Raw genomic sequence first — 286,164 nt, 5'->3', positions numbered from 1 at the left:
GATGAATCCGTGAAACATTTCATAACATGGAGGAATCTGGAAGGCATTGTGCTGAGTGAAATTAGTCAGTTGCAAAAGGACAAATATTGTAAGAGACCCCAATTATAAGAACTTGAGAAATAGTCTAAACAGAGAAGAAAATATTCTTTGATGGTTATGAGAGGGGGAAGGGAGGATGGGAGAGGGGTTTTTACTAACTAGATAGTAGATAAGAACTATTTTAGGTGAAGGAAAAGACAACACACAATACAAGAGAGGTCAGCGCAACTGGACTAAACTAAAGCAAAGAAGTTTCCTGAATAAACTGAATGCTTCCAAGGCCAGTGTAGCAGGGGCAGGGGTTTGGAGACCATGGTTTCAGGGGACATCTAAGTCAATTGGCATAATAATATCTATTTAGAAAACATTCTGCATCCCACTTTGGAGAGAGGTGTCTAGGGTCTTAAACGCTAGGAAGCAGCCATCTACGATGCATCAACAGGTCTCAAACCACCCGGAGAAAAGGAGAGTGAAGAACACCAAAGACACAAGGTAATTATGAGCCCAAGAGACAGAAAGGGCCACATAAACCAGAGACTACATCAGCCTGAGACCAGAAGAACTAGATGGTGCCCAGCTATAACTGATGACTACCCTGACAGGTAATACAACAGAGAACCCCTGAAGAAGCAGGAGAGCAGTGGGATGCAGACCTCAAATTCTCAGAAAAACCAGACTTAATGGTCTGACTAAGACTAGAAGGACCCCGGAGGTCATGGTCTCCAAACCTTCTGTTAGCCCCAGAGAGGAACCATACCCAAAGCCAACTCTTCAGACAGGGATTGGACTGCCCTGAGGGATAGAAAAGGATACTGGTGAAGATTGAGCTTCTTGGGTCCAGTAGACACATGAGACTATGTGGGCAGCTCCTGTCTGGAGGGGAGATGAGAGGGCAGAGGAGGTCAGATACTGGCTGAATGGACACAAATATAGTGAGTGGAGGGAAGGAGTGTGCTGTCTCATTAGGGGGAGAGCAAATAGGAGTATATAGCAAGGTGTATATAAATTTTTGTATGAGAGACTGACTTAATTTGTAAGGTTTCACTTCAAGCAAAATAAAAATTTTTTTTTAAATCAAAACACACATGCAAAAAAAATATTTACAGCCTTGGAAATTCTATGGAGGCAGTTCTATCCTGTCGTATAGGATCACTGAGTTGAATTGGCTCGACAGCAACAGGTAAGTTAAGGTAAGCAAACTATGGCCCATATAACTGTGAATAAGAAACCTTTTACAAAGTAGCCAGAGCATTTTTATCCTGACAAGAACCAGAATTTTCTGCATATTCATCCCCTATGCCCAAGAGGTGATGACCATCTGATATTGAGTTAAACATTCCCTTGTTTTTCTTTATAGTTCTACCTATGTATCTATCCCTAAACAACATAGTGCCTGGGTTTGAAAGCAGAGGGCAAGCACATGCCAACTGCGTAAAGGAGAGCAGCCCAATGCTGAGTGTAAGTGGCGAGAGTAGAAATCCTTGTCTTGTTCTTGATCTTAGGGGGGAAGCATCTATCTTTCACTCTCAATGTCATTTTACTCTCGGTAAGAATGCCCAATTTTTTATTCAGTTCACTCTTAGACTGTAGATGACTGAGGTCAATCCCAGCTCCCAGCTCCAGGACAGACAAGTGGCCTCAGTATGGCCAATAAGAGCAATTTGTTTCGGCACAGGTAGGGGTAGAATGTAGACCTGGATCTCTACACCTGCCAAAAGATGATGCCAGCACCAAAGAAAGCAACGTCAGGAGATGGACAGACTTTTATCTGAGCCCCTAGATCCATCCGTAAGTGAAGTCCAATGCAATCTGAACTTTCAGTTCATGAGCCAATAAATTTCTTTTGGAGAAAATTATGTTGAGTTGGATTTCTGAACCTTGCAACAGAAAGTGTACTGACTAACCAGAAAACGGAAGCTGGAGAGAGGATATTGCAAGCAACAGATCCCAAGCTGTGAAGCTGGCTGAGTCAGGATAGTGGGATACAGGAGAAGTCCCTGCCCCACTGGGCAGCTGATACTTCCTATAGGAAAGCATCTACCTGAGGTTTCTCAGACCCAGGTCACCTATCTGCCCAGGTCAAAGTTTGTAGTAACTCAACCAAAAACTGTCTGGTCTACGGTATGAGCTGGCTTCTTTTCTCTGTGTCTGGTAAAGTACTACAAGCAGAGTAGGTTTCTGCCAGCTGAAACGCAAGTCTGAAAGCCAAGAGGAGAGAGGTTCTTTCTTCCACCCAACAATTCAAGGCAGCTAAGAACAAGAAATCAAAAGACGCATTGCATTGGGTAAATCTGCTGCAAAGGACCTCTTTAAAGTGTTGAAGAGCAAAGACGTCACCATGAAGACTAAGGTGCGCCTGACCCAAGCCATGGTGTTTTCAATCGCATCATACGCATATGAAAGCTGGACAATGAAGAAGGAAGACCGAAGAACTGACGCTTTTGAATTGCGGTGTTGGCAAAGAATATTGAATATACCATGGACTGCCGAAAGAACAAACAAATTTGTCTTGAAAGAAGTAAAACCAGAAGGCTCATTAGAAACAAGGATGGCAAGGCTGCATCTTATATACTTTGGACATGTTGTCAGGAGGGATCAGTCCATGGAGAAGGACATCATGCTTGGCAGAGTACAGGGTCAGCGGAAAAAAGGAAGACCCTCAACAAGGTGAATTGACACAATGGCTGCAACAATGAGCTCAAGCACAACAATTTTAAGGATGGCTCAGGACCAGGCAGTGTTTCGTTCTGTTGTGCATAGGGTCGCTATAAGTCGGAACCAACTCGATGGCACCTAACAACAACAACAACAACAAGAGCAAGTTCATTTGAAACCCCAAAGGTTTAGAAAAAACGTTTTTTCTGCCTCAAGCTGAAATTGGTGCAAGTAAAAACTAACCAACCAACCAACCAGACGCCACTAAGTTGATTCTAACTCATGGCAACTCTGTGTGTGTCAGAGTAGAACTGTGCTCCATACAGTCATCAATGGCTGGTTTTTCAGAGGTAGACCTCCCAGCCCTTCTTCCAAGGCAGTTATGAGTGGACTTAAACATCCAACCTCTTGGTTAGCAATCCAGTGCATTAACCATTTGCACTATCAGGTACTCGAAGTAAAAGACAGGAAGCTGGATATAAAAGGAACTATAAGGGCCAAAATCAAAGAATTATGCCTACAACTTGAACAAATAGAAAGAGAGCAACAAAAGAAACCTCAGTCACCAGAAGAAAGCAAATAATAAAAATTAGAGCAGAATTAAATGAAATAGAAAACAGAAAAACAATTGAAAGAATTAACAAGACCAAAAGCTGGTTCTTTGAAAAAATTAACCAAGTTGATAAACCATTGGCCAAATTGACAAAAGAAAAACAGGAGAGGAAGCAAATAACCCAAATAAGAAATGAGATCGGCGATATTACAACAGACCCAACAGAAATTAAAAGAATCAGATTACTATAAAAAATTGTACTCTAACAAATTTGGAAACCTAGAAGAAATGGAGGAATTCCTAGAAACACACTACCTACCTAAACTAACACAGAGGTAGAACAAGTAAACAGACCCATAACAAAAGAAGAGATTGAAAAGGTAATCAAAAAACTCCCAACAAAAAAAAAGCCCTCGCCCGGAAGGCTTCACTGCAGAGCTCTACCAAACTTTGAGAGAAGAGCGAACATCACTACTACTAAAAGTATTTCAGAGCATAGAAAAGGACGGAATACTCCCAAACTCATCCTATGAAGCCAGCATATCTCCAATACCAAAACCAGATAAAGGCATCACAAAAAAGAAAATTACAGACCTATATCCCTCATGAGCTTAGATGCAAACATCATCAACAAAATTCTAGCCAATAGAATTCAACAACATATCAAAAAAATAATTCATCATGACCAAGTGAGATTTACATCAGGTAGGCAGGGATGATTCAACGTTAGAAAAACAATTAATGTAATCCATCATATAAATAAAACAAAAGAATCACATGATTTTATCAACTGATGCAGAAAAGGCATTTGACAAAGTTCAACACCCATTCATGATAAAAACTCAACAAAATAGAAGGAAAAGTCCTCAGTCAGCATAATAAAGGGCATTTACACAAAGCCAATAGCCAACATCATCCTAAATTGAGAGAGTCTGAAAGCATTCCCCTTGAGATCCGGAACCAGACAAGGATGCCCTATACCACCACTCTTATTCAACACTGTGCTGGAGGTCCTAGCCAGAGCAATTAGGCGAGATAAAGAAATAAAGGGCATCCGGATTGGCAAGGAAGAAGTCAAAGTATCTCTATTTGCAGATGACATGATCTTATACACAGAAAACCCTAAGGAATCCTCAAGAAAACTACTGAAACTAATAGAAGAGTTCAGCAGACTATCAGGATACAAGATAAACATACAAAAATCAGTTGGATTCCTCTATACCAACAAAAAGAACATCGAAGAGGAAATCACCAAATCAGTACCATTTACAGTAGTCCCCAAGAAGATAAAATACTTATGAATAAATCTTACCAGAGATGTAAAAGCCTTATACAAAGAAAACTGCAAAACACTTCTGCAAGAAACCAAAAGATACCTACATAAGTGGAATAACATACGTTGCTCATGGATAGGAAGTCTTAACATTGTAAAAATGCCTGTTCTACCAAACGCGATCCATACATTTAATGCAATTCCAATCCAAATTCCAATGGCATTCTTTAATGAGATGGAGAAACAAATTGCCAACTTCATATGGAAGGGAAAGGGGCCCCGGGATAATTAAAGCATTACTGAAAAAGAAGAACAAAGTGGGAGGCCTCACTCTACCTGATTTTAGAACCTATTATACCGCCACAGTAGTCAAAACAGCCTGGTACTGGTACAAAAGAAACAAAGACCAATGGAACAGAATTGAGAATCCAGACATCAATCCATCCACATATGAGCAGCTGATATTTGACAAAGGTGGTTACATGGGGAAAGGACAGTCTTTTTAACAAATTGTGCTGGCATAACTGGATACCTATCTGCAAAAAATGAACTAAGATCCATACCTCACACCATGCACAAAAACTAACTCAAAATGGATCAAAGACCTAAATATAAAGTCTAAAACGATAAAGATCATGGAAGAAAAACTAGGGACAATGCTAGGACCCCTAATACATGGCATAAACAGTATACAAAACATTACTAACAATGCAGAAGAGAAACTAGATAACTGGGAGCTCCTAAAAATCAAACACCTATGCTCATCCAAAGGCTTCACCAAAAGAGTAAAAAGATTACGTATAGACTGGGAAAAAGTTTTTAGCTATGACATTTCTGATCAGCGCCTGATCTCTAAAATCTACATGATACTGCAAAAACTCAACTACAAAAAGACAACCCAATTAAAAAATAGGCAAAACACATTAGAGAAATACAAATTAAAACTACAATGAGATTCCATCTCACTCCAACAAGGCTGGCATTAACCCAAAAACACAAAATAATAAATGTTGTAGAGGCTGCAGAGAGATTGGAACTCTTATACACTGCTGGTGGGAATGTAAAATGGTACAACCACTTTGGAAATCTATCTGGCGTTTTCTTAAAAAGTTAGAACTACCATACAACCCAGAAATCCCACTCCTCGGAATATACCCTAGAGAAACAAGAGCCTTCACACAAACAGATATATGCACACCCATGTTTATTGCAGCTCTGTTTACAATAGCAAAAAGCTGGAAGCAACCAAGGTGTCCATCAACAGATGAATGGTTAAATAAATTGTGGTATATTCACACAACGGAATACTACGCATCAATAAAGAACAGTGACGAATCTGTGAAACATTTCATAACATGGAGGAACCTGGAAGGCATTATGCTGAGTGAAATTGTTCAGAGGCAAAAGGACAAATATGGTATAAGACCACTATTATAAGATCTTGAGAAATAGTGTAAACTGAGAAGAACACATACTTTTGTGGTTACGAGGTGGGGAGTGAGGGAGGGTGGGAGAGGGTTATTTACTGATTAGTTAGTAGATAAGAACTACTTTAGGTGAAGGGAAGGACAATACTCAACACACAGAAGGTCAGCTCAACTGGACTGGACCAAAAGCAAAGAAGTTTTCAGGATAAACTGAATGCTTCAAAGGTCAGAGGAGCATGGGCAGGGATTTGGGGACTATGGCTTAAGGGGACTTCTAAGTCAACTGGCAAAATAATTGTATTATGAAAACATTCTGCATCCCACTTTGAAATGTGGCATCTGGGGTCTTAAATGTTAACAAGCGGCCATCTAAGATGCATCAATTGGTCTCAACCCACCTGGATCAAAGGAGAATGAAGAACACCAAGGTCACACGATAACTATGAGCCCAAGAGACAGAAAGGGCCACATGAACCAGAGACTTACATCATCCTGAGACCAGAAGAACTAGATGGTGCCCGGCCAAAACCGATGACTGCCCTGACAGGGAGCACAACAGAGAACCCCTGAGGGAGCAGGAGATCAGACCCCAAATTCTCATAAAAAGACCAGACTCAATGGTCTGACTGAGACTAGAGGAATCCCAGTGGTCATGGTCCCCAAACCTTCTGTTGGCCCAGGACAGGAACCATTCCCGAAGACAACTCATCAGACATGGAAGGGACTGGACAATGGGTTGGAGAGAGATGCTGACAAAGAGTGAGCTACTTGCATCAGGTGGACACTTGAGACTGTGTTGACATCTCCTGTCTGGAGGGGAGATAGGAGGGTAGAGAGGGTTAGAAACTGGCAAAATTGTCACAAAAGGAGAGACTGGAAGGAGGGAGTGGGCTGACTCATTAGTGGGTGAGTAAGTGAGTATGGAGTAAGGTGTATATAAGCTTATATGTGACAGACTGACTTGATTTGTAAACGTTCACTTAAAGCTCAATAAAAATTATTTTAAAAAACGGGCAAAAGATATGAACAGACCACTAAAGAAGACATTCAGGTAGCTAACAGATATGTGAGGAAATGCCATTAGCCATTAGAGAAATGCAAATGAAAACTACAATGAGATTCCATCTCACTCCAACAAGGCTGGCATTAATCCAAAAAACACAAAATAAGAAATGTTGGAGAGGTTGTGGAGAGACTGGAACACTTATACACTGCTAGTGGGCATGTAAAATGGCACAACCACTTTGGTAATCGATTTGGTGCTTCCTTAAAAAGCTAGAAATAGAACTACCATATGATCCAGCAATCCCACTCCTTGGAATATATCGTAGAGAAATAAGAGCTTTTACACCAACAGATATATGCACACCCATGTTCACTGCAGCACTGTTTACAATAGCAAAAAGATGGAAGCAACCAAGGTGCCCAGCAAGAGACGGATAAATTATGGTATATTTACAGAATGCAATACTACACATCGATAAAGAAGTGATGAATCTGTGAAATATTTCATAACATGGAGGAATGTGGAAGGCATTATGCTGATTGAAATTAGTCAGTTGCAAAAGGGCAAATATTGTATAAGACCACTACTATAAGAACGCGAGAAACAGTTTAAAAAGAGAAGAAAATATTGTTTGATGGTTATGAAAGGGGAGAGGCAGGGAGAGAAAGAGAGGGGTATTCACTAATTAGGCAGTAGATAAGAACTACTTTAAGTGAAGAGAAAGACAACACACAATATAGAAGTCAGCACAAGCAGACTGAACCAAAAGCGAAGGTTCCTGAATAAACTGAATGCTTCAAAGGCCAGTGTAGCAGGGGCAGGGGTTTGGGGACCATGGTTTTAGGGGACATCTAGGTCAATTGGCATAATAAAATCTATTAAGAAAACATGCTGCATCCCACTTTGGAGAGTGGCGTCTGGGGTCTTAAACACTAGCAAGCAGCCATCTAAGATGCATCAATTGGTCTCAACCCACCCGGAGCAAAGAAGAATGAAGAGCACCAAGGACACAAGGTAATTATGAGCCCAAGAGACAGAAAGGGCCATGTAAATCAGAGACTACATCAACCTGAGACAAGAACTAGATAGTGTCTGGCTACAACCGATGACTGACCTGACAGGTAAGACAAGAGAGAACTCCTGAGGGAGCAGGAGAGCAGTGGGATGCAGACCCCAAATTCTCCTAAAAAGACCAGGCTTAATGGTCTGGCTGAGACTAGGAGTCCAGTAGTCATGGCCCCTAGTCCTTCTGTTAGCCCAAGACAAGAACCATTTCCAAAGCCAGCTCTTCAGACAGGGATTCGACTGGACAATGGGATAGAAAAAGATGCTGGTGAAGAATGAGCTCCTTGGATCAAGTAGACACTTGAGACTATGTTGGCATCTCCTATCTGGAAGGGAGATGAGAGGACAGAGGGGTCAGAAGCTGGCAGAATAGATACGAAAAGAGGGAATGGAGGGAAGGAGCGGGCTGTCTTATCAGGGGGATAGCAATTAGGAGTATACAGCAAGGGTTATAAATTTACGTATAAGAGACTGACTTGATTTGTAAACTTTCACTTAAAGCACAATAAAAATTAAAAAAAAAAAACTCAGAGGAAAAATAAATAAATAAATAAAAGGAACTGTAAGGATTAGGGAGAAGCTGACACTTCTCCCCATCCCTAGCACCTGCTACAGAGTCCCAGTGTAAAGAACCATCCCCACCCCCACCCTCCACCAAGAAATCACCCAGGAGCAAGAAACAGATTGGCTAGGCATTGGCTGGGTTTATGGCCTGGCATTTCCCAAGGCAGAGGCCAAGATAGAGCAATTAAGCTCGGGGCTGGGGGATAACGCAGACTCCGCCCTGTTGCTAAAAGAGAGTCTCCCTTCCCACTCCTAGACACGCATACACACACTCGGGCACACACACACGCTGAGGACCAGGACTCAGTGAGATTTTTCTCTCCGGACTCCAGGCCGTACGGATGAGCAAATAAAATCATCCAAAAGTCTTTGCAAGCAAAGGCTCAAGATTCCCTAACCCTAAATAATTTCCTATGCCCAGAACCCTCACCAATAGGAAAAGCCCCCACGCCCCTGACAGATAGGCTCTGGGGAATGGTGGCCTGGAGCTCTCCCTGATGGCAGAATCAGAGCTGGTCAGGCGCTCCCTCTGGTGCAGAATGTGGTCTATGCCTAGACTGTGGCCACACGGGGCTGGTGCTTCCCCTTGTGTCTTTTCTTAGAGAGGAGTTATTTTATGGTCTTTTTTTTTGTATCCAGGATGCCCTGGGAGTGGTTACATTGACAGGTGGACTTCCCTGGAACAATGCCCACCTCCCAGAGAAGATTCCAGGGTCTGCAGGCAATGATGCCTGGACAAGGTGCTTCTTGATGGGAGGAGGTGACTGGGCTGTGGTCATATTACAAGAAAGCCATGCATGCACGCTCTTAGCTGAGCAGTGCCATGGGGTGAACATGTAGTTTTGCCTGCCCGTCCCACATCCTTCCCACTTCTTGGGCTGGAGAACAATGATGATGCCACACTCAGCCATGTGGTTGGTGAGGCTAACCCTAGCCCTTGCTCTAGGAGTAGGTCATGACCTGGGTATCACCCTAAGCACAGAGCCCACCCAAAACAGGCTTCACAGGATATTTGCTGGGCTGCTGAGCGCAAGTCTCAGCTGGTCTAACAGCTGCAAGACAGCTTACAAATCCAGGTATTGGAGGAATGGCCATTTAGAGGTCTGAATGCCACTTGCCAAGAGCTTCCCATCTCATTTTACAAGCTGGCACTAGAAGGGAGAGAGATGCTTTTCAGTGGCTCACTGCACCCATCAGGCAGGGCATTTTCAGATACAAGTGACAGAAATCCAATTCAAACGGGCTGAAACAAGAAGTCCAGCAGTAGTTTTTGTAAGTGCCATTGAGCCGGCTCCAACTCACAGCAATCTTATGTATAACAAAACAAAATTTGGCCCAGTCCTGGGCCATCTTCATGATTGTCGGTATGTCTGAGCCCACTGCTGTGGCTATTGCGTCAGTCCATCTCATTGGAGATCTCCCTTATTTTCTTTGACCCTCAACTTCACCAAACATGATGCCCTTTTCTTGTGATTGGTCTTTCCTGATGACATGTCCAAAGTAAGTGAGCTGAAGTCTCACCATCTTTGCTTCTAAGGAGGATTCTGGTTATATTTCTGCTAAGACTGATTTGTTCATTCTCCTGGAAGTCCATGTTATATTCAATACTCCTCCCCAACACCACAATTGTAAAGCGTCAGAACAGCTGGATCCAGGCTCACATGAGATCAGTACCTGATTCCTTTCCCTCTCTGGGTTTTACCCACCTCTATGTTGATTTCAGGCAGGTTTGTTCCACATGGGTCTATTGGCAGCTCCAGGCTGAGTCCAACAGGACAAGAGAAACTGGCCCTACCACAAGGCACTGAGCTGGTCACATGCCCATTCCTGAACTATCATTGAGGCTAAGGGGATAGACTACACTGATTGTCTTAGGACTGGGCCAGAACCATCCCTGGGCTGGAATGAGGGTCAAGGAGGTGGCCAGCCTCGCAATAACCACAAAGACTGAGAGTTGGGGGGATTCCCCAGAGACTCCTCAGAGTGTTTCTAGCGAAAGAAGAAGGAATGATGCTGGTCTGGTAAACAGCCATGCCCACTGAAGCACTGACCAGTGAGGGGGCAAGGGGTGCTCAAGGGAGCTCGAAGCCAGAGGTAATCAGGACCCATCTGCGTCTGACCTGGGAATTGGCCACCCACAATTCATCCAACATCCCTGCCTTCCCCAACTGCTTCTGCCCTTTCTCCTGCCCGCCCAGCTGAATGGTGTAAGGTGGAAGCCCTGCCCAGTAGGGCCATCAGAGTCCTCCTGGGGGGGATGCAAACTGGATTTGGGAAGGAGGGTCAGTCCCCCTTGGGTGGTGGTAGTACAGAAGATGACACCAGGAAGAAGATGACCCACAGTGAGAGAGCAGGATGATGAAAGTACAAAGAAAGGGACAGTCCCAGGCCCCAGGGTAGCTCAGGATCCTGGTAGTCCTGAGGCCAGCTCCACCCCTACTTTCTCCCAGGGGTGCCATTATCTCAGGAACATCCCAATAAATCTCCCCATTGGCCTAAGTGCAGGTTGGCTTTCTCCAATACACAGCTGAGGCAGTCCGGACTTACATCCCTTGAGGCCGCTCTGGTCCTGGTCAGGGTTGGGAGAAGGGAAGGAGAGGGGTTGTGGGATGGGGAGAGAGCAGGCAATGTTCAAGGGTGAGGGACAGAAGAGGCTTCATGATGCAACTCACCATCCTGGTCTGTGCCCAGCACCTCAACCCTTCTCTTGGGTCCTCGAAGTGCCCCCACCAGCATGGGATCATCACCCATACCCACTTCCCACAGAACCGAGGCTCAGAGAAGTGACTCCCTTGCCCTGAGTAGCACAACGGATAAGCAGAGAACCAAGCTGGAACCCAGGCCAGTCAAGGTGAATGATGTCGGGGCCACAGAAATTTGTCCGGCTGTGGCTTACACATAGCTGGCTGCTAGACAAGCCCACTGGCTCCTCCTCCCATGCTTGTTCCTCTCTGGGTGTAGAGGCCAGTGTGAGGCAGAGAGGTGGGCAGGATCTCTGTCAGCTGTGGTATCTGGAGTAGCCAGAGCTGAGAGCCTTGATTCTCAAGGACAGGGAACGGAAAGGCAGTGAGGTGGCCAGAGAAGGGGAGCTGAGGGTCTCAGAGGAGGTAAAGGCCCATGGCTTTCATCACAGAGTACACAGCCAGGGGCTGCAGAGCTGAAAGGGGTCAGGTGGCAGCCTGGAGACAGGCCAGAAAGGACTCTCCTTTGTGCTCCTGGTGGGATGAGCCATGGGTGGGTGAGCAGGCCAAGAATTGAGGTCCCCACCTGGAAAATTGAGTCAGGAGCCACGGCACCCTCCCTGACTCCCCCTTCTCCCCTACCCCTACCTCTCACAAAGACCCACTGATTTTGCCTCCTAAACCTGGTCTTTACATTAAGTTTACTTAAGCATCGTTTACATACATTAGAAGTTTCCCTTTTAAGTGCACTGTTCTATGATATTTGACAAATATAGAATCACATAACCACCATCATAATCAAAATATGAAATATACCTATCATCCTAAAAAATTCTCTACTGCTCTTTTGTAGTCAACCCCCCTTCACTGCCCCACCCACAAACACACTTCTTGTCTGGCAACTGCTGATCTGATTTTGCTTTTTCCAGAATGTCATTGTTATGGATTGAACTGTGTCCCCCAAAAACATATATCAACTTGGCTAGGCCAGGATTCCCAGTATTGTGTGGTTGTCCTCCATTTGTCATCTGACATGACTTTCCTACATGTTATAAATCCTAACCTCTACGATGTTAATGAGGCAGAATCAGACAGTTATGTTAACGAGGCAGGACTCAATCTACAGGATTAGGTTGTATTCTGAGTCAATCTCTTTTGAGATGTAAAAGAGAGAAGGAAGCAGAGAGGAGTGGGACCTCATATCACCAAGAAAGAAGCACTGGTGACAAAGCGCATCCTTTGGACCCAGGGTCCCTGTGCTGAGAAGCTCCTAGACTAGGAAAAGATTGATGATAAGGACCTTTCCCCAGAACTGACAGAGAAAGCCTTCCCCTAGAGCTGGTACCCTGAATTCAGATTTCTAGCCTTCTAAACTATGACAGAATAAATTTCTCTTTGTTAAAACCACCTGCTTGTGGTATTTCTGTTACAATAGCACTAGATAACTAAGTCATATAAGTGGAATCATAGAGAATATAGTCTTTTGTATCTGGCTTTTCCCTTAGACGTGATGCTTTTTATATCTATCCAGGATGTGCACTCATCAGTAAGTTGTTCTGTTTTATTGCCAGGTAATACTCCATTGCATAGATGTGGCTTTTGTTTATCCATTAGCTGGATGATAGACATACAAGTTGTTTCCAGTGTTTGACTGTTATGAACAAAGCTGCTATAAACATTGGGTTCAGTGGTAAAATTCTCATTCATGAGGAAGACCTGAGTTCGATTCCCAGCCAATGTACCTCATGTGCAGCCACCACCTGTTAGTCAGCAGAGGCTTGAGTGTTGCTATGATACAGAAGAGGTTTCAGTGGAACTTCCAGACTAAGATGGACCAGGAAGAAAGGCCTGATCATCTACTTCCAAGAAATTAGCCAATGTAAACCCTATGGATCACAGCTGTCCAATCCTGTTGTAGATAGGGCCCTTGCACATGGGGTCACCATGAGTTGGGGACTGACTCAAAGGTAGCTAACAACAACAAACATTGGTATACAGCTCTTTGTGCAGACATGCCTCTCCCCCCGCCCTTGGATAAATACCTAGGAAGGGAATTGCTAAATCATGTTCTACTTTCGAAGAAACTGCCAAACTGCACTAGCAATGTTTTAGAGTTCCAATTGCTCTACACCCATAATCCCAGTACTTCGTACTGTCAGATATTTTTCATTTTATGTTAGCCATGCTAAAAGATGTATAGTGGCATCTAATTGTGGTTTTAACTTGCATTTCCCTAAAGACTTGAAACATTAAAAATCAATTCCTTCCTCTTGACAACTGCTGCCATGGCCCTGGGCCAGGCCTCATCTTCTCTCCCAACTGCCTTTGACTAGCTCCCTAACTGGTTTCGTGGCTATAAGTCCCTCATTCCCAAAAGTTCATATATCCCAGTGATCTTTCCAAAACAAACATCCAGCCATATCACTCACTTCCTTGCTTAACACCTCTCAACAGCAGCCCTTTGCCTCCACAGCCAACTCCCACTTTGTGATGTTACAAGGGCCAGCAGGTACTGCGGGGAAACCACAGCCAGGTGTGGGGGTTAGGGAGTGGTGGGCACTGTGGTGAACTGGGGACTTGCCTAAAGGGGTAGCTGCCACTTGATTCTAGTAGACCGGCCTGTGGGAATGCAGGACTTGTTGCCAGATTCTCTCTATGCAAGTGAAGCCAACAATTGAGATTTTTCAAGCTAAATTTCCCCATTTTAAAAGGTTAGCAATTAATTAAAAAAACTCTCTGGGCCAAACAAGGTATATCAGTGAGTTGAAGCAAGCCCACATGCCACCTGTCAGCAGTGCCAGTCTGCCTCAAAGCCCCTCCTGACTCTTCTAGTGTTCCCATTCCCATTCTCCATCTCCGACAAGTCGAGATGACTGTGGTTCCGTGAACAAAGCACACAGGCCTCACTTCTGAACTTCTGGACCACAGTGCTCTTGCCTTCTGACCACCAACCCAGCATACTTTTATCACTTTCCAGCCTCAACTGGGCTTCCTGCTTGACCAGGCCTTTTCCGACTGCTTCCTTCCACTGGGCAGGCTAAACCAGGTGTCCCTCCTTCATGCTCCTGTGGGCCTGTTCTCATCACAGTTGGGGCAGGATCTTTTCACATGTGTGCCTCTGCCAGGATTGTGTCATTCTCCAAGGCATGGACCTGTCCCTCTCCACCTGTCACTTCAGCTCTATGTCCAAAAATGTTCACCGTCTTTCACAAACCAAAAAAAAAAAAACAGTGTTTCTGGGATAAATAGGAGGCTTAGAGAAAACTCAGTGTGACTATGTGTGCAGTGATTTTTTAGTTTCTTTGTTTTTTAATTTTATTGTGCTTTAGGTGAAAGTTTACAGCTCAATTGTTTCCCAATCAAAAACTTATACACATATTGTTGTGACATCAGTTGCAATCCCAGCAATGTGACAGCACTCTCCCTCTTTCCACCCTGGGTTCCCCATGTCCATTAGTCCAGTTTTCCTGCTCCTTCCTACCTTCTCGTCTTGCTTTTGGGGAGGAGTTGCCCATTTGGTCTCTATTATGGATTAAATTGTGTCCCCCCAAAATTTGTGTCAACTTGGCTAGGCCATGATTCCCAGTATTGTGTGCTTGTTCACCATTTTGTCATCTGATGTGATTTTCCTTTGTGTTGTAAATCCTACCTCCATGATGTTAATAAGGCAGGATTAGAGGCAGTCATGTTAATAAGGCAGAACTCAATCTACAAGATTAGGTTGTATCTTGAGTCAATCTTTTTTGGGGTCTAAAAGAGAGAATCAGATCGGGAGGGGGGCCCTCATACCACCAAGAAAGCAGCACCTGGAGTGGAGCACATCCTTTGGACCCAGGGTTCCTGCCTGGAGAAGCTCCTGGACCAAGGGAAGATTGATGACAAGGGCGTCCCTCCAGCCCTGAGGAAGACTAAAAGCCTTCCCCTGGAGCTGGCACTCTGAATTAAGGCTTCAAGCCTACTAGACTGTAAGAGAATAAACTTGTTTGCTAAAGCCATCCACTTGAGGTATTTCTACTATAGCAGCACTACATAACTAAGTCTCATATATTTAATTGAACTAAGAAACACGTTCCTCACGTGTGTTGTTTTATAGACCTGTCTAATGGCTGAAAAGCGGGCTTTGGGAGTGCCTTCAGTTCTGAGTTAGCAGGGTGTCCAGGACCATAGTCTCAGCGGTTCCTCCAGTCTCTGTCAAGCCAGTAAATCTGGTTTTTTTTTGTGAATTTGAACTCTGTTCTACATTTTTCTCCCCCTCTGTCTGGGGCTCTCTATCGTGATACCTGTCAGAATTGGTCTGTGGTGGTAGCAGGACACCATCTAGGTCTTCTGGGCTCAGGCTAGTGATGGCTGTGGTTCATGTGGTCCTTTAGTCCTTTGGGCAAATTATTTTCCTTGTGTCTTTGGTTTTCTTCATTCTCCTTTGCTACGGACAGGATGAGACCAATAGATGTATCATAGATACATCTACTTGCAAGCTTTTAAGACCCCAGATGCTATACACGAAAGTAGGATGTAGAACATTTTCTTTACGAACTGTATTATGCCAACTGACCCAGGTGTCCCCCAAGACTCTGGTCCCCAGCCCTCAGCCCCAGCAACTCAGTCCTCAAGGTGTTTGGATGTATCTAGGAAACTTCTACGACTTTGCCTTGGTCAAGTTGTGCTGACTTCCCCTATATTGTGTGTTGTCTTTCCCTTCACCAGAGCTGACACTTTTCTACTATATAGTGATTTGTCCTCCTCATCCCTCCCCTCCCTCGTAACCATCAAAGAATGTTTTTTTCTGTGTGTAAACCTTTTCTTGAGTTTTTATAACAGTGATCGTGTACAGTATTTTGTCTTTGTGTTTGACTTATTTCACTCAGCATACCCTCCAGATTCATCCACGTCATGAGATGTTTCACAGATTCATCATTGTTCTTTATCATTGCGTAGTATTCCATTGTGTGTATGTACCATAATTTGTGTATCCATTCATCTACTGATGGGCACTTAAGCTGTTTCCATCCTTTTGCCATTGTGAATAGTGTTGTGATGAACATGGGTGTGCATACGTCTACTCATGTGACAGCTCTTATTTCTTTTTTTTTTTTTTTAATACTCCTAGGAATGGAATTGCTGAATTGTATGGTATTTCTAGCTTTTTAAGAAGGCACTACATCGTTTTCCATAGTAGTTGTGCCACTTTACATTCCCACCCACAGTGCGTAAGAGTTCTAATCTCCTCGAAAGGTCTCCAACATTTATTTATTTTAACAATGAGATGGTATCTCATTGTAGTTTTGCTATGCTGGTTACTCACTTTGCATAGGGTAAAGGGTGCATTTTAAAGGTGGATGTTGTAAAATCGGGCACAGTATGTGTCTGGGAATTGGTGCTCCCTTCCTAATCTGACCAGAAGGTTCCACAAATGCTCCTTGGTAGAATTACAACTGACAGCCAGGCTTTTACTAGTTTCCCCAAATCCCTGATGGTGGCATTTTTCATTCTCTGTTTTCTGGAGTGCAAATGAAGTCAGGGTGCCCGAAGCAGGTGGTAGGCGTCAATGAAGTATCAGCAGGAACCCATTAGGTGGGCCCTCCATTGAAGGCCACACTCAAGAGCTATAGTTAGTTTTAGAAACCTCCCTTTGGTGGCCATAGTGGGGGGGGAGGGTGGCCTAATGGGGACACCATGACTCGATCCCTTCCTCTACCCCACCCCTCCTCTGAGACCCTAGTGGTGCCACCAGCCTTGCTCGGCACTCGGGTCCCCTTGATACCTAGTCAGTCTTGCTGCCTTCCCCAAGTTCTGCCACCCATGCCTCTCAGTCCCTTGACCACCCATCTACGGGGTCCTGCTTCTTCTTCCTACCTTATCCCTTACCCCTAGTCACTCCATGGACCCTGGCATCCTAGGACTGTTGCTCCTTCTCCAAGGTCACCATTTGCCAAGCACCATCTCCTACTCTTCCCATCCCCAAAGTCTAACTCCCCCCACTCACACCCCATCCATTGGCCTCAAGCTTTCTCTAAACGCATTCAGCGTCCTTGCTTCACTTCCGTCTTTACTTAGCCACAGCACCAGATAAACTCTCATCTTCTAAGACACTAAGCCGGCAGTTACCTGACCCGAGGGCCTTGAGGGCTGCAGGAGAAGCCCCAAAAGCTCAGTGTCAACAGACCCCAGTCACTAGCGGGCCCTCAGCACTCTCGTTGTGTACCCTCCAGCCAATTCCGACTCATAGCGACCCCCTAGGACAGAACCCCATAAGGCTTTCTAGGCTGTATCTTTACATGAACAGATATTCAGGTCTTTTCTCCCGCGGAGCAGCTGGTGGGTTGGAACCGTCTACCTTTTGGTTAGCAGCCAAGCGCTTTGACCATTGCGCCACCAGCACTAACACCCTCCATTTACGGTTTTGCCCTTCTCCTCTAAGACCGAGGGATTGGACCCCGTTCGTTTCAGCCCTGCCACCAGACGCACCAGTCCATCCTCTCCTTCCCTCAGTCGCTGATCAACTGGGAGAGATTGTCTACACAGAAGCTCTCCATCTCCTCGGGCCTCCCCTGCAACAACTGGATTCTGACCGCATCCCCGAAAAGCCCCTTCACTGAGGCGCGCAGCTCCCCCAGCTGCAGTGAGCAGCGTAGTCGAAAGGCCCTGCGCCTCTCCTCCCACTTCCCCCAGGGCCGTTTCACGCCGATTCCCGGGCGACCCGGCCCCAGCCTCCCCTCGCCTTCGCCCGGGTTCTCCCCGAAACGGGCCGGCTCTCAGTCCACCTCCGGGACGCCTGGTCCCTGCGAGCCTGAACCCGCAGCCCCGAGGCTGGCTCCTGCTCGGCCCCACTGCGGTGAGGCGCCCCAGCCAGGTCCGCCTCCGGCCCGGATCTCGGTTTTGTCTACCCTCTCCGCCGCCTCCCGGGTCCGCGTCCGGTCGTCGTGCCGAGCCCTTCTTGCCGGGCTTGGGGGGCGGGCCGAGTCATGCTTGCGCCTCCAGCCCATGGTACGCACTAGGCAGGTCTGTATGCGGCGGCTGCGTGGCCCGAGCAAGCGCACGGTCTCAGAGACGCTGAGCCCCGCCATACCCCAACCGAGACCTCAGGCAACCGACCCGGCCGCAGGCTCCGCCTGCCGCCCCACCTGCCGCCTCGCCAGCACCGCCCAGCAGCGGGTGGGCCTCCTGGCGCAATTGGCCGCGTCGGCCCGGCTTTCCGCGAGCTGATTGGTTGGCCCTCCGGTCAGTCAGGAAAGGCGCCGCGGCGGCGGCGGCTGCGGAGGGAACCCGACCGGAAGGGTCGAAGCGCCCCGGAGCCCCTCACACCCACTGCGGCGGCTGGGCGTAGCGGGGCGGGGCGGCCGGCCGAGCCCGGGGGCAGCGGATCCGGGAACTGCCAGCGCGCAGCGCTGCCAGTCTGCCCGCCCGCCCTCTCCCCTTGGCGCGGCGGCGGGGAGGCGAGGTGAGCGCGGCGGGTGGCGAGAAGGCTAGGCCCGGCGGGGGCTGCTTGGTCCGGACCCCTCCGGCAAGGGGCGGCGGGAGGGCTAGCGGCCGGGCTTTGCGGAGTGGGCGCAGGGCTGCCGGATGCAGGCCGCGGGGTGGGCCAGGGCCTGCGGGGAGCTGGCGGTCCGGGCCGCCGCCCCTGCCCTAGAGGCTGCCGCAATCGCCCCCTTCCTCCCAGCTGTTAGCAGTCCCGGGTGTTGGCAGGCTTCCGGGCCTGGCCCCGACAGACCTGCCCGGGGGTGAGGAGTTGTGGGGGGTGGGGGCGCAGGAAGGGGTCTGCGGGTGCCACCCCTCCTGACTCCGGGGCGCGCAGCTGCACACACACCGGTGCTGCGATGCTCAGGAGCTCCGGGTCTGGTCCCTGCGACCTTGGCCAAGGCACTGACCCTCACCATGCCTCAGTTTACCCATCGGGAAAAGGACGAATTGTCAACACTTTTGTACAGAGTGGTTGTCAGGTTTGTGGCGGTGTGTGAAAGTGCGTGAGCCTTGTACACATTTGTGGGAAATCGGGCAGGATGGTGCCCCTTGCAGGTGTGAGTGGCAGGACAATCCCATCCCTCCCAGCCTCCAGCCCTTGCACTCTTCCAGTGCCTTGTTATTGCACACTCAATGCCCCTGGCAGCGCCTGAGCGGCCCTGCCCACCTCCTCTCCCGTCCCTTCCATCCATAGCAGTGTGCTCCTATCCCACTCACCTCACCTGCCTTGAAAATTCCAAGCCTCATACACCTCAAGACCTTTGCAATTGCTGTTTCTTGTGTTTGGAGTTGTCTTCTGGATCTTTACACAGCTGACTCCTTGGTGTTCGTTTCTCTGGACATCTCTGGTCGTATGTTTTCTGTGAGGCCTTCCTTGACCACCCTCTTTCTTTCTTTAGTCATTCTGTCTCCTTTGTTTAATTTTATTCCCAGTGGTATATTCTGGCTTGAAACTGTTCTGTTTGTCTGCCTGTTTATTTTCTGTTTCTCCTGCTAGGATGTAAGCACTAGGAAAACAGGTAGTTGTCTGATTTGCTCACTGCTTTATCCCAACTGCTTAGAAAGCACACAGTAAGTACTTAGTAATATCAGTTGAATGAATGAATGGATGCTTTAAGGAATGACCCTGCCTCCCTATTGCCTCTGGTTTATCTTTTAATTTAGTGACTTCTGATTAACTTGTGAGACCTATAAGCAGATGGAAGCTTGTTCTCATTTTGTGAAACGTTTTAATGTTCTTGACCTCTTTATTTGGTAACTGTCGGAACAAGCTGTCGATATGAAAGCATGTGATATTTTAGCTCCATCTTCCTTCCATTCAGTAGACATTTATGGAGTTCTAGATTATCTAGGTCAGGTTTTGTGCTAGGCCTTGGGGACACAAATGAGATGGCGACAGGGTCCCTTCCCCCAGAGAGCCCAGCAGGGAAAGCAGACATGCAGACAGTTTGTCCCAGGACAGCATGATGACTGCTATAGTGGAGGAGGCAACAGGTGGTGTTGGGGTTGGGCCTTGAAGGATGCTGAGAAGTTTGCCAGGCAAGGAGAGGCACGGAAGTATGACGAGGTTGGGGGTCAGGCTTTAGCCCAGTATGGAGCTGGAAGTCCGCCACAAGGCCAGGTGTAAGAGAGCACGGAGTGGTGGGGGCCCTGGACTACCAGAACCCCACCCAGCAATTTTTTAAAAGAAGCTAGAATTCCAGATTTTTGTGTTTACTCTCCTGGTTTTGTAAATATCTCCCAAACTTAAACCTACTGCCATCGAGTTGATTCCGACTCAGTGATTCCATAGGGTTTCCAAGGCTGTAAATCCCTATGGAAGCAGACTGCTACATCTTTTCTCTCATAGAGCCACTGGTGGTTTTGAACAGCTGAACTTTTTGGTTAGCAGTCAATTGCTTTAACCACTGCGCCACCAGGGCTCTTTTGTGTAAATGCTGACAGTAGTTAATTAATTACACACACTAAAAACAAGCAAGCAAACCAAAAACTGCTATGAGCCAAGCAAAATATAATAAGCCTCATTCAGCTTGGCTATAGGATTGTCATGCTCCAGGACAGGCTGTGTAGGAGGAAGTTGCTGTGATTCACTGGAAAGGTAGCCTAAGGCCAGGTACCAGCCCAGGTACTCCCACTTAATTGTTAGGAGCCCTTGAGTAACAGCTATGAAACCCATTTTTACAGACGAGGAAACTGAGGCTTATAGAGTTTGAGCAGTCTGCTTCAGATGAGCAGCTGGTAAGTGAAATTTGAACCCAGGTCTCCCCCAGATCCAGTGTTCTTTCCTGGGTCCTTCAGCTCTGAGCACACTCTTTTGGCCTTTGTTATTCTGTAAGAACAAAATCCAATCTAGATGATGTTTTCCTCTATCCATTTTGTTTGTTTCCTTCAAAAGGATCTCGAGGGGTTAAAAATAATTGTATTTTGGCAGTCTTCTCTGGAGAGCTTTGATATGCCTGAGAATTTTATTTTTAAGGTGCCATGACTTTAAATAATTTGTTGACAGATTAAAAGGTGTTTGTTTGGTTCCCTAAATAAATGTTAGAGGGTACACTTAAATTTCATATTTTTCTCTTTAAAATAAAGTCATCTTAATTATCTGGTTAAAGAAAAGTTTTGATGCAGCAAATACTGTGAGTAAGTACATTCTCAAACCAACTGTTTTCGTGATGAATATGGTAAAACAGAAAGCACTTTTTTTTCTTTTAACTCTATTGATTTGGTGGTAAAACCCAAAAAACCAAACCCATTGCCATCGAGTCGATTCTGACCCATAGCAGCCATATAGTACAGAGTAGAACTGCTCCATAGAGTTTCCAAGGAGTGCCTGGTGGATTCCAACTGCTGATCTTTTGGTTAGCAGCTGTAGCACTTAACCATTATACCACCAGGGTTCCCAATTTGGTGGTAGGACAGCTGTTTTGACCTAAATATGTAGTTATACCTCTACATGGTTAAGAAGGCGCCATTTTTTACATGATTTTCCTTAAGAATTACCAAATTGGTACTTGTCATTTTGTGATTATGTAAACTTGTTTCAGTAGCAGGGTCTTTTATTTTGATTGTTTATCATGGCGACTTTCAAGCGTACACAAAAATAAACAGAATAGTATCCGGCTTCAACAGTTAATAACTCCTGGCCAATCTTGTTTCATTTCAAACCTTATTCACTTCACACCCTCCCTTTCACCAATATTGTCTTCAAGCAGATCCTAAATACCATGAGATTTCATTTGTGACTTTTTAAGTATGTCTTTAAAAGATAAGGACTCTTTTTAACTTGAAAAAGCAAGAATTCCTTAAAACATCATCAAATAAACAGTCTATTCAAATTTCCAATTGCCCCATGAATTTTATACTTTTTTTTTTAACAGTTTACTTGAATTAGGCTCCAGCTAAGCCATTTTTTTTTTAAGCCATATATTGTGAATGGTTGATTTGTCTTTTAAGTTTCCTCTTATCTGTGGATTCCCTCTCCATTTCTTTTTTGTTTCACTTGTTTAATTTTTATTGTGGTGAAATACATATAACAAAACATTTGCCATTTCAACAATTTTCCATGTGCAACTTAGTGACATTAATTACATTCACCATCTTGTGCAGCCGTCTCTACTATTTCCAATTTTTTTTCATCACCTGTAACAGAAACTCAGTACCCCTTAAGCAATAACTCCCCATTTTCCTTACCCACCTGCCCCTGGTAAACACTAATAAACTTTGGTCTCTATACCTATTCTAGATATTTCACATAAGTAGGATCGTGTTATATTTGGCCTTTTGTCATCTGACTTATTTCATTCAGAATAGTGTTTTCAAAGTTTATCCTTATTGTAGCACATATCAGAAGTTCATTTCTCTTTATGACTGAATATGAATATCCATTCTTCTGTTGATGGACAGTTGAGTTGTTTCCACCTTTTGGCTATTGTGAAGAATGCCGTAATGAACATGAGTGTACAAGTATCTAAGTCCCTGCTTTCATATCTGTTGGGTATATACCTAGGAGTGGAATTGCTGAGTGACATGACAATTTTATGCCTTGTAGCTTATTTGTTGAAGAAATTGGGTTATCTGTCTTATAGCATTATCATAGTTGGGATTTTACTGATGGCATCTCTGCAGTGTAATTTAACGTGTTTCTCTGTATTTCCTGAAAGTGGGTAGTTGAACCTAGACGAAGCTCGGTCAGATTCAGGGTACAGACTTTTGGCAAGACCCCTTCATCGGTGATAGTATGCTCTTGCCTCTAGAGGCACATAAGTCTGGTTGTCTCACACTGTGATAGTAGCAGCTGTTGATTCTCAATGTTTAGATCCATTGATTCTTTAAAAAAGAATTTAAATTGATACCTCAAATCTTATCTGGGTATAAATTAATAGATGTAAAAAGAATGAACAAGAGTAGCCACCATTTTAACATTGGAATTCGTTATAGCTAAGGAAGTTTACTAAACATCTGAAGGTGAAATTTAACAATTTGGTTTTATTTAATTAGTATTTTTATACTCTATTCTTTCCCTCCCTTTTTTTGTCAGCTAATTTTGCTTTAATATCTTTCTTAAGCAAAGACTACCTAATCTAAGACATTTTAGGAATTGTAAAAATAGGTTCTAAGGATGTATGGATTACAAATGAGGTAGTTTCCCCCCATTAAAAATGAGTCATTTATACCAAACTCCTTAAGTTAAAGAGGTTCTTGTCTGTTATGAAGTTGAAGCTATAAGTTGAAGTACTTCTTTAACTGAATTATTTAGCTATTAGGGGCATGAACAGTATAAAACCCATCTTTTAGTGGTGTGCCAAAAGTTTGTTTTTCCATAGGTCAGGGTTGAGAAAACTTGGGGATTTGCTTAAAAGCATTTTTTAAAAAATGTTTACAACTACTGGTTTTATTGAAGTAAAATGATAAAACTCAGGGTCATCATAAGGAAGAGACACATGGGTGAGGAATATTCTGAATGCAAAGCTGCCGTACCTCAGAGAGGGCACCTCACTCTCCCTTTGTGGACCAGGAAGCTCTCTGAGCCTTAGAGTTTCAAGCATTTATTGACCAGTTCTGCATAATAGGCCAAATCATGCCTCCTGAGGCTAGCTGGTATCAGCCTCCCAGGTAAGTCTTTCCTGGCCTGGCCAGCCCCTTCTTGCCAGCACAGATCTTCAGGTATGGCCTGGAAGTCCCAGACCAAGGCACTCCAGTTACTTCAAAGGTGATTTCACATAAGCCAAAGACAAAGGCCACCTGACTTTGGGTAAAGCTATGTCCTTTACTCTGTACTAGAAATGTCCTGAAAAATTGGGAAAAATATGGAATAATCTGACTTTTTGGGGGGAGGAGGTGAAAATTATGCATCAAAACATGATCCCATTAAATAATTTCTATATGTTATTGTTCAGTGACATTGGTTGCATTTTTCACATTGTGTCAACATTCTCCTTTTTTCTCCTCTAATTGTTTCATTCTCATTAATTTAGACTGCCCCTTAAACTTCTCATCTGTGCTTTAGAGTTACCGTTGTCTCTTTGATCTCATATAGATAATTTTTTTATTTTTAAAGCGCAATACTTAAGGATGACATTCTTTACTTTTTGAGCTAAACCTTTTGTTTGTTTAAAGATGACTTCAGGGGATAGTTTTGTTTCAAGGTTTGAGAGTATCCCAGGACAATAGTCTCAGGGGTTTCTTCAGCCTCATTGGGTCCAGTAAGGCTGGGTTCTTTGGGAATTTGAGGCTCTCATCCACATTTTTTCCCTTCCTATCAGGATCCATCTATTGTGTCCCTGATTGAAGCATTTGGTGATGGTAGCTGGGCACCATCCAGTTCTTCTGATCTCATGTTAGAGGAAGTAGTGGTTCAGGGAGGCTGTTAGTCCTGCAGTTTAGTTACTTCTCTGATTCTGGACTTTCCTTCTTCCTCTGTTGCTCCAGGTGAACAAAAACCAATTATTGTATCTTGGATGGCCGCTAACAAGCTTTAAAAACATGCATGTTTTTAATCCCTCCTCTACCATGATGTGAATTTTGAGAAGGAATAATTGCCTTTAAAATAACTTCTAAGAAAAGCATATATTTCTACATAACCGTAAATGATTTAATTTAATTTGTCATATGGTTTAAATATTGTTTATCTAAAGGGACGCTGTTCCTAGTTTGTTTTTTGCATATCTAGTTGTGGCGGTGCAGCCCAGGTTACAGATGGACCCAGCTCAAGCAGCTGAGTACTGGCCAGTGACTGTGATCAAAATTGGCTTAACCAGCTCTTGCCTGTACTCAGAAATGTATTAACTGTAATATGTTATGAAGCAGATGTCTTCAAAAATGCCTTAAAATTTACTTCAGGCTTCCCGAAATACCATCTGCCTGTGTCCTAGAATGAAAAGTAAATTCTGTGAAGAATCCCCTGTCTATTGTGTCTTTCACTGAGGTGCTCACACAACATTAGTCATGTTATCAGCTTTTGCACTTGCTAGATTTTAGTTCAGATCTTCAGAATACACATAGCTGTTTGGGGAACAGTTTAAGTAAAATGGGTGTGATAATATCTGTCCTCATGTCAGCCACCATTATGCATGTACCCTGTGCTGGGCACGTACTAACCGTCCAGAGGTTGAGTATGTGCTCATCCTCATTTTACAGATGAGTGCAAGTTGCTTATCCAGTTTCACCCAGCCAAGTGATAGACCTACTGCAAGTCTGACTCTGGAGTCCTGGCCCTAACAATGGTACCACACTGCCTTTCCACATTTATTCTCTCTCTCAGTATTTCTTTTAACAAGCATTCACTAGATACCCACTGTGTAATTACTAGGGAATTGAGAAAGGAATCAGGCACATTTTCTGCCCATAAGGAGTTCACAGAGTGCAAGTGGAAATAGACTTGGAATGCAGTATAAAATGGAAGTAGTTCCTGGTAGCAAAGAAAGGGGCATGTCCAACACAGGTTGAAGGGAAAGGGTGTAGTAGAGGAAAACTTCCCAGAGGAGCAGGTGCTTGTATGCGATTTGAAGGAGGATGAAGGTTGGCCCGGAGAACAAAAGGAGAAGGAAGTCAGGTCAGGCAGATGGAACCACTTGATACTGGGAGTGGCAAGGGTGCCCAGGGTCTCTGATGCAATGTAAAGGATCTGAATTTTATTCTCAAGGCAGTTGGTCACTACTGAAGGAATTTAAACTGGAAAGTGGTATGATTGCTGCATATTTCCAACAGACCTCTTTTTCTTTTTAACTTTTTAATTTGAAATAATTATGGATTCATAAGAAGTTGCAAAAATAGTACAGAGAGGTCTTGTGCATCCTTTACGCAGTCTCTCCCTCCCCACTAAACCAAACCCACTGCCGTCGAGTTGATTCTGACTCATAGTGACCCCACAGGGTTTCCAAGGCTATAGTCTCTATGGAAGTAGACTGCCACATCTTTCTCCTGCAGTTGATGGCTTTAACCACTGTAGTACCAGGGCTCCTTCCAGTTTCCACCAGTGATTATATTTTTACATAACTGTAGTACAGTATCAAAACCAGGAAATTGGCTTTGGTACAATGAGTATATAGTTCTATGCCATTTTATTAAATGTGGAAATTCATTTAACTACAATCAAGGTACAGAACTATTCCATCATCCCAAAGATCTCCCTCATGCTACCCCTTTATATTCATACAGTCATCCATCCCATTGTCTGCCTATCCCCTGTCTCTAGCTCCTGGCAGTCACTAATTTGTTGTTCATCTCCATAATTTTGTCATTTCAGGAATGTTTCATAGGTGGTAGTGTGACTTTTGGGATTGGCTTTTTTCACTCAGCTTAATACCCTTGAGGTCCATCCAAGTTTTATGTATCAGTAGGTCATTCCTTTTTATTGCTGAGTAGTAGTCCACAGTCTGGATGCACCACAGTTCGCTTAACCATTTACCTGTTGGAGGACATTTGGGTTATTTACAGTTTTGGGCTATTACAAATAATTATGCTGTGAACATTCATGTGTATATTTTTATGTGGACAGATTTATCTTTTTTTAAATAATTTCTGTTTCTTGTTGTTGTTGAAAATATACACCGCAAAACATACACCAATCCAACAATTTCTACATGTACAATTCAGTGACATCGATTATATTCAGGTTGTGCAACCATTCTCACTCTCTTTTTCCAAATTATTCCTTTATGGTTGACTCACTGCTCCCTAAACTTCCTAACTTTCGAATTGCATTGTCAGTTTAATCCCGTATAGGTAGCTCTTTAAAAGAGTACAGTGCTCATGGCAGACATTATTTACTAATTAAGCTAAACTATTGTTTGGTTTTAAGAAGACTTCAGGGATATTTTTGATTTAAGGTTTAAAGATTAATTCAGGGCAGTAGTTTTAGGGGTTCATCCAGGCTCACTGGCTCCAGAAACTCTGGATTCCATGAGAATTTAAAATTCTGTGCTGCATTTCCACCCTTTCGATCAGGTTTCTTCTACAGCATCTTTGATCAAAATGTTCAACAGATCTCTCTTTTTAAAATATGTGCGTGGTGATTTGGAGGTAGACAGAAAAGAGGCTGGGGGAGCATTTAAGCTGTTGCTGGGTCCAGGAGGCATTGAGAAGGCCTTACCCAAAGCACTGGGATTGGGACGTAGAGAGAAAGCACAAGTGAAAGAAGGGGGGTCCAGTGGGGACAAATCCTCACGGGGCCCTAATGATCCAACAGTGGGTAACATGATAGCCCAATACCAGTTGTTATTCTGTATCCATAATATGTACTGTAGCTTCAGAACTGACACTCAGAAGCATGACCCTGAGATGCCATAAGGTTTTTGATTATCAAAGAAAGATTTAGTTGTTGTGCTCTGCTCTTTTTGTAAGAATTAAAGTAAGAAATGAGAACAGTTTGATAAATTTCAGCAGCAGATACTGAAGCACAGAGAGTTATTGTGAGGATCTACTTTTGCTCACAACTGTGAGTTAATTGAAATATCACATGTCCTGGGTATTCTGAAGCATTCGTATGATAAAAGGTTTAATTGAGTCTTTAAATAAATGAATCACCATCATCAGAAGGAAAATGTATCCTTGCTGGGTGAAACCAACAAGAAGAAAAGTAAAGGCCTGTGTGTTTCTAGCCTGGTCCTGACCAGCTCATGGACCCATCATTTTACCTTCTAAGTAAAATTCGAAATTTTGGAGTGGTGTATTTGGAAGAACATGAATGTTATAGTCAGACACCTGCATTCTAATCTGGGCCTTGCCACTTCCTAGCTGAAAAATTCGGCATCTTCCTACTGTCTCCAAGCCTCAGTTTTCTCGTTTGCAGAGTGGGGATAGTAGTACTCACCTCACGAGTTGTCAAAGGATTCCTTATGAATGTGCACCCCAGAGCCTGGCCCAATCTTTTGTCTCCAGTCTTGTCCGCCTCAAACCTATCCTCCATACAGGTCTCAGAATGACCATTCTACAGTTTTTCCCTTAAAATTTTTTGATTGACTTTTTTTTTTTATGTGAAATATGTACGTGGTTAAAAAAAAAAAAACAGCAGAACAAAGTTATAATGGAAAAAGGCTAAGTCTTTTTTATTTCCCACTGATTCTCTGTACTTACTAGCGTAGTGTGGCGGGGGGAGGGTGTGTATTTTTACATAGAGTGGAATTTACTGTCTGTACTCTTCTTTAGCTTGCTTTATTTCCTTTTACATATTTGGATATCCTTCCATATCACCATACATAGTTCCTGCATTCTTTTTAATAGTTATATTGTCATTTTTATACCATAATTTATTCAGTCAATCCACAGTGTACATTCTAGGTTATTTCTGGTTTTTTGCCTATTAGAAGAAATGTTACAAACATCCTTGCACAAGCATCTTTGAATACGTGTACTCATATATTTGTCAGATATATTTCTAGATTTGTAGTTGTCATGTTAGGATTCATGTGCATTTAAAACTTTGATTAGATATTGTTTTCCTTTCAAAAATACGTTTTACCAATTTACAGTTCTCACCAACAAGTATAAAAGTATCTCCTCACATCTTGGCCAGTACTATGAATAGACTTGAGCTCAGGTCTTGCCTCCTCCAGGAAGCCTTCCTTTGTATCCCTCTCTCCACACTTGCACCTACACCACTTATTCACTCAACCTTTTCCACTCAGGATTAAGGTCTCTTTTGTACTCCTGTCAAACATGTATACCCTGAGGGGACTTCCCATGTAGCATGGTAATGGTTTTATTTTGCTCCCTGTTGGCTGGCATTTTGAGGAAAGGAACTCTCTGGGTTGGTCTGCAGCTAAAGCCCCTAGCCTAGAGCTTGGCTCACAGTAGGCCCTCAAGAAATGCTTTTTGGAAGAACTCAGTAAATGGTAACTGATATTCCCACAAGAATTCGTCTATATGCTCTCCATTCTTTCTTCCCACTGTAAAATTTTATAATTGTGGTTTGAGTTGTTTTTTTATTTGGAAAAATAAATCAGCAAATTTAATATGACATAGTACTTGAATTGCTGATATTTAGAAGAATACTAAAAACCAAACCCATTGCCACCCAGTGGATTCCAACTTGTAACAACCCTATAGGACAAATTAGAACTGCCCCATAGGGTTTCCAAGGAGCAGCTGGTAGGTTCGAACTGCCAACCTTTTGGTTAGCAGCTGAGCTCTCCTGCCCAATATTTACATATAGAGTGGGTAGATTTTATGCCGCTACCCTGTAGGTGATTGTACAGGACTCTCTAGTCTTTAAAGAAATGCAGATTTTAGACTAAAGCATTTAACTTGACAAGCATTCACAGAAGCAGTGTGGTAAAACTGGAAAGGCAGGGATGAGGAGCTAGCTGCTTTTAGCAAAGGCCATGCCAATGCCTGCCCTGAGGCATCCCTTCCCCGGCTCAAGGCCAGAAGAGCCCAAGGAACAGACTGTGTCCCCTGTCAGCTTTTTTACATGGATCACTTGGTGAGCACTGGAAATCCCCTTATATTTGTTGAACTGTGCTGTGTGAGAGTGCGATGCAGGGCACTGGAGAGACAAAGGTGAGTAGGACAAGCCCTTCCTGCTTCTGAGGAGCTCACAGTCTGGGGGAGGGAGGCCAGCCTGTGGTAAGATAAATAATAGTGCAAGCCTGAGGGTGCTGCAGCAGTGCACAAGCAGTAGAGAGCCAAGTCCTGTGTTGAACTGCTGTTGAGCACAATAGCAGCACTTTGCAGGAGCCAGTGGTGAGGAACCAGTACCCACTGGTGGGGGAAGTGGAATAGAGACGAATCTGTTGGAAATCTGGTTACATGAAGAGTTCTTGTACTTCGTATTTGTGAAACCGTTTTCCGAGCCCATGCTGATACTCTTTTGTTGAAATATAATCTCAAAAGAGTTGACTCACTAATAGCTTAATTAGATTCATTCTCAGGTTGCCTTGAGGATCTTTGTCTTGCTCTCATAAAGCCCAGGCTTGACAAAGGAGGGGACTTTAACAGGTTCTCTCTTTTGTGAATAAGTTTCCTCATGGATTTCAGTTTTTATCACATACTTGGAACATCACAGGTGAATTTTTACTACCTAATAAAGGCAACATATTTTAATTTTAAAATCAATTTAAATCTTGAGATGAAATTATATTAACAGTTCCAGAACCTAATATAATTTAATGTACTCTCAAAATTCAAAGAAGCTAATGTGGTATTATCGTACTAGTCAGGATATTAGTTATAAGAAGCTGTACAGAAAGTAGAACTGGGGGTTGGGTCTGGGTAACAGAAAGAGTTACAGAGCTGCTCAGCAAGGTTGAGATTCATTTGTGTCAGTCCCATTGTCGGGAGGTGATGTCGGGGGTGGGGGCTTCTGTGCCACCAGATCATTCAGGAATTCGGTCAGTGTGGCTTCCATCTCTGGGTCTCGGATAGCTGATTCCCCCAGCCAGCAGCAAGAGAGAAAGATCAGAGGGCAAGCAGCTTTCTGTTAACAAGTGATTTAGAAGTAGCATACCTCACTTCTCACATCTCAATGCCCACACCTGGCTGCCAAGTGTAGTCTCTAGCTGGGCAGCCATTTGTCCAGCCAAAGTGGGGAGGCGTCTGTCATAGATTGAATTGTGTCCTCCCAAAATGTGTGTCAACTTAGCTGGGCCATGATTTCCAGTATTGTGTCCATCATTTTGTCATGTGATTTTCTTGTGTGTTGTAAATCCTACCTCTATGATGTTAGTGAGGCAGAATTAGAGGCAGTTATGTTAATGAGGCATTCCAGACTCAATCTACAAGATAAAGTTGTGTCTTAAGTCAGTCTCTTTTGAGATATAAAAGAAGCGAGCAGAGAGACATGGGGAAAATAGTGCCAGAGGACCATGTCCTTTGGACCCAGGGTCCCTGCGCTGAGAAGCAACTAGTCCAAGGGAAGATTGATAACAAGGACCCTTCTCCAGAGCCAACAGAGAGAGAGAAAGCCTTGCCCTCGAGCTGATGCCCTGAATTCAGACTTTTAGCCTCCTACACTGTAAGAGAATAAATTTCTCTTTGTTAAAGCCATCCACCTATGGTATTTCTGTTATAGCAGCACTAGATAACTAAGGCAGCGTCTATTACTAAAAGCAAGAAGGGGTAATGGATCCTGGAGTCTGTTAGCAGTCTGTGCCACAGTCATAATGCTTGTCCCTTAGGCACTTCAACCTTCACTCTCCAAAGTTGAACTCACGAGCTCTGTGTGGGTATTTCCTGCTTGCCTCCATGTACTTTGCCCTCATTCGTCCCTGCCTCCTCCAGGTCAGCAAGTTTCATATGTTCTTCATCCAAAGCTTGCTTTTCCTTTTCCTCACGAAATGCCATTACCTCTGTGCAGACCCTGTCATTTTTGCCTGATCTCACTTTCTTCCTTTTTTGGCTTCCTGAATAACCTCTCTGAACAGCAAGTCTGGTCATGTACCTCTCTTGTTCTGGTGGCTCCACAGCCCTCAGGACCAAGTCCAGATGCCTCTGAGTGACTTCTAGCATCCGTTCTGGCCTCATTTTCTGTCTAGCTTCATTCCCGTACTAGAACCCTAAATGGTATTCTCTTCATTCAACCCTCTGGATTCCCCTCCTGACGAGACAGTCCTTTAGAGTGTAAGCTTCCTGAGGCAGAAATACTGGCTTTGTCCTGGCACAGAACAGGTCATCAGAGGGTGCTCGGTACATGATGTATGAGTGGCCGATGTTGCGGTGTATTATAATATGGTAAAGCAACTGCTGTTCCTGATACAGCAAGCCACAGTGGTTACCTGCCTGCCTTTAACTGAGTCTGTCTTTAATCCTTAGCGCTTGCACCTTACTGGCCATACTCAGCGGTCCTTTGTGTCTGAACTCTGTGTCCCTACTGTGTGATCCACTATGTCTGAACATAATCAGACAGAGCTCCGTGCCCTACTGAGCAATCCCCCATGTCTCCACACAGTCAGTTTGAGTTCTGTACCCCTATTGTGCAATTCCTCGTATCTACAGAGTCGTTTGGAGCTCTGCAACCCTACTGAGCAGTCTTCCGTGTCTGCACAGTCAGTCTGAGCTCTGTGCTCTTACTGTGGTGTTCCCCATGTCTACACATGGTCAGTCAGAACTCTGTGCCCTTACTGTGCCATTCCCTGTGTCTCCACACGGTCACAGTCAGAGCTCTGTGCCCTTACGGTGCCGTTTCCTGTGTCTCCACACGGTCACAGTCAGAGCTCTGTGCCCTTACGGTGCCGTTTCCTGTGTCTCCACACGGTCACAGTCAGAACTCTGTGCCCTTACTGTGCCATTCCCTGTGTCTCCACACGGTCACAGTCAGAGCTCTGTGCCCTTACGGTGCCGTTTCCTGTGTCTGCACATGGTCAGTCAGAGCTCTGTGCCCTTACTCCCTTACTGCGCTGTTCCCCGTGTCTGCACACGGTCAGTCAGAGCTCTGTGCCCTTACTGTGCCATTCCCAGTGTGTGCACACAGTCAGAGCTCTGTGCCCTTACTGTTCCGTTTCCAGTGTCTGCACACGGTCAGTCAGAGCTCTGTGCCCTTACTGTGCCATTCCCGGTGTCTGCACACGGTCAGTCAGAGCTCTGTGCCCTTACTGTGCTGTTCCCTGTGTCTGCACATGGTCAGAGCTCTGTGCCCCTACTGTGCTGTTTCCCATGTCTGCACATGGTCAGTCAGAGCTCTGTGCCCTTACTGTGCCGTTCCCCGTGTCTGCACACGATCAGAGCCCTGTGCCCCTGCTGTGTGTCTCTGGCAAAGTAATTGGAGGCAGATGCCACCACCTGCTCTGTGAAGCTTATCTAGTCTTTGGCGACAGGCTCTATTTGGCCTTTTTCTTTCAAGTATTGTATTTACATTTTTCGTATCGCCCTTAAACCTTATTGTAACTTATAATCTAGGTAGTGGACTTGTTCCTCACACTTCTCTCCCAAACAGTGAATTACATGCCACTTCAAACTCAGTTCCTAGCTGATCTTGCTATATCTGTTACAGTAGTTAGCACTTTCTTGTACAAAAGCACTCCATAAATGTTAAGGTGAATTGTCTCAGCCTCTTAAAAACTGTGAATAAATATACAGTTCAAAAAAAACAACCCACTGCCATCAAGTCAATTCTGACTCATAGCAACCCCAAAGGACAGAGTAGAACTGCCCCACAGGCTTTCTGAGGAGTGGCTGGTGAATTCAAACTGCCAGCCTTTTGGTCAGCACACAAGCTCTTAACCACTGAAAGCGATACTCCTTCAGATTTCAGAAAAATGGAGCAGCATGGTGAGGGAATCATTAAATATTGTATTGTGGGTTGGACCAACAAAGGTTCACTGAGTGCTTCTCCTGTTGCAGGCGCCATGCCTTCCCTGGCCTAGGAGTGTGGGATGCTTCTGTGAGCAAGACGGGCCTGACCTCGCCCCCTGGAGCTTATAAGACAGACCTAACAGCCTGGGCAAGACCCTGATTCTCCTTCATAGAAGCAGTGTGGCGTGAGCAGGCTGTTTAACCTTGTTCAGCCTGTGCTACTCAAGTATAAAATGGGACTGATCATCCATCCTATGCAGGGTCATTTATTAGAACATTCAGTGCTTTGCTGGTATCCTCAGAGGCACTCCAAAGGGCAGGGGCCAACAGTGCTCAGTAGGGGTGGCTGGTAATATAGCTCTCCCTGAAGATAGTTAGAAAAAGGTGAAGCAACACTCGGTTGGAGAAACAATTTATTGGACTTAAGTTCGTTGTTTGGGTTTGCTATTAATTGATGTATTCCCTTGTTTAATGGAAATCCTAGACATCATTGTGTTGATACATAAATCACTACAAAGAACTCCACGGTAGACATTAAGTATTAGATGGTAGAACAAAAAACGGCAGGAGTTTGGTTAAACTGTAGAATAAAGTTTAAACTCTGTGTTTTTAAATAGTATAGAATATGTACCTATGTGGATTTATTCTTGGCTTACTAATTGTTAAAAATGCCAAAATAAATAGCTTTTTATTTACCAGAATAAATAAGCCTGGGAACCAAGTGAATGTTAGCCGTCTGCTGGTATCTGTTTATTTTCTGTATAAAGTCAGTCAAGTTCCTGCAAAGCAAGAATCTGCAACCTACTGCTAAAATTATGGAAACGCTGCTTTCCAGTGCTGCCAATTTATACCCGCTTGTAGGTTAATGTACTTTGTAATGTCGGCGTTATTGGATATTGACGATAGGTTACAACAGAGCTTTCTGGATACGGAGGTCTCAATAGATACAGATTCAGAGAGTGCAGGCCCAGCTCCTCAACCCTTGGCGTGCTCAGGATACATGGTGTCACCACAGCCCTTTACCAGGCTGTTTTTCTCTCTAACAACTTTATTGAGCTATAACTCGCGTACCATACACCTCACCATTTAAAGTGTACGATTCAGTAGTTTTAGTACATGTGCAGATGAGTGCAACCATCACCACAGTCAATGCTAGAACATTTTCATCACCTCAAAAAGGAACCCTTTACCCTTTATCTGTCACCCTTCACCTTCTTAACCTCCCTCCCTCCCCACACAAGCCTTAAGCAACCGCTATCCTTTCTGTCTGTAGATTTCCCTATTGTGGACTTTAGTATGAATGGAATCATGTAAAATGTGGTCTTTGGTGACTAGCTTTTCTTACTTAGCATACTCTTCAAGGTTCATCCATATTGTAGCAGGTATTAGAACTTTATTGCTTTTTATGGTGGAATAATACATATTCCACTTGATGTGTATACCATATTTTGTTTATCCGTTCATCTCTTAATGGACACTTCCGTTGTTTCTACCTTTTGTCTATTGTGAATAATGCTGCAGTAAACATTGGTGTACAGGTGTCAGTTTGAGTTCTTGCTTTCAAGCCTTTTGGGTATATACCTAGGAGTGGAATTGCTGGGTCATACGGTAGTTTTATGTTTAACTTTTTGAAGATCTGCCAAACTGTTTTCCACACCATTTTACATTCCTACCAGCAATGGACAAAGCTTCCAGTTTCTCCACATCCTCACCAATACTTGTTACTTTCTGTTTATTTATTTATTTATAATAATAGCCATCCTAGTGGGCATGAAGTGGTGGTATCTCATTGTGGTTTTGACTTACATCTCTCTAATGCTTAATGAAGCCATATGGGGCAGTTCTACTCTGTCCCATAGGGTCGCTATGAGTTGGAATCTACTGGACAACAATGGGTTTGGTTTTGGTAACGTCTAATGAAAAGGAACCCCGGCGGCACAGTGGTTAAAGCACCGGGCTGCTAACCAAAAGGTCACCTGTTCGAACCCACCAGTTGCGCCATGGAAGGAAGATGTGGCAGTCTTCCATAAAGATTTACGGCCTTAGAAACCCTATGGGGCAGGTCTGCTCTGTCCTGTAGGGTCACTACGAGTCGGAATCAATTAGATGGCAGTGGATTTGGTTTGATTTGAATGTCTAATGAAGGAGCCCTGGTGGCGCAGTGGTTGAGTGTTTGGCTGCTAACCAAAAGGTCAGCAGTTCAAACCCATCAGCTACTCTGCGGGACAAAGATGTGGCAGTCTGCTTCTGTAAAGATTGTTGTCGTTGTTAGGTGCTGTCAAGTTGTTTCTGACTCAGAGCGACCCTGTGTACTACAGAACGAAACGCTGCCTAATCCTGCACTATCCTCACAATTTTTGCTAACGTTTGAGCCTATTTTGTAGCCACTGTGTCCATCCATCTCATTGAGGGTCTTCCTTTTTTTCACTGACCCTCTACTTTACCAAGCATGATGTCCTTCTTCAGGAACTGGTCCTCCCTGATAATGTGACCAAAGTATGTGAAATGAAGTCTCGCCATCCTCGCTTCTAAGGAGCATTCTGGTTGTACTTCCTCCAAGATGGCCTTGGAAACCCTATGGGGCAGTTCTACTCTGCCCTTTAAGGTCGCTATGAGTTGGAATAAACTCTACAACAGTGGGTTTTTTTTTTTTTTTTTTGATTGAATGTCTAATGATTTTGAGCATCTCTTCATGTGCTTATTGGCCATTTGTATATCTTCTTTGGAGAAATGTCTATTCAAGTCCTTAGCCCATTTTTTAATTGGATGGTTTGTTTTTTGTCATTAATAGCTGGAAGAGTTCTTTGTATATTCTAGATATTAAACTCTTAGCAGATTTATGATTTCCAAATATTGTCTCCCATTCTGTAGGTTGCCTTTTTACTTCTTAATAATGTCCTTTGGTATACAGAAGTTTTTTACTTTGATGAACTCCAAATTATCTGTTTTGTCTTTTGTTGCTCTTGCTTTTCGTGTTTTATCTAAGAACCCATTGCCAAATGCAAGGTCCTGAAAATTTATCATGTTTTCTTTTAAGAGTTTTGTACACTTATATGTACGTTCTTGGTCCATTTTGAGTTAATTTTCATGTATAGTGTAAGCTAGAGGCCCTACTTTATTCTTTTGCATGTGGAAATCCAGTTGTTCCAACATGTGGTCTTTTTATTATTGAGTTGTAAGAGTTTTTTATATTCTAAATACAAGTCTGTTTTTACAGTCACTTTGACATATGAATCCTGGTCTCTGGTTCTCCAGTTTAACCTGAATTTTTGGACTTAGCAGAAAGCTTAGGAGAAGACTGGTCTATTTGTTTTTCTGCAGCAGTTCTAGAAGTGATAATGTTGAAACAATGCTTCCACCTCCAGTTGAGACAACTAAGCGTAAACTGTTTCCACAAGGAAACAAGCTAATGAGAGGCATATAGTGACATAGTCCTGTGATGGCTGGTGATAATATGTAAATTCTTTTCTCCAAAGGTTGTGATTTACTAATCTAGTCCCTTAAAATGTGGTCATGCAGGGCCTTAAAATTCCTTGCTTTCATAAAGGTCTTGTACTACCGAGATGTCTTCACATTTTTTTGTACGTTCCCTAAGCTCAGAATTTGGTCAAACTGAGTTTATCACTCGCAGCCATATTGTCTTATATACCAATAAATTTGAAACAGTTTTAGGTGAGCTATATATACAATTTCAGTAAGAGTTTATGTTCATTCTTTTTTTCTTTTAAGGAATCTAACAACTATCCCAGCTCTTTGGAACACTGCATGACACTACATCATGAGTGACGGTAAATGTGATAGTCAGTTTTACAGTGTGCAAGTGGCAGACTCAACATTCACTGTCCTAAAACGCTACCAGCAGTTAAAACCAATTGGCTCTGGAGCTCAAGGAATTGTTTGGTAAGTATAGTCTGTTTTAATAGTGTGGATTGAGTTTTTGCTGCAGTAAAAAGTAAAACCAAGCCATCAGAATTTAAAAACACTGTTGATAAAAGTACTCTTTTTTTTTTTTGCTGTAGGTTTATGAGCTAAATTGAATCAACTTCTTTCTCTAGTTATGTGTAGTCAGATTTTAGGCTACAAACTCAAATTTTTAGAATGCTGCAAAAACTTAAATAGGTAGCTATATTTCTTTCTTTGTTTCTATTTTTGTTTGTTTTTTTTTCATTCCCTTTGTCATTATGATATCAGAATATTAGGAATGACAGTGAGTTGTAACAGAAGTTTGGAGTTTTATTCATTTCTTCATCATGGCCACCTTTTCCCCCCTCCCCCTTTTATTCCCAATCACTCCTATTCATTTCCAGGCACCATCCTTGCAGTTCCTTGCCATTCATTGGCAGGATGAGGCCAGTCAGTCTCATTCTCACCCCATGGATTAACCAGGAAGGGATGCTGTGTGAGGGGTTGGGCTGGCCGTCTCTTCCTTGGTGTCTCACTTCAACTATGTGTCCAGCCCAGGACGTCAGAATCATTAGTCTGACCCTGAACTTAGTCTCTTGCATGGTAAGACAGTCAGCTGCTGCAACATCACTGGCCAGCTAAAGGTAAAGTTTTTCACATGTTTTTTAGACTACAGTTATCAGCACTCCCAAACTTTTTATCCCTTATTTTTCTGAGCAAATCTTTTTTGGGGGAGGGTGGGGAGGTCAATAAAACCAAGATTGTCCTTGCATCTGGAAGAAACTGTGATGAAGCACCTACTCCATGTAATGTTTACAGGTAGCAGGCAAAGGGGATTCAAGAAAAAAGGGAATTCTTTTGGATGTTCTGGTAGGGTAGTTTATGTTTTCCTCTAGAGATGTTGAGCTTTTGAGAACTGTTTTTGAAAAACAGTGGTTTATGAGTGACCCTCCATTGTGGATAAATGTGCTCAGGAAAACCAGTTGTTTTCTTTTGGGCTAGGTGGTCTGCAGCCCTGGTAGCTAAGAGAAGATTGCGGTCCAGAGCTTCTCAGAATGTTTTGAGAGAAAAGCAGTTTTTGGAAAGGGACAGCCTTCCCAGCTGTGTCTAAAATAGTAGTGAGCTTAACTTCCAAACAATAATGTATTATATCAGCACTTAAATCCAACGTGCCAAGAGAAGTTTTAAACTCAGTAAGTGGTTCAAAATTGGAAATTTTGGTGTAAATAAAAGATTCTAGAAAACAAAACATTCTTTTGAGTTATAGCCCATCTTTTATTTGAAACTAGATGGTAATCTGACACAGATAATCTGGCAAGGCTGATGTCAAGGGCATTTAATGTAATAACCACATGAAGAAGCTGACTGTCCAAGCCAGTTGCCATCTAGTTGACGCTGACCCATAGTGACCCTATAGGACAGAGTAGAATCACCCCATAGAGTTTTCAAGGAGCAGCTAGTAGATTCGAACTGCTGACTTTTTGAATACCAGCCATAGCACCTAACCACTGTACCACCAGAACACCAAGAGGCTGACTAAGAAGCTAGTAATTGTAAAATAGAAAGCTATGTAGAGTGACTTCATTACAGCATAGTAAATAATAATAAAATTACATGCTACTTTATTTGATTACAAGCTTGTCTATGTTACTTTTCACCTTTATTTTTAAAGAGAAATGTTTAATAATGAAATAATTCATTATGGATGTGTATTTTTCCTTTGAAAATTCTAGTTTTGAAATAAAAGATTTTAATATGCCATTGCACACCAAACCTCTAGTAATGGTAAAAGTTATAGAATAAAAAGTTATGAATTAAAAAAAAAAATTTTTTTTTAAAAGAAGATACCTTAAACTATGAATATTTGTTATTTTTTATGGCTATGTGATTCCTGATACTAAAGTCTTATGTTTAATGATACTCCCATATTGTTTTACATGTAATATATGTTGTGATATTCTTGTAGTAGCTTAAGTTACACTTGACAGAGTCTTAACAGTAATTTTACTAAACTCGTAACATTTTCATTATTTAATTGTCATAAATTTTTTTTTTTTTAATAAATTTATGACAATTTTAAAAAATATTTTTAGGAGCAGCTTTCATTTCATGTATAGTAAGGTAGAAAGAAAGAAGTATGTTGAGGCTAAAATTTTAACAATACCCTATATTTTTCTCCTGCAAATCCTCATTTTTATAGCTTGATTTTTTATTCTAAGGAAAGATACAAAAACTGGGTTTTGGTGTTTTCTGCTCAAGAAAGAAGTTGCTACTTTGGACCAATAAAGGAATTAAGTATTGGAGAGGGAGATCTCTCAATGAGCCCACTGGCAGCTAACAGTTTATTTTTTATCTTTGAAGTCATTATTCATCCGTTTTTGTAACCCAAGCAAATAAAAACTGTTTGTTGGGTTAACTTTACTGGATGGGTAAAAGGGGTTAACTAACTGGATTCATATTACTGGTATTTCTTTTTAAAAATGTTTGTATAATTATGAAAATTATTCTTAGACTTCTGGGTGTTTTATCTTTTTGGCCTTTAGGCAACATGTTATCATAGGATCTGGGCCTAGGTGGTTGGGAAACCTGGGTCTTCATTATTAGTTTATTACTGCTTTCTCACATAGCCTTGTGCCAGTTTCCTTTCAGCCAGTGAGGAGGGAATGACTATTCCTTGCCTTCTGTAACAGCTGCAGCAAGTTATCACAAACTTGGTGGCTTAAAAAAACAAATTTATTCTCTCACAGTTCTGGAGTCTCGAAGTCCAAAATCAAGGTGTGAACAGGGTCGTGCTGTCTCTGAAGGCTCTGGTGAAGGATCTGTTCCATGCCTCTCTCCTGGCTTTTGGTGGTTGCTAGCATTCCTTGACTTGTAGCTGCATCACTTCAGTCTCTGCATCCATCACCACATGGGCTTCTTTTCTGTGTGTTTTCTGTCTCTGTCTCTGTCTCCTCCCCTTTTCTTATAAGGATATCAGTCATACTGAATTTAGGACCTACCCTAATCTAGTATGACCTCTTCTTAACTGGTATTATAACTACTATTTCCAAATAAGGTCACATCCTGAGGTTCCAAGTGGACAGGAACTTGGAGGGACACTATTCAACACAGTACACCTTTCTTTGGTGCATGAGGCTTCATAGGCCCATTGAGCTGGAGGAGTGGTCAGGTGCAGCAGTGGTCAACTGGGAGTAGCAGCCCCCAGACTGACAGACGGGAAATTTTTCCCACGACATTTCCCCACATCTCTTCTAGGGATTTTTCCTGCCTCTGTTTTGCACAGCACCCTCGATATTGGCATTATGCTTAAAATCCCTCAAAAGAAAAGTATTGGATACCTGGTGCGGGGAGAGGGTCTTTTCATTTGTCCTGCTTTTTGGATAAAGCAAGAAGCTATTAATCATGCTAGTTGGACACCTCTCTTCCTCATCAATGTTGGAAGGACCTAAGAATCTCTACCATCGAACCCTAACTTCCACATAACCTGTTCTCTCCATTGGTTTCTTCCCTGCAAATGTGCCAGGTTCATTCCCACTTAACATCACTTTTGTCCTCATACATCTCCAGGTTTTGTTTTCCTGGGTATCCCTTAAAACTCCCTATCTGTCCAGACACTATCTCTGGTCTTTCAAGACTTCTCTCACTTGTGAAACCTCCCCAGATAATCTCAACTCATGCTTTGAATAGAGCCTCCTGTCTGATTGAATGAAATGCTTGATTGGTGCACACACACACACACACACACACGTGCATATATATGCACACACACAGGGAGAAACCAGAGGTCTTCTGGAAGTTGTTCATGGCTGCAGAGAGGTAGGCATTTTAAGTATGGGCTTCATTTACTCCTATTGGCTTGTCATTCACTTGTTTCTGAAGGCAAATAGTGACATGAATGGTGGATATTATCTAGTCATTATGAGCTCTGCCATAACCCTAACTTTATGAATGGTGAAATTAAAGACAAGGAAGGCTCACTGCTTTCTCCCACCTCACAGGGTGTTAGTGGCAGCCCTAGGGCCAAAACCTACCTGTTGACCTTTTGAAACTTTGTCGCTTGTAATGTTATTTGGCCTGTTGATGACTTTGAACCACTGATAGGTTTTGGTGTGACCAGAACTCTGACCTAACCTCTGTTTGTCATCTTAATAATAATGAATTATTTAAAGACCTATTTAAAAATTCTCATGGTTAATTGGATTTATTTCTATAAGATGACTGTTATGTTCAAGAACAGTTCATTTTTATAGCTATAATATTCAGTTTTGTGGTACTCTTCTATCTTATGTTCTAACTGGAAAAGTAAGTACTTTATAAGTGACTTTAGCTTCCTTTTCCCCCATTTTTCTTTGTTTCCATCCTTTTCAGGCTATGAGGTACCAATTGGGGTTGGAAAATAATCTGGCAACGTCACATTTCTGTTTCTTTAAAAAAAAAAAAAAAATCACAGTTCCTAAAATAAACTCAGTAGGTAAGCTCCTACTTTGACATCAGGAATTGGATTTTCTTTTATTGTATCCCTTATAAAAACATTGCCATTGTGCAGTTAATTGATTTGACAATCTGAAGTTTCGTTTTGTAGGTATCACACTTTAAAATTATCCATCAGTGACCATTTGGAGGTGTGGGAGGCTAAATAATGTCCATGCCCTAGTACCTGTTGTTTGTTGTTAAGTGCCATCAAGTCAGTTCTAGAACCTGTGAATATGTTACCTTACATACCTTTCATGGAAAAAGGGACTATACAGATTTGATTAAATTAAAGATCTTGAGGTGGGGAGGTTATCCTGAATTATTCAGGTGGACCCAATGTAATCATGAGAGTCTTTAAAAAAGGAAGGCAGGAGGATCAGAGTCAGAGAAAAAGATGTGGTGACAGAAGGTTGGAATGATGTAGGGCCACAAGCCAAGGAACGCAGGCAGCCTCTTTGAGCTGGAAAAGGCAAGGATTCTCTCCAAGAGCTTTCAGAAGGAACACAGCCATGCTGACACCTTAGTTTTAGCCCCACAAGACCCATTTTGGACTTCTGACCTCCAAAACTGTAGGATAATAAATGTGTGTTGTTTTAAGCCATGAAGTTTGTGGTTTATTACAGCAGCAATAGAAAACTATTACAGGGAGCATGTGTTATTTTACATTTTTGAGAAATAAAATATCATAATAGCATCAATGTATGTTTATAAACTCATTAGTCATCTATTTAAATTAGAAGTCTGTAAAGACACAGGGAGAGATGTGTAAACCATAATGCAGATAGGGCATAATTCAGGTAGGGCCAGTGACTTGTACAGGGTTAAATGGAAGATCTGAGGCCAGATTTAAATCTTTTGACCCTTGTTTTTGAGTTATTTTTAAAGTTGTCTTATGCTTTTGTTTTTCTATTTTTGTTGTTCATGAAAAAGGTCTTAATAAAGTTTGTTAGGAAAATAAGTTTTAAAATGTAATTTTGAAGTATTCATAAAAATCAACTAAGTTCTATAGTAAAATTAAGTAATTTTAAGGTTTTATAGCTCTAGTGGGGAGCATGTGAGTAAATTTCTTTCATATGTAAAGTTTTTCTTTCTCCTTTTAAAATCTCAAGTTCAACCAAAATGGTAATGATTTTTTGTTTGATGAAACAGTTCTGTAAAATGCTTAACCTTTTTTAAAATAAATGTGCTTAATAATAGATATGGCAGTACTTAGAAGTGACAATTACAGCTTTAATATGAAATAATTGGTATAGCTCCTGTTCCTTTTTGCTTCCTCTAGTTCTATACAAGCAGGCAAGTTGGCCTGTTTTTACACTGTTTTATTTTCTCTGTACTGATAAAAAGAAATAATAACATCCACATAAAATTTCTTTCATATAAGAGATATATATGTATAAGGCATCAAAGGTCTGAGATTCAGGATACTTGAGTTCTAGGTTCATCTCTCATCCTCATAGTAGTAGTTCTTTGTGACCTTGGGTAAGTCATTGTGTCTTATGGACTTTAATAGTTTCATCACTAAAGTGAATGCATTAGAGAGCTAGTAAGCTAATGAAGAATTATTAGGCCAGGATCCAAGGAAAGACAGAAGTCGAATGGGGGGAGCCTAGTATTGGGGGCTGTCTCTCCCTTGGCATTTACAAATTCTAGAGCAGGCATTTGAGAAGTTGAGTAGTGCATTGGGTTGCCTTTTGGGACTAGGAGACAAGGGTTGGAATCCAGGGCCATCTAAGGGAAGGGAGGGCCTAGTGAACTTCCTTTGCTTTGAATTGGGACCATAAAGGACTATGTCTTAGAAAGGTGATCCAGAAAAAGACAGGCCTTTGCAGAGACTGTCGCTCTGCTTCAAATCATCTTATTTGCTGAACTACTGAGGTGAACCCAAATTGCTAGAGTCCCGAGGTACCTGGCAGGAGTAAATATAAGAATTTACATCATACTAGATATCAAATTATTTCTAGATAGCAAGCATTTCTACAAGTATGAGGTCTAGCATACTATCAAAAATAACTAGGTGCACAAGGATTTAAGACAATATGAACAAAACCCAGCGGAAACAACAGACAAAAAAAATAGATCCACGGAGAATACTGGCCTTATTAGATCCAAACTTTAAAATAACTTTGATGTTATGTTTAAAGTGATAAAAGGCAAGATGAAAAATTTTGGTGAAGAAGTGAAAATGTGAAAAAAAAAATCCTAAATGGAAATTGTAGAACTTAAAAATACAGTAATTGAATTATGAACTTAATAGATGGGATTAACAACTATTAACTATAACTAAAGAAAGAGTTAGTGATCTAGAAGATAGGTCAGAAAAAAATATCCAGAATGAAACATGGAAGGACAAAAGGGTAGAAAATACAGAACAGAGGTTTATTCATTTTCTGTTGCTGCATAGCAACTTCCCACAAGTTCAGTGGTTTAAAACAAGAACCATAGTTTTATAGGTCAGAAATCTGGATAGGCTTCACTGGGTACTCTGCTCAGGGTCGAATAAGGCTGAAATCAAATTTTGGCTGGGCTGGGCTCTTACATCAAAATTCTGGGGAAGCATATGCTCCCAAATTCATTCAGGTTATTGGGAGAATCTAGTTACTTGAAGCTATAGATCCTCATAAGGTCCCCATTTCCTTGGTGGCTGTTGGCCAAGGGCCACTCTCTGCTCTTAGAGGCCGCCTGCATTCCTTCTTATGTGGCCCACTCCATCTTCAAGGCAACAGGGGCACATCCAGTCCTTTTCACAGTTGTAATTTCTCTGACTTCTTCTGCCCAGTAGCCAGAGCACACTTTTTGCTTCTAAAGGGCTCATGTGGTTAGATTAGGCCCACGTAGATATCTCGCCTTTGTTAAATTAATGAATGCGTTTAGCCAGTTGCAAGGTATAGAGTCAGTGTACAAAAAAAAAAAAAAAATCAATTGCATTTTTATATGCTAACAGCATATAGAAAATGAAAATTTAAAAAGGATATCATTTTAAATAGATTAAAAATTATTATATATTGAGAAAAAATCTAACATTGTGAAAGATTACAGTGCTGAAAGCTAAAAAATACTTGAAAAAATTAAAAAACTTAAATAGTGCACTAACTAGATAGTAGGCAAGAATTATCTTAGATAAAGGGAAGGACAACACACAATACAGGGAAAGTCAACACAACTGGACTAAACCAAAAGCTAAGACGTTTCCTGAATACAGCCAAACACTTCAAGGGACAGAGTAGCAGGGGAAGGGGTCTGGGGACCATGATTTCAGGGGACATCTAGGTCAATTGGTGTAACAAAGTTTATTAAGAAAATGTTCTGCATCCCACTTTGGTTAGTGGCCTCTGGAGTCTTAAAAGCTAGCAAGTGGCCATGTAAGTAAGATGCATCAATTGGTCCCAACTCACCTGGGACAAAGCAGAATGAAAAACACCAAAGACGCAAGGAAAGTATTAGCCCAAGAGACAGAAAGGGCCACATAAACCAGACTCCATCGGCTTGATTCCAGAAGAACTGGAGAGTCCCGGGCTACCACCAATGACTGCCCTGACAGGGAACACAAGAGAGTCCCTGATGGAGCAGGAGAGCAGTGGAGTGTAGAACTCAAATTCTAGTAAAAAGGCCGGACTTAATGGTCTGACTGAGACTAGAGGGACCCCAGAAGACATGGCCCCTGGACTCTGTTAGCCCAAAACTAAAACCATTCCTGAAGATTAGACTGGACTATAAGACACAAGGAAACCTTGGTGGCATGGTGGTTAAGTGCTAACAGCTGCTAACCAAAAGGTCGGCAGTTCATATCCACGAGGCGCTCCTGGGAAACTCTATGGGGCAGTTCTACTCTGTCCCATAGGGTCGCTATGAGTCAGAACTGACTCAACATCAATGAGTTTTTTTTTTTTGTAAGACATAAAATGATACTTGCGAAGAGTGTGTTTCTTAGCTCAAGTAGACACATGAGACTAAATGGGCAACTCCTGTCCTGAGGCGAGATGAGAAGGCAGAGAGGGAAAGGAGCTGGTTGAATGGACATGGAAAATACAGGGTGGAAAGGAGGAATGTGCTGTCACATTATAGGGAGAGCAACTAGGGTCACATAACAATGTATATATAAATTTTTGTATGAAAAACTGACTTGAACTGTAAACTTTCACTTAAAGCACAGTTAAAAAAAAAATGATAATGGTAGGATATATGACAATGGGATCAAGCATAGCAACAATTCCAAGGATGGTGCAGGACCGGGCAGTGTTTCATTCTGTTGTACATAGGGTCACCATGAGTCGGAATCGACTTGACGGCACCTAACAACAACATATCATGTTCAAGAATTTATCTATAGATTGTTTTCGATCTTAATTTCAACAGTCTTTTTTAAAATGAAAATTAACAAGCTGATTCTAAAATTTCAGTTAGCAGCTGAGCACTGTAACCACTGCACCACCAGGGCTCCTAAAATTTATATGGAAAAATAAAAGTCCAAGAATGAAGTTGAAGGGAGGAGGACTTAACTCTGCCAGATCTCAACTGTGGTGGTTAAGATGGTGTAGTGCTGGTGCAAGGAGAGAGAAATAGACCTATGGAATAAGTAAATAAGCTAGTAACCAAACTACACACATGGGCTCCTGACTTATGGCAAAGGTAGCATTACAGAGTGACAGAGAAAGGATAGTCTTTTAACTAAATGGACATATCAGTATCCACATAAAAAAGTGAAATTTTATCCTGACTTTACCTTATACCCAAAAATCAATTTCAGTTGACTCGCTCTAAATTGAAAGACAAAATGTTAAAGTTATTTAAAGATAAGAATTGTCTTCATGATCTGGGGAGTAGGAAAGACTCATTTGAACAAGACATAAAAGCACGTACCATAAAGGAAAAAAAGATTGATAAATTTGTCTTAAAATTACAAACTGCTTCTTTTATAAAAATCAAGAAAGTCAAAAGACAAGCACAGATGGTGAGAAGATATTTGAAAAATATGATTGACAAAGGCTTTTATTCAGAATACATAAAAAACTTCAATAAGATAGACAACCAAATAGAAAATAGCTGTCACAAAAGAGAATACCCCAATGACCAATAAACGTAGGAAAAGGTGCTCAACATTATTAAACATCAGAGAAACGCACATTAAAACCACAATTAGATACCACTGTATACTCACCAGAATGGTTAAAAATTAAACTGTTGATAATTCCAAGTGTTTAGGGTGTGGAGCAGCTTTCATCTAGCTCTCAGACGTGGGCCTCTCACACACAGCTGATGGGACTACAAATTGGTAGAGCCATTTTGGAAAACAGTTTGGCATTATTTACCAAAATAGAATCTAAGCAATTCCACTCTCAGCTATCTACTCATCAGATATGTATGCATATGTATGCATGCATATGGGACTTAGAAACACGTGCAGGAATGTTTGCGACTGTTTTTGGAACCACTGGAAAACTGAAAACAACCCAATATCAACAGTAAAATAGATAACTGTACTATAGTCTTACAAAGGAATACTGTGTAACAGTGACACAGAATGAATTACAGCTACATTACAACAATGTGGTGAATCTCGCCAGAATGTTGAGTGAGAGAAGCCAGACATAGAAGACCTCAGAAACCAGATGAAAATAAGCCATTGCGGGGGTGGGGAGGTGGGGCATTTGGGGATGTATGTTTAGCTAGTACATACAGGGAAGTAATTATACTAAAAGTCAGCAGTGGTTATTATCTTTGGGGAGGCAGGAGGGATAGCGTTTAGTTGCGGGGGCGGGTAAGAGTGGCTTTTGGGATATTGATAGAACATGCTTCTTTGCTCTGGGACAAATCAGATGTCTTCAAGAAGAATGAAATAAATTTCAAACAATAGATAACATGAATAAGAAAGTAGAATGTACTAGTGATAGGCAAAAGGAGATATATTTTGTCTTCTCTTAATAAGAAGAAAGAAAATACTAGGAACTTATGAGGAAAAAGAAAAAATCATGGTCTAAATATAAAACAAAAGAGATGTGACTCTTGAGCAATTGATGGAATGTAAGAAAAGAGAACCCGTTTGACCTTGATGCTGGAAGCAGTTTCATTCTCTTATGAGTAGTACAAAGGCTCATGTTATCTTTAGAAAATTATATATAATCCTAGCTCTGCAATTAATAACATTTACATGTGCATACACAAATATACGTCTGTGTACTTTACTGATTTTCAACATTTAGACACATCCTAAAGAAGAAACAACAAATATGTATATTATCAGACTTGACCATTTAAGACAGAAGTTTGTAGGACCAAAAAACCAAACCAAACCCACTGCCGGTGAGTCGATTCTGACTCATAGCAACCCTATAGGACAGAGTAGAACTGCCCCATAAATTTTCCAAGGAGCGCCTGGTGAATTTGAACTGCCTGCCTTTTGGTTAGCAGCTGTAGCTCTTAACCACTATACAACCAGGGTTTCCAGGAAAAGGGAAAGGGATAGAGAAATGGAAAAAGGAGGTGGAATATAATGTTCTCATTTTATATTCTGGGGAGTCAAGAGATTCCTTTAAAAGCTGGTTGAACAAGAAGTTTAAGCATGCTATTTAAGGAAGTTTAAATGTGCTATTTAAAGTTACAAAGATAACCAAAGGAAAACTAAAAATATAAGAATAAAAAACTGTGAGGAGTTACAGTTTCAAATAAGTGACTGAATCCTAAAGTCGATAAGTGAAAAAATAGTGATGAAAGTATGTTATTTGGAGCTAAGAAAAGACCGCAAGAACTAAAACTAGAAATACTTCAAGGTAGTTGATCTTGGAGATAGAACTGGGAGTGGAGAAGAGTTTACTCGGATACTCAGGATTGGTCCATTTGGGTCATTTTGGACAGAAACTTTTAAAACCAATAAAAGTATGAAATTTGGCTTTTTTCAATTTGTTGAGACTGAGAAATATATGTAATACAAATACACATGTGTATGTACACATTAATTGATGGTTTGTTTCACAAAGAATTATCTTGAACGGTTTATAATTCATACAAATGGAATATTTGCATATGGATATGTGTACATGTACACATAACGTGAACGAAATTGAAGGCAAAGTAATTCCAACATAAGATATGACATTTCTAATAATTCCTAACCAAAGCTACAGCCAACAGTCTTCAACTTAAAAACAAATCAAATTCAGTGAAGAGTTTTTTGGCAAAGAAATATCATTAATAGAAGAGAATAAGTGTGAACTGGGTTATAAACCAAATAGAATAAATACTTAAAAACAATGTTTAAAATGGTGCTTAGGCTCTCAGGTGGTCTTCAGCAGCTTCTAACCCTTGATCGTAGCCAAAGAGTAATAACATCGTCAGTACTATTTTAATACTAGTTTAAAGCAATTAGGCTAATCGGTTTTTCTTGTCTGTTTTCTGGAGGAAAAATGAACCTTAAATTTCATCCGGGAACTTGAGATGGTGGAAGCATAGCCTGTAAAAGATTTCATTCTTACTATAATAGTATAGGAAGCTATTTTTGGTAGAATTTTATATATAGCATTGCTTACATTAGGGATTTTGTGTCTTAGGGGTTTGCCATTAGCTGAGATTTTTGGCTTCTGTTTTCTTTTAGATTCTTTCATCTAGGAAAAACATGATCATTCAAAACTTAGATTTATCGCGTTCTTCTCATGAGCTCAACCATTTCCTCCATTGCAGTGCTCCAAAATACACTCACATTTAAGCTGTGATAACCAGTGACTTTTTTTTTTCCAATTTAATAATGTTTCAGGTTAATTAAAAATTTCGCTTATTGACTGGCATTATATACTTTGTATTAAATTTCCTGGTTCTGAACATAATCTCCACTAATATAATGGAAATTCAATGTACAGAGGATTGTTGAATCCTATCCTGCCTGCAGTGGAAATGTCTGTGCCTCTGCAAAGGAGTTAGGCCATCCTGCAAACTTGCCTTGCTTTTCATATTGTAGAAATACTTTGGAAACAAGCAGACTCAATCAAAGCAGGCTTCTAATTGTGCTCCTGTTTTTAAGATTATCTCAGGATACATAGGCTAATTTATTGTTGAACAGCTAAAGTATCCTCTTGTCATGTGGTCACAGCCTCTCCTCATTTCAGTGATTTCCAAGTACAGTCAGAGTTTTCCTTATTTGTTACTCATAAGAATATAGTACCTTGAATGTATATTCTGCATTGCTTCATTTTCCAAAACCATTCTAATGGATTGTGTATTGTATTTCCTAATTATAGTGCTGCTTTCGATACAGTTCTTGGGATAAATGTTGCAGTCAAGAAACTAAGCCGTCCTTTCCAGAATCAAACCCATGCAAAGAGAGCTTATCGTGAACTTGTCCTCTTAAAATGTGTCAATCATAAAAATGTAAGTTATTTATGTATATATTTCCTCTGTATATTTCAATATTGTCACTGGTGTCATAATCTTCAGGGTCTTTTGGAGGTACATTGAGTTTAGACCTGGGATAAACTAGTGATAAAAATGACCATTAAAATAGCTATATTTTATTGGCAAAATTCTTAGTTAAAAATGGGAAAATTGGAGTTAGAAAGAGGCATCATGGTCCATAGGAATTTAGGTCATTCAAATAAGATAGGAATAGATTAACCCTGTAACCATTTGGTTTCTGTTAGTTCTATTTCTATAAAATGGAAACAATATTAACCTAACAAATTGAGAACCAACTAAATATTTTTTGGAAAAGCATCGTTCTATAAGTAGGTTTTTACCTTGCAGCACTGACATTTCAGTTTTAAATAAATGTTATTAGACAGTGTTAACACTCAGGATAGCTGTATGTGGCATCGGCACAGAAATCAAAGCACTGTGAATTTTAAAGAGAAATAGCATCTCTTTAGAAAATGAGGTGGTGCACAGGCACATTGTATGTCCTGGCGGTCTCTGAGCATTATTTTGATAACCTTGCCATATTGTAAAACCATAAAATGTTAAATCCAGAAGGAGCCTTGGGGATCACCTCATATGGTCTTTTTTTTTTTTTTTTTTTTTAGGTATTTAAGATTACCCTAAATTATGCTGGACATTAAATAGGAAACTAAGGTTGATTTGAGCCTGTATTTTGGGTTTGTTTTTTAATAGCTGCATAGTATAAAAATAGATGCACTATAATATTTATTGAACCAATCACCTACTGTTGGAATTTAGATTGTTTCCAGTGTTTTGCTATTACAAGCAGTGCTTAAGTGAACATCTTTGCGCACTTGTCCAATGTACCAAGATTTCTTAGCTGGAAATTGCAGGGTCAGAGAGTATGCACCCTTCAGATTTTAACTATGCTGACAAATTGACCTTAAGGAAGACTATCAATTTTATACTTTCATTAAGAGTATCTGAGAATGTCTTTTTCCTCAGTCTGATAGATGACATGATATTTTTGTCATTTCTTTCTTCCTGTATGTTTATTAGTCATTTATTTTTATTCTGTTGAGAATTTGATTTGCGTGGCCTTTGTCCCTTTTTCTCTTGGACAGTTGGCCTCTTTTTTTATGCATTTATAGAAGGTCTATGTATATTAAGACTTTTTTTTTTTTAACTTTATATGCTTTTTGCTACACTGAAGTTTTTACTTGTTAGTTCTTGGTTTTGTTTTAATGTAATTAAATTTCCCAAGTTTTCTGATAAGCTTAGAATAGCCTTTTTCTGCACCAGGATTATATAAAATGTCTGTTCATATTCTAATGTTTGTATGGTTTCATGTCCAGATTTACAGCCTTGTCTCATTTTGAATTTGTCTTGGTGTAAATATTGAAGTCTGGATCCAGTTTTATTTTTTTCCTCACCTAGCCCGTCACCTCGATCCCATTTACAGAGTAATTTGTCTTTATCCTCTGCCATTTGACATGATGGAGAATGTGCATCTCCTGCTGAAGTGGCAGGACTCGGTTTCTACAGCCTCATGGAGGGAATGCAAGCAAGAGGCCCACAGTGGGGCCAGGTGTTTAACCCTCTAGGCTGGCAGTGCTTAAGTAAATAAACAATGCTGTGAGGCCTTTTCATCTTTATCACACCAAAAATATGAGCTTAGCCTTCATATTTGAAAACTTTTTAGAAATTTATATATAGTGTTTAAGCTTTTAGAGTTAACATATCTCCTTATTTAGTGTTTTTCCACCCATAATTTCTACTTTTTTATGTTCAGAGACAGAAAGTCATTATGTGTTAATATCCTGTAATAGTAATAATTTAAATTATTAAGAACACTTAAGAGTGACTTGATTAAAAGTACACTTTATTTCCAAGGTGAGAATCCTAATTCTTTCTCTTTCTTTAGGTACCATTTAATAGAATGTTTTCTTAAAAGCAATAATAATAATAAATACTGAGCTCTGCTGTGATTTTTTTTTCCAATTTTAATACATCCTAACATTAAACTTAATTTTTATAATCAGTAGAGTCATCTGGCATACTGAAGTATAATTAATTTTCTCTTTTCAGATAATTAGTTTGTTAAATGTGTTTACACCACAAAAAACTCTAGAAGAATTTCAAGATGTGTAAGTATCATTTTTATTCAGTAATGCACTATGCATCAAAAACTGAAAATTTAGCTGTGTTTTTTACTTAGGAAATGGTGGTGGCAATACATTGTTAATGATATCACTTTTCTGTGGAAGATAAATATTAAGAAAAATGGAAAGTAATATTCCACTCTTTGTGATTGATAAGCCTAGCAGGTCATAATCTCCATATAACAGATAAAGGTTGACTGAAAAGAATTCTTTAATGCTGACACTGACCATTAATACCTCATTATTGCCGCTGATCTGCTGAAACATGTTTTTCTCCATCCCCTTAATAGACAGGATTATAGGATTTAGGTGTTTACAATTATAATTTGAAACGATTAAGTCATTAAAAATTGTATGTTTCCAAAATCTTAGGGTTATCTTACTAACAAATGAAACATAAATTTTATTATTGGAGGCATAGTGTTCAGCCTCATTCTAAATACATTGGTGTATTCATTCATTTAACAAATATTTATTTATTGCCAACCACGTACTAGGCACTGTCTTACTACTGGCATACTTAATGACCAAAACAGGTGAAAATCCTCTTTATTAATAAAGAAATATAATTGGTAATACTCCTTCCTGTACCTTGCCATTTAACTGAGGGAAGATAGAAAATAAACATGGTGAGTAAGGAAATTACCATTAGAATGTGATAACTGCTATGGAGAAATGTTAGAGCTGGGTAAGGAGGATCAGCAGCACTGGACGTTGAGGGTAAGGATGCAATTTTAAATAGGGTGGTTGGGGAAAACCCCCCTGAGTTAATGACATTTGAAGAAAGTCTTGAAGGCAGTAAGGGGTTCGTCATACAGATACTTGGAGGAAGATTGAATTGAGACAGAAGGAACAAATAGTGCATAGGAACTGAAGTGAGAGCACGCTAGGTGTAGCCTAAGGACGTCTTAGACAGAGAGACAATGGGTACATTAGGAGAGGAGGGGCTTGGAGAGGTGATAGGGCAGACTTCCTGGGCCTTGTAGGCCATTGTATGGCTTTTATTCTAAGGGAAGCCAGAGTAAGATTTTAAGCAGAGGAGTGTCCTGACCTGATTTATGTTTTAAAAGATTAGCTCTGCTGTAAGGGGTGGGGACCAAAGAACACCAGTTAGGAGGCTATTGTAGCAATTCAGGTGAGCGACTATGGTGGCTCAGCTCAGACCAAAGGGCTATAGTGAGGATTAAGAAAAGAGGTCAGATGCTGTCACTGTGTTGAAGGTAGAGTCACAGTATTTCCTGATGGATAGCACATGTGTTGTGAGAGAGAGGCATTGCAAATGGCACCATGATTTTTGGTCTGAGCACCTGAAGGATGAAGTTGCTATCAGCGAGATGAGAAAGGCTACAGGAAGAGCAGACTTGGCTGGAGGAAAGGGGGAATCAAGAGTTCAGTTTTGGACATGAGTTTTGAGATATCTATTGGAGATCCAAGTGGAAATGTGAAGTGGGCAGTTGGATGTATGATCTGGGTTTCAGGAGGGAGGTCTGGGTTAAAGATACAGATTTGGGAGTTGACAATCTATAGATAATATTTAAAGCTGCAAGACTGGAGGATATTACAGAGGAGGTGAGTGTAGTTAGAAGAGAAGAGGGCCAAGGACTGAGTGCTGGGTACCCCAGGGATGAGGAGTTGGGGAGAGGAAGAGGTTCCACAAGGAGAGCAAGGAGGAACCACCAAGAAGGTAGGTAAAAAAAACCAGGAGGGTGACTTCCTGGAGGCCAAGGGAAGTCCAGGAGGAGGGCACGATGGTCTATGTGGTCAGGTGAGGATTGGCTGTTGGATTTAGCAACATGATGTCATCGGTGACCTTGAGGAAGACAGTTTCAGCAGAGTGATGAGGGCAAAAGCCTGATGGAAGTGGCACTAAGAAAGATGGGAGAAGGTTTGGAGATGGCGAGTGTGGTCACTTCTTTGGGGAGTGTTGCTACAAAGGGAGCAAAAAAAAAAAAAAAGAAACAGGGCAGGAGCTCATGGGAAAAGGGGTCAAAAGGTTTTTTGAGAGAAAAAACAGCATGGTTTGTGTGCAGGTAAGAATGAGCCAATACCAAAACAATTATGATACAGGAGAATTTGAATGTATGAGATTCTATTTATCATGATGTAAAAGTTACTTTATCTTTAACTTGAAAGACATTGTAATAGGTCAGTTTTATATTCTTTGGAAAATTGTTTTACAAAGTTCCATTAAATATTTACTTCGTTTCGAGATACCTTATAAATGTTTTAGTGAAAATACGTTATCTTTTTACTTTAACCAGTGCCATGATAAGAAAGTAAATTATTACTATTTCATAACAATTGTGGTTCAATAACCATAGAGGAATTTTGGATTAATTTTCATGTGTACATGGCTGATAATTTTTTTTCCTCAGGTATTTGGTTATGGAATTAATGGATGCTAACTTATGTCAGGTTATTCATATGGAGTTGGACCATGAAAGAATGTCCTACCTTCTTTACCAGATGCTTTGTGGTATTAAACATCTACATTCAGCTGGTATAATTCATAGAGTAAGTAGCGATACCACATTAATCTTATTTTTTAAATCACAGTCATTTTGTTGTTGTAATCCTCCAGAGACAAGAGAATTTAATAGTTTAAATTTTTTTGTCAGTGTTGAACGTCTAAATAGACTATGGGATTGTGTCACGTTTCAAAATGTTGTGTTTAGAAAACATTTGTGGAGCACCTGGTTTGCCCAGCCTGTGTCAGCTAATACGGCAAAAGGCTTTGTTTTTTTAAACTTTTCATTTTGACTTAATTTAAAACTCAAGAGAAAAGTTGCAAGAAAAGGACAAAGAACTACCAAATACCATTCACCCAGATTCTCTTATTATTTGATCATATTTGAAACCCCATTTTTAATGAGCAAGGAACTTGGATGGGGGCCGGGGAGGGAGGAATTAGAGATCAAGAAGGAAACAAGACAGTTGCTTGAGAAATCTTACTTAAATTATGTCCCAAATTCCTATTTCTTATATCCTAAAATTCGGCTATACCCCTGCTGGTGGGAGTGCCTTACTCTACATCCTGTTTGGAATAGCCTGGTGCTATAGCCTCCTCCCTGGGATTTGAAAGGAGAGAGTTGCCTGTTCTATCAGGAAGCAGCATTTAAAAACCAGGGAGATACAATGTAACTCTCTAAGCTGCTTTTATAGCTTTTTGTTACTGTTTGACTTGTACAACTGTGTAAGTAGAACATCATGATAAACAGTTTTTAAATTGTGGTAGAATGTATGTAACAAAAAGTTTCCCATTTTGACTGTTTTTAAGTGTACAATTCAGTGACATTAATTACATTTACTGTGTTGTGCATCTATCACCACTATCCATTTTTGTGTTTTCCATCACCCCAAACAAAAACTAAGTACCGCTTAAGCAGTAACTACCTATCTTCCTCTCCCTCCAACCCTGTTGTTGTTAGGTGCCATCAAGTCTGTTCCGACTCACAGTGACCTCATACACAACAGAACAAAACACTGCTCTGTCTTGTGCCATCCTCACAATGATGTTACGCAATGCTCATCAAAACGTTATTATGTTAAAGATATTTTAGTGTATCTGGAAGTGTTTCTTTAATGTTTTGTATGCATATGCATACGTATATATATACTATATACTAAGATAAACGTTTGACTGATGTTGGATACAAACTGTACCTAAAAGTACCTAAGTGTTCCAACTTACGTACAAATTCAACTTAAAGACAGATTTAGGAACGGAACTAGTTTGTAATCCGGGCACTGCCTGTGCCACACTCCCTTTATCCATTCACCTGTTGATGGACGCTTGGGTTGTTTCCACCTTTTGTCTGTTGCAAACAATGCTGCAGTGAACATTCGTGTACAAGTATTAGTTTGAGTCCCTACTTTCGAGCCACTTGGGTATACACATAGGACTGGGATTGCTGGGTCATATGGCAAATCTGTGTATAACTTTTTGAGGAATAATAGAATATTTTTTAAACAACTAATATTTTGAGTGAGTCTAGAGGCAGAGATAATATAATTTATTGGAAGTAAGTGTTCTTAGTATTCTCTAAATGTTTACTAGTTTTGTTGACAGACTGTCTTTAGATATCATTTTTTAATATCTAAAAATAATCATTTCTTCTCTGAAGTAAATATTTGTGTTTGGGGAATAATAGATGAGAAAGATGTAACCTGTTAATACAAAGAAGAATAGATTGTTGATACCATAGTAGTAATTTTTTCAGATTAGCTAGGTGCTGGGAAAGGTTGATCCCATCACAGCTGATGAGTGGAGGCCAGATAAGGCTCTTCTGTCCAAGGGCCCCTCCTTGTGAGCATCAAGTCTGGGACAGGAGGCCAGATCCAGGGCATAGGCATCTCTTGTCCTCCCAGTGCCTGCCAGGGCCTGGCTTGCTGACAAGGACCCTGATTCACCAACCACCAAAATAAAACCTAACCTGTTGCCATACAGTTGGTTCCAACTCAGTTGATTCCAACAGAGTAAACCCACCCCATAGGGTTTCCAGGGAGCAACTGGATTTGTAAATTCAAACCACAGACTTTTTGGTTAGCAGCTGAGCTCTTAGCCAACCAGTATAGTGTTATTTAAAATGTAGCCTTTTGCTGCCACCAAGTGTTCAGTTAAAATAATTTCAATTATGTTGCCGAATTTGCTTTTAGTAATACTAATCTGTATTAATTAAAAATAAAAATTTCCCAACATACCACTCTATATCTCTTTCTAAATTTTTTACAGACCTTTACATAAATTAAGGCACTCTTAATATCTCCTAAATGCATTGTTTTTTAAATTCATGCTTTAGAATAATTTCCCAGACATTTTGGCCTCATTAAAAAAATTTTTTTTTTTTAATTTTGTAAGGGGAAGTGGTTTTCCTTTTTTGTTTCTTCCCTCTTGGGCCCGAGGTGAGTGAGAAAACAGTATCCTCCTGTTATTAGAAACCTTGTAAGAGCTGCACCACTGATTATTTCATGGAAGATTTGGGTCCTTACTAGCAGGTCAAATAGGGTCCAAAAAAGTGTTTGGTTTGCCAACATGGTGTTTAGAAACCTATGAACCCCTGAGAAAATTATTCTATTGAGCACTTCTCTTTTCTGCTTACCGCTGTTCTTGCCGTGCCTCCCCTTGTCTTGTACCCTCTTGCTTCATACATTGCTAGGACCTGCCAGGCTGTTGAAGGCATTTGTATTTGCTTGTGAATGTAATACATGCTCTTTGTGAGAAAGTTTCAAACAGTACACAGGTGTGTAAAGCAAGAAGTGAAAGGGCCTTATTTGCTCCCACCCCTCCCAGGTCCCAAGAGGTGACTAGCCATCAGTTGACTAGTGTGTTAAGACTTTTGTGTGAACTTTTCCAGTCGTTTTTCCTATATATAGTACCATACACATAGATACATACTTTCTTGTTTTTTGTTGGTTTTAATTTTATTGTGGTGAAATAATATATAGCAAAAAACTTGCCATTTTAATTACTTTCAAGTGTACAATTCAGCGAGAATTCACTATGTTGTGCAACCATCACCATTATCCATTTCCATATGTTTTTCATCCCCACAAACAAAAACTAAGTACCCCTTAAGCAACAACTCCCTATTTCCCCCTCCTTCCAGTCCCTGGTAACTTCTAATAAACTTTTCTGTCTGTGCATTTGCCTATTCTAGATATTTCATGGAAACCCTGGTGGCGTAGTGGTTAAGTGCTATGGCTGCTAACCAAAGGGTGGGCAGTTCAAATCCGCCAGGAGCTCCTTGGAAACTCTATGCGGCAGTTCTACTCTGTCCTATAGGGTCGCTGTGAGTCGGAATCGACTCGACGGCACTGGGTTTAGATATTTAAGTGTGATCATACAATTGTTGTCCTTTTGTGTCTGACTAATTTCACTCAGCATAGTGATTTCAAGATTAATCCATGTCATAGCATGTATCAGAATTTCATTTCTCTTTATGGCTGATAATGTTTCATTATATGTGTATACCACATTTTGTTTACCGATTCGTGTGTTGATGAATACATGGGTTATTTCTACCTTTTGACTATTGCAAATAATGCTGCAATGAGCACTGGTGTATATATATCTGTTTGAGTCTCAGCTTTCAGGTCTTTTGGCTATAGACCTGGGGATAGTATTGCTGGGTTGTGTAGGAATTCAATGTTCAACTTTTTGAGGAACCACCAAACTGTATTCCACAGTTGCTGCATCGTTTTACATTCCTATCGGCAGTTGATGACGGTTACAATTTCTCCACGTCCTCGCCAACACTGAATTTTTTATTTTTCTAGTAGTAGTGGCCCTAGTAGTGATGAAGTGGTATTTTTTTTTTTTTTAATGACTAATGGCATAGAGCATCTTTTCATGTGCTTGTTGGCCATTTGTGTATCTTCTTTGGAGAAATGTCTACTCAGATCCTTTGCTCATTTTTTAATTGGGTTGTTTGTCTTTTTGTTGTCTAGTTGTTGGAGTTCTGTATATACTCTGGATATTAAACCCTTAGCAGATACATGGTTACCAAATATTTTCTCCCGTTCAGTAGGTTGGGGCCCTGACAGCATGGTGGTTAAGAGCTCGGCTGCTAACTAAAAGGTCAGCAGTTCAAATCTACCAGCTGCTCCTTAGAAACCCTATGGGGCCAGCTTTCCTCTGTCCTGTAGGGTTGCTATAAGTCCGAATCAACTGAATGATAACAAGTTTATTCTATAGGTTGTCTCTTCACTTTGTTGACAAAATCCTTTGATGCTCAAAAGTTTTAAATTTTGATTAAGTGCTTTTTATCTATTTTGTTCTTATTGCTCATGCTTTTTGTGTCATATCTAAGAATCCATTGTCAAAAACTAGGTCCTGGCCTTCCATCCGCGCTTTGTTGGCAAAAGCGCGGGGGTGAGGTCCTGCGTTCCAGGTGCACCCCAGGCGCCGTGCGCGGGGCAGAGCATGGAGGTGGCATCGTCCATTGCGACGACGGTTGGGGCTTGAGGCTGCGCGTGAGAGGGTGGTGGTGTAAGCACTGGAGCTGGGTGGAAGCCAGCGGGGCCAGACCATGGCTGCAGACCCTCTCCCCTGGGCTTCGTGAGGTGCGCTCCCTAAAGTGCTGGGGAGCTGTCACCAATGGGCTCGCTGAGCAACCAAGTGCTCTGCCACTGGGGGCGAACCCAAGCCCAGCTGGAGCCCAGGCCCCAGGACAGGCGGCGACGCACTTGGCCACAGCTTCTGTTACTGCCCGGGCAGCCTCAAGTACAGGCGGAGCAGCAGGGCCTTCTACTGTCACCCAGACTCCAAGACGGAGGAGGATGAGGAGGAAGGGTACGAGCAGCAGCAACTCCTCAACACCCCTCGAAGGAAAAAATTAAAGAGTATGTTCAGTGGTTCTTGGAAAGAATCCAGCATGAATATTATTGAACTGGAGACTCCTGACCAGAATATTGATATAGAAGCACTGCAGGTTGCATTTGGTTCACTGTATCAAGATGATGTATTAATAAAGCCCAGTCAAGTTATTGCCATTTTGGCAGCAGCTTGCATGCTGCAGTTGGATGGTTTAATACTGCAGTATGGTGAGACAATGACGGAAACAATGTGAAAACTGTACTTGGCTATTGCATATCAGTAGCGACCTATGGATTAGATTCTGTAAAAAGAAAGTGCCTTGAATGGCTTCCAAACAACTTGATGAGTCACCAGAATCTTGAACTTTTTAAAGAACTCAGTATAAACACCATGAAACAGCTCATCAGTTCCTCTAACTTATTTGTGATGCAAGTGGAGATGGATGTATACACAGGTCTTAGAAAGCGGATGTTCCTTCAACTTGTGCCTTCTTGGAATGGGTCTTTAAAACAGCTTTTGACTGAGACAGATGTGTGGTTTTCTAAGCGGAGAAAAGATTTTCAAGGTATGGCCTTCCTTGAAACTGAGCAAGGGAAACCGTTTGTGTCAGTGTTCAGACATTTAAGGTTACAGTGTATTACTAGTGATCTGGCCTCTGCAAGAATTATTGAACAAGATTCTCTAGTACCTTCAGAATGGCTGTCTTCTGTGTATAAACGGCAATGGTTTGCAATGCTCCGGACAGAGCAAGACAGTGAGGTGGGGCCTCAAGAAATCAATAAGGAAGAACTAGAGGGACATAGCATGAGGTGTGGAAGAAAGCTTGCCAAAGATGGTGCATACTGCTGGCAGTGGACAGGTTTTAACTTCAGCTTTGACCTGCTTGTAACTTAAACCAATCAATACCTCATTTTCAAGCTCAATACACTGAATGAGCCATCTAGCATATCTGTCAGTTTACAGCCTTGAAGGAGCATAGCATTTAGATTACGTTTGGCCTTTTTTGATAGTAGTGGAAAACTAATATGTAGTAGAACAACTGGATATCAAATACACTTGAAAAGGATCAGGAACAAGTGGTAACGAACTTGGACAGTAGGCTTCTGATCTTCCCTTTATATAACTGCTGCAACTGCCTGTATATATCACCAAAAAGAGAACTGAAAATAATCGTCACCCAGAAAACTGAGGACCTCGTCAGTTGGAACCAGTAGCACTTTGAAAACTTCTGAGGCCAGCTTTAATTTAATGGCTGTACTGATAATCACATCTAAGGAGACTAACAATGATAAAGGCTGTTACATGTACTATAACAGATAGTACAAAAGGCTGTTCTTATCCTCATTACATTTCTATACATATACAAAAAAAAATATTTTTAAAGCCAAGAAAATATCTTTTAAACTGTTTGTTATGAAGATGTCAACCCTATTTTTGATTTAGCATGAGTAGAAAATTGCTGTAGATAAATTCCACATTTCTCTGCAGCCAAATACAAACTTAATTTCTAGCTTAAACTTTGACCCTTATCTAATGTTGATGAACCTCAGTTATCCATCTATGAATTTATTTTTTATTTGTCTAAAAGAATGTTAAAGGAATAATTTGAATGGCCAATTGCAAGTGTTCTTTCAGTTTGTACATTGATGTTCTGTACAATTTTATTATTAGGTCATGAATTATTTATGTACCAGATATTACACTTTAAATATTTTCATATTCTCTGATCTTTAGAATTATTTATGTTCAGATTTTGTTTGAGAATCCCGTTTCCTACTTAAGCTCAGAACTTTATAACCTCTGAATTGAGTGCCTTTTGAGTTATACATTCTGATAGAAATTTCATAGTAAATGTAAATAAGGTTGGAGGGTCTAATATAGATGATGGATAATAAAGCATTAATGTAAAAAATAGAACTTTTTTTTTTTTTCAAAAAAAAAAAAAAACTAGGTCCTAAAGTATTATCCCTGTGTTTTCTTCTTAAGAGTTTTGTGACTTTAGTTTCTTGTATTTAGATCATTGAGCTGAGTTATTTTTCATATATGGTGTGAAGTATCTACATTTTTTATTTTACTTGTTAAAATGGTTTCATACTAAACATAAAATTTAATTATTTGAAAGGCAGTACGCCCATGATCCCACCACTTTTTACTTTTATAATTCAAAAAATTAAATGAAAGTGCCCTAACCTTCCATTCCCATCTGGAGGTGGTCATTGATAACAGTTTGGTTCTTCTCCTAACTTTACAGTGACACATTTCTAAATGCTTATGCCATTACCAACTTATCTGTTATACTCATGTCCTCTTTTAATTTAAATTTTTCAAAAACGGGATCATATTGTACATAATTATTTTGCAACTTGCTTTTTCATTTTTTTTAAATCAAGGGTCAAACAATTATATGAAACAGAGTCTTCACTGGCTGAGAGCACAAAGTGTGGTCTCAGCATGAACAGAGTGGTGGAGTTAGAGCACAGCCATGGGGCCATCTGTCAGTTGCACTCCCTGCAGCGGGAGATATGAGTGGCGCATTTTTATGGCCACTGCAGTCCAACCCTTGCCCCTTCAGATCTTCTTCACACACGTTCCCATGGTCCTCTACTCAAGAGGGGAAGTTTAGAAGAAGGAGATTAGTAGAAAGAACTATAGCCCCTGTCATAGCAATTAATCTCCAGGCCATGACTGGTACTCATGCTCTGCCACCCCCAGTTTTCCTTCTTTGTTTCCCTGCCTCTCAAGCTATCACCTTGACAGAACTTTGTGGCTTGTCTGGATGTATGTCCCAAACCTCAGCAGGGTCTGTGTCCTTGGCTCAGCCTGGAGTAGCTGCACATGTTTGTGCCCAGTTGTGATGGGGTAGGGAGTACCAGGAAGTGCCCGAGTAGGGCACCTGGGTCCTCACATATCCCTCCCAGTCCATATGGTATAAGATTAGCCCTGCCTCCTCCTGCTCGCCTTGCCGGTTTGGTGATTCTTCTCCTCACTTGCTGGTCCCTGGACCAAGGAGTACATTGTGTCCTGGCAGGAGCCCAACTGTAGCTTGTAGTTCGGTAGGACCCCAGGCAAGAAGTCCTCTTTGGGGAGCAGGACCTCCAGTCCTGCAGAGCTCTGAGTTGTGAAGAAGGAAAGCAGTGGGTCATGGGACGTGATAGTAGGTGGGCCACTCGTGCTCCCACCCCTTGAATCCTGGACCCACGTGTTCGTTCTGTAAGGGACATAGCATCATGTGTTGTTGTGTGCCATTGAGTTTATTCCAATTCATAGTGACCCTATAGGACAAAGTAGAACTGCCCCATAGGGTTTCCAAGGCTGTGATCTTTACAGGAGTAGATCACCAGGTCTTTTCTCCCTTGGAGCCAGTGGTGGGTTCAGTCTACTGACCTTTCAGTTAGCAGCCAAGCACTTTAACCATTGCTCTACCAGGGCTCCATATAGCACCGTATAAACCCATTGCCCATCTTGCCGTCGAGCCAATTCCAGCTCATAGTGGCAGTGCCATATAGAAGTCTCAAATGCAGTCTGTATTGTTTCAAAGTGTTATCCCTGAGCTGATGCTTCAGCTGTGCCATTAGAAGGTCATTCCAGCATTCTTAAACCCAGCTGCTGCGGCATGATGTAGTAGGTGATGTGACCAGTGGATTTCATGGCCACACTGCCTTCGGTGTGAAACAGGCCCCTATTTGGCTGAGTAGAATTTCAAACCTGTAAATCAGGCATTCTGAAGGCCCCAAGAAAGAGGTGCTGGCTGAGGCTCTGTGGGCAGGAAAGGTAAGCCCGTACCCAGAATAGGTGTCTTATCATCTATCCCTCTGAGGACAGACTGCTAGCACCTCCAGGAAGGAAGGAGTCCATTGTGGCTGGTTAGTGTCCTCGAGAAGTAGTGCTGTGCCAGGGGCTCGGCAAAGGTATCTGTTGCTGTGACAAGTTGGACATTCAGCAGCAGCAGTAGCTAAATGGGGCTTGGCAAATGAGAGTACAAATCGGAGCCATATGTAGTCTCTGCCACCGTGGCTACTCCGTTCATATTCCTGTTGTGACAGTTCTGGTGTGACTGATGATGAAGGCTGAGTAACATCAACTCACCAAGTCATATATTCTGTGTGGTTTCTCAGTGCCTCTTTGATGGTATATGCTTTCCAGTAGTTGTTGGTATGTAATACAGAGATCTTTACACTTCATACCCATTCCTGTATGTGTATCTACATATTCTCTTATTTCCAGTCTTCCAGTTCCTTTCCTTCCAGGCCCTGAACAGATGGCCAGGCAGTTGACCGCTGCCTGGGAATACACGTTCTCACCTTAGGCCACTTCTTCCACCCAGAGGTGCACTGCTTGTGGCTCTGCCCACTAGCAAGATCTTTCCTTCCCACCACCTTTTCTGGCCACTCCTTCATCTGTCCATAATGCAGCAACTGTCCATTTTCAGCTTGCACCCACATACCAGCCCAGTCCATCTGTAAACCAAGCTTATGGGATGTTATTTATGGTCATAGGTGCAAGCTGGGGGAGAGGCATGATGTAACTGTGGGGAAGGTTTTGTGGGGTCTGGGTTCCCTGCTCATGTAGCTTACTCATGCCCTCTGGTCTTGCTTGTGTTTTATCCCATATGTACCATTTCTGTCTTTGGATGGACTGCTCCTGGGCCCATTCAGCTTCATGATGTGGTGGGTTCAACAGAACCTAATTCATGTTGGGCCATTTCAGATGCATGATCGCTTGGTGCTCCACAGCCAAGTGTACTCTCTCTACCAGGGCCCAGTGACACACCAGAAGAGGTTCCCAAAAGGCTTATAATTATCTACTGTGGATGGCATGGCCTTGATTCTCCTTTGGGGGCTTGCCGTCAGCTCCATACTGCTTATTTTCCCACACTGACACCCCCAAGACCATGGGGTCTGCCGGATTATGTGGTCCAAGTGGAAGGATTGCTTGCATACAACTTGGATCTGCCGCAGATTCCTTTCTTGTTCCAAGCTCCGTTCAAAACTGGCAGCATTGCATGACACCAAGTATAGTGGCTGGAGCATTATTCCTAGATAAGAAATGTGTCACCTCCAGAACCTAAAGAGACCCACCAGTTACTGTACAATATGGTAGGGGTCGTAAGATGCAACAGTTTCTGCAAGGGCTGGAGTTTAGGCTGAGATATGAGAGGGACTGGGGTCCCTGGGTGGCACAAATGGTTAAGCGCTCAACTACTAGCTGAAAGGTTAGGAGTTTGAACCTGTCCAGAGGCACCTCCAAAGACAGGCCTGGCAATCTGCTTCTGAAAGGTCACAACCTTGAAAATCTATGGATCAATTCTACTCTGCACACACGGGGTCACCATGAGTCAGAATCCACTCAACAGCAACCAACAACAAGAGTGACCACCATCCCTGCAAGGAGCTCTGATGCTCGGCTGCTAACAGAAAGGTTGGTAGTTCAAACCTCCCCTCTGCCCCCCGCCCAAGGCTCTGTAGGAGAAAGACCTGGCGATCTGCTCCCGTAAAGATTAAAACCTAGTAAACCCTATGGGGCAGTTCTGCTCTGTCACATGGGGTCACTATGAGTCAAAAATCAACTTGATGGCACCCAACAGCAACAACCACCCCTGTATCCGTCAGGTTTTAATGATAACACTAATCCCCATCTTCCCCACCCCAGCACCCCTCAGGATGTAATCGTGTTTTTTATTTAATTTCTTGGTAGGGGGGCAGTTTCAGATTTCCATTTGGCCTTCCCTGCCTTGATAACTCCTACCCCTCAGGCCACTGAACCAAAGCAGGGATTACTCCAACTGCCAGTTATATCAATTCCAGTCATACACTCGGGGACTGGGGAAATGACCCCTATGGTGGGCCTGCGGAGTTACATTCTAGCCAGGACTCCATTTATTACCTAGCTCCATATGCTTTTACTCTCAGGGTGATGGGACATGATGATGCTTTGGGTCTTTGGGTATCAGTATCAGCTCAGAACTTGTGTCCTGACAATGCCTAGTTTTTCTCCTTTTTCCTGAGTAAATGGTCATAAGTACCTTTCGGGAAATCAAAACAGTTTGCACTTGCCATGATCCAGGGTCCTTTCTCATGGGCCACCTCTTCAATGGATTCTGGATCCAAAAATCACCTCAGATCTAATTGACAAGGAGTGTTGATGTTTTATTGGGGTAACCACCTCAGCCTCCTAGTCCTCCATTCTTACCATTTTGCAGATGTTTGCAGCACCCTTGTTGGCTACCTCTAGGGTCACCATGCTCTATTAAGCATCTTCACAACTCCCTGTGGGTCAAGCCCCCATGGGCTTCTTCACCTTTCTGGTCATTGTGATTGCGACCACATTTCACAAGCACGTTGTGGTGATTGTGGTTGCAGTTACGTGCCGCTACCTGGTCTCTAGTATATCAGGGCCGTTATCTCCACGGGTGCTATTGTCTAATGTCCTGACCTGTACAGGACAGTCACCTCGCACTGAGCTGGGACCCCTCACCAGCACACTCCTGATGGCCTTGGTGAAGAGGGAGTCCTCTGAGCTGTCCCGTGGAACATAATCTAGTTGGTTTTGTGGCTTCACGTAATATACCCATCCCAGCTTGCCCACTCCCCTCAGCCTCTTTATTCTTTACCTTCCTCTGGCCTTTCCACTTCAGTAAGCAGTAATGGCCACCACTCATTGAAGTGGAAAGGGCAGCTAGGGCCTTTCCACTTAAATGAGCAGTAGCCATTAATTTTTCCAGACTTCTAGGAGCCAACCTACCTGTGAGTTTACCCCATCCCCTGGAGTCCTTGCCAGGGTGTTGTCACATGGCCCAAGAACATACCCCCAAACCAGTTATTCTTGCTTACCTACCCTTACATCCTGGCCCCTCAATTAAGTACCCTGAAAATCCTACCCAGGGAAAGGGGCCTTCCCTGGGTCCTGCTGGTACATGCTAGTTCATCCTTGCTACTCCTCCTGTGGACAGTATTCTCCCGTATTAGGTCTAGCCAGGTTGCACTGGGATTTATCCCCAGCATTTGGCCTGGCAGCGAGAGAGGTGAGGCAGGATGGGCACCTGGTGCCTCATGGGGGAGAGGCCTCTGCAGCATCTTCCAGCAAGCAGGCGTGCCACAGCCTTTATTAGGGAGGGGTGAGCTACCTCTACAGTCTCTGAGGGCTTAGGGGGTCTGCAGAGCCAGCGCTCTCAGGGCCATCCATCCAGATGTCCCCATCCTATTTTTCAGGGTCCCGGGTTTTCCCAACTAGGCCCTGGTCTTAGCATAACAGACCCACGTTGGCTGAGCATTCAGATGTCCCTGGAGCTCTGCAGCTGTCATGTCTTCAGCTTGCTTCTCCACTGCGTCTGCTCTGCCGTTGCAAGTAAGCAGGGCCTCTTCGTAGTCTATCATAGAGGTCTTCTGGCTCTCATACTTAGCTTTCCCTTGCTGGTTAAGAGCCCTTACTCTCATAATCCCTCTGCAAGGCATCGATACAACTAAGCAGTCACCAGCCCCTCCGCCTCCTCGTAGACGTGGTCCTTCTGCCTTTCTAATGTCCGAATCGGCATTCCTGCAGCTGTGTTTCCCTCCGTCCTTGGTGTCTCCCCAAGTTAGCACCGCTGAAGTCCTCAGCAGTTGGCCGTCACCCTTGCCAGGGAGGTTTCTGTGCCCCACCTACCTCTCAGGATGGTGTCCTCTTTTCCTGCCAGTCCCAATTCCCCATCTTTCTTTTCTCAGACCACTCCTAGTACCTCTTGCATCAGTGTAGGTCTTCAGAGAATTGTGCCCTAAGATGGGATTAAATATACAAGATTTATTGGGAGAATACGTATAAGGAAAAGAGAGGATGGAGTTGGAGGAGGCAGGGGAGCCATGAGGCGGCAGTGCAGGTCTGAACCCCTAGAGGAGAGAGGGAGGAAGGAAGGCTGGGTGAGAAGAGTCTCAGGCTGCAGCACAGCTCTAAGAAAGCTTTGACCAGGCCAAGAGTCCTCAAGCCCCAAGTCACCTTCAAAGGAGTCCTGTGTCTCTCGGGTAAGGAGCTGCCTCAGTATCCCTGCCCCACTTAGCCATTGGCTGAGAGTGGCCCTTGGGAAGTGTGGCCTCTGCACAAATGTGGGGCACCTGCAGCGGGCCTTTCTGGGTAGTAGGAAGTCTAAGTAGCCCATTTCTGTGGTCTCCACAAGGTATCATTTGTCTTCTGATTCATGTATTTGTTTTCTTCGTTTTGGGGTGGCTTTCAAGAGTTAAAGGACAGAACTGGCTTTATTCTGCCATCTTAAAGCTGAAAGCCCATTTAAGTTTTGTAAAGACCACTGTATTGTGAAGGCTGACTGGAGAGAGGCCATGGGCATGGGGAGAGCTCTAAGGCACCTCTGTGGTCTCTTTAACCCTCTCCCCACTGGTAAACATTGAGGGGTGAGGCTACTCTTCCCTCACACAGGCAATGCCTTGCACGGGCACCACAAGGGGTGGCTGTACATGTCGTAGACGTCCCAGACCCATATCATTATCACGGTTTCTCAGCGGATGGCAGTAAAGAGTTGTTCCAACAAAATCGGTATAGTATGACAATTTTCTGACAGATGGAAGTGTCTGGAGATGGGGCATTTTGCTATCAGGCAGTCCTGTGTAGTGGGTTTCCACTGTTGCTGTTGTTGGAAATAGTGTTGCACCAACCACCCTTGTTCATGTGACTATGCTATTATTTCTAGGCCAGGTTTCTTTTCAGGGACTGCTGGGTGCTAAAGTATATATACCCTGCAAATTTTAAAAACACACCTCCCCTCCAAGTAACCTGTGAGGAGGGGCCTGTTTCTCTCATCAGCTGCATTGGGTGCGTCAGCTCTCCCATCACTGCCACGTGCCCAACTGAAAGTGGTGCTCATGATTGTGTGTGTGTGTGTGGGTGGCGTGTACTGTGGGGTATGTGCACCTGTGTGCATTCATGTGTGGGTGCGTGTACGGGCGTGTGCATGTGTGTGGTATGTATTGGTGTGCCTGTGCATGTGTGCGTATGTATGTGTGGGCATGTATGCATATATGTGTGTATGCATATGTATGTACATGGGGGGTTGGACATCGTTTCATGTTAGCAATTTGTAGTTTTTTCTATCTGAAATGCCTGTTTTTGCCAGATTCCTTGGTTTTAAAAAAGAAAACTAGAAACAAATCACTTCATCCTGTATTACCTTCTTTACCAGCCCCCCCTTTTTTTTTTTTAGAGAGAGAGGGGTCCCTAGTTTCAGTTTATTAATTTAAACCATTTCTTTCTAGGATTTGAAGCCCAGCAACATTGTAGTAAAATCAGACTGCACCCTTAAGATCCTTGACTTTGGTCTGGCCCGGACAGCATGCACTAACTTCATGATGACCCCCTACGTGGTAACACGATATTACCGAGCACCCGAAGTCATTCTGGGCATGGGGTACAAAGAAAATGGTGAGTATTGACTGAGCTGGATGGAGCGAGTGACATTTTTAAGAGTATAATTGGTTATCACTAGTTTTTTTTCTCTTTCCTTTGAGCTATATGAAATATAATATGGGAGCTATATTATAGATAATCATAGTCCATAGACAAGAAATAATTAACTTTATGTATTCCTATTGGTTAAAATAACTCACTTTTGAAATTAGTATTTTTGAACATTTTATAAAAGTATAACATACGTATATAGAAAAGCACACAGGTTTATTTAGATGTGTAGTAGAGTAGTAACTTGTGCTCCCACTTTGAGAAGCAAAGATCTGTGGGCTTCCTGTTGGTTCCCTGTGGAAGTAAGAGAAAATCAGATCCCCTGTTAACTTCTCCCCACCCCAGCAGGGGCAATTAAAATAGCTCTCTGCCTGTGCAGTCAGAGGCGTGGGGTACAGCTGGGGCCCAGCAGAAGAGGATGGGACCCACAGAATTCACGGCCTCCCCTTGAACCCTGGAGTGCACTGCAGCTCAGCAGTGACCACTCAGAAGAGAGTCAGCATTCCACAAACGTTGCCATTGGCAAGCTGGTGACAGTGAATGATTTTGGTCTTCTTTTGGGAGGAGGTTTGGGGAGAAGACATGTGGGGCATCAGGCTCGTTTTTAATCCCCTCATGTTTGGTAGTGGACATCTGGTCTGTCGGGTGCATCATGGCAGAAATGGTCCTCCATAAAGTCCTGTTCCCAGGAAGAGACTGTATCCTTCACAGGGAGTGACCATGCATCAAGGCTGGCGGGGAGGGATGGGGGCGGCAGGGGTGGGGCTGTGGGGGCCGGGGCTTCTTGGGCACTGCTTGTTTCTTGTTTTTTTTGTTGTTGTTTGTTTGTTTAAAGCTGTAAAGTATTGGAATCTTTGGCACTAAAACCCCAGATTGCTGCAAACCAAAGATTAAAAATAGAGGCCAGCGATCATTCATATTGTGTGAAAAGCCTACCCTTAACTAGCAATCTATTTTTTCCATATTTGTGTGTTTAGTACACTGTTAGAATTCCTTTTTTTTCACCCTTGTTTTGTTCATGCACTTCATAATTTTTCATTTCATTTTATTTTCAGTTGATATCTGGTCAGTGGGTTGCATCATGGGAGAACTGGTGAAAGGTTGTGTGATATTCCAAGGCACTGATCGTATCCTTCCCTGGGATCTTGAACCCCAGCCATGTTTTCCATAAATGCCAGAGACAGAATGATTCTACCTACTTACATGAATGCTCAAAGGGAAAATGTCGTTATCCTGAACTGGGTTCCAATTAAGTCTTTGTTGTGTTTTTTAAATTAGTGGCACAAGTCAAATGGTTCAATTTTACATTTTCTTTTTTATTTAACTACATAATATGATTTCATTGAGGCTTAGAGTTAAGTTAAACCATTTAGATTAGCTGTTAGTTTTATGAAAACTAGCTGGACTTACATAAGAAATGATATGCTCTGGTAGTTTTATATTTAAACAAAAATACTGTTTAATTCAGTAAATTAATTTAACTAGGAAAGTTGCTATCTAAATTTAATAGGCCAGCATGCTTGTGTGATTAAATTAATATACTATTTTGTTAGTTATAAGTATGCATTAAAATCTTTTTCCTCAAAGTAAGAACTGAAGCACATTACATAAGACCTATGTGAAAAGTATTAAGTGAAAATTTTGTGAGGAGCTAAATTGTCTTATTTGCTATTCTGCTGACATTTAATAGAAATTTATCTATAGGGTTATTTTGTGGCATGTTGGAAAAGTCTAAGTAAATATAAAATGCAAAAGGTTAAATTATACTGTGGTCAGCAAATCATATTAATGACGGTAGTATAAAGGAGAATAGATGATACAGTAGTTATAATTAGCTTTCTGTCCTTCTATAGTCATTCTTCCATCGTTAATATTTTTTACCCTAACATGGTTCTTCACATAAGCCTTTTTTCATTTATGTTTTAACTACATAATATTTTCATTAGTCTTTGGTTTTATTTTTTGTTACAAAAGCTTAGTCTCTGTCCATTGGCAGACTGATGGTTGTTTTTAAAGGAAATCAAAAGCTCTGGAGTCAGTGTTTTGTATGTTTTTTTCAAAGTAATCTTATTTTTTTTATCATTTTATGAGGGCAGTTTTCTTATAAATCCTTCATAACACAAACTTGGAATGAAAAACTTTTATTCATATCATTTTATCTATCTTTACATTTTCCACATCATAGATTTTATAGTATATGAAGTGAATACAACATTTTATTTTGTTGTAATAAATTTTCTAGTTTTTCATATCTTTATCTCAGATTCACTATTTCAGACTGAGAATAACTAGGTCTTTATTTTGCTACTAGGGCCCTGGTGGCACAGTGGTTAAGAGCTTAACCAAAAGGTTGGCAGTTCGAATCCACCAGCTGTTTCTTGGAAACCCTGTGAGACAGTTCTACTCTTTCCTATAGGGTCGTTATGAGTCAGAATTGTCTATGGCAATGAATTTTGGGGGGGTATTTGTAAACTCAATCAAAAAGGGAAAAGTTGATGTTTTGTGAAAATAAATTATTTAGAGGTGACTGTTAAACATCTGTTTATTTCTTCTCAATTCACATGCATTTTATGCCTTTTCTGATTTTACTAATTAAGTAATATTTTCTTCAGAAACTACAAAAAAGAAAAATGTGGGTGTTTTTCATTACATCACTAGGTAATAAAAAATTTCTACTTTATGTATTAGCATTTTGCAATGTTAATAGTTGTTTTATACATAAGATCATCTAATGCTATTCTCAAAAAAAAAAATCACAAAGATTAACACTGTATTTCAAAGAAAATTTTGCCAATGTTTTCAGACATTAGATTAAAATTCTTGGTGTAGAAAAAGATTCTGGAAACCAGACTAAGGTTCATAGAGATTGGCTTTAGTTTTGTGACCTGGTGTACAAAAGGAACTGCTGTCACCACTGTGAGAAAGAGAAAGCTTTAGCCAGGCCACCTTGCGCCCAACTAAGTTCTGACTCCTCTTCGTGGTAGCTGTGTGTTCTAGAGAAACCTTGGGCCTCTCTGAGCCTTGGTTTCCCCATTTGTAAATTGAGAGTTCCTGTGGTCTGCTCCTCAGGGCCATGGGGTTTACTGACAGTGGTGTATGTAGATACTCATCCCAGAAGGTCTTCCAGGTATGTTGGGGTTATTTTTCTCTCTCCTACCTCTTCTTTAGTCTGTAAAAATGACCCTTTACTCATTAATTCAGCAGATGTTGTTCGAGCACCTGCCTTTTTCTAGGCTCCTTGTCTAACTTACCTTTTAAGAGGATCCCTCAGCTGCTCTACTGATGGTTGCCATCTAGGCAAGAGTAGTAGCAGGGGCACAGCTCAGAGCTGTTGTGGTTTTCCAGCTGAGGTGGAGAGGCCCACCCAGGTGATAGCGCTGAAGGTCATGAGAAGGGGTTGAACGCCCCATCTATGTTGCAGGTAGAACCTTCACAGAGCCATGTTAGGAAAACCAAGACTGGAGTTCAGGAGAGAGGTTGTCATTCTGTCGATGGGATTTGAAACCTTGGGACTGGTATTGAATGCTTATGGAGAAAGAAGAGAAAGGAACCAAGGACAGAAGACCCCTGGGGTGGTGGAGAGAGAAGGAACGGGGGGAGGAAATTTTGAATCACTTTTAGTGATGTAGATGGGCCAAGAGAGCGACCTGCCCTGAGGTAAAAGATATATGCTGTCATATTTGTTGACAAGTCAAAAAACTTTTGGGCTGAGAATTGACTATTGCATTTAGTGTGTGGACCCCACTGGCAACTTTTATGGGATGGCGGGCACAGTACGAGTATGTTTAAGAGAGAAATGGGAGGCAAAGAATTAGAGATGCAAGTATAGGCAACTCTTTAAGAGGAGTTTCACTGTGAACAGAGGGGAAGAAATAAGGATGATAGCTAGCAGGGATGTGGAGTCAGAAGAGACCAGTGGCTGTTATAACATGGGAGGAGAAAACATCATATTTGAGTGGTCATGTGAATGCTTCTGTGGAATGCAAAATGTTGATGGTGCAGGAGTAAGAAGAAGGCACTGCAGGAGTGGTGTCCTCTAGTGGCCTGGAGATGTGGGTCCAAAGCCATGCAGGGCTTGCTTAGCTGAGACCCAGGTCGTCTCTCAGTGGTCAGTAGTTGTCATGGATTCAGTTGTTGTTGTTAGGTGCCGTCAAGTTGGTTCCGACTCATAGCAACCCTGTGCACAACAGAACAAAACACTGCCCGGACCTGAGCCGTCCTTAAAATCGTTGTTATGCTTGAGCTGATTGCTGCAGCCACTGTGTCAATCCACCTCGTTGAGGGTCTTCCTCTTTTCCGCTGACCCTGTACTCTGCCAAGCATGATGTCCTCCTCCAGGGACTGATCCCTCCTGACAACATATCCAAAGTATATAAGACGCAGTCTCGCCATCCTTGCTTCTAAGGAGCATTCTGGTTGTACTTTTTCCAAGGCATACTTGCTCATTCTTTTGGCAGTCTGTGGTATATTCAATATTCTTCACCAACACCACAATTCAAAGGCGTCAATTCTTCAGTCTTCCTTATTCATTGTCCAGCTTTCACATGCATATGATGCAATTGTAAATACCATGTCTTGGGTCAGGCGCACCTTAGTCTTCAGGGTGACATCTTTGCTCTTCAACACTTCAAAGAGGTCCTTTGCAGCAGAGTTACCCAATGCAGTGTGTCTTTTGATTTCTTCACTGCTGCTTCCATGGGTGTTGATTTTGGATCCAAGTAAAATGAAATCCTTCACAACTTCAGTCTTTTCTCCGTTTATCATGATGTTGCCCATTGGTCCAGTTGTGAGGATTTTTTGTTTTCTTTATGTTGAGGTACAATCCAAACTGAAGGCTGTGGTCTTTGATCTTCATTAGTAAGTGCTTCAAATCCTCTTCACTTTCAGCAAGCAAGGTTGTGTCATCTGCATATCACAGGTTGTTAATGAGTCTTCCTCCAATCCTGATGTCCCGTTCTTCTTCATATACTCCAGCTTCCTGTATTATTTGCTCAGCATACAGATTGAATAGGTATGGTGAAAGAATACAACCCTGACACAAACCTTTCCTGACTTTAAACCAATCAGTATCCCCTTGTTCTGTCCGAACAACTGCCTCTTGATCTATGTAAAGGTTCCTCGGGAGCACAGTTAAGTGTTCTGGAATTCCCACTCTTTACAATGTTATCCATTGTTTGTTATGATCCACAGAGTCGAATGCCTTTGCATAGTCAATAAAATACAGGTAAACATCCTTCTGGTATTCTCTGCTTTCAGGCAGGATCCATCTGACATCAGCAATGATATCCCTGGTTCTATGTCCTCTTGTGAAACCAGCCTGAATTTCAGGCAGTTCCCTGTTGATATACTGCTGCAGCCATTTTTGAAGGATCGTCAGCAAAATTTTGCTTGCGTGTGATATTAATGATATTGGTCTATAATTTCCACATTCAGTTGGATCACCTTTCTTGGGGAGAGGCATAAATATGGATCTCCTCCAGTTAGTTGGCCAGAAAGCTGTCTTCCATATTTCTTGGCATAGACCAGTGAGCACCTCCAGTGCTGCATCTGTTTGTTGAAACATCTCAATTCATATTCCATCAATTCCTAGAGCCTTGTTTTTCGCCAATGCCTTCAGAGCAACTTGGACTTCTTCCTTCAGTACCATCGGTTCCTGATCATATGCCACCTCTTGAAATGGTTGAACATGGACTAATTGTTTTTGGTATAATGACTCTCTATATTCCTTCCATCTTCTTTTGATGCTTCCTGCGTTGCTTAATATTTTCCCCATGGAATCCTTCACTATTGCAACTCGAGGCTTGAATTTTTCTTCAGTTCTTTCAGCTTGAGAAACGCCGAGCATGTTCTTCCCTTTTGGTTTTCCATCTCCAGCTCTTTGCACATGTCATTATAATACTTTGTCTTCTCGAGACGCCCTTTGAAATCTTCTGTTCAGTTCTTTTACTTCATCAATTCTTCCTTTTGCTTTAGCTGCTCGGCGTTTGAGAGCAAGTTTCAGAGTCTCCTCTGACATCCATCTCTGTCTCTTCTTTCTTTTCTGTCTTTTCAACGACCTCTTGCTTTCTTCATGATATCCTTGATGTCATTCCACAACTCATCTGGTCTTCGGTCACTAGTGTTCAGTGCATCAAATGTGTTCTTCAGATGGTCTCTAAATTCAAGTGGGATATACTCAAGGCCATATTTTGGCTCTCATGGACTTGCTCTGATTTTCTTCAGTTTCAGCTTGAACTTGCATATGAGCAATTAATGGTGTGTTCCACAGTTGCCCCCGACCTTGTTCTGACTGATGATATTGAGCTTTCCCATCGTCTCTTTCCACAGATGTAGTCAGTTTGATTTCTGTGTGTTCCATCTGGTGAGGTCCATGTGTATAGTCGCCGTTTATGTTGGTGAAAGAAGGTATTTGCAATGAGGAAGTCGTTGGTCTTGCAAAATTCCATCATTCGATCCCTGGCATTGTTTCTGTCACCAAGGCCATATTTTCCAACTACTGATCCTTCTTCTTTGTTTCCAACTTTCATGTTCCAATCACCAGTAATTCAGTTATATCCCCCAAAAAATGTGTGTGTCAGTTTGGCTGGGCTGTGATTCCCAGTATTGTGTGGTTGTCCTCCATTTTGTGATTGTAATGTTAAGTTAAAGAGGATTAGGATAGGAGGGGCTGTAATACCCTTACTAAGGTCACATCCTTAATCCTGTGTAAAGGGAGTTTCCCTGGGATGTGGCCGGCACCACCCTTTATCTTAGAAGAGATAAAATGAAAGGGAAGCAAGCAGAGAGGCAGACGTCATACCACCAAGGAAGCAGTGACAGGAGCAGAGCGCATCCTTTGGACCTGGGGTCCCTGCGCGAAGAGACTCCTAGTCTGGGGGAAGACTGATGAGAAGGCCAACAGAGAGAGAAAGCCTTCTCCTGGAGCTGATGCCCTGAATTTGGACTTTTAGCCTACTTTACTTTGAAGAACTAGATTTCTCTTTGTTAAAGCCATCCACTCGTGATATTTCTGTTATAGCAGCATTAGATAACTAAGACAATAGTGTACAGCTTCTGGGTCGGGGAGGCTGCCGGGAGTCTGCAGACACTCTCTTCGGATGGGTTCAGTTTTTGCAGAGAAGTGTGAGGATGGGGAAAAGGTGTAGGAACTTTAAAGAGAGAAGGAAAGGGGTGAATTTGTTTTTACGTTTTGGCTAAATTAAAAAAAAAAATTGTCATGAAGTCGATTCCGACTCAAAGCGACCAGGTAGGACAGAGTACTACAGTCTCATAGGGTTTCCAAGGCCATAAATCTTTATGGAAGCAGACTGCCACATCTTTCTCCCACTTTGGCTAAATAGGTCAGCAGAATTAAGGCATAACTCTGGTTCAGCAGTATACATGAAACTGAGGAGTTAAGGAGATGCACTAGTGATTTGAATGTCTGAAACCCATTTCCCGAGTAGGTCTGCTGAAACAGCATTTTGGAAGAACTGAGCTCATGTGTCTGTTCCGTTGGTTATTTTACAGGGATGTAGTTTAATTTTTCTAAGACATGCCTCAGTTGATCACTTTTTAAAGTTGCTGTTTACATGATTTTTTTTTCTCTGCCTTGTATCCTCTTGTATAGCTGTCTACAGTTTCAAAATCACTGTTCCACACACGTTATCTGAAGCCTAACAACCACACTCTGAAATGGGCTGCACTGGTATTGTCTACATTTACAAGTAAGGAAGTTCAGACGTAAGGGAGATTGACTTCCCTAACATCCTTTAAGTGTTTAGTGACATAATTGAGACTAAAACCCAGGTCATGTGTTTTGAAAGAAGATAAAATGCATTACCTAGGTATTGCAGGGATGGTTGCCGTTAATATCAAGTAAAACAGAATGAGAAGTCCCTGGGTGGCACAAATGATTAAGTGCTCAACCACTAGCTGAAAAGTTGGCAGTTCAAACCCACCCAGAGATGCCTCAGAAGACAAGCCTGGTGATCTGCCTCTGAAAGATCACAGCCTTGAAAACCCTATGGAGCAGTTCTGCTCCACACACATGGGGTCACCATGAGTTGGAATCGACTCGTTGGGAACTAACAACAACAAAACAGAGTGACATTTCAGAGATGTTATTTCTCAGTCTAAACCCAGCTACAGGGAAGGAATGTGGTCTAGTGGGAAAGGAGTAAGCAAAGGGATCAGAAGAGCCTAGGGCTGTCATCCTGCACTAACCGTCTTCACACCTGTCCAGTCCCACCCCACAGGGCCTTGTTTCCCCAGCCGCATCACTGCAAATTCTATTCCTCACTACTTTGAAAGCTGTGCGTCTTAGGTAGCTTAGGATGAAAACTGATTTCATACTTGCTTATGTAATGTTTCTCTAATTTCATGTTTATCTGATTATGATTATTTCTGTTGTGTTGTTGTTGGGTGCTGCTGTCAAATCAATTCCAATTCATAATGACCCCATGTGACAGAGTAGAACTGCCCCATAGGGTTTTCTTAGCTGTAATCTTTACGGAAATAGATCACCAAGCCTTTCTCCCCAAGAGCCACTGTGTGGGTTTGAATTGCCAATCTTCAGGTTAGTAGCCAAGTGCTCAAATATTCTTTAATCACAAGATAACTTTATTTTGATCTAGAGTGGAAACGTTTGTAGACTTCAATATGTTGATTCTAATAAACTGGGATCATAGTTTATAAAGATGCAGAGTGTAAAAGTTTTTTAAAATAGTCTAAAGTTGGAAACCCAAATTTTATTTAAATATTATTTCAAAATGCTTCGGCTAACCCAGTGGGTTGATGAATATGATTATAATTTAAATTTTTCTTTGAGTAGTGCTACTTCATGTAATATGGATATAAGGTATTACAGCTGTATTTTCCTGAAGAGATCCCTTAGATATTGATCAATGGAATAAAGTTATTGAGCAGCTAGGAACACCATCAGTGGATTTCATGAAGAAGCTTCAGCCAACTGTGAGAAATTACGTGGAAAACAGACCAAAGTATCCTGGAATCAAATTTGAAGAACTTTTTCCAGATTGGATATTTCCATCAGAATCTGAACGAGATAAAATAAAAAGTAAGATATCCTTTATTCTTTGGGTTTTTTTTTTTTTTTTTCCCTCCATAATCCAGGTGAAGCTTTTGCTTTTTCATGTTTGCACTCTGAAACCTGTGAATGTGGGGAGATAAAATGGTTGAAAGTCTCGAATAAAGTTATTTACTGGCTAGAAGTTTGGTAAATGAAGGCAGTTTAGAGAGAATTTTTAGAGACCTAGAAGTTTTGTCCTCAATAAAATGGCTTTGCTAAAGCCTTTGGCCAAAGTAAAAATGTTCAAATCAGTTCGACTCTTGAATTCAATTAGAATTCAGAAAGTTTTCAGATATGAGGAGCCCTTGAATAAAGATTCTAGCCCAGTTGAAGTCAGAAACCATATTTTAGTTTAACAAAAAGTTCCTCTCTCAAATCCAATACTTCTACAATAGAAAGATAAATAATCCAGTTAAAAAATGGGCAAAGGATGTGAACAGACACTTAACCAAAGAAGACGTTTCAGGCACATAATAGACACATGGGAAATGCTCTCAGTCACTAGCCCTTAGAGAAATGCAAATGTAAAACTACAATGAGAGACCATCTCACCCCGACATTACTGGCACAAATCAAAAAAACAGAAAATAAGAAATGTTGAGGAGGTTGCAGGGAGATTGGAATTCTTATGCACTGCTGGTGGGAATGCAAAATAGTACAACCATTTTGAAAATGATATGACACCTCCTTAAAAACCTGGGAATAGAAATACCGTACGATCCAGCAATCCTACTCCTAGCAATGTATCCTAGAGAAATAAGAGCCATTGCATGAATAGACATATGCACACCCATGTTCCTTGCAGCATTATTCACAACAGCAAAAAGATGGAAACAATGTAAGTGCCCATCAACAGATGAATGGATAAACAAACTATGGTACACACACATAATGGAATACTGTGCAACAATAAAGAACAATGATAAGTCTGTGAAAGATCTTACAACATGAATGAATTTAGAGGGCGTTATGCTGAGTGAAATAAGTCACTGTTGTAAAAACACATGAAAATATTTCCACACAGAAAGAAACAATCTTTGATGATTATGAGGGAGAGGAGGAGTGGTGAGGGAAAAACACTTAACTAGATAGTAGATAAGTGGTAACTTTGGAAAAGGGTAGGACAGCACACAGTACTGAGGAAGTCAGCACAACTTGGCCAGGGCAAAGTCCTAGAAGCTTCACAGACACGTCCAAACTCCCTAAGGGACTGAGCTGTTGGGCTGAGGGGTGGGGACCTTGGTCTTGGGGGACATTTAGCTCAAATGGCATAAAATAGTCTCTAATGAAAATGTTCTACATCCAACTGTGGTGAGTAGTGTCTGGGGTCTTAAAAGTCTGCCAGTGGCCATCTAAGATACATCTACTGGTCCCATTCCTGCTGGAGCAAAGGAGAATGAAGAAAACTGAAGACACAAGGGAAGGATTAGTCCAAAGGAGGAATGGACCACAACCTCTGCCAGACTGAACCCAGAACAACTAGATGGTGTCAGGTTACCACCACCAACTGCTGTGGGCAGGGATCACAATAGAGAGTCCCGTACAGAGTGGGAGAAAAAATGTAGAACAAAATTCAAATTCCCCCCCCCCCAAAAAAAAAAAAAAAAACTTGCTGGTCTAACAGACTGGAGAAACCCTGAGATATGGCCCCAGACACCCTTTAACTCTGTACTGAAGTCACTCCCAAAGTTCAACGTTCAGCAAAAGATTAGACAGGTTTATAGATCAAATGATTTAACACAAGTGAGGAACATGCATCGTAGTTCAATCATGTGTACTAAACTAAATGGGCACACCACCCAAAAGCAAAGACGAGAAGGCAGAAAGGGGCAGGAAAACTGGACAAGTGGAAACAGGGAATCCAGAGTGGAAAAGGGAAGAGTATTGACACATTGGGGTGGGGCGGGGGGGAGTTGGCAACCAATGTCACAAAACAATTTGCATATTAACTGTTCAATGAGAAACTAATTTGTTCTGTAAACTTTCACCTAAAGCACAATTTAGAAAAAAAAAAGTACCTCTCTCCCAACCCCTTCTTCCGTGCCGTTTACTAAAATGTGATTGCTTACGGGAAAAAATTAATTTATTTTTATCTACATCAGTGGAAACTGCTTTATCGGGAAAACCCCCATCTCTCCCTTTGCCTGCACACGTTGTGGATCAAAACCTAAATGAGCCTCATATTTAACTAAGTTATTGAACTTGTTTTTTTCTTTTTTCTTCAATCACTAGTCTCTAGATCTTTTTTTTTTAAGTGTATATTGCCAACATGTACACAGGTAAGCAAAGCAGAGGCATCTGTGAAGTATTTTGTACTGTGGGAACCTGAGATTATTGTGTGGTTTAGAATTGTTTTGAGTTTGTTTTGATGTAACATCAAGAAAAGTACCCACTGAATCTAAAATGGTACAACCACTTTGGAAATCAATTTGGTGCTTCCTTAAAAAGCTAGAAATAGAACTACCACACGATCCAGCAATAACACTCCTTGGAATACGTTCTAGAGAAATAAGAGCCCTCACACAAACAGATACATGTACACCCATGTTCATTGCAGCAGTGTTTACAATAGCAAAAAGATGGAAGCAACCAAGGTGCCCATCAACAGATGAATGGATAAATAAATTATGGTATATTCACATAATAGAATACTACACAATGATTAAGCATGACGACGAATCCATGAAACAACATGGAAGAATCTAGAAGGCAAGTGGAATTAGTCAGTTGTAAAATAACAAATAATTGTATGAGACCACTATTATAAGAACTCAAGAAAAAGTTTAAACACAGAAGAAAATATTCTTTGATCGAGGGTGGGGAGGGAGGGAGAGGGGTATTCACTAAATAGTGGACAAGAATTATTTTAGGTGAAGGGAAAGACAACACAATACAGGAGAGGTCAGCACAACTGGACTAAACCAAAAGCAAGGAAGTCTCCTGAATACTACCAAACACTTCAAAGGCCAGAGTAGCAGGGACAGGTCTAGGGACCATGGTTTCAGGGGACATCTAGGTCAATTGGCATAACAAGATTTATTAAGAAAACGTTCTGCATCCCGCTTTGGTGAGTGGTGTCTGGGGTCTTAAAAGCTAGCAAGTGGCCATCTAAGATGCATCAATTGGTCTCAAACCACCTGGAGCAAAAGTGAATGAAGAACACCAAAGACACAAGGTAAATATGAGCCCAAGAGACAGAATGGGCCACATAAACCAGAGACTACATCATTCTGAGACCAGAAGACCTAGATGGTGCTCAGCTACAATTGATGACTGCCCTGACGGGGAACATAACAGAGAATCCCTGCTGGAGCAGGAGAACAGTGGGATGCAGACCTCAAATTCTCATTAAAAAGACCAGACTTAATGGTCTAAGACTAGAGGGACCCCTGGAGTCATGGCCCCTGGACCCTCTGTTAGCCCAAGACTGGAACCATTCCTGAAACCAACTTTTCAGATGGGGATTGGACTGGACTGTAAGACAGAAAATGATAATGGTGAGGAGTGAGCTTCTTGGCTCAAGTAGACATGAGACTATGTGGGCAGCTCCTGCATGGAGGTGAGATGAGAAGGCAGAGAGGGACAGGAACTGGCTGAATGGACACGGGGATTACAGGGTGGAGAGGAGGAGTGTGCTGTCACACTAGGAGGAGAGCAGCTAGGGTTACATAGCAAGGTGTGTATAAGTTTTTGTATGAGAGACTGACTTGAATTATAAACTTTGACTTAAAACACAATAAATAAAAAAGAGAAGTACTCACCCGTGCCTCATGCCTGAACTTTGGGGAGCATCACCCAGCTCAGCTCTTGCCCTTTCCCTGGCCCAGATTTCTCAACAATGGTCTCTGTCTGGACACTGGTTGCCTGAGACCTTCCCTCCCAGCCATGTTATTCCTCCTACTCTCACAGACTCAGAGACATAAAACCCCACTCGAAAGGAGAAAAAGTGGTTGCTTGACTTTTTCTTAAAGTAAAAGGCTGTGTTGATCTTGAGCCTTTCAAAAAATTTTTCAAAGTTAATTTTCTGCATTTTCTAATTTGAAACGTATCTGTATTGTCACGTTTAGTTTCGTGCTGTGTGATTTCCATTGTTTTCAAATTAAGAGCAGTAGTTTATTAATCTAGTATTTGTTTTTCTCTTTAGCAAGTCAAGCCAGAGATTTGTTGTCGAAAATGTTAGTAATTGATCCTGACAAGCGAATCTCTGTAGATGAAGCTTTACGTCACCCATATATCACTGTGTGGTATGACCCTGCTGAGGCAGAAGCAGTAAGTATCTATTTTGAAAAGGCTTATATGTAGAGGCAGGGGTTACACTTCCTGGGGCCTTATATCTGCTCATCCGGAATGGCTAAATAAGGAAGCAAGTCCTACATATAAATGGGCTCCTAATTATAAACAGTTCCCCTTCTGAGACCTGGGCCACAGCCATTTTGGGGGGTTCTTACTATTGGGGACAACGCTGTACTTCAGAATAAATTTTGAAATGTTCTTTTTGATGATGAACATGAAGCCATTCCTTTTCAGTTTACATGTTTTGTAAAGTTGAAGGTCAGTGAAAAAAGGAAGACCCTCAACGAGATGGATTGACATAGTGGCTGCAACAGTGGGCTCAAGCATAACAGCAATTGTGAGGATGGCGCAGGACCAGGCAGTGTTTTGTTCGATTGTACATAGGGTCACTAAGAGTCAAAAGTGCTCCATGACACCTAACAACAACAACTATTGGGGCTCTAGCTTAGAGTGCCTTAGAGTGAACATGCTTAGACTGTGGTGATGCAGTTGTCTCCGTTTATGCAAATGCTGATGTGTAATTCTAATAATCAAAAGAAAACCAAACCCATTGCTGTTGATTCTGACTCATAGCAACCCTATAGGACAGAGTAAAACTGCCCCCATAGGGCTTACAAGGAGTGGTTGGTGATTTCAAACTGTTGACCTTTTGGTTAGCAGCTGATCTCTTAACCAGTATGCCACCAGGGCTCCATAATAATAATATCAACTTTTTATTAAGCACATGTTGTGTACCTGACACTGTGCCATGGGCTTTGATTATATCATCCTATCTAAAACACCCAATCAGATAGGTTAAGAGACTTGCTGGACATCACAAGATTGTTTATCCTTCCCCAAAGGCTTCTGGGCCTCTCCCACTGCCTGTGCCAGGAGAGTTCCCCTTCTGAGTTTGGTGCTCAGGTACGCTGTTCGATGGAAATGTTAGTGTGAGTGATCTTTAGCTGTATGTAAAATAACGATAGTGTGGCACTCTTACTTTATGCCATCAGTGGAACGCATTTTTATGTCCTGGCCTGTGAATCTGACCACCATTCTAAACATTGTTTTATATGAAAAGAATCTGATTTATAAACATCTGGTTTATAAGCAAACTTTTGGAGTGGTCCATTTCTGAGTTGGGATTGGGTTTGGGGTAAATGTAAACCTGAAATGTGCTCTGGGAGAGGACAGTGCTGCCCAGAGCTGCTGGCACAGTGCGAAGTCCATGGTGGCATGCTAGGATGTAGTCTGTGGTGGTCAGTTTTCAAATTGCATTTGGGCAGGTGCCTTACAGAGTGTTTTGAAGTCGTTATTAAGAGGAACATAATAGCTCTATATCTTTGGTTAATTTTTTCTTAATTGTGGTTCTGAAACTGATACGATATGACATTTATGAAAAAAAATCTTTAATACACCCTGAACTGAATGAAGCTAAATCCACATCTTAAGTAGATTAGAAGCCTTCCAAGTGGTTTTATCTTTGTTTTTGAATGTCTCGTTAATTTTTGAGCTGTTGACTTTACATGTAATTTAATTTTTAGCCACCACCTCAAATTTATGATGCTCAATTGGAAGAAAGAGAACATGCAATAGAAGAATGGAAAGGTAAAGGCAATGATTGTTTTGATGCTTATTTATGACATTTCTTGTCCTGTAAAGCAGAGGCTTTTAACTTTTTGACAATGGCCCTTTTAGGACCTGCAGCCCACTTATCCTATCTCTTCCCCTTTTTGAGGAGAAAAAGAATTTGAAGATAACAGAATTAGAGAGGAACAGGTACGAATTGTGTATTATTTGCTTCAGTAGAAGACATTAAGAGCTTTTATACGTGATTTTACATTATCAAGCACTAGCAAACTGAACTCAGTAATTGTATCATGCTTGCCTTGATAAATCAGTTGCCATCAAGTTGAGTCGACTCTGACTCATGACAACCCCAGGTGTGTCAGAGTAGAACTGTGCTCCATAGAATTTTCAGTGGCTGATTTTTTGAAAGTAGATCACCAGACTTTTCTTCCCAGGAGCCTCCAGATGGCTCAAACTGACAGCCTTTCAGTTAGCTGCTGAACACATTAACCATTTGTAATACCCAGGGACTCCTACCTTGATAACATGTTTTAAATTATTTGAGTAGCCCCAATCCACAGGCTGCATGTTACGTATAAGTTCCCTGTGTAAGCAGACATGGGGGAGCCAGGGCTGGGGACCAAGTGAGCTTCTGCTTGTATTTTTAAGAAATGTAGTTGTGTGTATGTTTTAAAATCTAATTTATAGGAAATTGCAGATCAAAGCTATGCAAATAGGTACTATTATCCACTATAACATTAACCAAATGACCCACAACAAAGTAAACTGGTAATGAAGAGGCTGATTAAAAGGCAAGATTAGTAGTAATTGAGAACCTTGCACCATGATCAGTTCAAGTCAAAACGGAGGGTCAACGCACCTGTCCCAGGGTGTCAGAAGTACCTGTTATCCACATGTACACACTTAGGGCATTGCCAGCAGTCACACTCCATGGCAAGATGTTGTTCCCAGCCCTCAGCACATGCTTGCAAGGGTCTGGTTTTAGTTCAAGAATATCAAAATTTGAGGAACCTCTGATAACTTACTTAGTAGCTAATTAGTTTTTCTTAAAAATAAAAGTTGAGGAAAAGACTTACGTATTTGGATTCATTTCTGCCCACTCAAGAGGGACTTACAACCCACCAGAGGATGCTGGTTACATCTAGAGAACCACTAGTAGTGATGGGGGAAACATGTAAGAATGGAGGTGGAAACATCAAGGACTTCGATAGTACTCACGCTCTCTCTTTTCTTCTCATTTGTTAAATTGGATTTTTTACTTACTACACTTTTTAAAAAATAATATTTTATTGTGGTTTAAGTGAAAGTTTACAGAGCAAATTAGTTTCCCATTCAACAATTTATATACAGACTATTCTGTGACGTTGGTTGCAATCCCACAATGTGTCAGCACTCTCCCCATTTCCACCTTGGCTTCCTCATTTCTGTTCGACCAGTTTTCCTGCCCCTTCCTGCTTTAACTTTGCTTTTGGGCAAATGCTCCACTTTTGGTCTCGTATAGCTGATTGTTCTAAGGAGCATGTTCCTTCTGGGTATTATTGTTCCCTTCATAGGCCTGTCTTTTATGTAGCTATAAAATTATCTTCAGGAGTAGCTTCAGTTCTGAGTTAGAAGGATGTCTATGGGCCATAGTCTCAGGGGTTCCACCAGTCTGTATCAGACCAGTAGGTCTGGTCTTTTTTATGAGTTTGTATTTTGTTCTACCTTTTCTCCCACTCTATCCAGTACCCTCTATTGTGATCCTGGTTAGAGCAGTCAATGGGGTAGCCAGGCACCATCTAATACTTCTGTTCTCAGATTAGTGGAGGCTGTGGTTCATGTGGTCCATTAGTTCTTTGGACTAATTGTTGCCTTGACTCTTTGATTTTCTTCACTCTTCCTTGCTCCAGATGGAAAGAGACAGTAGTTGTAACTTAGGTGGCCACTGGCAAGTTTTTAAGACCCCAGTAGCTAATCACCAAAGTAGGATGTAGAATGTTGTCTTTATGGACTATGTTATGCCATTTGACCTTGATGTCCCCTGATACTATGGTCCCTAGCCCTCAAGCCCAGTATCTCAGACCAGGAGGTGTTTGGTTATAACTAAGAGGTTTTCATGACTGTGCCTCCAGTGCACTCTATTATATACATGGGTATATTTACAGCATGTATAAATATGTGTGTAGGAATATCCACTGCCAGCTCTATATATGCATGTGAGTGTACTCCAATATACCCCCCACCCCTGTTCAGCTTACATAACTACATATGTTTCCACTCCTGCATTATTGTTTGTTATTATTCTTGTTACAGGATTGTATATGTAATAAACCCATTGCCATTGAGTCAATATTGACTCATAGCAACCCTATAGGACAGAGTACAATTGCCCCATAGGGTTTCCAAGGTAGATTCAAATTGCCAACCTTTTGATTAGCAGCTGTTGCTCACTGTAGCTCTTAACCACTGTGCCACGAGGGCTCTGTATATGTCATAGTATTTGCCATTGTTGCCTTTTACTCTTGTGTACCTTTCAGTGTCTTCCTTTGCCTTGGTTATGTTGTGCTGGCTTCTCCCATGTTGGGCAGCAAAAGTTAGCATGTGTCACTTGACCAAGGCAAGGTCATGGAAACTTCACAGATGCATCCAGACTCCCTGAGGGACCAAATTACTAGGCCAAGGGCTGGGGACCATGGTCTCAAGAGACATCTAGCTCAATTGGCATAAAATAGTTTATAAAGAAAATGTCATACATCCTACTTTAGTGAATAGCGTCTGGGGCCTTAAAAGCTTGTGATCAGCCATCTAAGATACTCCACTGGTCCCACCCCGTCTGGAGCAAGGGATAATGAAGAAAACCAAAAATACAAGGGAAAGATTAGCCTAAAGGACTAACAGACCACAACTACCACAGCCTCGACCAGACTGAGTCCAGCACAACTAGATGGTGCCCAGCTACCACCACCGACTGCTCTGACAAGGATCACAAGAGAGGGTCCTGGCAGAGCTGGAAAAAAATGTAAAACAAAATTCAAACTCACAGAAAAACACCAGACTTACTGGTCTGACAAAGACTGGAGAAACCCTGAGAGTATGGCACCCAGACACCCTTTTAACTCAGTACTGAAGTCACTCCTGAGGTTCGCCCTTCGGCCAAAGATTAGATAGACCCATAAAACAAAATGAAGGGCAAGGATGAGAAGGCAGGAAGGGACAGAAAAGCTGATAATGGGGAACCCAAGGTCGAGATGGGGAGAGTGTTGACACGTCCTGGGGTTGGCAATTAATGTCACAAAACAATATGCGTATTAATTCTTTAATGAGAAACTAATTTGCTCTGTAAACCTTCATCTGAAGCACAATTTGAAAAAAAAAAAAAGTTAGCCAGTGTCTAACAAGTGATTTTCCTACCTCCTCCTCCACTTTTTAAAACCCCTTAGCAGATTCAGAACTACCCTACATTTTGGGCTGTTTGGATGTTCTGGGGCCAGGTAGACTGCGTTACTGGATTGTATCGCAACTGAAAGTACACAGTGCAGTGCCCTTAGAGTGGCCACAGTTGAGTGGGGAGCAGGTTTTAGAGATGCAGAGAAACTGATGAAGCATTGTAACTTGCATTTTTATTTGAAGAGCTGATTTACAAAGAAGTAATGGATTGGGAAGAAAGAAGCAAGAATGGTGTTGTAAAAGATCAGCCTTCAGGTTAGTGATTGCTTTGTTTGATTGTTTAATATGTTTCCTTCTCTATTCAAGTTTTATAAATGGCAGCAGTGTGTTAAATGCCAGTTTGACCTGCATTGGATTTGGAAGGCCCTTGTGTGAAATAGTCTTCCTCTTTTTAGTGCTCTGGTGGTGGCAGTGGTGGCAGCCTGATGTGCCAGGCCCCAAACTAACTGCATTATTAAACACTGTTCATTGTTTCTTCCCCACAACTGCTGTTAGCTCCATTTACAGATATGTACATGACTCTCCCTGTACTGCCCCCACTAAGTTAAAAAAGAACAATTAATGCAAATCTAGGTAAAATGGAATTTGGTGTTCTTTTTGGAAATTGTTCATGCAATTCTCCTATTTTTCTGCTTGATCTACCTAGTGGCAGAAGGCTGACAAAAAACTAGGTAACATTATAATTATTACCCACTGCCATTGAGTCAATTCCAACTCATAGCGACCCTATAGGACAGAGTAGAACTGCCCCATAGGATTTCCAAGGCTGTTAATCTTCACAGAAGCAGACTGTCACATCTTTCTCCCAGGCCGCGGCTAGTGTGTTTGAACCACCTACCTTTTGATTAGCAGCCAAGCGCTTAACCACTTCACCACCGGGGCTCCTTTTTATAATTATGCTATAGCATCACTATGACTCAGAATTGACTCGTCAGCAATGGGGTATAATATTAGTGATGTTAGCTTATGTCTATAGTTGTCTACCTGTTTACTAAATAAAACTCTTAATTATCTTTATTTTCTCACTGCCACTGTTACTGTAAAACACACACACGAAAGTATAGATTACAGTATTTACGTCTTATTCTTGAATTTTATTTTCAACATGACCTAAGTGTTAAGTGTTTAGAAATTATATAACCTCAGTGAGAATTTAGGTGCTTATTTTTAACTAACCAGATTTCAGACTGCAGACCCTGATCTCTGAGAGCCTGAATAATATGTTTTTGCTCAGACCACGCTAAAATATGAATAGTAGGAAATACGAGTTTTATTTGCCTTGAAAGATTAAAATGTCAGTTTCCTGAATTCACAAAGCAAAAATAAAATGATCAAGGAGCCACTAAATTTTCCTTTGCTTTGTACACAGTCCTTATTTCAGAAGCTGTTTTTATTGCAGGAGGTTTCTTTGAAGGTTGATGCTTTTTTTCCTTAGACCTAGTGTTTCTGGCTGTAATTGAAATGCCTGACAAGACTTGAATCCCGTTTGAGCTTCAGTCTTTTATGATACTGGTAGTTTTAGGAGAAAGTCAACAATTTTCTTTTGCTGTCTTTTTGAAACCAGTAGGTATTTCTTGAGCAGTTAACATGACTATGCATGACTACATATATGATGTTTAGCCCCTGGGAAAAAAAGGGGAATGTTGTAGAGAGACAGGACTATTCAGGATTCTAGGCCTAAAGAAAAAGTTAAAAATATACAGTTGACCAACTACTTGTTTATACTAATAATTAGGATCGAGAGACTGTAGAAACCGAGAAATGGCCTTAAGTCTCATTGCCTGGAATTGCAGCAGTGTCATGCCTCAGATTTTATGATATTTGGTTTTCTTAGCACAGATGCAGCAGTAAGTAGCAATGCCACTCCTTCTCAGTCGTCATCTATCAACGACATCTCATCCATGTCCACTGAGCAGACACTGGCCTCGGATACTGACAGCAGCCTCGATGCCTCGACGGGACCCCTGGAAGGTTGTCGATGATAAGTCAGAAATAGCAGACTTATCATCAGTGAAGGAACTCTCACTTCCAGGGGCCTTCAATGCTTGGGAGTTGATGGAACCAAATAGAGGAGCTCCATGTTCTGCATGTAAGAAACACAATGCCTTGCCCTTACTCAGTTCTACTAGGATTGCCTGCTTAGATTATAAAACGAAGCAGATTATGTCTGAAGAAAAAAAGTGCAAGCCACAATTTTAGAGATTTTTGTTCAAGATCATTTCAGGTGAGCAATTAGAATAGGTGAATTTTTTTTATTATAGTTATTTGGTGATAGTAATGACAATTTCTCATCATCAGTATTGGTTGGGACTTATATGCATGTGACCACAAATGCTTGCTTGATCTTGCCCATCTAGCACTTTGGAAATCAGTATTTAAATGCCAAATAATCTTCCAGGTAGTGCTGCTTCTAGACTTATCTCTTAATCCTCTTAAGTAATTTGGTTGTCTGTTCAGAAAAAATAGATTTATGTGTCTTGATTGGCCATCATCATATTATCATATCTTACCCTCTTTTTATGGTGTCATCATTTACTCTCTTTTGTATTTCAGACAAAAAGGAGTATCTATTCAATAAATAAAAAGCCAACTTTTCTTTAATTTGTGGTGTTGGGCTGAGAATTATCATTCCTAAAACCGAGACACTTATAGGTACTCTTTTTTTTCTCCTAGATTGTCTTGATTCGAGATGATTTGTAAATTCAGCTTTACCACATGATAAAATTTTAAGTTTTGTTTTGTACTGCTGAAGACATGTAGACCTTCAAAATCCTATCTACTTTACCTCTTATTTCTTAGTCTCCTGGACTTATTATTAGTTTAAAATACTACCTAGAACTTTACCACCTTTATTAGGCACGTAATGCTCCATCTCAATAATATGATGGCAAATGGATTCTTGAATCCTAGAGTAGAATTTTGCAAAATAACCACTGCAGATGATCACAGCCATTTGCGAAGCGATGACTCTGAGGCAGAGACTGGACTGGGTCCTTTACTTAACCTTACATCATTTAAGGTAAAATACGTGAGTGGACAAGGCAGTGTTTCACTTTTCTAATACAGCATCATTATTCAATTTTATTTCTCTTCTAAAAGAAACCAGGTTTGATATAAATTCCGCTTTAGTCCATTTTAGGAAGCAAGGCTGATTTGGAATGCTTGTTCGTCCTTGTTTCCCATTTGTGGAGACATTTCCTGTCCCTAAGGGAAAGCTGTGAGAGGTCTAGAAAAACTCTTCAGAGGGAGAGGGATGAAGGACCCTGAAGAGTAGTGATTAATGATGGATTGTTTTATGATTTAAAACTGCTCACCTGAAATTGATACTTTCAGACTTTTTGATATGTAAGTTATTCACAAGTCATGAAGATACTGAGTATTTAAATATCATTGCAGAAATGGAGTTACAGTGATCACATTTCAGCTACCTGTGCTCATGTTTTTTCTTTTGAGCTTACTTTGTTATCGATACATATTTTGTGTTTAATTATTTTGGACACTATTTGTTCAACATTCTGTAGAATGTATTCTGAGGAGGAATTTTGATAAGAAAGTTTATTATAAATATTATCTAAAATATATGATTCTCTCTGTACCAGTTGTATCTTATTGGTTGGTCTTATCACTGGAATCTAGAGTCCTTGATGAACAAAATTAATATTGAAATAAGAAATCATTTTATATTGTACTATTAGACACATTCTAGTAAAAAAAAATGGAAGTACTAACTTGGATTGAGGCAGAAACGCCTCTTAGGTGGCTTGGGGTTATTTTGGCCTTGGTGGCCCGTTTGTTTAATTAAGGAAGATATCACTATGCATATAAACATCTTAAAATGGCCTTCTCTCTGATACATTTTCTTTAAAAAGACTTTATTAAATCTGTCTTTGAAAGGAAAAACAAAGAAAGGGGAGGTTTTTGAAACTTCATAATCTGCCCTGAAAGCTGTGTAAATGCAGCACCCCGGTTATGAGGGTACATCAAGGTCCCGTTGCTAGAAGACATCCATAAATGGAGTGAAGTGCCCACAGATCGGCTTTCTGCTCACTTGTCCCTCTGTGCCTTTCAGTGGGCCTGTTGTCACAGATGAAGCCGTGGTAGTGGGGACAGGTTTCCTGCCACGACCATCTTCCATCAGGGATTGGTGAGTGCACCTGGGAAAGGCCACAGGGCTGGAGACAGCCTGTCCTCATAGAAATACCTCACCCCGTCCCAGGATTATCCCTCCTGAGCCTAGCATTACCATGGTCCTGGTGCAGTGCACATGGTTTCAAATTGATCTCCATGGATAAAAGCTGATGTTGGATAAAGAATTGAAAAATGTGCTCAACTTTTTCATCTTTTCTATTTTATTTTTGTAATTTATATTGTAAACAACCCTGGAAGTAACTATTTTGGACATGTATTTTTATAAACCAGGTAATTTATTATTATCCTGGAATTTGGACAAGCTTTGTTTTGTTTATTGGCTTAGTTTTCAGGCACAAAGGAAATGACTGCCTCCCCTCTGTCAGGTCCTGATTTCAAATGCAGGTTCCAGAGAGCAGACAGAGTCCTAACAGAATATGAGAGCAGTTTAGAAGCACTGCTGAAGAGATGACTCAGCTCTGGTCATCAAGGAGACAGGAAACAGGGCTCAGCTCTTATCTTTGGAACATGATGTTCAGAGCTCAGGGCTGGAAGGAGAACGCCCTCTATAGGACCCCTGGCTGATACCCAGAATCAGTAGTTGAGACACTGAATGGGATCTGGTTTAATCAGAATGTAATGCTGTGTACATCATGATAACTGTGGATGAGTGTGGTTGATTTACAGTAACCCCTCCAGTATTTCATACTGGTAGTAAATTTAGGTGTGGCCTATCAGATTGCATATCTCAAAAGTAACATTGCCTAAGTTTTTATAATAAAGTATATTATGTGTGTTTTGATTGGTGAAAATAATACAGACTACATTTTAAAAGAGAAATATATTACATGTCCAATTTTTGTGTGTTTTTAAGTGACACTTGACTGTGTATTTTTACATCACCATCTCTGATTACAGACTTAACATGAACACAGGTAGATGTTGGAGTGTCGTGATTTCAGTCAACGTTAGTGTCTTAGTTATCTAGTGCTGCTGTCACAGAAACACCACAAATGGATGACTTTAACAAACAAATTTATTTTCTCACAATTTAGGAGGCTAAAAGTCCAAATTCAGGGTGTCAAATCCAGGGGAAGGCTTTCTGTCTCTGACAGCTCCAGGGTAAAGTCCTTGTCTCTTTTAACTTCTGCTCCTGGGCAATCTTCCTGTGGCTAGGCATCTCTCTTCCCCCCATCTCTGCTTCTCTCGTTTGCTGGTTTAATCTCTTATATCTCAAAAGAGATTGAGTCAAGATACACCCTATACTAGTCCTGCATCATTAACATAACAAAAACAACCCATTCCCAAATGCTATTATTACCACAGGCATAGAGTTAAGATTTACAACACATATTTTGTGGGGGGACACAATTCAGTCTATAACAGCAAATGTTTTCAAATTGAAAGGAAAAAGCATATGTCTGTTATTCTACTCCTGAAAATATTCTGCAAATCTCTGAATCTAATTTTTCATAAACAATGACAGTAAATTTTGACTTCAAAAATGTGCAAGTACAAAATTGAATATTGAGGGTATTAGTGTAGTTGTTTGCTCACACAGAGTGCTCAGGAGACTCCACCAGTTAACCTTCACTTGTATTACTTAAAATCTTTCGTGGTGCTTCTGGTTTTATGCCTGGGATTAACCACTTTTAATTTCCTTTCTGGTTTTGAGGCACCTTAGGATGTTTGATACTTAAAATCATAGGACTGGTTCAATTTCTTTTCTCTGCTTAAAAGAAGGACTGGAATCATTCTAGACCCTAGTATCCAGAGTATTAATCTTATTTTAAAAGGTCTCTAGAGAAGGAAAACATTTGATGTTGGGTTTCATTTCTCTCTGTCTTACCTCCCTCCCCACTTCCAACATCCACTTCCAACATCGACGGTACTAAAACACTTTTTACCTATTGACTGAAATGATGGGTGTGGGTGTGGTTTTTTGGGGGATGTGAGGGTTAATATTTCAAAATAACCCCATAATCAGCTACTTAATATTGCCCCCAAATTCTGTGGTTATTCATATGAATTTAAGCATAAGGTTTGACACAATAAGGTAGTTGATATTTTTTGTTTTTAATCAGAAAAGTTAACAGCCATCACAGTGCCAGAAAGAGACTCCACTGAAGTTGTATGTGCCCACATCGAGGATTTAAGGGGGATACAACTGTCAAAGCTACTGAGAATATGTCACACACTGTGCACTCAGGTCCTGAGGCCACATGCTCCTCCACAAATCGAAAGACTAAGGCTTTGGGGACTGAGTTGTCATTGTAAGCAAGAGTATGTGCTACTGACATTCCTTTGTCATGGCACCCGGAACGTTTGCCAACTCCCCGCCCACCTCAGCACCCCACCCCCCGGGCCCGAGGCGCGTGGTCCCCCACCGCCCCCACCCTCCGACCCCCCCACCGCCCCGCCCTCGGCCCCCCACCCCCCAACCCCCCTCCGGCACTCCACCCCCCACCCCCACGAAGGAAAATTATTTAAAAGTCATCTAGTGTGGTCCCCCACCGTACAGCAGTGAGGGACTGTAGTGGCAGAGAGGAGAGCAATGCAGCCTTCATCAGGAAGGGAAGCAGAAGGTTGCTCCTCCCTGTGTGCTACCTACCACGTGTTCTTGCAGATCTCACTCTTTGCCCTTTTGGTCATAAACATCTTTGAGAATCTGATGAAAACTATGTTCCTCTCCCTAGAGAAATGCCATGAGCACAGAATTTGCCAGACTTTCAGGGGAATCAGAGACCCCAGTGGATACCATGTGAAGATCCCTTTCTCCATGTATGCTGCATGTTCTTAGAGGGAACCAGAGCCTGCCAGAGCACTCTGCTCACCTATCTGCTCTCAGTTGCCCTGACACCTTGGCATGCAGATCGTAGGAGTGAGTAGGGAAATGTTAAGTCTTCACTCTGAGACCCAGCACTAATCGGTATTCTTACTTGGTATCAAACAGGCTTTGTTCCAGTAAAATTTGGGCTGTTTCCATGATTCCTTCCATGTGGAACTTAGGTGCAAAACTGAAAAGAATGTACTGTAGCTACAGCTTATAGTACAGACTTCATAGAAACACAGGTGTAATTAAATGCTGCATTTCTTAATTTTAAAGAGGTACTTCTGCTGAGCTTTGGTTGACTGAAATAAGTACTGTCTTTCACTTAAATAGCTATTTCAGATTGATTCTTCAATAATACTCTCTTCTCCACAAAACTTGCCTATGACTTTCCTATAGTTCTTTTTTAAAAAATAATTTTTATTGTGCTTTAAGTGAACGTTTACAAGTCAAGTCAGTCTGTCACATAAAAACCCGTATACACCTTGCTACACACTCCCAATTACTCTCCCCCTAGTGAGACAGCCTGCTTTCTCCCTCCACTCTCTCTTTTCGTGTCCTTTTAGCCAGCTTCTAACCCCCTCCATCCTCTCATCTCCCCTCCAGGCAGGAGATGCCAACATAGTCTGAAGTGTCCACCTGATCCAAAAAGCTCACTCCTCACCAACATCCCTCTCCAACCCATTGTCCAGTCCAATCTATGTCTGAAGAGTTGGCTTTGGGAATTGGTTCCTGTCTTGGGGCAACAGAAGGTCTGCAGGCCATGAACACCAGGGTCCTTCCAGTCTCAGTCAGACCATTAGGTCTGGTCTTACGAGAATTTGGGGTCTGCATCCCACTGCTTGCCTGCTCCCTTAGGGGTTCTCTGTTGTGTTCCCTGTCAGGGCAGTCATCGGTTGTAGTCGGGCACCATCTAGTTCTTCTGGTCTCAGGATGATGTCGTTGCTGGTTCATGTGGCCCTTTCTGTCTCTTGGGCTCGTAATCGCCTTGTGTCCTTGGTGTTCTTCATTCTCCTCTGCTCCAGGTGGGTTGAGACCAATTGATGCATCTTAGATGGCTGTTCGCTAGCGTTTAAGACCCCAGACGCCACTCTTCAAAGTGGGATGCAGAATGTTTTCTTAATAGATTTTATTATGCCAATTGACTTAGGTGTCCCCTGAAACCATGGTCCCCAGACCCCTGCCCCTGCTACCTTGGCCTTTCGAAGCATTCAGTTTATTCAGGAAACTTCTTTGCTTTTGGTTTAGTCCAATTGTGCTGACCTCCCCTGTACTGTGTGCTGTCTTCCCCTTTACCTAAAGTAGTTCTTATCTACTATCTAATTAGTGAATACCCCTCTCCCACCCTCCTTCCCTCCCCCCTCTCGTAACCACAAAAGAATGTTTTCTTCTCAGTTTAGACTATTTCTCAAGTTCTTATAATAGTGGTCTTATACAATATTTGTCCTTTTGCAACTCAGCATATTGCCTTCCAGTTTCCTCCATGTTATGAAATGTTTCACAGATTTCTCACTGTGCTTTATTGATCCATAGTATTGCATTGTGTGAATATACCATAATTTATTTATCCATTCATCCATTGATGGGCACCTTGGTTGCTTCCATGTTTTTGCTATTGTAAACAGTGCTGCAGTAAACATGGGTGTGCATATATCTGTTCGTGTAAAGGCTCTTATTTCTCTAGGATATATTCCAAGGAGTGGGATTGCTGGATCGTATGGTAGTTCTATTTCTAGCTTTTTAAGGAAGCGTCAAATCTATTTCCAAAGTGGTTGTACCATTTGACCTTCCCACCAGCAGTGTAGAAGTGTTCCAATCTCTCCACAGCCCCTTCAACATTTATTATTTTGTGTTTTTTGGATTAATGCCAGCCTTGTTGGAGTGAGATGAAATCTCATTGTAGTTTTGATCTGCATTTCTCTAATGGCTAATGATCATGAGCATTTCCTCATGTATCTGTTAGCTACCTGAATGTCTTCTTTAGTGAAGTGTCTATTCATATCTTTTGCCCATTTTTTGATTGGATTATTTGTTTTTTTGCAGTTGAGTTTTTGCAGTATTATGTAGATTTTAGAGATCAGGTGCTGATCAGAAATGTCATAGCTAAAAACTTTTTCCCAGTCTTTAGGTAGTCTTTTTACTCTTTTGGTAAAGTCTTTGGATGAGCATAAGTGTTTGAATTTTAGGAGCTCCCAGTTATCTAGCTTTTCTTCTATGTTCTTTATACTGTTTTCTATACTGTTTATGCCATGTATTAGGGCTCCTAACGTTGTCCCTATTTTTTCTTCCATGATCTTTATCGTTTTAGATTTTATATTTAGGTCTTTGATCCATTTTGAGTTCGTTTTTGTGCATGGAGTGAGGTATGGGTCTTGTTTCATTTTTTTTTTGCAGATGGATATCCAGTTATGCCAGCACCATTGGTTAAAAAGACTGTCTTTCCCCATTTAACTGTCTTGGGGCCTTTGTGAAATATCAGCTGCTCATATGTGGATGGATTTATGTCTGGATTCTCAATTCTGTTCCAGTGCTCCATGTATCTGTTGTTGTACCAGTACCAGGCTGTTTTGACTACTGTGGCAGTATAATAGGTTCTAAAATCAGGTAAAGTAAGGCCTCCTACTTTGTTCTTCTTTTTCGGTAATGCCTTATTTATCCGGGGCCTCTTTCCCTTCCATATGAATTTGGTGACTTGTTTCTCCATCTCATTGAAGAATATCATTGGGATTTGGATCGGAATTGCATTAAATGTATAGATTGCTTCTGGTAGAATAGACATTTTTATAATGTTAAGTCTTCCTATCCATGAGCAAGGTATGTTATTCCACTTATGTAAGTCTCTTTTGGTTTCTTGCAGAAGTGTACTGTAGTTTTCTTTGTATAAGTCTTTTACGTCTCTGGTAAGATTTATTCCTAAGTATTTTATCTTCTTAGGGGCTACTGTAAATGGCATTGATTTGGTGATTTCCTCTTCGATGTTCTTTTTGTTGGTGTAGACGAATCCAACTGATTTTTGTATGTTTATCTTGTATCCCGATACTCTGCTGAACTCTTCCATTAGTTTCAGTAGTTTTCTGGAGGATTCCTTAGGGTTTTCTGTGTATGAGATCATGTCATCTGCAAATAGAGATACGTTTACTTCTTCCTTGCCAATCTGGATGCCCGTTATTTCTTTATCTAGCCTAATTGCTTTGGCTAGGACTTCCAGCACAATGTTGAATAAGTGTGGTGATAAAGGACATCCTTGTCTGGTTCCCGATCTCAGTGGGAATGTTTTCAGGCACTCTCCATTTAAGGTGATGTTGGCTGTTGGCTTTGTATAAATGCCCTTTATTATGTTGAGGACTTTTCCTTCTATTCCTATTTTGCTTATAGTTTTTATCATGAATGAGTGTTGAGCTTTGTCAAATGCCTTTTCTGCATCAATTGATAAAATCATGTGATTCTTGTCTTTGGTTTGGTTTATGTGGTGGATTACATTAATTGTTTTTCTAATGTTGAACCATCCCTGCATACCTGGTATGAATCCCACTTGGTCATGGTGAATTATTTTTTTGATATGTTGTTGAATTCTATTGGCTAGAATTTTGTTGAGGATTTTTGCATCTACATTCATGAAAGATATAGGTCTATAATTTTCTTTTCTTGTGGTGTCTTTACCTGGTTTTGGTATCAGGGATATGGTAGCTTCATAGAATGAATTTGGTAGTATTCCATCTTCTTCTATGCTTTGAAATACCTTTAGTAGTAGTGGTGTTAATTCTTCTCTGAAAGCTTGGTAGAACTCTGCAGTGAAGCCGTACGGACCAGGGCTTTTTTTGTTGGGAGTTTTTTGATTACCTTTTCAATCTCTTCTTTTGTTATAGGTCTATTTAGTTGTTCTACCTCTGTTTGTGTTAGTTTAGGTAGGTAGTGTGTTTCTAGGAATTCATCCATTTCTTCTAGGTTTTCAAATTTGAGTATAGTTTTTCATAGTAATCTGATATGATTCTTTTAATTTCAGTTGGGTCTGTTGTAATATCGCCCATCTCATTTCTTATTCGGGTTATTTGCTTCCTCTCCTGCTTTTCTTTTGTCAGTTTGGCCAGTGGTTTATCAATTTTGTTGAGTTTTTCAAAAAACCAGCTTTTGGTCTTATTAATTCTTTCAATTGTTTTTCTGTTTTCTGTTTCATTTAGTTCAGCTCTAATTTTTATTATTTGTTTTCTTCTGGTGCCTGTGGGTTTCTTTTGTTGCTCTCTTTCTCTTTGTTCAAGTTGTAGGGATAGTTTTTTGATTTTGGCTCTTTCTTCTTTTTGGATGTGTGCATTGATATAAATTGGCCTCTGAGCACCGCTTTTGCTGTTTCCCAAAGGTTCTGATAGACAGTGTTTTCATTCTCATTGGATTCTATTAATTTCTTTATTTCATCCTTAATGTCTTCTATAATCCAGTCTTTTTTGAGCAGGGTATTGTTCAGTTTCCAAGTGTTTGGTTTCTTTTCCCTGCTTTTCCTGTTATTGATTTCCACTTTTATGGCCTTATGGTCAGAGAACATGCTTTGTAATATTTCAATGTTTTGGATTCTGCTAAGGCTTGCTTTATGACCTAATATGTGGTCTATTCTAGAGACTGTTCCATGTGCATTAGAAAAGAAAGTATAGTTGGTTGCTGTTGGGTGGAGTGTTCTGTATATGTCTACAAGGTCAAGTTGGTTAATTGTGGCATTCAGATCTTCCGTGTCTTTATTGAGCTTTTTTCTGGACATCCTGTCCTCTGAACGTGGTGTGTTGAAGTCTCCTACTATTATTGTGGAGCTGTCTATCTCCCTTTTCAATGCTGATAGAGTTTGTTTTATGTATCTTGCAGCCCTGTCATTGGGTGCGTAAATATTTAATATGGTTATATCTTCTTGGTGTATTGTCCCTTTAATCATTATATAGTGTCCTTCCTTAAACTTTCTGATGGATTTAACTTTAAAGTCTATTTTGTCAGAAACTAATATTGCCACTCCTGCTCTTTTTTGATTGTTGTTTGCTTGATATATTTTTTTTCCATCCTTTGTTTGTTTATGTCTCTAAGTCTAAGGTGTGTCTCTTGTAGGCAGCATATAGACGGATCTTGTTTTTGAATCCATTCTGCCACTCTCTGTCTCTTTATTGGTGCATTTAGTCCATTTACATTCAGGGTAATTATGGATAGGTATGAATTTAGTGCTATCATTTTGATGTCTTTTTTTGTGTGTTGACAGCTTCTTTTTCCCACTTGATTTTATGTGCTGAGTAGATTTTCTTTATATATTGTCCTTTCCTCATATTTGTTGTTGTTGATTTTGTTTCTGCTGAGTCTGTCTTTTTCCCTTGTATTTTATTTTGATGAGTAGGATAGTTTTGTCTCCTTTGTGGTTACCTTATTATTTACCCTTATATTTCTAAATTTATAACTAACTTTTATTTCTTTGTATAGCCATATCTTCCTCTCCATATGGAAGGTGTATGATTACATTTCTTAAAAAAAAAAATAGTCCCTCTTTATTATTTTAATGTTGTCTTCTTTTATATAATAAACATCGCCGTTACCCTGTGTTGGGCTTTTTTTTTTTTTTAATCTTGCTTTGTTTTGTTTTTTTTTGCATTTCCCTGTCTGGGTTGAATTCTGGTTGCTCTGCCCAGTGTTCTAGTCTTGGGTCGATACCTGATATTATTGATTTTCTAATCAAAGAACTCCCTTTAGTATTTCTTGTAGTTTTGGTTTGGTTTTTACGAATTCCCTCAACTTGTGTTTATCTGGAAATGTCTTAATTTCACCTTCATATTTAAGAGACAGTTTTGATGGATATATGATTCTTGGCAGGCATTTTTTTTCCTTCAGTATTTTAAATATGTCATCCCGTTGCCTTCTTGCCTGCATGGTTTCTGCTGAGTAGTCCGAGCTTATTATTATTGGCTCTCCCTCGTAGGTGACTTTTCTTTTATCCCTCACTGCTCTTATAATTGTCTCCTTGTCTTTGGTTTTGGCAAGCTTGATTATAATGTGTCTTGGTGACTTTCTTTTAAGATCTACCTTATCTGGAGTTTGATGAGCATCTTGGATAGATATCTTCTCATCTTTCATGATATCAGGAAAGTTTTCTGCCAACAAATCCTCAACAATTTTCTCTGTATTTTCTGTTATCCCTCCCTGTTCTGGTACTCCAATCACTCATAGGTTATTTCTTTTGATAGAGTCCCACATGATTCTTAAGGTTTCTTCATTTTTTTAAATTCTTTTATCTGATTTTTCTTCAGATATATTAGTGCCAAGTGATTTATCTTCGAGTTCAGAAATTCTAGCTTCTACTTGCTTAGTTCTGCTCCTCTGACTTTCTATTGAGTTACCTAATTCTGTAATTTTATTGTTAATCTTCTGAATTTCTGATTGCTGTCTATGGGTTTTTCTAGCTTATTAAACTTTTCATTATGTTCCTGAATAATCTTTCTGATTTCCTCATTGGCTTTATCTGTGTGTTCCTTGGCTTGTTCTGCCTATTGCCTCATTTCCTTCCTCATGTCTTGAAGGGTTCTGTATATTAAACTTTTGTATTCTGCATCTGGTAATTCCAGGAATGCACTTTCATCTAAAAGATCCCTGGATTCTTTGTTTTGAGAGCCTGTTGAGGTGATCATGGCCTGTTTCTTTATGTGACTTGATATTGACTGTTGTCTCCGAGCCATCTATAAGATATTGTATTAGTTTATGCTTGCTTACTGTGTCGTAGCTGCTTGCTTTGTTTTGTTTTGATATACCCCTATGGGTTGCTTGAGTGAGCTAGCTTGATTATTTTCGCCTTTGGAGCTCTGGTATCCTGTCCCCAGCTGGCAAGAGCTGTTATCAGGTATATCAGTCTAGGAGTCTATTCAGTTTTCTCGTATGAATTCAGCTCAGGTTTCCAGGTAGCTGATCATCAAGTGTGTGGTATAGGCTCTGTCCTACAGTCTTAGAGGTGCAGGGGTGATTGGCGCATATACCCGTATCTGATTGCAGCAGGGAGTCACGCTTTGAACAAGGCAGGGGGCTGAGAACTGATCCCCAAGTGTCTCTGAGGAAAACGCATGTCTGTTCCCTAGAGTGTGCTTGTGGGCGGGCTCTGCAGAGAGACCATGGGCACCCAAAGATTTTGTTGTAAGGACTGGGAGGTACCAGTTATCCCTGGGCCCCTGTCACAGGTGGCTGGGCAACCCAAGTGGAGCCACCAGTCCTTAGGTCCCTGTTGTGGGTAGGTGAGGACCTTGTTTAATAGGCAAAGCAATGTCAAACGTCAAACACCCACCTCTCCACCGCACGGCTGAAATGGTTGGAGTTTGCCAAGAAGGGCCTATTCTCCCAAAATAGGCCCACACAGGTCCATGCAGAAGAGAAAGGTGCTTGAGGTCCACGGATGGTTTATGCCTGGACAGGAGCCACTTCTGTCCTGAGCTCCCCCAGTTAATGGAGCTAGCAAATTATCTTTTCCCCCCAGTTGGAAATTTTTTCCTTCCCCAAGGCTGGGAGGACGGCTCCAGGTGTTCACCAGGGTCTATCTCAGGCCTAGGGATTCAGCCATTGAAGCTGGGTTGGGGGTGGGGCAGGCGCGGTAAAATATCTGCAAGTATTTAGCTTTTGCCGAGAGCACCCTTCTGCTCAGGTTCTGGAGGTGTGAGTGGGCTGTGTGGCTGGCTGCTTCTCCCTGGGGAAACTGCGGCTGAACGCTAGGACCAGCCTGCCAATGCTGCTGCCGCCGCCGCAGCCACTCCAGGAATGGTGCCTGAGGGCTCCCCGCGATTCAGGTCCAGCAACTCCTCTCTGCTTCTGAACGGTCTCTTCCTTCTCCTGCCCCTCAGTTCGTTGTCTAAGCTTGCCTTTGATGCTCAGGGTTCCCAGTTTGTCGCAAATATACTCGTTTCACTTGTTTTTTCGGGTCTGTGTTGTAAACAGGGCTCGACAGAAGCGTCTGTCTATTCCGCCATCTTGGCTCCACTTCTCTCCTATAGTTCTTATAAACGTGCTGTAAAAATTAATTTCATTTATGCATTTAGATTTCATATAGGGTGGGAATGGACAGAAGAGGCTCTCTAGTTCCTACCACCACTCAGAGTAGAAGTCAACCTGAAGAGTTTTGTACTATCAGTCACCCAGCCACTGCTCAGATGGTTTAAATGAAAGAAATTCTCTTCCCAGGGAATTTTTTTGTAGTTTCAACTCTTAGAAAATTCTTTCTTAGATTGAATTGAAACCTGGCTCCCACAACTTCCACCTCTGGATCTTAGTCCTTTCCTTTGGGTGAAACAGCAAGTCTGACCCATCTTTATGAGTCATCCTTTAATATGTTGGATAGGCAAGCACCTAGTCTTCCCTTCTCTAGGCTACACTCAAAGTTCTTCCCACCCTCTCTCATGAAAATGCCTCCAGAGCCTCACCATCTCAGGTGCCTGTTTGTCAGCTGCACCCTTATGCTATGGGGCCAGGACTGGGTGTAATGGTCCAGATGCAGCCTGAGCAGTGTGTCTTCCTTATTTGGTCACCCCACTAATCAACACAGCCTGAAGAGGCCTTAGCTCTAACAGCTGTGTCACACTCTGAGTTTGTAGTCAACCAAAATGACTGGATTCTGTGATGTCACAGTTAATCCTGGTTCTGTCACCCTTCATAAGAGTTCTCTCCGCCAGGTTATGACATCTGTCAGTTTTAGGAGTTTGAGTAGGCCCCCAGAAAATTCACCCAGTTGGGGACTAACACCTTCAAATAGGCAGGACAGAGCCTTGAGGCAGGCTCCCAGCAATCAGAGTGACAGGGTCCATTTGCCAGGGCTGTGTCACTCATCAGGAGGATCTTCCAGCTGAACAGCACCACGTTCAGCCCAGCCAGGGCTCTCTCTTGCCTGGAAGTTATGAAGAAGGATCCTATCAGATCCTCCCTGAGACCAAGAACGCACTTCATCACATTCTCTGATCCACTCACTAGTTGTGTTTTAGAAAAGTGGATTTGGTTTGGCCCCACGTGTTCCTAGTCAGCCTCCTTGGTTCTTAGTGCTCCTTCTTTGAATTTTACTTGGAAGGAGTGGGTGGTGAGTAGCAGCTTCACCTTTGATAGCAACACCTTTGATATCCTGTGGCCTCTTACAAAACATGACTAATTTTTCCCTATGCTCCTCAAGCCATGGAGTAAGGGAGCAGGACAGAAACACTTGTTTCACTTTGATTCGCTTCACTTTCATAAAGAAGTGATATGTTTTGAAGTTCGTGTAAATGTAATTTCACAAAGGGCCATACGACCTAATGCCAAGTAGCCCTCCTGTCGCTGCTGATGACAGAAATGGCTGCCAGGGGCATACCTTGAGCATACTTTACCTTTTTCGTTTGTTTTTCTTTTCTTTTTAACTAAGCAGTGATTATTTGTTTTTATTTGATTTTTATCTGGACTAGAGTTTCATACACAGCTTCATTAATACTTAGGTTTGGACAGCTCTCCATTTCAAAAGGTGATTTTTTTTTTTTAGGTGTTTTTAAGCAGCAAACTATAATATAGTTTTAAGATGCTCTTAAAAATTAATAGTCGAGTGGCAGCATTCAGCTGTGGGTGTTTATTCTTAAGTGCTCTCAGAGATGGTTAGCTAACAGTACTTGACTAAGGAAATAGAATGCAATTTAGGAGCTCTACCTCTTCTGTCCCTCCCCCAGCCCAGCAGCCCAGCCTCCTCTGCACTCTGACACCATCACCAGCCCCATGACAGCCCTTCCTCATGGGCCCAGGAGCCCATCTGCCTCACCCTTTCAAGAATTCACTCCTGCACTGATCTCTCTAGTCTACACATTCAATTTTTCCTTCTCATCTCCATCTTTCCAGGCCCATATTAAGACAAGAAAACTGCTGAATCTGACCTAGGGACGAATTACCCAATAAGCAAGGTATGCATGGGCTTAGTAATCTGTAGTGCACAATTTAAACCCAGGTGACATTGTGCACTTCGGATGAGTAAGCCCGTGCGTACCTTGCTTACTGGCTAATCTACCTCTACGACATCCCTTCCAGTTGCTCCCTTCACAACAGAAAGCAAGAGCAGTTTACATTTACTCCCTCCACTTCCTTGCCTCCTATCTGCTCTCTTCTTCAATTGAAAAAGCAGTGTATATATATACTGAAAAATGAGAAACTAGTTACACCCTATTCTGCCATCCAGAGATGATCACTGTGTCTCTTTCAGATATTTTTATGGACACATACACACCATGGAAACCGTGGTGGCGTAGTGGTTTTGTGCTACGGCTGCTAACCAAAGGGTCGGCAGTTCAAATCCACCAGGCGCTCCTTGGAAACTCTCTGGGGCAGTTCTACTCTGTTCTGTAGGGTCGCTGTGAGTCGGAATCGACTTGATGGCACTGGGTTTGGTTTGGTTTTTTTTTTATACGCACCATATTTTTTTGTTTTGTTTTGTTTTTTTCTTTTTTGCCAAAATGAGGTTACACTGTACATACATTTTATAATCTGCTTCTTTCAATTAATGGTCTCCAACTTTCCATACCTTACACACATTTTTCACCTAGGTCTAGAGATTTCCCCATTGTGTACAAAGCATCCTGTACAGCTAACTGGTGTGTCCAGGCAGGATACAGTGCTTTTATAGCATCTGCAGTCTGGTTTTCACATCCTTAAGTCTCTCCTAATCCCACATGACGCCACCTGTGGACTATTCCAGGCAGACTGCCTTGTGGAATGTGCACCTCTATCTTCGTGTGGCTGCGCCCATGAGACAGCGTTGATCTGCTCCCATCTCCAGTGTTCCCTGGAATTAAATATCTAAAGGCTTCACAGATTCACTTACAGATATTGGTTATGATGCATTTATGTGGTGAATATTTTATACTAAATCACACAGGAGACATTTAATATCTTTAATATGTTAAATGATGCTAAAATTGGCCCCTGGGTCAGAATGATGACAGCCTGATTCTCCATCATATGGGTAGATTTTCATCCTTGTGACTAGAAAGTCATCCATATGGGCTTCCTTTGAGGGCTGCCTCATCTAACACATACCACAGTTGGTAAACATTGCCATGATCACTAATTTCATGAGGACTTAGGGGAGAACGAGTGATTTCCTTATAGGGTCGCTATGAGTCAGAATTGACTCGATGACAATGGATTGTTTTTTGTTTTTGTTTTACCATTCCTTTGATGTCACTCATTGGCATTGTTGGATAGAGCTTCCTCCTACCAGGCAGGCTGCTTGGTGGCCCTGAGGTGACACTCCTGACTAAAAGGTAGGGTCACTGCCTTGGTCTTCCCCTTTAGCTGCCAGTGTTCAAAGGGGGGTATTCGTTGAATAGCTGCCTCAAGTGATATCATGTTTTGTTGTTAGGTGCCATTGAGTTGGTTCCGACTCATAGTGACCCTTTGTCTAAAAGAATGAAACACTGCCTAGTCCTGCACCATCCTCACAATCGTTGCTGTGTTTGAGCCCATTCTTGCAGCCATCGTGTCATTTTATCTCGAGGGTGTTCCTCTTTTTTGCTAACCCTCCGTAATGTCCTCCTCCAGGTACTAGTCCCTCTTGATAACATGTCCAAAGTACATGAGACAAAGCCTCATCATCCTCACTTTTAAGGAGCATTCTGGTTATACTTCTTCCAAGACATATTTATTTGTTCTTTCTCAGTCCATGGTGTATTCAATATTCTTCGCCAACACCGTAATTCAAAGGCATCCGTTCTTCAGTCTTCCGTATTCATTGATCAGCTTTCACATGCATATGAGGCGATTGAAAACACCATGGCTTGAGACAGGCTCACCTTACTCCTCAAAGTGATTTCTTTGCTTTTTAACACTTAAAAGAGGTTTTAATTGCAGTACATTTGCCCAATGCAGTATGTCATTTGATTCTTGACTGCTGCTTCCATGGTCATTGATTGTGGATCCAAGTAAAATGAAATCCTTGACAACTTCAAAAATTTTCTCCATTTGTCATGATGATGCTTATTGGTCCAGGTGTGAGTCTTTTTGCTTTCTTTATGTTGAGGTATAATCCATACTGAAGGCTGTAGTCTTTGATCTTCATCAGTAAGTGCTTCAAATCCTCTTTGCGTTCAACAAGCAAGGTTGTGTCATCTGCATATGACAGGTTGTTAATGAGTCTTCCTCCAATCCTCAACCCCCATTCTTCATACAGTCCAGCTTCTGGGATTATTTACTCAGCATACAGATTGTATAAGTGTGGTGAAAGGATACACTCCTGACGCACACCTTTCCTGATTTTAAACCACTCAGTATCCCCTAGTTCTATTCGAATGACTGCCTCTTGGTCTGTGTTAGGTTCCTCAGGAGCACAATGAAGTGTTCTGGAATTCCCAACCTTCACAATGTTATCCATAATTTGTTATGATCGACACAGTAGAATGCCTTTGCATAGTCAATAAAACACAGGTAAACATCTTTCTGATATTCTCTGCTTTCAGCCAGGATCCATCTGACATCAGCAATGTTATCCCTCCTTCCATGTCCTCTTCTGAATCCAGCCTGAATTTCTGGCAGTTCCCTGTTGATGTACTGCTGCAACCGCTTTTGAATGATCTTCAGCAACATTTTACTTCCATGTGATATTAATGATATCGTTGGATAAATTCCACATTCTGTTGGATCACCTTTCTTTGGACTGGGCACAAATATGGTTCTGTTCAGTTGGTTGGCCAGGTTGTTACCTTCCAAATTTCTTGGCATAGACAAGTGAGTGCTTCCAGTGTTGCATTCATTTGTTAAAACATCTCAATTGGTATTCCATCAATTTGTGGAGTCTTGTTTGTTGCCAGTGCCTTTACTGCAGCTCAGACTACTTCCTTCAATACCATCGGTTCTTGATCACATGCTTCCTCCTGAAATGGTTGAGCACTTGGTATAGTGTCTCTGTGTATTCCTTCCATCTTCTTTTGATGCTTCCTGCATCGTTCAGTATCACATAAGGGTTATTTTTCTGGTTTTCTTTTTCTTTGAGTATCACTATTAACTTGTGGACTTTCAATAAGACACTGTTTCCAATCTTTCTTTTTTCTTTTCTTTTCTTTCTGGCTTAAACTGCCATAACTGGCAAGGGGGACCTCCTTAAAGCTGATTCCTATGTCCTTTTGCCTGACCTCATTAAGTTTTTTACATTTTATTTTGAAGTAACTTCTGACTGACAGAAAAGTCACAAAAATAGTACAACAAATTCCTGTATATCCTTCACCAAGATTCCCCAAATGTTAACATTTTATTGTGTGCTTTATCCTTACCTATTTACATACATACTCAAATGAGTTTAACCAAATTTCAAACTCAAAGAGTACACAGTCTTCCAAAAGACTGCCCTCACTTCAGACACCAGCCACAAGTTAAGGGGTTCCCAGAGCCACCCTTACATCAAAGGTGCTGGCTACAAATATAGAGGCCCTCAGGGACTCCCTTAGGTTCAGTAGTTTGGTAGAAAGACTTAGAATTTAGGAAACTGCTATATTTACAATTATACTTTTATTGTAACAAAAGGGTACAAATTAGAACCAGCCAAAAGAAGAGAGCCAAAGGACTAAATCTGGGAGGGTTCCAAATGCAAGGGTTCCCTCATCCTCAGGATACATTACCCTTTTTCAATGGAAGTGTGGCAGTACTCAAAAAGTATTGCCCACCAAGGAAGCTCACCTAAGCTTCCATGTCCAGAGTGTTTATTGAGGGTTCATTATGTGTACATACTTTCTTAAATCATTGTACACTTGGTTGAACTCAGTCTCCAGCCTCCCTTCCCTCCCCAAAGGGCTGATATCATGGGCTCAAATCATGTGATTGTTCTTTTTGGTATGGCCAGCCCCCACCCCGAGTCATCTTCTTAGTATAAACCATCAGCCGTGGTCCCAGAGCCCCACCATGAATAACAAAGATACTCCAAGCACGTGGGAAATTCCAAGGATTTAGAGGTTTACTCCCAAGAGCCAGGACAATGACCAAACCTCTCTTTGGGTGAAACCAAACTCCTTACTACACACAAACAAACACACACACGCACGTACATATATACTGATTGATACAGTCATTAATTTTCCCCCATTTTTTACAAGGAACCAGGTTTTTTTTTTTTTAATTTATATTGTGCTTTAAGTGAAAGTTTATGGATCAAGTCAATCTATCACAGAAAAATTTATATACACCTTGCTGTATACCCCCAGCTGCTCTCCCCCAATGAGACAGCACACTCATTTCCACTCTATATTTTCGTGTCCATTTGGCCAGCTTCTGACCCCCTCTGCCCTCTCATCTCACCTCCAGACAGGAGCTGCCCACATCGTCTCATGTGTCTACTTGATCCAAGAAGCTCACTCTTCACCAGTATCATTTTCTGTCCTATAGTCCAGTCCAATCCCTGTCTGAAGAGTTGGCTTTGGGAATTGGTTCCTGTCTTGGGCTAACAGAAGGTCTGGGGACCATGACCTCTGGGGTCCTTCTACTCCCATGCAGACCATTAAGTCTGGTCTTTTCATGAGAATTTGAGATCTGCATCCCATTGCTTTCCTGCACCTTCAGGGGTTCTCTGTTGTGTTCCCTGTCAGGGCAGTCATCAGTTGTAGCCGGGCATCATCTAGTTCTTCTGGTCTCAGGCTGATGTAGTCTCTGGTTTATTTGGCCCTTTCTGTCTCTTGGGCTCAAAATTACCTTGTGTCTTTGGTGTTCTTCATTCTCCTTCGCTCCGGGTAGGTTGAGACCAATTGATGCATCTTAAATGGCCGTTTGCTAGTGATGAAGACCCCAGATGCCACTCTCCAAAGTGGGATGCAGAATGTTTTCTTAATAGATCTTATTATGCCAATTGACCTAGATGTCCTCTAAAACCATGGTCCCCAAACCCCTGCCCCTGCTACACTGGCCTTTGAAGCATTCAATTTACTCAGGAAACTTCTTGGCTTTTGGTTTAGTCCAATTGTGCTGACCTCTCCTGTATTGTGTGTTGTCTTACCCTTCACCTAAAATAGTTCTTGTCTACTATCTATTTAGTGAATACCCCTCTCCCTCTTCCCTCCACATTCTCCTAACTATCAAATAATATTTTCTTCTCTGTTTAAACTGTTTCTTGAGTTCTTATAATAGTGGTCTCATGCAATATTTATCCTTTTGCAACTGACTAATTTCACTCAGCATAATGCCTTCCAGATTCCTCCATGTTATGAAATGTTCCACGGATTCATCCTTGTTCTTTGTCGCTGCATAGTATTCCATTGTGTGAGTATACCATAATTTATTTATCCATTCATCTGTTAATGGGCACCTTGGTTGCTTTCATCTTTTTGCTATTGTCAATAGTGCTGCCGTCAACATGGGTGTGCATATATCTGTTCTTGTAAAGGCTCTTATTTCTCTAGGATATATTCCAAGGAGTGGGATTCCTGGATCGTATGGTAGTTCTATTTCTAGTTTTTTAAGGAAGCGCCAAATTGATTTCCAAAGTGGTTGCACCATTTTACATTCCCACCAGCAGTGTTTAAGTGTTCCAGTCTCTCCACAACCTCTCCAATATTTATTAGTTGTGTTTTTTGGATTCATGCCAGCCTTGTTGGAATGAGATGGAATCTCATTGTAGTTTTGATTTGCATTTCTCAATGGCTAATGATTGTGAGCATTTCCTCATGTATCTATTAGCTACCTGAATGTCTTCGTTAGTGAACTGCCTGTTATATCCTTTGCCCATTTTATAATTTGGTTATTTGCCTTTTTTTGTTGAGTTTTTACAGTATCATGTAGATTTTAGAGATCAGATGCTGATCGGAACTGTCATAGCTAAGAACTTTTTCCCAGTCTGTAGATAATCTTTTTACTCTTTTAATGAAGTCTTTGGATGAGCGCACATTTTTTATTTTTAGGAGCTCCCAGTTATCTAGTTCCTCTTCTGGTGTTTGTGCATTGTTAGTAGTGTTTTGTATACTGTTGATGCCATGAATTAGGGCTCCTAGCATTGTCCTATTTTTAATTCCATGATCTTTATTGTTTTAGATTTTACGTTTCTGTCTTTGATCCATTTTGACTCCGTTTTTGTACATGGTGTGAGGTGTGGGTCTTATTACATTTATTTGCAGATGGATATCATTTGTTAAAGAGACTGTCTTTTCCCCATTGAACTGACTTTGGGCCTTTGTCAAATATCAACTGCCCATATGTGGGTGGATTTATGCCTGGATTCTCAATTCTGTTCCATTGGTCTATGTATCTGTTGTTGTACCAGTACCAGGCTGTTTTGACTACTGTGGCAGTATAATAGGCTCTAAAATCAGGTAGTGTGAGGCCTCCCACTTCATTCTTCTTTTTCAATAATGCTTTACTTATCCAGGGCCTCTTTCTCTTCCATATGAAGTTGGTGATTTGTTTTTCCATCTCATTAAAAAATGTCCTTGGAATTTGGATCAGAGTTGCATTGTATCTATAGATCTCTTTGGGCAGAACAGACGTTTTTACACTATTGAGTCTTCCTATCCATCAGCCAGGTATATTTTTCCATTTATGTAGGTCTCTTTTAGTTTCTTGCAGTAGTGTCTTGTAGTTTTCTTTGTACAGATTTTTTACATCTCTGGTAAGATTTATTCCTAAGTATTTTATCTTCTTAGGGGCTACTGTTAATAGTGTTGATTTGATGATTTCCTCTTTGATGTTCTTTTGTTGGTGTAGAGGAATCCAACTGATTTATGTATATTTATCTTGTATCCTGATAGTCTGCTGAACTCTTCTATTAGTTTCAGTAGTTTTCTTGAGGATTCTTTAGGGTTTTCTGTGTATAAGATCATGTCATCTGCAAACAGAGATACTTTTACTTCTTCCTTACCAATCTGGATGTCCTTTATTTCTTTATCTAGCCTAATTGCTCTGGCTAGGACCTCCAGCCCAAGGCCGAATAAGAGTGGCGATAAAGGGCATTCTTGTCTGGTTCCCAATCTCAAGGGGAATGCTTTTAGACCTTCTCCATTTTGGATGATGTTGGCTATTGGCTTTGTATAAATGCCCTTTATTATGTTGAGGAATTTCCTTCTATTCCTATTTTGCTGAGAGTTTTTATCAGGAATGGGTGTTAGACTTTGTCAAATGCCTTTTCTTCATCAATTTATAAGATTATGTGGTTCTTGCCTTTTGTTTTATTTATATGATGGATTACATTAATTGCCTTTCTGGTGTTGAACCATCCCTGCATGCCTAGTATGAATCCCACTTGGTCATAGTGAATTGTTTTTTTGATACGTTGTTGAATTCTATTGGCTAGAATTTTGTTGAGGTATTTTGCATTTAAGTTCATGAGGGATATAGTTCTGTAATTTTCTTTTTTTTTTTTTTTTGGTGTCTTTACCTGGTTTTGGAATCAGGGATATTCTGGCTTCGTAGAATGAGTTTGAGAGTATTTCATTCTTTTATATGCTCTGAAATACCTTTAGTAGTAGTGGTGTTAACGTTTCTCTGAAAGTTTGGTGGAACTCTCCAGTGAAGCCATCTGGGCCAGGGCTTTTTTTGTTGTTGGGAATTTTTTAATTACCTTTTCAAACTCTTCTTTTGTTACGGGTTTATTTAGTTGTTCTACCTCTGTTAGCGTTAGTTTAGGTAGGTAGTGTGTTTCTAGAAATTCGTCAGTTTCTTCTAGGTTTTCAGATTTGTTAGAGTACAATTTTTCATAGTAATGTGATATGATTCTTTTAATTTTAGTTAGGTCTGTTGTGATGTCTCCCATCTCATTTCTCATTCGGGTTATTTGCTTCCTCTCCTGTTTTTCTCTTGTCACTTTAGCCAATGGTTTATCAATTTTGTTAATTTTTTCAAAGAGCCAGCTTTTGGTCTTGTTAACTCTTTCAGTTGTTTTTCTGTTCTCTATTTCATTTATTTCTGCTCTCATTTTTAATACTTGCCCTCTTCTGGTGGCTGAGGGTTTCTTTTGTTGCTCTCTATTTGTTCAAGTTCTAGGGATAATTCTTTGATTTTGGCCCTGTCTTTTTTTTTGGATGTGTGCATTTATTGGTATGAAGTGACCTCTGAGCAATGCTTTTTCTGTGTCCCAAAGGTTCTGATAGAAAGTGTTTTCATTCTCATTGGATTCTATTAATTTCTTTATTCCATTCTTAATGTCTTCTACAACCCAGTCGTTTTTGAGCAGGATATTGTTCAGTTTCCAGGTGTTTGATTTCTTTTCCTTGCTTTTTCTGTTTTGGAATTCCACTTTTATGGCCTTGTGGTCAGAGAAGGTGCTTTGTAATATTTCAATGTTTTGGATTCTGTTAAGACTTGCTTTATGACCTAATTTGTGGTCTAGTCTAGGGAATGTTCCATGTGCAGTAGAAAAGGAAGTATACCTGGCTGCTTTTGGGTGGAGTGTTCTGTATATGTCTATGAGGTCAGGTTGGTTGGTTGTGGCATTTAGATCTTCCATGCCTTTATTGAGCTTCTTAACCTTCACCGAAAGTGGTATGTTGAAATCTCCTACTATTATTGTGGAGTTGTCTGTCTCACTTTTCAATGCTGTTAGAATTTGTTTTATTATCTGAAGCCCTATCAGTTGGTGCATACATGTTTAATATGGTCATATCCCTGGTATATTGTCCCTTAAATCATTATATAGTGTCCTTCCTTATCCTTTGTGGTGGATTTAGCTTTAAACTCTATTTGGTCAGAAATTAATATTGCCACTCCTGCTCTTTTTTGATTGCTGTTTACTTGATATATGTATATTTTTTATCCTTTGAGTTTTAATTTGGTTTTGTCTCTAAGGTGTGTCTCTTGTAGGCAGCATATAGATGGATCATGTTTTTTAATCCATTCTGCCACTCTCTATCTCTTTATTGGTGCATTCAGTCCATTTACATTCAGCGTAATTATGGATAGGGATGAGTTTAGTGCTTTTGTTTTGATATCTTGTTTTGTGTGTTATTGACAGTTTCTTTTTCCCACTTAATGTTTTCTGCTGAGTAGTTTATATATTGTCTTTTCCTCTTATTTTTTGTTGTTGATTTTGTTTTTGCTGAGTCATTATTTTTCCTTTATTTTATATTGATGAGCAAGATTGTTAGTCTCCTTTGTGGTTACCTTAATATTTGCCCCTATTTTTCTAAGTTTAAATCTAACCTTTATCTCTTTATATCGGCTTGGCTTCCTCTCCATGTGAAAGATCTATGACTATATTTCTTAGTCCCTCTTGTTCTAATGCTTTCTTTTTTACATAATGAAATCGTGGTTTCCCTGTTTTGAATGTCTTTTTATCTTGATTATTTTTCTGGTTTTCCTAGCTGGGGGTTGACATGTGGTTGCTCTGTCCTGTGTTCTAGTCTTGGGTTGATATCTGATATTATTGTCTAACCAGAAAATTCCCTTTACTATTGTAGTTTTCGTTTGATTTTTATGAATTCCCTAAACTTCTCTTTATTTGGAAGTGTCCTAATTTTGCCTTCATATTTGAGAGACAGTTTTGCTGGATATATGATTCTTATGTGACAATTTTTTTCCCTCAGTTTTTTATAAATCATCCCATTGTCTTCTTGCCTGCATGGTTTCTGCCAAGTAGTCCGAGCTTATTCTTACTGACTCTCCTTTGTAGGTGACTTTTCATTTATCCCTAGCTGCTCTTAAAATTCTCTCTTTACCTTTGGTGTTGGCAATTTTGATTATAATATGTCTTGGTGACTTTCTTTTAAAATCTACCTTATGTGGAGTTTGATGAGCATCTTGGATAGATATCGTCTCATCTTTCACGATACCAGGGAAGGTTTCTGCCAACAAATCTTCAACAATTCTCTCTGTATTTTCTGTTATCCCTCCATGTTCTGGTACTCCAATCACTCATAGGTTATTTCTCTTGATAGAGTCCCAGAGGATTCTTACAATTTCTTCATTTTTTTTTAATTATCTGATTTTTCTTTGAATATATTGGTGCTAAATCTTTTATCTTCAGTCTCACTAATTCTGCCTTCCACTTCCTCAATTCTGCTCCTCTGACTTTATATCGAGTTGTCTATTTCTGTAATTTTATTGTTAATCTTCTGAATTTCTGATTACTGTCTCTCTAGGGATTCTTGCAGCTTATTCAATTTTTCATTACAGTCTTGAATACCCTTTTTAATTTCATCTACTGCTTCATGTGTTTGTTCCTTGGCTTTTTCTGTGTTTTGCCTGATCTTGTTCCTGATGTCTTGAAGAGTTCTGTGTATTAATCTTTTGTATTCTGCATCTGGTAATTCCAGGAATACACCTTCATCCAGAGGATTCCTTGATTCTTTGTTTTGAGAGCTCGTTGAAGCGATCACAGCCTGCTTCTTTATGTGATTTGATATTGACTGTTTTCTCTGAGCCATCTATAAGTTACTGTATTCTTTTGTTTTATGTTCGCTTACCATATCCTAGCTTCTTGCTTTGTTTTGTTTTGATATGCCCACATAGGCTGCTTGAGTGAGCTAGTTTGATTATTTGTACCTTTGAAGCTCTAACATCCTGTCATCAGATGTCTAGAGCTGTTATGTATATGAGCCTAGGAGTCCATTCACCTTTCTTGTATGGATTCAGTTCAGGTGTCCAGGTAGTTGGTCATCACGTGTGTGGTACAGACTGTGTCCTACAGTCTTAGAGGGGCAGGAGTCATTGGTGTAGGTACAGGTATCTGGTTGCAGCAGTGGGTCACTGAGCAAGGGAGGGGGCTACAGTCATCCCTCCAGGGTCTGTGCGGAAAGTGCGTCCCTGTTCCCTAGAGTGCACAGGTCTGTTGGTTCTGCAGCCAGACCATGGGCACCCAATGCTTTTGGTTGTAAGGACTGTGAGGTACCACTTACCCTTGGACCCCTGTCGTGGGTGGCTTGGTTACATGGGTGGAGCCAACAGTCCTTAGGCCCCTCATATGGGTAGGTGAGGACACTGTTTAATAGGCAAAGTGGTGTCAAACATCAAACACCCACCTGTCCACCACACACCTGAAACAGGTGCAATCTGCCCACAAGGGCCTATTCTCCTGAAGTGGGCCCACACAGGTTCATGCAGGGCTGAAAGGTATTCAATCTGCAGACCCTTTGTGCCTGGATAGGAGCCACTTCTGTCCTGAGCTCCCCAGCTTAGTGGAGCTGACAGATTATCTTTTCCCCCAGTTGTGAGTTTATTCCTTCTCCAAGGCTGGAAGAATGGCTCAGGGTATGCAGCAAGACCTATCTCAGGCCCAGAGAAATGGACAGCTACTGAGGGTGGCTTGTGGGCTGAGGGCATGGTAAAATAAATGCAAGTACTTAGATCTTGCCGAGAGTACCATTCTTCTCTGGTTCCAGAGGTGCGAGTAGGCTGTGTGGCTTGCTGTCTGTCCCTGAGGAAACCCCGTCTGGAGGCTACCACCAGCCTTGTTGCTGTCATTCCGAGGCATGGTGCCTGAGGGCTCCCGGTGTTTTAGACCTGGCAGCTTCTCGCCACTTCTGAACCATCCCTCCCTCCCCCTGCCACTCAGTCCATTTTTGAACTTTGCCTTTGATATTCAGGGCTCTTAGTTTGTCATATATATAATTGTTTCACTTGTTTCTTTGAGTATTTGTTGTAAGAGGGGTCCCTGGAAGCATCTGACTACCACCTTGGCCCCTCCTCACAGATTTTTTAATATTGTAAACTCATGTATGTAGGAGGCATATGCATGTATTTCTTACATAAAGACAGAAGTGTACATACCAAAATCAAACACATTGTTCTTGAGTCGATTCTGACTCACGGTGACCCTATAGGACAAAATATAACTGCCCCATAGGGTTTCCAAGGCACTAATCTTTATGGAAGCAGAGTGCCATATCTTTCTCCCACAGAACAGCTGGTGGATTCAAATTGCCAACCTTTCAGTCAGCACCCAAGTACTTCAACTACTGCACCACCAGGGCTCCTTCCAAGTATACATAGAGACATACATATATTTTAAAATGTGAACATTTTACTAGTGTTTATAATCAGAAGCATTCCCACAGCTAAATATGTTCACATTGATTCCAGAAAAATCTACTAAATAATCAATCTGTTTTATGAAAAATCAGAAATCACTCATGAAACCTTGGTGATATTTCTAGGCCACCAGGCTTCAGAAGTAAAGCTCTAGAATAATACCAACTTTGCTGATGGGGTGGGGATGAAATGGGCAGAGGGAACAGACAGATATGAGAGCACCCTGAGGACTTACCTGCTGAGGAGGAGGCGAGATAACAGATACTGAACATTCTAAGAATTTGAAAAAATTGATAGAAAAAACTAAAGTGCATGACTTGAGCAAAAAAAAGAAATTCAGTTAGAAAAAAAGAAAATATGGTTAACTGAAAACATGGAATAAGATAGCATAATTAAATCTTAATATACCAGTAATTAAAATAAATGAACACAGCCAAAAGACACTGATCAAAAAGATTTAAGGATCATAGTGTTGTTGTTGTTAAGTGCCGTTGAGTCGGTTCTGACTCATATCGACCCTACGCAGAAAAGAACGAAACACTGCCCGGTCCTGCACCATCCTTACAATTGTTATGCTTGAGCCCATTGTTGCAGCCACTGTATGAATCCACCTCATTGAGAGTCTTTCGTATTGTGCAGACCCTGTACTTTACCAAGCATAATGTCCTTCTCCGGGGACTGATACCTCCTGACAACATGTCCAAAGTATGTAAGATGCAGTTTTACCATCTCTGCTTCTAAGGAGCATTCTGGTTGTACTTTTTCCAAGACAGATTTGTTTGTTCTTTTGGCAGTCCATGGTGTATTCAATATTCTTTGCCAGCACCACAATTCAAAGGCGTCATTTCTTCTTCGGTCTTCCCTATTCATTGTCCAGCTTTCACATGCATATGATGAGACTGAAAATACCATGGCTTGGGTCAGGTGCACCTTAGTCTTCAAGGTGACATCTTTGCTTTTCAACACTTTAAAGAGGTCTTTTGCAGCAGATTTGCCCAATGCAATGCGTCTTTTGATTTCTTGACTGCTGCTTCCATGGCTGTTGATTGTGGATCCAAGTAAAATGAAATCCTTAACAACTTCAGTCCTCTCTCCGTTTATCATGATGTTGCTTATTGGTCCAGTTGTGAAGGTTTTTGTTTTCTTTATGTTGAGGTGCAATCCGTACTGAAGGCTGTGGTCTTTGATCTTCATTAGTAAGTGCTTCAAGTCTTCTTCACTTTCAGCAAGCAAGATCGTGTCATCTGCATAATATAGGTTGTTAATGAGTCTTCCTCCAATCCTGATGTCCCATTCTCCTTCATACAGTTCAGCTTCTCAGATTATTTGCTCAGCATATGGATTGAATAGATATGGTGAAAGGATACAACCCTGACGCACACCTTTCCTGACTTTAAGCCAATCAGTATCCCCTTGTTCTGTCCGAACAACTGCCTCTTGATCTATGTACAGGTTCTTCGTGATCACAATTAAGTGTGCTGGAATTCCCATGCTTCACAATGTTATCCATAATTTCTTATGACCCACAGAGTCGAATGCCTTTGCATAGTCAATAAAACACAGGTAAACATCCTTCTGGTATTCCCTGCTTTTAGCCAGGATCCATCTGACATTAGCAATGATATCCCTGGTTCCACGTCCTCTTCTGATGTGTCTTGAATTTCTGGCAGTCCCCTGTCGATATACTGCTGTAGCTGCTTTTGAATGATCTTCAGCAAAATTTTGCTTGCATGTGGTATTAATGATACTGTTCAATAATTCCTGTATTTGGTTGGATCACCTTTCTTGGGAATAGGCATAAATATGGATCTCCTCCATTCAGTTGGCCAGGAAGCTGTCTTCCATATTTCTTGGCATAGATGAGTGAGCACTTCCAGCACTGCATCCGTTTGTTGAAACATGTCAAGTGATATTCCATCAGTTCCCGGAGCCTTGTTTTTCGCCAATGCCTTCAGAGAAGCTTGGAATTCTTCCTTCAGTACCATCGGTTCCTGATCATATGCTACCTCTTGAAATGGTTGAACATCGACTAATTCTTTTTGGCATAATGATTCTGTGTATTCCTTCCATCTTCTTTTGATGCTTCCTCCGTCGTTCAATATTTTCCCCATAGAATCCTTCACTATTGCAACCCGAGGCTTGAATTTTTTCTTCGGTTCTTTCTGCTTGAGAAATGCTGAGTGTGTTCTTCCCTTTTGGTTTTCCATCTCCAGTTCTTTGCACATGTCATTATAATACTTTACTTTGTCTTCTCAAGCTGCCCTTTGGAATCTTCTGGTCAGTTCTTTTACTTCATCATTTCTTCCTTTTGCTTTGGCTGCTCAACGGCCAAAAGCAAGTTTCAGAGTCTTCTCTGGCAATCATCTTGGTCTTTTCTTTCTTTACTGTCTTTTCAATGACCTCTTGCTTTCTTTATGTATGATGTCATTGATGTCATTCCACAAATTGTCCAGTCTTCAGTCATTAGTGTTCAATGCATCAAATCTATTCATGAGATAGTCTCTAAATTCAGGTGGGATATACTCGAGGCCATATTTTGGCTCTCATGGACTTGCTCTGATTTTCTTCAGTTTCAGCTTGAACTTGCATATGAGCAATTGATAGTCTGTTCCACAGTCAGCCTCTGGCCTTGTTCTGACTGAGGATATTGAGCTTTTCCATCGTCTCTTTCCACAGTTGTAGTAGATTTAATTCCCGTGTGTTCCATCTGGCGAGTTCCACGTGTATAGTCACTGTTTATGTTGGTGAAAAAAGGTATTTTCAATGAAGAAGACATATTGGTCTTGCAAAATTCTGTCATTGGATCTCCGGCATCGTTTCTGTCACCAAGGCCATATTTTCCAACTACCAGTCCTTCTTCTTTGTTTCCAACTTTCACATTCGAATCACCAGTAATTATCAATGCATCCTGACTGCATGTTCAATCAATTTCAGACTGTAGAAGCTGATAAAAATCTTCAGTTTATTCATCTTTGGCCTTAATGGTTGGTGCATAAATTTGAATAATTAGTCATATTAACTGGTCTTCCTTGTAGGCATATGGGTATTATTCTATCACTGACAGTGTTGTATTTCAGGATAGATCTTGAAATGTTCTTTTTGACGATGAATGCAACACCATTCCTCTTCAAGTCTTCATTCCGGCATAGTAGACTATATGATTTTCAAATTCAGAATGGCCAATACCAGTCCATTTCAGCTCACTAATGCCTAGGATATCAATGTTTATGTGTTCCATTTCATTTTTGATGATTTCCAATTTTCCTAGGTTCATACTTCATACATTCCAGGTTCCGATTGTTAATGGTTGTTTGCAGCTGTTTCTTCTCATTTTCAGTCATGCCACATCAGCAAATGAAAGTCCTGAAAGCTTGACTGCATCCACATCATTAAAGTCGACTCTAGTTTGAGGAGGCAGATCTTCCCCAGTTGTCTTTTGAGTGCCTTCCAACCTAGGGGGCTCATCTTCTGGCACTATGTCAGACAGTGTTCTGCTGTTATTCATAAGCTTTTCAATGGCTAATTCTTTTCAAAAGTAGACTGCTGGGTCCATCTTCCTAGTCTGTCTTAGTCTGGAAGCTCAGCTGAAACCTGTCCTCCATGGGTGGCCCTGCTGGTATCTGAATACCGGTGGCATTGCTTCCAGCATCACAGCAACATGCAAGCCCCCACAATACAACAAACTGACAGACACGTGGGGGTAAGGCTCATAAGCAAATATAAAACCTAACAATATATAAAATTGTAAATGTGTACCCATGTAGAATACATATTACGTGTGTGTGTGTATGAAATGATTGACAGTACCATGAGGAGAAATAAATAAATTTTAGTTTGAAATTTGAATGTACTCTTCTCAGAAACTGATAGATCAAGCAGGCAGAAAATGAGCAAAGATATTGAAGATTAGAATACCACAGTTATTCATAGAGAATATTATACACAATAGGCAGATTCCTTTTGCTCATATATGGAACTTAAGGAAAATTGAGTATGTACCAGGCCACAGAGAAAGCCTCAGTAAATTCCAAAGTCAACATCATACAACTTTTTGTATGATGTTTTTCTATGATGATGTAATAAAATTCAAAATAAAAGACCTACATCTGGAAAGGGATCAAGAAAATAAAAATGAGAAAAAAATTAGCAAAACCAAAAGCTGGTTTGTGTGAAAAGATTAAGATAGACCTCTGGCAAAGTGATCAAGTGAGAAAAAAGAAATGAATTTGCAAGTTACATACAAAGGGAAATAGCTGTAGACATAAAATAAAACTTTTCAGTATTGGAACAAATATGATCATCTCCATGAAGCAGGTGCATTTTTATCAAAATATTAGCATACCAAAATTGGCTCAAGAAGAAGAAGAATAGCTAAGCATGTCATGAAGCCCCTGGGTGGTGCAAATGGTTAACATTCTCAGCTGCTAGCTGAAAGGTTGGCTGTTCGAGGCCACCCAGAGGTGCCATGGGAGAAAGGCCTGGTGATCTACTTCCAAAAAATCAGCCATTGAAAACCTATAGAACACAGTTCTACTCTGACACATACGGGATCACCACGAATTGGAATGCACACAACAGCAGCTTGTACTAGTAAGCACATCATCCATATTAATGTTTTTAATCTTCTCAACAGTTCTATGAGGTCAATCTGATTACCTCCATCTTATAGTTGGGGAAACAGAGGCAGGAAGAGAGCATAGTTCCACTGCCACTGTGTGCAGAGCTGGGTCTGAGGCTGGATACACTGGTGCCAGGATTCCTGCTCTTCCCTGCTGTGATTCTGGACTGCCTGCCTCTAGAAAACATGAATAGACCAAGGACCATCAAAGGCATCAACCACCACCCCAAATACTCCAGGACAAATCCATTTACAGGTCAGTTTTTACCAAACTGTCAAGAAACAAAAAAGCCCTATCTTATCCGAGATTTTCAAAGCTGCCCAGCTCAATTTATGAAACTATTTACAGTCTTGATTCCAAAATCGGATAAAGACAGATTAAGAAAATTCATTGCCCTTTTCAGAGATGCTAGCTGAATCCAACATTGTATAGCTTATTCCAGAATGCAAGGATGACTCAACACAACTATTTCAACAGATAAACTATTTTTGTTTCTAAAAAAGTTCTCAGAAAACTCTGACTAGAAAGGAACTTCTTCTGGGGAGTGCAGAGCATGCTTGGGGAAGAGCAGGAGGAGGCAGCAAATTCAGATGTACTGCAGGTCCTTAAGCTGCCTCCCCTTGGAGACTGGGGGAGGACAACGAGTTTTGTCATACAATGTGAATCAAGTCCCGGTTGCCCTGTAAGAGGGCAAAAATTAGAAGTAAGAAGATGATGAGATCATGAGTCAGTGTCTGTGTGTGTGTGTGTCCCTGGGTGGCACAAACTGCTGGCACTCACCTGGTAATCTACAGGTTGGGCTTGGAACCCACTGCAGGAAGAAAGTCCTGGCGATCTGCTTCCGTAAAGATAACAGTTAAGAAAACCCTATGGAGCAAATCTACTCTGTCACACATGGGGTTGCCACGAGCTGGAACTGACACCATGGCAATGGGTTTGGTTTTATAGGTGTATATGTGATTATATGTATGTATTCATACGTTGCGGTTGTGTGCCAAATCAATTCTGACTCGTAGAACCCTATAGGACAGAGTAGAACTCTATAGGGGTTTCCAAGGAGTGGCTGGTGGATTTGAACAGCTGATTCTTTGGTTAGCAGCCTGAGCTCTTAACCACTATACCACCAGGGCTCCATGTATACATATAAACATGCATATACACACACACACACACACATATATATATATACACACACACCCCTCCTTGTGGATTCAATTCTAACTCATGGCAACACCGTGTGACAGAAGAATTGTGCACACACATTTTATATACATAAAAAAATACACGTACATATATATACACATGTACATTCATACATATATACATAAAAATTAATATATAACATATGAATATTAATGGATGAGGCATAAACAAGAAAAGAGGACAAAGGATTTGACAGTCCAGTCACAGAAAGGCGAGACTAGGTGCCCCTGCCATGGCATAAGGAGCATCTCCAGGTGGCTGAGAAGCAGAGAAACACAAGCACAACTGCGGCGAGGAAGACCCTACCAGCCAGAGGGATGGGAGAAATTGGAAAGGGGGTGCCAGGAATATCAGAGCTGACTTGGAATGCCATGTGAACTGCTGGGGCAGGGAGGGGGTGACTTCGGGGCACAGCTGGAGGTAGGGCATGTGTGCCGGCAACTTCCCATCTCCTGAGCAAGTTTGCCAGAGCAATTCCTGGCCGGGCCTACTAAGGACCATGCACTTGGAGCTTGGCCACAGAGCTAGCTGGAAGGGTATCTCACAGGGGGAGTAAATAAAGCAGGGAAGGGGTGTCAGCTCGGAACACTGGGTCACAGTTACAAGAAACCAACTGGACACAAAAGTGAGAAAGAGTGTTTAGAACCTAATTGTTTGTATAAATGTAGGACACTCCCACAGAACAGTGAAGGCACGTGTAACACCCAGCAGAGCGGCTATTCATGGCACAGAAGGTAAGACAGGGACCAAAGGCCCTGAGATTGGAGGGTGCGTGTTTGAGAAATAGCGAAGAGACTGGTGTGGTTAGCAGAGAAGCAAGTAAAAGAGAAATAGACTGTACTATCAGGGAGATAATAGGGGGTTCAGTGTGGAACCTAGAGACTTAGTAAGGCAGGGAATAGAGGAACCCACAAATCTGCAAAGTAACAAGAAATGGGCCACGGCGCAGAAACAAAAGCCATTGCCCAGAACAATGGGGCAGGGTATCTAAAAATAGACCTCAAACGTCTTTAAAGTTGCCTTTAAGAAGCAGTGCCAGGGACATGTGCAGAACATCCACCTGTGACTGCTGTGTGACCTTCCACCAGGGGCAGTGAGGGGCTACAGCAGCAGCCGGGGAATTGAACCCGGGGGGGCAAGAGACTGTGCAGGTGCGACACCCCATAATAAGTCCTATTACGAATCCCAGAGGCCTCCAGGACAGGAGCCATCTTGGAAAGCTGCTGTGCATGCACCTTAGTTAACATATCCCCGCCTGTGTCTATGAATAAATATGAACATTTTCCTGCCCAAGAACTTTTAAAAACCCAGGCCGTCTTTTGTTCTGTGAGATGGGGGTATGCGTTGCTCTAGGCCCTCCTCATCTCCGCTTGCAAGCCTCTTCACTAAAGCCCTGCTCATGTGGAAAACTCTACGTGCCTTACCTGCTCATTCTTGACCAGTGAGAGGCAAGAATCTTATTCCAGTAACAGAGGGGCCAGGTGGGGATAAATGGTGAGGGGAAAAGATATCATAAAACAAGAAGGAACCTCCATAGACCTATGATGAAAGTGTGCTAGGATGAGGAGGGGATGAACACAACCCCCTACCCAGGTCACCGTCCTGACTGCCTCCAAACCAAAACCCATTGCTGTCAAGTCGATTTCAACTCATAACGACCCTATAGGACAGAATAGAACTGCCCCATAGGATTTCCAAGGAGTGGCTCATGGATTCGAACAGCCATCCTTTTGGTTAGCAGCTGATCTCTTAGAATTCTCCCACCCTCCCTCCACCTTGTTCAACTCAGATGACTAAGAAGCCCAAATCGGCCTTTCTGTGGCTCGCCATAGGCCACTGAGCAAATGCATTGCCCCTGAATCTGATGCTGGCTGGGCCCCTCAGAGACCCGCTCGTTGGGGGAGCCAGACTCCTGCGGCGGCTTATTCTGGCAGGTCAACACATAGGATTGCACCCAAAGGTGGAGCGACTTCCTCTGCAAAGCTGGCCATTTTACAGGTGACCTGCTCTCCTGCTCGGCCTTCCGTGAGGTCTGCTAACGTGTGGGTTTGGCAAAAGAGAGCTGGCTCTCTTTGGTGGGCAGCACTATCCCTGTTTGTACACCCTACAGGTCCTCCCAAGTGAACAAGCTGCCCCAATTTCTTATGCCAGGGTGGACCAACCCCCTAGTCCACCCGGCCATCTCCCCTGTGCACCCTGAGGGATGCCTGGGAGGGGTGCAGAGTCAGGAGTTGGTTCAGGCTGGCCCTCGCCGTCATCAAATGCTTGTCAGCAGGAGCAATTGCTCTGATTTACAGTGGAAGAAACTGAGGCTCAGAACGCAGTGCCTGACCAGTGCTGAGCTTCCTGTGGAGCCTTGGGAGAATCACTCGGTCTGGTAACTTGGGATCACCTCCCCTAGTGGGTCTTGTTTCCTAAGCACTGTGAGACTACAGATTTCACTCCACCTTTCAGAATGTTTAAGTAATTTATTCCCCTTTCCCCCACCACATTCTCCCTCCCACCCTCACCTCCAGCCTCAGAATTCAGCAAATGCCTAAGGGGAATCCTGGCCTCAAATCTTCAATCTAGTGCAAATGCAAAAAGCTGTGCTGATTTTCTTTTCCCTAGCAGCAGCCCTCTACATACCCTAAGCCCATCTCCACAGCCCAGTCAGCAAATGCCCCCAGGAAAAAAAGCCGTCCCCTTCCATTCACCTCTGAGCGGTTCTCCCCTCTATGAAATTTTAGTCCATCTAGCCTTTGCATAAGGGCGACTCGAGAAGACAAAGTATTATAATGACATGTGGAAAGAGCTGGAGGCGGAAAACCAAAAGGGAAGAACACACTTGGCGTTTCTCAAGCTGCAAGAACCAAAGAAAAAATTCAAGCCTCGGGCTGCAATAGTGAAGGATTCTATGGGGAAAGTATTAAATGACACAGGAAGCATCAAAAGAAGATGGAAGGAATACACAGAGTCATTATACCAAAAAGAATTAGTCCATGTTCAACCATTTCAAGAGGTAGCATATGATCAGGAACCGATGGTACTGAAGGAAGAAGTCCAAGCTTCTCTGAAGGCATTGGCAAAAAACAAGGCTCCGCAAACTGATGGAATATGAATTGAGATGTTTCAACAAACAGATGCATCGCTGGAGGTGCTCACTGGTCTATGCCAAGAAATATGGAAGACAGCTTCCTGACCAACTGAATGGAAGAGATCCATATTTATGCCTATTCCCAAGAAAGGTGATCCAACGGATTGTGGAAATTGTAGAACAATATCATTAATATCACACACAAGCAAAAGTTTGCTGAAGATCATTCAAAAATGGCCACAGCAATATATCGATAGGGAACTGCCAGAAATTCAGGCTGGTTTCACAAGAGGACGTGGAACCAGGGATATCACTGCTGATGTCAGATGGATCCTGGCTGAAAGCAGGGAATACCAGAAGGATGTTTACCTGTGTTTTATTGACTATGCAAAGGCATTCGACTGTGTGGATCATAACAAATTATGGATAACATTGCGAAGAATGGGAATTCCAGAACACTAAATTGTGATCATGAAGAACCTGTACATAGATCAAGAGGCAGTTGTTTGGACAGAACAAGGGGATACTGATAAAGTCAGGAAAGGTGTGCGTCAGGGTTGTAGTCTTTCACCATACCTATTCAATCTGTATGCTCAGCAAATAATATGAGAAGCTGGACTATATGAAGAACGGGGCATCAGGATTGGAGGAAGACTCATTAGCAACCTGCGTTATGCAGATGACACAACCTTGCTTGCTGAAAGTGAGGAGGACTTGAAGGACTTACTAATGAAGATAAAAGACCACAGCCTTCAGTATGGATTATACCTCAACATAAAGAAAACAAAAATCCTCAACTGGACCAATGAACAACATCATGATAAACGGAGAAAAGACTGAAGTTGTGAAGGATTTCATTTTACTTGGACCCACAATCAACAGCCATGGAAGCAGCACTGAAGAAATCAAAAGACGCATTGCATTGGGTAAATCTGCTGCAAAGGACCTCTTTAAAGTGTTGAAAAGCAAAGATGTCACCTTGAAGACTAAGGTGCGCCTGACCCAAGCCATGGTATTTTCAATCGCATCATATGCATGTGAAAGCTGGGCAATGAATAAGGAAGAGCAAAGAAGAATTGACACCTTTGAATTGTGGTACTGGCAAAGAATATTGAATATACCATGGACTCCCAAAAGAAGGAACAAATCTGTCTTAGAAGAGGTACAACCAGAATGCTCCTAAGAAGCAAGGATGGCGAAATTGCGTCTTACATACTTTGGACATGTTGTCAGGAGGGATGAGTCCCTGGAGAAGGACATCATGCTTGGCAGAGTACAGGGTCAGCGGAAAAGAGGAAGACCTTCCACAAGGTGGATTGACACAGTGGCTGCAACAAAGAGACCAAGCATAACCACAATTGTAAGGATGGCTCAGGACCAGGCAGTGTTTCGTTCTGTTGTGCATAGGTTCGCTATGAGTCGGAACCGACTCGACAGCACCTAACATAACACATAACAATCCTTTGCATGGAGCCCTGGGGTATAGTGATTAAGAACTGACTGCTGACCAAAACATTGGCAATTCAGTTCGAATCCATCAGCCACCCCTTGGAAACCCTTTGAGGCAGCTTTCCTCTGTCCTATAGGGTCGCTATGAGTTGGAATTGACTCAGCGGCAGTGGGTAGTCTTTGCATTTCCACATCTCTCTGATGCCTTTAAAAATACGGTTTTAAATTTATCCAGTTTTTTTCTGATTGTCAGAAGGAACACTGGTTTGCCACAACTTAAGCAAGACCCTGCTGACTTTGACATGGATTGAATTATGTCCCCCCAAAAATGTGTGTAGTAACTTGGTTAGGCCATGATTTCTAGTATTCTGTGGTTGTCCTCCATTTTGTGATTGTAATTGTATGTTAAAGAGGATTAGGGTGGGATTGTAACACCTTTACCAGGTCACATTCCTGATCCAATGTAAAGGAAGTTTCCCGGGGGTGTGGCCTGCATCACCTTTTATCTCTCAAGGGATCAAAGGAAAGGGAAGCTAGCAGAGAGTTGGGACCTCATACCACCAAGAAAGCAGTGCCAGGAGAGGAGCCCATCCTTTGGACCCAAGGTCCCTGCTCAGAGAACCTCCTAGTCCAGGAGTAGGTTGACAAGAAGGCCGACAGAAGGAGGAAAGCCTTCCCCTGGAGCTGAAGCCCTGAATTTGGACTTTTAGCCTACTTTACTGTAACAAAATAAATTTCTCTTTGTTAAAGCCATCCTCTTGTGGTATTGCTGTTATAGCAGCACTGGATAACTAAGACTTTTTATTGTGAAAATGTTCTCTTATTCAGAAAAGGTAGAATAATAAACTCTGTTATCCTCATCACCTTGATTTAACAGATACTATTTTTTTTGTTGTTAGGGAAACCCTGGTGGCGTAGTGGTTAAGTGCTATGGCTGCTCACCAAGAGGTTGACCATTGAAATCCACCAGGCGCTCCTTGGAAACTCTATGGGGCAGTTCTACTCTGTCCTATAGGGTCGCTATGAGTCGGAATCGACTCGACGGCAGTGGGTTTGGTTTTGGGTTTTTTAGGATTTTTTTTACATTTCCTTTACCCACTAAGTAACATTAACATCGAGAAATTTGACCCCTAAATTCTTCAGTACACATCTTTAAAAATTAAAGTTAATACCAAGTCCATATTCAAATTTGCTAAATAACAGAACTCTTGAAAGAAATTAAATTTTTTTAGTTTTTAATAAATTAAAATACTAATTAAATAACTTCATTATTTAAAAATTTTAATTTTAAATAATTTTTTTAAATTATTTGTATTATAATGTTACTTAAATGTGATCCAACATAAAATCAAATGAAACCAGCATGCCGGACAAGCAGGGTTTCTGTGACATACACTTTTATTTCTGTCCCTCTGCCCCTTGACAAAAGGAGCCCTGGTGGCTTAGTGGTTAAAGAGCTTGGCTGCTAATTGGAAGGTCCAGATTTTGAACCTACCAGCTACTCCTTGGGAGAGAGAAGTGGCAGAGATTACAGCCTTGGAAACCCTATGGGGAAGTTCTACTCTATCCAATAGGGTCGCTAAGAGTCAGAATCCGCTGGACAGCGACCAGTTTGGTTTGGTTTAGCCCCTTGACAGTTATTCAGCAGGGGAGGTTCCATCCCTGCCACTGACTGAAAACTTTGATAGATCTAAGACTTTTCTGGTCACTGATAGGAAACAAAAAGCTTTATGATCAGTTCAAGTCAAAAACTAAGTCTCAATTCAGTAATTGAAATGCCCACTGCCATGTTATATTCAAAGTTCTCAAATTCATCTTGAGTTAAATCTTCTACCCTCCCTGGCTGGAGTCTGCTGTAGCTAGGGCAGGGAAGTGGAATATTTCTCCCCTTCCCCATATTTTGCTTCTATCCTTTCTCTCCTTCTTCCTAACTTCAATTTTTTATCTTGCTAGGGTCAAAGTAAGGTCCCTGGGTAGCACAGACGGTTTGCGCTCAACCACTAACCTAAAGGTTGGCAGTTCAAACATGCCCAGTGGTATCATGGAAGAAAAGCCTGGCACTCTGCTTCCGTTAAGATTATAGCCAAGAAACCTTATGGAGCAGTTCTACACTGTAACACATGAGGTCACCATGAGTCAGAATTGACTCACCAGTGATGGGTTTTTAGTTTGGGTTTTATTATTATTATTATTTTTAGGGTCAAAGAAGGGAAAGGAATATAAGGAGAGGCAAGGAAACTCTGAATTTGACTGGCCCATGATCATAAGATAGATTTGAGCTCTCCCATCTTTGCGGATCTGTTTCCTGGAACCAACTTGGAGCACCAGGCAAAGTCCCGTCAGGGCAACGAGCCACACGAGGTGTTTCAACAAAGCATTTACTATGGCAAATTGTATTGCGTTATATAATCATATAGATAGATAGATAGATAGATACACACACATTATAATATTGTTATATAACTATGGCATGGTTTGAATTATGTCCACCCAAAAATGTGTGTATTGATTGGGCTGGGCCATGATTCCAGGTATACTGTGATTTACATGTTGTAAATCCTGCCTCTATGATGTTAATAAGGGAGAATGTGCAGCAGTTGTGTTAGTGAGTTAGGACTCAACCTACAGGTTTAGATCGTGTTTTGAGGCAATCTCTTGAGATATAAAAGGCAAGCAGAGAGATGGGGACCTCACACCACCATAAACACCGTGCCGGGAGCAGAGTGCATCCTTTGGACCTGAGGTCCCTGCATGAAGAAGCTCCTAGTCCAGAGGAACATTGATGAAAAGGCCAACAGAGAGAAAGCCTTCCCCTGGAGCTGACCCCTTGAATTTCGACTTTTAGCCTACTTTACTGTGAAGAAATAAATTTCTCTTTGTTAAAGCCATCCATTTGCGGTATTTCTGTTATAGCAGCACTAGATGACTAAGACAAACTATATTACATAATATAGGTGTTGAAAGACTTAAACAGCAAAAAGGAAAACTGAGATAACATAGGGCTAATAGCTTTAGGAAGCAGCTACCACCTTCTAGGGGTTAAGGAATAAAGGGAAGAGTCTGGGCTTATCAGAGATGAGGACCCCTTGTGAAGAAGGGCATGATGTGGCTGCTGGCAGCCCCTGTGGGAGAGGCGATGAAGCTGGTTCTCAGGGTGTGGAATGAGGCTGAGCCTGGAACCTGCTGCCACTACCAGGTGAGGGAGCACTGTCTTCTCATTCCTCCTGCCTTCTAGTCTCCGTCTGGTGCTTCCCATGGGCAGAGGCAAAAAGGAGCCTGCTGGGAAAGGAGAGATGTGTAGCATCTCAGACCCAGCTCAGTGTATAAGAGCAGGTTTGGAGCCGAGAGACAACAGCTTAATAATAGACTCATTTTGCTTCCTTTCCACTTCCTCTTCAGTTTCTGATCCCTCCAGGCTCAAAGCGAGGGAAGGGAAAGAAGAGGGACAAGAAAGATCTCCACTCAGTGGCACTGTCATAAGATGGTATCCTCCTCTCTGGCCTGGTACGTATTTAAAGATGATTATCTCATGGAGTCCCTGAGTAGTGCAAATGTTTAACCCACTCAGCTGCTAACTGAAAGGTTGGTGGTTCGAGTCCACCCAGAGATGCCTCAGAAGAAAGGCTTGGCTATCTACTTCTGAAAAATCAGCTATTGAAAATCCTGTGGAGTACAGCTCCACTCTGACACATGTGAGGTCACCATGAGTTGAGGTTGACTTGACAGCAGCCGGTTTTTGTCATCTCATGGGACCCAGTCAGGAGTGCTTCAGAGAGATCCCATCATACCCCATCTCCATGGCCTCTCTGTGCAGTTTACCCAACCTAAACCAAAAGCCAAACCCACTGCCGTTGAGTTGATTCTGACTCACAGCAACCCCATAGGATTTCCAAGGTTGTAAATCTCTGTGGAAGCAGACTGCCACATCTTTCTCTCTCGGAGCCACTGGTGGTTTCAAACCGCTGACCTTTCAGTTAGCAGTTCAGCACTTTAACCACTGTGCCACCAGGGCTCCTTCCCTCAACCCAAGTTAATGCCTCTTCTCCGCTGGTTGCTTCTCCCCTCCTCACCTCAGCAACAGCCAACAACAGTAGTGGAAGTCCATGCTAAGCGATAGTCATTGTGACAGGAACAGTGGGTGAGGCCACCTTTGCTGTGAGTCCTATCCCATTGTATGACCAAGGCTTCAGCAGCCCCAGGATGGCACTGGCCTGCCTGTGCCACAGAGGGGTGGCTGTGCTGAGCTCTAAGCCACCACTCTGCTCCTAACCACTGGGCTCCTCTGGGCTCTGCTGTTTCCTGAGCGGGCCAATGCGGGCAGCTGGGGCCCAGACACAGGCCTCTTCAGCTTCAGCTGTGCCGGCTCTGCCCAGTGGCGTGGGCCAGTCTCCCCTCTCAGGGCAGGACTAGCACGCCCCTCCCCACGCCCCTTCCCTGCAGGGGGTGCGTAAGAATTAGAGAAGATGTAGCGACTGACCTCATCACCTGTCCCCACGGCTCCTCTGCCCACAGCTCCTCTGTCTGTGGGGAGTCCCCTACCCCTCCCCGCCTCCGTCTGCCTGTCTCTGTTCCCCAGTCCCCTCCTCCATGGCATGGCCTTTGGCGTTGGCTTCAGTCATCACCCTCTCCAGGCTCAGCCTCTGGGTCTTGGCCCTGTCCCAATGCCCCGCTGCCTCCTTGCCCAGCCCATCCAGCCTACATTGGCCCCGAATGCATCCATGTGCCCCAAGCAGGTGCCTCCTGTCTCTATGCCTCAGTTTCCCTACTGTGGGAGAAAGTAGCCGGATTCTTATTTTCACCTGTCCAGTCTTCTGGAGACAGCCCTTGGGACACACTTGCAGAGGCCCTATTCCCGTCTCTGTCTTCAGAATGACACAGGGCTGTCTCCACCCCCACCTCTGCGGAAGTGGCCTGGGCTAGGCTCCTAGGAGCCTGGTGTGGCAGTCCTGGGCTCTTCCTGGAACTATCAGGCAGGTGCACTCTTTTCAGAGTTGTCAGCCAGGAGCTGCTGGGGCTTATTCTCCCCACAGAAGGACTGGGAGGAGGGGGAGGTGGATTCCTAGGCATATAGTTTAAGTCCTTGGATCTAGCTATTCCTGAAAACAGCAAACCTTGGTTTTTAACGTTTTATGAGCCAAATAAATTCTTTTTGCTTAAGCTAGTTAGGTTAGGTTTCCTACCATGTGTCTTCAGGTAGGTCCTGACTGAAGCAGAGGACAAATGCCCTGACCCCTAGCTCGGACAACCCAGGAAACTTTTAATAGCCAGGTGGAGCCAGTTCAAGAGGGCCATGGATAAGACATCCTATTCTGGCCCCCTCCCCCACTGTAAAAGTGAACCCCCTCCTACACCATTATTCCCCTCCCACCCCAGTATTTTCGGAGTGGTGAGCCACCCTCCTGTGGGCAGGTTCCCCAGCCCCGTTACCCCACGTGAGGCTACTGGGAACTTCTGTGTGTAGCCTTCCGCGCACTTTTGATACCACCCTGTGTGCCCCGGACTCAGGAATACAGACACACAAAGTACAGTTCAGTGACCAGCAGAAGGCAGGAGAACTCAGAGGCGTGGCTAGGGCCCTGCCTTGGGGAAAAGGACGCACTGGGTCTCAGGGTGCAAGGGCTTTGCTTGGTGCGGGAGCCAGGTGGGGTAGTTTGGAGACAGAGTTCAGCAGGAGCCACGCTCAAGGCGACAGCGTCAGACGCTCGCAGCGGTGCAGTGCAGGCCCGTGCGGCCTGGCCACAGGGTAGGAGGCAATGCTGAGGGATGCTGGACGCTTGGTCTTTACCCTGTGGCCCCGGAGCAGAGGACAGGCACAACCAGGTCCTGGTAGGCAGGACGGCAGAGGCATCAGAGGCGGCGGGAAGCGAGAGGAAGAGGGCGGCTTGGCTGGGCGTGGGTGGGGGGCCTCTAGCCGGCTCCACCTGCACCCCTCCCGCTCCGCGCTTCTCCGTGCGGCCGCGAGGGGGCGCCGCGTCGCGCTGCTGCTGGACTGGTCGCCAGGCGCACTGGCTGGTTGCGCCCGGGAGCGTCGCGGAAAGCGGGTGGTTGGCAGCCCCCGGGATCCGTGGTGCCGCGGCTGGCAGCGCGCGGACGGCACTGCCCATGGGCCGGGCCTGGGGTCGGGGTGTACCGGGAGCCGGTGAGTAGGGTCGGCGGGTCGGGCGTGCGCCTGGCGCTGCGGGCAGGGCTCGGGGCGCGAGAGCGCGGGAGAGGGACTGCAGCGGGCGGCGGTGCGCTGTGTTAGCGTGAGATCCGGGCGGTGTGTTCGGGGCAGCGAGCACGGCGCGGAGACGCGCGGGCCTGACCCGGGACACAGGTGCGCGCGCGGATGACAGTGCGCGTGACCGGCTGGCCGGCTGGGCCCGGCTGCCGCGGCGTAAATGTGAGGCCAGTGGCCGGGCGGCGGGCGGGGAGGGCTGCGAGCGGGAGGTGCCGAGGTGGGCGGGAGCGGCTCCAGGTCTGGAGGGGCCGACTCTGCGCTGCGGCAGGGAAGAGGGGTCCCGGGGCGGCGGGGAGGGCACTGGCGAAGGGCACATCCGCGGCCGCCTTTGGGAGGGAGCCGGCTCTGCCGCGCTCCCGTCGTCCCACTCCACCCGGAGCGAGCAGCAAGCTTCGTCGGCCACTCAGGGCGGGGTTTGGGGGAGGGGGGCCCACTTCGACCCGAGACCTCCCCCTCGCTTTGGGCAAGCCACTCCCCTCTCCGGACCTCAGTTTCCCCATCTATGAAATGGGGTGCTTGAGAAGAAGGAAAAGGGCCTGTCCATGTTCAGTGATGTTGTCATCACTGAAGCTGGGATTTGACTTGAGGAAAAGACTGCAGGGACGGTTGAGGGTCTCCTTGGGGGTTCTGGGTGTGTCCCTCAGTGAGCAGGACCATTCAGCCCACTTCTGTGTTCAAATGGGGAAAGGAAGGTCTGGAGGGGAGGTGGGGTGGGATGCTCCGGATCCTGCCCCATGCTTGGTGTAGGTGTCTGTATGGGACAGACAGACATGGCAAATTGGGGTGGCAGCTGGTCTTCTGAGGCTCAGGGGCAAAGGAATGTGTTGGGAAGATTTACCTGCTAGACAGACGCTATGTACCCATTTTACAGTTGAAGTATCTGAGGCTTAGTGAGATGACAGGAAATGGAAAAGCCTGGATTTCAATCCAGGTAGGACTGGCTCCAAAAGCCTTACTCCAGCCACTGCGTCAGGCGACCAGGGAGGCCTGAGGTTGTCCACTCGCTCACCCAGAACATTCATTAAGAGAGTGCATCGTGCTGGTCACTCCCTGCCCAAGCCCTGCTTACAAGCTGAGGTGGGAAAGGGGAACCGAACGAGTAATCCAAGGAAAAACCGAGGTCATATCAGACGGTGATAAATGTCAGTAAGAAAATGAAACAGGGTACCTGGGGCGGAGAGAGAGTGGTGTGGGAACAGAGCCCAGTCAGGGAGGGCGTACCAGAGCAGGGATCTCTGACTGTGATGTAAATGAAACGGGGGAGCCCACGTAAAAAGGTCTGCGGAACAGCAGGTGCGAGGTCCCTGAGACAGACACGTGGTGGGTGGAAGGAGCTGGAGCAGAGCCAGTGAGTCTACCGTACAGGGAGACGGCTCACACTGTGGGTCGCGTGAGGAGTTTGAATTTTCGTCTAGGCGCAGTGGGCAGTGGGGGGTGGAGAGGGGTGGAGGCAGGAGATGTTAGAATTTGTGTATTGAAAGGATGTCCCTGGCGGCGTCTGGAGAGGACTGACTGCAGGGTGCAGGGAGAGGAGCAGGCTACTGGAATCGTCCGGGCAATGTTGAGGGGGCTAGAGTCGGTGTCGCGGAGGAGGAGCCAAAAGGCTGCGGGATAGCCAGGGCCAACCCCAGCGGCGCGAAGAGGGCAGGGACTTCTTTGAGCCTGAGTCTTCAAGCCACGGTGGACCAGGAGCCAAGTTTGAGCTCAAGCACGGCCCCACTCGCTGCGTCCACCAGAGTGCGTCCTGCCGCTCTCAGAGCCTGCATGTGCCCAATGCGTGAGGGGGCTCCTGCCCAGAGTTTGCAGTGATCGAAGATACTGGGTGTTTGGGCCCCGGAGTCTGCGACCTTTCAATTTGGCCTCTGTGTCCTTTTTTTTTTTTTTTTTAAGGTTAAGCAATAATATGTTTGTTGGTGAATTGTCATTCTTTTTCTGTAAACTGCCTTGTCCATTTTTCTACTGAATAGTTTTTTTGTGTGTGATAAAATATATACATAACATTTGCCATTTCAACATTTTTTATATGTACAATTCAGTGACCTTAATTATACTCATCACCTTATGCAATCATTGCCACTACCCGTTTCCAAACTTTTCCATCACCCCAAACAGAACTCTGTGCCCTTTTGAGGTGCCCCCTAAGTCTTTGAGCATTGTTCCAGCTCCTGTACTTTTCTTGACCCAGACTTGGAGTCAGCGTTTCTCCAAGAAGCCTTCATTGCTTTTAGTGGAGAATGGGTTTTAAGAACCAGTATCCGGACATTAGATGTCCTGCAGGGCCATTACCTCTAGGCCTTGTCAGTGGACCTAGCCAAGAATTTTTTTTTCTTTTTTGCTACAAATTAGCATTTTTATCTCCTTTCTCCCAAGTAAGAACCTCGTTCCCCAAAACATCAATATATTTAACTATCTACTTAATCCTATAATACACCCAAAATCATTTCAAATAATCCAAACATCACCAACCAAAACCTCCTACATCAAGACAAGATTTCTTCCAGCGTGCATTCAGAGTACTGTCTGATATGTTATCAATCTGATATACAGCTAGCTTCATTTGTTAGCGTAGTGGTTAAATGCTACCGCTGCTAACTAAAGGGCTGGCAGTTGGAATCCACCAGGCACTCCTTGGAAACTCTATGGGGCAGTTCTACTCTGTCCTATAGGGTCACTACGAATCGACTCGACGGCACTGGGTTTGTTTGTTTGTTTGTTTGTTTGTTTTTCATTTGTTTCTGTTTGCATTCAGTATGAGTGGTTTTTCTTGTAATTTTTTTGATATAATTTTATTTTTTGAATATGTGGAACATTTATTTGGTTCATATGTCTGTAGGTCTATACTCTTAAGAAGTTTCAAACCCACCCATATCTCTTCTGCCTTGTTCCTGCCCTGTAGGTAACCATTTTAAATAATTGCTTATTTATCCTCCCTGTGTTTCCTTTTGCAAAATAAGCCATTTCTGTATTATTACAATAGTATATACATCTCCTTTGCATCTTGCTTTTATTCACTTAAAAAGATATCCTGAAAAATCACTTTTTGTCAGTTTATAGAGACCACCTCATTCTTTTTTTTTTTTTTTAACAGCTGATACTCTTTTGTGGATGCACCATGGTTTATTCAACTTGCATCCTGTGGATGGACATTTGGGCTTTTTTCCAGGTTTGTGTGGTTAAAAATAATGGAGCAATGAATAACCTTGTACCTATGTTTTTTATACTCATGGAGGTGGATCTTTAGAATGAATTAGAAGTAGGAGTAAATGTAAGGAGCCCTGGTGGTACAATGGTTTATCACCGGGCTGCTAATGAAAAGGTTGGTGTTTTGAATCCACCAGCAGCTCTGAGGGAGAAAACACCTGGCTGTTGGCTCCCTGCTGTCTTTAAGGTTACAGCCTAGGAAACCCTATGGGGCAGCTCTACTCTGTCCTGCACTGACTCAAGGGTACAAAACAACAGCAACAGGAGTAAATATGTATTCATTTTGTTAGATATTCCCAATTCCCCTCTCAAGGGGTTGCACTATTTTGCACTCCCACCAGCAAGGTTTGAGAGCATCTTTTTCCTCACAGCCTTGCCCATCTGAGAGCTAAGAGCTTCCCTGTGTGTTTAAATTTACATTTCTATTATCATGCCTGAAATTGGACATTTTTTTCATATACTTAAGATTATCTCTTCTGAAATTGTCTGTCTGCATATTTTGCCCATTTTCCTGTTGGATGTTTGGTCTTTTTTTCTTGAATTAAAAAAAATTGTTTAAAATCTATATTAGAGAGATTTAGCACCTTATCTTTATTGTATTGCAAATATCTCTCCCCGCTTTAGTTTAGTTTATGGTGGGTTTTGCCATTAAAAGCTTTTTTTTTTTATATATTTTTATGTAGTTTAATTAATCAGACTTTTCTTTTATTACATTTAAATTTTGAATCAAAGTTAGAAAGCCTTTTCCCATGCCCAATTATGAAGGAGTTCACTCATGTTTTCTTCTAACATTTGTTCGGTTTTGTCCTGGGTTTTTGGACCCAATTAAATCTTCTCCCAAATGTCTGTCCCTCTATCCCAGCATCATCTGTTAAAAAGTTCATCTTTTCTACAATCGACTGAGATGCACCTTTATCATATACTAAATATCTAAATGTACTTGGGCTTATCACCAGACTTTCTACTCTCTCTCATGGGTCTGTGCTAGGACCACAGCTGTAATTACGGAAGCTCTATAGAGTATTTAATATCTGTGTGATGGTTAAGATTGTATGTCAACTTGGATGGGCCATGATTCTGAGTGTTTTGGCAGTTGTATAATGTTGTGATCACTTTCCTGTTGAAATTTGGTATGTGATGACCCCCATGGTGGAACCTGCTGAGTGGTACCGGCAGAGGTCGGGCCTGTGGCATCTCACTGTTCCCTCAGCCTTCATCTCTCCGCTGCCATCTACTTCCTTTTCCTGCTCGCCTTGCAAAGCTTGTTGGCTTGTTCTGGATCCAGCAGCTGTCTCTTGTCTGACCCCTGGTTCTTGGGACTTGGGCTAGCAGCTTACCTGTCCGTCTTGGAATTCGCCGATCTTCATGGCCTGCCAGCAAGATTTCTGCTCCCTGACCTGCCTATCTTGGGTTTGGCAGCCCCTGCAGCTAGCTCAGGAGAAACCTTGAGTTCTTGGCTGCCAAGCTTGGGGATTCCTCGACCATTACAATCTGTGAGCGGGATCCCTGCTCTCTAACCTGCTCATCTTGGGTTCACCAGCTTCTGTGGCTCCATGAATTGGAAAAGGACATTATCCTGATCCAAGGACTTGGGACGTTCCAACCCCTACATTGTGTGAGCTGTTTCCTTAATATAAATCTCTCTCTATATATATATACACACTACTGGTTTTGCTTCTCTAGAGAACTCAGCCTAAGGCAATCTCGTGGGGTTAGTCTGCTTTCATTACTTTTTTTGTTTTTTTATTGTGGTGAAAATATACACACCAAAACATTCGCCAATTCAGCAATTTCTGCTTGTAAAATTTAGTGACATTGATTATATTCTTCATATTGTGCAACCATTGTCACTCTCCTTTTCTGAATTGTTCCACCACCATTAACATAAACTCACTGCCCCTAAGGAAAAACTCTCCCTCCCATTCCTGGTAACCGCTAATGTTCTTTGTTTTTTTTATATATTTAGCTATCTCATACAAATGGAATCATACACTATTTCTCCTTTTGTGACTGACTTATTTTGCTTAGCATAAGGTTCATCCGTGCTGTGGCATGTACAGGACTTCAGCTCTCTTCATGGCTGAGTAATGTTCCATTGTATGGATATGCCACAGTTAGTTTATCTATTCATCTGTTGATGGATGTTTCGGTTATTCAGGTTGCTCCCACCTTTTGGCTATTGTGAAAAGTGCTGCAGTGAACATTGGTGTACAGGCTTCTGTTTGTGTTCCTGCTTTCAATTCTCTGGGATATTTCCCTAAGTGTGGATTGCTGGGTTATATGGTACTTGTAGGTTTAAGGTTTTGAGGAACCGCCAAACAGTTTTTCACAGCGGCGGTACCGTTTCACATTCCCACCAGCAATGGATGAAGGCTCCAGTTTCTCCACATCCTCGCCAACTGCGTGTTGTTGTCCATTTTTTGATCATTGCCATTCTAATGGGGTGAAGTGATATCTCATTGTGGTTTTAATTTTGCATTTCCCTATAGCTAATGATGTTGAGCATATTTTCAGTGCTTGCTGGCCATTTAAATATCCTCTTTGGTGAAATGTCTGTTCAAGTTCCTTGCTGATTTGTTCAAGACTAGCGTTTTTCAGGAATGTTTTGAGGTTTTCCTCATTTTTTGTTAAGTTTTTTCATAAGTATTTTACCTCATATTTTGCTGTTATAAATGGTGTTTTCTTTCATTTTATCTTCTAACTGGTTTTTGTTTGTATATATTGTATCTTTCTATGTTGCTAAATTTATCTTGTTAGTTTTATCATCAAATCTCTTAGATACTCAGGAGCAGCTGGTGGATTCAAACTGCTGACCTTTCGGTTAGCAGCCAAGATATTAACCACTGCGCCACCAGGGCTCCCTTTTTTTTTTTTTTTGTGATCGTATCTTTCTACCTTGCTAAATTTATCTTGTTAGTTTTATCTTTGATTCTCTTAGATACTCCAGATATTCTATCATCTGAAAATAGAGATAGTTTTACCTCTTCTTTACGGATTTTTATGCTTCTGATTGCTTTCTCTAATTTAATTAAATTGGCTAAATATCTCTAGTTCAATATTAAATCCTGGGTGTAATGGATATTCTTACTTGTTCCTGACTTCAGTGAAAAGGCTTATGGTATGAAACCCCGTTAAAAAAGATTCTGACACCAAGGTGTCCATCAACAGATGAATAGATAAATAAATTATGGTATATTCACACAATGGAATACTACGCATCGATAAAGAACAGTGAGAAATCTGTGAAACATTTCATAACGTGGAGGAACCTGGAAGACATTATGCTGAGTGAAATTAGTCAGATGCAAAAGGACAAATATTGTATAAGACCACTATTATAACATCTTGAGAAGTAGTTTAAACTGAGAAGAACACATTCTTTCGTGGTTACGGGAGGGGGGAAGGAGGGAGGGTGGGAGAGGGTTATTTACTGATTAGATAGTAGATAAGAACTACTTTAGGTGAAGGGAAGGACAATACTCAATACACGGAAGGTCAGCTCAAAGGGACTGGACCAAAAGCAAAGAAGTTTCCTGGATAAACTGAATGCTTCAAAGGTCAGTGGAGTAAGGGCGGGTGTTTGGGGACTATGGCTTCAGGGGACATCTAAGTCAATTGGCAAAATAAATTCTATTATGAAAACATTCTGCATCCCACTTTGAAATGTGGCGTCTGGGGTCTTAAATGCTAACGAGCGGCCATCTAAGATGCATTAATTGGTCTCAACCCACCTGGATCAAAGGAGAATGAAGAACACCAAGGTCACAAGGTAATTATGAGCCCAAGAGACAGAAAGGGCCACATGAACTGGAGACTTACATCATCCTGAGACCAGAAGAAGTAGATGGTGCCCAGCCACAACCAATGACTGCTCTGACAGGGAGCACAACAGAGAACCCCTGAGGGAGCAGGAGATCAGTGGGATGCAGACCCCAAATTCTCACAAAAAGACCAGACTTAATGGCCTGACTGAGACTAGAAGAATCCCGGCGGTCATGGTCCCCAAACCTTCTGTTGGCCCAGGACAGGAACCATTCCCGAAGACAACTCATCAGACATGGATTGGACTGGACAATGGGCCGGAGAGAGATGCTGATGAAGAGTGAGCTGCTTGTATCAGGTGGACACTTGAGACTGTGTTGGCATCTCCTGTCTGGAGGGGAGATGGGAGGGTAGAGAGGGTTAGAAACTGACAAAACAGTCACAAAAGGAGAGACTGGAGGGAGGAAGCGGGCTGACTCACTGAGGGGAGAGTAAATGGGAATATGTAGTAAGGTGTATATAAGTTTATGTGTGAGAGACTGACTTGTAAACTTTCACTTAAAGCACAATAAAAATTATTTAAAAAACAAACAAAAAAAGATGCTGACTTTAGGTGGGGAACAATATATATATTCCATTAATTCCTGTTTTATTGAGTTGTTTTTTTTTTTAATCAGAAATGAGTGTTGATTTTGTCTGGATCTCCATCAGAAACAATAAATGGAGATACTTGTGTTTTTCCTAATCCCACTTTATGTGATAAGCAGATATATAGAAAACAAAAAGTATTAGTTATTATTGGAGATGGGAGGGAGGGAGAAAGAAAAATTTTTGCTTAAGGGCAGTGAGTTTATGTTAATGGTGATGGATTAATTTGTAATTGGTGTCGAATATGGGGAATCATACTAATGGATTTCCTAGTATCAGGTCAAAGATTAGGATGCAGCAAACAAGGTTCTTAGTCCATCTGAGTGGCAACTCCACCCCCTCAACAGCGGTAGACCCCATCCTTCTGCCATTTGGCATGGCAGCATTGCCCCTCAGCTTTGGGCAAACTGAATAGCTACCCCATACTCCAGAACTGAGTTGCTGAAGATCTGACTCTTTGAAACTTAGTAGGCTGTAGCTCTACCCTTTGAGACCCCAGAAGCCGTGCCCCCACCCCCAGACATGGGCACCTCTGCTTTCTGTGCTCCTTCCAACAGTTCTGCTGAGCTCTGAGCTGCTCCAGGGATGGTTCTTTTCTTTTCCTGGAGGACAACAGATGTAGCTCCTTTGGCCTGTTTCCTCCTGTAGAATTCCAAAAGGCAGACAGCGTTCTTTCCTTGCACACTTTTTCTGTCCCCTTCAGTCTAAGCTGGTAGGTTTTCTCCTGTGGTAGTTGGTTAGAATCATCAGTCACAGGCTTAATCTCTTGAACAAGAGATTGTATAGCCACATCCTTGGTAAAAATTCTAGGACGTGTGTCCTTAGTTTATAGAAGATTTTACAAATCTGTTAAGTTTTGTTTTCATTTTGCATAGTCCGACTATCTCTTTCCTTTAGCATTTTACTGTAAGCAGCAAGGAGAAACCACACAACCCCTTTAAAATCTTGCTTAGAAATCTCCTCAGCCAAATATTCAAATTCATCACTTACAAGATCTACCTTCCACCAAACATTTAAACATAATTCAGACAAGTTCTTTGCCACTGCATAAAAAGCATCGCACATCCTTCATTGTCCAATCACATGTCATCACTTTCTTTTAAAGCCTCACCAGAAGCACATTTAACATCCACATTTCTAGCAACATTCTGTTGCTCGTACTATATGTCTTCTCTAAGATGATACCAGAGACTTTCTCTATAGCTCTCCTCACTTCCTTCTGAGACCTCACCAGAATTGCTTTTAATGTCCATAATTCTACCAACAGTCTCTTCAAGGCAATCTAGGCTTTTACTATTAGGCACCTTAAAATTCTTCCAGCCTCTGCCTATTACCCAATTCCAAAGCCACTTCCACATTTTCGGTATTCGTTAGAGCAGCACCACTACTTCTCTGTACCATATTCTGTCTTAGTTATCTTGTGTTGCTGTGACAGAAATATCAAGAGTGTGTGGCTTTAACAAATGGAAATTTATTTTCTCACAGATTAGGAGGCCAGAAGTCTGAATTCTGGGTGCCAGCTCTCAGTGGCATCACTAGGATTGGTGTTACCCCCCCATGCTAATTACCACAATATTATAGCCAAAACACCAGAAATTTTAACAAAATCAGCAACTATAAAAACACCAGCAGCAACAAAAACAACAGCACACGCTTGTAGCTCATGCAGACAAAACCACTTGATTCAGAGCACCCTTGTAATTGAGTAATAATGACAGCTCTGACTGAAACACATTAGAAGGTTCAAAAAGTATATTAGCATAGAGTTTTAGCCTTGTCAGGATATCGATACATGTTAGGTGGACTTATGAAAATTTTGTTGCTGTTGTAACTAAACCGACCCAAAACCAAACCCACTGCCATCAAGTCGATTCCGACTCATAGCAACAATATAGGACAGAGCAGAACTGCCCCATAGGATTTCCAAGGCTGTAAATCTTCATGGAAGCAGACTGCTACATCTTTTTCCTGCAGAGGGGCTAGTGGGTTCGAATCACCAACCTTTAGGCTAGCAGCCGAGTGCTTTAACCAATGTATCACCAGGGCTTGCTGTAACTATCTCACCCGTATAGGAATATTTTTACAAAAAATAATGAATTTCTGCTGAAACACTGCACAGAGATTTTATAGACACTCATTTTGGTGTCACCCCCTCTGACAGTGTCATCTGATATGGTCTGCACCCCCCTAGGGACACCACTCCTGGCTCTCGGGGAAGTCTTTCTCTCTCTGTCAGCTCTGGAAGATGGTCCTTATCTCTTTTGAGCTTCTGCTCCTGGGCAATCTTCTTGTGGCTTGGCATGTGTCTTCCCTGTCTCCGTTTGTCTCTCGCTTGTTTAATCTCTTTTATATTTCAAAAAAGATTAACTCAAGACATCCCCTACACTATTAATATAACCAAGACAACCCATTCCTAAATGGGATTGTGACCACAGGCATAGAGTTAGGATTTACAACGCATATTTTTGAGGGACGTAATTCAATCCATAACAGGTGGTTGTTAGCAGCATTCAGTTCTTTGTGCGTGTAGGACTAAGAGTTTATGTTTTTTGCTGGTTGTTGGCTGAGGCTGCCCTGGAAGCCACTGTCAATTTCTTGAGGCCACCCATAGTTCCTAGGGGCCACAGTTCCTTGGCACATGGGCCTCCCCAACATGGCCACTTGCTTTTTCAAGCCAGCAAAGAGAGTTTCTACAGCAAATCTGCTAGCAAGATGGAGTTTTGCATAGCAGAGCAGAGCAGGGCAGAGCAGGGCAGAGCATAAGCTGATATCCCATCACCTTTGCCTTATTCTATTATTTAGAAGCAAATCATAACTTCTACCCATACTCAAGGGGTGGGGATTATACAAGGGCATGAATACCAGGAGGCAGGGGTCATGGAGGGGGGCCAGATTGGTGGTAGATGCCCTAGAGTCTATCCCCCACAATAGGGTTGATTGTGTTTGCTAATATTTTATTTTTGCTGAAGTTTTCCCAGTTATCCTTTGGTTGAACAAAGCTTAGCTTGTTATGGATTCCTCAAAAAGGGTTCTTGAGTACAGTGTTCTCTGATTTCTTGAAAGCTGATAACTTTTCTGTACCGTTGACACTTGAAGGATTGTTTGGCTCTTTATAAAATTCTTGGCTTGCACTTTCTCTCCTTGAATTTGTTGAAAATGTTGCTGTGGATCATTGTCTTTTGCCGTCAAGAATTTTTATGTAAACATGCTTTTCTGTCCTTTGTGTCTTGATTGTCTTTCCTGGAGCTCCAAAGGATTTTTTTTTTTAAACCTTTATCTTTAAAGTCTAATTATTGTACTAGGAAATATTTTGGAGTTATCACTTGGAATCAGTTTTTCCAAGTACATGGGCCCTTTGAATATGCAGATTCACATCTCCTTTTATTTCCAGAAAGTTTTTCTTGGATTATATTTTAAGTGTTAGTTATGTTGCATTATTTTGTTTTTCTTTTTCAGTGATTCCAATAATATGTATGCTAGTTCTTGTCTTCCATATCTATGATTTTCTCTATGATCCTGTTTATCATTTTCTTAATTTCACTTTTGTTTTGTGGTCATTTTCATCATTTCCTCAGTGAACCTTATTAAATTTTTAGTGAAATCCATTCTCCCTAAGACATCTTCTATTTTAGTGCTCATTTCTGAGATGATTTTGTCATTTTCTTCATTTTTTTTCCCTGAATTTGGGCAACTGTATATAACAAAACATAATCATAGAAGTGATATGCCATTTCCTCTGCCACCTGCCTTCACCAAATTCCCTTTTTCAGCAGACGTGCCTGCCATGCCCATTTTCCTCAGGACACTCCAAAATAAATGTTTACCTATTTTTTATCGTTTCATGTTCTGAGTTTTTTTACTCTATATTTCAAGGTGTTTTTTTCATACCTCTGAATGTTTTCTCAAGGTAATTCAAGTTGGAATGTTGTGTTACATTTTTCCTTTGTAAATTGGTTTGTGTGGAGAATTTTTGTCAGCTCCTTATGGTGGACATTGTCTATTATCTTCTGTTCATTAAGCAATGTTTTTATGTTTTCTTGGACTGGCAATAATAGATGAATGTAGGCTGGAGTTGGGGATTTGAGTAACTAAAGATATTAAGTTTCCTAGTTCAGGAGTATTCTTCTGTTGGTGTTATAAAACGCCTTGTCTTTAATTGATAGTGTTTTTTGAGAGTGGGAGTGTCTTCTGAGTTTACAATTTTCTTTTTTTTGGTAGGTCCTTGAATTTCCATGCTTGCTTCTTCCTTATCCCTTTGTCAAACCAAGCCTCAAAGAGCTGTCTCCACTTCCAAGTCACCTCCCTCTCCCCTAGAAGCAGAGCCTTCCAGAGAGAGTCACCTCTGGCCCTGCGCACTTTCTTTGAATTTGCCAGTAGTCAGTGCTTTGACTCACCTCTCAGGCCTGATCGCAGTATTTCTCCACTCAGGGAGGGACTTTCTCCTTCTGGGAGTTATTTTTTTTCTAAGTTCTTGCCAGGACCCCCTTCTCTTTCCCACACACCCTCTCCTGACTTCCCATACCAGTGGGGGCTCTGGATCGGGCTCTGCAGATTATTTTCTTAACTTACACCAATTTGTATCCTAGGTAAGCCACTGTTGTGGGTATGAATGATTTTATTTACTCTTCTAGTTGATTCATAAGGGTTTTTATAATGGAGACATTTGGATTTAGGTGGTTGCCATTGCCTTATGGGAACCTGGAGATGTCCCCGACATTTTTATTTGGAAAAGTTTCATAAAGAATGGTATACTCTGTGTCTAAATCCATCAACTATTAACATTTTTGCAACATTGGCTTTATCTCAGTGCTCATTATTTTTGCTGAATCACTTAGCAGGAAGTTGCTGGAATCGTGACCTTCACCCTAAAGATTTCAGCATGTATCTCCTTAGAAGAAGGACATTCTCCTACAAAACCCAAATGCAGTTATCAACTGAATTTCACAAGAAATTTGACACCAGCACAAAAGTATTTTCTCATATATGGTCCGTATTAAACTTTCCCCAATAATACCCTTTCGGGCTTTTTTTTTTTTTTTTAATCCAGGATCCAGTCAGTGATTGTGCATTGCATTTGTTTATTTAGATGTCTTGAGTCTAGGACAGTATTTCCATATTTTTTCATCTTTTATGACAATGACTGTTTTGGAGACTCCATGCCAATTGTCCTGTAGCATGTTCCATAATTTAAATTTGCCAGACTGTTTCCTCAGGATTCTCTTCAGGTTGTTTGGGGTCGAAGCTGTTTTAAAATTACAGAATGTGATGCTTCTTTAGGAAGAGAATCCTCTGCCCATCCTGGTGCCAGAGGATTGCCAGCAGGGGTGTAGGGGGAGGGGCTGGAGGTGAGGCAGGTAGGGGAGGCATGGACCCTTTGGCTGAGTATCCACTTGGAGGTGGGGAGTAAGGGCATGGGGTTGAAGGCTTTTCTAGGGTTCTCCATGGAACCAGTTGAGTCCTGCCTCAGTTTCCCTTCCCACCTTCCAGGCATCCATCTAGCCTTCTTCCTGTCACTGTTACTGTGTTCTCCCCAGGGTGCTGGCTCCTACTGCCCCAGCCTCTGAACCTTACCGGGTTCCCAGTTTCAGCAGACAAGCCCATTTCCCATAGGGCCTCCCAAAGGGTCTCACAGGGAACTGATGTACTGGAAGGAGCCCAGGTCACTGAGGCTGGGTGTGAACCCGCCTCCACACCCCCTCTCTGAGTGACTTCTCTAACACACCTATGGTCACTCTGGTCCTCAGACTTCCCACCCCCAAAAATGGAGCTAATAATACTGGTGTCTGGCGTAGAACAGGCATCCATTTCCTCCCCTTCTTGGGGATCCATGGCTTATTTTCAGAAATGGCAGTGAGAGGCCCTGACTCACCCTTCCTTTTGGAGCACCCTGGGGTGGCGCTTCAGAGGGGTCTTGTACCTCACAAAAACGTGCTGCCTAGGGCCAGACTACCCAGTGCACATCACTGAGGGTGCCCAGTAGACTGTGCCAGGAGGGCCCTTTGGACTAGTCTGTAAAAGGCCCACCTGAATTGGGGGCACCTCAGCACAGGCTACCAGTGTTGCCAGTTAAAGTCCTTTCTATCCTGCTCCAAGGATCATCCCAATGGGTGAATTTCTGCTTTACATGCAATGGAATCTGCTAGATATTGCCTGTGCAGAGTAAACATTTACTTGGTTCATTTGGTCAGCAAATTGTTTGTTTGCTTGCTTGCTTGCTTGTTTGTTTGTAAACCTAGACAGCATTCAAAAGTGTTGGCGTCTGATTAAATAATAATAAAATGACTGTTACTCTCTTTTATGGCTTAAGCACCAGCACAGTGCCAATGACTGTGCTGATCTCAGGCAATTCTCACAGAAACTTTCACTTATTTTACAGAGGAGAAAATGGAGGCCAGGGGCAGGGGGCAGGGAGGTCACCCAGCCAGTGTGGGCCTTGAAGGTCTTTCAAGTCTGTGCTGATTGTTCCTGTTGTTTGCAGTCTGTGCCATTTTCAAGCCATGTGGCCTGCTCACTCCTCTTACCATTGCAAGGCCTCTGCGCTCTGCGGAGCTACCCATCTGTCCATCCATGTGATCATCCAACAGATATATCCTAAGCATCTGCTCTGTTTCTAGCCTGAGTTGTGCTCAGCCCTAGAGCACCTCTATGTTAACACTCAGGTATCTTTCTATCCAGTGTGAGCCCTCTGTCCAATGCCACCACTGCCCGGTCCAACATCCTGGATTCCACCACTGCTTCCCTTCTCTTCCCCAGACACTGCCATCTACTCCAGCAGTTGTCAAGTAACTCACAAAGGTGTGTGCATACAGTAGGATACGCAGGGGTATGTTTTCTCAATTGCATAATGTGCCTCACTGCTTCTGGTACCATTAGGGTGGAACTTTTTGGGAAATGGAGTCTGCTCTGGAGAGGCCAAGGAGGGATAGAAGGACATCAGATATAGGCCAGGTCACAGGTGCATGGTCAGTGAGAGTCACCCCTTCCCACCAGTGTAGGCCTGAGGGGAGCCTGGCAGACCCTGGCCTCAAGGCCAGCACACCTGGCTGTATGTTTTGGTTTGGAATTGGGTCTTGGGGCATCTCAAACACTCTCTGGGTATTACCACCCTGGTATTACTCAGAAATGTTTGTTGTTGAATGTTGCTTTCTAATACAGAATACCTATTAAATGCTTGCTATCAGGCATGGTGTGCCAAGTTATTTACAAACATTATCTCATGAGAATGGAGATAAATGAAATAGAAAACAAACAACAGAGGGAAAAGTCCTTTGAAAAGATTAATAAAAAGATGATAAACTCCTAACAAGACTGACCAAGACAAAACGAGAGAAAACACAATTTCCCAATATCAGGAATGAAAAAAGGGACATCACTGCAAATTTTACAGACATTAAAAGAATAGCAAAAGATTTTTTATAAAGAACTTAATATCAATGAATTTGATGCTCCAAATAAAATGAACAAAGCTTGAAAGACACGATTTAGTAAAACTGAAACAAGAAAAAATAGAAAATCTGAATAGTACTATTTCTGTTAAGTTGAATTTGTAATTAAAAACCTTCCCAGAAAGAAAATTCCAGGCCCAAATGGCTTCGCTGGTAAATTTTATCAAACATTTAAGGAGGAAATACCATTACACATCCCTTCAATTTGCAGAAATTAATACTTCTGACAATAGCAAATGCTGGAGAGAATATGAACCCATAGAAATCCTTATAATGTATGTGGGACTGTAAACTGGTACAACCAGTTTGAAAAACAATTTGGAATTATCTAATAGAGTTGAGTACTTGATGTATACACTGCAAAGGAGCAGTTCCACTTCTAGGTATACTCCCCCAGAGATTTTGTATACATGTGGTCCAGGAGAGTCCTGTTCTTGATAGCAACAACTGGAATCAACCTAAGTTCCACAGGCAATAAAATGAAAAAAAGAAATTGTGGTGCACTCATTTAATAGACTGTTAAACAGCAGAATTTTAGAAATATTATGTGGATGGTGGATGGAATCTTAGAAACATCAGGTTAAGTGGAAAAACCCAAGTTACAGAGACTACACAGGATGATCCTGTATTTGTAAAACCTAAAAACAAGCAAACTATACACTATGTTGTTTAGGGATACATATTTATGAGGTAAAATATTCTTAAATGAGTTTTTTTTTTTTTGGAAACCCTGGTGGCAAAGGGGGTAAGAGTTCAGCTGCTAACCAAAAGCTCAGCAGTTCGAATCCACCAGATGCTTCTTAGAAACTCTATGGGGCAGTTCTGTTCTGTCCTATGGGGTCACTATGAGTCAGAACCAATGGCAATGGGTTTGGGTTTTTGGGTTGTGTGTAGGGAGGAGTGCACAGATAGATGAAATGGATTGATTGAGTGGAGGGCCTTCAGATGTCTAATTTAATGTCATGCTTCAGGACTTATATACATTATACATAATCTTTTTATGTAGCAAATGTACATAACATAATCATTTTCAGTGAATGATAAGCTATTAAGTGGAGTTCCAATATTTCCTTCTGTGCTGGATTAAATTGCCTTCCCCCAAAATGTGTGTACTTGTAAATATGACCCTGTTTGGAAAGAGGGTTTTCTTTGTTATGCTAATAAGGTCATACCAGATTAGGGTGAATAAGCCTATTCACTTCTGAGTTATAAAAGAGCAAAACAGAAACAGAAAACACATGTAGGAAGACAGACACCAAGGAACTCCAGGGACTACCAACAGAACCATGCTCTGATTTGGACTTTTAGCCTCTGAACTGTGAGAAAATAAAGAAAATAAATAATTATTGACCCTAGAGAACAGAGTAGAATTGCCCCATAGGGCTTCCAAGGCTGTAATCTTTATGGAAGCAGACTGCGACATCTTTCTTCCTCAGAGCAGCGTGTGGGTTCGAACCGCCATCATTTTGGTTAGCAGATGAGTACGTAACCACTCCACACCAGGGCTTTTGGAGGCCACTAAGTGTCAAACCACACAATCATCAGGGCACCTCTGCACCAGGCTCTGGGCCCAGTCCCAGCGTGTCCCTGAGCTCACACTACAACCGCCTGTGCAGACTCATCAACAGGCAGTGCAATAGAAAGTGGTGTGGGCTGCAGCTGGGGACATTCGTCAGGGACACTCCCAGGAGGAGGCCATGCCCCAGCTACTCTTGAAGGTCAAATAGGAATTGGGCAAAACAGGTGAGGTTAGGGAAGGAAGTGAAGGAGACTTCCAGACGGAGGGAGAAGCAGGGTCAAGGCCCCCAGCAAGAGAGACTTGGCGAGTTCAGTGCCTAGTTCTATGTGTTGACTGTGAGCTGCTTGAGGGCATGCACTGGGCCACTCCATGGTAGCTACCCCTGCAGGCAGAGGCTCAGGTATGCAGGATGGCTCTGGGCTCTCTAGACCAATCCACTTCTTGTTTCCCTGTCAGCCTTCAAACCAAACCAAACCAAACCCATTGCCATCCAGTCGATTCTGACTTATAGCGACCCTATAGGACAGAGTAGAACTAACCTGTAATGTTTCCAAGGCTGTAACCTTTATGGAACCAGACCGCCACAGCTTTCTCCCACAGAGCAGTTGGTGGGTTTGAACCGCTGACCTTTCAGTTCGCAGCCGAATGCTTAATCACTGCACCACCAGGACTCCTTCTGCAGCCCTTGTAGGGAAGTGCAATTTACTGTGACACATTCCCATCAAAATGGTTTAACTTTTTACCACCTTAAATGTTTAACAGTATTACCTATCAGTCACCTGGAAAGTGCCCATATCCTGACCACACCGAGAGCTTTCCCCAGCTTAGTTTTGACAACTGGGCTGTTCTGACAAGCTGTTAAGAATAAAAAATTGCAAACTCAGTGGTTTTTGTGAAAACATGCAAGGCAGAGTGTGGAAATGGTTGAAGGAGGCTGAGATGACAATGTGACAGCTGCTCCCAGGATGTGAATTGCGGGCCTCCAGCGGCCTGCAGTTTGAAAACAGATGTTTCTGCATGAACAAAGCCAAATTGTATTAGCTCTTGGGATGATGAAAAGGACATTAAGTGTCTGCATGTCACAGGTCTGAAATGTTTGCTGCGGGAAATGTACTTATATTTTGCAAACAGCTAGTGTTAAGGAAGAACAAATTAGGTTATTGTGCTGGAACCAATTTTGTGAGCACAGTCGTTGACAGATGCACATTTCATGTGATAAATGTGGTCAGTGGCGTTGCCACTCACCTTAATGAGGAGAGAAAGAGAGAGATGCGAAGCCCAGCATCCTGTCCTGCTGCGATCTTCGCCCCCAGCTCAGACCTCGCCAGGGAGGACGGCCCAGTGGTCCTGCCTCTGAAAGGAGGGAGGGTAGCTAAAGGTTACAAGTGGTCCAGGCGGAGCAGGACTTTCAGGGAGAAAGTCAGAGACTTTCCTCTTTCTTTAACCTGTTCTTATGGAAAAATTAAAAAATGTCAACATGGAAAAAGTAGAATGAACGTGAACCACCACCATCTTGCTTCCACACTTATCAACTCATAACCAGTCTTCCTTTATCTCTGTGTTCTGCCCTGTTATGTGATTACAGCAAATCTAAGACATGCTCTCATTTCCTCTGTCATTACACTGATACCCATCTCTGAGTTGATAGGGATTTTATTGGCATAACCACCATACTGCCATTAATACACTAATGAAGTTAATAATTCCTTAATATCATCCAATAAAATAAAAACCAGCTGTGTCAAGTCCATTCCAACTCATGGAGACCCAGTGTGTTTCAGAGTAGAACTTTCCTCCATAGGATTTTCATGGCTGTGACCTCTTGGAAGCCAATCACCAGGCCTTTCTTCTGAGGTGCCTCTGGGTGGGTTCAAACCATCAGCCTTTTGGTTAGTAGCCAAGCACTTAACAGATTGCACCATCAAGGGACTCCAGTATGCCCCACTTACTTCAAAATATCTTTTGGTTTGTTCAGATCAGGACTAAGAAAGATCCACACATTGCATTTGATTTTTATATCTCTTAAATCTCTTAAGGACTATAAATGACCTTTAAATTTTTTTTTAATTTTTGGTGAAAATATAGACAGCAAAACATACACTCATTCAACAATTTTACGTTTATGGTTCATTGACAATGGTTATATACTTCACATTGTGTCATCATTCTATCTCCGTCCCTATTGTTTCACCACCATTAACGTGTACTCTCTACCCCTTAAATTCTCATCTATGGTTTATTTAGAGTTACCATTGTCATTTCAATCTCGTATAGGTAATTCTTCAATAGGGCGCAGTGCTCAAGACAGCTAAATTGTTTAGTTTAAAATGACTTCATAAGGTTCAAGGTTCATGAGTTGTTTCTAGGCAATGGATTCGGGTGTCCCTCTAGTGTCGATGTGTCCAGTAAGTCTGGTTTCCAAAAAGAATTTGAACTTCCATTCCTCAATTTTCCTTCTTTTGATCAAGATCCATCTATTGGGTCCCTGATCAAAATGTTCAGTAATGGTAACCAGGCACTATCTATTTCTTCTGGTCTTGTGGCAAGGGAGGTAGTAGTTCATGAAGGCAATTAGACCTGCAAACCATTCCCATCTCCACTTTATGGATCTCCTTCTCTGTTGCTCCAGGCCATTTAAGGCCAATTGCTATATCTTGGATGGCTGCTTTTAAGATCTTAGGGACTACCCACTGAAGTAGGAGGAAGGGCAAGAACAGTTAAAATAATATTAGGTCAACTGACTGGACAGGCCCACAAGATGTTTGTCTCCTTTTGATAGCATTTAACGAGTTGGTCTACCCCCCATACTTCTTCTAAATGGGTGGTTAGATCTAGACTGTCCAATAGAAACATCGAGTGAGTCACATGAGTAGTTTTAAATTTTCTAATAGCCACATTTTTAAAAAGTGAAATTAATATTTTATTTAACCCAATATATCTAAAATATCATTGCAACATGCAATCAGTATAAAAATTACTGAAGGTGTATTTTACATTCTTTTTTCATACTAAGTCTTCAAAATTAGGTGTGTATTTTATGCTTACAATGCATCACAGTTCAAATGCTAAAGTTTCATCAGAAATACTTGATCTGTATTTAGATTGCATAAAAATTACAGTTAAAAAAAGAGATTCACATACCCAAGTTGTACCAAAAACACTTAGATCTATGCATTTTCCTTAGGACCTCTTGCTGTATCCTACTCCATTGAACGGAGGCACTGGAATTTGTTTAACCAACACCCTGTCCTGAATGTTCCTTGTTTTTCACCTCACCGCAGTGCACCAAGCCTCTTTGCCCTTGACAGGTGCTATATCCATCTTCGCATTCTCTCTGGATTAGGTCCTTAGGATAAATTCCTAGAAGCAGAATTGCTGGGACAAGGTCACTGTGTCGATCCAGGCTGGCTTCTGCCTCCCTGTTGTCCACTGTAGTTGCCCTGGGGAGGGTCCCCACAGCTTCAGAGTCACCACGCTCGTGGGCTTTCTGCGCGCTCGTGCGCCTTCTCCCTTATCTGCAGCCTTGGCCCACTAACCAGCCTTCCCTCCTGAGCTGCCTGCTCTGGGCTCCCAACAGCCCCTCCTCACTCTCCTCTTCTTCCTCCTGCTGCTCTGGCCTCCTCCCCCAAGCCTTTTTCTATCTTCCTTTCCCCCAGTCTTTCCAGGAGGGCCAAGCTCAGATCCTTGGAATTGTGTGCTATCTTTCTGTCAGCAATTTCCCACCCTCATTCAAATGTCAGCGTGGGCTGCAGGGTTCACCTTCCCAATCTATCCAAAATCCAGGCATTTTTCTCCCCCTCTATCATTCCAGCTTTCATGAAGCCATGGCCCATTCTTCACTCAACCTTCTTCACCATTCTTCAGATGCAGCTGCTCAGATTTATGTCCCAGCCCTCCAGGGCTGTCTTATTGCACTTGGCCTAACCCTCCCTTCTCTGGGTCTTGGTACTTGCTATTCCTCACCTGGGATGTTCTTCCCATGGCTGGTCCTTCCTGTCATTCAGTCTCAGGCCAGATGTCACCTCCACACATCAGCCTGTGAGGCGGATATCATTGTACCCATTTTACACATGAGGTTATCAGAGCAAAAGTAACTTCCCCAGGGCCTCATAGACAATAAGGACCAAGCCCACATCTGCCCTCTGGTCTGCTTGAGTCTAAAGCTAGTGCCCTGCTCACAGCCCACAGCAGACTCACTGCAGCTCCAGCTTGCTAGTGATGGTTCACTCCAAAAATAGGTGGGTCTCTGGAGTCTTGAGTATTAGGAGTCTTTCTACTGCAAGTGGAGAAACTCAACTCAAACAGACATAGGCACAAAAGGAAACTGTATTTGCTTCAGTAAATAAAAAGCCCACGGGTGGACTTCAAGCATGGCTAGATCTCAGTCTCACTGACTCTTGGCTCTGCTTTCTCTTATAGAGGCACTTTTCACAAGAAGGCCCTCAGTAGCATCACACTTACACCCTATCTTCCCTTGAACTGAGCAGAAAGAAGCTCAGCTCCAGCAGCTCAAATAAACATCCCAAGAACTGAGTCTGGTGGGCCCAGGGTGATGTGCCTGTCCCTCAGGCTGAGGGAATGTGATGCACTGAGTGACCAGGCCTGGATCACATCATAGGCCAAAGTAATTCCTGCCTGAAATGGCACTGTGGTCATGTGCCCCCTGCCACAGACAAGAGAGGGAGGACAAATGGGTTCTGTTGTCAGAAGGAGGTGGAACAGATGCTGGGCAGGCAAAAGCCTCAGAGGCCTGAGACCTTGGGCAGCTGCAGCAGGGCTGAGCCTTGGCACAGGACTGGGAGGCAAGCCCGCGGTCCTTCCCCCACATATGGTTTCTGCATACCAGCGAATGAGCTGCTGTGGCCTGGAAAGAGGGACTGGCAGATGCTCATCTGAGGGCCTGTCCTGGGGCTGCTAGAGCTAAGGGGGCCAGAATTGGAGCCAATTAACAGCCTGTTTCTTTGGGGAAGTTGCTGCGTGAGCAATGCAGACTAAGTGAGAAAACCAGGCCAGACCCTACACAGGGTAGGAAGGCAGGGCAGGATCTGGGAAGGATCAGGGAGGCTGAGCCAGAGGCCTAGTGGGTAGATGGCTCGAAGGCATCCTTTCCCATGTTCCTGGGAGTGCCCCGTCGCTCTGCAGCCCTCTGCCTGCCTCCACCTTACTGCCCCTCCCCCATTCCCACCTTCTCACTCATAGGGTCTCACTCCCTACTCTGATGCCAGCAAAGTAGCCATCTCCCAGAAGTCTTTCTTGTCCTGCAGGCTCTCCTCCAGACCAGGTTGGCCAAGGTGGGGTGGGAGTCTGCAGCCAGGCCCAGGAGGAGACTCTGGGCAGTACTGGCCCCTGCTGGCCCCTGACAGCTGTAAGTCCCCGGGGGAAAAAAAAAGTTGCCGTCGAGTCAACTGTGACTCATGGTGACCTCCTGTGTGTCAGAATAGAACTGTGCTCCATAGAGTTTCCCATGGCTGAAATTTTGGAAGTAAATTGCCAGGCCTTTCTTCCAAGGTGCCTCTGGGTGGACCCGAACCTTAAATCTTTCGGTTGTTAACTGAGCATGTAATTGTTTGCCCCACCAGAGACTCCTGGCAGTCCCCAGAGCAGCGATTCTCATCGTGGTTTTGATTTGCATTTCTCTAATGGCTAGTGATCTCGAGCATTTCTTCATTTGTCTATTGGCTGCTTGAATGTCTTCTTTGGTGAAGTGTCTATTCATTTCCTTGCCCATCTTTTAATTGAATTATTTGTCTTTTTGTTGTAAAGGTGTTGGGTTTTTCTGCAGATTTTAGAGATTAGACCTTTTTTGGATTTGTAATAACCAAAAAATTTTTCCCAGCCTGTAGGCTCTCTTTTTACTCTTTTGGTCAAGTCTTTTGATGAGTTTAAGTGTTCAGTTTTTAGAAGGTCCAGTTATCTAGCTTATCTTCTGGAGTTTGTGTGTTGTTGGTTGTTGTTTGTATCTTGTTAATGCTGTGTATTAGGGCCTCTAGCATTGATCCTATTTTTTCTTCTATTAACTTCATAGTTTTTGGCTTTACATTTAGGTCTTTGATCCATTTTGAATTAGCTTTTGTATATGGTGTTAGGTATGGGTCCTGTTTCATTTGTTTTGCAGATGGACATCCAGTTTTGCCAGCGCCATTTGTTTAAAAGACTGTCTTTTCCTCATTTGATGGACTTTTGGCCCTTGTCAAAGATCAGGTGACCATAGGTGGATGGATTTACATCTGGGTTCTCAATTCTGTTCCATTGGTCAATGTATCTGTCATTGTACAGGTACCATGGAAGCCCTTATCCTGAGGATGGGGTTGATGGGCCTGGAAGGCTAAGTCTTTGCCAGATGAAAGTGGGACCTTAGCCATGTCTGGAGCATCAAGTGCCCCCAGGTGGCTCTGTCTGCCAGGAGCCTGCAGAGAACAGGGAGGGCAGACTCCAGACACTGCCTCTGCCTGGAGGGCCACCTGTTGCTGAGGGGCGTGGCTTCCCCCACACCGTAGTCACATCAGGAGGCTCCTAGGTTTGCCTATGGGATCCCCAAAGCCAGGAGGTCTGGAATTCTGCTCCACCAACAGCTGGGTGTCCTTAGCCCGGGTGTCTCGTTGATCGAGGGCCAGCACCACCACCTCCCCTGGTTGGGCTGAGGATTAAGTTCAGTAACAGAGTTGGTCACGGTTGTTAGTCATTAGGTGCTTATGGGAATGCCTGTTAAAGAATGTTTACTAGCCTATTCAATCCATGAGCTCATAGGTATTATTCTTAAGGACAAATACTAATTTTAAAATGTGAACGGATATGAGGAACGATATTAAGTGAAGAACTCAGGGAGAACACAGGCCTGGGAGGTGTCTAAAGCTGCTTCTTATGTCTTTCTCTAAATGTGACCCTGGAGTGCCTCGTTTAGCAAACACTGAAAGCAAGAGTTTCCTGGCCTGGAGGTCCTCAGCCAGAGGCCTAGCTCTGGACCAGTATGTAGCAGGGGCACCTGTACATGACAGGTATGCCCAGGAGGAGCCCCTTGCAGCCTGGCCTTGCCAACTTCACCTTGTTGGTACCTGGTGTACAGGTGTCCCCAGTCCTGTGAGGCTTCTCCTCCTGGTGAGCATCTTTGCCACACCCTGCCCCCTCAGGGATTTCCATGTTCTGACAAGTGTGGAGACCTCCCCCCTACCCCACTCCAGGTTAGAATCAGAGTTTCTGCTACAAGACTGCATTGAACCAATTTTCTCAAGATGATGAAGGACCAGTACCAGTTCAAGTCCCCAGGAGAAGGTGGGGGCAGCCTTGCCCACGACATTTCAGCTTGGTGACCTCTTCGAGCTTCAGTTTTCCCTCTGTGAAATGCAGATAACAACAAAACTGCTTTGCAGCAAGTGTCGAGATAACAGCATCCATGCTCACATGTTTCTGCACATGCTGTCTGAATGTCAGCTGCAGGTACTGGCACCACTGTCCCAGAGGCTGTGGCCAGAAAAAGGCTGAACCCGGAATTCCATGTGGAGCCACCAGGCTGGGGTTTCAGACACATGCATGTGCACACACACACATCCTCCAAGCTTTTCTGACAAGGGCCTTTCCTCTGCCTGCTCTGCGTGTCTGAGAGAAGCCAGAGAAAACAGTATGTTTCTTTGTCTTCTTATAATACTAATGACTTCATCTTTCCTTGCTCTTCCCAGAAAAGATGATGATGAATTTGTTAAGTTCATCTGTGAGAGCCTCCTCTTATAACAATAATGAGACACATCTAAAAGCAGTTTCTTACTTCTCTGAGTTACTGTAGAAAAATGATCCTGTTTGGTGTCATTCGACATTTGTCAGGCCCCACACTGGGCACTCTCGTCTCCAGGGAGGAGAGGTGCCTTGGGCACCAGTCACCTACCTTCGATCTGTGTCTGCCCACACCTGGGATATGTCTGGGCTTCTCGCATGTATGCATCCAAGTCATGGATCACCGTCACCAAAATACTCACACAGGTCCTAACTCGTCCCCCAAATTTCCAAGTTGGTGGGGTGTTAGAGACTCGTGTCGCCCCCAAATGCGTATCACTTGGCTAGGCCATGATTCCCAGTATTGTGTGGCTGTCCACCATTTTGTGATCTGACGTGATTATCCTATATGTTGTAAATTCTTAGCTGTTAATGAGGCAGAATTAGAGGTAGTTATGTTAATGAAGCAGGACTCAATCTACAGGATTAGGTTGTATCTTGAGTCAGTCTCTTTTAAGATATAAAAAAAGAATCGAGCAGAGAGGAGAGGGATCTCATACTACCAAGAAAGATGCACCAGGAGCTGAATGAGTCCTTTGGACTGTGAGTCCCTGTGCCTAGAAGCTCCTAGACCAGGGGAAGATTGATGACAAAAACCTTCCCCTAGAACTGACAGAGAGAGATAGCTTTCCCCTGGAGCTGGTGCCCTAAATTTGGACTTCCAGCCTCCTAAACTATGGGAAAATAAATTTCTGTTTGTTAAAGCCATCCACTTGCGGTATTTCTGTTATAGCAGCACTCGATAACTAAGGGGGGAGAAATGAAAGTCTTCTTTCTCTGTCATTTAATATTTTCCAGACCTATGACAGACACCTTTAGTTAGAAGAAAATGGTCCAGGAAATGATAGTACAAATGGCTGCATCTGCCTTAAACTGTTGTGGTCAGTATGAGGGTCTGGTCTCCCAGTGTGTCGCCAGATGCCAAGACCCCTGACTCAAGGGTCTCCTTTCTTGGTGCCCCAAGCCCCAGACAACCCCAGAGGATGTGATCAATGGATGGCATGAGTAGGCAGGGCAGGGTGGGCAGGTGATGGAGACCATGAAGAGGTGGCTGGGGGGTGCTCCTCTAGGAGGACACCCTGGGATACAACAACACCACTTGGCTCCAGCCAGTGGATGTGACCGAAGACTAGTGTGGCCAGCTCCCTGAGTTTCTGAGAGAAGGCCGAAACCCTACCCTGGTGAAATACCCCAGTGTGTAAACAAGGTCAGCAAATTCACAGTTTAAAAAGGCATTGTGAGGAAACACTGAGCTTCTGTCAAGGGTGATGAAAAATTTCGGAAACCAATAATGGCGATGATCACACAACGTAATGGACGTAATTAATGTCCCTGAGATAATGCATGTAAAAAATGTTGAAATGGCACATATTTTGTTACCTATATATTCACCACACTCTCAAAAGAGGGGCATTGTGCAGAGAAGGACAATTCAACCATTGGTTGGTGGTCTTGGATGACTGACCTGGAGCGGCCCCCAGGCTTGCATTTGGCAGATGTCCATCAGAACCTGTGCTGGGTTGGAGGGTAGCGCCCACCCATGAGCGAGCAGGTGAAAGAGACAGTGAGCAGCAGGCCCTGGCGGGGCGACAAACCCAGAGGGCTGCTTGGAAAAGGGGCTCAGCAGCCAGGGAGGGTTTGGAGGTCAGCTTTCCCTGATCCTCAAGGGCCTTGGGCAGGCAGATTGGTAGGGAAAGGGCAATCTGAGTAGAGGTTCAGTGTGTGCAAAGTCATGGAGGCAGGAAGAGTGCTGAGAGTTAGGAAGGGCAGGTGGAAGGGCTGGGTGGAGAGGCTGCTACACCTGGGCTTCGGAGACCTCTGGAGGAAGGAAGAGTGCGGGCCTGGGTCTTGCAGGTTGTGGCTGGGCTCTGTGAGAGGGTCTGAGAGGAGCCAGGAGTGGGGGCATGTAGGCAGTGTCCGGGGTTGTGTGTGCACCAAAGGTCATAGCCTCTATGTCATGACTTCTGAAAGCCGCACCTCTGCCCCCCATTTCCTTAGCAACGCCATGGTCCCTGGGACTCTAGCAGCCCGAGTCACACTCAGCCAGGCCCAGGGTTCTAGGCCCAGGAGAGGCAGGAAAACACTCACTGCAGTGGAGGGACACGCAACCAGGGCTTCAAACCATTTCTTCTTGGTTCAATCATGGCCAAGGAAGCAACTCCAGAACAGATCTGAATTTTAAAAATTTGAGTGAACTGGAACCATAACTGGAACAGGAAAAATTATGATCAAAGCCCTGCTAGAAACTTAATCTCTCTCTTAGTGTCTTAGGCTGGGTTCTCTAAAAAAAAAAAAAAGGTTCTCTAGAGAAGCAAAATCAGTAAAGCATGTAAATATATATATATAGAGAGAGAGATTTGTATCAAGGAAATGGCTTATGTGGTTGTAGAAGCTGAAACATCCCAAGTCCGTGGGTTAGGATAGAAGCTTCTGATGCACATAGCCACAGGGGCTGCTGAACCCAAGATCGGCAGATTGGAGAGCAGGGCTCTTGTTCACAGACTGTGAAGATCGACGAATCTCAAAGATCGGCAGGCAAGACTGCAGGTAAGCTGCTAGCTCAAGTCCCAAGGACTGGAGATCAGATGAACAGGAGCCAGCTGCAGGATACCGAACGAGCAAAACCCCACAAGCCTTGCCAGAATATCCACTTACATTCGATGCAGGCCACACGCCCAAGGAAACTCCCTTTCAACTGATCGGCTGCTCACAGCAGAGCCCAAGGGTAGGGTACAAGTTGCATAGCAGCCAAATCTTTTGCCGGTGGGTTTTTGGGCAGTCAGAAACAACGGTGCCCCCCTCAAAGATGGCGGCCAACTCTGCCACTTTGAATGTGTGTTGCTGTTTACAGCCGTGCCAATAATCCAATCTCACACACGAGGCTTCTGAGAGGGCTCGCTACACCTTTTCCAAGTCTCCCATTCCAGGGTTTTGACCTGTAATTTTTGCCATTCCAGTTCTGGTTTCAGATCACCCAAATTTTAAAAATTCAATTCTGTTCCAGTTTTGCTTCATCAGCCATGACTGAACCAGTTTGAACCAGTTCAAAGCCCTGCACACAGCCCAGAGGTGGCACCCAAAGGGCAGGACAGCAAGCTGGGAGTGACTAATGGCTGTCTGGCCATGGTAGGGGCCTGGGTACCCAAGGCGGGGGCCTGGGTGTCCGAGGAGGCACGGATTCCACTCTTATGAGCCCTCAGTTTCCCTGTGATGTGGGCTCATGAGAGCCGCTTCTATTGGGATTAGGAGTGGGATCAATGCTCCTTCAGTATGGCCCTTCTCCACCCCCACCCTGCTCACTGCACCTGAAAGTGGACCAAGGGCAGCCAGACAGGGCTGCCTTCTTTGTGATGAGAGGCACAGTGGGAAAGGTGACCACTGGATGTGTCCCTGCCTCCCTCCCACAGGCCAGCCCAGCCCACAAAGTAGGCCCCTGAGCCTTCCAAGCTTGTCCTCTCAAGACCACTGTTCGAAATGACCTCCTAGAAGCTGCAGCTAGAAAACAAAGTGTTTATTTTTGCCAAATCTTTCCCGTTCTTAAAAGCGCCTGAGAAGTGTTTGTCAGGAGGTGTGGGTGACTCATCCAGACACTTGGAGAAGAAATTGGCTATTTTTTGCCCCAGACTCCTGCTGGCTGTAGTGGGGGCAGTGTCTCTGCAGCTCAGTAGACAGCTCAGGATGAGCCTCAAGGGGAAGATGGGGAGCAGGGGTTGGAGACCAAGCACAGAGGCAGCTCTCAGATGAAATATTAATACATTCCAAGAGTTTTACGTTTTGTTGAAAACAAATCCCTAAGCCCAGAAAACAGCCAGAGTTTGCTGCAGTTCCTGTCAACTTAAGGGTCTCCCCATTCTCTCACGGATTTTGTCTGGGATCCCAGAACCTTGCGGGGGAGCAGGGAAACATGGTCCTTGTGGATGTCCCCTTCCCCCCATTCTCCAGTGTCTGAATGTGAGGGTCACTGCTGAGGCCCCCCTGTCTCCCGACCCCCTCTGTCCTCCCACTCCCCCCATCCCCCACCAGCCTCCAGGGTACCGGCCCAGGCTGAGCACCCATCCACAGACTGGTTGTATTTCCTTCCACCTGAGGCTTCTTTCAGGGCTCAGCTTTGGGAAGCTGAGAGTCCCAGGCCTTTGCAGCTCAGAGGCTGTGAAACCTCAGCCGAAGATGGCCATTCCTCCCCCATGCTTGGTGGGGCCTCCTTCCTTGAAGAGGTCAAGGGAGTTGGGGCAGGTGGCAGCTCCACTCTTGGGCTGGGAGAAGGCTGCCAGGTGCATAGAATGGGGAGCTCCACCCAGTGTCTCACAGTGGGGTCCTATATCCCGGAATTTAGGGCCACGGCTTCAGACTCAGCCTGTCTCCTGGCACTCTGGGACTCAAGGGTGGCTCTGCAGTGCTTATAAGAACACCCCTTCTCTGTAGGCCCTCGCTGTGCAGAAAGTCAGTGAGGGGTCCTCCTGACTCCATACACAGGAGGGAGACTAGACTCCAAAGCCCTGTAGGCTCAGTCCCCCAACAATGCCTGTGATGTTGGGATGAGAGGGTGGGAAAGGCCCCCAGGCACAGAAGTGGGCCGCTAGCTGGGCTGGGCACTGAGCAGGGAGGCATGGAGCCCAAGGGCCTTCAGGAATTCAGGTGACAAAGCTTAGCATGGGGACAGATCCCTCAGGGGTCTCCAGGTTCCAGACCTGACCCTGAGGCCAAGGAGAGTAGGAGTGGCAAGACCTGCCTTGTCGGGGTGCACTCGTTTGGGCTGCAGCACAGAGAAGGGGTCACAGCCAGCAGGTGGCAGGGAGCTGGCTGGCCAGGGAGCAGTCCAGGGAGCTCTGGTGCAGATGGGGCAATGAGGGCATGGCGGAGGCCACAACTTCATTCTAGGACCCGAGAGCCGAGGGAGGGTTTGACAGGTGAGAAGCCTGAGGGGCTGAGTTTGGAAGGTCCTTTGGGCAGAGGAGTCAAAAGAGGGGTGGTGGGCCTGGCCAGGGCGTTGACCATGACCCCAGTGGGGCAGGCAAGGGTGGGCGAATTGGGCCATTCAGCTGGGGCAAGAGTTTAAAAAAAGCATCTAAGCCAAGAACAGTTAGAACTTTCTTTCCCAATCCTTCTGGCTTCACACATCCATGTGACAGATGTGTTTTTCAGACAGAGCCTGATATTCATCCTCTGTGGTAAATAGACAGTTGTTCCAACTCAGGACATAGGACACACTCTGCACCCTGCAGCTGCCACCCAGCTGCCCGGCTCCTTAGAGGCAGAGGGTCCTCACTGTCACCCTCACTTCAGGCCAGGCCCAGATGAGCAGTCTGTACCCTTCCTGCCACCCCTCCTCCACAGCCTGGTGCTATGTCCATTTCCCTCTCAGAAACTGCCATTCATTCGTTCATCACTCACTCACTCACTCATGCATTCATCCAGCAAGTGTTTCCTGAGTACCTACTATGTGCCATGCCGTTTTAGGTGCTGGGGGTGCGGCTGCGGCTGTGCCCTAAAGGAACTCTCGGCCCCATGGGGAAGACTCGTGACAGACAAGCAAATAAACGACTTCAGACTGGTAGCAATGCCACAAGGAGCGTGGAGCTAGGTGACTGGGGGCAGTACCACAGGGATCAATGCTGGGGTGGGGAGGGTGTCTCTGATGGAGGAGGAAGAGGAGGTGCCAGGCTAAGATTTAGAAAGAGCCAGTGGAGAACAGCAAGCACATAGTCCAAGACAGGAATGAGCGAGCATGTTCAGGAGGTCGCATGGAGAGAAGAGGAGAGTTAAGGGACAAGATCAGAGAGGTGGGCTTGGAGCATGATCAGTGGGATTTCATGGGCCATGGGAGGAAATTTGGGCTGTGGAAAGTGAGGGCAGGTCATGTGATGTAGCCAATGACAGTGCTGACCACACAGATTCCAGAGCTGTGCTGGGATGTGTGCACAGCCTCTCCACGCTTACATGGGCTTAGTATCCTCACTGTGCATGGGAGAAACTGAGGCTCAGGAAGGTGCCCTGATGACTCCTCATATACCCTCAATGCTCACGTCCACCCACCACCCATCCCCCTCTCCTAGTCAACCAACCCTGCCAGTTCTTCCTCTGTAACCCCTGTTGCTCAGAGGACACTTTTTTCACTCAGTCCCTCTATGGCTGCCTCCAAAATGCATTGGCCCAGGCCCCTGTCTACTGTCCCCTCCCCACGGTGCTCATTCCCCTCCCTCCCAGGCGGGAGACTATGACCGCACTGTGACCACACCTTGCAGTCTTCTCAGCCCACTCCACAGCCCAGCCTCCTGGGATGCATCCAGCCCTCCACACTGCTTCCTGAGGCCAGGCGTTGAGTGGCTAAGGACACTGCCATAGGACAGCCACTTCCCCTAAATTTGTACCCACCAACCCGAGAGGGGTCATGTGACTGGGGGCTGGTGGGTTCATTCTGCCCCCTCACAGCCATCCCTTGGCCCCTTCTCTCCTCTCAGTGCCCCTTGCCTGCCTCCTTCTCAGTCCTGAAGGTAAACATCCTCCCTGCCGCCCACTCCACACACTGGACCTGCAGCTCCCAGGGCCCGATAATGGTGCCATTATTTGTTCACTTGGGTACTGTCAATATCTCTGCTGACAGGACATAAGGAAGGTCTGGGTTTGTCTGTCCCTTTTGCGGCTATGTCAGAGTTGTGCGTAATGCCTGGACCGTTTGGGGAATGTGAAGTGTTGTCACTGCCCATGGTCACTTGGCCAGCAAGTGGCCTAGCGGAGGTCGTTTGACCCCAGGCACATGCTTTGCTGCAAGGCACTGTGTCCTTTTGTGGCTGTGGAAGCTGTGGGTAAGCTGGACTTTTCACAGGGGAGCCCGAGCCAGTCCTATTCTTTATACTTCTGCCATTTTGTTTCATGCTAAATGTGAAGAAAAACTCAATTTACCCATTTTTCCATCCAGGCATGCCAACACTCCCTAGATGGCCTCCTGTGCCCTGTTGACCATTCTGGTATCCAAGTAGCTGAGGGGCCAGCTGCCAGGGTGGGCCATCTTTGCCACCAGAGCAGGCACCTTAGCCTGCTGCTGGGCTCTCATCACTCCCAGCAGCCCTTGCCTGCTGAGGGAAGGCCCCCCCCACACATCTTGCTGTCCTGCAGACTGAGGCCCACATTTAGTTTCTGCCCATCCCAGCTCCTTTCTCAAAGACCTGGCCTTGATCAGCCCTTCAGACCACCTGTCCTGGGGCAAGTCACCTTCCCTCCAAGTCCTTGGATGTCCCTAGAGCAGGGGGATGGGAACAAGAAGAGTGTCTTCACAGGACTGATGTAATTATGCTTGTGATTAGGCATCTAGCACTACTTGTTCAGTGTCATGAGCAGCCTGTAGGATCCTCGAGGGCAGAGACCCTGCTTCTCCTCCTACATGCCCGAAAGTCCCACCATAGTGGTGCCCAGGAGGGCACAGTCTGTGAGACAGAGTAAAGCCATTTAACCAGCTGCCAGCAAGTCAGCTCCAACTCATGGCAACCCCATGTGTGTTAGAGTAGAACTGTGTTCCATAAGGTTTCAATGGCTGGTTTTTAAGAAGTAGATCACCAGGCCTTTCTTCCAACCTTTCAGTTAGCAGCTCAGTGTTTGTACCACCCAAGGACATCATTAAAGCCACAGGACAAAGAAATTAAGTTGGAATCCCATCCAAACTCCAAATTGTCTTGGATTTTGTAGCCAGTGTCAATGTGAGGGTAGAATATGCTTCCTAGCCCACCTGTAGGAACTTGGCCAGCCTTCCATAGTTGAGGGCTGTGGGAACCCTAAGCTCCTCAGGTGTCTGAGCAGAAGACGAAGGAAGGGGAGGAAGCCCAGGACCTGGACTGGGGGAACTGCAATCACCATAGGCCTCTGAGGGGGCGGCCAGCCACCACAGTACTGTCCTGAGGGTCTTGGAGAGTCAGGCTCCCTCTGTTACCTCTGCTCCCATCCACCCACCCATCCATCCACCCATCCACCCACCCACCCACCCACCCACCCACCCATCCATCCATCCATCCATCCATCCATCCATCCATCCATCCATCCATCCATCCATCCATCCATCCATCCATCCATCCATCCATCCATCCATCCATCCATCCATCCATCCATCCATCCATCCATCCATCCATCCATCCATCCATCCATCCATCCATGCATCCACCCAACCATCCACCCACCATTCATTCAACAAGTACTGGGTAAGCACAGTTCATGTGCCAAGTGAAGCTTTCGGAGGCCACAGAGGGATCAGGCCAGACCAGGCCCTCTCTCAGCAGAGCCTCATCCCGTGGGAAAGGCTGGCCACAGACAAGTGGATAAATAAGTAATTATGCAACGCTCAAAAAAAGGCAGGGTAAGAGGCTAGAGACTTGATGGTGGAGACACTGTCCTATGGGGTGGTCGGGGAAGACCTCCCTGAGGAGGTGGTATTTGAATTGAGACCTGAGTGATGAGCAGGAACCCACGTGCAAAGACATAGGCACAGGCATGCCAGGGATGGCATATGTACCCAGGCCTTGAGCAGAAATGAGCTTGGAGAGTCACAGAAGGGCAAGGCCAAACCAGAGTAGCTAGAGCAAGCAGGAGATGAGAGAGATATGGATATGAGCAGGGCAGAGCTAGCTCGGGGTGGGGGGGGCTTGTGGGCTGTGATAGACATTACCTGTACAGGTATGCCAGGAATGTGCTGTGGGCTGCAGCAGGGAGAGGGATTGCTAGACAACGTCAGGCGCCTGAGAGATCTTGGAGAACTGGCAGAGGCAGGGTCCATCCAGAGAGGCTGGGTCACCTCATGTTTTCTGTCTGGGAGAGAATAGGACCAAAAGGGGAAACTGAGGGACTGGCAGAGGGGGTGAGAGGCTGCAGCTCAGCAGTCATCCAGCCTATCTAGGGGCGGCAGAGAATGAGCTCCACTCTTCAGTGTTCTGCAGTGGCCAGGTGTGCGTGAGCAGCGTGAGGAGGGCGGGAAGACCTCCTGGAAACTGCTTCACACACACAATCCATCCCACTCCCTTTTCTCCCCCACCTCCTACCTGGTGAGGCCTGCCAGCTGCTGGGTCCTGCCTGTGTCCCCAGGGAACTGCCTTCCTCCTCATGGCTGGAAGCAACCTCTGCTCCTGTGCATCCACAGCCCACCCCATGATGTGGACACCAGGGAGCAGAGCAGAGAGAGTGCATGCCCTCACAGAACTTCAGGTTTGGTGCCACTCAGTGGTGGAGGACTGGACAACTGTATGGGCAGAAGAGACAAGGATGGCTTCTTCTAGGAGGAGGCATTGGAGGTGGGCCCTCAAGGGTTACAGTGTGAAGGGTGTTCTAAAGCAGAAAAAACAGTGAAAAGCCTGACTCAGAGGTGGGAGTGTGGGCACAGTAAGTCAATATGTAGGTCTGGTATAGTAACAATATTTTTTGTAAAATTAACTCATTTCTTATTAAAATAAATATATTTTGTGATGAAATTTTATATTCCTACCCTAAATCTCTAGCATCACTTCCCATAAATAGGTGACCATAAGCATTAATGTAATGAAACAGACACTATTAAATTTTTTAAAGAATGAAATTACAAAATACAAACAGCAGAGTTCTGGTTTTGAATGTCATAAGCAGACTTGACTTGATCTCCCCCACTGAATGCGGCTTAAACCCCAGCAGAATGCACAGAGCAGCTATTTGAGGATTCCGAAAACTAAATAGTAACAGCCAGATGGTGGGGGTGGGGGCGGCGGGAAGACCAGAATTTGAAGTACCACTGAACTGACAGTGTGTTTCCTGTTTTGTCTCCTCTGGAATTCCCCAGCATCAACTCAGGGCAGCCTGAAACCTGGAAGAGGCATCAGTGGCAACTGACAGAGCTCTAGAAGTCCTCTGGTTCTGGTTCAAGGAGCAGGAAAGTCTCTTAACGTTCAGAAAGAATGGGGGAAATCCTCTTATTCATTTATTCATCCATTTATTTATTTATTATCTTTCCCCTGTACTCCAATCCCTAAATAATCCCATGGGAGCATTGCATGGGACCTGCAAGAGCTTTAACTCCGAGGCAGGGGAAACTTTCCTCTCAGAGTGGAGGAGCTGTTGCCCAAAAGAGAGTAAGTGAACTCGTTGCTTTTCTTTCTCTCTCTGTCCTCTCATCATTTGTTCCTGCATGCAGTATAGTCATGGAAAGTGCAAAGCAGAATGGGGTAAATTAGGCCCTAGCTTTCTGGATGGAAGACTGAAAAGGAGATCCCCAGGAAACCAGAAAATACCAGATTGCAGAGAGGGCGGAGCTCAGGAAACCTACCCCATAAATTTGTTTATGAACTCCTGGGTTTATACCAAAGCTGCACAAATATGGATCTGACCCTAAACAGCATACCACTTTGATAAATGAAGTACAAAACAGACTACCTCCCAGGTTTCAGACTGGCTCATGGGTGGTGCACATTCAAGACACATTGGCATAACAATTCAAAGATTTTGAAACAGAACTAACATTGAAACCACAGTTCATAGAAGGTTAGTCAGAACTTTTGGTCTGAGCTCAACTGGGTCAATTGTCTGTTAAATTAAAAAATAGCAATATAAACACTGGTGGCGTAGTGGTTAAGTGCTATGGCTGCTAACCAAAGGGTCGGCAGTTCAAATCCACCAGGCGCTCCTTGGAAACTCTAATGGGCAGTTCTACTCTGTCCTATAGGGTTGCTATGAGTTGGAATCAACTCGATGGCACTGGGTTTTTTTTTTTTTTTTTTTTGTCCATAGGATTTAAATAAGACCCAGAGTTCCATAACATGGTATTCAAAATGCCCAGGACACTATCCAAAATTGCTTGACATATGAAAAACTAGAAAATATCAACTCACATGAAAAAAGATAATCAACAGTTGTCAATACCAAAATAATGCAGGTTTAGAATTTTATGACAAACACTTAAAACAGCTATTTTAAGAACACTTGAACAAGTAAGGGCAACTGGTCTTGAAACAAATGGGTAGATAGAAAGTCTCAGCAAAGACATAAGAGATGTAAAGAGGAAACACCTGGAAACTTTAGAACTTAAAAATAAAATATCAAAGAAATAAGTGAAAAACTCACAAAATGGGCTCAATAGCAGACTGGAGATGACAGAGGAAAGGATCAGTGATCTTGAAGATAGTTCAATAGAAAGTGCTTCATCTGAACAACAGAGGGAAGTTGAAAGAAAAAGTAACAGCTGTCAAGGGACCTGTAGAACAGTAGCAAAAGGTATAACATATCGTGTCATTAGAACCCCAGAAGGAGGGGAGAAAGCGAGCAGTTCAGAAAAGGTATTTGAAGAAATAATGACTGAAAACTTCCCAATTTAGTGAAAGACATAAACCTACATATTCAAGAATCTCAAAACAAGATGAATCTTAAACAGGATAAAATGCACATAAAAGTAATTCATGCCTAGATACATCATAATCAAACAGCTGGAAGCTAAAGACAAAAGGAAAATCTTGAAATCAACCAGAGAAGAGTGATGCTTTACTTATAAGGGAAGAATGATTCAAATTATCGTGACTTTCTCATTAAAAACCATGGAAGCCAGAGGGAAGTGGAACAACATTTTTAACGTGCTAAAAGAACTTTGTAAAAGAACAGTATATCCATAATTCTATATCTATTGAAAATATCCTTTGGGAATGAAAGTAATACAAAAACATACAAGGTTAAGGAGAACAAAGAGAATTAGTTGCCAACAAGTCTGCCCTAAAAACACTGTTAAAAGAAGTTCTTTTGGCAGAAGTGAAATGATACCAGGAGGAATGAAGGAAGAACAGCAGAAATGACAAATATCTACATAGTCTTCTCCCCTTCAATTTTTGAAATATGTTTGATAGTTGAAAACAAAGATAACATTGTCAGCTGGAGTTTTCAATGTATGTGGATGTAGCACATATGATACCTATAATATAAATGTGGAAGGGTAAAGTTACCTACATGGTGGTAAGTTTTCTATGTTCTATTTGAAGTGATGAAATATTAATTCTAAGTAGACTATGAAAGTATGTGTATTGTAATCCCTAGAGTGACTATGGAAAAAACTATACAAAGAGAGATGGTAAAAAAACAAACAGATAAATGAAAATAAAAAACTCAAAAAATATTCAAAGGAGGTGGGGCCAAGATGAAGGACAAGACAAACACTTCCGGCAAGCCCTCTTACAACAAAGACCTGAAAAAACAAGTGAAACGAGTAGATGTATGACAAGCTAGGAGCCCTGAACATCAAAGGCAAAGTTACAAAATAAACTGAGCAGCAGGGGGAGGAAGAGGTGGTTCAGAAAAGGAGAGGAGTTACCAAACCTGAATCACTGGGAGCCCTCAGGCACTATTCCCAGGAGCAGCTGCAGCGGGCTGATAATAGCTTTCCACTGCAGTTTCCTCAAGGAGAAGCGGCCAACCGCAAAACCTACTCACACCCCCAGAACCAGAGAAGAACGACACTTTCTACAAAACTAAGTACTTGTGTATATTTTACCATGCCCCCGCCCTCGAGACAGCTTCAGTGGCTGTTGATTTCCCTGGGCCTGAGATAGGCCCTGTTGAGTGCCTAGAGCCATCCTCCCAGCCTTGGAAAAGGAATAAATTCACAATTGGGGGAAAAGATAATTTGCCAGCTCCACTAACTGGGGGAGCTCAGGACAGAAGCTTCTCCTGTCCAGACATAAATGGTCTGTGGACTTTGAGTATGTTTCCCCCCTGCATGGACCTATGTGGGCCTATTTCAGGAGAATAGGCCCTTGTTGGCAGACTCCAACCATTTCAGCTGTACGGTGGAGAGGTGGGTGTATGATGTGTGACACTGCTTTGCCTATTAAACAGGGTCCTCACCTACCCACATCAGGGGACTAAGGACTGGTAGCTCCACTCAGGTCACCCAGCCACCCATGACAGGGGTCCAAGGGTAACTGGTAACTACCAGTCCTTACAACTAAAAACATTGGGTACCCATGGTCTGTCTGCAGAACCCCCCCACCTGTACGCTCTAGGGAACAGGGACATGCTTTCCTCAGAGACACTTGGGAGATGATTCTTAGCCCCCTGCCTTTTTCAGACTGTGACCCCCTGCTGCAACCAGATACAGGTACCTACACCAATCACCCTTCCTCCCTCTAAGACTGTAGGACAGAGCCTATACCACACACTTCATGATCAGCTACCTAGACATCTGAGCTGAATTCATACAAGAAAAATAAATGGATTCCTAGACTGATATACCTGATAACAGCTCTAGCCATCTGGGGGCAGGACCTCAGAGCTCCAAAGGTAAAAATAAGCTAGCTCACTCAAGCAACCCATCTGGGCATATCAAAACAAAACAAAGCAAGAAGCTAGGACACAGTAAGCAAATATAAACTAATACAATAACATAGATGGCTTGGAGAAAACAGTCAATATCAAGTCACACAAAGAAACACCATGATCGCCTCAACAAGCTCTCAAAACAAAGAATAAAGGGATCTTCTAGGTGAAAGTGCCTTCCTGGAATTACCGGATGCAGAATACAAAAGATTAATGTACAGAACCCTTCCAAACATCAGGAAGGAAGTCAAGCAATATGCAGAACAAGCCAAGGAACACACAGATAAAGCAGTTGAAGAAATTAAAAAGGTTATTCAGGAAATAATGCAAAATTTAATAAGCTGGAAAAATCCACAGACAGCATTCAGAAATTCAGAAGATTAACAATAAAATTACAGAATTAGATAGCTCAATAGAAAGTCAGAAGAGCAGAATTGAGCAAGTGGAAAGCAAAATTTCTGAATTTGAAGATAAAGCACTTGGAACCAATATATTTGAAGAAAAATCAAATAAAAGAATTTTAAAAAATGAAGAAACCTTAAGAATCATGTGGGACTCTATCAAGAAATAACCTATGAGTGATTGGAGTACCAGAACAGGAAAAGATAACAGAAAATACAGAGATAATTGTTGAAGATTTGTTGGCAGAAAACTTCCCTGATATCCTAAAAGATGAGAAGATATCTATCCAAGATGATCATTGAACTCCACATGAGGTAGATTTTAAAAGAAAGTCACCAAGACATATTATAATCAAACTTGCCAAAACCAAAGATAAAGAGAGAATTTTAAGAGCAGTTAGGGATAAAGGAAGAGTCACCTACAAAGGAAAGTCAATAAGAATAAGCTCAGACTACTCAGCAGAAACCATGCAGGCAAGAAGGCATATACAAAGTATTTGAGGAAAAAAATTGCCAGCCAAGAATCATATATCCAGCAAAAGTATCTCTCAAATATGAAGGTAAAATTAGGACATTTCCAGATAAATAGAAGTTTAGGGAATTCGTAAAAACCAAACAAAAACTACAGGAAATACTAAAGAGAGTTCTTTGGCTAGGAAATCAATAATATCAGGTATCAACCCAAGACTAGAACACTGGACAGGGTAATCAGATGTCAACACAGGCAGGGAAATCACAAAAATAAATCAAGATAAAAAAAAAATGCTCAAAACAGGGAAACAGCGATGTTATTATCTAAAAGAAGACAACAATAAAACAATAAAGAGGGACTAAGAAATACAGTCATAGATCTTTCATATGGAGAGGAAGACAAGGCAATACAAAGAAAGGTTAGGTTTAAATTTAGAAAAATAGGGGTAAATATTAAGGTAACCACAAAGGAGACAAACTATCCTACATATCAAAATAAAATACAAGAAAAAAATAGACTCAGCAGAAACAAAATCAACGAAAATGAATATGAGGAAAAGACGATATATAAACTACTCAGCACAAAAAATTAAGTGGGAAAAAGAAACTGTCAACAACACACAAAAAAGACATCAAAATGATAGCACTAAATTCATACCTATCCATAATTACGCTGAATGTAAATGGACTAAATGCACCAATAAAGACATAGAGAGTGGCAGAATGGATTAAAAAACACAATCAGTCTATATGCTGCCTACAAGAGACACACCTTAGACTTAGAGACACAAACAAACTAAAACTCCAAGGATGGAAAAAAATATATCAAGCAAACAACAATCAAAAAAAGAGCAGGAGTGGCAATATTAATTTCTGACAAAATAGACTTTAAAGTTAAATCCATCATAAAGGATAAGGAAGGACACTATATAATGATTGAAGGGAAAATATACCAGAAGGATATCACCATATTAAATATCTATGCACCCAGTGACAGGGTGGCAAAATACATAAAACAAACTCTATCAGCATTAAAAACTGAGATAGACAGCCCCACAATAATAGTAGGAGACTTCAACACACCACTTTCAGTGAAGGACAGGACATCCAGAAAGAAGCTCAATAAAGACACGGAAGATCTAAATGCCACAATCAACCAACTTGACCTCACAGACATGTACAGAACACCCTACCCAACAGCAGCCAAGTATACTTTCTTTTCTAGTGCACATGGAACATTCTCTAGAATAGACCACTTATTAGGTCTTAAAGCAAGCCTTAGCAGAATCCAAAACATAGAAATATTACAAAGCATGTTCTCTGACCATAAGGCCATAAAAGTAGAAATCAATAACAGAAAAAGCAGGGAAAAGAAGCTGAACAATACCCTTCTGAAAAAAGACTGTATTATAGAAGACATTATGGATGGAATAAAGAAATTCATAGAGTCCAATGAGAATGAAAACACTTCCTATAAGAACCTTTGGGACACAGCAAAAGCAGTGCTCAGAGGTCAATTTATATCAATAAATGCACACATACAAAAAGAAGAAAGGGCCAAAATCAAAGAATTATCCCTACAACTTGAACAAATAGAAAGAGAGCAACAAAAGAAACCCTCAGGCACCAGAAGAAAAAATAATAAAAATTAGACCAGAATTAAAAGAAATAGAAAACAGAAAAACAATTGAAAGAATTAACAAGACCAAAGGCTGGTTCTTTGAAAAAAATTAACAAAATTGATAAACTATTGCCCAAACTGACAAAAGAAAAACAGCAGAGGAAGCAAATAACCCAAATAACAAACTAGATGGGCGATATTACAACAGACCCAACTGAAATGAAAAGTATCATATCAGATTACTATGAAAAATTGTACTCTAACAAATTTGAAAACCTAGAAGAAATGGATGAATTCCTAGAAACACACTACCTACCTAAACTAACACAAACAGAGGTATAACAACTAAATAAACCCATAACAAAAGAAGAGATTGAAAAGGTAATCAAAAAACTCCCAACAAAAAAAGCCCTGGCCCGGATGGCAGAGTTCTACCAAACTTTCAGAGAAGAGCTAACACCACTACTACTAAAGCTATTTCAGAGCACAGAAAAGTACAGAATACTCCCAAACTCATTCTATGAAGTCAGCATATCCCTGATACCAAAACCAGGTAAAGACACTACAAAAAAAGAAGATTACAGACCTATATCCCTCATGAACTTAGATGGAATATCCTCAACAAAATCCTAGCCAATAGAATTCAACAACAAACCAAAAACGTAATTCACCATGACCAAGTGTGATTCATACCAGGTATGCAGGGGTGGTTCAACATTAGAAAAGCGATTAATGTAATCCATCATGTAAATAAAACAAAAGACAAGAATCACATGATTTTATCAATTGATGCAGAAAAGGCATTTGACAAAGTTCAACACCCATTCATGATGAAAACTCTCAGCAAAATAGGTATAGAAGGAAAATTCCTCAACATAATAAAGGGCATCTATACAAAGCCAATAGCCAACTTTATCCTAAATGGGGAGTCTGGAAGCATTCCCCTTGAGATCAGGAACCAGAAAGGATGCACTTTATCACCACTCTTATTCAACCTTGTGCTGGAGGTCCTAGCCAGAACAATTAGGCTAGATAAAGAAATAAAGGGCATCTACATTGATAAGGAAGAAGTCAAAGTAACTCTGTTTGCAGATGACATGATCTTATACACAGAAAACCCTAAGGAATCCTCAAGAAAACTACTGAAACTAATAGAAGAGTTCAGCAGACTATCAGGATACAAGATAAACATACAAAAATCACTGGATTCCTCTACACCAACAAAAAGAACATCAAATAGGAAATCACCAAATCAATACCATTCACAGTAGCCCCCAAGAAGATAAAATACTTAGGTATAAACTTACTAGAGATGTAAAAGACTTATACAAAGAAAGTTACAAAACACTTTTGCAAGAAACCAAAAGAGACCTACGTAAATGGAAAAACATATCTTGCTCATGGATAGGATGACTTAACATTGTAACAATGTCTTTTCTACCAAAAGCAATCTATAGATTTAATGCAATTCCAATCCAAATTCCGAGGACATTTTTTAATGAGATGGAGAAACAAATCACCAACTTCATGTGGAAGGGAAAGAGGCCCTGCATAAGTAAAGCATTACTGAAAAAGAAGAACAAAGTGGGAGGCCTCACTCTACCTGATTTTAGAACCTATTATACTGCCACAGTAGTCAGAACAACCTGGTACTGGTACGACAACAGATACGTAGACCAATGGAACAGAATTGAGAATCCAGACATAAATCCATCCACACATGAACAGTTGATACTTGACAAAGGCCCAAAGTCAGTTAAATGGGCAAAAGACAGTCTCTTTAACAGATGGTGCTGGCATAACTGGATATCCATCTGCAAAAAAATAAACCAAGACCCATACCTCACACCATGTACAAAAAATAACTCAAAATGGATCAAAGACCTAAATATAAAATCTAAAACGATAAAGATCATGGAAGTAAAAATAGGGCAACTTTAGGAGCCCTAATACATGGCATAAACAGTATAGAAAACATTACTAACAATGCAGAAGAAGAACTGGGAGCTCCTAAAAATTAAACAGCTATGCTCATCCAAAGACTTCACCAAAAGGGTAAAAAGATTACCTACGGACTGGGAAAAAGTTTTTAGCTATGATATTTCCGATGACCACCTGATCTCTAATATCTACATGATACTGCAAAAACTCAACTACAAAAAGACAAATAACCCAATTATAAAATGGGCAAAAGATATGAACAGACACTTTACTAAAGAAGACATTCAGGCAGCTAACAGATACATGAGGAAAGGGTCACGATCATTAGCCACTAGAGAAATGCAAATCAAAACTACAATGAATTGCATCTGACTCCAGCAAGGCTGGCATTAATCCAAAAAAAAAAAAAATGTGAAATAATAAATGTTGGAGAGGTTGTAGAGAGACTGGAACACTTATACACTACTGGTGGGAATGGAAAATGGTACAACCACTTTGGAAATCGATTTGGCACTTCCTTAAAAAGCTAGAAATAGAACTACCATACGATCCAGCAATCCCACTCCTTGGAATATATCCTAGAGAAATAAGAGCCTTCACATGAATAGATATATGTACATCCTTGTTCATTGCAGCACTGTTTACAATAGGAAAAAGATCGAAGCAATCAAGGTGCCCATCAAAGGATGAATGGATAAGTAAATTATGGTATATTCATACAATGGAATACTATGCATCGATAAAGAACAGTGATGAATCTGTGAAAGATTTCATAACATGGAGGAATCTGGAAGGCATTATGCTGAGTGAAATTAGTCTGTCGCAAAAGGGCAAATATTGTATAAGACCACTATTATAAGAACTGGAGAAATAGTTTAAACAAGGAAGAGAATATTATTTGATGGTTATGAGAGGGGGAAGGGAGGGAGGGAAGGAGATGGGTATTCACTAATTAAATAGTAGATAAGAACTATTTTAGGGGAAGGGAAAGACAACACACAATTCAGGAGAGGTCAGCACAGCTGGACTAAACCAAAATCAGTTTCCTGAGTAAACTGAATGCTTCGAAGGCCAGCATAGCAGGGTTGGGGGTTTGGGGACCATGGTTTCAGGGGACATCTAAGTCAATCGGCTTAATAAAATCTATTAAGAAAACATCCTGCATCCCACTTTGAACAGTGGCATCTGGGATCTTAAACACTAGCAAGCAGTCATCTAAGATGCATCAGTTGGTCTCAAACCACGTGGAGCAAAGGAGAATGAAGAACACCAAGGACACAAGGTAATTATGAGCCCAAAAGACGAAAGCGCCACAAAAACCAGAGACTACATCAGCCTGAGACCAGAAGAACTAGATGGTGCCTGGCTACAACTAATGACTGCCCTGACAGGGAACCCTACAGAGAGCCCCTGAGGGAGCAGGAGAGCAGTGGGATGCAGACGCCAAATTCTCATAAAAACACCAGACTTAATGGTCTGACTGAGACTAGAAGGACCCCGGTGGTTGTGGCCCCCAGGCCTTCTGTTAGCCCAAAACAGGAACCATTCCCGAAGCCAACTGTTCAGACAAGGATTGGACTGGACAATGGGATAGAAAAAGATGCTGGTGAAGAATGAGCTTCTTGGATCAAGTAGACACTTGAGACTATGTCGGCATCTGGTATCTGGAGGGGAGATGAAAGGGCAGAGGGTGTCAGAAGTTGGTGGAATGGACATGAAAAGAAAGAGTGGAAGGAAAGAGTGGGCTGTCTCATTACGGGGAGAGCAGTTAGGAGTATATCCAGTGCTATATAGGAGTATATAGCAAGGTGTATATAAATTTTGGTATAAGAGACTGACTTGATTTGTAAACTTTCACTTAAAGCACAATAAAAAAATTTTTAAATATATTCAAATAATTCAAAAGAAGCAGAAACGGAGAAACAAAAGAATTTATAACAGCAGCCCCAAAAAATAAGAAAAAGAAAATGATAGACATGGATCGAAACATATCACTAACTATATTAATTTTAAATAACCTGAACACAGCAATTAAAAGGCAGAAGCTATCAGAATGGTTTTGGAAAATGATCTAATTTTATACTGTTTAAAAGAATCTCATTGAGTGTATAATGATACAGATAGGATAAAAGAAAAAGAATACAAAAAGGATATACCATGAAAACAGTAATCAAATAACCAGGAGTGGCTTTATTAATATTAGAGTAGACTTCGGAGCAAAGAAAATTACCAAAGATAAAGAGGGACATTACATGATGGTAAAAAGGTCATTTACAAAGAAGATATAACAGTCCTAAATATATATGAACCTAATAATAGAGCTTCAAAATACATGAAGCAAAACTGGCAGAACTGAAAGGAGAAATCCACAAATATAGTCAGAGACTTCAACACTCCTCTCTCATTAATCATTAGAATGAGTAGACAGAAATCAGCAAGGAGGTAGAAGAACCTTATCTACTTGACATTTATGGAACACTCCACCCAACAACAGCAGAATACACATTCTTTTTAAGTGCATATGGAATATTAACCAATTTAGGCCATTATCTTGGATCGTAAAACACACCCTAACAAATGTAAAAGAACTGACATCATACAAAGTGTGATTTTGTATTAGACAAAGTGAAATTCCCACCATAATGGAATTAGATTAGAAATCAAATATAGAACAAAATATTTCCAAACACTTGGAAATTAACCAACACACTTCTAAATAATCAATAGGCTGTGAGGAAAATAAGCCAGTGATGTAATGTCGAGTGTCTGCTGGAGGCAGTTCTGCACATGTGATCTGAGAAGTCCTTGTTGCATCCCAGCTGACCTCTGATGACAAGCAGGAGTTGGTTGTGTGAAGAGTGAGGGACAGGTCTCTTGACCAAGACAGCTGCAAATACAAAGGTATGGAGGCAGAAAAAAGAGTTTAAGGAGAAGAGAGAAGGTGAGATTGTATCCAGTTCACAGGTCTTGCCCTCTGGTGGCCTCCTTTCAATGCCTCAACCTGCCTGCCTTCTCAGAAACCCGGCCCCAGGCAACATGGAGAGCAACCCTGCCATGGGGCTGCAACAAATTCCACAGAGCTTCCATGGTGCTCAGGAATGAGGACCTCGGATCAGGCCCTTGATGTCATTAGCTCTCAAGGTCCATCTAGTCTTTGCACTGGTCACCAAAGGTGAGACACATTCCAGGCCCTGTGGTGCCATCGAGCCCCACAGTTCTCTGGGACAATTCCCACCAGGCTGTCTTTGCTCCTCATACTGCTGGACCTCTGTGAGGCTGTTTTATTAGTTTTGTAGGGCTGCCATAACAAAGTACTACAAACTTGGAGGCTTAAAACAGCAGAGATTTATTGTTCTAGAGGCTAGAGAACTGAAATCAGGATGTTGGCAAGGCCATACTAACTGACAAACTTTGTAAATAATAATCAGCGTAAAGCTGGTTCCTATAAGATGTAGTCAGTTGCTTAGGAAATCCCCTAAGTTTTTTGAAAGAACTGAGAACAAAGGTCACATAAAGTGATTCTGACCCTTGCACTTGCACTCTCTGAAGTTTCTAGGGGAAGATCCTTCCTTGTGTCTTTCCAGCTTCTGGTGGTTCCCAGCGATTCTTGATGTTCCTTGGCTTGCAGCTACACCACTTGAATTTCTGTCTCAGTAGTGACTTCATGGCTATCTTCCTCTGTGTCTGCATCGGGTCTCCTCTTTTATAAGGGCAGTACTCCAGTGTGACCTCATGCTAACTTAACTGATAGCATCATCAAAGATCCTATTTCCAAACCAAGGTCACATTTACACGTACTGAGGGTTAGGACTTAAACACATCTTTTGGGAGCAAAGATCAGCCCATAACAGCTGCCCAGGGACTCATGGATGCAGATCTTTGCTACCTCCCTGGGGCACCTTTTTTGGAAACTGGCTTGGGCTCCTCTGCCTTTGGATACCACTCACCTCTCTGGCAAGGTTTTCACTTCACCGGGGATGTACCCAGAAGCAAAACATAGAGGGAGGTCAAGCCGGTTTCCCTGCCAACTGCTTCCTGTCTCCCAAGCCTGGGAAATATTTTTCTAGTCTGGGGCTGTAGGGGAGCCTTTCCTTTACCCATGATGCTTTCTTCCAGCTTAACACAAAGGCCAAGAAGACAATCCTGTATTCTCTGCTTTCTGCTGCCACTTCCCCCCTGGTGCTCTGAGTACAGGCTGGCTGGCTGTGTGAGTGTGGAAGAGGTATGGAGAAAGGTGAACATTAACAGGGAAATCAGTTACTATTCTCAGTGATACTATGCTTTTCCCCTACCTTCCTTAAGTGTCCATGACTGTGATGGTTAAGATTGTGTGTCAACTTGGTTGGGCTATGATTCTCAGTGTTTTGGCAGTCATATAATGTTGTGATCACTTCCATGTTGAGATTTGATATGTGATCACCTCCATAATGGGATTTGCTGTGAGTAGCCAATCAGTTGAAAGGCAGTTTCCTTGGGCGTGTGGCCTGCATCAAATATAGCTCGGGGGCTTTTTCTTGAGCTAGATCCTGCAGCTGGCTCCTGTTCGTCTGACCTCTGGTTCTTGGGACTTGAGCTAGCAGCTTACCTGTGGTCTTGCCTGCCGATCTTGGGATTCATTGATCTTCGCAGTCTGTGAGCAAGAGCCCTGCTCTCTGACCTACTGATTTTGGGTTTTACCAGCCCTTGCAGCTACATGAATCAGGAGAAGCCTCTATCCTGACCCACAAAAAAAAAAAAAAAAAAAAAAAATCTTTTTTTTTTCAGACTTGGGATATTCCAGCCTCTAAAACTGCATGAGCCATTTCCTTGATATAAATCTCTCTCTCTATATATATATATTTATACACTTTACTGGTTTTGCTTATCTAGAGAACCCAGCCTAAGACAATAACCTTCCAGGGGCTGGGCCAAATGCAGGACATGTGCTCACTTCTCAGTGTTCTATCCTCTGTCTTTTGATACATTTCCCTTATACCACTGCATTGTGTTATACTCTAAGGACAGATGCTATAAATATGTATGTAAATATCAGTCTATCAAGAAAAATGCCTTAAAGCATTTGTAGGATGTATTTATGAGCCCGCATTAGGGGTCTGCCTGATTTTATAGGCGGGTTCATAAGCTGCATACAGTTATTGCTGGTGTGAGACTCTGAATAGATATTCTCCTACTCTTTTTCTCACACTGTGCTAGTATCCAAAGGGTTAATTTTGTGCTTTTTACCTTCAAGTGCATTGTAAATGCTTCCTCAATACTGCATCATTGGTGACAAGTATGTTGCATGACTAAGATGCCTTCTCTGAAACAGGGAAGCTTTCTCCCCAGAGGCAGAAATGACAGGCATGTGCATCAAGGTTCTCTGGGCATGATGCTGGGATTGTATTAGGATAGAAATATGGATGTGGGCAACTCGGGGGTCTTTCCCAGAAGACCCTGCTACAGGGAGCCAGGTGACGTGACCTCAGGTGGTCATGTGTGTCACCAACATAGGGGATGCCCTCCCCAGTGTGAAGCCCACCCCTGCTGACAGTCTAGAGAAAGGTCTCTTATTTCACAGAGAAGCCTGCCCAGGTGCCTGGGGAGCAGGGGTATCCAGCCTGGTAGCACCAGAAACCAACTGCACATTGAAGACAAGTGGGTGCCTTGATTGGTCCCTGGAGTCCTCACTGCTTCCCAGCTGCTCCAGACACAGGCCAGACCTGAGAGAATGGATTCTTGTAGGAGAGACTGGGAGGAGTACTGGGATGAGCCACCAGGAAGAGAGGAGGTTTGTGGGAAAGACCTGTGAGTTAGCAAAGAGGTGGCATTCAGAGAGACAAGGTGTACCCTTGTCTACCTTCCACAGGATAAATGAGGCCATGTGCCCTCAAAACCATGTATGACCACAGCTGGACAGTCATGAGCCCTACGAGCAGGAGTGTCACCTGGGACAATTTTCAATGTCAGAGTTCATTTCAAGTAACAGAGGCCTGGCTCAAACTGGTCAAAATGAAAAATGGGAATTTACCGTTTCACATGTGTAAAGTCTACTGGAGGAGCTGACTTCAAGTACTGCTAGTTCAGGACACAAACAATGTGCTCCAGGCTTGGCCTCAGGTCTGCTTGCCTTGGGTGGTGATTGTGGTAGTGGGGTCTCAGCTAGAGGGCCACCAGCAGCTCAGACCTTCATTTGCTCAACCTCTAGTCCCACTGGAAAGTATCAGGAGGGTAGGATGAACACTTGCTCCCTCCTGAAGGCCACTAAAATACAGTAACGGGACCTTTGTCCAAAAAAAAACTCCCAAGGACAGGGAGAACAGGAGTAGCAACGATAGCAAGAATCTTTAGGAAACTGGAAAGCAGATGGGTGAGTAACCAATAGAGCCAAATCTGAGCGATGAAGGCTGAGAAATCAACTAATTAAGGGGGTGGCTACAGTTAGGAGTTGAACCTACAGCTCCTTTTCCCAAACCCAGTATCAGGGTTTCCCCAAAATGGCCCACCCAGATCTCCCCACAGTGATTCCTAGACAGCTGAGGAAAGCGCCCAACATGGCAGATGGAAATCAAGACAAACAGGGAAAAAAGGAAAACTGGAGGAAACAAAATTAGTTCAGGAAGAAGAAAACTTCAAATCAAACCTACTACTAGTATTCTCAGAGAGATATTACATCTATGAGAAACAGAACAGAATATTATATATAAAAAAGGAACATTCAGAGGACAAAAAAAGACTTCATAGAAATTAAAAACATGTCGATAAAAATAAACAATAGAATGATTAGAAGATAAAAATTGAAAAACTCACAAAGTAGAGCAATAAATTTTTTTTAATGTAAAATAGGAGAGGAGAGATAAGAAATTGGAGGAAGGGTCCAGGAGGTCTGTCATGGATTGAATTGTGTCCCCCCAAAAAATGTGTCAACTTGGTTAAGCCATGATTCCCAGTATTATGTGGTTGTCCTCCATTTTGTGATTGTAATTTTATGTTTAGAGGATTTGGGTGGGATTGTAACACCACCCTTACTCAGGTCACCTCCCTGATCCAAGGTAAAGGGAGTTTCCCTGGGGTGTGGCCTGCACCACCTTTTATCTCTTAAGAGATAGAAGGAAAGAGAAGCAAGCAGAGAGTGGGGGACCTCATACCTCCAAGAAAGCAGCGTCAGGAGCAGAGCGCATCCTTTGGACACGGGTTCTCTGCACCTGAGAAGCTCCTTGACCAGAGGGAGATTGAGGACAAGGACCTTCCTCTAGAGCCGACACAGAGAGAAAGCCTTCCCCTGGTGCTGACACCCTGAATTTGGACTTGTAACTTACTAGACTGTGAGAAAATAAATTTCTGCTTGTTAAAGCCATCCACTTGTCGTATTAGTTATGGCAGCACTAGATGACGAAGACAAGGTCCAACATCGAGTACTGTCTTGGTCATCTAGTGCTGCTATAACAGAAATACCACAAATGGATGGCTTTAACAAAGAGAAGTTTATTTTCTCACAGTCCAGTAGGCTAGAAATCTGAATTTAGGGTGCCGGCTCCAGGGGAAGGCTTTTGCTCTGTCAGCTCTGGAGGAAGGTCCTTGTCATCAGTCTTCCCTTGGTCTAACAGCATCTCAGTGCAGGAACCTCGGGTTCAAAGGACACGCTCCACTCCCAGAGCTGCTTTCTTGGTGATATGAGGTCCGTATGTCTCTCTGCTCAGTTCTCTCTTTTACATCTCAAAAGAGATTGGCTTAAGACACTAATCTTGTAAATCTCATCAATATAACTGTCACTAATCCATTTCATTACATCATAGTTGATAGGATTTACAACACATAAGGAAATCACATCAGATGACAAAATGGTAGACAATCATACAATACTGGGAATCATGACCTAGCCAATTTAACAGATATTTTGGGGGGACATAATTCAATCCATGACAAGTACCAACAAAGCTGGAGAGAACACGAAGGCAAAAAAATCATCAGTGAAAAAAATTTTTTTCCAGCACTGGAAACCCTGGTGGCGTAGTGGTTAAGTGCTACAGCAGCTAACCTAAAAGTCAGCAGTTTGAATCCACCAGGAGCCCCTTGGAAACCCTATGGGAAAGTTCTACTCTGTCCTGTAGGGAAAGTTCTACACTGTCCTGTAGGGTTTCTATTAGTCGGAATTGACTCAATGGCAACAGGTTTGGGTTTTTTTTTTTTTTTTTTTGAAGGACATGAATTTCTAGCTTGGGATGCTGGAAAGTGCACAGAGATGTAAGAAGACCCACATCAAGGTGTATCATTACTAAATTTCAGAACACTGGGGACTGGGTGACTAGCCATCCTGGTTTTCCTGGAACTGAGGGGTTTCTTGGGACACAGGACTTTCAGTGATAAAACCTGGACAGTCCTGAGATGATTGGTCACCAGGATGGTTGGTCACCATACTGAAGACAAAGAGAAAATTCTACAAAGTTCAGAGAGAAGCAAGAAAACAATGAAGCAATGCCTTCAAAATTATGAAGAAAAATGATTTCTAATAGAGAATTTTATACCCTAATAAACTATCAACCTTACTGTCAAGTATGCAAGTACTATCAAGCATGTAAGGTCTCAGAAAATATACCACTTCTCAAAATGTTACTGAAGGAGGTGCTCCACCAAAATGAAAGAATAAACCAAGAAAAAGGAAATACAAGGTACAGGAAATTGGAGACCCAACACATAAGAGATGAGTAGGGACTCTTACGGAGGTGGTGAAGGGTGATCCCAGGGTGAAAGCTCCACAACAAATTTGGAGGACGGCACAGCCATATTGTAGCAGTGTGACCCAAGAGGCCTGCTTCCATCAGGCCATATTTTTCACCTGAAGATCAGAAGCCCAGGAGAGGCAGGCCCAGATTCTCATCTGCACTTGACTTGTCTTGACCATGTGCTGATGAGTCTGTCCCTCCATGCTCTTCTAAGGACACATATATCCTTCACAGAAGTTTCTACCTATTCCCCCTGAGAGCTGGAAGCAGGCATTGGTGAGCTCAGAAGCAGAAAATGGTGAGCTTAGAAGCAGAAAATGCAGAGCAGCCCACTCCTTCTGACCATATTTTTGCTGCTTCTCCATTATCTGTCAGTCCTGCCAGATGCCCACCTCTGTGAGCCCCTAAGACTCATGGATGACTTTGCTCATGACTTCCTCAGAAGGGCGTTGTCATCTCCCAGAGAAGCGGAGTTCAGACACCACCCAGCTCACTGCTTCCGGAGCTTCCTCTCAGCAGGTTTATACAATTGCTGTGTGCTTGCCCTCTGCTTTCAAACCTAGACACTGTGTTGTTTAGGGATAGAGAACATGAGAGTGTTAGAACTGAACAGAAAAGCAATTAACACAAAATCAGGGTAGCTGTTATCTCTGGAGGAAGGTGAAGAGAGTAGATGCTGCTACTTCTGAGGAGTGCTTCTCAGATTTAACAAGCATGAGATGCACCTAGAGACCTTGTTAAATGCAGATGAGGGGGTAGGGCTGAGAGTCACCTTTTTTTTTTTTAACTCTTGATTTATTATTGTGATTTCCCTATCTGGGTTAATATCTGGTTGCTCTGTCCTGTGTTCTAGTCTTGGGTTGATATCTGATGTTATTGATTTTCTAACCAGAGAACTCCCTGTAGTATTTCTTGTAGTTTTGGTTTGGTTTTTACAAATTCCCTAAACTTCTGTTTATCTGGAAGTGTCCTAATTTTCCCTTTATATTTGAGAGAATATTTTGCTGGATATATAATTCTTGGCTGGCAATTTTTTTCTTTCAAAGCTTTATATATGTCATCCCATTGCCTTCTTGCCTGCATGGTTTCTGCTGAGTAGTCCAGCTTATTCTTGTTGACTCTTCTTGGTAGGTGACTTTTTGTTTATCCCTAGCCACACTTAAAATTCTCTTTTAGCAGGTTTGACTATACTATGTCTTCATGACTTTCTTTTGGAATCTACCTTATGTGGGGTTCAATGATCATCTTGGATAGATGTCTTCTCATCTTTCGCGATATCAGGGAAGTTTTCTGCTGGCAAATCTTCAACAATTCTCTCTGTATTTTCTGTTCTCCCTCCTTGTTCTGGTACTCCAATCACTCATAGGTTATTTCTTTTGCTAGAGTCCCACATGACTCTTAGGATTTCTTCATTTTTTTTAATTTCTTTGTCTGATTTTTCTTTGAATATATTGGTGCCAAGTGTTTTATCTTCAATATCACTAATTCTGACTTCCAGTTCCTCAGTTCTGCTCCTCTGACTTTCTATTGAGTTGTCTAATTCTGAAATTTTATTGTTAGTCTTCTGAATTTCTGATTGCTGATTCTCTATGGCCTCTTGTAGCCTATTCAATTTTTCATTATGTTCTTGAGTAACCTTAATTTCCTCAACTGATTTATCTGTGTGTTCCTTAGCTTGTTCTGTGTTTTGCGTGATCGCCTTCCTTATCTCTTGAAGAGCTCTGTATGTTAATCTTTTGTATTCTACCTCTGGTAATTCCCAGAATACCTCTTTGTCCAGATGATTTCTTGATTCTTTGTTTTGAGAGCTTTTTGAAGATCATGGTCTGTTTCTTTATGTAATTTGATATTGACTGTTGTCTCCGAGCCAGCTATAAGTTATTGTATTAATTTATTTTATGTTTGCTAACTGTATCCTAGCTTCTTGCTTTGGTTTGTTTTGATATGCCCAAATAGGCTACGTAAGTGAGCTAGCTTGATTATTTGTACCTTTGAAGCTCTAACATCCTGTCACTAGATGGCTAGAGCTGTTACCAAGTATGTGAGCCTAGGAGTCCATTCACTTTTCTTGTATGTATTCAGCTCAGGTACCCAGGTAGTCATGGTGCAGGCTCTGTCCTAGAGAGGCAGAGATGACTGGTGTAGGCACAAGTATCTGGTTGCAGCAGGGGTCATGCTCTGAGCAAGGCAGGTGGCTGACAACTGTCCCTCGAGTGTCTGTAAGGAAAGTGCATCCCTGTTCCCTGGAGCTCACAGGTGGGTGGGTTCTGCAGCTGGACCATCGGCACTCAGGCTTTTAGTTTTAAGGACTGAGAAGCACCACTTATCCTTGGACCCCTGTCATGGGTGGCTAGGTGACATGGGTGGAGCTACCAGTCCTCAGTCCCCTGATGTGAGTAGGTGAGGACACTGTTTAATAGGCAAAGAGGTGTCACATGTCAAAAACCCACCTCTGCACTGCACAGCTGAAACAGTTGACATCAGATCTCAGGCACATACACCATTGCAGTCTTCCAGCAACATCCTAAGCTCCTGAAATGGGCCCACACAGGTCCTTGCAGGGGTGAAAGGTATTCAAAGTCCATGGACCATTTGAGCCTGGGCAGGAGCCACTTCTGCCCTAAGTTCCCAGCTTAGGGGAGCCAGCAGATTATTTTTCCCCCAATTGTTAATTTATTCCTTCTCCAAGGCCAGGAGAATGGCCCAGAGTATGCAATGGGACCTATCTCAGGCCCAGGGAAATCAACAGCCACTGAAGCTGGCTTGGGGGCTGGGAGCACAGTAAATTAGACACAAGTACTTAGTCTTTGCCAAGAGCACTGTTCTTCTCTGATTCCAGAGGTGTGAGTAGACTGTGCAGCTTGCTGTCTCTCCCTGAAGAAATCGCATCCCAAATGCTGCCAGCCCCACCACTGTTGCACCAGGGGATCGTGCCTGAGGGGTGCTGGTTCCCACCAAGTCAGATCCAGCAACTCCTCATGGCTTCTGAACCATCTCTCACTCCCTCTGCTGCTCAGTCCAATTTTCTAACTTTGCCTTTGATGTTCAGGGCTCCTAAAATCAGGGCTCCTAGCTTGTCATATTTATAATCATTTCACTTGTTTTTTCAGATCTTTGTTTTAAGAGGGATCACCTGAAGCGACTGACTGTTTCGCCATCTTGGCCCTGCCTCCCCCCCATTTTTTTTTTTTTTAACCTTCCAGGTGATACTGGGTTCTAAAGTACAGGTTCTGTTGTTTCTTGAGCAATGGATACATGGCAAGCTTAGAAGCAGAAAATGCAGAACAGCCCACTCCCTCTGACCATATTTCTGCTGCTTGTCCAGGACCTGGTCCACACTGCAGCCCTGCCAGTTGCCTACCTCTGCTGAGCCCGTTTACCAAGACTCATGCATGACCTTGCCCACAACTTCCTCAGAAGAACCTTGTCAACTCACAGAGAAGGGGAGGTCAGACTAGGACCTAGAGACGCTGCCCAGCTCACTCTCCCTGGAGCTGCCACTCAGTGGGGCTGGGCTGCTTCTCCTTACACAGCTAGCTAGTGCTTGCCCTATGCTTTCAAGCCAGGCACTATGTTATTTAGGAATAGACACACAGGTAGAACTGTAAAGAAAAGCAAAGGAATCTTTAACCCAATAGTCAGATAGTCATTAACTGGGGCGGGAGTTAGGAGGATTGGAGCAGAATTGATTGGCGAAGGTGCATAATGGATTTTAAGATGCTGGTAATGCCCTTTTTCTTAACCCGGGTAGTAGTTCACAGATGTTCTTTTATTATCATTATTTAAATTGGACATATTTATGCACTGTTCTGTAAGAATGATACATTTAAGGGAAAAAGTGAGAGGAAAAATGTTAAGAACATCTTTCCAGGGTTGTCTTCAAACAAGGCCAAGGATTCACACTGATTGGATAGCCTGGGTCCCCTGCCATGGGTGGTAGGGGGGACACTGTGTTCCCATTGGCCGGGACCGAGTTTTCCCCTCCCCTACCAAGGCCGAGGGTGGAGCCAGTGGGGAGGACTGATTCCTGGATGCAGGGAACTCTGCTGGCTGTGCAGGCAACAACACAGCCCCTTCTCTGTGGTTTAGGAGAAACTTTGGGCAGGATATCTCGAGCCCCCTGGTCCTTTGGTCCAGTGCCTCTGCTAGAAATGTGTCCTCAGGAAATAATCCAGGATGTGGACCAAGAATGAAAGTAAGGGCCTGAGTAGATTGCAAAGCAGGAGAGAGGCCATCTTCCCTCTTTGGAGAGCTCTTATTTTTAGTTACCGATGTGGGATGGGTCTTGGTTGCTGTTACCTTGCAGCCAACAGATTGCCTGTAAATCCAGCCTGAGCATTCCAAACCTGAGTTTCCCAGGATGTGCACCCAGCAGGCTCTGCTACCTGAGCTGAGGGCCATATGGAGCCCAAAAATAACTCAGGTCACTCCTCCCCTCACAGCCTCCCAGGGGAAGGCCAGGTTCTTGCCCAGCCTGGCCAAGCAGAGCCTCTGGGCTCAGGCCTGGGGGAGACCCTGATTCTCTCAGGGGCCTATCTACAGAAAATAGCACCTATGGCACTTCCTTTTAAACTGCTGAATGATCTCTCACATCTGGCGATGGAAACTGTGATGACCAATAAAACTGCTTATTAGTGACCCTCTTCAATCTCATGTGCCTTACCTGCCATGCCTTAATTACACCTCTGGCCTCCCTCTCCCCAGCATCCTTCAGACACCAGGGAACAGGGAGGCTTCATTGGACCAAAACTGAAATAAGTGTCTGGCTCCATGCTTTGTCAGGGAAGGGAGAAGAGGAGGACACCAGGGTTTGTTGGGGTGGTACAAGAGGCTGCCAATTCTCAGAGCAGCTGGCAGGGTCCAGGCCCCCACCAGGTGGGCCCTTTCCTCCCTGAGGTTTCTAGGCGAGTTCAGAGAAGGGCTGGGCTGTGGGCTGGGGCCTCTCCTTCAGCCCAGTCTATCAGGGGAGACTCAGGGGGCTCCCTGCCTCCTGGAGGCTGGGCCAAGTTGGGGCCCCCATTATGCAGGTTACCCACCCCCCACCCCCCAAGCTCCAGCCCCTGAGTCTGGCTTCCTTACTGAATCATGGGGCCATAGCTGTCCTCCATTCAGCTAGACATGGAGTCAGGAGCCCTGTGATCCAGGTGAGTCCGCAAGTCACCAGCTGGTGACCTTGTCCACAGGGCCTAGGTGTTTTCATCTGTGAGGTGGGGCAGTCATTCCTAGATGCCTGGAATCCTAACACCTGTACCTGTGGTTGTAATCCCGTTTGTGAACAGGGTCTTCCTTGTTAGGTTAATGAGGCCATATCAATGTAGAGTGTGTCCTAAACCTAATCAGTTCTGAGACATAAAAAGAGCAGAGTAGACACAGAAACAAGCAGAAAGGGCACAGAGGGATGCAATGTGAAGATCGCCAAAGAACCAAGAAATAGAAAAGCTGAGACAAAGATCTGCCCACAGAGCTGACAAAGAGAAAGAGTGAGAGCCTTCCCCTATAGCCAGTGCTCTGAATACGAACATCTAGTCTCCTGAGCTGTGAAAAAATTAATTCTCTTCTTTAAAGCCACCCACTTGTAGTTCTGTTGCAGCAGCACTAGGGAACTAATACAGTCTCTGAAGAAAGTAGGAAAGGAAAGAAGGGCCATCCTAGCAGGCTGTGCCTTCCTGATTCTCCCACCGCATTTATACACTTGTCCCAGCAGACAGTTCCCCTTGTCTCCTTGAAACTGTGCCCGCTTCGGAGGCCCCACAGCAGGGTAGGCTCTGAGTGGTCAGTACTCACCCTGGAGCAGGAAGGATGCCCAGTCGGGCACTGGTGCAGCATCAGAACACCCACCTGCAGGGTGCTTTTTGGGGTCTTCTCCTCTGTGTCAGCCGCAGGGGACCCAACCCCACACAAAATCCAAGCTGTCCTTAACTGCTGGGGGGAGGCACCATCTCCAGTGCAGGTCCTGGAGACATAAATCAGGGAGAAACAGATAGGCCTGAGGGGGTGAGGAATCAGAGGGGTGGGCAGAGAAACAGAGGCAGAAGCACAATGCCTGGGCCAATTACAGGAAGGAGAAAGCCATGGATCAGAATCCAACTCAGCCTCCTCCTTGCCTGGCCTCTGGGTTCAGCCCTCAGGTCAGGCCCACCTCCAGGTGCATAGTCTGGGGTGGTGGGGGTGGGGGGTGGTGGCTCTGACTGGCCCAGGCTGGGCTGATGCTGCCTCTTGGCCAGGGGAGAGTGGGGCCTCCATGGACAATCCCAAGGCTGTTAGTATTCAGCACATACACACACAACACACAAACCAGTTGCCCTCAGTGGATTCTGATGGATAGTGACCCCTTGTGTGTCAGAATAGTACTGTGTGCCATAGCTGATTTCCATAATCCTGGCTGGTTTTTCAGAAGTAGATCACCAGGCCTTCTTCCAAGGCACCTGCGGGTGGACTTGAATCACCAACCTTTCAGTTAGCAACTGAGTTTGTTAGTTGCCTGCACCACCCAGGGACTCCAGTATACAGCAGAAAAAAAAAAACTTTGCCATTGAGTTGATTCCAACTCACAATCACCCTACAGGACAGAGTAGAACTTTCCCATAGTATACAATAGAGGGTGGGGTTATCCCCCAAAGCAAAACCCTAATGTCCTTGCCAGAAGAAAAGGAGTGGTTGCCAACAGATGGAGGTTCCAAAGAGGTGGATTTGGGCCTTGGAGGGGCTGCAGAAGGTTCAAGAGTGGTCGGTGGAGAACCTCTGCGCATTGGGTTCCCATGGGACTAAACACAGTGCCTGGAGGGGCTGGCCTGTCCCAGGAAGGGCTGTTGACTGCCGGCGCCTGCACATGCTTCTTCTCTCCTGCTGTCCTGGCCACCACTGGTCACACCTCGGGAGTCTGGCTGTGTCCCCTGAACTCTGTGGCTTGGGGGGCAACAGCATCAATACCCAGGGGGAATGGTGGGCAGGACCAGGGCCTGAGGCTCAGACACACCTGTGTCAAGTCCCAGCTCTGCCATCTATTCGAAGTGTGAGCTGGGCACCCGCCTTTCACTCTCTGAGCCTCACTCTCCTTATCCGTAATATGGGAGAGCTAAAAAAAAAAAAAATTTTTTTTTTAAGGGATAAGATGGGGGTTGAGTGGAGAGGAGCTGCCTAGTCAGCCTTCCCAGGCCAGGACCCCATGTGTTTCCACAAGGCCTCCTCCCCTTCCACCCACTGACTGGACCACTTGAATGCCTTACTCGTCTGCCTGCTCCTCACCATCCCCTAGTAATTTCAAGCTTCACTGCCTCTGTCTGCATCAACTGAAGTCACTTCAACACCACACGTCTCTACTACATACCGACGATGTACTGGCACAGGGGGTGCTGCAGTGATTGAGCCAGGCTGCAGCTAGAAGCACTTAATGGGGGGATACCAATGTCTGTATGGGGCTCGTTGAGGGGAGGGGGTGGTCAGGAGGGCAGCCAGCGCCAGCAGAGCAGGTCCAGTGTGTGCTAAAGCTTGGTAATCCCTCATCCCAGGTGCAAGTGGGGCCCTCACCAGGACAGGCCATAGAGTGGACTTGGGTGTCCTGCAGCTCAAACCTTGGTTCAGCCACTTCCAGTTGTGGCCTAAACCAAGGCATTTCCTCTCAGTGTCCCCCTGTGACCTCGTCACAGAGTGATGGAGTGGGCAGGCACCTCCCTCCCCAGCCCTGCCGCCCGCCACACCTGGGATTTGTTCTACTATCCCTGGGTTTTTCATCCTCACGGCTCCCTCAAATGACTGAGTTTTGCCTTCAGCATGAGTGAATGACATGAAAAAGTAAAGGCAGGCACGCATCCACGATTCATATTTCAGGGCCCATTGCAGCCTTTCCACATGAAGAACATCGTTTGTATCATGCTGTATGTGCTGTCTTGTTATGCTGTAACCATTGTCTGTGCTATTATTTCAGTGACAGCAGAAACTCCACCAACGGGTCTGCAGTCATTTACTTGTCCATTCTCCATTGGTTAACTACTGATGGTGCTCTCAATTTTGTTCATTGGTTATAATTAATGGCGAAGCACACTCTCTTCTTTGCACAGCTTCTTCCTCTTTTAGGTTGTTTCCTTGGGATAAATTTCCAAGGATTTGGTTGGAATGAAAGGACACTCTTGAACATAAGGTTCTTAGTACATTGAGCTAAATCTTAGTAGGATTCAAACGGACTGTGACAGTGGACACTCCCCAATAGTGTTTAAGGGTCTGCTCCACCATGGCTTAGCAGCCTTGGTTATCTTTACTAAGTTGTGCTCATTTAGTGGGTATAAAGCAGTAACCTTGGAGTCACACTGTGTACAAGTCTGAGTCACGCACAGGCCCTCAGCAAGGCAGAGAGAGAAATGGAAATGTCTATTTAAATGGCACACGCAGAGCTGCCCACCATACCTCTCAGCGCCTCCTGGCAGTGGGAAGGACCTCGAGCTCAAAGACACCATCTCTGTCATGGCCTCCGAAATTCCCTGTCCCTACATCACACACCCACCAGCTGTCTGTCAGTTTGTCCTTCTGCAGTGGCTTGCATGTTGCTGTGATGCTAGGAGCTATTCCCCCAGTATTTCAAATACCAGCAGGGTCACCCATGGTGGACAGGTTTCAGTGGAGCTTCCAGATTAAGACAGACTAGACTAGGAAGAAAAGCCTGGAATCTACTCCCGAAACCTAGCCAATGAAAACTATGGATCACAATATAACACTGTCCAATATAGTGCTGGAAGATGAGACTCCTAGGTTGGAAGGTACTCGAAATACACAGTGGCTGCAACAATGGACTTGGAGCATACCAGCAATCATGAAGATGGTGCAGGATCAGGCAATATTTTGTTCTGTTGTAGATGGGGTCTCCATAAGCTGGAGCTGACTTGACAACAGCTAACAATAACAATAAGAACAACAGTGTCATGTACATCATGTGGGGCTGTGTTCACAAAACCACGGATTAGGAGACTTATTGGTGACGTAAGGAATTTCCAAGGGAAATTGTGACAGTAAATGATTTTCCCATTACTTTTAAAATTTACCCCGGACATCAAAACAATAGAAAACTGTGAGGAAGCTAAAAAAAAAAAAAAAAAAAGAATGAAGAAGCTATTTGTGCCCTGCCTTGGGAAGATCTCCAAAATGCATTTAGTGAAAAGAGTCCAGCTAAGGTGAATGTGCACAATGTGCTACTTTTTGTGTATAATAAAGACAGAAAAGGGGGGAATATCTATTTCCTTGTCCTTATATAAAGAGGCTTTGGAAGGATAGATATTGTCTTAGTTTCTTAGTGTTGCTCTAACAGAAATACCACAAGTGGGTGACTTTAACCAACAGAAATTTATTTTTCACAGTTAGGAGGCTAGATGTCCGAATTCAGGGCACCAGCTCTAGGGAAAAAGGCTTTCTTTGTCAGCCCTGGGGGAAGGATCTTGTCTCTTTTCAGCTTCTGTTCCTCAGTTCCTTGGTGATGTCCACATAGCATCTATCTTCCGCCATCTGTGCTTCCTTGCTTCTGTGCCAAATCTGCTTCTTCTATATCTCAAAAGTGATTGCCTTAAGACACACTCTACACTGACATGGCCTCATAGCAAAGAAAATCTTATTCCCAAATGGGATTCCATCGACAGGTATAGGGGTTAAGATTCCAACACATATTTTGGAGGTACACAATTCAGTCCCTAACAGTATGAAACTATAAAAACAATTATTGTACCGAAAAGGGGGGGTTTGGGAGGGGTGGGACCTACACCCTCCATGTGCTCTTCACTAGACTGCGTTTACACATGGGAATGTGAGGCCCTTTCTCCCTGCCCGCCCCCCCCCACTCCGCCCCAGACCCTGCACTCTCCCTGACCCCTCCACTTGTCACTACCTTCTCCAGGCACTTGGCCCCTGCTGCCTACTCACACATTCCCCTAATCACACTACGTTGCCCACTGGCCTAGTGGCATAGTTGCACACTATGTTACCCGGCTCCACTGGGCCTTTGCACACATTTTTTCCTCTGCCTGGCGTGCCTTTACCTCCTGGTCTGCCTGCAGACTCCTTCCTGCCCCAGTCCTCAGCTCAGAGCCTACCCCTCACTCACCCCTAGCCCCTCTCTGAGTTCCTGGGAAGGCTGGATGGAGCCCATGATGGAGGAAGGAGGCTGGGTTGCCTCAGGCAGGTGGAGAAGCAAGTATGTCCTCTGTGCCCCCCGCTGTCCTCACGTAGAGACCAGGGGATGGCTCCCACCATGGGTGGTGGCATTTCTGACCTCACACACCCTCTTTTGAGGGATTTCCGAGGAACAACCACACACAGGGTACACCACTCCCTGTCATCTCAACCCATGTGCATCCTCCAAACATCTTCACCAGTGGGGCACTCTATGCATGTCTGCACCATGCATTGTCTGCCTTCCCTTCCCAATCCTTGAGGTCTTGCTTGAACCCCAGTGGCTGGAACAATGCTAGTACTTGCTGCATGTTACGTTGAATGCAGGCACACATGAATGAATGAATCACCCTTGGCAACAGTGGAAGGGAACTGGGCCTGCAGCAGGAAGATAATCCCATTCATCCAGACTACACTGGGTCTGGCTGGCAACACCGTGGGTGGTCAGTGGCCCAGCACAGCCCTCCCCTCTCTGGGCATCCCCGGGGGTCTCAGTGATTCTGCCTTCTCCTCAGTGCGAGCTCTCCAGGACAGAGCAGTTCTGCCCCTCCGTGTGTTCAGCACGCAGAGCCAGGCCAGGCCTGGAGGAGCTTTCCAGCTCGTCTTGAATTTGTGGCATTCCTGGCCTCCCTCAGAAAGACACTGTCTTAATTTTCATAGTGCTGCTATAACAGAAATACCACAAGTGGATGGCTTTAACAAAGAGAAATTCATTTCCTCACAGTCTAGTAGGCTAGAAGTCCAAATTCAGGGCATCAGCTCCAGGGGAAGGCTTTCTCTGTCAACTCTGGAGAAAGGTCCTCCTCATCAAACTTCTCCTGGACTAGGAGTTTCTCCGTGCAGGAACCGCAGGTCTGAAGGATGCGCCCTGCTCCCAGCACTGCTTTCTTGGAGGTATGAGGTCCCCCTGTCTCTCTGCTCACTTCTTCCTTTTATATCTCAAAAGAGATTGGCTCAAGACACAATCTAATCTTGGAGATTGAATCCTGCCTCATTAACATAACTGCCGCCTATCCCGCCTCTTTAACATCACAGAGGTAGAATTTACAACACATAGGAAAATCACATGAGTTAACAAAATGGTGGACAATCACACAATACTGGGAATCATGGCCCAGCCAAATTGATACACATATTTATGGGGAACGTAATTCAATCCATAACAGGCCCCTCTTCACTTCCTCCCACTGCATTTGGCAGAGGTTCCCAAAGTCACTTCCATTCCTGCTGTTCTCTCCTCTTGGAGAAAATTGGACTGGGACCTCAGGCAGGCCAGTTGCTGCTGTATGGAAAGCTTGATGGTGGCAGTGTTCGGTGGACAGAGAAAACATTTCTGCTCATGGTATTAGGCTCAGGTGCTGGGGCCTGGGCATGGAACAGAGCCAATGCCCATCCCTCACCAACCACACCTCCCCTGCCCTGAGCTTATGCAGCCCCCTGTGCACCCATGTGAGCAGCAGGTTCCCCACAGTGTTGGACAGGAGCTAGTTTTGTGAAATTTCAGTTTTATCGCTGAAAACTGAATGTTTACAGCTTGGCTGGGGAGGTGAAAATAAAGCTGTTACCAGGGCTGGAACAGAGTGGGCTATAGTCCACGCTGATATCCACACACCAGCAGAGCAGCCCTCCCGAGGGCTTCCTCTGTTCCCCAACATCAGCTCTGACTCCCCACATCCCTCTTGTCCCTATTTTCAGAGTCAGGTCACCCAGGGAGCCAGGAGAGACAGAAATGGGCCCAGGCTAGGTCCCACCTTGGGGCGGCAGGGGTGGGGGCAAGCAGGCGATGAGGAGATCCTGAGCCTGGAAGGCCCCTTGTGGCCAGCCTGAAGAACTTCCAAGGGGGCACTGGGCTCTTGGGGGCCCTTGGGGGCCAGGGCAGTCCAGGCTTCGTCTGCACTTCTCCCTGAGGGTGGCAACTGGGTGTGGACCTGCTGCCAGCCCAGTCCCTGTAATCAGGGACATGTGTCCCTATTTTACAGGTCAGAAGGGATGTGTGGCTCAAGTCACTGAGTGCCCAGTGGAGGCGGGACATGGGCTGGGTGGGTCTGAGGCCAGAGCTGATCTCTATGGCTGGCACTATCCTACCTCCCGCAGCCACCCAACTCCAGGGCTGCCTGCACTGGCACCCAGCCTTGCTGCTCCCTGGCCAGGTGACCCCGGAGAAGTGGTCTCCCCTCTCCGTACCTCAGAGAGATGACGTGGGCACCTGCCTATTCCGTTGTTGTAAGAATGGCAAGTGTAACACCACACACAAGCCTTCTGCCCCGGCAAGTACTGTGTCCTGTTTACTGGGAAAGGGAGGGGCCAGAGCCTGGGGGCCTTGCAGAAGGAGAGCTGTCCTGGACCTCCCCTGGCTCTGCCCAGAAAACCTGCTGAGTGACCAGGGCCAGTCCTGCCCTGTCTGGTCTGGTCCATCGAGTGGAGGTTAAAAGGCTTCCCAGAACTGGGGAGGGAGGGTCTCCTTGATCACCCTCTTGTCATCATTTCCCTTCCAAGTCTTCCTTTCACTTCCGGGCTTTGAGGGAGTTCTTTTCAGAAGGACAAATTGCTCAGGACCCCTCAGAGTCAAATCCAAGTCCCCAGACACCTAGCTATTGTCAGTCAAGGAAATCCTGAGCTTTGTGGAATATTAAATAGAAGAGTGTCCAGTCCCTGGGGCCATTGGGCAGAGCAAAACTGTCTCTAACGGCAGGCAGGGCAAGGGACACATAGGAATGACTGGCAAAGGAAAGGAGAAGCATTCATTTGTTCATTCATTCATTCCTTCAGCTACTACTTATTGAGTGCCTGGTATGTTGCAGGAACTGTGTGAGGCCCAGAGATATTACTGGAACTAGACAGACCTCATAGAGCTTATAATTTAAGGGGAAATAGACCTTAAACAGTAATTGCGGAAATTTATATATATATATATATACTTTTTTTTTTTTTAGGTAGTAAACTTGCTTAAAATCAAACGGCTCAAACAGGGGCACCATGAAAAGTAACCCTGTTCCTGCCCCAGCCCCCACGGGGGAATCCTGAGCGGCAACCCCTGCTCCCTGTTTATTCTGTATTTTACAGAGATATTCTGTGCATGTTCATATACACGCATACAAACCCCACAAATGTCACCATAGTGTAACCACATTCTGCTCTGGGCCTTCTTTTAACCACCTAACCCCCTACCCTGGTGATCGGTCCAGCTCTGCTGGTATCAAGCTTATCGTCATGGTGGTATGTGTTACTAACCCAAGTCCAGGGCAGGGGCTGGCAGAATGGCATCCTTCCTTTCCTGAGGTCTTTGTTTTGCATGTCCCTGAGAAGAGGAACCGTGCTTGTCCAACATCCTTGAGGCACTACACTGGGCTTCCTCATTTGAGAATGGGAGGGGAGGGGGGCAGGTGGCATGTGTTATGGACTGAACTGTGTCCTCCCAAAATATGTGTTGGAATCCTTACCCATATACATATGGATGTAATTCCATTTGGGAATAGAGTTTTCTTTGTTATGTTAATGAGAAAAATGTCGGTGTAGGGTGTGTCTTAAACCTAATCATTTTTTTTGTTTGTGTTTATGCTTTAGGGGAAAGATTACAGAGCAAATTAATTTCTCTTTAAACAATACACAAATTGTTTTCTGACATTGGTTGCCAACCTTGCAATGTGTCAACACTCTCCCCTTTCGACCTCGGGTTTCCCATTTCCATTTGCGCAGTTTTCCTTTACCTTCCTGCCATCTCATCTTTGCTTTTGGTTAGTGTGCCCATTTAGTCTCTTATACTTGGTTGAACTACGTGTGTTATTTTTGTTTCATAAAGAAAAAAAAAATTTTTTTTTGTTTGTTTCATAGACCTGTCTAATGTTTGGCTGAAGGATGAACTTCAGGAGTGACTTCAATACTGAGTTAAAAGGATGTCGGGAGCCATTCTCTCAGAGGTTCTCCAGTCTCTGTCAGATCAGTAAGTCTGGTCTTTTTTTGTGAGTTTGAATTTTATTCTACATTTTTCTCCTGCTCTGTCTGAGACCTTCTACTGTGATCCCTGTCAGAGCAGTCAGTCGCGGTAGGCGGGCACCATCTAGTTGTTCTGAACTCAGTCTGGTAGAGGCTGTGGTAGTTGTGGTCCATTAGTCCTTCGGACTAACCTTTCCCTTGTGTCTTTTGTTTTCTTCATTCTCCTTTGCTCCAGATGTGCTGGGACCAGTAGATAGATGTATCTTAGATGGCCACCCACCAGCTTTTAAGACCCCGTATGCTACTCACCAAAGTAGGATGTAGAATATTTTCTTTATAAACTATGTTATGCCAGTTGAGCCAGATGTCCCCTGAGACCATGGTCCCCAGCCCTCAGCCCAGTAATTTTTCCCTCAGGGAGTTTGGATGTGTCTATGAAGCTTCTGTGACTTTGCGTTGGTCAAGTTGTGCTTACTTCCCCAGTATTGCGTACTGTCTCACCCTTCACCAAAGTTACCACTTATCTATTTCCCCTACCTGCCCCCTTGTAACCATCAAAGATTGTTTCTTTCACTGGTAAGCCTTTTCATGAGTTTCTATAATAGTGGTCTCAAAAAGTATTTGTCCTTTTGTAGTTAACTTATTTCACTCAGCACAATGCCCTCCAGATTCATCCATGTTGTGAGATTTCACAGACACATCATTGTTCTTTACCATTGCATAGTATTCCTTCATGTGTGTGTACCATAGTTCATTTATCCATTCATCTGTAGTGGACACTTCTCTCCATCTTTTTACTATTGTTAATAATACTCCAGTGAACATGGAAGTGCATATGTCTATTTGTGCGATGGCTCTTATTTCTCTAGGATATATTGCTAGGAGTGTGTTTGCTGAATAGTATGGTATTTCTATTTCTAGCTTTTTAAGGAAGCACCATATCATTTTCCAAAATGGTTGTACCATTTTGCATTCCCAGCATCAGTGCATAAGAGTTTCAATCTCCTTGCAGCCTCTCCAACATTTCTTATTTTATTTTTTTGATTAGTGCCAGTAACGTAGGAGTGAGATGGCATCTCATTGTAGTTTTGATTTACATTTCACTAATAGCTAGTGATCAAGATCATTTCCTCATATGTCTGTTAGCCTCCTGAGTGTCTTCTTTGGTGAAGTGTCTGTTCACATCCTTTGCCAACTTTTAAACTGGATTGTCTTTTTGTCGTAGAGGTGTTTGATTTTCCTATAGATTTTAGAGATTAGGCCTTTGTCGGATATGTCATAGCCAACATTTTTTTCCCAGTCTGTGGATTCACTTTTTACTCTTTTGGTGAAGTCTTGATGAGCATAAGTATTTAATTTTTAGAAGATCTCAATTATATGGCTTATCTCCTGGTATTTATGTATTATTAGTTATGGTTTGTATTCTATTTATTCCATATATTAGGGCCCCGAGCATTGATCCTATTTTTTCTTCCATGATCTTTATAGTTTTTGGTTTTATGTTTAGGTCTTTGATCCATTTTGGATTAGTTTTTGTGGATGATGTGAGGTAAGGGTCCTATTTAATTTTTTTTTTTGGTTTACAGATGGACATACAGTTTTGACAGCACCATTTGTTAAAAAAAAAGACTGTCTTTTCCCCCATTTGATGGACTTGGGACCTTTGTCAAAGATCAGGTGACTGTAGGTGAATGGATTTACATCTGGGTCCTCCATTCTGTTCCATTGGTGAATGTATCTGTCTTTGTACCAGTACCAGCCTGTTTTGACTACCTTAGGTAGTATGAGGCCTCTTACTTTGTTCTTCTTCACAATGCTTTACTTATCTGGGCACTTTTTCCTTTCCATATAAAGTTAATGATTAATTTTTCTGTCTTGTTAAAGAATCCTGTTGGTATTTGGATCAGGATTGCATTGTATTTGTATATTGCTTTGGGTAGCATAGACATTTTCACAATGTTGAGGCTGCCTATTCATGAACATGGTATGTTTTTCCATTTATGTTTTGTAGTTTTCTTTGTATAGGTTTTTTACATCCCTGGTTAGATTTATTCCTAAGTATTTTATTTTTTTAGGGGCTATTATAAATTGTATTGCTTTCCTGGTTTCCTTTTCATCGTTCTCTTTATTGGTGTGTAAGAATCCAACTGATTTTTGTATGTTTGTCTTGTATCCTGCTACTCTGCTGAATCTTTCTGTTAGCTTCAAGTAGTTTTCTTGTGGAATCTTTCAAGTTCTCTATGTACAGTATTGTAACATCCATGAATAGGGATAGTTTTGCTTCTTCCTCACAATTTGGATACACATTATTTGTTTTTCTTGGATAATTGCTCTAGCTAGGACTTCCAGCACAATTTTAAATAGGAGTAGTGATAAAGGGCATCTTGTCTTGTTGACCTCCTCAGGGAGAATGTTTTTAGCCTCAGTCTGTTGAAAATGATGTTGACCGTTGGTTTTGTATACATGTTCTTTATTATGTTGAGGAAATTTCCCTTCTATTCCTATTTTATTGGAAGTTTTTACCTGTTGGACTTTATCAAATGCCTTTTTTGTATCAATTGAGATAATTTTGTGATCCTTTTGTTTTATGTGGTGGATTACATTGATTTTCTAATGTTGAACCATCCTTGAATACCTGGTATGATCCCACTTAGTTGTGGTGTATTATTATTATTATTTTGATAGGATGCTGAATTCTATTGACTAGAATTTTATAGAGAATTTTTGCATCTATACTCTTGACAGATATTGCTCTGTAATTTTCTTTTTTGTGTTGTCTTTGATGGAGTTATGCTGGCTTTATAGAATGAATTTGGAAGTAGTCCTTCCTTTTCTATGTTCTGAAATAGTTTGAGTAGTACTGGTATAAGCTCTTCTCTGAATTTTTGGTAGAATTCTCCAGTGAAGCCACCTGGGCCAGAATTTTTTTGGTAGGAGTTTCTTTTTTATTATTATTACCCTTTCAATCTCTTCTCTTGATATGGGTCTGTTCAGATTTTTTTACCTCAGTTCGTGTTCCTTTAGGTAGGTAGTGTTTTTCTAGAAATTTGTCCAGTTCCTCTAGATTTTCAAATTTGTTGGAGTACAGTTTTTCATAGTACTCTGCTATAAACCTTTTTATTTCAGTTGGGTCTGTTGCAGTGTCCCCCATTTCATTTCTTATTTGGGCTATCTGCATTCTCTCCTGTTTTTCTTTTGTCAATTTGGCCAGCGGTTTGTCAATTTTATTGATCCTTTCAAAGAACCAACTTTTGATTTTATTGATTCTATTGTTTTTCTATTCTCTGTTTCATTTATTTCTGTTCTGATCTTTATCATTTCCTTTCTTCTAGTGGCTCTGGGCTTCTTTTGCTGTTCTGTATTTCTTCGAGTTGTAAAGCTAACATTTTGATTTTATCCCTTTTTTCTTTTTTGATGTGTACATGTATTGCTATAAATTGACCTCTGAGCGCAGCTTTTGTTGTGTCCCAAAGGTTTTAGTATGATGCGTTTTCATTCTCATTTGATTCTAGGAATTTTTTGTTTCCATCTTTGATTTCTCCTATTACCCAGTGGTTTCTAAGCAAAGTATTTTTCAGTTTCCATGTTTTAAAAACTTTTTTCCTTGTTCTTCCTGTTACTAATTTCTACTCTTATGGCATTGTGATCAGAGAAAATGCTTTGTATTATCTGAATGTTTTGGATTTCATTGAGGGCTGCTTTTGGCCATACATGTGGATTATTCTGGAGAATGTTCCATGTGCATTGAAAAGAATATATACTTTGCTGCTGTGTTGGGTGGAGTGTTCTTTACGTGCCTATGAGTTCAGGTTGGCTAATTGTGACCTTTAGTTCTTCTGTATCTTTGCTGAGTTTCCTTCTAGATGTTCTTTCCTTTATTGAGAGTGGTGTGTTGAAGTCTCCTAGTATTATTATGGAACTGTCAATTTCTCTTTTCAGTGCTGTGAGAGTGTGTTTTATGCATTTTGGAGCTCTGTAATTGGATGCATAGATATTTATGATGGTTATGTCCTCATGGTGGATTGTCCCTTTAATCATTACATAATATCCTTTCTTGTCTTTTATGGTGGATTTTGCCTTAAAGTCTATTTTATCTAAGATTAGTATTGCCACTTCTGCTCTTTTTTGTTGCTGTATGCTTGATGTATTTTTTCCCATCCTTTGATTTTTAATATATTTTTGTCTTTGTTTCTAAGGCGTGTCTCTTGTAGATAACATATTGATGGGTCTGGTTTTTTTTATCCATTCTGTCACTCTTTATGGGAGCATTTAAGCCATTTATGTTCAGTGTGATTATCGATAGATATGAGTTTATTGCTGTCATTTTGTGGTTTTTTTTTTTTTATCTGTGTGTGGTGCCGATGTTTTCTTTGTTCCTCTTACTCACCTGTGCTGAGTTCTTTTTGTTTGTGGAATTTCTTTAGTTTTTGTAGATTTCGTGTTTACTGAGAATTTATGCTTTTCTTCTTTATTTTGTTGAGTAGATTTGTTACTTTCCTTGTGGTTACCTTGATTCTTACCCCTATCTTCCTAAGTTTGAACCAGTCTTTTATTACTTTATGTTGCTTTGACTTCCTCTCCATTTGAAAGTTCTATGCCTACACTGTTTATTCCCCCTTTTATTGTTTTGACATTATTGCCATTTACAGATTGACATCTCTGGTTCCCTGTTGTAAATCTTTTATTTTTGTTTTATCCTTGAGAGTTCATTTCCTAGATTGGTATCTGGCTGGTGCAATCTTGCATGCTAGATTCAGACTGTCATCTGATGTTGTTTGTTCTCAAACCACAGGACCCTTTTTAATAATTCTTGTTAAGTTTGCTTTGGTGCTTACATGTTTCCTTAATTTCTGTTTATCTGGAAATGTCGTAATTTCACCATCATATTTGAATGAGAGTTTTGGAGGATAAATTATTCTTGTTTGGCAATTTTTTTCTCTCAAAGTTTTATATATGTCATCTCATTGCCTTCTTGACTGCATGGATTCTGCCAAGTAATCAGAACTTAGTCTTATTGTTTCCCCTTTGTATATGACCTTTTCATTTTTATCAACCTGCTCTCAGGGTTCTTTCTTTGGTTTTGGCAAGTGTGATTATGCAATGTCTTGATGACTTTCTTTTGGAGTTCATTGAGCTTCCTGGTTGGTCAGCTTTTCATCTTTCATAAAATTAAGGAAGTTGACTGTCAGCAAATTTTAAATGATCCTGTCTGTGTTTTCCATTTTCTTTCCTTGTTCTGGAGCTCCAATCACACGCAATTTTTTTCTCTTGATTGTATTCCACTTAGCTCTTAGGTTTTCTTCAGTTTTCCTCATTCTTTTTTCTGATTTTTCCTCAAAGTGGTATCCATAGGTTTGTCTTCAATTTCGCTCATTCTGTCTTCCATCGTTTCAAATTTGCTCCTAAAATCTTCTATTGCTTCATCCATTTCTGAAATTTTGCTGTTTATCTTTTGGATTTCTAATTGCTGTTTTTGTATGATTTTTAATTTTTTATTTATTTTGGCATTTTGTTCTTGTATTATTTTCCTGAATTATTCCATTGTTTTATCTGTGTTTTCCCTGATTTTGTCTGTATTTTCTATGATTTTGTCTATTTTTTCCTTAATTTTGTCTGTTTTCCTTGATCTCTTTCCTAATCTCTTGGCGCCCTGAATATTAGACTTTCAGATACCCTATCAGGTACTTCCAGTGTCTTTTCTTCTTCTGGAAGGTCATTTGTTACTTTATTTTGGTTGCTTACCAGAGCCATCCTATCCTATTTTTTTTTTTTTTTATATTGTCTGCTGTCTCTGAGACGTTCAGGAGTTATTTTCCTCATTTATTGACCATAGGTTTGTTTGCTTTCCTGCTTTTTTGTTTTATTTGATTACATTTGGGCGAGTGGACTGGGTGTGTTTTGTTTCTTGCTCATCTGTGAGCATGACAGTTCTCACCACCTTGTCCAGGTGGGCAGGGCAGGTTGCTCAGCTATGGTGCAGCAGGGCAGGTCTGGCAGGGGGGAGGGGCAGAGATGGGTCATTTGTCTGCAGTAGGGTGAGTTTGGGGGTGTCACAGTGGGGCAGAATGAAGCCGAGCATCTGGAGGTCCATGCTGGTCCTACATGGGGGCCCAGCACTTGGTGGGGTGGGGCCAGAGGACAGCACGGTGTAGGGTTCAGGGTTCCAGGGGTCCATGCTGGTACCACTTGTAGGCATGGCACTTGGCAGTGTGGGGTTCAGGGGTCTAGGGGCCTGTGCTGATGCCACTCAGTAGCACAACACTTGGCAGGGCAGGGCCGGTAGGTGGCATGGTAGGGGTCTGGAAGTCTGGGGGTCCACACCACTGCTGCTCAGGAGCACAGTGCTTGGCAGATTAGGGCCAGAGGCCAGCACTGGCTAGGATCTGGGGTACTGATGTCCATGCCAGTGCTGTTTGGGGGAGCAGTGCTTGGCAGGGCAGGGCCAAGGGCAGCATGGAGTGGGGTCCAGGAGTCCAGAGGTTCATACCAGTGCCTCTTGGAGGCATGGCCCTCAGCAGGAGGTGCAGAGAGGCAGGAGGGAAGGAAGAGGATGTGATGTGCAGAGCTAGGTGGGAGAGAGAGAGAAACAAAAGCAAAAAAAAAAAAAAAGCTAAGATAGCATCTGTGAATAATGCAGGGTCCAGGCAAGGGGCCTCCTTTCCAGCAGACCATGGAAGTATGTCCTGCATGATCCAGAGCTGCCCTCAGGCCCTCAGATCTTGACTCCTGGCTTTGGATGGAGAGTTGAGGACCTTATGAATGGTGGAGGGCCAGTCTGTCTGCTGCTGCTATGTTTGCCCCCAAGGCTACTGGGCACTGGTGGCTACATACTTCTCCTGTCTTGCGCTTACTCTCTAACACTCCACAAAATTCCAAAGCCAGAGAACCAGAGAACAGCCTGATGGTGGCAGCTGGAAAGGGACAGCCAAGTGTGGTTGGATCTGTCATTCCACAGCTCAAGCCTTGAAGCCCTCCCTTCCTTCTCTCCCCCCAGTGCTCTGAAACTTCTGGAAAATAGACAGAAGCTCCTGCTCAGGCTGGGCAGAACCCCCCCATCCCTAGTCTGGGAGTGGCCCTGCTGTCATTGTGGGGGCTTGGGACACCAACCTCTGATTGCAGGGGAAGGATGAGGAATGTGTAGCCATCATGTTGAACAAGCAGGACTTTCTTGGGGTCTTTGCATGCTCAAGAGAAGAGTTGAGACTCTTGGGCCAACATGGTGCTATCGACAGAAGCACCATGCCATCCCTCCACAGCAAAGACCCAAAAAACTCAGTAAAACAGAAACAAACATCAATCCTGGAACCCTACATGTCAAATGAAGAGATAAAGAACTCAAGCAAGCACTGAATGGAATAAGAAACAGACAGAAAACAGAGAGCAAGGAGAGCTACAGAGTGGAGATCCCCCATTAGCTAAACGCAGCACGGATTTGCCATCTTGGACTCCTGTCAGAGATCAGCAGACAGGGACTAGAGGAAAGCAGCTTCACAGAGCTCAGAGGAGACAAAAAAAAAAAAGAGCTCAGAGGGGACAAAGCACCTGGTAATCAGTGATACACACTTTCCTACCTGCCCCCACCCTTCTTACTCCTGCTCAGCCTCCTCTGCTTCCCAGCAGGCCACAGTTGCTCAGCCAGGAGGCACCAGCACCTTACCACTTGGGTTTGCCCCACCCACACTGGCCAGCTCCTTCAGTGTCATTTCTTTTTTTTTTTTTGCAATCAGAACTTTTTTTGATTGTGCTTTAAGTGAAAGTTTACAATTCAAGTCAGTTTCTCATACAAAAACTTATACACACACCATTATGTGACCCTAGTTGCTCTCCCTACAATGTGACAGCACACTCCTCCTTTCTACCCTGTATTTTCCGTGTCCATTCAACTAGCTCCTGTCCCCCTCTGTCTTCTCACCTCACCTCCAGACAGGAGCTGCCCACTTAGTCTCCTGTCTCTACTTGAGCTAAGAAGCACACTCCTCACCAGTATCATTTCATGTCTTATAGTCTAGCCTAATCTTTATCTGAAGAGTTGGCTTCGGGAATGGTTTTAGTTTTGGGCTCACAGAGAGTATGGGGGCCACGACCTCTGGGGTCCCTCCCGTCTCAGTCAGACTTTTTTTTTTTTTTTTGGTGCTGTCATTTTTAATTTTTTTATTTTTTAATTTAATTTTATTTATTTTTTTTATTCTTTTATTGAGCTTCAAGTGAACGTTTACAAATCAAGTCAGTCTGTCACATATAAGTTTATATACATCTTACTCCTTACTCCCACTTGCTCTCCCCCTAATGAGTCAGCCCTTCCAGTCTCTCCTTTCGTGGCAATTTTGCCAGCTTCCAACTCTCTCTATCCTCCCATCCCTACCCCAGACAGGAGTTGCCAACACAGTCTCAAGTGTCCACCTGATATAATTAGCTCACTCTTCTTCAGCATCTCTCTCCTACCCACTGTCCAATCCCTTTCATGTCTGATGAGTTCTCTTCGGGGATGGTTCCTGTCCTGTGCCAACAGAAGGTTTGGGGACCATGACCGCCGGGATTCCTCTAGTCAAAGTCAGACCATTAAGTATGGTATTTTTATGAGAATTTGGGGTCTGCATCCCACTGATCTCCTGCTCCCTCAGGGGTTCTCTATTGTGCTCCCTGTCAGGGCAGTCATCGATTGTGGCCGGGTACCAACTAGTTCTTCTGGTCTCAGGATGATGTAGGTCTCTGGTTCATGTGGCCCTTTCTGTCTCTTGGGCTCTTAGTTGTCGTGTGACCTTGGTGTTCTTCATTCTCCTTTGCTCCAGGTGGGTTGAGACAGTGTCATTTCTTGCTGCTGTTGCTTTTTTCAGCTTCCTTTGGTTTCTCCCCTCTCTCTCACCTCCTTCCCTTCCTTTCTCTTGAACATCTCGCTCCTTGTGCCATCTCTGCTTCTTCTTGACAGGTTGTGAAGCACTGCTTAGCTGAGGAACCACTTCCCTGGTCTGTGTCACCATGCAGGTGGGATCCCTGGGGCCTTTTTTTGTTTTTCTTTCTGTTTTTCTTCATTTCTCAGTTTCTCATCTCTCTGTAGTTACCTTCTTTCCCTGTCTCCTAAACACTTGGAGCTGTGTGCCATCTCTGCCCCTTCTACCCGGGCTGTACTTCCTGGATTGGGAACCACTTCCTCAGTCTGCCCAGCCATGCCAGTGGGATCCCTGGGGGCATTTCTTTTGTTTTTTCTTCATTTCTCAGTTTCTCATCTCTCTCTACTTTCCTTCTTTTCCTGTCTCCTGAATACCCAGTGCTGTATGCTCTCTCTGCCCCTTCTAGATGGGCTGTACCCCAAGGCCTGGGAGCCACTTCCCCAGTCACCAGTGGAATCCCTGGGGCATTTCTTTTCTTTTTTAATTTTTATTTATCTATTTTTTCTGTTTTTCTCTTTGGTGTTCTTCATTTCTGTGTCTCTCTCCACACCAACCACAGGCTTCCTCAGCACTTTGTTTTTTGGCTTCTATTTCTCCTATTTCTCTTGTTTCTCATGCGCACTTAGCTCTGCACATCACAGCGTCCCCCCTCCATCCCGCCTATATGCACCATGTGCTGAACATCACACCCCTGAGCAACACAGACACAGCCTACTGGAACTTACCCTGCACTGACCCCCTCATCCCTGCCCTGTCAGTCCCAGTACATGCCACAAACAACCCATCCAAGCCCCTCCATTTCAGCTTAACCTGCCCTGCTGCACCATAGCTGAGCAACTGGCCCTGCCCATTGGACAAGGAGGTGAAAAGTATCCTGCCCACAGATGAGCAAACAACAAAGAATGCACAGCCCACCTGCTCAGACATAACCAAATAAAACAAAAAAGTGGGATGAAACAAACAAATCTACAGTAGTAAATAAAGAACATAACACTGAATGTCCCAAAGACAGCAGACGATATCAAAACATATTTAAAAAACAGGACAGAATGGTTCCAGTAGGCGTCCAAAATAAAACACAAGATAACTTTCCAGTAGAAGTTAATGGACTGGAACTACCTGATAGGGAATTCATATCTCTAATCTTCAGAGCTATCCAAGAGTTGAAGCAAAAAGTAGACAAAAACGAGGAAAAATAGACAAAATCATGGAAAAAACAGACAAAACAATGGAAGAATTCAGGAAAATAATACAGGAATAAACTGTCAAAATAAATTCACAACTAAAAATCATACAAAAACAACAATTAGAAATTCAAAAGAAAAAACAAGATTTCAGAAATGGACAATAGAAGGGCTGAGGAGCAGGTTTAAAACAATGGAAGAACGAATCAACGAAATTGGAGATAAATACCTGAATACCACTTTGAGAAAAAATCAGAAAAAAAGGATGAAGAAAAATGAAGAAACCCTGAGAATGATGTAGGATACAATCAAAAGCAAAAATTTGCAAGTGATCAGAGTTCTTCAGAACAGGGGGAGAAGATGGAAAACACAGAGATGATCCTTGAAGAATTGCTGACAGCGGACTTCCCTAATATCATGAAAGATGAAAAGCTGACCATCCAAGAAACTGAACAAAACCCATATAGGATAGACCTCAAAAGAAAATCACCAAGGCATATCATAATCACACCTGATAAAACCAAAGACAAAGAAAGAATCCTAAGAGCAGCTCAAGAAAAATGAAAAGTCACATACAGAGGGGAACAATAAGACTAAGCTCTGATTACTTGGCAGAAACCATGTAGGCAAGAAGGCAATGGGATGACATATATAAAACCTTGAAAGAAAAAAATTGCCAGCCAAGAATAATTTTTCCTGCAAAACTCTCGTTCAAATATGATGGTGAAATTACGACATTTCCAGATAAACAGAAATTAAGGAAATATGTAAAAACCAAAGCAAACTTACAAGAATTATTAAAAAGAGTCTTTCGGTTTGAGAACAAACAACATCAGACGACAGCCTGAATCTAGAATGCAAGATTGCACCAGCCAGATACCAACCTAGGAAATGAACTCTTAAGGATAAAACAAAAATAAAAGATTTACAACAGGGAACCAGAGAGGTTAATCTGTAAATAACAACAACATCAGAACAATAAAAGAGGGAATAAAGGACTCTCTAACAGAGAGGAAGGCAAAGTGATACCAAGTAATAAAAGACTGGCTCAAACCTAGGAAGATAAGGGTAAATTTCAAGGTAACCACAAAGAAAGTTAACAAACCTACTCATCAAAATAAAGAAGAAAAGCCTAAATTCTCAGTAAACACAAAATCTACAGAAATAAATGAAAAAAAAAATTCACAAACAAAAGGAATTCTACGTACAGGAGAGTAAGAGGAACAAAGAAAACATGAAACAAAGAAAACACCACAAAAAAGGCACCAAAAGGACAGCAATAAACTCACACCTATCAATAATTACACTGAATGTAAACGGCCTAAATGCACCCATAAAGAGACAAAGAGTGACAGAATGGATTTAAAAAATAGGATCTATCACTATCCTGTCTACCAGAGAACCAGAGACACACCTTAGAAACAAAAACAAAAATATATTAAAAATCAAAGAATGGAAAAAAATATTTATCAAGCAAATAGCTACCAAAAGAGAGCAGGAGTGACAATACCAATCTCAGATAAAATGACTTTAAGCCAAAACCCACCATAAAAGACAAAGAAGGGCATTATACAATGGTTAAAGGGGTGACCCATCATGAAGATAAAACCATAATAAATTCTATGCACTCAATTACAGGGCTCCCAAATACATCAAACAAACTCTAACAGCACTGAAAAGAGAAGTTGACAGTTCCACAACAATAGTAGTAGACTTCAACACACCACTTTCGGTAAAGGGCAGAGCATCTGGAAGGAAACTCAACAAAGATACAGAAGATCTAAAGGCCACAATCAGCCAACTTGAACTCATATACTTATACAGAACACTCCACCCAACAGCTGCAAAGTACGCATTCTTTTCCAGTGCACATGGAACATTCTCCAGAATATACCACATCTTAGGCCACAAATCAATCCTCAACAAAGTCCAAAACATTGAGATAATACAAAGTATATTCTTTTATCACAACATCATCAAAGTAAAAATTAATAACAGGAAGAGCAAGGAAAAAAAAACCTTAAACTGAATAATACTTTGCTTAAAAACCACTGGGTAATAGAAGAAATCAAAGACAGAATTAAAAAATTCCTAGAATCAAATGAGAATGAAAACACATCATACCAAAACCTTTGGGACACAGCAAAGGCAGTGCTCTGAGGTCGATTTATAGCAATAGATACACACTTCAAAAAAAAGAAGAGAGGGACAAAATCAAAACATTAGCTACACAACTCAAACAAATAAAAAGAGAACACCAGAAAAAGCCCAGAGCCACCAGAAGAAAGGAAATGATAAAGATCAGAGCAGAAATACATGAAATAGAGAATAGAAAGAATCAACAAAACCAAAATTTGGTTCTTCAAAAGGATCAACACAGTCGACAAACCACTGGCCAAAGTGACAAAAGAAAAGCAGGACAGGATGCAAATAACCTAAATAAAAAATGAAATGGAGAACATTACGACAGACCCAACTGAAATAAAAAGGATCATTATAGAGTGTTACGAAAAACTATACTCCAACAAATTTGAAAACCTGGGGAAAATGGAAAAATTTATAGAAACACATTATTACCAACACAAAATGATGTTGAAAATCTGAATGGACCCATAACAAGAGAAGAGATTGAAAAGGTAATTTAAAAACTCCCAACAAAAAAAAAAGCCCTGCCCCAGATGGCTTCACAGGAGAATTCTACCAAACATTTAGAGAAGAGCTTCACCAGTACTACTCAAACTATTTCAGAACATAGAAAAGGAAGGGGTACTTTGAATTCATTCTATGAAGCCAGCATAACCCTGATACCAAAACCAGGCAAAGACACCACAAAAAAAGAAAATTCCAGACCAATATCTCTCATGAATATAAATGCAAAAATTCTCGACATAATTCTAGCCAATAGAATTCAACATCATATAAAAAAAATAATATACCACAACCAAGTGGGAATCATATTAGGTATGCAAGGATGGTTCAACGTTAGAAAATCAATCAACATCATCCACCCCATAAACAAAAGAATTACATGATCATCTCAGTCAATGCAGAAAAGGCATTCAATAAAGTTCTACACCCATTCCTGATAAAAACTCTCAATAAAATAGGTATAGGAGGGAAATTCCTCAACATAATAAAGGGCATCTATACAAAACCAGGGAAACCCTGGTGGCGTAGTGGTTAAGTGCTATGGCTGCTAACCAAAAGGTCAGCAATTCAAATCCACCAGGGGCTCCTTGGAAACTGTGTGGGGCAGTTCTACTCTGTCCCTTAGGGTCTCTATGAGTCGGAATCAACTTGACAGCAACGAGTATACAAAACCAGCAGCCGACATCATTCTTAATGGAGAGCGGCTGACAACAATCCTCTTGAGAACAGGAACAAGACAAGGATGCCCTTTATCACCACTCCTATTTAACATTGTGCTGGAAGTCCTAGCTAGAGAAATAAGGCAAGAAAAAGAGATAAAGGGCATCCAAATTGGTAATGAAGAAGTTAAATGTCCCTGTTTGCGGATGCTATGATACTATACATAGAAAACCCAAAAGACTCCACAAGAAAACTACTGCAACTAATAGAAAGATTCAGCAACGCAGCAGGATACAAGATAAACATACAAAAATCAGTTGGATTCCTATACACCAATAAAGAGAATGACAAAAAGGAAAATAAAATACTTAGGAATAAATCTAACAAGGGATATGAAAAACAGATTACAAAGAAAACTACAAAACACTACTACAAGAAACCAAAAGAGATCTACATAAATGGAAAAACATACCATGTTCATGGTTAGGCAAACTCAGCATTGTGAAAATGACAATTCTACCCAAAGTGATCTACAAATACAATTGCAATCCCAAATGAAATACCAACAACATTCTTTAAAGAAATGGAAAAGCTAAGAGGCCCTGGATAAGTAAAGCACTGGGGACTGAAGAAGAATAAAGTTGGAGGACTTGCTGTACCTGACCTCAGAACCTACTCTACAGCTATGGTAGTCAAAGCAGCCTGGTACTGGTACAACAGAGACATTCACCAATGGAACAGAATTGAGAACCCAGATGTAAATCCATCCACCTACAGTCACCTAATCTTCAACAAGGGCCCAAAGTTCATCAAATGGGGAAAAGACAGTCTTTTTAACAAATGGTGCCGGCAAAACTGGATGTCCGTCTGCAAAAAATGACACAGGATTCATACCTCACACCATACACAAAGACTAATTCAAAATGGATCAAAGACCTAAATATAAAACCAAAAATTATAAAGATCATAGAAGAAAAAATAGGATCAATGCTAGAGGCCCTAATACACAGCATTAGCAGGATATAAACTATAACTAACAGCACACAAACTTCAGAAGATAAGCTAGATAACTGGTATCTTCCAAAAATTAAACACTCATCAAAAGACTTGATCAGAGGAGTAAAACATAACCTACAGACTGGGAAAAAAAAATTTGGCTATTACAAATCTGACAAAATTCTAATCTCTAAAATTTACAGGAAAATCCAACACCTCTACAACAAAAGAAAAATAATCCAATTAAAAAATGGGCAAAGGAAATGAACAGACACTTCACCAAAGAACACATTCAAGCGGCTGACAGACAAATGAGGAAATGCTTGAGATCACTAGCCATTAGAGAAATGCAAATCAAAACCACAGTGAAATACTATCTCACCCCAGCATTACTGGCACGAATCAAAAAATAGTAAATAACAAATGTTGGGGAGGCTGTGGGGAGACTGGAACTCTTATGCATTGCTGGTGGGAGTGCAAAATGGTACAACCATTTTGAAAAATGATATGGCACTTCCTTAGAAAGCTAGAAATAGTAATACCATATGATCCAGCAATCCCACTCCTAGGAATATATCCTAGAGAAATAAGAGCCATCACATGAATAGACATATGCACACCCATGTTCATTTCAGCATTGTCTACAATAGCAAAAAGATGGAAACAACCTAGATGCCCATCAACAGATGAATGGAAAACAAACTATGGTACATACACACAATGGAGTGCTATGCAATGATAAAGCACAGTGATGAATCTGTGAATCATCTCACAACATGGATGAATGTGGATGGCATTATACTGAGTGAAATCAGTCAATCGCAAAAGGACAAATATTGTATAAGACCAGTAGTATAAAAACTTATAAAAAGATTTACACACAAAAAGAAACAATCTTTGATAGTTACGACGGATTGGAGTGGTGAGGATAGAAGAACACTAAAAAGACAATATTGGCAAAGCCAGTACAACTTGTACAAGGCAGGGTCATAGAAGCTCCATAGGCACATCCAAACTCCCTGAGGGATCAAATTATTGGGCTGAGGGCTGTGGGGACCATGGACTCAGGGAATATCTAGCTCAATTGGCATAACATAGTTTATAAAGAAAATGTTCTGCCTTCTACTCTGCCGAGTAGCATCTGGGGTCTTAAAATATTGTCAACAGCCATCTAAGGTACTCCACTGCTCTCACCCCGTTGGAAGCAAGGAAAAATGAAGAAAACTAAAGACACAAGGGAAAGATTAATCCAAAGGACTAACGGACCACAACTACCACAGCCTCCACCAGACTGAGTCCAGTGCAACTAGATGGTGCCCAGCTACCACCACTGACTGCTCTGACAGGAATCCCAGTAGAGGATCCCACACAGAGCTGGAGAAAAATGTAGAACAAAATTCTAACTCATGAAAAAAGACCAGAATTACTGACCTGACAGAGACTGGAGAAACCCAAAGAATACGGCACTGGACACCCTTTTATCTTAATAATGACGACACTCCTGAGGTTCACCGTTCATCCAAAGAGTAGACAGGCCCATAAAGCAAAATGAGACTGAAGGAGCACACCAGCCCAGGGGCAAGAACTAGAAAGCAGGAGGGGGCAGGAAAGCTAGTAAGAGGGACCCCAAGGTTCGAGAAGGGAGAGTGTTGACATGTTGTGGGGTTATTAACCAAGGTAACAAAACAATATATGTACAGTTTAATGAGAAGCTAGTTTATTCTGTAAACCATCACCTAAAGTACAATAATAAAAAAAGATTTATAAATTTAAAAAAAAGAGGGAGAGAGAGAGAAGAGTTGACACTCAGGAATAGTCTTAACCTAAGTTCATTTCATTTCTGACCCTCTTCAAGGTGAGAAGTTCTTCCCCTGGCCCTGGATGAAAATTCCTAGGATCTTACTGATTATTCTTTGGCAATAAAACTATGCTACTATTACTATAGGTCTCCAAACAGTGTCAGTTCAGCACATTGAAAATCAAAATGATCAGAATTCCAAATCTGATGTAAAGCTAAACTTTCTCCCCTTCCCCAACTAGGGCCTGCACATGGAGAAGCCAGGGCAAAAGGTGTGGTCCTTATCTCTTTCCCTCCGCTTCTCCCTCCTCTCGCCTGCAACCTCTGGCCCTCCAAGAGGAGTGGGGAAGTGGCCAGAAAAGGTAGTGACACATGGTGACTGTGCCCTCTCATGCTTTAAAGATACCCACCCAACCCTGCACTAGGTGCAAATCATGCCCTCACCTAGCTTGAATCATCTCAGGCTGGCCTGGCAGGCATCATTACCACCCAGGCCTGACTCTGCCCCTGCAACTGGAGGCTGTCCTTGTACTAGAGTCAGGGCAAGGCTGGCCCAGCTTTTCCAGCCTTGCCAGGGTTCCAGATTTCCGCTGCCACCACATGGTCCCCAGCGCTCTGCCCACTGCATCACAACATACCTGGGTGCTCACAGATGCCATTGGGGGGCTCCCTGAGAAGGCGGTTAGAACACTGTCTTGAAGTGTCCTGCTCTTCCTCATTCTTTATACAGTGAAACATTTCGGCTTAATCTAAACCCATTGCCATTGAGTTGAATCCAACTCGTAGTGACTCTATAGGACAGAGTAGAACTGCTGCTCCATAGGGTTTCCAAGAGGTGGCTGGTGGATTCGAACTGCCGACTTTTTGTTAGCAGCCAAGATCTTAACCACTTCACCACCAGGGCTTCCATTTAGGTTTAACTAGATGAAATTGTGATTTTGGTAAATTAACGCAATTGGGTATCAGCAATGTCATGTCGTTTAAACTCATAACTAGTTTATATTGAAAGTATGTATTCAAACAAAGTGGAAAATCAACAAGAAAATTTCAGAATCCCCCAAAAGGCAAGGGAGTTCATTTTTATTAAAGACCTGCAGTGTGTCCAACAACATGCTAGATGCTGTGCGGGGGGAGGCGAGGGTTCTCGTTTAGCCCACAGAGCAGACTGTGGGGAGGTTTTATTATCCAGTGTGATAGACACATTATATGAGGGTCCAGGGAAGAGGGTCCCCAAGCTCACACAGCTGCTCCATGGGAGAGCCTGAGGAACATGAGTCTGTCCAAAAGGTGGGAAAAGGTGTTCCTGTGTTGTCATTTGATGGTTAAGAACATGGGAAGAGTATATATACCCACAAGACTTGAAAGCAGGGTCTCAAACAGATACCTGCACACCAAAGTTCATTGCAGCATTATTCACAATAGACAAAAGGATGAAACAATGCGAACGTCCATCAACAAATGAATAGATAAACACAACGTGGTATATACGTTACAGCAATTTCGTGAGTTAGAGCCGCCTGCCGCAAATAGCCAATTCTTGAGACGGGTGAGGTGGGTAGCAAGAGCTTTATTAGATATACCGGTATATGGAGACAGAGGGGAATGATCTCCTCCTAAAGTCGTCTGTCTCACCAGACTACCGATGGTTCGGGTTTTTAAGGGAAAAGGGGCTGTAAGTTTTAGGGACTTGTGGAATGTGCGCTCTCTTTCTTCTGTTTGGTTTTGGTGGTCGTTTCTCAAACATGTTGATCTTTTCCTGCCATTATCCCATCAGCTCAGGGGGCAGCTGGAGCCATCCTTCGTCTTATTTGACAGGCTTAGATCAATATCACTTGTTTTCCACAGTCTTAAAGGAAACATTGGTTAACACTTAACCATTTGGGGAGCTAACATCAGGATCTTACTTGGAGGCAGGGATGGGCTAGAGGAGGGAAAGAAGAAAGAAGAGAAAAAATGGCTCAGGTACGGTTCAAGATATGGCTGAGCAGCCTGTTTCATATACATACAATGGAATATTATTTAGCCATAAAAAGGAATGAAGTTCTGATACATGCTACAACTCGGATAAACCTTGAAAATACTCTGAATGAAATGTCAGACACAAAAACACAAATATTGTATGATCCCACTTTTATGGCAAATGCATAGAGATAGAAAGATTTGTGGTTACCAGGGGCTGGAGTAGGAGTGTGTGTGTGCGGGGGGTAATGAGTTATTGATCAGTGGGTGCACAATTTCTGTCTGGGGCCATGAAAAAGTTCTGGAAATGGCTAGTGGTGATCATCACACAACATCGTGAATGTCATTAATTCCACCGAATTTTACACTTAAAAATGGTTAAAACGGCAAATTTTATGTTATGTGTATCTAACCAAAATACAATAAAAAAAGAAAAATGTGGGAAGCAACCTGAATATCTAGCATGGGGAATGATTAAACAAGTCACAGGCTTGGGCCAGGACACATCACCATGAAGGTCCCAGCAAGCTTCACTCAGGAAAGATTAGCCTACAGGGATATGTGGAAAAGCCATCAGAGTAGAACCATGGGCCACTGTATAGACCCTTGATTCAAAACTGGGGTTACAGAGGTCTGACTCTGTCCACAAGGAGATCTGGGTACAGAAGACACCATAACAACAGCTATAGCTGGCATTTATTGGGGCCTTTGTGCCAAGCACAAGACAGCAACATCCCCAGCACCCAGCAGTGCTGACAAGGAGAAGGTGCTGATGCCCTCCAAAGCTCAGGTGCTGCCCTAGGGGCACTAGGAGGGTAGCAAGCACTGCAGTGAAGCAGGAAAGGCTCCATACAAAAGGAGGCATCTTAGCCATGTCCTGAGGAGCAGAGGAGTGAAGATGGTGGAGAGCCCATACTGGAGGAGGGAATAGAATGTGCAGTGGCTCAGAGCTGGAGAAGTCTGTTTGGGGAATAGTACATGCCTAGTTCTTTCTTTCTTTTTTTTTAATTTTTAGTGTGCTTTAAGTGAAAGTTTACAAATCAAGTCAGCCTCTCAAACAAAAATTTGTATACACCTTGCTATATACTCCTAATTGCTGTCCTCCTAATGAGACAAGCTGCTCCTTCCCTCCACTCTCTCTTTTCGTGTCCATTCTGCCAGCTTCTGACCCCCTCTGCCCTCTCATCCCCCCTACAGATAGGAGATGCCAACATAGTCTCAAGTGTCTACTTGATCCAAGAAGCTCATTCTTCACCAGCATCTTTTTCTATCCCATTGTCCAGCCCAATCCCTGTCTGAACAGTTGGCTTTGGGAATGGTTCCTATCTTGGGCTAACAGAAGGTCTGGGGGCCATGACCCCTGGAGTCCTTCTAGTCTCAGTCGTCTGGTCTTTTTATGAGAATTTGGGTCTGCATCCCCCTGCTCTCCTGCTCCCTCAGGGGCTTCTTGTAGGGTTCCCTGTCAGGGCAGTCATTAGTTGTAGCCGGGCACCATCTAGTTCTTCTGATCTCAGGCTGATGTAGTCTCTGGTTTATGTGGCCCTTTCTGTCTCTTGGGCTCATAATTACCCTGTGTCTTCGGTGTTCTTCATTCTCCTTTGCTCCAGATGGGTCGAGACCAATTGATGCATCTTAGATGGCCACTTGCTGGCATTTAAGACCCCAGATGCCACTGTCCAAAGTGGGATGCAGAATGTTTTCTTAATAGATTTTATTATGCTAGTTGACTTAGATGTCCCCTGAAACTGTGGTCCCTAAACCCCTGCCCCTGCTATTCTGGGCTTCAATGCATTCAGTTTATTCAGGAAACTTCTTTGCTTTTGGTTTAGTCCATTTGTGCTGACCTCTTCTGTATTGTGTGTTGTCTTTCCCTTCATCTAAAATAGTTCTTATCTACTATCTCATTATTGAAAACCCCTCTCCTTCCCTCCCCCCTCTTGTAACCATCAAAGAATATACTCTTTTCTGTTAAAATATTTCTTGAGTTCTTATAGTAGTGGCCTTATACAATATTTGTCCTTTTGCAGCTAATTTCACTCAGCATAATGTCTTCCAGATTCCTTCCATGTTATAAAATGTTTCATGGATTCATCATCGTTCTTTCTCAATGCGTAATATTCCAGTGTGTGAATATACCATAATTTATTTATCCATTCATCCATTAATGGGCACCTTGGTTGCTTCCAACTTTTTGCTATTGTAAACAGTGCTGCAGTGAACATGGGTGTATATATATCTGTTCATGTAAAGGCTCTTATTTCTCTAGGATACATTCCAAGGAGTGGGATTGCTGGATTGTATGGTACTCCTATTTCTAGCTTTTTAAGGAAGTGCCGAATCTATTTCCAAAGTGGCTGCACCATTTTACACTCCCACCAGCAGTGTACAAGTGTTCCAATCTCTCCACAACCTCTCCAACATTTATTATTTTCTGTTTTTTGGATTAATGCCAGCCTTGTTGCAGTGAGATGGAATCTCATTGTAGTTTTGATTTGCATTTTAAAAAAAAAATTTTTTTTTTTAATGGCTAATGATCGTGAGCATTTCCTCATATATCTGTTAGCCACCTGAATGTCTTATTTAGTGAAATGTCTGTTCATATCCTTTGCCCAGTTTTTAATTGGGTTTTTTGTCTTTTTGTAGTTGAGTTTTTGCAGTATCATGTAGATTTTAGAGATCAGGTGCTAATCGGAAATGTCATAGCTAAAAGCTTTTTCCCAGTCTGTAGGTAATCTTTTTACTCTTTTGGTGAAGTCTTTGGATGAGCATAGGTGCTTGATTTTTAGGAGCTCCCAGTTATCTAGTATCTCTTCTGCATTGTTAGTAGTTTTGTATACTGTTTATACCGTGTATTAGGGCTCCTTTTTTTTTAATGTTGCCCCTATTTTTTCTTCCATGATCTTTATCGTTTTAGATTTTATGTTTAGGTCTTTGATCCATTTTGAGTTAGTTTTTGTAGATGGTGCGAAATATGGGTCTTGTTTCATTTTTTCACAGATGGATATCCAGTTATACCAGCACCATTTGTTAAAAAGACTGTCTTTTCCCCGTTTAGCTGACTTTGGGCCTTTGTCAAATATCAACTGCTCATATGTGGATGGATTTATGTCTGGATTCTCAATTCTGTTCCATTGGTTGTACCAGTACCAGGCTGTTTTGACTACTGTGGCGGTATAATAGGTTCCAAAATCAGGTTGAATGAGGCCTCCCACTTTGTTCTTCTTTTTCAGTAATGCGTTACTTATCAGGGGCCTCTTTCCCTTCCATATGAAGTTGGTGATTTGTTTCTCCACCTCATTAAAAAATGTTTTTGGAATTTGGATGGGAATTATATGGTATCTATAGATGGCTTTCTGTAGAATAGACATTTTTACAATGTTAAGCCTTCCTATCCATGAGCAAGGTATGGTTTTCCACTTACGTAGGTCTCTTTTGGTTTCTTGCAGTAGTGTCTTGTAGTTTTCTTTGTGTAAATGTTTTACATCTCTGGTAAGATTTATTCCTAAGTATTTTATTTTCTTGGAGCTACTGTAAATGGTATTGATTTGGTGATTTCCCCTTCAATGTTCTTTTTGTTGGTATAGAGGAATCCAACTGATTTCTATATGTTTATCTTGTATCCTGATATCCTGCTGAACTCTTCTATTAGTTTCAGTAGTGTTCTTGAGGATTCCATTGGGTTTTCTGTGTATAAGATCATGTCATCATCTGCAAATAGAGATACATTTACTTCTTCCTTACCAATCTAGATGACCTTTATCTCTTTATCTAGCTTAATTGTTGGCTAGGACCTCCAGCACAATGCGGAATAAGAGTGGTGGTAAGGGGCATCCTTGTCTGGTTCCCAATCTCAAGGGGAATGCTTTCAAGCTCTCTCCATTTAGGATGATGTTGTCTGTAGGCTTTGTATAAATGCCCTTCATTATATTGTAGAATTTTCCTTCTATTCCTATTTTGCTGAGAGTTTTTATCATGAATGGGTGTTGAACTTTGTCAAATGCCTTTTCTGCATCAGTTGGTAAAGTCATGTGGTTCTTGTCTTTTGTTTTATTTATGTGATAGGTTACATTGATTGTTTTTCTAATGTTGAGCCATCCCTGCATACCTGGTATGAAACACACTTGGTCATGGTGAATTATTTCTTTGATATGTTGTTGAATTCTATTGGCTAGAATTTTGTTGAGGATTTTTGCATCTAAGTTCATAAGGGATATAGGTCTGTAATTTTCTTTGTTTGTAGTGTCTTTACCTGGTTTTGGTATCAGGGATATGCTGGCTTCATAGAATGAGCTTGGGAGTATTCCATCCTTTTCTATGATCTGAAATACCTTTAGTAGTAGCAGTGTTAATTCTTCTCTGAAAGTTTGGTAGAACTCTGCAGTGAAGCCATCTGGGCCAGGGCTTTTTTTTTTCTTGGGAGTTTTTTGATTACCTTTTTAATCTCTCCTTTTGTTAGGAGTCTATTTAGTTGTTCTACCTCTGTTCGTGTTAGTTTAGGTAGGTAGTGTGTTTCTAGGAATTCATCCATTTCCTCTAGGTTTTCGAATTTGTTAGAGTATAATTTTTCGTAGTAATCTGATATGATTCTTTTAATTTCAGTTGGGTCTGTTGTAATATCGCCCGTCTCATTTCTTATTTGGGTTATTTGCTTCCTCTCCTGTTTTTCTTTTGTCAGTTTGGCCGATAGTTTTCAATTTTGTTAATTTTTCAAAGAACAAGCTTTTGGTCTTGTTAACTCTTTCAATTGTTTTTCTGTTTTCTATTTGATTTAGTTCTGCTCTAATTTTTATTATTTCCTTTCTTCTAGTGCCTGAAGTTTCCTTTTGTTGCTCTCTTTCTATTTGTTCAAGTTATAGGGATAATTCTTTGATTTGGCCCTTTCTTTTTGGATGTGTGCATTTATTGATGTAAATTGACCTCTGAGCACTGCTTTCGCTGTGTCCCAAAGGTTCTGATAGGAAGTGTTTTCATTTTCATTGGACTCTATGAATTTCTTTATTCCATCCTTAATGTCTTCTATAATCCAGTCTTTTTTGATCAGGGTATTGTTCAGTTTCCAAGTGTTTGATTTCTTTTCCCTGCTTTTTCTGTTATTGATTTCTACTTTTATGGCCTTATGGTCAGAGAAGATGCTTTGTAATATTTCAGTGTTTTGGATTCTGCTAAGGCTTTCTTTATGACCTAATATGTGGTCTATTCTAGAGAATGTTCCATGTGCACTAGAAAAGAAAGTATATTGGCTGCTGTTGGGTGGAGTGTTCTGTATATGTCTGTGAGGTCAAGTTGGTTGATTGTGGCATTTAGATCTTCCGTGTCTCTATTGAGCTTCTTTCTGTATATCCTGTACTTCACCGAAAGTGGTTTGTTGAAGTACACTACTATTATTGTGGAGCTGTCTATTTCACTTTTCAGTGCTGGTAGAGTTTGTTTTATGTATCTTGCAGCCCTGTCATTGGGTTCATAAATATTTAATATGGTTATATCTTCTTGGTGTATTGTCCCTTTAATCATTATATAGTATCCTTCCTTATCCTTTATGATGGATTTAACTTTAAAGTCTATTTTGCCAGAAATTAATATTGCCACTCTTGCTTTCTTTCAATTGTTATTTGCTTGATTTATTTTTTCTATCCTTTGAGTTTTAGTTTGTTTGTATCCCTAAGTCTAATTTGTGTCTCTTATAGGCAGCATAGAGATGGATCATGTTTTTAATCCTTTCTGCCACTCTCTGCCTCTTTATTGGTGCATTTAATCCATTTACATTCAGCGTAATTATGGATAGGTATGAATTTAGTACTATCATTTTGATATCTTTTTTTGTGTGTTATTGACAGTTTCTTTTTCCCACTTAATTTTTTTTGCTGAGTAGTTTATATATTGTCTTTTCCTCATATTCGTTGTTGTTGATTTTGTTTCTGCTCAGTCTCTATTTTTTTCTTGTATTTTATTTTGATGTGTAGGATGGTTTGTCTCATTTGTGGTTACCTTTTTTCTTATTTACCCCCGTTTTTCTAAATTTAAACGTAACTTTTATTTCTTTGTATTGCCTTGTCTTCCTCTCCATATGAAAGATCTGTGACTGTATTTCTTAGTCCCTCTTTATTGTTTTAATGTTGTCTTCTTTTACATAATAGCATCGCTGTTTCCCTGTTTTGAGTATTTTTTTATTCTTGATTTTTGTGTGTGTGTGTGATTTCCCTGCCTGGGTTGACATCTGATTGCTTTCCCCAGTATTCTAATCTTGGGTTGATACCTGATATTATTGATTTTCAAACCAAAGAACTCCCTTTAGTATTTCTTGTAGTTTTGGTTTGGTTTTTACAAATTCCCTGATCTTCTGTTTATCTGGAAATGTCCTGATTTCTCCTTCATATTTGAGAGACAGTTTTGCTGGGTTTATGATTCTTGGCTGGCAATTTTTTTCCTTCAGTTTTTTATATAAATCATCCCATTGCCTTCTTGCCTGCATGGTTTCTGCTGAGTAGTCTGAGCTTGTTCTTATCAACTCTCCTTTGTAGGTGACTTTTTGTTTATCCCTAGCTGCTCTTAAAATTCTCTCTTTATCTTTGGTTTTGGCAAGTTTGATTACAATATGTCTTGGTGACTTTCTTTTAAAATCTACCTTATGTGGAGTTTGGTGAGCATCTTGGATAGATATCTTCTCATCTTTCACGATATCAGGGATATTTTCTGCCAACAAATCTTCAACAATTCTCTCTGTATTTTCTCTTATCCCTACCTGTTCTGCTACTCCGATCACTCGTAGGTTATTTCTCTTGATAGAGTCCCACATGATTCTTAAGGTTTCTTCATTTTTTTTTTAATTCTTTTATCTGATTTTTCTTCAAATATATTAGTGCCAAGTGCTTTATCTTCAAGTTCACAAATTCTACCTTTCACTGCCTCAGTTCTGCTCCTCAGACTTTCTATTGAGTTGTCTACTTCTGTAATTTTATTGTTAATTTTCTGAATTTCTGATTGCTGTCTGTCTACGGATTTTTCCAGCTTATTAAATTTTGCTTTATTTCCTGAATAACCTTTTTAATTTCTTCAACAGCTTTATCTGTGTGTTCCTTGGCTTGTTCTGCACATTGTCTGATTTCCTTCCTGATGTTTTGAAGGGTTCTGTATGTTAATCTTTTGTGTGTACTTCTGCATCTGGTAATTCCAGGAAGGCACTTTCATCTAGAAGATCCCTTGATTCTTTGTTTTGTGAGCTTGTTGAGGTGATCATGGTGTGTTTCTTTATGTGACTTGATATTGACTGTTGTCTCCAAGCCACCTATAAGTTACTATATTAGTTTATTTTATGTTTGCTTACTGTTTCCTAGCTTTTTGCTTTGTTTTGTTTTGATATGCCCAAATGGGTTGCTTGAGTAAGCTATCTTGATTATTTTTGCCTCTGGAGCTCTGACATTCGGTCCCCAGGTGGCTAGAGCTGTTATCAGGTTTATCAGTCTAGGAATCCATTCACTTTTCTTGTATGAATTCAGCTCATGTTTCTAGGTAGCTGATCATCAAGTGTGTGGTACAGGCTCAGTCCTACAGTCTTAGAGGGGCAGGGGTGATTGGTGTAGGTACCGGTATCTGGTTGCAGCAGGGGGTCATGCTCTGAACAAGGCAGGTGGCTGAGAATCGTCTCCCAAGTGTCTCTGAGGAAAACATGTCCCTGTTCCCTACAGTGTACAGGTGGGTGGGTTCTGCAGACAGACCATTGGCACACAATGTTTTTGGTTGTAAGGACTGGGAGGAACCAGTTATCCTTGGATCCCTGTCATGGGTGATTGGGTGACCTGTGTGGAGCCACCAGCCCTTAGGCCCCTGATGTGGGTGGGTGAGGACCCTGTTTAATAGGCAAAGTGTGTCAAACATCAAACACCCACCTTTTTACTGCACAGCTGAAACAGTTGTAGCCTGCCAACAATGGCCTATTCTCCTGAAATAGGCCCACACAGGTCCATGCAGGGGGAAAGGTATTCAAAGTCCATGGACTGTTTATGCCTGGACAGGAGCCTCTTCTGTCCTGAGCTCCCCCGGTTGGTGGAGCTGGCAAATTATCTTTTCCCCCAGTTGTGAATTTATTCCTTTTCCAAGGCTGGGAAGATGGCTCTAGGCACTCAACAGGGCCTATCTCAAGCCCAGGGAAATCGACAGCCACTGAAGCCAACTTGGGGGTGGGGAGCATGGTAAAATAAATGCAAGTACTTAGCTTTTTCTGAGAGCGCCGTTCTTCTCTGGTTCCGGAGGTGTGAGTAGGCTGTGCAGCTGGCTTCTTCTCCCTGAGGAAATTGCGGCTGAATGCTACCATCCGCCCGCTGCAGCCACTCCTGGGAACAGTGCCTGAGGGCCCCCGGAGATTCAGGTCCGGTAATTCCACGCCGCTTCTGAACCCTCTCTTCTTCCTCCTGCCACCCAGTTCGTTTTCTGACTTTCCCTTTGATGTTCACCACTCCTAGCTTGTCATAAATGTACTTGTTTCACTTGTTTTTTTGGGTCTTTGTTGTAAGAGGGCTCGCCGGAAGCCTCTGTCTGTTCTGCCATGTTGGCCCCACCTCATGGCTAGTTATTTTGCTGTACTGTGGTGGCTTGTGTGTATTTCAAATACTAGCAGGGTCACCCATGGTAAACAGGTTGCAGCAGAGCTTACAGACTAAGAGAGACCAGGAAGAAAGGCCTGGAAATCTCTCAAAAAATTAGCCAATGAAAACCCTATGAATCACAATAAAATGCTGTCCTATATTGTGCTGGAAAATGAGCCCTCTAGGTTGGAAGGCACTCAAAGTAAACAGTGGCTGCAACAGTGGACTCAAGCATATCTGTGATCATGAAGATAGCCCAAGACCAGGCAACATTTCATTCTGTTGTACATGGGGTCACCATGGGTTGGAGGTGACTCGACAGCAACTAATAACAATAAAACATACCAAGAGTATATGATGAAGAGTGAGGGAAGTTGAGCCTGGATAGATCAGCAGGTCCTAATCACAAAGAGCTTTGAATGCCAGGCTACAGAGTGCAGCCTTTCTCCCCTCCCCAGAGTGTCCATTCATTTATTCATCAAACACACAAGGGCAGCCATTTTCATTGCACCTGGCAGAAACTCAAACAGGCTCATACAGCCATGGAGAAGCCTATGGACCAGCTTCAGCACAGCAGGGTTCAGGGCCTCAGACAATGTCCTTGGAAACATGTCGACTTTTCTGGTGCCTCCTGGGGACAAGATGGCCCCAACAGTGTTGGGCTTATGTTCCACCAGCTGAGGGATCCCAGTGGAAAGAGATTCTCAAGTGCCACACGAATTCTAGGATTGAGTCTGAGCCCCCTAGTTTGGACCAGGCCCATCCTTGAGCCAATCTCTGTGGCCAGGGCAGGAGGAATATGCTGATAACCCTGGCCTTGTCAGAAACGACCTAAATGGCTGGGACTAAGAAGAGAAATGGTTCTTGGGGAGAGTTGAGGGACTGTTAGAGGAAGGAGAATGGATGCTGTGATGTGGGGTGGGTCCTTGCAGACCTTCCTGGAAGTGATTACTAGGGTCCGGTGGGCAGAGTGCCTGTAAGGGACAGGGCCTGCCCAGCCAGGAGCCCTGGGGCCCTGTAGACGCCAGCTCAGCCTGCCTCAACTGCCCCTTGCCATTGCAGGCAGGCATGCCCCGCACACTGAGTGCCTCCGATATGGTGACCCCAGGCAGCTTTGGACCACCCCCCACCGAGTCCACAGATGGCGAGCAGACCGGGCAGCCCCTCCTGAAAGGAGCTCCATCCTCAGCCTCCCTGGACACCCTGATCCAGCACCTTGTGCCTACACCCGACTACTACCCCGAGGTAGGTGAGCCCCCCAGCAGAGAGGAGGGGCAGCAGGGTGGGCTCCCTGCACCAGGCATGGGGGAGACAACAGGGCCGGGACTGGCCTTGGGCCTAGGGGGCCAGGAGGGTAGGCTGGGAGGCACGTCTAAACCAACTGCTCTCATGAGCATGAGCTACCTTTTCCACATGTCCCCCCAGAAAGCCTACATATTCACCTTCCTGCTGAGCTCTCGCCTCTTCATCGAGCCCCGGGAGCTCTTGGCCCGGGTGTGCCACCTGTGCATCGAGCAGCAGCAGCTGGACAAGCCGGTGCTGGACAAGGTGAGGGGCAGGGCCGGACAGGGGCTCCAAGTATACCCAGCTCGGGCCAGTGCCCCCCTGACATGCCCTCATGGCATTAGCCTCTCGAGGAGGCAGTGATGGTCCTCATTCTCCTAACAAGGCACCTGAGATCAGAGCGGGTTCTGTCTGAGTCCCAGAGCCGAAGGCACAGACCCAGCACCTTTAACCCCAGTGCTGTTTTCCAATGCCCTGGGCACAGTTGTTAAAAGCACTTAGCTGCTAACCAGAAGGTCAGCAGTTCAAACCCACCAGCTGCTACATGGGAGAAAGATGTGGCAGTCTGCTTCCGTAAAGATTTACAGCCTTGGAAACCCTATGAGGCAGTTCTACTCTGTCATATAGGGTCGCTAGGAGTCAGAATTGACTCAACGGCAGTGGGATTGGTTTTGGTTTGGTGGGAGCCTCACACTAAGCCAGACCTGGGGTAGCCCTGCAACCTCTGCTGGGCTTCTTCTGCCAACACACTCCCTTCTACCCTTCCTTCTCTGCTGACTGCCTAACCTTCCTGGGCTCCCCATGTCCATTTCTCTGTCCCTGTACAGATTCAACTGGGTTGTGGCTCTATTTATGCAAGTGTCAGTTGGGCTCTATTATTATAGTGATAGAAGCCCAACTTCAACTGGCCCAAGGCAAAGGGACCACCTGTTTGGCCTGATTGGTGCCCATAACTTCTGGCTCCAGAGGTTCAAATGGCATCACTGAACTTAGTCTTTCTCACCCCTGACCCTCTGCTATGTTTTCCCCTGGGCTGGCCTGATTCTGGGGCAGGCTCTCCCTGCATGGTGACAACCCAGCATCAGCATCCACATCTTCAGGCTCACCTTCTATCCTTCTCTGACCCCATGGGAAGAGCAAACACCTTCCTCAACAGGTCATTGGCCTAGCTTAGGTCGCATGCTCATCCACGAACCAGTCACTGTGCACGGTATTCAGTGCTCTGACTGGCCAGCCCTGATCCTGGACTGACCTGGGAACCCTGGGGTGAGGTCAGTTGCTCCAGAACCCCATGGGCTGGGAAGGAGGGAAAGTGCCTCTGATATAATCACCCCAGAAGACCGAGGTGCTGTCACCACAGAAAGGGACGCCAGGAAGGCAAAAACAAGAGGTGACCCACCCCAAAATGTATGTCTGCCGCCCCTGCTGCCAGTGTCGTCTGCCCTCCTCAGCATCAGCCACCACCCCTGCACCACTGTTAGCCCAGACTCGGGTCACCACAGGACACACAGAGTGTGGTTGATGTGGCCCCACATCCTGAGCACCCTTCACCAAGTGCGGGCACCCCTCGGCTTGCCTTGCAGGCCCGAGTTCGGAAGTTTGGCCCCAAGCTGCTCCAGTTGTTGGCCGAGTGGACAGAGACCTTCCCGCGAGACTTCCAGGAGGAGGCAGCCATCGGGCACATGAAGGACGTGGTGGGCCGCATTGCTCCCTGTGATGAGGTGGGTGCCTGGGGCATACCAGTTCACTGTTTCTCTCTGCACCTTCACTGACAGGACCTGATCCAGTTCCCTGGCTGCCTTCTCAGGATCCTCCTCTCCCCCCACACTGCACACTGAAGTCCCACCAAGGGGTTGAGGCACTTGCCCAAGGCCACACACCTGATGAGTTTCACAGCTGAAGCGGAGCCAGACATGTGGTTCCAGGCCTTCTCTCCTGGCCTCTCTCCTGGCCTTCTCTCATCGTTGGCATCAAATGGCAGGCAAGGGAAGACCCACCTGTGGGCTCTGTGGTCACAAGTCAGGCCCAATGGTCTGCAACTCACTAGGAGGGCCTGGCAGGGCTCACATCCTGCAGCCTTATGCCATAGAAGCCTCCCTCGTCCTGCCCCTACACCATGACCAGGTCTGGGCTGGCAGTCAGTGCTCCTGGACAAGGAGGCAAAACTCAGGACCTGTCAGTCAGGGGCAGAAAAAGGGCTTTGGAGGAGGAACTGCAATAATGATGGTCAGAGTGACTACCACCTGCTGAATGCACAGGTTCTCTTGGAACCATCTCAGCCTCCAGGGGCTGAGCTTGTGTAAACCCTGCAGGGTGGGGACAGAGGAGGAGAGAGGGCCCCCCGCAACTAAAACCCACACCACAGGGTAAAAGTGACTCCTGGGCCCTGCACTTAGAAACCCTGATGGCTTGAGAGGCAGAGGGTATACTGGGAAGTGAGGTGTCCCTGAGCTCCGCACTCCCAGCTGTATCACTTCTGGGAAGCACCTAAGGTCACTGAGCCTCACTGCCATTGTGGGTGAAAGGAAGACAATAGGCCCACCTCCCAGGATGATGGTAAGATGACAACGGCCCCCAGAAAGGGGATGGAGGGCTCCTGGTTTGCTTAGGAGGAGAGGGCTTATCAGCATCTCCAGAATTACCATGTGGCAAGCACTGATGTCAATTTATCTGGAAGGAGAGAACGTTATATGTCATTTCCCTTGGAGGGAACTGAACGTGGCAACCTGGTAGCTAGTGATGTACCCAAAAGTGGATCTGGACACGGCAGAGCCAGCGGCACATGAAACAAAAGGAAAACTGAAGAGGCAGGCTAGGCAACAGACAGCCATAAAGCCCAAGACATAAGTAAGCCTTTGAGAGGAAAGCTCTGTTGTGGGGTCATTTCACATAGCTGGCAAGTGGCTGAACAGTTCTGAGGGCCCAGTGAAATGAAGTTCAGGTCCTCTCTCTCCTCCTCATCTACATCCCCTGATTCATCTCCAGATCCTCACACCCAGCTTAGGATGCAGCATGGAACAGTGTCAGGGAAGGCTTATTGATTGGATGGATGAGAGTGGGTAGAGGTGTGGGGAAATTCTATCTGACTAGCTGGATAGAGAGTTGGCTACTTTGATGGATGGGTATACAGGAGAAGAGATGTTTGGGTAATTGGGTAGGCAGGTGGATTTATGGGTAAGTGTATGTTGAAAGATTGACAGAAAAATGGGAAGGATAAAAGTAGTAATGCTGAATAGATAGGTGGATAGAAGGATGAATGGGTGGGTGAGTGAGAGGGAGGATGGATGGATGAGCTGGTGGATGGGTGGGTGGATGGCTAGATGAATGGATGGGTAGATGGATGGGTAGGTGGATGGGAGGGAGGGAGGATGGATGGATGGATGGATGGATGGATGGATGGATGGATGGATGGATGGATGGATGGATGGATGGATGGATGGATGGATGGATGGATGGATGGATGGATGGATGGATGGATGGATGGATGGATGGATGGATGGATGGATGGATGGATGGATGGATGGATGGATGGATGGATGGATGGATGGATGGATGGATGGATGTGTAGATGGGTGGGTGGGTAGATGAATGGATGGGCAGGTAGGTGATGGGTGGAGATGGAAGGACAGGTGAGTGCGTGGATGAGTGGTTTTCCTTACCTGAAATGCTGCTGACATTCAGAGGCACACATTGGTGTTCTGGCCACGTTGGTGGAGGATAGTATGTAAATCCTGGGATGGCTTCCCACGAGGAAACCAGTGCCTCTTTGCAGAACCCCTGAGAATCTGTCAGGCTTGACATCAGGCTGTGCTAGGAAATCTATCTTACCACCCAATAGATGAAAAACAGATGCAGTTGAGACTTATGAATGGGCTTCGGGGGAGCAGTCACCCACTAGGTGTGGGTTTTCAGAGCAGAAAGGAATCACTCAAGGCATTTCCTATTCCTCCCCTTCTGAGCCAACGAGGCATGCTGAGGGGGCTGGGATAGAACAGAGGTTCCCTGGCTCCCACTCTACCCACAGACTTCCAGGTTCAGGCCAGGGGTGTTCCCATGTGTCTTTATTATCCTAAGTTGCCTTTCCACAGAAACACCTTTTTCCAAAGAGAAGGTCCTCTGGGTGCAGGTTTTCCTACCCTGGCAGGTGAACTGCAGGTTGCTCCTCCCTCAGTCCTGGACATGGGTAGGGCATGACATAGGAGCTGGGGAACGTTGAATGACAGACAGATGAGGACAGGGCACGGAGGACTCAGACCCCCTGAGCACAGATCCAGAACCAGAATCACATCTGTGTGACCTTGGGCAAGGTGCTTCATCTCTCTGAACTTCAGTTTCCTCATCAGGAAAATAGGGATAGTAAACACTAGCACTGTACAGCTATGCAGTATGGAGTCCCTAAAGTCACATACACTCTTGGTTCATGGCCCAGCACATGGTGAGCACTTGGGAAATGTGAGCTATGATTAGGACCAAATGGTTCCCAAAACTCAGGCATATGGGGATTATTTTTAAACTTTTCATTATGGAAAATTTAAAAAAAAAAAAAAAATAGTCACCATAAATTGCTGTGTTCCCATCACCCAGCTTCAACAATTATCACCATTTTACCAAACGTGTTTCTTCTAACCCCCCACACACTTTCCCTCTCACCCCCCACATTATTTTGAAGCAAATCACATGTTATATCTTTTGTTCTGAAAATATTTTGGCATGTATGTGAGGATTAACTTTTAAAGGATTTCTCACACAAGGCTGGAATCAAATAATAGAAAGCGCCATGCACAATGCAACGGGTGTTTCCAGAGCTGTGTGTCACTGGACAAGTTATTTGACCTCTCTGATACTTCATTTTCTTTCTATAAAAGGGAGGATAGTAATCCCTCCCTCACAGGGCTGTGAGGAGAACAAGGGGTGCTCAGGGACTACAGGAGACAGCTCGAGACCCAGGGCCCCTTTTGTTCTGGGTTCCCTATCAGGTGGCAATGAAAAGTGGCGCCTTCTCTTTTCTCCTGCCCCCCCTGCCATTTCCTCACTGCCCTCCCCACTATTCAGCAGCTGGGAACGAAACACTGTAGAAGAGGTGAGGAGAATATTCTCCACGATTGTGGGTTCTGGGAATTCCCAGGGAAGCCTCCCAGCACCTGGCCCTTGAGTTGAGACACTTCTGGGCCACCCCATGCTAGGCAGAAGACCCAGGAGTGTCGTGCCCAGCCTGACTTTGGAGGAGCTCCCAGTAAGTTGGACTTCGTGGTTATGGGTTAGGGACACCAGTGCTGAGGTTGATGGACATTTGGGGAGCCTGGGGATGGCCCAGAGGTTGCAGTTGTGACAGCCCCAAGAAGGGGGAAAAGGAGAGGAGGACAGTGGTGCTCTGGCCACACCCGTTGGGCTGGCTGCTGCTGCAGGAGGAGGCAGACCTGACGGGCAGCTCCTCCCCTTGGACCTGTGTTGCCATTCCCACTCACTCACGCCCACTGTCCACTGAACTGACCCCACTACCTTTCCAGCATCCTCCGAGGGCAGAAGTGGTGGAAAGCTGACACCAAAGACAACCTGGTGGGGATACAGAGTCATGGGAACCTTGAGAGCACCTGCCCAGTGGGGGCTGAGCCCAGGAGGATATCAGCCCTGGGCTCAAGGAGATTTCAAGAACTACGGGCAACAGGGTCCAATGCCCGATCGGCCAGAGACGAGAGTTTCTAATTGTGAAATGCCCAAAAGAATTGGAGGCACCCAGAGAGCCAGCCTCAGACGACTTCCACACTCGAACCTGCTGTGTGCCTGTGGCAGGTGGCTCAGTGGAAATAGATGGAAAAGAGAGCTCCAAACCTGCTGTCCTTACAGACATTGGGCAAGTTTCAATGGGCCGAAAGAGGGTGCTGCATGGTCCTGGCATGCACTGGGCTCTGTAAGCATGGGCTCATGGGAGTGACAAGGGAGCACCTTGGCGCCCTTGGTGGCTCAGAGACTTCCCAGGTGATCTCCCAGCCTCTGTTCATAACAGGAATTAGTGTGAATAAGAGGAGGTCAAAGAGAAGAATATCACCCCCCATTCAGAGGGGAGCAGTAGATTTAGGAAAGAATCAACAGGTCAACTTGAAGTTTATATCACTGGAAAAAGTCTATATGAATTAACAAACAGGAAATGGTGATTATTTGGAGTGAGTATTGGTTAAATGTAAACCAGTAACCAGTTGCTGTCAAGTCAACCCCAACTCATGGCGACTGCATGTGTGTCAGAGTAGAGCTGTGCTCCATAAGGTTTTCAAAGGCTGCGTTTTGGAACCAGATCACCAGACCTTTCTTCCAAGGTCCCTCTGGGTGGACATGAATCTCCAACATTTCAGTTAGCAGCCAAGCATGTTAATCGTTTTTACCACCTCAATAGAAACAAGTCCTGCAAAACTATCTGCATTAAAAATAATAATAAGGTAGCCATGTGGTTATATCAAATGACAGGCAGACTCTGCATTCTTGATGATGTCTAGGTGGGGAGAATGACTGACAAATACTTGGAAGGCCATGTCCATGCAGTCATTCAATAGAGGTATGTGCCCAGGCCTAGCCACCATGCTGGGGATGAGTAACAGGCAAAGAGTGGCCAGTGCTTGTAGTCTAGTGAGAGGAGACTCACGTGATAGCTCTAGAATCAAGATGCAGGAAGGCCGCTGGCCCTGAGAACTGATGCTCAAGCTTCAAGCCAAAAGATGAGGAGAGCTTGCCAAAGGGAGAAGGGCGCAGAGGCCCTGCAAGGACACAGGTGATCTGTACATGGAGCACTAAGAGGGGAGCAAGGGGCATGTGGAGGTCACTGGGCGTGGCCAGAACTGCCCTCAGGGGCCTTAACCATGCTTTGGAGGCAGGCATTTCAAAGACAGGGGCTGTGTGATCAGATCTGTATTTCAACAAACACTCAGCCTACAGAGTGGAGGGTGAAACCGGCATGGATGCAAGTGGACTATTTAGAAGGCCTGGACCATGGAGAGAGCCCTGGTGACAGTGGTGGGGACACATGGAAGTAGAAGGCAGTAAAACCAACAGGACTGGTGGTGGCTGGAGTGGCAGGAGAGAGACAGTGGTGTCAGGGATGACCTCCAGCCTACAGGCGTGATGGCTGCTGAGCCATTCACTAAAAGAGGGATGTGGGAAGAGGACCAGCTCTGAGAGAAAAGAGTGTATTAAGCCTGGAGTGCCTGGAACTGCGGAGAGCTCAGGTGGACCACTCTCTGTGCAGCTCTGGAGAGCAGAGGGAAGGCCGAACATGCACATGTGGGCAAGGTCCACACCAGACACTGACTGACACTATGGATGTGCACTGGAAGATCCAGGAACAGAGGACACAGTGAGGAGACAGGGCTGGACAGAGGCAGGAAGAGCCCAGCATGTAATGAGGGGGGATGGAGACATGCCTGCAGACAGAGGCAGGAGGAACTGGAGGCTGAGGCCAGGACAACAGCCAAAGCAGATTTAGCCTGAGACATTGGTTTAGTGACAGTAGGCCCCAGGGTGACAGCGAGAGTCAGTTCACTGTGGCAGCAAGTGGGGGTGTTTGAGGGATGACTGGGAGGCGAGGAAAGGCGACAGCAGTGGTAGCCCTCTTGTGAGATGGTTGGCTGTGCAAGAAAGAGCGACTAGAGGGCAGGTGGAGGTGCAGGACTCACAGATGGCCCATCGTGTCACAAGGACTGGCTATGACTGAACCCTACTCACCTCTTCCTGCGCTCAGGTAGAACCCATAAGATAGCACCCTGACCACACTTTTGGATGCACAGAGCAAAGAAGGGCCATTACTTCTGTGGGTGACCAAGCAGAAAGACGGGCCTCAGTTTACCCAAACTGCCCCAGCTAATCAGTGAGAGCCTTCTCTCTTGGTTACATGCAAGGACTGTCCACTGACAGCCGCCTGTCCTGTTCTGTGTCCTGAGGGCTCTGCCCTTCCCAGAACACTGGGCACCAACAGCCCCTGGGCATCAACCACCCTCCCTTGGCCCCCATCAGAGACTTCAAAGAAGTGTTGAGGCCCAGATGCCCCACCTGCCCCCACAATGATGCTTCTCATTGGGTTTGTGTGGTTCAGAATTACATAAAGGAAAATGCTCTTTTGTTATCTAAATTACCTGACAACACTGACTAGTCATATCTCCTTATTTCCTGAGCCCTCTTTGGCCCTGTCCAGCTGATTCCTCATCATTCTTGGGAGACCAGGCTCTGACTGCCATACCTCCTGCCTCTGGCAATACCAGGCCAGCTCCTTGGCTCAAGTGGGATTGAGTCCCCTGTGATGGTTAAAGTTATGTGTCAACTTGGGTGGGCCATGATACTCAGTGGTTTGGCAGTCATATGATGTGATCACTTCCATGATGAGACCTGATATAATGTGATCACCGCCATGATGGGATCTGCTGTGATAGCCAATCAGTTGAAAGGGAGTTTCCTTGAGCTTGTGGCCTACTTTGAATATAAGTGGACATTCTGGCAAGGCTTGTGGCTTTTGCTCACTCTGAAGCCTGCAGCTAGCTCCTATTTGTCCAGCCTCCAGTTCTTGGGACTTGAGCTAGCAGCTTACCTGTGGTCTTGCCTGCCAATCTTCGCAGCCTGCGAGCAAGAGCCCTGCTCTCTGACCTGTCAGTCTTGGGTTTGCCAGCCCCTGCGGCTACGTGAATCAGGAGAAGCCTCTCTCCTGACCCACAGACGTGGGATATTCCAGCTTCTACAACCATGTGAGCCATTTCCTTGATATAAATCTCTCCATATATACGTTTATACACTTTACTGGTTTTGCTTCTCTAGAGAACCTGGCCTAAGACACTCCCTTTGGTGGGGCCATTTGTCATAGGCTGGTGAGCTCAGGGCCCTGCTCTGTGGTTATTGACCAAAAAACCCTTCAGGAACATGTCGACATGTCACCTAATAAGCCCACCCCATTTGGCACATTCCTTGATACAGCTGACCCTGGGAAGAGGAGTGGATAGTCAACTTCTCCTTGGGAAGGGAAGGATGGGCACCCCTCGAGGGCAGGGCCATGGCTTTTTATCCCTGTGCACCCAGCCTAGGATGTGGCCCAGAGCAGGAATCTGTGGTCCAAACTGAGTGGTAAGGTGAGGGTTGGTACAGTGAGTGGTCATGAGCACCCACCCCGTGCCAGACCTGGCTCGCTCTGAGAACACAGAGGGGAGCAGCACAAAGGAACACACCAGGTTGTCTCCAACAGTAGTTAGGGCTCTAAAGAAATCACAGAGGGTGACGTGGGGCAGAGGACAGGGCGGTGAGGCTGAGGGCAGGAAGGCTTCTGACAAGGCCAACTGGCCCAGGGCTTGCCCCTTCCTTGTCTCCCTCTTCTCTCTCTCCTCTGTCACCCTGCATTGCCCACTCCCCTGACAGCTCAGGTAGCTGGACTCCTGATGTTTGTGCTTCTCAGCTCCCACCATAACACGGCGGCCTTCTCTCCAAATGGCCTTGAGTTTTGTTCCCAAGCCTAACTTGCCTGGGATTGGGGCCTATTTGGGGTGGGGCAGGTCCTGGCACGCCTGCTGGTACCTGGCATTTTCTCCAGAGACCTGAGTCCATTCTGCTGACTCTGGGAGATGCAGAGATGAGTACTCTGGTCTGAGCACCCCTCTTCCACCCCGCCCGCCCCACTGCAGGCCTACCGAAAGAGGATGCACCAGCTCCTGCAGGCCCTGCACAAGAAGCTGGCGGCTCTGGGCCAGGGGCCGGAAGGCCTAGTGGGTGCCGACAAGCCCATCTCCTACAGGACCAAGCCACCAGCCTCTATCCACCGGGAGCTCCTTGGTGTCTGCAATGATCCCTACACACTGGCCCAGCAGCTGACCCACGTGGAGCTGGTGAGCAGGCCTGATCACCCTCTGTCCAGATCCAGAGCTGGAATGACTGGGGGAGCCTCTGCACTCCTTGGCCCTCTTACCTGGCCCAGGCCCCTCATCTCAGCATAACACGGGGCCTGAGCCTCTTACAGCAGGGCGTCTCTGGAGGGCCCTGAGCTCTGGAGCAGTGTCCCACTCTGTCCTGTGGCAAGAAGCAGGAGGGCAGGAGAGCCTAGGCCTGGGGCAGAGTGATGGGTTCAAACCCTGGCTCTGATACCACCTGCTGTGTGATCCCCAGGACAAGTGCCTTCCCCACCTACACCTCAGTTTCCCCATCTGGGACTCACCCCAACACACTAAACCTGCCCCAGCTTTCAGAGCTGCCCCAACAAGCCCTTCCTGCTTGTGAGGAGGACCCCTGGCCTCACCCCAACAAATTGCACTCCTTGTGGATGTAGAAGGCCAAGGGGAGGCTGGGGAGTGGGCTTCGTTCCTGCCAAACCTCACCATTCATGGCCACTTTACTGCTCTCCAGACACTACTCATCGCTTACATGCACTGTCTCATTTCATCTTCCCACCAGGTAGTACCATTATTATTCCCATTTTGCAGATGAGGAAACCCAGGCCCAGAAAGGCTAAGTGATTTGCCTGAGTTCACACAGCAGTGAGGGCAGAGCTAGGATTCAATTCTGACTCCAGACCCCACGCTCTTAGCTGCCAGGCCTCCTTGGAAGAGGCAGTCCCTGGATATCACACCCAGCAAACTCTCCCTGTGGGGCCATTCTCCAGGACCCAGGCACTGTGGCTGGCCTCAGAGGCTGGGGAGGGGAGAGGTATGGCTGCCCCCCTCAGGGAAAGGAGCTTTATGACAGCTCAGAACCCATACCCTGGGCCCCAGAATGAAGGACAGGTGTCCATAGGCCCCATAGGGAGGGCGGGGGCACCCAGGGAGCAGGGCAGGTGCACCATGCAGGAACGATCCCCCTGCAGGAACGGCTGCGACACATCGGGCCTGAGGAGTTTGTCCAGGCTTTTGTGAACAAGGACCCTCTGTCCAGCACACAGGTAGGCTGTCCCAGCAGTGGCTCCCGCCCACTGGTCTCTCTGGGGGATCCAAAGAGCATTAGCTGGGCGAGCTTTGAAGGGGCCTAGAGCCGTCAGATAGGGCATGGAGGGACCCTGCCCACGCCCCTCCAGCTCGCAGACGGTCCCGAGCTCAACAGATGCGACAGCCCAGAGTCCCGGGGTAGCCTGGGCAGGTGGGAAGTGCCCAGCGTGGTCATCCACCTGGCGAGGGAGGGAGGGTCGCCGGGCAGGCCACCGCGAGAGCCTCGGGTCAGGCCGTGGCCCTGGTTGGGGATGAAGGTGAAGGATGCTCTACAGCACTCGGGAACCCCGAGGCCCCTCCCAGTGCGATTAGTGGGCGCCGGTGCCCTCCAGCGGCCACTCGGGGAAGCGCAGGCTGATGCACGCCTTCCGGGACAGGTAACCGCGCCCCCTTCCCCTGGTAAGGAGTGGAGCTGTTACTATGGGCCTCCCTTAAAACACCGTCCCACACACCTGGATTTCAAGACTTCTCCCATCTCTGAGCCCAACCAGCAGGGTGCCTGGCGTTTTAAAAAGTCGGCTAACTCCAAACCAGAACTGGAAAAAGGGTATCTTCCACCCTCACACCTGAAAAAAAAAAAAAAAAGTGGTACAAGTTAAATGAGAGAGCATCTTCGTCTATCAGATATGCAAAAATGAAGTAGTTGGAGAACACACTGTGGGGATCAATGTGTAGGGAAACACATTCTCATACATTGTTGGGGGGATTGCAAAATGGGCACAGCCACTTTGCCAGGCGCCTTGGCAATGGCAGCAACACTTTAAACGTACACCCTTGGCCCCAACATTCCACACTTAATAATTTATCCTACAGATATGCACACCCAGGTTCACAAAGATGTGTGTACAAAAATATTCTGGATATACCATGCGTATTATTACCAAAGACTGGGAGCAAACTACCTTATCACCCATCATGAGGACTGGATTAAAAAATTATAATAATCCATAAATGGAATGCTATGCAACTATTGAAAAGAATAAGTATGGAACAATCACCAAAATCCATTGTTGAGAGGAAAAAGTAGAGTGAACAGTGACAAGAGTATGTGACCATTTGTGTAACAACAACAAAAAAGGAAGGTGTATGTATACTTATATGCTTGCCCAGGTGCATAAACCATCTCAGGAATGCTGGTTGCTCTGGAGAAGGCAGTCTTGGGACCAAGGGTCAGAGATGGAAGGGAGACTTTGCTACTTCTAAGAAGATGTTTTGGGTTTTTTGCCATTCTCAAGTATTAGTTTTTATTGTGAAATACTTACTGTGAATCAAGATTGGAAACCCTGGTGGCATAGTGGTTAAGCGCTACGGCTGCTAACCAAAGGGTCAGCAGTTCAAATCCACCAGGCGCTCCTTGGAAACTCTATGGGCCAGTTCTACTCTGTCCTATAGGGTCAGTATGAGTCGGAATCGACTTGACGGCACTGGGTTTGGTTTGGTTTTTTTTTATATCAAGATTGCACATAACATTTATTTATCCACTCTACTGTAGATGGACATGTTAATTGTTCTCAACTTTTTGGAATTATGAACATTCTTATACCTGTTTCCTGGTGCACATGGACACACATTTCTCTAGGGCATTAGTTCTCAAAAGTTTTGGTCTCAGGACTCCTTTACATTCTTGAGAATTCTTGAAGACCTCAAAGAACTTTTACTTATATGCGTCACATCAATCAATATTTATTATATTTGAAATTAAAAAATAATTCTCAAGTATTTATTCAAAAATAATAATGCCCCATTACATGTTAACATATTTTATGGAAAATAACTATATTTTCCAAAATAAAAAGTTACTAAGAGAAGTGATTTTTTTTCTTTTTAATTCTCTCTTTTAATTATAAAAGGAACAAAAATCACTATAACAAATTAAATCCATAGAGTGAAAATAAAATGAGTAGTGCTCAGAGAAACCCTGAGAGTATGGCCCCTGACACCCTTTTAACTCAGTACTGAAGGCGCTCCCGAGATTCACCCTTTAGCCGAAGATTAGACAGGCCCAAAACAAAATGAGACTAAATGGGCACAACAGTCCAGGGGCAAGGATGAGAAGGCAGCAGGGGACAAGAAAGCTGGTAATGGGGAACCCAAAGTCCTGAAGGGGAGAGTGTTGACATGTCACAGGGTTGGCAACCAATGTCACAAAACAATATGTATATTAATTGTTTAATGAGAAACTAATTTGCTCTGCAAAACTTCATCTAAAACACAATTAAAAAGTGCAAAAAAAAAATAACGAGTAGTGCCTCTAGTCATGCTACCCAGAAGTAAACACCACCAATAGTTTAGAGTGTCTTTCCCAGATTTTTTATAAGTATAAATTTGAAAGTACTCTATTATAATAATTTTAAAATACAGTTACATTGTTGATGTAAATTTTAAACAATACAGCATTATTTGCATTAAAAAAATCAAATTCCCCTCCATCTCACTGGTAACCACTTTTAAGTTTTGTGTGTATCCTTCATATATTTTTCAAATTAGTTTTTAGTCTCATACTTGATGTATGACTTTTTTTCTATGTCTATTCAATAGAAAAAAATTCATACAAAAATATACAAGTTTTCAAAAAGAAAAGTGATATTGTTTTATAGTATTTTTATAAATCTCTTTCATGTCTGACTGAAAAAAGACATCTGGATTCTCATATTTGCTTTTATATTAATCTCTTGGCATACGTTATATCAGTTGAGGAAAACCCAACTCAACAGATATGTAGTCGGAAAAGGGAGGTGTATTTTATAGTTGTTTCAGATGATTGTGAGTATTCTTCTTTGATACTATACTAACACTCAGCAAGTGGTAGCTTTTAAAGGTTAATTGCAATGTGGAATCTGAAAACACATCTATGAACTTTCTGCACTCTGTTACACTAAATATTTTTTTTATATTGGTTAGTCTTGCACTTTGAAGAAGTCTTTAGCTCATGCATGATTTTTTAAGTTCACAATTTGGTCATTTGGAAAATACGAGTTCACTGAGTGTCATGGATTGAATTATGTCCCCCCAAAAATGTGTGTATCAACTTGGTTAGGCCATGCTTCCCAGTATTGAGTGGCTGCCCTCCATGTTGTGATTGTAATTTTATGTTAAAAGGATTAGGGTGCGATTATAACACCACCCTTGCTCAGGCCACCTCCCTGATCTAATGTAAAGAGAGTTTCCCTGGGGTGTGGCCTGCACCACCTTTTATCTCTCAAGAGATAAAAGGAAAGGGAAGCAAGCAGAGAGTTGGAGACCTCATACCACCAAGAAAGCACTGGGAGCAGAGCACATCCTTTAAACCCTGCGCAGAGAAGCTCCCTGTCCAGGGGAAGATTGATGAAAAAGACCTTCCTCCAAAGCCAACAGAGAGAGAAAGTCTTCCCCTAGAGCTGATGCCCTGAATTTGGACTTCGAGCCTACTAGACTGTGAGAAAATAAATTTCTTTTGTTAAAGCCATCCACTTGTGGTATTTCTGTTATAGCAGCACTAGATGAGTTATTCAGATCTTCCAAATGTTGACACGTTTCATTACTATGATATTTTACAATCACATTCATTAATATCACTACCGATCTCACTTTATAAAAAGTCTTTAAGTATTGGGAAGCTGTCAAGCTCATAGAAATGGATACATGTTTTATAATTCCCAATTTTCTATTGCAACCTTGGATTTTATCATTGGCAACAAATACCGTCAGTTGTTTTCCTTGAAGTAACAGGCTCATTTCTTTCATTTTCAAGAAAATATCTGCCAAATATGGAAATCTGGATAACCATAGTTTGTCTGTGAGCCCTTCTTTCAAGTGAAAATGGTGTTCCATGAAAAAAAAGTGGCTAGTTGGGCTCACAACCGCATAAGTACTTTCCGTCAAGACAACTTCAGCACATAGAAGTGCTTTCTGTGTACTCTCTGTATCTTCACATAGAACATTAAAGAGATGTGTACTCAAGGGTCAAAATTTAATAAAACTTAAAAAGTTTTATTGCCTCATCAAGGACTTTCTTAGGTTACAGTGGGCTTCATACGTATGTATATACTGTGTGGCAGTGAAGAATACGATGACCACTAGTGTGGTTTGGTGCCTCTGCTTGATTCGTGCTAAAGCACCTGCAATTTTTCCCACTATTACTTTTGCACCATCAGTGCAAATATCAATAGAGTAAAAAGGCAAATAACATCTTATTATGAAAATAGTTTTGCCATTATAGATCCTTCCAAAGGGCTCCAGGGACCCCCAGGAGACAACTGACGACACTGAGAACTGTTGCTCTAGGGTATCCGTAGGAGGGGAATCACTGATCGCAGGGTGGGCACATGGTCCACTTTACCTGGTAACGCTGGATAAGGTTGTAGCCATGAACACGCCCAGTAGGAGTGTCTGAGAGTTATCCCCACTCCTCATCCACGTTGACACTGACAATGTCAGGCTTTTAAGTTTTCGTTAAGCTTTTAGGTTGAGCACCATTTCATGTGTCTCGGTCATTCTTGTCTGCTCTTCTATGAAATACCTGTCCCTGACTTTTGCTCAGTTTTCTGCTGGTTGTTTGTCTTTTTCTTAATGATTTGTAGTTATTTTAAAATATATATTCTAGATAATAATCCTTTGTCAGTTTCATATGGTAAATTTTCTTGTCTTGGTTGGTTGCTTTTCTTTTCACTGTCATTAGGATGTCTTTTGATGAACATGTGTTCTTCATTTTAACCTGGTCACATTTATGAAACTTTACCTTGATCATTTTTTGGAGTTTAAGAAATCCTTTCCTACTCTCCACCCAGGTCATAAAGATAACCTCCTATGTTTTCCCTCTGCAAGTTTTTAAATTTTGTTTTTCATGTTTAAGTCTTCAATCTATCTGGAATTCATTTTGTGTTTATATGGCTTGAGGTGGGGATTAATTTTCTTTCTTTTTTTTTTTTCCTACACAAATAAGCAATTGTGCTGACCCATTTATTTATGAGTTCCGTTATCCACTGGTCTGCCCTGGCAGTCTGTCACTCCATTGTTTTCCAGGTTTCCATGTATGTGTGGGTCTCTTTCTGGACTCTGTTCTGCTCCACTGGTCAATTTTTCTGTGTGTGAATAGAAAACAACCCGATTTATATCACACATGGTTATCTTCTTTGTTGTATCTCCTACCTGCTTGTTACTAGTTTAAAGGCTATTTTTTTAATATATCAATTTTACATCTAGCTATATTGTAAATTCTTATTAATTCTAATAATCTGTATTCTTTTAAGTTTTTATATTATAGTATAGGGCCGCTATGAGTCAGAATCGACTCAACGGCACTGGGTTTGGTTTTTATATCATATATCAGTTATATCATATATCAATTATATATTTTTTGGTCATCTACTGCTGCTATAGCAGAAATACCACAAGTGTATGGCTTTAACAAAGAAAAGTTTATTCTCCCCCAGTCCGGTAGACTAGAAGTCTGAATTCAGGGCGCTGGCTCCAGGGGAAGTCTTTTTTTCTCTGTTGGCTCTGGAGGAAGGCCCTTGTCATCAGTCTTCCCTTGGTCCAGGAGCATCTCAGTGCAGGAACCTCAGGTCCAAACGATGCAGCCTGCTGGTGGTGTGTCTTTTTTGGTGGTATGAGGTCCCCCTGTCTCTCTGCTCACTTCTGTGTTTTATATCTCAAAGAGATTCGCTTAAGACACTATCTAATCTTGTATATTTCATCAGTATAACTGCCACTAATCCATCTCATTTCATCATAGTGATAGGATTTACAACACATAGGGAAATCACATAAAATGGTGGACAATCACAGAATACTGGGACTCATGACCCAGCTAAGTTGACAGATATTTTGGGGGGACACAATTCAATCCAGGACAATTATAAATAATTATATCAGAAGAATAAGGATCGGCAGTTTTGTTTCCAATTCTTATTCTTATTTCTGTGGTTGTCATAGAACAGAACCATTCATTGATATGACATGGGCATGAGTGATAGATCTTGTTTTTTAAGTCTCTGAAATATTGAACTTTTTGGTTATTGCAGAATAACCTAGCCCAGTATGATTAATAGAATTTCTTTTTCTTGCTTATTGTGTTAATCAGCACGTCTGGTACAACTCTGAATAGAATTGTTGATAATTGGCTTCCTTCTCCTGATTTTAAAGGGAATGCTTTTAAAATGCTATAGGGTTGTTGTTTTGTTTTGTTTTTTAGATGCGCTATATCAGCTTAAGGAAGTACCCTATTCTTAGTGTGCTAAGAATTCTTATCCTAAGTGGTTGTTGAATTTTGTTTAATGCTTTTTCTGGACTCGTTAATCATATGGGTTTTTTTGTTTGTTCTGTTTTCTCCTTTAAATTGTTCAGTGATTACTTATATTAGTTTTTTTTTTAATGTCAAAATGCATTTCTGAGATAAACACAACTTGGTCGTGATAATATCTTTTTCACAGATCTCTAGATTCAGTTGCTAATGGTCTGTTTAAGATTTTTGCACCTATAATCATGACTGAGATTGACCTGTTCTTTTTCATTTTCACACTACTTGTCTAGTCTTTGTTTCCTCCTCTGTTCTCTGCAAATAAGTGTAAAAGATTGGAATAACCTGTTCCTGGAACATTTGGTCAAATTTACCAATGAAACTACTTGAGCCGATCTTTTCTTTGAAAGATTTTTTGTTGTTGTTGAGAATATACATAGCAAAACATATTTCAATTTAACAGCTTCTACATATACAATTCAGTGACACTGGTTACATTCTTCAAGTTGTGCCACCATTAGCACCCTCCTTTTCTGGAGTTGTTCCTCTTCCATCAACATAAACTCACTTCCCCCTAGTTTCCTATTTAATCTTTTCAGTTGCTGTTGCCAATTTGATACCATATAGACAGATTTTGAAAGAGCACAAGGAAGACATTCTTTACTGGTTAAACCAAACTATTTTTTGTTTTTAAGAATACTTCAGGAGATATTTTTTGGTTTAAGGTTTAAAGATTATTTCAGGGTAATAGATATAGGAGTTCATTTAGCCTCCATGGCTCCAGAAAGTCTGGATTTCATGACAATTTGAAATTCTGTTGTACATGTTCCCCCTTTTGATCAGGATTCTTCTATAGACTCTTTGATCAAAATGTTCAGTAATGGTATCCAGGCACTGTCCAGTTCTTCTGGTCTCATGGCAAAGGAGGCAGTTGTTCATGTAGGCAATTAGCCACACATTCCATATCTTCCACCTATCCCTGATTCTCTTTCTTCCTCTGTTGCTTCAGGCAAATAGAGACCAGTTGTTCCTTGGATGGCCACCTGCAAACTTTTTAGACCCCAGGAACCACACGGCAAACTAGGGGGTAGAACAGAAACACTATATGTGTTATTAGGCCAATTAACTGGAAAGTCCCATGAAACCATGACCCTAAACCTCCAAACCAAGGAACCAAATCCCATGAGGTTTTTGGTTGTACATAAGCAGCCTCAGAATCTACTCTTAGTGGTTACAAGGGGCGGAAGGGAGGGGAAGAACGGGTAGGGGTTAACAGTTTCGGAAAACTGCATTGATTAAGGGTAGGTTTGCACAGCCAAATATTGCAATTACGTCAACAGGTTGTACAGCTGTAAAAAAGTCAAATTAGCATAAGCTGTGTGATTTTTTTGTGTGTGTGTGATAGATATACTTACAACAAAGACAAAACAAAGAGATGACTTTTATATAGTGATTCAAGTTTTTTTGTTTTTAATGGTTATATGACTGTTTAGGTTTTCTTGCTCTTCTTTAGCTGTTTTGGTAATTTATGTATATATTTTTTAGAAATTTGACCATTTTCCCTAGGTTTTCACATTTACAAACATGAAGTTATTCACAATATTCGCCAGCAATTTTTTTAGTCTTTTCACATCCATATTGATTCATCTCTAATATTGTTTATTCAATCTTCCCAGAAGTTCATCAATTTTATCAGTCTTTTAAAATAAAGAGCATTTGTTTTAATTCTATATACCTTATTTTTATGCAAATAACACGCACCTTCTACATATGTTTGCCAGCTGCGCACTCCCCCCTCAAGGTATTTTCATAAGTGCTGCTATGCCAATTTTTTTTTAAATGTTGCTGTAAAAAACAATTAGGCACATTATTTGTGTTAAAATATGGTATTGCATCTTTGTTTACTATTTCATTTATTATCTTTATTATTTACTTCCACCTACTTTCTTTACAATTTACTCTGTTTTTTTAATGTCTTGAGTTGGATGCTCAACTCAATTTTAGCATTTCTTCTTTTCTAATAAAAACATTAAAAAAAGATTTGTTTCCTTTTAAATACATTTTTACTTCAGCCCCCAAGTTTTATTTTTCAGTATTTTTGTTATCATTTTACTTTCCCTCACGATTTTATCCTTAGCCTGTAGATTATAAATGTTTTTAAATGTCCAATTTATAAAGTTTTTAATCTATTTCTAGTTTAATTCTAATATTCTAATCAGAGAATGGAATCTGAATGATATAGATTTTTTTAAATTTTCTAGACCGCTTTGGGTCAGTTTTTATAAATGTTTGAAAAGGATATATATCCTTAGATGTTGTTCAAATTTATATTTGTATTTTTTTATTTTAAATTTCTTTATGCTATCAGCTGACGCCCTGGTGGCCCAGTGGTTAAGAACTTGGCTGCAAACCAAAAGGTAGCAGTCTAAATCCACCAGCCGCTCCTTGGAAACCCTACGGGGCAGTTCTACTCTGTCCTATATGGTTGCTACCCAAACCAAAACCAAACCCACTGCCTTTGAGTCAATCCCGACTCATAGCGACCCTACAGGGCAGAATAGAACTGCCCCACAGAGTTTCCAAGGAGCGCCTGGTGGATTTGAACTGGCAACCTTTTGGTTAGCAGCTGTAGCACTTAACCTCTATACCACCAGAGTTTCCATATGGTTGCTATGAGTCAGAATTGACTGGACAGCAAAGGGTTTTTTTTTTTTTGGAACCTATGGATTGCTGGCACATGTGCTAAAATCTTCCATTGTGACAGTAGGATTCAATTTCTCCTTTTAGAGAGCTTCACCTTCCTAACCAGTTTTACTCTTCAGATTTTGAATCTATGTTATTAGGGTGCAAACAAGTTTAGACTCATGGAATATTTCTGAAAAATTGAAACTTTTATTATTATGTATTCACTCTCTGATCTCTTATAATGCTTTTTGTTTTAAGGTCTATTTTGTCTCACACTAATATAAACTGAAACTGAACCCGAACTCATTGTGGTCAAGTTGATTCCGACTCATAGTGACCCTATAGGACGGAAGTAGAACTGCCCCATAGAGTTTCCAAGGAGCATCTGGTGGATTTGAACTGCCATTCTTTTGGTTAGCAGCCATAGCTCTTAACCACTACGCCACCAGGGTTTCCCACATCAGTATAGCTATGTGCTATTTGTCACATAATACGTTTTACTGTTTACTTATATCCTTGGGTTTGTGAGTAAAAAAAGAGGAGCTCTTAAAAATAGCAAGTAGTTGAATTTTTTTTTTAATCACAGTGGTTGTAATTGATCTATATGGATTTGCTTTTGCTATCTTCTGTTATACTTTTCAATTATCTTTCTGACCGTTTCTGTTTCTCTGTTCCTCTTTTATTGACTTCTTTTAGAATAATAGATCCCCTTTCCATCTTTCCCCTCTATTTGTTGAAAATTATCTTGACAATTTTTACTTGCATATTTAAGTTAACAAAAGTTAACATGTTTACCAATATACTTATCTTCCTCTTCAAAAAGATTAAGATCCAAGAATGCTTTATTGTTAAAAAAAACAAAAACCGTTGCTGTCCAGTTGATTCCAACTCATAGAGACCCTATAGGACAGAGTAGAACTGCTCCATAGGGTTTCCAAGGAGCGCCTGATGCATTTGAACTGCTGATCTTTTGGTTAGCAACCGTAGCACTTAACCACTATGCCACCAGGGTTTCCTGCTTTATTGTTAGTCACTCCTATTTATCCTATGTAGTACTTGTCTGGGGTTTTATTTTTATCTTTTTATTTATTTATTTTTGCTTTAGGTAAAAGTTTACAGTGCAAATTAGTTTCTCATTCAAAATTTATACACAAAATTTTTTTACCACATTGGTTGCAATCTCCACAATGTGTCAGCATTCTCCCCCTTTCTCTCTCTACCCCAGATTCCCCACTTCCGTTCATCCAGTTTTCCTGTCCCTTCCTGCCTTCTTATCTTCACTTTTAGGCAGGTGTTGCCCATTTGGTCTCATGTGCTTGACTAAACTTAGAAGCACGTTCCTCACGTGTGTTATTGTTTGTTTTATAGGCCTGTCTAATCTTTGGCTGAAAGCTGGATTCTGGAGTAGCTTCATATCTGAGATAGCAGGGTTTTATTTTTATCTTGATTGTTTTAACTCCACAATTTGGATATTATTGTTAATGTTTTATAAGATCAATTTTTTTTTTTAGATTTACTCACACTTATCTTTTTTTTTTGCTCACCATTCCTTCTTATATACAAATCTTCCTACTCTGATCATTTTCCCTCTTCCCAAAAAATGTCTTCTAAACTGTGGTGTATTTGTACAGTGGAATGTTCTATATCAATTAAATCATGTTTCCAAAGGAGAGTTTGTGGCACAGGAAGATATTCATGTGGAAAACCATGAAGATATATATATTACACATTTCAAATTCCATTTTTAAATATACAGAAAAAAAGACTAGAAGGATACACATTAAAACATTGGTATTTCTGCATGGTTTTGAGGCTTTCAACATTTTCTGGATTGTCTATAATGATCTTGGACTGTCTTCATGTTCTAAAAAACTCAGAGTGTAGTCCTGTGTCTTTTCTAGCCCTGCTTCAGTGACAAGACTAATAACCTAGAGGCTTATGTGAAATGGTTCAATCGGTTGTGCTACCTCGTGGCAACTGAGATCTGCATGGTGAGTAGAAAGCCAGGGGGCCTGACCTAGCATTGCCAAAGGCTGCTGGGGATCGGGAGGAGCCCACTTGGGAGGGACCAAGAAGGGCATCTTGAGCCCCAATCCATCTCCAAGCCCAGAGCCAGGCTGGGCACCCCCACCCCCACCCCACCAGCACACTGGGTGTCACCCAGCTTTTCTGCAGTGACATTTCACCTCTCGGTACAGCCCGTGACGGATTCAACAGCCAGTCACCAAGGGGTTCGGTGGAATCCTACCCGACATGGCTCTGTTTCCTCCCCCTTTGCCATTTGCCTTGGGCAGCCTGACCTGCAGCTGGTTTCATTTAGCTCTCTCAGGATTTAGAGGTAAAAAATGATCCAACCTCAAAGACAAGAAGGCAGGAAGGGACAGGAAAACTGGACACAGGGAACCCCGGGGTAGAAAGGAAAAAGGGGAGAGTGCTCACACATTGTGGGGATTACAACCAATATTGCAAAACAATTTGTGTATAAATTTTTGAATGAGAAACTAACTTGCACTGTAAGCTTTCACCTAAAGCACAATAAAATTCAAAAAAAAAAAAAAAGATCCAACCTTTCAGAATTGGGAGATTGCACAAAAGGCATCCACATCTCTGGCTCCTGCTGAAAAGCAGGAAGACCCAGGAACATTGGGCTGAAGAGCGTGTCACTGAGTTGCATCCTGTCTGGCCTCTTCTGTTTCCTTAGAGCAGAAGCTTCCTCCTTGGCATTCCCTCTTCCCATCATGTGGAGCCCAGGGGGCCACTTATTTCCAGTTGGCTCTCCAGAAGCAGATACTGAGACAGAGTTTAGGGTACCAGTACCATTTGCAATTGAATCAACTCTGACTCACAGTGAACGTATGTCAGAGTAGAACTCTCCTCCATAGCGTTTTCAATGGCTGGTTTTTCAGAAGTAGATCAGCAGACCTTTCTTTTGAGGCACCTCTGAATGGACTTGAACTTCCAGTCTTTTGGTTAGCAGCCAAGTGTGCAGTTTGCACCACCCACGGACTCCAGAGTTTGGGATACAAGGTACTTTTTTAGGGGTCACCAGCAGGATTGCTCAGAGGGAGCAGCTGGTCTGAGATGCAGACTCAACAAGGTCCGGGAAACCTGTGGGAGATTCTCAGAGAACGTTTTCTGTGGGAGTGTCCACTTCGGGCCCAAAGGGTTGGCCTTTGTCACTGGGTGTGGGCTGGCTTGTCAGACCTCAGGTGGGGCAGGCTTGCTACAGCTGAGGCCTACCCTTGAAGGGGGATTTGGGTGGCACACCTCTGCATCCACCACAGCGTGTTTCTTTGTGGCAGTGAAAACTGCTCCTGTGTTGAGTGGGCAAGCAAAATCTATCAGTGTAAAAGAATGCAACTCAAGGTACTGGGTGCACAGCCCACTTCCTACACTTACTTCACCGGCCTGACGGCTGAGATGGGGAGTCCCTGTGAGACCTGCACTGAGACCAGTGTTGTGCAGGGCTCCAGCCCATCCTGGGCCCTGGGGAAGGAGCACAGTTTGGGTCTGAGTCACCCAGAGGTGTGAAACCCCAAGCACTTCATAGCAACAGTCATGCCATCATTCCCCCTTTGACAGAAGTTGGTGGAGGGGCTGCTCGGGGTCAGGACCCTGGGGGCTCAGCAGCATGTCAGGGTCAGTGTGCGGCCCCAGGAGGAGCAAGTTTGGTGCTGGGAGGAAAGAAGAGGGAGCAATGCTTTCTGCTTCCCAGAAGCAGATGTCGGAGGAGAGGAGTTTCAGGGGAGCCATTGAGCCTATCCCAAAGGTGCCTCTCAGCACTTTCTGCTGTGCCCCAGGAGTCCTGCCTGGGCCCCCTATCCAGCTCCTCTATGGGGATGGGCTCTGTGCTGGCTCTACCATAATGTGCAGGGGATACCCTGAGCCCCTGGGCTGCAAACTGCCTTGGTCATAGAGCTTCTCAATCAGGAAACAGGCAGAAAGAAGGTGAACGAGGGTGGGTGCGAACTCTCATCGCTGAGGCTCTGGCACCCTGTCCCCAGCCAGCCAAGAAGAAGCAGAGGGCCCAGGTGATTGAGTTCTTCATCGACGTAGCCCGTGAGTGCTTCAACATTGGCAACTTCAACTCCCTGATGGCCATTATCTGTAAGTATGTGGCCCAGGCCTGGTGTCCTCTGTGTGAGGACCCCCCAGTGAGGTTGGAGTGGGCACAACCAGACAGGCTGGTGTAGGCCAGGGCCCTCCTGTGAGCAGTAGATGGTTGGGGTGGTCTGTGTGCAGGCCCAAGGTGGCCAGCAACCCCACATCCCTACCCCTGAGGTCCGGGGGGAGATGTCCACTTGAGGCAAGCCCTGCCCCTCAGAGTGCCTGGCTCAGTGGTGTGTCATGTCTCCAAATCCAGGGAAAAGGTGGGGGAGGGAGGTGTCAATGTAGCCACTAGTCACAGGGATGAGGCTAGAGTGGTGGAGACAGGGGCTCAGGGTCTGCATACACAGAAGCCAGGCCCGCCTCAATACAGCATCCACCACCACCCACTATTCAGCAGGCAGAGACCACCAACTGACCTTGGCCCTGGTCAGAGTGCAGTCTGAGGGGCTGAGCCAGTGGGGGCCCCCTGTGCATGGGAATGAGTGGTATGGTCAAGGCCTGAGCAGCCCTCCCAGCCTGGCCCTCCTTTTCCAGCTGGCATGAACATGAGCCCTGTGTCCAGGCTGAAGAAGACCTGGGCCAAAGTGAAAACGGCCAAGTTTTTCATCCTTGAGGTAAACAAGGGGACTGGGCCGCCAGGCGCCACTGGCCATCCCTTGGACAGAGCTGCCCAAATGTGTCCTGTCTCCTTCCAGCACCAGATGGACCCAACAGGGAATTTCTGCAACTACAGGACAGCCCTGCGTGGGGCCGCCCACCGTTCCCTGACCGCCCACAGCAGCCGGGAGAAGGTAGGTCAGAGCCCCGGGCCATCAGAGCACCTGCTGTCTTCAGACCACCTCAGCTCTGGTGGGCTATATCAGGGGACCTGAGTGCTGACTCGAAGGCCACCTCATCTGTCCCCTGCCTTACCGCAGCATCTGTTATTAGCCATGAAGCCTTGCTTGTATGGGTAATTCGTCCCCTCCCAAAACAGGTCAGCCCACCATCAAGCAGCTCTAACTGATAGGAAGTGCTTCCTTGCGTGGGGCTGAAGTCTGGACCTGCAGTTTTCCTTTGTGAGGGCCCACCAGTCCTTGAGAATCCTCATGCCCCTTCCCTCTCTCCTCCAGAGTCAGCACCCTGCTCTTGCCCTGCCATACTTCCCCACTTGGGTCCATTTTATCCCTCAACAGCTCCATTTGTCAGGGTTCCTTTGGTGTCAAATCTAACTGTGGTTTCAAGTACATAGGGTCTTACACCTCCCTTATTCTAAATGTGATACCTTCATTAATGTGGCCACCGATCACATTTACGTTTTTGGCAATGGCTAAACCAAGCTTCACTACAACCATCTTTTCACAAGTCCTGTTCTTATTCATTTTCATTCGACCCTGGTCAATTTTATTTCTCCTCCAAATTCTCCTAGTGGCCTCTGACACAGGAAACCGTGCCCAGGCCCTGGGATTGGAATGACTCTCTGGTTTATAGCCTGTCCCCAACTTGATGATTAGAGTTGTCCATCTCCCTGGGAAGAAAACGCTAAGACTTGTGACATTTTCATTTGGTCCCTTGCAGGAGCATGGGAGGAATCGGGTCCCTGCTGGGGTTTATGAAGGTCTGTTTTCCAGCTTGAAGGATAATAGGACAAATTGCTGTGTTTGAAATTCTAAGTGACTCTTTCTGGATTATTTTGGGTGGATATCAGTGTCGGCAGTCAGAAGCAAGTGGAGATAAGCATGCTTGTTCCACCCACCTGGTCTCCCTAGCCCACCACTCACCACAGATCCTACAGCAGGGGGCAGGTGGGCAGACAGTAACCACACTGATGTCCATGTCCTGTCAACTCTCTTTTCCTGCCTAGGCTGTGAGCATTTGAAAATATCATGCTTTAGTAACTATGGGTCCCAGGAGGCTGATGCAGTGTGGGGGGAGGGGGGACACACTAATGAGGCGAGATCTCACGGCCCAGAGCAGGTGATCCTGACCCCCAGGAGTCTGGAGGCTGGAGCCACATGACCTCTTGGAGTCTCAGGGGACACCCGACTTCTCCAGTCTCACTTTGAGGAGGGGCAGAGCCAGGAAGCGAACACCAGCCTATCTTGTTCTGAATCTCATGGTCTTTGCATATCACCAGGCTGCCTCCCTTCTCCCTGAGGATAGGGGTGCTATGTGGCAGTTACAGGGGTGTTGGCATATGGCCCAGGAGTTAGATTGTGGGGTAGGGCTGCAGCCCTTTTTTTGAGATTTAAGACATGGCACTGGTTCTCTGGACTATTTTCCTTCCATCCATGCTGAGGCAGGGTGGCTGCGGGGCAGGGTGGCCAGACTGGGACTTCACTCTGAGTCACTTTCTAGCTCTGGGATGCCAGGTTGCTGTCTGTTCTGTTGGTGAGTGACATACCGAGCCTTGCGTTTAGACTGGCTGCATTCTCTTCTAACTTCCAGAGAAGACAGGGCCATGGGTCTAGCCCAGCAAAGTTCTTCATAACTGGATGCGAGGGTGGAAGGGAGGGAGGGAGGGAGGGAGGGAGGAAGGCAGGAAGGAAGGGTGGCAGGAAGGAAGGGTGGAAGGAAGGAAGGGTGGCAGGAAGGAAGGGTGGCAGGAAGCAAGAAACTATAGAAGAATGGGTGCTTGGAGATGTTCTCATAGCCTCCTGGTGCCTCCAGCTAAAGTCAGAGAGGCTGGAAGTCCTCAGTGGTCATAGCCTTTTGTGCTTTCTTCCTGCCTGTGTTTGGCTCCCCTCTCCCCTGGTCTCTATCATGGGGCATACTTAACACAGGCTTCCCTGGGTGAGCCACAGTCTTAACTGAGTTCTGGTCAAATTTCTCAGATTCAGAAAGTGGGTTTTCAGTTATAAAGGGCCCCTTTGGTTCTCACAGGAGCAGGGAGACCAGCTAGGATGCTAATGCCATTGTGCAGGCCTGGTGTGGTGATAGCCAGGACCAGCATGGAAGTGGTGAAGAGTGCTCATATTTGGAAAACCCTACCTTGTTTAGGATCAGCTCCTATGTCCCTGCCTCCAGGAGCCCTGGACCAGACCCCTGAGGAGCTGTCTCTGAGTGCTGAGTCTCCTTGTCCTCAGTCCCCCTCCTGTCATGGCGCATCTCCCTACTCCAACCCCATTCAGCTGTCTTGCATAAACCCTGGCTCTGTGCCTAATGGAGACTCAGCACCAGTGGTGGTGGGGGCAGCGGGCAGAGGCCACCCTCCTTCCAGCACAGTGAGGAAGCAGACAGGACAGGGGCTCTGGGGCCTGAGCTATCTGTATCCTAGCCCTGTGTCTGTCACTTACTGCTGTGTGAGGTCGTGCAAGTTAGTTAACCTCTCTGGGTCTTGGTTTCCTCATCTGTAAAATAGGGGTCATAAGCACCCTCTCCATAGGACAGTGATACAGATGTAATGTGCATATCAAGTTTAGCACATGAAGCATTCACACCCACCACCAGTGCCTCCATGATGCAGAATAAGGCAAAAGCGAAGGGCTCTTTGGGAGCACAGACAAGGGCTGAACCCAGCCTGTTGTGAATTGCCATTGAGTCGGCTCTGACTCATGATGACCCCATGTACAACAGAATGAAATGTTGCCTGGTCCTGCACCATCTTCACAGTCATTGGTGTGCTTCAGTCCATTGTTATGGCCACTGTGTATTTTAAGTTTTTTTTCCAATTTAGAGGGCTCATCTTCCAGCACTATACTAGGCAATATTCTGTTGGGATCTGTAGGGTTTTCAATGGCTAATTTTGGGGAGTATATCACCAGGCCTTTCTTCCTAGTCTGTCTTAGTTTGAAAGCTCTGCTGAAACCTGTCCACCGTGGGCAACCCTGCTGGTATTTGAAATACTGGTGGCATAGCTTCCAGCATCATAGCAACACACAAGCCACCATAGTATGACAAATTGACAGACAGGTGGTGACGGGCCAGCCTAGAGATTAAGAAAGACTTGCTGGCAAGACTTCCATATTTTGTGGGTTGTTTCCATGACTGTGTCTCCCACCACCCTGAGGTCGGGAATGTGTCTGACACACCCTCAGTGTCCCCCAAGCCCTGGCATCTGGAGCAGGGAAGACCTGAGCAAATATCTGCAGAATTGACATAAATCTAGGGTGACCAGCTCATCCCATTTTGCCCAGGACTATTCAGTTCTAGCACTGAAAGTCCTGCATCCCAGGAAATCCCTGAATCCTGGGAACCCCACTAAATCTGGGCCTAGTCCTGGTTCCGGGGGTCACTGAGGCCTTGGGCCAGGCTACCATTCTCTGGGCCTCAGATTCCCTATCTTCCCCGCCCAGCTGAGCAATCCACACTTCTGTGCGGCACAGAGCAGTTTGTGGCCACAGCCTCATGGTCTGTGTCCACTTGGATGCAGCATGACCCTGAACCAGAAATGCTAGGCCTGGTGCCTAGTTCCAAGGGGTCGGCTAGAGGTTGTCTCTGGCTGGACTGGGAGCCAGTGCTCCAGCTCTGGAGTAAGTCCCCCTTGTAAAGGAGTATATAGTCAGCGGGTGCACAGAGCGGGCAGAAGCAAGACATCTGACTGAGGAAACACAGCATATGGTTGATAAGCCCTTCCCTTCAGGAGGTGGAGCAGGGGTGCTTGGGGTCTTAACATAAGTGCTTCAGGACAATTTCAGCATCAAGAAAGACATCAGATGACAGACGTTAAGTAAAAAGGGAGGCTATACCATTTCAAAGCAGATGTTTCATATCCCATGCGTATTTAACAGTGGGCACTGCATGGGCCATTCCCCACCCCACCCCCAGATGAACGGAGCTATGGCCTGAGTCTGTGAACCTGCAGGTGGGGCGGGCACCCACCTGTCTTCCCACCAGGCAATGGAAGAAACAGTCCAGGATCATTGCAACTGTGCATCGAGACTTTCCCCCAACCCCAACACAAGGGGGAACGTCACCATATACAGTAAGAGCTCAACCAGCACTGACCTCTGATGGGGCCTGAGAGGAAACACGGTCTGGCCCCACCGACATGGGGCCATTACTCCTTTCTGTGGTTTCCACACTGGCCCCCTGGTGCACACAAATTAGCTTTATAACCCACGAAGTCCCACAGGCCGACCAGGCCAGCCTTGAAGGTCTTCCACCCTCTGCCTCCTGAACTGTATCTGAGGCCAGCTGGCTAGGCCCTGCCTCTGTCCCTGGACAGGGTGGCTGGACGCTGGAAAGGCTGCCTCCGCCGGCCGTTGCTCTGCCCCTGCAGGGAGGCCAGCCGGGCGCTAACCTGCCTCCTCTGCCTTCCAGATCGTCATTCCCTTCTTCAGCCTGCTCATCAAAGACATCTACTTCCTGAACGAAGGCTGTGCCAACCGCCTCCCCAATGGAAATGTCAACTTTGAGGTAGGACCCAGGGCCCTGGTCAGTCTACCACACAGTTAGACGGGCCCCAGAAAAGTCCCAGAGCAGGAATGCTGGCCCTGAGCTGGTTACTAACAGGGGGCTCCAAGGCAGAGTGCTGCAGCTCACAGTTGGCTGAGCCCTTTCACAGCCAACATGGGGCAGGAATGCCCAGGTCTCCCCATACCCCATGTTCTGGAGGAGGAGGCAGAGGCACCCGTGCATGCCCACCACCCCCCCGCCCACACACACACACACACACACACACACACACACGGATGAATGAATGTGCTGACCCTGCTGTGAGTCAGGCCTCGGCCCAGCCCTGCATAGGATAATGTAGTCACTTTCAGCCCTGGAGGAGCGTCAGACCTGTAGATCCCTGGTGACAACTGGCAAGTGCTTCGACGGGGCCACACAGGGTCAGTGTGCGGATTAGGGAGGCCTCCCAAGGAGGACCTTAAGCAGTGAGGAGGAGATTGTCAGGTGGAGGCAGAGGAAACAGAAGGAAAGGAGGCAGCTACTCCCTCACAGACACTCTCCAATGTCAGCTCAGGTGCTCCCTCCAGGAAGCCCACTTTAACCTCCCAGGCAGAGGGAGGCCCACCATCAGCAGGCTGGGCATCCTTGGTCCTCCACACTCCTCAGAAGCAATGCCAGGCTGATGCCACCCCACGTCCTGACTACCCATATGGGCCCACCCAGCACTTAGGTCTCTGAGTGGCCCTGCAGTGGGAGGAGGCTAGGCATGGTGGGGGAGGCCCAGGAGTTCTGTGGGTGCTGGGCAGTGGCAGCAGGGGCCCCTGAGTCAGACAGTGCCTGCCAGACAGCAGTGGTGCCCCCAGTCCATAGGAAGGAGAGAGATGGAGAGCTGTCCCACCCTGTACTGGCACTGGCCTTGTATATACCCAAGTGGTTATGCGGCCCCACCGTGCCTCGAACTCCAAAGGGCTAACAGCCGTAGGCCGGTCACTTTCCCTACCTGAGCCTCAGTATTTCCCTGTATAAAACAGAGCTTCAATCATGGGCCTCACAGAGGGGCTAGGAGGATGGGCCATGACTGGTCCCATGCAGGTGTTCTTGCTGACAGGGGTTATCAGGATCCAGACTGCCTCAGATGTTGGAGCCCTTGGCGGGAGCAGCCCTCTATTGGTGGGTCTCACGCTGACACCCTGGCCAACCTCCACACGCTGCCCGAAGGCTGGCTTGCCTCTGAGGACCAGCAGATCTGGGAGGGTATCTGGTCCAGCAGGTGGGGGGGGCCCTGGTTCTCAGGGGCCCTGTACCCCTGAGGTAGGGGGGTACAATCCAGGCTGCAGGGGACATGGATAAAGCTTCAGGGGCCCAGGAGCCTGGGATCATGCTCCCCAGAAGACCCCAACACACACAGCCTACCTGAACTGGTCCTCAGACCCGAGGCAGGTGGGAGACTCAGGAACGGGGTGGTAGGGGCCAGAAGCCAGGCTGAACCTGGCCCCCAGAGCTAATCAAGGCTGCCTCAGAGCAGGGTTTCCCACCCCGTAGTGCATTTTGGACTGCTATTTACTAAAAATCCTTCTTTAAGTGGGCATACTGTTTTTTTAAACTTAAATAAATATCTTTAAGTTTTACATAAATAAAACTTTACTTAAATAAATGTACTTAAATGTATTTGTTTAAATACATTTCCATCATTCTATAAATCAAAAACACGTATCACTTGCCATAAATAGGGGATAACCATGAAAATAGATACAATGAAAACACAATAATGTTGAACTTCAGCTAGGTGCGGCTGCCTGCTGAAGGCTGTAGCCTGAGGGGGCGACTAGTGAGCCCTGAAGCCCCTAGATGGTACAAACAGTTAACTGTGCTGGACTGCTAACCAAAATGTTGGATGTTCCAAGTCTACCCAGAGGCACCTCAGAAGAAAGACCTGGCAATCTACGTCCAGAAACTCAGCCATGTAAAACCCTATGAAGCACAGTTCTACTTTGACACATAGGGGGTCATCATGAGTTGGACTCAACTCAATGGCAGCTGGTTCTTGGTCGTGAGCCCTGGGCATGGTCACAGTGGATGCAGATGGGTACTTTAGTAATCACAGAGAACAAAGGTGGTCTGGAGAGGAAATCGCTTTTTCTCTGCACTATTCTGTCATTCATTGTCCTGAGTTCCTCCTGACAGTCCCTCCTCCCCTAGTCTGGGATGCAAGGCCAAGAAAGCAGCTTCCCTTGCTGGCCCAGACCCCCACGAAGTGAGGTTTTAGGCATCCATATCAGGACTTTGGCACTTGCTCCCCCCACCCCAGTATGCCTCACTGAGGGCTGAGGGAAGAGGCCACGCACCCTTCAAGGTGACCTCCAGGCTCTGGATTTACCTCCATTCTATGTCTTTGTGACCCTGGCAGAAATTTCTGGAGCTGGCCAAGCAGGTTGGAGAGTTCATCACATGGAAACAAGTGGAGTGTCCCTTCGAGCAAGACCCCAGCATCACCCACTACCTGCACACGGCCCCCATCTTCAGTGAGGACGGTAAGGTGCCCCACAGCCTCCCTGACCTCTGGGGCCTTTAGTCCAGCCACCACTCAAGTCCCTCTGCTCTGAGCAGGGATATAACATGCCGACCTCTGCCAGCTCCGGGAGGGAGCCAGGAAGGCTGCCTCTCCTTGACTGGCTGGTCACCACCCATGGTGTGCAAGATGGGGCCTACGGAGCTGCAAGTTGGCCCCAGGACCAGGCTCCCACTGGACATAGTTTGGACACTGGTGGACATCATAAATCTGAACCTCATTGGGCTGACAGCGGTCTTTCCTCAGCTGGGTGTGTGTGTGAGAGAAAGAGAGAGAGATATACACACATTAGATGAGGTTTCTTTTCTTGAAAGTGCTGTTAATGTCTGTCCTCTCCCAGCATTCTCAGCTGGTCAGATAAAAGAAATTTGCTTGCAAATTGCTAAGTGGACAAACCCCCAGGGTCTCCGTTGTCTCCCTTCTCCAGGAAAAGAAAATGCTGGAGAAGGAGAAGCAGTCAGCAGACTTTCAGTGGTCTTCCCCAGCGGGGCAGAATGCCTGATGGCTAGCTGCTCTCTGGATTCAGGAAACACAGGCTCCCAACCCACCGTGGTGCACAACAGGCCTGGCTCCTCATCACCATAAGCGTGTTACAAATGTACCCACACCCTTGCTCACAAGAACCTTTTCTGCAAAAAAAAAATTAGGGGGAAGGATTTTTTAATGACTTTGCTTTTGAATTATTAATACTTCAAATTTGTCGTTTCATTTTTTATATTTTGGAGTCAATAACTTTTTAGAGGTGGTCTCACCCATATCTGTAGCACCCCTCCCCCAAGAAGCTCAACAACCCAAAGTACTAAACCTGATGGATAAACTAGACCCAGGCTGCCCCACCCCCAGTAAGCTGTGTGGCACTTGGAAGTTTCCTTACCTCCTCTAAGCCTTACCTGCTGCATCTGTAAAGTGGGGTAATAAGAGAGTCCACTCGCCGGAGTCATGGTAAGAAGTAGGACACATCACACGCCCTGAGCCATTCTCCTGGCTTTGGAGAGGGAACAAATTAACAAACTGAAAAAATAATCTGCCACTCCCCTAAGCTGGGAACACAGAGCAGGCACAGCCCCTTTGCCTAGGCACAGGCATAAGGAGTCCATGGACTTTGAATGCCTTTCACCCCTGCATAGACTGGTGTGGGCCCATTTCAACAGCATAGGCCCTCATTAGCACAGAATAACAGGGTATATACCTTAAGCCTGTTTTCATCTGTATCTGCTATAAGGGGGAGTGACAGATTTGTGACATTTGACACCGACCTGCCCATGAAGCAGGGTCCTCAGCTACCCACATCAGGGGCCTGAGGACTGGTGGTTCCACCCACTGTACTGAGCAACCTATGATGGGGTCTAAGAATAAGTGGTAACTCCCAGTCCTAACAGCCAACAGCATTGGGTGCCTATAGTCCAGCTGCGAAAATCACCTACCTACACGCTCTAGGGAACGAGGACATGCTTTCTACCCAGACACTCAGGGGCAGCAGTCAGCCCCCCGCCTTGATCAGTGCATGACCCCTACTGCAGCCAGATACCTTTGCCTACTCCAATCACCCTGCCCATCTAGGACTATAGGTGAGAGCCTGAACCACACACTTGGTGACTGACAACCTGGACACCTGAGCTGAATCCTTACAAGAAAAGTAAATGGACTCTGGGCTCACATACCTAGTAACAGCTCTAGCCACCTGAAGACAGGATGTGAGAGTTTCAAAGATACCAGTAATCAAACTAGCTCACACGACCAGCCTATTTGGGGGTATCAAAAAAAAAAAAAACTAGGACACAGTAAACGAGCATAAAATAAACCTAATAACTTATTGATGGCTTGGACACAACAATCAATATCAAATCACATAAAGAGGCAGACGATGATGGTGTCAGTGAGCCACAGAAACAAAGAATCAAGAAACCTTCCAGAGGAAGATAACTCTTGGAATTACTGGAGGTAGAATTCAAAAGGCTAATATACAGAACTCTTCAGCAGATCAGGAAGGAGATCAGGCAAAACACAGAACAAGCCAAGGAACACACAGACAAAGCAACGGAAGAACTTAAGAAGGTTATACAAGAGCATAATGACAAATTTAACAGGCTGTAAGAATCCATAGACAGCAAACAGAAATTCAAAAGGTTAACAATAAAATTTCAGAATTAGACAACTCAATAGAAAGGCATAGGAGCAGAATTAAGGCAATAGAAGTCAGAATTAGTGAGATTGAAGATAAAGCACTTGACTCCAACTTATTTGAGGAAAAATCAGATAAAAGAATTTTAAAAAATGAAGAAACCCTAAGAATTATATGGGACTCTATCAAGAGAAATAATCTATGAGTAACTGGAGTACCAGAACGGGGGGATAACAGAGAATACAGAGAGAATTGTTAAAGATTTGTTGGCAGAAAACTTCCCTGATATCATGAAAGAGGAGAAGAAATCTATCCAAGATGCTCATCGAACCTCACATAAGGTAGATCCCAAAAGAAAGTCACTAAGACATAGTATAATGAAACGTGCCAAAACCAAAGATAAAGAATTTAAGAGCAGTAGGGATAAATGAAAAGTCACCTACAAAGAAGAGTCAATAAGACTAATCTCTGATTACTCAGCAGAAACCATGCAAGCAAGAAGGCAATTGGATGACATATATAAAGCCTTGAAAGAAAAAAATGACCAGCCAAGAATTATGTATCCAGCAAAATGGTCTCTCAAGTATGATGGCGAAATTAGGGCATTTTCACATAAACAGAAGTTTAGGGAATTAATAAAAAACAAACCAAAAGTACAAGAAATAGTAAAGGGAGTCCTCCGGTAAGAAAACCAATAACATCAGATAACAACCAAGACTAGAACACAGGACAGAGCCACCAGATATCAACCCAGATAGGGAAGTCACAAAAATAAATCAAGGCTAAAACACTGAAGATAGGGGAACAGAGACGTCAACATGTAAAAGATGACAACATTAAAAAAAAAAGGGACTAAAAAATGTAGTCTTTCATATGGAGAGGAAGTCAAGGTGATATAAAGAAATAAAAGATTGTTTTAAACTTAGAAAAATAGGGGTAAATATTTAGGTAGCAGCAGAGGAAACTTACACTCCTACACATCAAGATAAAAAACAAGAAATCATAAAGACTCAGCAAACACAAAATCAACGACAATGAAAAAGACAAAAAAAAATACATAAAGAAAAATGACTCAGCACAGAAAATTCAGTGGAACAAAGAAAGTGTCAACAACACACAAAAAAATACATCAAAATGACAGCACTAAACTCATACCTATCAATAATTACACTGAATATAAATGGACTAAATGCACCAATAAAGAACAGAGACTGGCAGAATGGATTTAAAAACACAATCCATCTATATGCTTCCTACAGGAGACACACCTTAGACTTAAAAACACAAACTAAAACTCAAAGAATGTTTAAAAATATGTATCAAGCAAACAACAATCAAAAAAGAGCAGGAGTGGCGATATTAATCTCTGACAAAATAGACTTTAAAGCAAAATCCACCATAAAGGGTAAAGAAGGACACTATATAATGATAAAAGAGTAAATAGACCAGGAGGACATAACCATAATAGATATTTACACACTCAATGACGGGGCTCCAAAATACATAAAACAAACTTTAACAGCATTGAAAAGAGAAATAAACAGCTCCACAATAATAGTAGGAGACTTCAACACACCACTTTCAGTGAAGAACAGAACATCCACAATGAAGCTCAGTAAAGACACGGAAGATCTAAATGCCACAATTAACCAACTTAATCTCATAAACCTATACAGAACACTTCACCCAACAGCAGCCAAGTGTACTTTCTTTTCCAATGCACATGGAACATTCTCCAGAATAGAGCACATATTAGGCCACAAAGCAAGCCTTAACAGAATCCAAAACATCAAAATATCACAAAGCATCTTTTCTAACCATAAAGCCATAAAAGTAGAAATCAATAACAGAAAAAGCAAGGAAAAAAATCAAATATGTAGAAACTGAACAACACCTTGCTCAAAAACTACCGGGTTAGGGAAGAAATCACGGATAGAATAAAGAAATTCATAGAATCAAATGAGAATGAAAACACAGCCTACCAGAATCTTTGGGACACAGCAAAAACAGTGCTCAGAGATCAATTTACAGCAATAAATGCACACATCCAAAAAGAAGAAAGGGCCAAAATCTAAACACTAACTCTACAACTCGAACAAGGAGAAACGGAGCAGCAAAAGAAGCCCTTGGGCACTAGATGAAAGGAAATAATAAAAATTAGAGCAGAATTAAATGAAATAGAAAAACTATTGAAAGAGTTAACAAGACCAAAAGCTGGTTCTCTGAAAAGGTCAATGCAACCAATAAACCACTGGCCAAACTGACAAAAGAAAAACAGAAGAGGAAGCAAATAACCCGAATAAGAAATGAGATGGGTGATATCACAATAAAACCAACTGAAATTAAAAGAATCATAACAGAATACTATGAAAAATTATACTTCAACAATTTGAAAACCTACAGGAATTGGACAAATTTCTGAAATACACGATCTACCTAAATTGACACAAACAGAGGTAGAACTACTAAATAAACCCTTAACAAAAGAAGAGATTGAAAAGGTAATTTAAAAACTCCTAACATCAACAACAACAAAAAAAGCCCTAGCCCTCACGCTTCGCTGGAGATTCTACCAAATTTTGAGAGAAGAGTTAGCACTGCTACGACTAAAGGTATTTCAGAGCATAGAAAAGGATGGAATACCTCAAACTCATTCTATGAAGCCAGGATGTCCCTGATACCAAAACCAGGTAAAGACACCACAAAAAAAGAAAATTGTAGGACAATATCTGTCATGAACACAGACACAAAAATCCTCGGCGAAATTCTAGTCAATAGAATTCAACATGACCAAGTAGACTTCATACCAGGTATGCAGGGATGGTCAACATTAGAAAAACAATCAATGTAATCCATCACATTAATAAAACAAAAGACAAGAACCACATGATTGTATCAATTGGTGCAGAAAAGGCATTTGACAAAGTCCAACACCCGTTCATGATATAAACTCTCAGCAAAATAGGAATAGAAGGGAAATTCCTCAACATAATAAAGGACAATTATACAAAGCCAACAGCCAACATCACCCTAAAAGGAGAGTCTGAAAGCTTTCCCCTTGAGAACAGGAACCAGACAAGGATGCCCTTTATCACCACTCTTATCCAACATCTTGCTGGAGGTTCTATCCAGAGCAATTAGGCTAGAAAAAGAAATAAATGGCATCAAATTGGTAAGGAAGAAGTAAAAGTATCTCTATTTGCAGGTAATATGATCTTGTACACAGAAAACCCTAAAGAATCCACAAGAAAACTACTGGAACTACTAGAAGAGTACAGCAAAGTATCGGGATACAAGATAAACATACAAAAATCAGTTGGATTCCTCTATACGAACAAAGAGAACGTTGGAGAGGAAATCACCAAATCAATATCATTTACAATAGCCCCAAGAAGGTAAAATACATAGGAATAAATCTAACCAGTGACGTAAAAGACCTATACAAGGAAAACTACAAGACGCTACTGCAAGAAACCAAAAGAGACCTACATAAGTGGGAACACATGCCTTGCTCATGGATAGGAAGACTCAACATTGTGAAAATGTCTATTCTACCAAAAGCAATCTATAAATACAACACAATCCCTATTCAAATTTCAAAGGCATTTTCTAATGAGATGGAGAAACATCACCAACTTCCTATGGAACAGGAAGAGGCCCTGGATAACTAAAGCATTACTGAAGAAGAAGAACAAAGTGAGAGGCCTCTCACTATCTGATTTTAGAACCTATAATACGACACGGTAGTCAAAACAGCCTGGTACTGGTACAACAATAGATACATAGAACAGAATTGAGAATCCAGATGTAAATTCATCCACTTGTGAGCAGCCAATATTTGACAAAGGCCCAGAGTCTGTTAAATGGGAAAAAGACAGTTTCTTTAACAAATGGTGCTGACATAACTGTATATTCATTTGCAAAAAAAATGAAACAAGACCCACCCTCACACCATGCATCAAAGACATAAATATAAAATCTAAAATGATAAAGATCATACAAGAAAAACAGGGACAATGCTAGGAGCCTTTATACAGGGCATAAACAGAATGCAAAACATAACTAGCAATGAACAAACACCAGAATAGAAACTAGATAACTGGGAGCTCCTAAAAATCGAACACTTATGCTCATCAAAAGACTTCACCAAGAGTTAAAAGACAACCTATAGACTGGGAAAAAATTTTTGGCTGTGACATATCTGATCAGGGTCTAATCTCTAAAATCTACAAGATACTGCAAAACTTCAACCACAAAAAGACAAATAACCCAATTAAAAAATGGGCAAAGGATATGAACAGGCATCGCACCAAAGAAGACAGTTAGGCAGTTAACAGATACATGAGGGAATGCTCACGATCATTAGCCATTAGAGAAATGCAAATCAAAACGACAGTGAGATACCATCTCACCCCAACAAGGCAAGCATTATTCCAAAAAACACAAAATAATATAAATGTGGGAGATACTGCTGGTGGGAATGTAAAATGGTACAACCACTTTGGAAATCGATTTGGCGCTTCCTTAAAAAGCTAGAAATAGAAATACCATACTATCCAGCAATCCCACTCCTTGGAATATATCCTAGAGAAATAAGAGCCATCACACAAATAAATATATGTATACCCATTGCAACACTTCACAATAGCAAAAAGATGGAAACAACCTAGGTGCCCATCAATGGAGAAATGGATAAACAAATTATGGTATATTCACACAATGGAATACTATGCAATGATAAAGAACAACGATGAATTCAAGAAACATCTCATAACATGGATGAATCTGGAAGGCATTATGTTGAGTGAAATTAGTCAGTCAGAAAAGTACAAAATATGAGACCACTATTGTAAGAACTCGAGAAAAGGCTTAAACACAGAAGAAAACATTCTTTGATGGTTACGAGGGTGGGAAGGGAGGGAAAAGGGTATTCACTAACTAGACAGTAGATAAGAACTATCTTATATGAAGGGAAGCACAACACACAATACAGGGGAAGTCAGCACAACTGGACTAAACCAAAAAGTAAGAAGTTTTCAGAACACAACCAAACACTTCGCAGGAGAGTGTAGCAGGGCCGTGGGTCTGGGATCCATGGTTTCAGGGGACATCTAGGTCAATTGGCATAACAAAGTTTATTAAGAAAATGTTCTGCGTCCCGCTTTGGTGAGTGGCATCTGGGGTCTTAAAAGCTAGCAAGCAGCCACCTAAGATGCATCAATTTGCCCCAACCCACCTGGAGCAAAGAAGAATGAAGAACACCAAAGACACAAGGAAAATAGTAGCCCAAGAGACAAAAGGGGCCACATAAGCCAGAGGCTCCATCGGCCTGAGACCAGAAGAGCTAGATGGTGCCCGGCTACCACCAATGACCACCCTGACAGGGAACACAACAAAGAGTCCCTGAAGGAGCAGGAGAAAAGTGGGGTGCAGAACTCAAATTCTAGTAAAAAGAGTAGACTTAAGGGTCTGTTGAGACTGGAGGAACCCCAGAAGACAGGCCCCCCCCGACTCTCTGTTAACCCAGAACTAAAACCATTCCTGAAGCCAACTCTTCAGACAAAGAATAGACTGGACTTTAAGACATAAAATGATACCCGTGAAGAGTGTGCTTCTTAGTTCAAGTAGATACACAAGACTAAATGGGCAGCTCCTGTCTGGAGGCGAGATGAGAAGGCAGAAAGGGATAAGAGCTGGTTGAATGGACACAGGAAATCTGGACTGTAAAGGGGGAATGTGCTGTCACATTATAGGAACGGCAACTAGGGTTACATAACACTGTGTGTGTAAATTTTTGTATAAGAAACTAACTTGAGCTGAAGACTTTCGCCTAAAGCACAATTAAAAAAAAAAAAGATAGGATGCAAGATAAACATACAAAAGTCAACTGTATTTCTATGTACTAGGAATGAACAGATGGACACCAAAATTAAAAATACCACAGTATTTATAGTCACTCAAAAAATGAAATACTTAAGTTTTAATCTAACAAAATATGTATAGGATTTGTATGCTGGAAACTACATAATGCTGATAAAAGAATTCAAAGAGGATCTAAATAAACAGAGACATACTGTGCTCATGGAGTTGAAAACTGAGCATAATAAAGATACACACACACATAGGCACGGAAGACAGATGCCATGTGATGAGTGCCAAGAAACCAAGGAACACCTGAGGCTAAAGACAAGGAAGAAATAGACATGACCAAGACCCTGATTTGGACTTTTAGCCTCCAAACTGGTAGCAGTTTTAATGCAATTCCTACCAAATCCCAGGAAGATTTTTTTGTAGATATAGATAAGATTATTCTAAAATTTATATAGAAAGGCAAAGGAACTAAAATAGCTATGACAGCTTTGGAAAAAAGAATAAAGTGGGAGGAATCATTCTACCTGATATTAAAACCTAATATAGAGCAACAGTAATCAAGACAGCTTGGTTTGGCAAAGGATAGACACATAGATCAATGGAACAGAGTAGAGAAGCCAGAAATAGATCCACATAAACATACTCAACTGATTTTTGACAAAGGTGCAAAAGCAATTCAATGGAAGAAATACAGCTTTTCAACAAATCATGCTGGAACAATTAAACATTCATAGACCAAAAAATGATCCTCAATCAGTCTTACACCTTATACAAAAATTAACTCAAAACCGATCACAGACTTAAATGTAAAATATAAAACTTTGGGGAAAAATCATTGGGATCTAGGGCTAGACAAAGAGTTCTTAGACCTGACAGCAAAAGCATGATCCATAAAAGGAAAAATTGATCAATTGGGCTTACCATAATCAAAATTAAAAACTTTTGCTTGCAAAGGATCCTGGTAAGATGACCAAAAGATCAGCTACAAACTGGGAGACAATATTTGCAAACCACATAACTAACAAAGAACTAGGATCTAGACTCAACATGGTGCAATAGTAAAAAAAATCCAATCAGAAAATGAGCAAAAGACATGAAGAGACATTTTACCAAGGAGAATACACAGATGGCCAATAAGCACATGTAAAGATATTCAACATCATTAGCCTTTAGGAAAATATTAAAACCACAATAAGATATCACTATACACCTATCAGAATAACTAAAACAAAAACTAGTGACAACACCAAAAGCTGACAAGGATGCAGAGAAACTGGATCAGACATACACTGCTGGGGGAATAGCCACTCTAGAAAACAATTTCGTAGGTTTTAAAAAACTAAACTCACAACTACCATAAAAAATGCTCCGCAACTACCATATAGCCCAGTAATTACACTCTTGGGCATCTATCCCTGAGAAATGAAGACTTATGGTTACACAAAAGCCTGTGGTATATCCATACTGTGGAATACTGCAGTAAAAAGGGACAAACTATTAATACACACAAACAACTTGACGGATCTCCAGAGAATTATGCTAAAGAAAAAAGCCAATTCCAAAATGTTACATAATGTTATGGATTAAATTGTGTCCCCCCAAAATATGTGATGAATTTCTGGCCCTGGTACCTGTAGATGTAATCCTGTTGGGAGGTAGGGTTTTCTATGTTATGTTAATTAGATCTTACCCAAGTAGAGTGGGTTCTAAATCTAATAACTTTTAAGTTATAAAAAGAACAGATTACACACACACACACAGAAGACAGATGCTATGTAATGATCATCAAGGAACCAAGGAACACTCAAGGCTACCGACAAGGAAGGAATTGACATGGCCAAGACCCTGATTTGGACTTTTAGGCTCTAGAGCTGTAAGAAAATAAATTTCTGTTCTTTCAGCCCACCCCCTTGTGGTGTTTGTGTTACAGCAGCACTAGATAACTAAGATACAGCCTGTGTGATTTCATTTATATATAACATTTTTGAAGTGATAAAATATAGTAATGGAGACCCAATCAGTAGTTGCCAAGGGCTACAGACAGTGGGAGTGAGACAGAAATGAGCGCGGCTATAAAAGGGCAACATGAAGGATCTTTGTGGTGAGGGAGATGTTCTTTATCTTGACTGCATTAATGTCAATATCTTGGTTGTGATATTGTATTACAGTTTTTCAAGTGGTTACCATTAGGGGAAACTGAGTAAAAGGTGCACAGTCTCTCTCATATTATTTCTTACAACCATGTGTGAATTTACAATTATCTTAAAATAAGAACTTTAATTTTATAAAAGCCAGTCAGGCAGTGGGCATAGAACAGGTTATTGTCATCAATCATAATTGCCTAATTTCTCTTCATTTTCTCTTTAGGTCTTTATCTGGCTTCTTATGAAAGTGAAAGCCCAGAGAACCAAACAGAAAAAGAGAGGTGGAAATCTCTAAGGTGAGTCTGTGCTCCAGGGTAGGGCCTGGGGGTGGAGGGAGATGGTTGGGGTCTGTGAGGCCAGTCCAGGGCCAAGGCGCCTTTGAGATCCCGGTCATCAGCCTTCTGGGGGCCCACATCATGTGAAAACCGGGTGAAATTGTGCACTACAGATTAGTAACTAAACACAATTAATCCCATGCTAGGGCTGCCACTCAGATGAACTAGGAGAATGGGGCTGCCCAAATTTGAGGGAGCAGAATTGCCTTTTCAGTGGGCCTGGCAGGCGGAGCTGAAACTGCAGAGGCCATGGCTCCACCATTTGAGACCCCAGAGATTATGGCCCTATCGTTTGAGACTGTGGCAACTCTGCTTCCTGTGTTCCTCAGCTCTTCAGCTTCTGCTTCCTGGTTCGTTGGCCTCTTGGCCCCTCCCACCTTAGTGCTCACTGGGGAAAGTGTTCCAAAGCTCTTTAGCTCCACCGATAAGCACCTGGAGGCACACCACTCTGCCAGTAAACTTCAGCTGGAAGGCACTCAGCTGTCTTGCTCCGTGGGTCTTAGCTAGCCTAGCCCAGCTCCGCCCACCAGGCCCACTGGAACAGCAGCTCTGCTCCCTTTCATTTGGGCAGCTCCATTCTCCTAGTCCATCTGAGTAGCGACCTTACCCCCTCAGACCCAGCAGGCCCCATTCTTCTGCCCCTTGGGTATGGCAGCCCCGCCGGTAAGCTAGTGCATTCCGTACTTACCGGTTAATCCACCCCTAGGTGGGGGACAGGGATAAGGTTGGGACTGTGACTCCCCAGGGCTGGTAGCCATCTCTGTAGGTGGTCTAGATATGTGTCCCAGCGTCAGAAACTCCCAGTCTGTATTTTTATGCCAGAAAATGAGATACATGCCATCTTTTGTTTTGTTGGGCGTGTGAACATAACCAAGCGCAGGGCAGGAATGATTCACAGCGAAGGGCTCTGAGAAGTCCAAAGAGCTTACAGAACACCCCTCTCAGGTGGGAGTATGTAATAAGGACATGCAGGGGCTAAGGAGATGGGTAACATCAGGGCAGAACACCCAATGGCCTGACCACACTCCGGACCATTTAAATCTGCAGGTCCTCTATTTTGGGGAAGACATGAGAAGCACCAGGCTGAAAGAGGAGGAAGAGATGGAGTCAGCAGAAGTCTTCTGCAGCCCTGCCTCAATGGCCCAGGGGTGGGGGGTGAGCTGTCACCAGTGCCTCCCAACTTTGCAAACGATTATCCCATGGCCCTGTGGCCCACCACAGTGGCCATGCAGGATGCAGGAGACCTTTTGTAACCATAACCCTGGTAGGGCCCTGGGCCTGCCACACCAGACATACAGGGTGGCACATGCCCAGAGGTCATGTTGCTGGTCAGTGGGTCCATCCTTGGCAAGGACATGGCACTGCCCCTAGAGGATTGGGCAGCTGCAACCGTGCGATCTCCCTGAGCGTTGTGTGCCACGGAGGCTGACACTCCTACGATCTGTCTCCTGGCGACCTGGGAACCTCTGCAGCACCAGCAGGCACCATGGGGAGACATGAGACCTGCTCAGAGATCCCTGTGGCCCCCGGCATCCTGCTGGTGGGCCCCACCCCACCTCTCCAGATGGGCCTGTTCCTGCAGCTCTGTGCATCCCTCCTCCAGGTCCTGCTGGTCTCAGGGGATGGCTTTCTAGTGACAGATGGCAAACCGGTCAGCAGGATACATTTGAGAAACAGAGTGGACAATGTGTACATTACAATCCTGCCACCCAGCTGTCTTGTATAAACACACATTCGTACATCCTTGTAAAGCACATCCACACTGTTGTCTCTGAGCCTGGGGGGATCTTCTGCCAGAATGCAGGGCCATTTCCCAGTGCAAGCCCAGGAGTGTGACAGCTGTGGTCCAGAACAGGACATGGTGGTTGTCTTCACTCCAGAGAAGCTGTGTCGTGCTGGCAGTGCCTATCTTGTAGTAGGTGCTCAGTAAACCTTCAGTGAATGGATATTGACAGTCCCTCCAGCAGCTAGATGCCTCTCTCTGAGAGTAGGGGCTGGAGCCTGCGAAGCACCATCAGCAACTGGGAAGCATGGGCTCCTACTACAGAATCTGTATCAGGAAGCAATCAGATCCGCTGTAGAGCAGCTGAGACCCCGCCTTGCATGTGATAAGGTCACTCAACCAGGAAGTCAGGGAGTGGGGTCTGCACCCACTCCTTTGTTCAGGGTACCCTCCTCCTGGGTCTCCAGGGGCTGCCGGGCCTGCACAGCAGAGCAGAGCAGAGGGGCCCGTTTGGGATGCACTGACCCACCCTGGATGGCTCCTAGGCCCCGCTCAGTACCAGACTTGGCTGTCCTGGCAGCAAAGCTTCAGGTCCCATGTGGAACACAGGCAAGGCTACCAGCACTCCAGGTGCCTCACCTGGCTCGGGATATTGTGCCTAGGTGACCCCAGGACCCCAACAAGAACCCCAGGACCCCAACAAGAACCCCAGGACCACCAGCAGCCAGCAGCCTGGCAGAGGTGTAGGACCATGGCACGTTAGGGTGGAAAGGAATATGCTCCGCACACAAAGCAACCCCCCTATTGATCTCAGAGACCCCAGAGGGGCAAGTTGTACAGGGAGCTGGCAGCAGAGTGGGAACTGGACTTCAGCTGAGCCTAAGGCTCTTGCCCCTCATCACACCACATACAGCTCCCGGCAGAGGCACTCAGGCCAAATCCAAGGAGCCTTGGGGATCCCCAGAGCTGGCTAAACCACTTCCCCTATACCATCCTTACCTAGCACCCTCCTTCAGTCCTTAGCATTTCCTTAGGCTACATTAGAAATGACTTTCTGCAGACATCAGCAGGGACTGTCCCTGCTTCCCAGCCTCACCAAGTACTGCCTTTCGGGGCCAGTGGCACAAAAGGAGCTATGCCCAGCTGGGTGACATGTGCCAGCAGGTCAGGACTGCTGACCATGGAGCTCTTGGAGGCCCATCTAAGGCCTGGCTCTGGCTGGAGGAGACTGTCTCCTGCCCTGGCCATAGAGACAGGTCCCACTGAGGACTCCTGGATAACCCCAAATGCCCAAGGCCATGCCGTTCACCTGGCTCCATCTCCTTACTCCTGAGCTCCTCGGTGCAGGGGCCTGTGGGGAAACCCCAGAATCCTGAGCTCAGCTGGGCGCATTGTCATGGGCCTCACTGAACCAAGCACCGTCAACCCTCACCCTGCCTCATGCAACCCCTCATGCATGCCCAAGAGCCTGGCTGTCACACCAGTGCCACGCCCCCGCCCCCCAACAGTGACTGCCCTAGCTCAGTCCTCCGTCTCTGCGGAGTGATCAGGTGATCACAGCAGCCTCCTCCCTGGCTGTGGGGAGCATGGAAGGATACTAGGAAAGCAGTATGTGGCCTGCACTAGCAACACTAGTGACTATGTTAACGAAGGGTGAGGCCCAGCCCTATTGCCCCAGGCCTTGCACATGCTGTTCCTGCAGCCTGGCATGCTGTTCCCCACCCTGCCAACCTAGCCCCTGCAGCCTCAAGTTCAGAGCCCTGTTCTCAAGGTGATTCCTGATTACCCCTGTCTTAGTCATCTAGTACTGCTGTAACAAATACCACAAGTGGGTGGCTTTAACAAAGAGAAATTTATTTTCTCACAGTCTAGTAGGCTAGAAGTCCAAATTCAGGGCATCAGCTCCAGGTGAATGCTTTCTCTCTCTGTCGGCTCTGGAGGAAGGTCCTTGTCATCAGTCTTCCCCTGGACTAGGATATTTTCCATGCAGAAACTCCAGGTCCAAAGGATGCTCTCCCCCCAACACTGCTTTCTTGGTGGTATGAGGTCCCCACTCTCAGCTTCCTTCCCTTTCCCTTTATCTGGTGTAGATAAAAGGTGGTGCAGGCCACACTCCAGGGAAACTCGTTTTACATTGGATCAGGGATGTGACCTTAGTAAGGGTGTTATAATCCCACCTTAATCTTCTTTAACAAAATTACAATCACAAAATGGACAACAATCACACAATACTGAGAATCATGGCTTAACCAAGTTGACATATTTTGGAGGGACACAATTCAATCCATTATAACCCCCTCCACACCTGCTTTCTCCACCGGGCACTGTTCCTCTTCCCCTGTGGAGTGCCCAACTGTCTGCCAGACCTCTGGTGGCCCAGGCACAGTGGGTGTCGGGGAGGGCGAAGGTGAGGCCTGGGCTCTCCAACACTCACCCTCAGCTGGGAGAGGGGTTCCAGGCAGCCCGCAGCCAGCCCAGCGGTGACCACAGGGCTGAGGGGGTCAGGTTGAGTGGGCTTATATCAAAGATCATGGAAGGGGGCTTCTGAGCAGCTGCTGGGTGACAGGCACGGGTACAGCCAGGAGGAGTGCCATCCCCAACCGTTGCCCAGTAGCCCTCAGATGGGGCTTATTATGCCCCTTCTCCAAGTGCAGCCTCAGAGGCCAGAGAGGGATAGGCCTTACTTATATCACACAGCTTGCTCCTGGGTCATGTGTACCACCAGTGCCACTCCAGGATTCACGGCCCTTCCCGTAGAGGTCTCTTTGGCCACCCTGCCATCCCAGCTTCAGTCCCTATGGCCCCCACACAACATCACCTGCCAGGAGCTTGGGTAGAATGGCCCCAGGGGTCTGTGAGGCAGGTGTCAGCGGCACAAGTGGCCAAGAGTGATGCCCAAGGAAATGGCCCAGCACATGGTGAAGAGGGATCCCAACACGCAGGCAAGGGGTTTGAAGCTGCCAGATCCTGGTCATGCCACAGGCACCTGGGCCCACTGGCTTGGGGATCCCGGGGTGGACAGCAGCCCCACTGTCCCCAGGAGGTCAGGGAGGGCACATGGCTGCCTCTCTCCTTCATTGCCTAGAACTTTCCCCTCGCCCCTCTAAAGTGGGGGTGGGAAGGTTCTCCCTAGATGGGGTTTGGCCTCAGAGGCCCCTGGGCCCAGCTGGGATTCAGAATAGATCCATTTTCACCTGGGTGCTTCTGTGGGTCTTCTGAAGCCCCTGCACCCACATTGCTATGTCACTGGGGACCCCCAAACCCCAAGCAAGGGTGTCTCTGCCAAGGCCAGCCACCTATCCTAGGAACCCAGCTTATTCAGGCCCTCTGCACACATCTGTTCATCCCACCTGGCAGCCCTTCCAGCTTGGCCACAGGCCCCTTCCCCTAATACCTCAAGGACAGACAGATGGCCACTGACATGGCCCCTGCCTTCAGATCTCCCAGGCAGGCATTGGACCTCAGTCCTCTGTATCCCCCCATACTGCAGGGTTCATATGAGACAGGCCCACCCCTACGCTTTCAAGGGGTTAGGAGCCGGATAATGAGCTCTCAGTTGAGCATCGCAGTTGAGATGTGCTTCAGGTGTGTCTTAGGCTGGATTCTCTAGAGAAGCAAAACCAGTGAAAAATCAAAACTCATATATATATGAGAGAGAGAGATTTATCTCAAGGAAATGGCTCACACAGTTGTAGAGGCTGGCAAGTCCCAAGTCCATGGGTCAGGCATCAGGCTGGAGGCTTCTCCTGACTCACATAGCTTCAGGGTCTGACAAACCCAAGATTGGCAGATCAGACAGCAGGCTACTGGCTTATAGGCTACAGAGGCTGATGAATTCCAAGACTGGCAAGACTTGCTAGATCAAGTCCAAAGGACCCGAGGTCAGATGATGATGAGCTGGATACAAGATCCAGAGTGATAGCTTTGCTGAAACATCCATTTATATACTGGAGGCAGGCCACACCCCCCCCCCAAGAAAACTTGTTTCAACTGATTGGCTGCTCATAGCAGATCTCATCCTGAAGTTGATTACATCATTACATAACTGCAAAATTACATCATTACATAACTGCCAAACCATATCATACCTGCCAAACCATATCATACCTGCCAAACCGCTAAGAATCATGGCACAGCCACGTTGACACACAACCTTAACCCTCGTAAGGTGGGACCTCCATCTCACAGCCTGAAACAAATGTTCACTTCAAGCACCCAGCCCCAGGCCAAGTGCTTTACATGCAACAAAGCAAACCCCGTGAGGCAGGGGCTATCACTACCCTCCTTAGTCAATGACTGAACAGACGGTCAGAAACCAAAGCCATTTGCCCAAGGACACCCCGCTCACAGGGATGGGGCCTGGATTTACCAGGGTCCATCAGCCTCCAGAGCTCTGCTCCTAAGAGGCTGCTCTGAGTGGTGAGAAGCCATGTGGAGGGGAGGGGCTCTGATGGTCACCAGGTTTCCCACAGTCACTGTTACACACTTCTCTCCTCTGCTCAGACCCTCTCCTCTTTTGTGGCAGCCTGGTCTCCCCTGGGGTTTCATATGTGCTCAAGACAAGGAACCCCTCCACACCCTGCTAGCTCCTCTCCTTCAGAGCCCTCAGTGTGGTAGCTATGGGCACATGCCCTCTAACTTGGGGCTACAGCCCTCTGTGAACCCTGCTGGGCAAAGCCACACCATGCCCCAGCAGCAGGTTAGAGCAAGTCTCACTCCCTATCATGTTACTCCTGGTCACCAGGCATCCAGGCTGTGTGGCTCATGTCCTGCCGCACAGTGTCTTCAGTGAAAATGACTCTGTCCATGTTTACTCACCAGGACTCAGGCGGGAGTCTTAGGGCCATGGGCTGGGAGACAGACCCAAAGGGAGACCTTGAAACACATGCCAAAGGGGCCTCTCAGCCACAAGTGGGCCCTTGCCTCCTTTGGCATCCCACCCTGGGAATGAATAGAGCTGATGCATAAGCTAGAACCCCCACTACTGACCAACAGACCTTCCTCAAGTGAACAAGCTGAGAAGACATTCAGCGAAGAAGGAAGAGGAGGAAATTGGATATGTCAGGATACACAATTTGGATCTGTCAATAGCAATGGCAGGAAAGGCCAGCAGAGGTCAGGGATAGCTCTGCTGTGCAGACCAAGGGTTTGAACTTAACCCTGAAAGCTTTGGGGAGCCACTGAAGAGTTTTAAGTGGGGAGAGGGGAGGTGACATGTTAAGTTTGAGAAAGATCTCTTTGATACTTTTTGACCCAGTAATTCTGCTCTTGTAATCTAACCAGGAAGGATTACCCAATAAGCAAGGTATGCATGGGCTTAATTATGCTTACTTTACTAATCTGTAGTGCACAATTTCACCTGTTTTTCACATCATTGACATGGTGAAACCCATGTGAAATTGTTCACTTCAGATTAGTAAGTAAACACAATTAAGCCCGTGTTACCTTGCTTACTGTAAGCTGGTGCATACAGTGTTTACTGGTTAATCTGCCCCTGAATCTATTCTATGAGTTGGAATTGACTCGATGGCACCCAACAGCAACAATCTAGCCTACAGAAAAAAATCTGAGATTGGCACAGCATTTACGTAATGGAGAAGTAACTAATGGCAAACGTTATTCCTGTTCCTGTGACAGTGTGTGGGTTTTGCTTGTCAGCCCAACCCAGCAGCCTGGAGAGCCCAGTCAGAAGTCCCGACCGTGGAGGAGCCACTCCAGAGTCCAAGTGAGAGACTGGTGTGTTCTCCTGGTCTCTGAGTGCCCACCTGACTGCTGGCAGTGAGGTGCCATCTAGGTAATAAGATTAGAGCAGTAGACAGATACACTTTTCAATGAATTTATCCACTCCTGTTGCTCTTGTTGGCAATTACATCCTTTTAATTTACATAAGTATTCACCTTTTTTGGATTAAAAAAGTAAAACAGCAATCTAGAGCAAAGTTTGGTTTAGATTAAGATCTCCAAATTCTAAAATATACTTCAATGTCTTTATAGTTAATCTTTCGATCTCATACACCGAGGCATTTGGCATTTGCTAGGAGGCTCTTCCCTTACGTGGCTATATCTTATCTTATGAGGCTTTATCTCTTACTGATGCAGGTAAGAGCAGGTGGTGGGCTGGATCAGAGTGGTAGCAGTGGATGTGGAAAAGGTGGTCATATTTGGAATATATTTTGAAGGGAAAGACAACAGGATTTGCATATGGAGTGTAAATCAAATGTGAGAGAAAGGGAGAAGTTGATGTGACCCTAAACTTTTTTCTCAGCAAAAAGTGGAGTTGCCATTTACTGAGATATGGGAAGACTAAGGGAGGAAGATGATTGGAGAGGAAAACTAGGAACTTGATTTAGAGCATGTTCAGGTTGAGAAGTCCATTAGACAGGCAAGTGAAAATGTTGAGTACAGATTGGAATTACATGATTCTGGGGTTCAGGAGAAGATCAGGCCTGGGTATACAAATTTGGAAAGCTTTAAAGTGAAAATTGCATGTACAGCCAGGGGCATTCAAATGTTTACAAGTTGAGAAAATAAAGAGGATCCAACAAAGGACACTGAGAAGGAACTTTTAGAAGTTAAGAGGAAAATTAAGGAAGAGTGGTGCCCCAGAAGTTGACGAAGGAAGTTTTGAGAAGAAGGGCAAGATCATTTGTGTCAAGTGCTGCTGAGAAGTTAAATAAGACAAGAACCAAGAGCTGCCATTGGTTTTGGCAACGTAGACATAAATGGTGACCTCAAAAGGAGGAGTTTCAGTGAAATGTTGGAGATGAAAGTCTGACTGAAGATGATTCAAAAGAAAATGCAAATATCAACTACCCAGTAGAAAAACGAGTAAGTGATAAAAAACACTACCCAGTAGAAAAATGAGTAAGTGATAAAAACAGATCATTCCAGAAGAGGAAATACAAATGACTGAAACATGTGAAAACACAATCATGGGTGATGTATAAATGTCCAACTTCACTCAAAAGGAGACCACATTGTTATGCCATTTTTAATCTCTTAGACTGACAGAAAAATAATTGTAACATTATGTGGACAAAACTGGTGAAATAGGCATGTATGCATTGTTGTTTGCAGGGTAAATCGATATAACCTTTATGGAAGTGAATTTGGCAGTATCTGTAAAATTACAAATACATGCATACTGTGACCCAGAAATTCCACCTCCAGCAGTTTATCCTACCACCAAGCTTATACACCAGTAAATGGAATCTGCATAAGGCTATTGATTGCAACACTATTTGATAGCAAAAGATTGGAAACAACTCAGTGTCTGTAAATATGAAAGTGGTTAAGCTTCACTGCATAGCCCTCCCATAGAATACTATGCAGCTATAAAAACAAGTGAGGATGCTCTTTATGTGCTGGTATGAAAAGGTACCCATGACATGAAGAAAAAATAACCAAGGTACAGAACAGCATATATAGTATATTAGCAGAACAACTTTAAAGACATTCTAAAATAGATAAAAAACTAATAATGATGATTACCTGTGGAGTGGATGGAGCCCTAGTGGCACAGTTGGCTGCTAATGGAAAGGCTGGGGGTTCGAATCCCCAGCCACTCGGCTATAGAAAGATGTGGCAGTCTTCTTCCATAAGGATTACAGCCTTGGAAACCCTATGGGGCAGTTCTACTCTGTCCTATAGGGTCGTTATGAGTTGGAACCAACTCAACAAAATATGGGGTGGATAAGGAGCCCCGGTGGGACAATCATTAAGCACTCAGCTGCTAACCAAAAGGTTGCCGGCTCTGTGGTAGAAAAGACCTGGCAATCTGCTTCTATAAAAATTACAGCCTAGGAAACCCTATGGGGCAATTCTACCATGTCATATAGGGTGCCCATGAGTCAGAATCAACTTAACAGCACACAACAACATAGGACGGATAGGCATTCCCTGGGCAGAGAAAATGGTTTGCACTCAACTACTAACCTAAAGGTTCGTGGTTCAAACCCACCCAATGGCACAATAAAGGCCTGGCTATCTCCTTCCACAAAGACTACAGCCAAGAAAACCCTATGGAGCAGTTCTACTTGGTAATACATGGAATTGGAATGAACGAGATGGCAATGGTTTTTTGGGTTTTTTTTTAATGGATGAATATGGACTAAGTGGATAGAGGAAGGCTTTCTGATTATTTACTAAAAATTAAATTAGTTAAAATTTAAGAGAGAAAGAATATATCTGAGACTCTGGAGGGAGAGGAAGACCCTGGAGCTGTGAGAGATTTTACTGGAAGTGGAGTTCCCGGGCAAGGTCTGTACATACTCAATTTCACTGCAATATTGCTTTCCAGAACAATCGCACCAGTTTACACTCCCACCAGAAGGGCCTAGGGTTTCTGGTCCCCCCAAATCCTTACCAATATCAGTATCATTAGTATCATCAGGATTATCTTCCTGCTGGAAGCTGTGTGCCACCAAAATAAGGAAAGAAATCAAGAAAGACTAAGAAAGATGATGAGAGTCAGGAACCACAGGATCCAAAGTAGGAAGAGACAAGGGAAGTCCTGGAAGGTGGCAAGAGAGCACCCAGGGCAGACTGGAGCCAGTAGGAAGGCAGAAGCTCCAGGAAAAGCCTGAACTAAGAGAGGGCTGGCAGGTGTGACTATACTGTCACTACAGAGTGCCCCTGGGTGACGGAAAAAGGGAGGGAAAGTGAAGACAGGGGATGGCTGGCTTTTGTTATAAGCCCTTTAACACTTTATAAATAAATACAAAGTAATACTTTGATAAAAAATCAATTTAAAATTAATTTCTGAAGCCAACTATAAAAATCAATTCAAAGCATTTTACAGCAATAAATTACAGTAATTCACTATGGGGACCTATGGCCTTGCAAGGGAGCTCTGTGCATGGAAATGAGCTCTGTGCATGGAAATGAGTGCATGCTCTGAGCAGAAAATTGGGAAAAGGGAATGAAGATGGATTTCTCTTTCAAGTATGATCTCCCCAAACACACACAAAAAAACATGACCCCAGACACTCAGGACAGCCAGAGGTGGAAACCTCCTGACTGGGGATGGGTGGAGAAGGTCAGGGGAGGCTCTTTTGGGCAGTGAGGGTGAAGGATTTCTCCCAAGCATCCATAACAACACTTTCAAAGAGCAGGCTGGAGGAGTTTCCATGTCCAGAATGTAGTATGAAGACCTTTACAGTCCCACCCCCCAGAGAAGTAAGCATAAATGGTGAATATTATTTTCTAAAAATGTATTTAAGTCTCTGGAATTGTCTTAGGAGCATACAGCAAACTCTTATTCAAGAAAATCTATTAAAACTTGGTAACAACAGTGAGAGTCTGTGGCATTTGAACCACAACCCACTCCTTCCCTCCCTCCTCCTAACTCAACATGACAGAAACTCCACTCAAGGTGGATGTAGCCAAAAACACAGGGCTCCCTTATCTCCAGCTCCCACTCAAGGGCTGTGTTATCTCCCCAGGAGGGACAGGCTACCAGCATTTCTCATCCTGCTCCTCTCCAGCTACGTGTTGCAGAGGCTAAATTCTGGGTGAGTTCAGCTGAGAGGTCAGGGATTCCTTCCTCCTTCCAGCCCCCATTTGTAGAATGGAGATTCTACCCCAGGTGTATCAGATTGAGAATACTGGAACCCTGATCATCCTCCCCCAACTTGGTCATAGGGCAGAGGTTTTATGCTAGAAGAGGCAAGCCAAGAAGATCAGAGACTACAGCCTCCACCCAGTGTCCCACTCATAAAGCAGGGGTGACAGTCTGAGAAAGTGGGCACTGTACCCACCACCTCCTATAGAGCAGTAGCTCAGAGATTGTGCACAAAGGGAGAGACAAGCCATAAGGACAGACAGCTTCCAAGCTCTCCCCAAAGGAACTGACTTTTTTTTAAAGCAGAGAGTAGGGAAGCTCAAGCCCAAGGGCACTCTCAATAACAACAGAGATTTTAGCAGCAATTAAGAAGAGGCTGGCAGCTTCATGAAAGAAACAAGCTAAACCATAAGGCAGCTAGTTTATTGGAGAGAACCAAGTAAACAGATAGCCAAGAAGAGTCCTCATGGGTTCAGAACAAACCTCAAAGACTGGCCTTAAAAACTACCCCTGTGAAGGTGCTCAAATTTAATTGAATCAGACTATGGAACAGTTCATGTCTCAGGCCATTGTTGAAAACAACAGAGCAATCACCCAGCAGTTATGGGAGCCTAACATCTGGGTGTGATACCAACAAAGGCTAATAGGTATCAAGGAATGACACAAAGAGACACCTGTTAAAATCACTGTCATTGAAGGGTGACTATAAGCATGCCCAAGGGTGACTCTCTGAGAAGTGGCATTAGAGACTTCATAGTGTGGATGAAATAAAATAGTCCATCAAGTCACTAAAAAAATAAACAAGCAAACAACAACAAGCCTCAGGGGAAGAGAGAACAAGTACACAGAGTTTCTAAAATATTTTTTCTAAAATGTCCAGTTTCCAAAAAAAATCACAAGACATGAAAAGAAACAGAAATGTATGAACCATACACAGGGACAAAAGAAGGCAACTGAAACTACCTGTGAAAGGGCTGCAATGTCATATTTAACAAAGACTTCAAAGCAGCCATTATAAATATGTTCAGAGAATGAAAGGAAACTATGTAAAAAGGAATAAAAGAATGTACGATGGAGGCAGGTGCAAGATGGCAGCATAGTCAGATGCTTCCGGTGATCTGTCTTACAACAAAGACCCGAAAAAACAAGTGAAACCATTATATTTATGACAAGGTAGGAGCCCTGAACATCAAAGGCAAAGTTACAAAACAGACTGAGCAGCAGTGGGAGGGAGAGACAATTCAGAAGAGGAGAGGTGTTAGTGGACCTGAATCACCAGGAACCCTCAGGTACCATTCCCTGGAGCAACTGCGGTGGGGCTGGTGGTAGCATTCCAGCCACGGTTTCCTCAGGGAGAGAGAGTGAGCCTCACGGCCTACTCACACTTCCATAACCAGAGAAGAACAGCGCTCTCGGAAAAAGCTAAGTAATTGCATTTGTTTTACTGTGCCCCCAGCCTCCAACCCAGCTTCAGTGGCTGTCGATTTCCCTGGGCCTGAGATAGGTCCTGCTGTGCATCCTCAGCCATTCTCCTAGCTTTGGAGAAAGGACAAATTCACAACTGGGGGAAAAGATAATCTGCTAGCTCCACTAAACTGGAGAGCACAAGACAGAACTGGCTCCTGTCCAGGCATAAATGGTCCATGGGCTTTGAATAACTTTCCCACCTACAAAGACTTGTGAGGGCCTATTTCAGGAAAATAGGCCCTTGCTGGCAGACTGCAACTGTTTCAACTGTGCGGTGGAGAGGTGAGTGATGTTTGACACCGCTTTGCCTATTAAACAGGATCCTCACCTACTCACATCAGGGATCTAAGGACTGGTGGCTCCACCCACATCACCTAGCTACCCATGACAGGGGTCCAAGGATAAATGGTACCTCCTAGTCCTTACAACCAAAAGCATTGAGTGCCCATGGTCTGTGTGCAGAACCCACCTACCTGTACGATCTAGGGAACAGGGACAGGTTTTAATCACAGACACTTGGGGAATGGTTGTCAGCCCACTGCCTTGTTCAGAGCGTGACCCCCTGCTGCAACCAGATACCTGTACATACACCAATCACTTCTGCCTCTCTAAGACTGTAGGACAGAGCCTGTACCACATGCTTGATGACCAACTACCTGGACACCTGAGCTGAATCCATACAAGAAAAGTGAATGGACTCCTAGGTTCAGATACCTGATAACAGCTCTAACCATCTGGGGTCAGGACATTACAGCTTCAAAGGCAACAATAAGCTAGCTCACTCAAGCAGCCCATTTGGGCGTACAAAAGATTAATACACAGAACTCTTTAAGACATCAGCAAGGAGATCATGCAAAACACAGAACAATCCAAGAAAACACACAGATAAAGCAGTTGAAGAAATTAAAAAGTTTATTCAAGAACATAATGCAAAATTTAATAAACTAAGCAAGAATCCATACAGAGAGAGCAATCAGAAATTCAGAAGATTATCAATAAAATTACAGAATTAGACAAATCAATAGAAAATCAGAGGAGCAGAATTGAGAAAGTGGAAGACAATATTAGTGACATTGAAAATAAAACACTTGGACCCAGATATAAATCCATCCACATATGAGCAGCTGATATTTGACAAAGGCCCAGTGTCAGTTAATTGGGGAAAAGATAGTCTTTTTAACAAATGGTGCTGGCATAAATGAATATCCATTTGCAAAAAAATGTAACAGGACCCATACCTCATACCATGCACAAAAACTAACTCCAAATGGATCAAAGACTTAAACATAAAGACTAAAAAGATAAAGATCATGGTAGAAAAAATAGGGACAATGTTAGGAGCCCTAATATAAGACATAAACAGAATACAAAACATTATTAGAAATGACGAAAAGAAACCAGATAACTGGGAGCTCCTAAAAATCAAACACCTATGCTCGTCTAAATACTTCACCAAAAGAGTAAAAAGACCACACAGATTGGGAAAAAATTTTCAGCTATGACATCTCTGACCAGCACCTGATCTCTAAAATCTACATGATTCTGTTAAAACTCAACCACAAAAAGACAAACAACCCAATTAAAAATTGGGCAAAGGATATGAACACGCACTTCACTAAAGAAGATATTCAGGCAGCTAACAGATACGTGAGAAAATGCTCTCGATCATTAGCCATTAAAAAAAAAAAAAACATTGCTGTCAAGTCGATTCTGACTCGTAGCGACCCTATAGGACAGAGTAGATTAGCCATTAGAGAAACGCAAATTAAAACTACGATGAGATTCCATCTCACTCCAACAAGGCTGGCATTAATCCAAAAAACACAAAATGATAAATGTTGGAGAGGCTGTGGAGAGACTGGAACTCTTACACAGTGCTGGTGGGAATGTAAAATGGTACAATCACTTTGGAAATTGATCTGGCATTTCCTTAAAAAGTTAGAAATAGAAATACCATACAACCCAGAAATCCCACTACTCAGAATATATCCTAGAGAAATAAGAGCCTTTGCACGAACAGATATATGCACACCCATGTTTATTGCAGCACTGTTTACAATAGCAAAAAGCTGGAAGCAACCAAGATGTACATCAATGGATGAATGGATAAATAAATTATGGTATATTCACACAATGGAATACTATGCATCGATAAAGAACACTGATGAATCTGTGAAACATTTCATAACATGGAGAAACCTGGAAGGCATTGTGCTGATTGAAATTAGTCAGATGCAAAAGGACAAATACTGTATAAGACCACAAGTATAAGATCTCGAGAAATAGTTTAAACTGAGAAGAAAACATTCTTTTCTGGTTATGAGAGGGGGGAGAGAGGGAGGGTGGGAGAGGGTTATTTACTGATTAGATAGTAGATAAGAACTACTTTAGCTGAAGGGAAGGACAACAATCAATACAGGGAAGGTCAGCTCAACTGGACTGGACCAAAAGCAAAGAAGTTTCCTGAATAAACTGGATGCTTCAAAGGTCAGCGGAGCACAGGCGGGGGTATGGGGACTATGGCTTCAGGGGACATCTAAGTCAACTGGCAAAATAAATTCTATTAATAAAATATTCTGCACCCCACTTTGAAGTGTGGCGTCTGGGGTCTTAAATGCTAACAAGCAGCCATCTAAGATGCATCAATGAGTCTCAATCCACCTGGATCAAGGGAAATGAAGAACGCCAAGGTCACAAGGTAATTATGAGCCCAAGAGACAGAAAGGGCCACATGAACTAGAGACTTACATCATCCTGAGACCAGAAGAACTAGATGGTGCCCGGCCACAACCGATGACTGCCCTGACAGGGAGCACAACAGAGAACCCCTGAGGGAGCAGGAGAACAGTGGGATGTAGACCCCAAATTCTCATAAAAAGACCAGGCTTAATGGTCTGACTGAGACTAGAGGAATCCTGGCGGTCATGGTCCCCAAACCTTCTGTTGGCCCAGGACAGGAACCATTCCTGAAGACAACTCATCAGACATGGATTGGACTGGACAATGGGTTGGAGAGAGATGCTGATGAGGAGTGAGCTACTTGTATCAGGTGGATACTTGAGACTATGTTGGCATCTCCTGTCTGGAGGGGAGATGGGAAGGTAGAGGGGGTTAGAGACTGGCAAAACGGTCATGAAAGGAGAGACTGGAAGGAGGGAGGGGGATGACTCATTAGGGGAAGAGTAGGTGGGAGTATGTAGTAGAGTATATATAAGTTTATATGTGAGAGACTGACTTGATTTGTAAACTTTCACTTAAGGCACAATAAAAATTATTTTAAAAAGATAAAATAAAATAAAACACTTGGCACCATTATATTCCAAGAAAAATCAGATAAAGAATTTTATAAAATGAAGAAACCCTAAGAATCATGTCACACTCTATGAAGAGAAATAACCTGCAAGTGATTGGAGTATCAGAACAGGGAGGGATAACAGAAAATACAGAGAGAATTGTTGAAGATTTGTTGGCGGAAAACTTTCCTGATATCGTGAAAGATGAGATGATATCTATCAAAGATACTCATCGAATGCCATATAAGGTAGATCTCAAAAGAAAGTCACCAAGGCATATTATAATCAAACATGCCAAAACCAAAGCTAAAGAGACAATTTTAAGAGCAGCTAGGGTTAAAAAAAAAAAAAAGTTACCTATATTATAATATAATACAAAGGAGAGTCACTAAGAATAATCTAGCACTACTCAGCAGAAACCATGCAGGCAAGAAAGCAATGGGCTGACTTACATAAAGTATTTAAGGAAAAAAATTGCCAGCCAAGAATCATATATCCAGTAAAACTGTCTCTCAGTTATGAAGGGGAAATTAGGACATTTCCAGATAAACAGAAGTTTAGGGAATTTGTAAAAAAACAAACCAAAACTACAAGAAATACTAAAAGGAATTCTCTGGTTTGAAAATCAATAATATCAGATATAAACCTAAGACTAGAACACAGGACAGAGCAACCACATGTCAACCCAGCTAGGGAAAACATAAAAATGAATCAAGATTAAAAAAAAAAAAAAACACTCAAAACAGGGAAACAGCGATGTCATTATGTAAAAGAAAGCAACAATAAAGAAGGACTAAGAAATGTAGTCATCGATCTTTCATATACAGAGGAAGTCAAGGTGATACAAAGAAATAAAACATAGGTTTAAACTTAGAAAAATAGGGGTAAATATTAAGGCAACCACAAAGGAGGCTGACTATCCTACTCATCAAAATAAAATACAAGAAAAAAAGACTCACCAGAAACAAAATCAACAACGACTAAGAGAAAAAGACAATATACAAAGATAAACCACTCAGCACAAAAAATTAAGTGGGAAAAAGAAACTGTCAATGAGTTTATTGCTGTCATCTAAATGACAGCAATAAACTCATACATATCCATAATTTGACTGGGTTTATCCATAATTACGCTGAATGTAAATAGACTAAATGCACCAATAAAGAGACAGAGAGTGGCAGAATGGATTAAAAAACATGATCTGTCTATATGCTGCCTACAAGAAACACACCTTAGACTCAGAGACACAAACAAACTAAAACTCAAAGGATGGAAAAAAATATATCATGCAAACACCAACCAAAAAAGAGCAATATTAATTTCTGACAAAATAGACCTTAAAGTTAAATTCACCACAAAGGATAAGGAAGGACACTATATAAAGTTTAAAGGGACAATATACAAGGAGGATATAACCATATTAAATATTTATGAACCCAATGACAGGGCTGCAAGATACATAAAACAAACCCTATCAGCACTGAAAAGTGAGATAGAAAGCTCCACAACAATAGTACAAGTCTTCAACACACCACTTTTGGTGAAGGACAGAACATCCAGGAAGAATCTCAATAAAGACACAGAAGATCTTAATGCCACAATCAACCAACTTGACCTCATAGACATATACAGAACACTCCACCCAACAGCAGCCAAGCATACTTTTTTTCTAGTGCACATGGACCATTCTCTAGAATAGACCACATATTAGGTCATAAAGCAAGCCTTAGCAGAATCCAAAACATCAAAATATTACAAAGCATCTTCTCTGACTGTAAGGCCATACAAGTAGAAATCAATAACAGAAAAAGCATGGAAAATAAATCAAACACTTGGAAACTGAACAATACTCTGATCAAAAATGACTGTGTTATAGAAAACATTAAGGATGGAATAAAGAAATTCATAGGATCCAATGAGAATGAAAACACTTCCTATCAGAACCTTTGGGACACAGCGAAAGCAGTGCTTAGAGTTCAATTTATATCAATAAATGCACACATACAAAAAGAAGAAAGGGCCAAAATCAAAGAATTATCCCTACAACTTGAATAAATAGAAAGAGA

The 286,164-nt window shown here is 43.3% G+C and overlaps 2 protein-coding genes and 1 pseudogene across 3 annotated transcripts; all 3 read left to right on the top strand.

Moving 5' to 3' along the window:
- The first annotated feature begins 18,495 nt into the window (after positions 1–18,495).
- MAPK9 (mitogen-activated protein kinase 9) lies at positions 18,496–92,452 on the top strand. Of its 2 annotated transcripts, none has more exons than XM_049874558.1 (12): positions 18,496–18,701; positions 37,175–37,345; positions 50,047–50,176; positions 52,268–52,326; positions 54,717–54,855; positions 68,893–69,058; positions 70,150–70,221; positions 77,970–78,152; positions 82,309–82,433; positions 83,981–84,044; positions 87,636–87,707; positions 89,292–92,452. In XM_049874558.1, the coding sequence occupies exons 2-12, from the start codon at positions 37,224–37,226 to the stop codon at positions 89,432–89,434; spliced, it is 1,275 nt and encodes a 424-aa protein (XP_049730515.1). In that variant the 5' UTR covers positions 18,496–18,701; positions 37,175–37,223; the 3' UTR covers positions 89,435–92,452. The 2 variants fall into 2 exon arrangements, with proteins under 2 accessions (XP_049730515.1, XP_049730516.1); XM_049874559.1 differs by having other exon boundaries at positions 89,287–89,402.
- Positions 54,878–61,232, top strand: LOC126070387 (germ cell-less protein-like 1; annotated as a pseudogene).
- Positions 92,453–132,697: 40,245 nt separating the features above from the next.
- RASGEF1C (RasGEF domain family member 1C) lies at positions 132,698–269,290 on the top strand. The gene is made up of 15 exons (XM_049874557.1): positions 132,698–132,820; positions 197,653–197,761; positions 225,530–225,712; positions 225,893–226,015; positions 227,335–227,472; positions 235,396–235,596; positions 236,568–236,642; positions 247,489–247,578; positions 249,592–249,694; positions 250,232–250,311; positions 250,393–250,488; positions 254,939–255,034; positions 257,421–257,544; positions 267,943–268,015; positions 269,102–269,290. The coding sequence occupies exons 3-15, from the start codon at positions 225,536–225,538 to the stop codon at positions 269,124–269,126; spliced, it is 1,401 nt and encodes a 466-aa protein (XP_049730514.1). The 5' UTR covers positions 132,698–132,820; positions 197,653–197,761; positions 225,530–225,535; the 3' UTR covers positions 269,127–269,290.
- Positions 269,291–286,164: the final 16,874 nt, after the last annotated feature.

This window comes from Elephas maximus, chromosome 2 (assembly GCF_024166365.1).
Source record: "Elephas maximus indicus isolate mEleMax1 chromosome 2, mEleMax1 primary haplotype, whole genome shotgun sequence".
Lineage (NCBI taxonomy): Eukaryota > Metazoa > Chordata > Mammalia > Proboscidea > Elephantidae > Elephas > Elephas maximus.
This window is presented reverse-complemented; position numbering and strand designations above follow the sequence as displayed.

Bases quoted from the DNA above. Each gene is read 5' to 3' on its own strand.
- RASGEF1C (XM_049874557.1), top strand. From the start codon at position 225,536: ATGCCCCGCACACTGAGTGCCTCCGATATGGTGACCCCAGGCAGCTTT. The intron at 227,473-235,395 runs GTGGGTGCCTGG...GCCCCACTGCAG, and splicing joins GCATTGCTCCCTGTGATGAG to GCCTACCGAAAGAGGATGCA. The intron at 249,695-250,231 runs GTAAGTATGTGG...CTCCTTTTCCAG, and splicing joins CTCCCTGATGGCCATTATCT to CTGGCATGAACATGAGCCCT.
- MAPK9 (XM_049874558.1), top strand. From the start codon at position 37,224: ATGAGTGACGGTAAATGTGATAGTCAGTTTTACAGTGTGCAAGTGGCA. The intron at 52,327-54,716 runs GTAAGTATCATT...TTTTTTCCTCAG, and splicing joins CTAGAAGAATTTCAAGATGT to GTATTTGGTTATGGAATTAA. The intron at 70,222-77,969 runs GTATCCTTCCCT...GAGATCCCTTAG, and splicing joins GATATTCCAAGGCACTGATC to ATATTGATCAATGGAATAAA.